This window comes from Phocoena phocoena, chromosome 1 (assembly GCF_963924675.1).
Source record: "Phocoena phocoena chromosome 1, mPhoPho1.1, whole genome shotgun sequence".
Lineage (NCBI taxonomy): Eukaryota > Metazoa > Chordata > Mammalia > Artiodactyla > Phocoenidae > Phocoena > Phocoena phocoena.
In genome coordinates this window covers 81290984-81579341 of record NC_089219.1, presented here as the reverse complement: position 1 = coordinate 81579341, position 288358 = coordinate 81290984, and the positions used below count along the sequence as shown (strand labels likewise).

General features: G+C 37.1%; 6 protein-coding genes and 2 non-coding genes across 10 annotated transcripts in view; 3 read left to right on the top strand and 5 right to left on the bottom strand.

Moving 5' to 3' along the window:
- Positions 1-54016, bottom strand: part of RPAP2 (RNA polymerase II associated protein 2) — a 79041-nt gene extending 25025 nt beyond the window's left edge. Inside the window, exons 1-11 of the mRNA XM_065889965.1 lie at positions 53939-54016; positions 53150-53195; positions 46131-46245; positions 44454-44552; positions 44181-44246; positions 42095-42183; positions 27369-27404; positions 24545-25481; positions 19338-19420; positions 16631-16711; positions 5883-5951 (exon numbers count right to left, since the gene is read on the bottom strand). Of these exons, the coding sequence (XP_065746037.1) occupies positions 5883-5951; positions 16631-16711; positions 19338-19420; positions 24545-25481; positions 27369-27404; positions 42095-42183; positions 44181-44246; positions 44454-44552; positions 46131-46245; positions 53150-53195; positions 53939-54011 (1694 nt within the window). The 5' untranslated portion in view covers positions 54012-54016. The remainder of the gene's footprint in view (positions 1-5882; positions 5952-16630; positions 16712-19337; positions 19421-24544; positions 25482-27368; positions 27405-42094; positions 42184-44180; positions 44247-44453; positions 44553-46130; positions 46246-53149; positions 53196-53938) is intronic.
- Positions 54017-55073: 1057 nt separating this feature from the next.
- Positions 55074-96130, top strand: GLMN (glomulin, FKBP associated protein). 2 transcript variants are annotated; one of them, XM_065890027.1, is made up of 18 exons: positions 55074-55112; positions 55530-55655; positions 59693-59812; positions 61083-61191; positions 62660-62900; positions 64408-64510; positions 71603-71790; positions 73842-73895; positions 75336-75366; positions 75472-75561; positions 76687-76728; positions 76821-76894; positions 78351-78435; positions 81285-81391; positions 82177-82240; positions 94929-95040; positions 95831-95913; positions 96020-96130. In XM_065890027.1, exons 1-18 carry the CDS (start codon positions 55074-55076, stop codon positions 96128-96130), a joined length of 1779 nt encoding a protein of 592 aa, XP_065746099.1. The 2 variants fall into 2 exon arrangements, with proteins under 2 accessions (XP_065746099.1, XP_065746108.1); XM_065890036.1 differs by lacking the exon at positions 76687-76728.
- Positions 96131-97413: 1283 nt separating this feature from the next.
- Positions 97414-112840, bottom strand: C1H1orf146 (chromosome 1 C1orf146 homolog). The gene is made up of 5 exons (XM_065896200.1): positions 112731-112840; positions 100415-100508; positions 98770-98938; positions 98287-98365; positions 97414-97611 (listed from the first exon to the last, which is right to left on the bottom strand). The coding sequence occupies exons 1-5, from the start codon at positions 112797-112799 to the stop codon at positions 97477-97479; spliced, it is 546 nt and encodes a 181-aa protein (XP_065752272.1). The 5' UTR covers positions 112800-112840; the 3' UTR covers positions 97414-97476.
- A 134-nt stretch (positions 112841-112974) lies between these two features.
- Positions 112975-113047, top strand: TRNAA-CGC (transfer RNA alanine (anticodon CGC)). The gene has a single exon. It is a non-coding gene; the product is annotated as a tRNA-Ala (tRNA).
- A 25459-nt stretch (positions 113048-138506) lies between these two features.
- LOC136140474 (U6 spliceosomal RNA) lies at positions 138507-138611 on the top strand. Its single transcript, XR_010657620.1, has one exon. It is a non-coding gene; the product is annotated as a U6 spliceosomal RNA (small nuclear RNA).
- Positions 138612-150384: 11773 nt separating this feature from the next.
- On the bottom strand, positions 150385-241605 carry BTBD8 (BTB domain containing 8). Of its 2 annotated transcripts, XM_065887377.1 has the most exons (19): positions 241457-241605; positions 237661-237855; positions 228174-228286; positions 228036-228143; positions 220426-220543; positions 194001-194090; positions 185978-186058; positions 184523-184619; positions 179171-179259; positions 178631-178733; positions 166872-167054; positions 166080-166217; positions 165004-165133; positions 162274-162335; positions 156752-157463; positions 156396-156483; positions 155806-155945; positions 152159-154480; positions 150385-150854 (listed from the first exon to the last, which is right to left on the bottom strand). In XM_065887377.1, exons 1-19 carry the CDS (start codon positions 241603-241605, stop codon positions 150385-150387), a joined length of 5388 nt encoding a protein of 1795 aa, XP_065743449.1. The 2 variants fall into 2 exon arrangements, with proteins under 2 accessions (XP_065743449.1, XP_065743439.1); XM_065887367.1 differs by having other exon boundaries at positions 228036-228286.
- Positions 241606-251539: 9934 nt separating this feature from the next.
- On the bottom strand, positions 251540-253077 carry LOC136131943 (lysophosphatidylcholine acyltransferase 2B-like). The gene is given in 2 exon segments (XM_065888730.1): positions 251540-252417; positions 252420-253077. Coding segments are annotated over 2 exon segments (1536 nt in total).
- A 2130-nt stretch (positions 253078-255207) lies between these two features.
- Positions 255208-279918, bottom strand: EPHX4 (epoxide hydrolase 4). The gene is made up of 7 exons (XM_065886351.1): positions 279581-279918; positions 276631-276716; positions 269406-269563; positions 267258-267386; positions 263585-263688; positions 258599-258747; positions 255208-255874 (listed from the first exon to the last, which is right to left on the bottom strand). Exons 1-7 carry the CDS (start codon positions 279809-279811, stop codon positions 255631-255633), a joined length of 1101 nt encoding a protein of 366 aa, XP_065742423.1. The 5' UTR covers positions 279812-279918; the 3' UTR covers positions 255208-255630.
- Positions 279919-288358: the final 8440 nt, after the last annotated feature.

Genomic DNA, 288358 nt, shown 5'->3' with positions numbered 1-288358 from the left:
GTTCATGGTGTGCTCACATATTTCTCTAAGGAAATTAGTGATGGGCGTGCTATAACAATCTGCTGAGGCAAAAAGCCTTGGTCACATCTTTCCATTCATGTCTAGTGCCCTAGGGAAGTGACTCTCCTGAGTGTCTATCTTTATGATGGTTACCTAAAGTGGCTGCCCACGTCCAGTGAAGGCTTTTGTTTAGTGATCATGGTCAAGTTGAGCTTATTTAAATACCATTTCCCAGAACTTACATGCTACTCCTGGAACGACGGGAATACTCAAAGCTTTTAGGGGGAATAAACTATTGCATGGTCTCTGTCTAGGAAGTGGGCCAGAGTTCACTGAAAACAGACAGTTCAGATAAATAAAATGAAAGCAGACATTTTTGGAGATGATCTTGAAAGCTTTCCATTAGAGAACATCAAGGGCATAAAACTAGGAATAGCATGTATCCATGTTAGACTACAAGTCACCTTCTACCCTCCATTCTTTCTAAGTAGCACAAAGTAAGTAAGTATTTACCTACTTACTCCTTCATTAGATAACCAAATCATTCCCATGGAACACAGTACACACCTCTCCCTGGCTATCCACAAAGAGACTCTGGACTCCCATGCTAAAATTAACCATAGATCATCACAATACATAAGCAGTGGGCTTTTTACAAAGGTTCCACATTAAACTTGGGTGAAAAAGTTACATTTTAAATACAAGAAGTTATTGTATTTCTGGCCTGTGTGCTGCACACAGAACTCAGGCCAGTCAGTTTGCTTCTCTATAGCCTTCTATATGGCTTCTCTTTGGCTGCCAGCCTTGGTCTGGACCCTTCGCTAGATTTCTCAGCTTTAGGTCAACATCTGCATAGTCCCCACTCGTGTTACAGGCTCAAGTATAATGACAGAGGTCAAAGAACACTGAGAAGACTAAGGGCAAAGGGAAGAGGGAAAGGAGGATAAGGACCGAGCTGAGGCGGGTGTCCTACAGCTGTAAAATCTCAAAAATACCAGTCAAAATATTCTCAGAGAAACTTCCCTGAAAACCATGACCATGATAAAAAGTGATCCTTCAGTTTCTGTTTTCCTATACAGAAGGGTACATAAGGGTAGATGAAAATTATGAGGAATATAAAAACAAATATATGATATACTATGAGGAGGCATCAGAAAACACACTTTAATGTAATTTATTGTGCTTTCTAATTTGATTTATAAACACATCAAAATATATAAATACAGTAAAAGCTTTACACAGTAGAGCATACAGGTACTAAAATATTTACAGCAGACTATATATATTCATATACATTTTTATGAAAAATCATGCATCAAGACTGTGGAAAGAGCCTAATATCTTTATTAGAGCATATTTATGTGAGAAAATCAGATTTGATTTTGTATTATTTCAACATATAGTATGTAATCATAAAGTATGATGAGGTTCAACACAAACAAAAAATTACTATAGCCAGGAGTTTAAGCAATAACGCCAACTACCAGGTTACTTTATTGCATTTCTAATCCGTTACTAAAAGCAAAAACAAACAAAAACAGTGTTATCACTATTATAGACGTCCTTCTATGTGTAAGTTCTTGAGAACTTACCTTTGTTAATTATAACATTTATTAAATAAAAATGAGAGGAGTAAAGGAACATTAATTCCTTCACTGTTAAATAAATGTATACTGGGACTTCCCTGGTGGCGCAGTGGTTAAGAATCTGCCTGCCAATGCAGGGGACATGGGTTCCAGCCCTGGTCCAGGAAGACCCCACATGCTGCAGAGCAACTAAGCCCGTGCGCCACAACTACTGAGCTTGAGCTCTAGAGCCCGCGCGCCACAACTACTGAAGCCTGTGAGCCACAACTACTGAAGGCTGTGCACCTAGAGCCTGTGCTCCACAACAAGAGAAGCCACTGCAATGAGAAGCCCGCGCACCGCAATGAAGAGGAGCCCCTGCTTGCTGCAACTAGAGAAAGCCCGTGTGCAGCAAGGAACACCCAACGCAGCTTAAAAAAAAAAAAAATGTATACTGCTTAAGCTTTGAAAGGTCTTTCAGTGTGCTCCTGGTAACTATTTAGGGTCTGAATGCATAGTATAAATATCAATAAATGTTGCAGTGGCCATCCAAGTCCTATGGAATTAGTGAGAAATCTAAATGAAGTGTGAATGGGTCATATTGTATTTTTATATATAGATGCATTGAGTGTGGAAAGATCAAGTGAACCAATTTGATTTGATGAATTTCTTTCTGAGATTATATGGGTATAAAATTCCCATCAGTATACACTGATAAATTACACATTGTGGTTCAAATTTTTAAAATGTTAATACATCTGTGAAAGTGCAAGGGAAGTTACTAGGAAAAGATGATTTGCTACAGAGACACCTTATCTACTTTTAAGAATACAGATGTGAAAATTCAAGACCCAGATTTCTTTCATCTGGACTATCATGTTTTGCTCAAAATGTTGATTTTTCCCTCTAACAAGAGCTAGACTTGAGCCACTTATTTTACTAATAAAATTATATATGTGTATATGTATCCTTTTCTAAATGGTTCTCATGAGGAATTTTGAAAACACCTTTCATGCATTAAACAAATGCTAATAATAACAAAACTTTGCAATATTCATATACAAAGAACAGTACCATTGTTATAATAATACTGAACATATTATCTTACTATATTATTCATCTTCAGTGTCTACAACGGCCATTCAGAACCGTTTTCCTAGCTATAAAGATTTATAAGAAGTCCACTTTTTTTTTTTTTTTTTTTTTTTTCTGCGGTATGCGGGCCTCTCACCGCTGTGGTCTCTCCCGTTGCGGAGCACAGGCTCCGGACGCGCAGGCTCAGCGGCCACGGCTCACGGGCCCAGCCGCTCCGCGGCACGCGGGATCTTCCCGGACCGGGGCACGAACCCACGTCCCCTGCATCGGCAGGCGGACTCCCAACCACTGCGCCACCGGGGAAGCCCAGAAGTCCACTTTTTAATATGAATTCCAGAAATGTCTACAATGACTAAAAAAATTCCATTGGCAATCTGAGAGTAGATACAACAAAGATTTTCTGAATCATAGGATAATTATTAAAAAAAAGGTAATCCCATGTATGCCTACATTCAATCTTAGTGGCGATAAATCAAAAAGCTGAATGAGGGGTTACTGTTCTACAAATACATGTGAGTGTTTACCTCCTTTCTCTTCATATGCACATACCTCTTAGAGTGTCTAAAGTTTCCATATTTTTCACTGGGTTTAAGGTTCTTTATCTAATGCTGGCCCTCATGCCTACTTTTTCTTTCCCCAGTAACAAAATATCTTCCCTAAAAAGTAACTGTGAACTCTAAGTGGGAGGAAAGAGGGGTGCAAATATAAAGTATAATTATACTTTACAGAAGCCAATGGGATTAGCTTTAACATAATGGATATGTATTTTAATTTTATCCCCATCTCATATAGTAACATTTATTCTAAAAGGTTGAAAAAAAGGACAGGCTGAGAAGGAAAGGGTCTATCAGTTGAGTCACAGATTCCCTGGGGGGAAGAAATATGAAAAGCTAAAGGGGATTTCTGAGAAATGAGGAAATAAGAAATAAAATAATATGGGGACAGGAGACAGAAGTCTTAGGATCAGATGACCAGACAGTAAGGAGATTCAGCTAGGTAAGATAAAGAATGTTCAAAGAGGGCTTATTGCAAAAGTTACAGAAAATTATGAGAAAACAAGATTTGAAAGGCAAAACCCAAGAGGTACCAGCTAACTTGGTGTCTATAGTGACCAAAGATTTTAAAAGAAGCCAAAAGGGCCCTAACTGGAAAGGTTTTTAGTTGTCAAGGGATCAAAAGGACCAAAGACTAGGAGAAGGATGGGTAGATCTAACTGTAGGGCTTAGGGAAATAATGAAAGAGAAGGATTCAAGGTGAATGACAAAAGGAAACAGTGTTGACTGCTACAACCTTAAGACTGACTGCACAATGTGAAATATGCAATACGTCTAAGATGTGTGCAGTTTCGTTTCTTGAATTCAATTAAGTTACTAGTTTTATGGGTCACTGACCCTTGAAATACCTACACTACATCCAAAGTTAGGCAAGTCAAATAAAAGGACTAGCAAAGTTTTCAGTATTTTGGGCCACGTGGGTGCCTCTATTAAAATCAAATACTAGAGGTATACTTTTATATGGACTAAACTTAGGAAATTTTGATGGTAGACTTTTAAATTTCATTTTCCATACTTTTTTCTGTTGTTGTTCCTTGCTATACATTTTGGAGAAGGTGAGGCAATAATAGTCTGATACAAAAAGAAGTAGGACCTAACGTGTCCTCAGTAAGCAGCTGCTCATTAAGATAATACTTCCAGTTACTGGCTTAGAAAGCAAGATTCTGAGATTACTGCTGAGCCTGGGTCTCTGACTTGTCAACCAAAAAAGCTACTTCCCCTTTAGTATAATGAACTACAGAAGTACAGTTAAACAGTTATCTACGAGGGTTTATTAGCAGGCATAGGATATGGTGGGTGAGCAGAGATACTGATATTTTTTTTGCCAGTGACCAAAATATTTACAAATTTCATAAACTGGAAAGAACTTTCTAAAAAATTAAGACCTGTTTCACAAATTACCAATTCAACTGGAACACTGAATAGCAGAAATGACAAAAGATTTGTTCTTATGGTTCATAAAAAATTTATGTCAGGGCATTCAAGTAAAGTTATTTTCTGTGTTCTGATTTAACGAATCATGTGAGCTGTATCTCGTTGGGTGACACGGATGCTGGCTCACTGAAGCCTACTCTAATGCCTCCCAGCACAGCCTTCTGTGGGACAGTGAGGCCAGAATAACATGTCAGACTGAAGTAACATCAAAGAAAGAAAAGTAGGGCTGGAGATGCTATGAGGTTGGCTCATAACACTTCTTGACCTGTGAGTGTCCAGTAAGTATTCAATGTCCTGTGGGCTTCAATGACCTAACAAGTACCAAGTAGCAACAGTAATGCAGTAATGAATGGTCTTCAAAAGAAGACTTTTGCAATTCAAGCTGAAAAACACTACACTTACTAGATGGTTTTAACTCTATTGAAAGCCTTAGACACCACTAGTGATTTCTTAAAAGGTGGATGAGTATTAAATGTTTTATGTATGCTTGTGTAGTATCTACTTTAGTTCCTTTAAATCTGTTTGATTTTAAAGATGTACATTAATTTGGAAAACAAAACTTTTCTGATGATATCACTGATAAAAATGCTGATGAAAAATGAAATAGCATTAGCTATATTGGTAAAAATACAGATGTAAAATAATGAGGCCATTCAACATTAATAAAATGTACTGTTAAAAAAGAAATTAAGGGGGCTTCCCTGGTGGCGCAATGGTTGAGAGTCCGCCTGCCGATGCAGGGGACATGGGTTCGTGCCCCGGTCCGGGAAGATCCCACAGGTCGCGGAGCAGCTGGGCCCGTAAGCCATGGCCGCTGAGCCTGCGCGTCCAGAGCCTGTGCTCCGCAACGGGAGAGGCCACAACAGTGAGAGGCCCACGTACAGCAAAAAAACAAAAAAAAACAACAACAAGAAATTAAGGGACTAGCCTGTATATATCATACCCCACATGGAGATGTTCTTCCCTTTCAAATGATTACAAATAATATTTGAGAAGAAAAATGCCCTTAGAAGAAAAGACAGTAAAAAATATAAAGAGAATGATTACAACTTATCAAAATATACCATATCACTTTACATGAAAGTTATTTTATCATATAGAAAAGGAAAATAGGCACAAAATAGAGGTACAATATTTTCCAAGAAAGTTTAGAAAATCAATGAATAACTTTGTTTTCCCCTAATCAAAATTCTTCATATTTAGTATTTAGAGTTAAAAATATGAGAGTACTTACAATGACAGCAACACCAAAGCAATTAAGGTCCACTCTGCAGGTTTATGTATAATATTTCTGTTTGTTAATCTGAAAGACAGTAAGATAAAATTTACCCAAAGATTGTTAAATACATAACCCTTCTATTTTTAGATATAATCAGATTTATGATATCATGAAAGAGCACTATTTTTAAATTCTTGTTATATTTGATAGAACAGAGTTAATAGTATAATAATGTGGCTTGATATTCAGTATCTAATAATGGCCATCTCAAAAGGAAGTGTTCTAGCCCCACTTTTATATATTTATAACAATACTACTATTAGACAAGATGGTGATATAAGAACAATATGGGAAACTGAATTGTATGGTTTATTAAAATACATACACAAACACATATACCTCCCTGTAACCATATCCTCTATGTTTTTCCCTAATCAAATGTTTTATTAAAGCTGACAAGGTAAGCAATTTCTGATTTTAATTTTAATTCACCTTTTGTACCTTTCTACCTTGTGCTAGGTTGGCAGCAGGCAATTAAGGGATGTAATAATCCATAATTTACAGAAATGAGAGTTGACTTAATAAATTATAATACTAGGTCTTTATTCAAGAAAACTTAAGTTTTAAAAAATCAGAAGTAAATTCTATCACTTAGCAGTTGATGACAATAAAATACATTGTAGTCATCTTATTTCTCAGAAAGCATTTTAAAAATATCATTTATAAATCAATAAAAAAAACAGCCAGCAACATCTGATAAAGGACTGTTATCCAAAATATCAAAGAAATCTTAAAACTTAATAGGAAAACAAACTGCCCAATTAAAAATTGGGTCTAAGACTTCAACAGACACCTCACTAGAGAAGATATACAGATGGCAAATAAGCATATGAAAAGATGCTCCACATCATATGTCATCAGGGAGATGGAAATTAAAACAATGAGATATACCACACTATTAGAATGGCCAATATCCTGACCATCAACAAAACCAAATGCTGGCAAGGATGCGAAGTAAGAGGAACACTCATTCATTGCTGGTGGGAAAAAAAAAATGGCACAGCAATTTCGGATGACACTCTGGTATTTCTCACAAAACTAAACATAGTCCTATCATATAATCCAGCAATCACACTCCTTGGTATTTATTTACCCAAAGGAGTCGAAAACTTATGCCCACACAAAAACCTGCACATGAATGTTTATAGCAGCTCTACTAATATAACTGTCAAAAACTGGGAAGCAACCAAGATACTCTTCAGTAGGTAAATGGATAAACTGTGGTACATCCGGACACTAGAATATTATTCAGCCCTAAAAAGAAATGAGCTAGTGGGACTTCCTTGGTGGTCTAGCAGTTAAGAATCTGCCTTCCGATGCAGGGGACGCGGGTTTGATCCCTGGTTGGGGAACTAAGATCCCAAATGTTGCGGGGCAACTAAGCCCACGTGCCGCAACTACTGAGCCTGCGCGCCACAACTAGAGAGAAGCCCATGTGCTGCAACGAAAGGTCCCGCATGCCGTGACAAAGATCCTGAGTGCTGAAACTAAGACTCGATGCAGCCAAATAAATAACACCATAAAAAAAAAAGGGCTATCAAGCCATGAAAAGACATAGAGGTATTTTAAATGCATATTATTTAAGTGAAATTTAAATGCATATTTTTTAAGCGAAAGAAGCCAGTCTGAAAAGGCTACAAACTGTATGATTCCAAGTATATGACATTATGGAAAAGGTAAAATTATGGAGCTAGTAAAAAGATCAGGGACTTCCCTAGTGGTCCAGTGGTTAAGATTCTCAGCTCCCAGAGCAGGGGGCCTGGGTTCGATCCCTGGTCAAGGAACTAGAACTGGCATGCCGCAACTAAGAGCCCTCATGCCTCAACTAAAAGATCCCGCATGCTGCAACTAAAGATCCCGCATGCGGCAATGAAGATCCTGCACGTGGCAACTAAGACCCGGCGCAGCCAAATAGCTAGCTAGCTAGCTAGCTAAATAAATAAATAAATATTTAAAGAGATCAGTGGTTGCCAGGAGTTGTGGGGTGAGGGAGGATAGATGAATAGGTGGAGTGCAGAGGATTTTTAGGTCAGTGAAAATACTCTGTTACTATAATAATGGATAGATGTCATTATACATTTGTCCAAACCCACAGAATGCACAACACCAAGAGTTAATGATGTCATTAACATAGGTGCATCAATTATAGCAAATGTATGACTCTGGTGCGGGATGGTTTTACCAGGGAAGGCTACGTGTGTGGGGGAAGGGGGCATAAGGAAAATCTCTGTACCTTTCTCCCAATTTTGCTATGAACCTAAAACTGATTTTAAATAAAGTCTATGGAAAAAAAAACAGCCAATAAATAAATTAGCAAAGGACATGAGCAGGCAATTTACAGAGGAGGAAAGCTGAATGGCCAGTAAACATTTGAAAAGGAGCTCAATCTCACTATTAATCTGGGAAATATAAAATTTCACTCCATTACATTGGCAAAAATAGAAGATTAACAATACCAAGGGTTGGTGAGGACACGAAGAAATATTGCTTTTTTTCCTTTTTTTTTGTGGTACTCGGGCCTCTCACTGCCGCGGCCTCTCCCGTTGCAGAGCACAGGCTCCAGATGCGCAGGCTCAGCGGCCATGGCTCACGGGCCCAGCCGCTCAGTGGCATGTGGGATCCTCCCGGACTGGGGCACGAACCTGTGTCCCCTGCATCGGCAGGCGGACTCTCAACCACTGAGCCACCAGGGAAGCCCAGAAATACTACTTTTAACACACTGTTGATGTGAGTAATCAAACCATTCAGCAATATCTAATAATACTGAAAATGCATATGAATAACTTCTAAATATAAACCTTAAACTCTCTCACTATGCATAAGGAAATGTATATGAAGATGTTTGATGTGACACTGCTTATAACAGAAAATATAATAAATCGTGGCATTTTTATAGAAGACTAAACAGCTGTTAAAAAGAATGAACTTACACATTTTGCTCATCATAATTTGAATGAAAGCAAGTATGGTATGACATTATTTATAAAAATCAAGAACAGACAATATTCATATTTATGGACACAAATATGTGTACTAAAAGTATAAAAACAAAGACTGGAAAGATATACACGAAATTCACAGTACTGGTTGCTTCTGGGAGGAAAGGAGAATGGATTGGGGAAGAGGACAAAGAGGACTTCATGTTTTAGGTCTTTTGCATTGGTGATTCCATCTGCCTGAATGATAAGTTTTCTTACGTCACCTTTGCAGTAGGGTCTACCTGGGCCACACTATTAGTAAGTGCAACTCCCTCCACCTCCCAGCCCCAAACTCTTGACTTTCCTTATCCTGCTATATATTTTTCTTTATCCTCGTACCACTTACCACCTTCTAACATACGGTTATTGTTTATTTTCTGTTTTGCCTGGGCTGAGGGCAGGAATCTTTGTGTTCTTCACATATTTATTCCAAGTGCCCAGAATAAGAGTCAGAAGAAATTCAATTAATTTTTTCTGAATGAATGAATTAACTTATAACATTTTATTTATTTTATTGAAAAAGGTATGTCTTAATAGATTTGATTAATTCTGAGTGGAGATGTGTATCTTTGTTACATTACTCTGAATATTTTCCATAGTTAAAATGTCTACAAATGTTTCCATAGTTAAAAGTCTATATGATATAAAAAGCAAGTACAGTATAGTGGTTAAAGAGTCTGACAGATATGGGTTCAATATTCAGATCTGTCATTAGTCGTGTTTTACGTTGGACACATTCAATGGCTGTAAAACTTTTTTTTTTTTTAATTTAGTAAAATGGGGACAATAGTACTACCTACCTCACAGGGTTCTTGTGAGGATTAAACGTACAAACGACGTCCATGTTGCCAAAACCAATGGACATTTCTCAGTTCCCACCTTAATATACCAGGAGCATTTGACACAGTTGATCAATCCCTTCTCCTTGGTACACTTTCTACACTTGGTTTCCCCTCGCCTGATTCCCCTCCCCTCTCACTGGCACTCCTTCTGAGATTTTGGATCACCCCTTCTGAGATTTTGGATCACCCCAGGGCCTCTGCCCTTGTGTCTCTGCTCTCCTCTATATGTGCTCATTCCCTTGGTGATGTCATCCAATCTCATAGTATTAAATATTAGATAACTATGTGCTCACAACTCTTAAATTTATTATCTCTAGCCTGTACCTCTTCCTTGAATTACAGACTTCTATATCTAGTGATCTACCTTCATTTCCACTTGAATGTCTAATAGGCATCTCAAAACTTCAGTATAGCCAAAATTGATTTCCTTATCTTCCCCCGCAAACTGGGTCCTCTTGCAGGTATCTCCATCTCAGTAAATGGCTACCCAATCCTTCTAGAATCCAGTTGCTCAAGCCAAAAATTTTGTGGGTAACCTCGACTCTCTTCATATCCCATGTCAAATCAGTCATCAAATCCTGATGGTTCTATTTTCAAAATAAAATCTTATCGCTTTTTATTACCTCCACTACTTTCACCTTGGTCAACATAATTTCTTGCCTAGATTATGGAAACAATATCCTAAACAACATCTAAACGGTCTTCCTGCCTCTGACCATCTACTATACTTCTCAAATCAGCAGACAGAGTGATACTGCTAAAAATATATGTCAGATCACATCCTTCCCCTATTCAGAATCCACAAACTGCTTTCCATCTCACTCAGAGTAAAAGTCAAAGAATGACCATGGCTCCAAGGACTATATAACTATACTATAGCCATTCCCTGCCCTTTACTTCTCTGACCATATCTCTTTGTACCTTTGCCTCTGCTCATTTCTCCAGCCTCACCAGCATCCTTAATATTCTGTGAACATACCAGGCCTGCTTCTGCTTCAGGGCATTTGCACCTGTTGTTCCCTGTCTGATATATTTTCATAGATAGCAACATGGCTTGTTCCCTCACCAACTGTTAGGTCTTTATACAGATGGCACCTTCTCAATGAGGTCTTCCCTGACCAGCCTATTTAAAAATCACAACTTCCTCCTTAGTACCATTCCTTTTTCCCTGCTTCTGGAGAGAAAAGGAGGAGAATGAACTGGGAAAGGGAAAAAGGTATATCACCACATAATAACACACATATTGTCTTTAAAATTTTACATATCCTCTCCATTAGAATAGTTAATGAGAGAAGGAATTTAATTTTGTTCACTGTTTTATCTGTAGCAACTAAAACAGAATCTATCACATAACCAAAAAAGGCCAAAGAAGGGTAAGCATGTAAGAAAAAAAAATGTCAAAAACAGTTAAATAGAATTTCCTTTTCTATTGTATTCAAATCTCCCAAAGCCAAGACAAATTTAAGATTTCATGAATTTATTTACTTGTTCAGAAAAAAATCTAGTGAGTGCCTGCTCTATGCTACCATTTCAGGCATTGGGGAAAACACAAGGTCCCTGCTTTCACTTCAAAGTACTCTGCTTTCACTTCAAAGTACTTTAAGTGGCAGAACAGCAACATTTTTACCTGCTATCATATTTCCCCTTTTGCTGAGCCAAAATAATTTCAAGCACAGATGCTAAATTATCATACTTAACTATTTTCTGAGTGATAATTCAAAAATTAGAACAGTAATATTTGATAGAAAACATTTTAAAAGCAGTTCCAAAATATAATTGGAAATTCAATACAGATTTAGGAAACATACACTGAGTCATCACTGATGAAATTTAAAAAGGACTTGTGTGTCAAAATACAACTTTAATTCAAATCATATTTAGAAAAATATCTTGCTTCAACAATGACAACAGTGAATCATTACCAAGCAGCTTCTGATGGAACCACTATGACAGGTAAATCAATGTAACATTCCAGATAAATGACTAAGATGCAATTCAGTGGAAAGCACAGCTCTATTCACTGGGGAAAGATTCTTCAAAGAGCTGAAAAAGCTGCTTCATGTTTACTTCTAACAGGCTCTCAACTCTGGCGGAATATTAGGATCACCTGGGGGGCTTCTGAAAAACACTAATGTCTGAGCCCAACCCCAGCCAAATGAAACTCAATCTCTAGGGGTGGAGCCAGGCATCTGCAGTTGTTAAAAGCTCCCCCAGGTAATTCTGATGCACAACTGGCTTAAGAATCACTGTTCTACAAGTTCCTATTATTGGTTATCATTTCAAAGAGAAAGATATGGTTATTTATGTCAACTCTCCCACCATCAGTATTGATTGAAAAGATCTCCCAACACTAGTCACTGTCATCAATACGGCGTTTTCCCAGAGACTTCACCTAGAAGACCTAGCCTATGGTCACATACCTGTTAAAATTGTCCTGCCAGAATGTGAAGACCCCAAAACGCATTATCTTACCAGAGGTATTTCTGTATTATAAGTAACAGACATTTTGCTAAAAGGCAGCAAAGTCAATGTAAGTAATTTTTATTAAAGCTATAGACTTTGACTTGCAGGTACTAAAGAGTAAATATTTTCAAAAATAACTTAACAACAACATTTTTATATATAGCATCCCCTACACCAAAACAAAGAAGAATTTTTTGGCTTATTTCTGCAGAAATTGTTGAATTTCAAACATATATAAAGATAGAACATAAAATCAACTCCCATACAGTCATCACAACTTTAACAATTATCAACTCCTGGTCAATCATGTTTCATCTATACAACCTCATATTCAACATCACCCTAACCTGGATAATTATGAAGCAAATCCCACACATCATATTGTTTCATCTAGGCTTTATTTTAATTTAGTGTAAATAATGCAGAAAGTAACTTGAAAAAACTTAAATAAGAATGACAGAAAAAGGTGATAAAATAACAGTTTATAAATATAAAAGGAAAGTGATATTTGAGTCTTCTCATTTCTGCAGTCTGTTGGCTACCTCTTACTAAACTAAAGAACACTGTGCCTCTTGTCTTGGCTAGCTTATGTGTCACAGAAAGCACAGGTAATAGAATCCTCTCAAGTAGAGTTCTTACTTGGGGTCTAGAGTGGTGATAAATGAAGTTACTTTAAAAAAAACCTTTAATACTAATAATTACTGAGACAACCAATAGATTCCTTTAAAAAATTTTTTCAGGGGCTTCCCTGGTGGCGCAGTGGTTAAGAATCCACCTGCCAATGCAGGGGACACGGGTTCGAGCCCTGGTCTGGGAAGATCCTGCATGCCACGGAGCTACTAAGCCCGTGTGCCATAACTACTGAGCCTGTGCTCTAGAGCCTGTGAGCCACAACTACTGAGCCCATGCGCCTACAGCCCGTGCTCCGCAACAAGAGAAGCCACCACAATGAGAAGCCTGCACGCCGCAATAAAGTGTAGCCCCCGCTTGCCATAACTAGAGAAAGCCTGCACCCAGCAATGAAGACCCAATGCAGCCAAAGATAAATAAATTTATAAAAAAATTTTTTTCAGCTTTACTGAGGTATAACTGACACATAGTAATTATATATTTAAGGTACACAAGTTGATGTTTTGATATATGTATACGATGTGAAATGACCACCACAATCAAGTTAAATAACATTTCCATCACATAGAATTACCATTTTCTTCCTTTCTTCCTTCCTTCCTCCCTCCCTCCCTCTCTGTCTCTCTTTCTATCTTTCTTTCTTTCTTTTTGGTGAGGCCACTTAAGATCTATCCTCTCAACTTAGATTTGGGGTCTAAACCTAACTACTAGTTGTGTGATTTGAGATTACTTAATCTCTCATCTCTCATCTGTAAAATGAGGACAATACCACTATTTTTTGGAAATTAAACGTGTAAAGTGCCAAGCACAGTCCGGCAGATAGTAAGTACTATATTGAATACACGTATTGACATGGACTAAACATTATTACCAGGGCTGCTTCAAAAGACCAAAATAACAAATAGCCTGGACAGTGAGTGGTTTCCAACCTGAAATACCTAAATTTCTAGGGCACATAAAGTAATAATGTGGCAATCTTGCAGTTGTAGCCAAACATTTTTTTCCAATGGGTTTCCAGTAAGTTCTGAGAACCTCAGAATAGTTAAAAAAAAAGAAAGAAAGAAAACATACAATTAGGTAGAAAAACAGCTTTAGAAAATATAGGCAGAGTAAGTTGAATCACTTGTTCATTTACCCCACTATTCTAAATGAGTGGGGTAAAAAATGAAGTACAAAATTCATATTTGTAGTTCAAGATCAAAGGCTTTATTCTAATATTTCATCTAATGTGTCTTTTGTGACTTTACCAGTTTGCTCAGAATGGTGATTAAATAAACACTGTCTGCAAGAAATTGAGTAACAAGTCTTTTAAAAATCAATGAAACAGAGTAGCACCTGGTCTTCATCTTCCCTCAGCTAACCTTTCTTTATATGATATTTACTTCCTAATAAATCCACACTGTACATATCTATTCAAACTTTATCATGAATGTAGACAGTTGAAAAACACTTTTGTTTTCTTTTGGATGCATGGTTTTGTGACAGGTATACGACCTAGGCCTAAAAAAACAAGTGTCTCTCTCTTCCTAACTAAATAGAAATGCAAAGAAGTTCAGCTTTCATCTTGGTGTTTGGCCCAAACCCTCCTTTTAGCAAAGCATTTAGTCAGTCTTCCAAAGGCCTAGGCCAATTTGAGCATCATTTCTGGCATTCAATGATCTTGTAATTGCATAGTTACCATGACATCCAATGAGTGTAACAATGTCAGTAATTAGCACAATCATGTCATTCAGATTTATTGTTATTCCCTGAATATTCACTTTCAAATATAAACATTCTAGATGAAATGGAGTGAAAATGTTCTTATGTGCTTGTTTTATCAGTCAATATAAGAGTAAAATGCTGTAGTAATTAATGTTGCTTAGGAAAACTTAATTTTATGCATAAAAGAATTAGTAAAAATTTTCAGTTATTTAGCAAAATAGATTGACAGTTAATACAAATATGTCATACATTAAATAGATAACTTCCTCAAGAACATTATATCTTGGAAAAAATGTTTATAAGAATTCAAATAATGTAAGACAAAATAATAGAGATTAGATGTATCATAATTCAGTCTTTGCAGAACTGTATAATGTACTACCATTCATAACATTAAAGAAAATAACATTTAAGACCTGTATTTAAATTTCAGTTATTTACTTCCATTTAAGTCATAAATTTTTCAAGAAAACATCCTATCAGGGAATTCTTCACACCTTGTGATGATGAATTAAAAACAATGTTACCTCATAATACCATGGGATGGAAAAATACCTAAACTATGTAAATAAAGGATGGGCAATAATTCAAATATAATCTCTAATCAAAATAATTTTTAAGATGTTAAGACAAGCCTTTTAGAGAAAATTAGGGTACCCCAAACACATTTTGTTTAGTAAAACTTCACAGTAAACAACTCTACAAGAATGTCTTAATATAGTCTTAGGTCTATGAAGGCTGAAGATTCAAACATAAAGTGTTACAAACAATCCTTTTCAGTAGCTGAAGATGAAGAATTTTTGAGACATGCCTAAACTTTGAATCCTAGCTCCTTGAATCCTAGCTCCTCAAATAAATTAAAATAATAATTTATTTGAAAACATTTTCCTGAATTACTTTGCGGCACACAAAAAGGTTGGTGATGTTTTCAAATGTGCTGGTTGAAAGTGTATATCTATTTGGTACTACCTATGTACAATACAGGGACTGCAAGAGAAATCTAATTGCTGACAGTGCCAAGAAACTGTTCCTGTATTATAATTGTAAACTTTAAAAATCTTACTACTACTGTTGGCAATAAACTATAATAATAATTGATTTTTTGGATGAAATGATTCTTTTACCCTAGAAGTTCATCCTATGTTGGTGCTATCTGGCTTTAGCCACAGACAAATATTAATTTAACTTTGGGTCACTGGCATTGGGCCAAAATGCGTATTTGGTACACCTCTACTGATAACGTATTTAGAGGCCTATCTCTATGCTTCTTAGTAGAGAACCTCGTCTTAGCCTGTTGAATATTTTTACCTTGATAGTTGCAGAAAAATCCCAACTGCTCCACTTGGTAATTGATATTCTCTATTCTTCCTGTCCTTGTCTGATCACTTTAAGTCTGCTCCACACTACTCAAAGCTAAATTATCCACTGTTTTGCACTGCTCTCTGTGCTCACCTTGTCTTCTCACAGGAGTTCTTCCTCAAGGGTGGGCATTAGTCTTCTTCTGTATTGTCCATAGTGCTGGTCATCTGATATTTATTTACTAATTCACTAAAATCCAAGATGTCACTGACTAACCACCTTTGTGTCTCAGATATTCTCCTTCTTAATTTTAGCATAAATAAACTATCCCAAACTAAACATATCAAGGTTTGAGCAAATAAGGGGTTGCATTTAACAAAAGATATAAGCTGGAGGGGGAGGGACAAATTGGGAGATTGGGATTGACATATACACACTACTACATATAAAACAGATAACTAATAAGGACCTTCCTACTGTACAGCACAGGGATGGGAAAAGAACCTAAAAAAGAGTGGATATATGTATACGTATAACTGATTCACTTTGCTGTACACTTGAAACTAACACTGTAAATCAACTACAATAAAAATTAAACAAACAAAAACAAAAGAAAACAAAAGATATAAGTAATGTTTAGTGGAAGAGAAAATAAAACAGTATTTAGATTTAAGACAATGAAGGTAACTCATTTACTTCCTTCATGCCTTAGTCTACTATGGATTCTGCAAGGCAATTACATAAAGTCAAAATAACTGAGAAGGAAAATCCTAATATTAACACTAACCTGAAAGTTCGGACAAGATTTTTAAGTTGTGTGTAAACATCTCCTAATGTAATCTGAAGAGGCCCCATAAGTCCAGGCAATCTGAAAATAAAAAATTATATTTCCTTTAAAATATAATTATATAGATACATTTCTGGGGGTCTTGCCTAAGTCTGGATTTTCCATAGGGAAACATTGAAGTGGAGACAATTAAGCAAGGTTGTAACTGGTAAGAAGTCATAAAGAAATATTTCAAAATAACTCCACACTCTTATTTTGTAGCCTATGCTACAGAATGAGGCACTGAAATGCAAAAATATCATTTTGGCTGCCATCTATATTCTTGTCTCTAGTATTTCTTAACTTTTTATTTTCAAATATTAAATAAATGGAAAGAACACAGGCCAGAAGAACTGCCCTCCAAATGGTCCAATATGGGAGTGTGGCATATTTCTTATTACATCCTTATGGTAAGAGTAAACATTAGTACATTTCTAGAGAGCAATTTGACAATATATACTAATATTTTAAATGTGGACACTCTTTGACCCAATAGTTTTACTATGAAAAAATTTATCCTAAAGAAATAATCAAACATAAAAAAGATGGTTATTGGAGAAATATTTTTAGTAGTGAAAAAATGGTAACAAATGTCCATCAATAGGTGGTTAAATAAATTATGATATAACCAAATAATAAAATCTTTAAAATAATAATATAAATCTATATTTTTTAATGTGGAAAGATATTCATGATAAATGTTAAGTGAAAAATGCATATGTAGTATTATTCCATTTTCATAAAAACATACATGTTATAATGCAATTGCATATCACACATAGTATATATCAAACATATGTCATTCTCTCTAGGTTTAGACTATACCAGAGGGAACCAAAGGGAATGAATATACACACACCAGCTATACCACATATATGTCAGGGATAAACATCAAAATATTAATAGTTACTGTTGAGTGGTGGGATTACAGGTGATTTTTGCTTCCTTATTTATATCACTTTCTACAGCCTAAATCTTCTGGAATAAGCATGTATTACTTTTTAAAAAAACTTATTTTAAAACACGTTTCAAAATAGAGACAGTAACAATAACCCCATATTTTTATTCCCAGATTCAATCTCCCTATATTTTGTTACATTTGCTTCATTTTTCCTTTTTTTTTTGCAGTATCTTAAAGTAAATCCCTGACATCATGTCATTTGACCCCTAAATTATTCCTCATTTATCTCTAAATACAAGTGCATTTTCATATATAATAATAAAACCATCACACCTAACCAAATTAACAATTCCTTAATATCATCTAATACTCAGTGCATATTTCATGTTCTTTGATTCTCTAAAAGTTTTTTGTACAGTTGGTGCTACTTTTACAATGAGAAAAAACTCAACTGCTTTCGTAAACAACCAACCGAAAAAATCCCTATGTCACTATAATTATTTTGTTTTCAGTGTTCTTTGTGCTTCTTCTTAAATTATCCCACCACTTCTCAAATTTAGTTCCTGCCCTAATATCGATAACTTGGTCTTCTAGCAGGGTTCCTTTTGGTATCTTCTGTTGTAGCCCAAACCCATAAGGAACAGAATTCGTTCAATGACATGCCTATGTGGTCTTAAATTTAAAACTGGGTACTTTCATTAGATAAAAAGTCTAGAAAACTATTTTCACATAAATCCCTACCTACTAAATTACATGCTAGTATAGTTAATCTATCCCAACTTTCAAAACCTTTGTAACTAAAATCAAGGACTGATATCTTCTTATCCTATGAATCAGACAGATGGTGACTTACACTGTTGTCTAAACTAATATTTAACAGAAACAAATGTACAAGTATGAAGAGCAGGTAAAAGACAAAACAGATTTATTATATATGAAGAGTCTAACGTCTAACACATAACAGGCATTCAATAAATATTAATTTAAACACTTATTTAACATGTAAAATTTAGAGAACTAAGCTGTTCAAAGTACTATGGCTTCTAGAAAATAGGCTTTTCTTATTTTTGAACTACTACAAAATTAAGACTTCTGCACGTGCACAGCACCTTAAATACTGACTGAAAACACCTTTCTGTCTTTTCTGCTGAAGAAAAAAAATGCTGACTGAAAAGTTCAAGATAGCCGTCACACCTCTGAAAAAAAGATTTTCAAGCTCCTTTTGAAAGAGAAACCAAGACTGCAATTTTCAAATGTCATTTATGACTGGGCTAATTACAAGAACAACAACTTCCACTACGGGAAGCTTAAAACTAAATTGCAAAATTCAAGTTGTTGAGTGTGAAACGGTTCTATGAATATGTATATAGAATAAGTCAATAAACCGTTAAACCTTTATAAAATCTTATTTACACGTGAAACTGATGTGACACATTTACCACAAATCAGTATTTAAATGGGTCTAGCTCTGATATTTTTTTCCTGACTTCACTAGATTATTAAGTGGGAGTGAGGCAGTTTGATTTTCTACTCCCATAATATCAACCTTCCTCTTTATTATGTGTCTCTATGTCTTCTACACAAAACAATTTCAATATTCTTTGGTAGGACATCTTAAAAATCTAAATTTCTCAGGTGACAAAATCCACGTAAACTTTACACATTATTCTTCTGTTCAAAATTCAAGGATTACACCAATAAGTTATGAACCCACACATACCAAATAATTTAAATATTATAAACATGGAATGATAATTACATACTTACATTTTACTCAATTTTTCAAGTACGATGCGTTTTCTAATCTGGTTCTGAGAACTTGAATCTATCAGTGGAAAGGTGGGATCATGCTGAATCACATTTTCAAACAAAGCAAAATAAAATCATAAATTTACATTCTTTCCTTGATAAGAACAACAAGCATTAAAACACAAAAAGTTTATACCTGTGGTATGGTAGAATAAAAATTAGACTTCAGAATTAGAATATTTAAATTTGAGTGTCAGCTCAGTCAGTAGGCTAGTATGAACTTGCTTGAGCCATCTGCCCTCTTTTGAGAGCATTTTCTCATCTGTATAATAGGGATACTAATACCTTCTTTATTAAATGAGAAAATGTATATAAAAAGACTTCGTAAAATGCTAAATACTATATAAATATAGGAGATTAAAGGACTAAAATTATCAAATGCTATAAATGTATTATGGGAAATTCCACTTCTAGAAACGGCAGACAAGATAATTCAAACCACTTCTTCTGCTGAAAAACTGAAAAAACTGGGAAAAAACCCACGATTGTTTGAAAGCATCAGAGAGCTAATAAGGTAGTAAAGAATTATGGTCTGAGATTCTGGAGAAAGTAATTCCAGAGAAGGCACTGACTAATTCCAGAAGAGGCAATTTAGATAATGAGAACCTGAGCACCAGAGTTCAGGGCATGCCAAGAAGGAAGAGGTACTGTCAACCTACCCCAAACTTGAGACCAGGACTTAGAAGTACCATACTCCAGGAGTAAGAATGAAGAGGAAATGGACTGGCTCTTGCAGGGACTGAAGCCCAACTTCAAATCATCTTAATCACTGATTGGATTAAAGTGATTTGGTGGGACTTCCCTGGTGATTTGGTGGGACTTCCCTGGTGATTCAGTGGGTAAGACTCTGCACTCCCAATGAAGGGGGCCTGGGTTCAAAACCTAGTCAGGGAACTAGACCAGCAAATCATCTGCCAGAAGCAAACACAAATCTGTTCTAGAGGAAGATAACATCAGCCTGGGTTTCAAGCTATCTCTAATTTTTATTATGCAATGTTTGCCACATAATAAAACAATAAGAAAACAAGACAATATGATCAAAATCTGAAACATTAGCTCATAGAAATCAACCCCTAGGAAATCCATGTAATGAAGTTATCAACCTTATTTAGAATAACTATGCTGAATATATTCAAAGAAAAATAACAAGATGGAAAATTTTAGCAGAGAACTGGAAGCTATATAAAAAAACCAAACAAAACTCCTAGTAACTGAAAAAACAGAGTATTTAAAAGAACTCAATGGATAGATTTAATAACATAGTAGAAAAGACTGAAGAGAGAATACTGATTTGGAAGATATCCAGAATGAAGCACAGACACACACCCCTCTCCTCCCACCCCCCGGCTTGGGGTAATGCAAAGCACAAGAGAATATAAAAAACAGAAGATACAGTGAAAAAGACTAACATATCTGCAATTGGAGTACCAGGTAGAGAGGAAAGGGAGAATGGGACAGAAGCAATACCTGAAGAGATAATAACTGAGAATATTCCAAAACTGATAAAAGAAATCAAGTCACAGATTTAAGTATACAATAGCCAAAAGAATAAATACAAATATAATCACACACAAAGCATTCTAAAATTGACGGTAACCAAAGACAAAAAAAAAAAAAATCTTAAAAGTAGCTAAAGGAAGAAACAGTATTTTCAAATAAGAGAAATAAATGGAAGCCAAAAAACAATGAATATGTATTTTCAATGGGCTGCAAGAAAATAACTACTAATTTAGAATTAATTTAGAATTCAGTGTCCAGGAAAACATCTTTCAAAAGTGAAAGTAAAATAAAGAATGTCCTGACAAAACTGAGAAGATTCATCATTAGCAAACTGACACTAATGGAAAAAAAGGATATTCTTCAGGCCCAAGGCAAACGATCCCAGATGAAGGAATGGAGATGCAGGAAGGAATGAAGAACAGTAAAAGAGTAATTAATTGGATAAATCCAACTTAATACCGACTATAAACAATCTTGTAGGATTTAAAAATACAGAGACAATAAAAGTACACAACAACAGAGCACGTTAAGTCAAGATGGGGTAAATGGAATTAAAGTTTCTAAGGTACTAATTGTCCAGGAAGCAATAAAAGTATTAACTTATATTAGATTTTAATAAGACACAGATTCAGTTTTTAATCTTTAGGGAAACCAATTAATGATCAGTAAAAGAATGTATAAAAACTAGCTAACAGAGGGCAAAAAATGGAATAATGATATCTGATCCAAAGAAAGCAAGAAAGGAGAGAAGAACACAGAACAGGTGGGACATGCAGAAAGCAACAAGTGAGATGCTAGATTTAAACCCAAATATATCAATTGTGACACTAAATGTAAATGGACTAAATTCTCTACGTAACGGACAAAGATTATCAACCTAGATTTTTTTAAAAAAAAGATAGTCCTTGAAAATACTAATAAAAGAATGAGAGTGTCAGGAAAGTAGATCTTGTAAAGCCAAAAATAAATAAATAAAATCAATGGAAAGCAAAGTCACTCCATATGCTAAGAGGTTAGATTTACCAGGAAGACATAATAATCTCACATTTGCACCCAAGATCATTGTCTCAAAATATTAAAAGTAAAATTCACAAAACTGAAAGGAAAAATAATCAATTTATAATTATGCTGAGAGATTTTGACCCACCTTGCCCATCTCTCTCAGTAACTTAAGGAATGAGCAAACAAACAAACAAAACAAAAAAGAAAGAAGGAAAAAAAGAAAAGAAGAAAAGAAAAAGAAAAATCAACAGTACTTTAATGTGCACACATTTCCCCAGAGAGAAACAATGAAATCTGACTGAAACTCCCCACCGTAAACAAAAATCAATTCCAGATGAATTACAGATCTAAATGTTAAAGGAAAAACAAAGCTTCTAGAAGATGAAATAACCTGGGCTAAGTAAAGATTTCTTAAAGAAGTCACTAAAGGGAACCATTAGTAAACTGGACTCAAGACACCATTAATAAGAGTGAAAAGGCAAGTCTCAGAGTGGAAGATATTTGCAATACACAAAAATGGACTTGAATCCTGAATAAATAAAGAGTTCCTGATATTCCAATAGATAAATGGAAAAAAAGACTTGAACAGGCACTTCACAAAAGAGACTATCCAAATGGTTCATAAGCAGATGAAACAGTACTCAACTCATTAATCATCAGAGAAATGTATTATAACCTAAAATCAGTACCATCGGAATAGTGAAAAGTAACAATATCAAGTATTGGTGAGAATGTGGAGTCATGTAAACTCTCATACAGTGATAGTAGAATATAAAATGTTTGAACCATTTTGGAAAACTGTTTGGCATTATCTAGTAGAGTTGCATATATGCATACACTCTGACCCAGAAATTCTAGTCCTAGGTACATACCCATCAGAAATGTATACACATTAAAAGAAACATGCACAAGAAAAGTTCATAACAGCATAGCTCATAATAGCCCCAAACTGGAAACAGCCTAAACGCTTATTAACATTAATTGTGGTATATTTATATAATGGAATACTATGCAGCAATGAAAGAATGAACTACAACTATGTGCAACGCAAATGACTCATGAACATAATGCTGCACAAAATAAACTGGATACCAAAGAACATATACTGAGTGAATCCATTTACATTCAGTTCAAAATTAATCTATGCTATTATAGTCATTAATTTGGGAAAGAGGTAATGATTTGGAGGAGACATAGTGGGGCTTCTGGTTTACTCAAATTTCTTGGCCTGCGTAGTGATTACATTGGTGTGTTCACTTGTGATAATGCAATGAGCTGTACACTTACTATTTGTGTTACACTTCAATGAAAAAGTTTTTTTTTCTAATATATATTAAAAAAATGTTTTTAACATCTTTATTGGAATATAATTGCTTTACAATGTTGTGTTAGTTTCTGCAATGAAAAAGTTTCAGCAACAGAGAAGCAGTCAAATTTCAGGGATTACTTTTTCCTTCTTAAGGCTTATTAGCATAAAAACAATAAAACAAGTGCTATAGTAAAGTTATGCAGCTTAATGACAGAGAACAATGTTTCTCCAGGCTTCATATAAAGTTATGGATGCTGTCTAATAATCCAGTTGAAGTGATTTCAAATATAGTGTTGGGCTAGGTAACATTCTGTAGAAATATAAGAAATTTCTAAAGTTTTACTGTATTTCCACTTTCACACTCTTTTTAAATCTCCAAATGTGTTCTTAAATTTAGAGCCATATTTACTCAGGAAACAAACTCCTATGGTAAAAACAAGGTTATCACCTATTCCTCTTCATGCCAAATGACTTCCTTTCCCAAACTACACATCAACCAAAAATGGGTAATGGAAATACTGACAGAACCTCATGAAATCTCAGCAGCATAACATCAGTTTCTACATATAACTATTTACATATAACTGAATACCAATTATATGTCAGGCACTGGGATAAATGCTTTATATGTATTATCTTTAAAACTCATAAAAATTGAGTAAGGGAATCCATTTATAATCCCATTTACAGATAAGCAATCAGACTCAAGAGACTAAGTTTTCATAGCTAGTAAATGACAGAGCAGATAATCAAATCTACGTTACCTGAATGTGCTCTTTCCATTTTCTCCTATGTCCACTATTTCCCCAATAAGTCTCCTTTACTAAATAATTTTCATTCATAATATTTTAAGTGAGCATGTTTGCCAAATATCATCCAAATATTTTACTATTCAATTAGTAAGTCTACTCCACTGCATATAGTCCCATTGGAAATAAAACACAAAGATACACACTCTCTGTAGAAATCTGAAAGCATACATACCAACGAAGAAAAAACAAGTCTTTTCAGAGAGTCTAGATATTATATGAAGAATTAGGTTTTTTGTTTTTTTTTTTTTTTTTAAGAATTAGGTTTTAAAGAAAACTTTGTCCCACAATTGTAGGCTATTTCTACATTAGAGAAAAATGTTAAATATTGATGAAAATTTCCTGGGGCAAACTTTAACTTATTTGGAAAATAATAATGTCAATACTGGAGATGGCATTTTAAACCAAAGGACTGAAAGACTAAAGAAAATTCTGAAAATTAAAAAAAATTATTCCTTCAGTACTTTTCTTCCTGCTCCAAGATTTACTATGGTGAGTGTTCCACATGTTAGCAGTATGGAAAAATCATTATCATGAAGACATACCTCTTCCGAGTCTTGTGATTTGGTGGTTTCTTCATTCAAAACATATCGTCCTCTATAAAACTCCCTGATCCTTAGATTTAATGTTTCAGTTTCTTTTTTCAAGTTCTCATAACTTGGCAGTGGTTTAATGGCTGTATCTGAGGCTCTAAATGGTAAAGACTCATCCAAGCTGTTCTGAGATTCCTGCAAGGCAGGGGAATGACTGTCTGGGTCACAGTTCACATCATCTTCATCAAGTTCTTCTTCCTTAACCAGAGGGGCTGAAGAGGGTTTCAGACATACGGAAGCATAATTCTGGCCATACAAAAACCTCAAAGTTTCTTCTGTCTTCCACTCAATCAAAGTCTCCTTCAGGGCTTTAAGTAAGTTTGCCTTTGCAACTTCAGGGCACACCTGCACTGAACTAGAAGCTGACCTAGAAACTTGGTTCAATTTGGCAAATTTCCTCTTAAAATGCTCAGCACTTTTCTTACTTATGCCTACAAGAGTTATTTTTGAACTACTGTATTTATTTTCAGAAATTTTTGAAGCTTCTAATTTTTCTTGCAGAGACCTATTTGAAGAAATCTGAGTATATACATTCTGTAAAGGAAGTTCACAAGCAGCAGCTTTCTCCTCACTGTCTAATCTGCAATTGCCTAACTGCTCAGTGACATCTATTACTGTCTGTTCTTTGCTTTCATGTTTGGAGTTAACCTTTTGACCAGCTTTCTTTTTCATTATGCTTTTTTTGTGCAGCTGTGGCCTTATACCCATTGCACTTGGTCTGTTTCCTTGTAGAATGGAGGAAACAAAGTCTTGCTCGTTATCACTGCTACTATCACTGTGAGTGCCAGAAGAACTAGATTCATCATGCTTCTCAAAATGGCCAGGACTGTCAACATCTGATGTTTTAATGGCCTTACTGCATAACTGTATTTCTTCTCCAGAATGACCACTGTTGAGGGAAAGAAACAAAACAACTGTAACAGAAAAGCAACATGTTCCACAGTATTTATACTTTGTAACTTTCAAGGTAGAAACTTTTATTCCCTGGGCAAGGCCTTATTTATAGGCTTATATTTACCTAGGCCTATATACACACACACATACACATTTCAGAAGAAAGTTATAATTCTATAATTTCTCTACATCTTATTTATTTGATATAAGTCTCTTTCCATCTTCTTCCCTTGTATTTTCTCTCCAATTATTTTAAAAGTGTTGTAAGAGTATAGCAAAAAACAAAACAAAACAAAAACCAAACCACATACACACAAAAACAAAAACCTCACAAACCAACATTTGATAATTCCATCCTACTGAATTATTCTGATTTTTGCTTTCTCCATTTCTGTAACTGCTTTATATATCTTTTTTTAAAAAATGATTCTTTTGAAAACTTCATTATTGGTTTCTCAAAAAAAAATGAGAGGAACTGTTTAGATTTTGAAACAAAAATAAAAAGAGACATTTAAGCATTTTCCAATTCTGGCTGATAGTTATGCAGAAAATTCCACTGAATGAAAAATTCAAGAAAGTCATAGCAGAAAATAAAGTTGGCAAATCAACATTTATCAATGAAAGATACTTATACTTGAAAATCCCAGAGTTAAATCACAATGATAATAATAAGACAACAGTTTTCCCTTTGCCTATGTTCCTTTAATTTTCAGATTAGGTTTATAAAGGATTAAAAAATATGAAAGAGCAGAGACAAAGAGAGCTTTGTCTATACAAACTTGAGATAAATAAGGATAGGAGAGCAATTACCCTTAAGCAAATGCACATATAACAACTTTAAAAGATCAGGATGGCAAGGATTCTAGGTCAAGAAGCACCTGGAGGGTGGTGAAAGGGTGTATGGGAACTCTCTACTTCTCACACAATTTTTCTGTAAACCTATTTTTTGTATTTTCTGTAAACCTATCCCCCCCAAAGCCTATTACAATTTTTAAAAATAAAATGAAATAAAATAATTCAGCAATAAACAAAAAAGCATGCTTGGGGGAAGTGTAAAAGAAGAAGAAAAACAGTTGAAAATAAGGTTGTAGATGGGAATGGAGAAAAAAGATAAGTTCATTCAGTATTTTATACCATTTTTTAGTTAGAGTCTAGCCTACATAGCCACAGACTGTCTCTTGTATCTAAAGTAAGTACAATTTCAGAAAACTTAGAACAACTCAATTTTCATGTATACTTTCTCTTGGAATTGTATGGTAATTATATTTTTCTATACTATTTTGAAGCTGTAAGTTAAAGATTTATAGCGAATAATAAATATCTCTCACTTGTGCTCAATTCCATCTAACTAAGGTAGTGACTAATAACTAGGAAAATTTATTCTGGAAGATAAAAGGATATGTTTTGAGAGATGATCATGGTTGGGCAAGCAATACCATGAGGAAAGTTTAGAAAAAAAATCACAACTTGGAATTTCTATTAATGCTTTAGACACTCTTTCAAATAATTAACTGATACATTAATGTTTTGATGTTCTATAAAACTATAAAAACCTTTCAACAAATGTAATTGGCACAATCTAGTTGACAAAGAAGCACAATATCTCAGATGGAAGTTGTGTTTGTGTCATATTTCAACAGGTTCAATTAGACTTCCTTGGTAGGAACAGCTGTACAGTAAATCATACAGATCAAACACATCATCTTACCATCACAAAAGAAAAAAAAGCTGTACAAGGCAAATATTTCTTTTTGTGGGCTAGAATGGGCACTTACATAATGCATCAGCACAGGAAGTCCAAGAGTTCATATCACCTGGTTTACTCTTAATGCTTCTATTAACAAGAATACATAGAAGGTAAGTGATACTGATTCAACCATACCTTTGTCCTTCCTGTAGCAGCTGAAAATCAGGACATCTGTGACAAAAACACAGAAGTAAAAAACTGAAAGCAATTGATATGTCAAACACTTTCAAGTGTTTATTATAACCACTTTGGATAGAAAATATAATTAAAAGGAAATAGTTCATATAAAGATTTTTTAAGAAAAACATTAAACCACAACATATTATAAAACTCATCCACAAGAAATATGAATTAATCTTTCTAATCCAAAATTTACTTATATTTCAGGATTAAGTTCAACTTCCACTAGCCCAATTAGGTTTTCCTTGACTAACCTGCTAAAGTAAATCTCTCCCTTCTTTAAATTCCAGAGTCATCATTGTCTGTAGAGTTAATACACATTAATCATGTGCTCTTCTATGACCTAACACAGAAATTTTATCTAAATATCTTACTTTTCGTATATTTAAGTCTAGTTTCATAACTAGACTACAAGCTTGTTGAGGTCAGAGATTATTTATTCAATATTATAATTCTCCTGTTATTTCCTTTATATGGTCAATAAGACTTTTTGCCCTAATTTTGAGAAAGCAGTTGTATTGTAGCATGGATGTGAGGTATGTAGGTCAGGTGATTTAACTCTAGGGACAATTTTGCTATGCAATACCAGAAATCACATATGGCTGGGCATTAAAAAGGGGGAGGAAAAGGCTCTTAAAAAGCCAAATACAAAGAGGAACAAATATAATAGCAAATGAATCCAAGAGGACAGGAAAACTCTGTAAAGTGCTTCTGAAGTACTCAGAAAAAGTGGCTTCTAAAGACTACAAAACATGTTAAATAAAAGTAAGTATTCAAAGAACTAAATAAATGGATCAATATTCTATGTGCACTGATAGATTCAATATTGTCAAGAGGTTAGTTCTTCTCAAATTGATCTGTGATTCAATGAAATCCCAATCAAAATCCCAGCAAATTATTTTATGGATATTGACAAATTCATTCTAAAGTTTTTATGGAAAGGCAAAGACCCAAAATAGTTAACGTAATATTGAAGGAGAAGGACAAAGTTGGAGAATTGACACCACCTGACTTTAAGACTTACTATAAAGCTACAGTAATCAAGACAGTGCAGTGTGGCACTGGTGAAAGAAGAGACAAAAAAGATCATTGGAACAAAATAGAGAGACCAGAATAGACCCACAGGAACAGTCATGATCTCTGACAAAAGAACAAAGGCAACACAATGGAGAAAATATAGTCTTTTCAACAAGTGATGTTCCACATGCAAAAAAATTAATCTAGATACAGACCTTACACTCTTCACAAAAACTCAAAATGGATCACAGACTTAAAAAGTAAAATGCAAAACTATAAAAATCCTGGAAGAGGGACTTCCATGGTGGTCCAGTGGTTAGGACTCCATGCTTCCACTGCAGCACTGCAGGGGGCCCAGGTTCCATCCCTGGTTGGGGAACTAATACCCTGCGTGCTGCTTGGTGTGGCCAATAAATAAATAAATAAATATTTTAAAACATCAACAACAAAACTCCAAGAAGATAATACAGGAGAAAACCTTGATGACTTTTTAGATACACACCAAAGGCATGATCCATGAAAAAAGAATTGATAAGTCAGACTTCATTAAAATTAAAAGTTTCTGTTCTGTGAAAAATACTGTCAACAGAATAAAAAGATAAGACACAGACTAGGAGAAAACATTTGCAAAACACATATCTGATAAAGGACTGTTATCCAAAATATCAAAGCACACTTAAAACTCAACAGTAAGAAAACAAGCAACTCAATTAAAAAGTGGGCCCAAGACCTTAACAGATACCTCACCAAAGAAGATAAACAGATGGTAAATAAGCATATGAAAAGATGCTCTACAACAGCAGTCCCCAACCTTTTTGGCACCAGGGACCGGTTTCATGGAAGTTAATTTTTCCACGGACCAGGATGGGGGGATGGTTTTGGGATGATTCAAATGCATTACATTTATTGTGCATTTTATTTCTATTATTATTACACTGTAATGTATAGTGAAATAATTATACAACTCACCATAATGCAGAATCACTGGGAGCCCTGAGCTTGTCTTCACCTGCCACTCACTGATAGGGTTTTTTTTTTTTTTTTTTAAACTGATAGGGTTTTGATGAGAGTCTGCAAGCAACTGATTTATTACGGTCTCTGTGCAGTCAAACCTCTCTGCTAATGATAATCCGTATTTGCAGCTTCTCCCCAGCACTAGCTTCACCACCTCAGCTCCACCTCAGATCATGAGGCATTAGATTCTCATAAGGAGCGTGCAACCTAGATCCCTTGCATGTGTAGTTCACAGGAGGGTTCAAGCTCCTATGGGAATCTAATGCCGCTGCTGATCTGACGGGAGGCAGAGCTCAAGAGGTAATGTGAGCGATGAGGAGTGGCTGTAAATACAGACGAAGCTTCGCTTGCTGGCTCGCCCAGCCACTGCTCACCTCCTGCTGTGTGGCCCAGTTCCTCACAGGCCACGGACCAGTATTGGTCTGTGGTCCGGGGGTTGGGGACCCCTGCTCTACAAAAGTCATCAGGGAAATGCAAATTAATACAAGAAGATACCACTATACATCTATTAGAATAACCAAAATCCAGAACACTGACAAGATCAAAGGTTCTGAATGTCTGTGTCCCTTCACCCCCAAATTCATATGTTAAGTCCTAATCCAGGGCTTCCCTGGTGGTGCAGTGGTTAAGGATCCGCCTGACAATGCAGGGGACACAGGCTCCAGTCCTGGTCCAGGAAGATCCCACATGCCGCGGAGCAACTAAGCCCGTGTGCCATAACTACTGAGCCTGCAACCTAGAGCCGGTGAGCCACAACTACTGAGCTTGTGTGCCACAACTACTGAAGCCTGGAGGCCTAGAGCCCGTGCTCTGCAACAAAAGAAGCCACTGCAACGAGAAGCCTGCACACCGCAATGAAGAGCAGCTCCCACTCGCCACAACTAGAGAAAGCCACGCGCAAAAACGAAGACCCAACGCAGCCATAAAAAAAAAAAAAAGAAAATCCTAACCCAATGTGATACTATTAGGAGATGGGGCCTTTGGGAGGTGATTAGGTCATGAGGGCAAATCCTTCCTGAATACGATTAGCGTCTTTATAAGAGAGGCCAGAGAGATCCCTTCCCATTCTACCATGTAAGGACATAACCAGAAGTCTTCAACCCAGAAAAGGTGTTCACCCAACCATACTGGCACCCTGACAGATTTAAAACTTCAGATTTAAAACCTCTATAGCTATGAGAAGAAATTCCTCTTGTTTTTAAGCTACCCAATCCATGCTATTTTGTTATAGCAGCCTGAACAGACTAAGACATGTACAAAAGACCTCACCAAAGAAGATATACAGCTGGCAAACAAGCATATGAAAAGATGCTCCACCTCATATATCATCAGAGAAATGCATATTAAAATAATAATGAGATATTACTACACACCTATTAGAACAGCCGAAATCCAGAGCCCTGACACCATCAAATGTTGGTGAGGATGTAAAGCAATAGAAACTCTCATTCACTGCTGGTGGGAATGCAAAATGGTACAATCACTTTGGAAGACAGCTTAGAGACGTCTTACAAAACTAAACATATTCTAACCATACAATCCAGAAATCATATGCCTTGGTACTTACCCAAAGGAATTGAAAACATGTCTATACAAAAACCTGTATGCTATGTTTACAGCAGCTCTATTCATATTTGCCAAAACTTGGAAGTAACCAAGATGTTCTTCACTAGGCAAAGGGATAAATACTAGGCACATTCAGACAATGAAATATTATTCATTGCTAAAAAGCAATGAGATATCAAGCTATGAAAAGACAGGGAGAAACTTAAATGCTTTTTACTAAGTGACAGAATCCAGTTTGAAAAGCCTACATACTATAGGACTCCAACTATATGACATTCTGTAAAAGGTAAAACTATGGAGACAGAAAAAGATAAGGGGTTACAGAGGTTTGAGGGTAGGAGACGAATAGGTGGAGCATAGAGGATTTTTAGGGCTATAAAACTACTCTGTATGACACTGTAATGGTAGATTCAAGTCATTATACATTTGTCCAAACCCAAAACTGTACACTAAGAGTGAACCCTAATGTAAACCATGGATGTGGTAATGATGTGTCAATGCAGGCTCATCAATTGTAAGAAATGTACAATTTTGATGGGGGATGCTGATAATGGGGGAGGTTATGCATGTGTGTGGGCAGGGAGTTTATGGGAAATCTCTGAACCTTCCTCTCCATTTTGCTGTGAACCTAAAATTGCTCAAAAAACAAAGTCAACTGGGACTTCCCTGGTGGTGCAGTGGTTAAGACTCTGAGCTCCCAATGCAGAGGGCCCGGGTTTGATCCCTGGTCAGGGAACTAGATCCCACATGCGTGCCACAACTGAGAGTTCCCATGCCGCAACTAAGGCACTGGCGAGCCACAACTAAGGAGCCTGTGAGCTGCAACTAAAGAGCCTGTGAGCCGCAACTAAGGAGCCCGTCTGCCGCAACTAAGACCCAGCACAACCAAATAAATTAATTTAAAAAAATAATAAGGGCTTCCCTGGTGGCACAGTGGTTGAGAGTCCACCTGCCAACACACGGGACACGGGTTCGTGCCCTGGTCTGGGAGGATCCCACATGCCGCGGAGCGGCTGGGCCCGTGAGCCATGGCCGCTGAGCCTGCGCGTCTGGAGCCTGTGCTCCGCAACAGGAGAGGCCACAACAGTGAGAGGCCCATGTACAGCAAAAAAAAAAAAAATAAAAAAAAATAATAATAAAAGTAAAAAAACAAAGTCAATTAATAGAAAAAAATACAAGAACATAGGTGTGCACTAAAGAGAAGCTAAAGCACTGAACATAAATCCCATTTAAAGGGCAAAATAGGGCTGTAATGAAGGTCATATTGCAAAAATCTTTGATTAAAAAAAGTCAAGTTACAAACATTAAATGCTGGAGAGGGTGTGGAGAAAAGGGAACCCTCCTGTACTGTTAGTGGGAATGTAAACTGATACAGCCACTATGGAGAACAGTATGGAGGTTCCTTAAAAAACTAAAAATAGAACTACCATATGACCCAGCAATCCCACTACTGGGCATATACCAGAGAAAACCATAATTCAAAAAGATACATGCAAAAAAAAAAAAAAAAAAAGATACATGCATCCCAATGTTCAATGCAGCACTACTTACAACAGCCAGGACATGGAAGCAACCTAAATGTCCAACAACAGAGGAATGGATAAAGAAGATGTGGTATATATATATCATGGAATACTACTCAGCCATAAAAAGGAACGAAATTGTGTCATTTGCAGAGATGCGGATGGACCGAGAGACTGTCATACAGAGTAAGTCAGAAAGAGAATAAATATCGTATATTAATGCATATATGTGGAATCTAGAAAAATGGTACAGATGATCTTATTTGCAAAGCAGAAATAGAGACACAGATGTAGAGAACAAACATATGGACACCAAGTGGGGGAGAAGGGGTGGGATGATTTGTGAGACTGGGATTGATATACGTACACTACTATGTATAAAACAGATAACTAATGAGAACCTATGCACAGGGAACTCTACTCAGTGCTCTGTGGTGACCTAAATGGGAAGGAAATCCAAGAGAGGGGATATATGTATATATATAGCTGATTCACTTTGCTGTGCAGCAGAAAGAACACAATATTGTAAAGCAACTATACTCCAATAAAAATTAATTTTAAAAAGTCAAGCTAAATGGATAGATGGAACCAGAAGCCATTTGAGTTATGACATTTAAAGGCTACCAATCAAAAATATCAGTTGCAAGTATTTTTCTATATAATTAAACATCACAGCATCAATCATATAACTACTGCCTAGATAATCCATTCATCTTTTGTTCAGTCGCAAGCATACTAGGCACTGCAGGGAATGGATTTGTTGCCAATCCTCTCCTTAGCTATGGGAGGCACTGCTAACTGATCAAGGCATTCTTTCCCATTAAACATCAAGTACCACACATCAGGAGGCGTACATCCCCGCTCTAGAGATTTCCCTGCAGTTCAGGAATTCCCCCAAGACCAATAATAAAAAAATTAGAAGAAAAAGACAAAATAAGGCAATAGGCAGTAAGTTCCCTGACAGTAAAAATTTGATCTATTTTTTTTTCTTCCTTAGTCCTTCAGTCAATCGAGGTGTGTCCTTTCCCAATCATCCAAATTATCCTGTTTACCCTCCTTCTTCCCACTCACGAAAACTCTAGTCACAGAAGCTACCTTGGTTTGGTGTTACTCAAAGAAAACAAATGACACTGCTTGGATGGTGACTAGCCTTGACTACTCCGGGGGGTATTTATAACTCCCATTAAGAGCTTTTTTAGCATACTAAATAATATGCTAACATTTACAACAGAGTGTTTTATTGCCTGTTGACTACTTCCTCCCACTTCCATTTGTAGTTCTCTCACTCTTCCTATCCCACTTCCCCGCCCAAGTCTTCCTGGCTAAAATTATCAAGGTTCAGTACCATGCAGCTGTCTGGTATTTGGTCTTACACCAGGATCTGAGTATCACTGTAAGGAAAAAAAAATATGTGTAGACACAGTGATTCTCAACTGGATTCTTACACTAACTAAATGGCTAACCTGCAAATGCATGGTATATTCCATCATCCAACAAATTCCTTCAAAAATAAAACTCTGAAGTATTATATGTATGGACTATGTTGGGTATGTTAAGTAATACAAAGAATAGGTTCCTATTTTTAAGGACATTACAGTTTAGTAGGAGGAAAGTGCGTGTTCCAAGATATTTATAAATAATAATCCTCATAAGAATGATATAGCTACTACCACCAACCCACGTTACAGATAAAAAGACCGAGTACTGAAAGACTGACTAATGTGCCGAAAGTCACACAGCTAGTAAGTGGTAAAGCCAGGAATCACTGCCATCCAGCATCGCTCATAAGAACTACACTCCTGCATCATATAATTCATGAGAGAGAGATGAGCTGCTCCAGAAAATTAAAGAAAGAAAAACTTCTGGCTGAGCCAATGAAGAAAAGCTTCAGATTCAGCTGGGCCTATAAAGATCAATATAATTTGTATATAAAGACATTTGAGGCTAATCCTATGGATTTTACTGAGGTTTTACTCCACAAACCTCTCTCCCTTTTTTCTCTTTCCTTTCAGTAAACTACCATGCTTAAACTTAGCCCATCTCTTCAACAAACAAACACACAAAACAACCCTGTCCTTGAGCCATACAATCCCTCCCCCTTTCATCGTCAGACTTCTTTAAAGAAGTCTGCACTCAATGATTTCCAATTCCGTATCTCCTATTCAGTCCTCAACCCTCTGCCTCCTGGAATCTGTATGCATTACTCTACTGAAATGGCTCTTGCTAAGATCACCAATTACCAAAGGACTCCTAAATCTAAAGGATATTTTTCAGGATTTTTTTTTTCTTTTTAAAGTACAGGAAAAAGAATTAGAATGAAAGGAGAGTTTGAAAGAGTAAGAAAATAGGAATAAACCATACAGCAAGGCCTTGGTGAGAGGAGAACAGAAACGGTAACACAGAGGTACTACATTAGCAACGAGGAGGCAGAGAAATGAGAAAGCATATGAAGAAAATAATGTTGAAGGAGCTTCTGGTGGATGCCCTCAATCATTTCAGTTAAGTAGTAGGTTATATCTACTAGGAGTTGGGGGTGGGGTTCAAAGTTTAAGGAGAGGAGAAAAGGTCTGAATGTATCATAGTCATTAAGAAACAAAGAATAAACACGTGAGGACACTGTTGAGACTAGACAGAATGAACTGGAACAGGGCCACAGGAATGCAAAGAGTGCAGGCTTTGGTGCCAGACAAATCTGCATTTAAATCCCAAATCTATATATATAAACTAAGTGTTCTTGAGAGAGTCACTAAACCTCTCTAAGCCTCAGTTTCACCACCCATAAAATGGGTCACGGTACTTCCTCAGGGATGTTGTGAGCACTGAATTAAATGAGACAGCATATCAAAAGTGCTAATGATCTTATTTGAGAACTTTACCCAATAATCTTCAGCAACAGAAAAGAAGGATGACTGAAGCCTGGAAGGTGGACATAATAGAAGTTAAGGGAGAAAGAATCTGGGATCGTTTGAGAGGATGATATTACAACTGCTGACAGTGGAACTCAGGAAAACAAATTTAATGAGGGTCTGCCAACATAGAAGAATAGAGCTGAGGTAGAGACAGGAGGTCAAAACGAGGTCACAAAGCACATTCAGGAGTGACAGATGCAGATGAGATAGAGGTTGTGGTCAGAGACGGGAAGCTCTTATTTCAAGATCTTGTTGGCAGAATGGTTCCAAATAAGAATGAGGTCCAAGCATGGCTGAATCAAGGGGTAATAAAAATGTAAACATTATTCTAAATCATGAATACAATTTAAGTAGTTTTATGAGAAATCTCCAGCAATACAACTTGATATTTTTTGAGAAAAACACTAAGAATTAAAAGAAAATTAAACCTCTAATGAAGGGGAAAATTAGCATATATTGATTGCTTATTATATGGTAAGTGAATTTTTTTTTAAATTGTGGTAAAATATACATTACATAAAATTGACCATTTAAACCATTTTTAGCTACAGTTCAGTGGTATCAAGTACATTCACACTGTTGTGCAACTATCACCATCTCCAGGACTTTTTCATCTTCCCATACTTTCTGCTACATGGTTATAATTTCATTTAATCTTCACGTAACTAACAACTTTATTTTTATAGATGAGGAAACTGAAGCTCTGAGGGGTTAACTGAGTTCCTAAGATCACTACACATATCGAGTAGTAAATCTAGGATTTGAATTTAGGTCTTTCAAAGTCTAAGTTCTCTCTTTCTAACGTGATACCTCTAATTAAAGCCAGAAAAAGGAACCCCAAAAGTTGCGAGGATACCATCTTTACTTATCCTCTCCCAAAAGAATTCAATATACTTTACTATTTTCCTCTCCTTTGTTTCAGTTCTCTGACTTCACATAAAGAAAACTACGCTGAACATTGTTTCTAGATGCTTTATGAGTGACTTTAATACTCTCTGATTCCCAATCTGTAAAAGGGAAAATGGTACCTGACACTAAGATAAACCAAAAGTGAATTTAATGAGGTACTGGACAAAAGGTTCAATATAAAATTCAGTTTGTTTTTGCTATGAGCTGTTTTAGAAACAAGGCACCAAGTTACATTGCTCTTTCTTTTCTATCCTTTTTTAGATGAAATTCAAAAGCTTTTTCTTTGTTAAAACTACCATTTCTCATCAATGTTAAGTATCTTCCATTCCTTTCAAAGTTTACGTTGTCCTGAGACATTTAATTCAGATAAGCTCAATTTAAAAAATAAGTAACTATCTTAGTTAAAGAATATCTTCAAGCTCTTCTTTATAAACATTTTCACATTATTTTCACTAAAGTACAAATTAGATGATTAACTGTAACTTTAGCAAAGTACATCTAAAACTAGAAATAGCACGCCAGAAGACCTTGGTGTGTGTGTATCACTTAGAATATGTGTATTATATATAAACCAACAGAAGCAGCAGGCTACAATTCCCCCCTGTGGTGGGAATTTTTCAAATACAATATGAAACATGTTAAAACCTGTTTCAGAAAGTTTTTATTCTGTCTACCAAGCAACACTATTCAGGAAGAGGTTACAGAAGTTGTTCTGCAGAGGTTTTTGGCTTCCGCACCTCTGAGATTATACTGTTTATTGCTAAGAAGCATGTGTGAAAATCCCCTACTCTGGGCCACATGATGGCGCTTTTAGCTCTGTCAGCATTAACCATTCACCCCAATCTCATCTTTTAAATCAAAATTTGAATCTAAACATTTGCCCTTCCTTCTCAGCTTTAACTCCTGATTTTTTAATGTTACAATTCAAGAAATTTCCCTCCTTCAACAACGTCAGAGCCTACAGTCAACCAAACAGGATTTATAAATGTAACTATATGACTACCTAAGCAAGCATACTGTCTCAGAGGAACAAAACTGTATGTGGTCTGTTTCTGGCCACCAAGTGGGTGAAAAACTTCTAACTCACAACATGAGAAGCATCATACTGCGTCATGGTCAATGTTTTGTCTCTGACAGAGCATCAGGAGACATTTTGTGTAAAGCACTGCTGTTATTCATGACATTAAAGATATACTCCAGATATTTTTACCTTAATAACGAAAATGAAGACCCTTTTTGACTCCAAAGCCTCAACAGAAGTATGGAGCTAGAATTCATGAATTTGTCTAACTTTTTCTTAAATTGATTTATAGGTTTTTACCAATGAGGTAGTGAGATTATGGTACAAAATAGTATCTTATAAATTTATCTTATAGTAAGTTTTACTATAGTTTTTAGTATTTTAGAATCTGGTGAATAAATTTATATTAGCTTTCACAATAATGTAAGAAAAAACAAATTGAGTCAAATTGTCAAATTGAATATTCTATTTCCAAATGGTATGTAAGACCATGGTGTCCCTAAAGATGTAAACTTCAAGTTGTTCTGGACATACTATAAAATATAAAATATTCTTGGTTGGGCTTCCCTGGTGGCGTAGCGGTTGAGAGTCCGCCTGCCGATGCAGGGGACACGGGTTCGTGCCCCGGTCTGGGAAGATCCCACATGCCGCGGAGCGGCTGGGCCCATGAGCCATGGCCGCTGAGCCTGCGCGTCCAAAGCCTGTGCTCCGCAACGGGAGAGGCCACAACAGTGAGAGGCCCGAGTGCCGCAAAAAAAAAAAAAAAAAAAAAAAAATTATTGGTTTTTCTTCATAATTTAAAAACTTTAATTCAATCCTTTATCAGTCTTTATCTTTTACAGACTGAAGAGTTCAAATTTATTTAGTCAGTAATTTGTATTCTAATACTGTATTCTGTACTCTTAAATGAGACAGACTTCTCTACAAGGTAGTATAAATTTCCCTAGGCTTATACTGATCATTTTAATTTTCATCATTTTTATCAATGAGACATTTCCTTAACTAGAAAACTTTCACTATAGCAGCACTGACTGACTTAGAATTGTAAAACATTAGAACTAAAGGGAACTAAGGTTAAATGCAACTTTCTACTTACAAATGAGGAAAGTAAGATTCAGCGCTGGTAACAAACTTTCCTACACTAAAACAACTAAAAATCTAAGCTAGATCCAACAAAACAGTGCTCTTAAAACTACAGATCGGGGGCTTCCCTGGTGGCACAGTGGTTAAGAATCCGCCTGCCAATGCAGGGGACATGGGTTCTATCCCTGGTCTGGGAAGATCCCACATGCCGTGGAGCAGCTAAGCCCAAGCGCCACAACTACTGAGCCTGCGCTCTAGAGCCCGCGAGCCACAACTACTGAGCCTGCATGCCACAACCACTGAAGCTGGTGCGCCTAGAGCTCGTGCTCCACAATAAGAAGGCTGCACACTGCAATGAAGAGCATCCCCCACTCGCCACAACTAGAGAAAGCCCACGTGCAGCAAAGAAGACCAAATGCAGGCAAACATAAAATAAATAAAATAAATTTATACAAATAAACAAACAAACAAAAACTACAGATCAGGACCAACCAATTAAGGGGGTTGCTACCAGCATTTCAAAAAAGCAACAGAGTAGAAAATATCAGAGGCTTTTCATGTAGTGAGGATAAAAACTGTTTCCTAAAACTTTTGCTTCAGTTCTATGTATGTGGTGGATAATGTAAAATGCATTTATTACAGTGGTCAAAAATTTTGGAAATCATTCATGGATACAGAGAACAAACAAATGTCGATGAAATAGGTGAAGGGTAGATTAAGAGGTACAAACCTCCAGTTATAAAATAAAGAAGCCATAGAGATGTAAAGTACAGCATGAGGAATATGTTCAATAATATTGTAATAACTTTGTATGGAGACAGATGGTTAACAGACTTATTGTGGTGATCATTCCATAACGTATGGAAATGTCAAATCACCATGTAGTATACCTGAAACTAATATAATACTATATGTCAACTATATTTCAATTAAAGAAAGATTCTGGAAGACATTACAATAAAATAACTAATTCTATGAGTGAATTTTAAAATTTATTCTTATTTTTAAATTATAATAAAAATAGTAATATTAATAAAATTATAACTTAATATTATGATGGTGATATAGCTTATTATTTATTACAACTCACTCTAAGCTAATAAAAATATCTCTGCATTAAATAATTAATGCTGCCATCTAAAAAAGCCATTTTTCCCCTTTAAAAGAAGATAGGTTATGAATGTTATACCCCATACTATATGTGAACAGACTTTCTTTAAAATACCACATTTCTGTAGAGCTTATATATACAATAGCTAGACAAGCTTTTTAAACGAATACTGAATTCCAGAAATCTGATCATTAGCACACATAAAAATATCAAACATTCTCTGTGAAAACACAGTGACCTCTAGTGGATTAGATAAACTGACATAATCCTTGCCCCTAAGAATTTAGAAATTAAGGTAACACTGACGCATCCAGATATGAAAAATACTGACATGGTTATTATATACAGACAAGTATTATACATAAATAAGGGCTATAGTTACACTATGTACAATGTGACAATTGTATATTTATAGATTACTCACTGGTTACTTCCAATCAAGAGGAATATGATGAAAGAATCCTAGCCTTGTTCAGAATCTATCACTAGCTTAAGAAATACACTTAGTCTTTCTGAGCTTGTTTGATAATAAGGTTGGATTAAATTTTCTCTAAGGACCCTTTCAGTTCTTTCATTATGATCCTCTCTTTAATTCATCTTATACACCAATGCCAAACTAAATTCTATTCAAAAACACTTGGTATCTCCCCAGGACTTGAGGATATACCAAACTTAGCTTGGCTCCTTGATACGTATCATTATTTTCTATTTTTTTCCCAAACATATCCCTTATTTCAAGTGAGCTAATGTTCTCACTATCTACTTCCAATACCAACCTATTCCTATGAGTTTATTTTCTCACTTCTGCTTACAGTTTTTCATTATGCAATGCTTTATCCTCACTAACTTACATTACAGGTTCCCATTAGAGTAAGTACAAAATTGTTTCACTCATGTGTATTTGTTTTGTCATCCCAATGAGATTTAAATTTAAACTCACAGGTTGGTTTTTACACATGTGTAGCCTGCTGGGTAGTAAGAGCATGCTATACACTTTAAATGTAAATTAAATTGATTAGTTTAGGGAAACCAAGGTCATTTTCGTCTTCCTTTTTTAAGTGAGGTAAGAAAGGGCATATAGATACGGTAGAATTTCAAGAAATACAAATATAAAATGACAGAGCTTCATGCTTTGGGAAAAAGTGGGCATTCTTAAGAGAGCATGGTAAGATTTTGGGAAAAGGTTAGAGGGAAGAACTGTTTTAAATTAGCTGAAGGAAGTACCAATAACTGTATCTGAAGAAAACAGAGATGACAGCAAAGGTGCTTTGATAAATGGTTTTGAAGCAGATATGAGTATGGGCTAAATGAGAGAGCTAACTTCAAGAAGTAGAGATCTCTGGAAGCAAAGTTAAGAACAACTCAAGGAAACACCGGTCTTAACACTGGGAAATGGAATATGTCACTGTCATTAGGACTGAGGAGATAATGGGCAGCGCTGGTGAAAGAAATGTTAAGGAAAGAGAAAAAGTGATAGTTAGAAAGGTGCTATTAGCTTCCCAGTCACTTTGGACAATGCTACAATCTTTTATCCTCCAAACAAGAAAGTTGGATAGGCTGCTAGAGAAATGATGAGCAATTTAGTCTCCATTATGTTGAATTCAATTAACAAAGGCTATACTGTAGTATATTTTACATATTCTGAACCACACAAAATTGGAGCAGCAGGCAAAGGTGTCTGCAAAGGTACTGCCATCAGTAAAATTAACGCTAGTTGAATATACAGTGGTGTCATGTTACTTGTGTATCAAATAAGACTTTAAGTTTATTTAGCATAGATCCTATTTTACCCCAAATAACCCTGCCTTGTGTTGTTATAATATTCTCTATCAAACATGAATTACTTGAGACTTTATCTCATTAATTTAAGCCTTTGTTTGGAATTTCTAGACAATACAGTTCAGTTACATAACAATAATTTTTGTTACTTTTTTAATATTATGTAATTTTCCCCTCAGTAATAAATTCTCTTTCAAATTCAGCAACTAATAAAATGTTATAAATGTTTAAACATTTCTCACAAGGCAAAATCCCAGGAATGTCTATATACTTTTTTGCTAAAAATGACTCTTTAAACTGGCTTTCTTTAAATTTATATTGTACTGATTTTTAATACAGATTAAATGAATTAGTAACCTGAACTTTTTAACATTAGTATATAGTTTCTTAACAACAAAGTGAGTTCAGTTGGATCCCAAAATCCAGTACCTTCTGAAAAAATTTATAATTCTTATCCCAGGATTATATTAACAGAATTAATAGAAATAACCATCACAATAGGAAGCAAAGTTCAGATTTTGTGCTTAAAGCTAAAACAGCAAACACATAACATCTGTATGTATTAATTTTCTGATTTTAAGTGTAAAATCCTCAAAAGCTCTGCTTGAAATATAACCATTTCCCCACAATTAAAATGTGTACAGTAAATGCATTCCAAAGAAAACTATACCTACTTTTTGCATATCTCAAAAAATAGAAAGAAATTATTAGAATTTATGAACAAATGTATACATAATGATTTAAATTACCTTTCTTCTTCTCGAACCCACACTGGAGTTTTAGGAATTTGTGCTTCGAAAAATTTCGATGCTTTATAACAAAAATTGCTGCAAAAACACTGAAAAGAACATTTTAAAACTAGCAAATTATTTTTTTCTTATTGTGAAATACAACTTATGTACAGAAGAGAATATAAAACATAAATATGTAGTTCACAGAAAAAAACGAAAACCCATGAATCTACCACCCAAGGTAAGAAATAAGATTTAGTACCTCTGAAGGCTTCTATGTAACCCTCCCCAATGGTATCACTCTCCACATTCCCCAGAGGTAACCACTATTATAAATTTTGTGTTATTCATTCTTTTGCTTTCTTTTAGTGTTGCTACTTACATACATATCCTATAAAATATATCATTCGGTTTTGCCTATTTTTAAACTCTGTCTAAATGGAATCATATTGTTATGTATTCTTGTATTCTTCTGTTCCACATTATGTTTTTAAGACTCATTTGTGTAGCTATAGCTTATTCATTTACACTGTGTGTTATATTCCATTGCCTAAGTATACTGCCTTTTAGTTACTATTTAAGGACAGTTGAGTTGTTTGTAATTTTTTGTTATCATTACAATGTTACTATGAACCTTTTTTTAATAACAATTTTTTAAATTAAAAAAATTGTGGTATAATACACAAAATTTACCATCTTAAGCATTTTTAAGTATATAGTTCAGTGGCATTAAGTACCTTCTTACTGTTTTGCAACCATCACCAACATCTAGCTCCAGAACTCTTTTCATCTTGCAAAACTGAAACTCCACACCCATTAAACCATAAGTCCCCATTTCCACCTCCTCTGACAAAAACCATTCTACTTTCTGTCTCTATAAATCTGACTACTCTAATTACCTCATATAAGTAGAACCATATAATACTTTTCTTTCTGTGCTGGCTTATCTCACTTAGGATAACGTCTTCAAAGTACATTCAGTTGTAGCTTGTGTCAGAATTTCCTTCCTTTTTAAGGTCAAATAATTATTCCATTCTATGTATGTACCATATTTTGTTTATCCTACTAGGAACATTTCTACACATATATACTTGTGCACATGGGCAAGGATTTATACCAAAGAATAGAAGGAATGGTCACAAAGAATGCGTAAATTTGACTTTGCCAAACAGTTGCTCAAAAAGGTTGTACCAATTTTTATTTGACTTGCAGTATACAGAGTTACTAATGCTGTCAGGTTTTTATAATTTTGCTAATTTGGGGACTGTAAAAATGTAACTCAATGTGTTTTCATTTGCTATTTTCCTGATTACTGATAAGGCTGAGCATCTTTTCATATATTTATTAGCCATTCAAGTTCCTTCCATAAAATTTTTTTAATTAAGTCTTTGTCTTTTTCTTATAGATGACGTACTCTGGTTAGAAATCTATGGTCAGTTACATGTGAGAAATATAACTCCTTCTGATTTGTAGCTTATCTTTTCACTCTCTTTTTAAAGAAACTTCTAATGAGCAAATGTTTTCTATTTTAATGTAAAAAAAGTATCAATTTTTCCTCTATGGTCTATAGTTTTCTATCTTATTTAAGAAATTCTCTCTGGTCCAAGTTTATAAAGATATTCTCTCATACTGTCTTTGAAAAGGTCTCTCTTTTACATTTAGGTCCTTAATCTACCTAAAATTGATCTTTGTATGTACACTGAAATAGGTGTCAGTTTTCATTATTTCCATATGGATAACTAATCATGCCAGTACAATTTATTTTTAAAAAATCCATCCTTTCTCCACTGATCTAAAATACTCCTGATGTCATATGTCCAGTGTCCACATAAGCAGTGAGTCTGTTTCCGGCTCTCTACTCTGTCCTATGATTCACTCGCCTGAATTTGTGCCAATATGCACTTTTAATTTTTAAAAGTTCACATATTAAGTAAAGTGTAAGCAAAGAGGTTTTTTTAAACACCTTGAATGAAATATTTATAAATGAAAAACTTTTAACATGGCTATTTTCTAAAAGGCAAGATTTTAAACAGATATTTTTAGAATTCCATTTAGTATAATATTAAAAATTAACTGCCACATTGAAAACAGCCTTTAAACTTACCTTTCTTTCAGTAATATCATAGACTTTATTGGTTTTGGTAGAAATTTTATATTTCTGTTTTGGTACCTAAAGAAAAGAACATATAGCTTACAAAAGAATTCAAATAATAAACATGAACTTTACAGTTAACAAGAGTAAGTCATCTACATATCATATCTTTGGCTAACCCACATCATTAGTTCATGACCTGTTTCATTTATTGTTCTTTCTATACAGTATTTTGCTAAATATAAAAATTAAAAGTCTACATGTTAAAAAAGTGTAGTTACTTACAATTCCTAGCTTCTTCCGACATAAGGGATAGCCACAGAGTTTGATAATAGAACGCTCATCCACGACATCACTATAATGAGCAGGTGTGATGAACTTCCCCTATAAAGAAATGAGAGGGGCATTTCCCCCACCAGATTATTGGAAAAGTTTATTTATCAGCTCTTTAAGCCTTACCGATCTCATCTGAAAACACAGGGATCATAACAGTACCTATCTCATAGGTTTGATGTTAGAATCAGAAGAGAAAATAAAGGAAAAGTACTCAAAAAGTGCTTCTTGACACATACTAAGTACTCAGAAAATGTTAGCTATTATTTAAAAAAAAAAAAAAAAACCCACAAAGCCCAAAAAATTTCTGCCATGGTAGACTGTGCATCCCTGTAGATTATGCAATTCATGTAAGGAGGAAGAAGTGATGCTACAGTGACTGCTATACCAAAGGAAAATATTGATAGTATATTTTATTTCAAAAACGTATTACTTGGGACTTCCCTGGTGGCACAGTGGTTAAGAATCTGCCTGCCAATGCAGGGGACACCAGTTCGAGCCCTGGCCCAGGAAGATCCCACATGCCACGGAGCAACTAAGCCCACGAGCCACAACTACTGAAGCCCGTGCGCCTAGAGCCCGTGCTCCACAACAAGAGAAGCCAACGCACCATAACGAAGAGCAGTCCCCCGTTCGCTGCAACTAGTGAAAGCCCGTGTGCAGCAACAAAGACCCAACTCAGCCAAAAACAATTAAATAATAATAAAAAAAACTATTACTCAAAAATAAACCAAATAAAATAATAGGATATAATTTTACCTATTTCTTAAAGCACAATCTCAAAAACAAAGTATACTAAAGATGTCATTGTGACTCCTGAACAAATTTTTGTGCAAAATCTTCTATCTTCTGAAAAGAACAGTGAGGTGATAGTTATAAGCTAATGCCAGATATTTTCCTTTGACGTTTTCATGTTCAAATAATCTCAGTTCTTGAGACAAACCATTTCTGGTCTGTCTTTGTCTTTAAAGTCATCAAGTATGGAGATTCTGATACAGTTACCTATATGAATTTAAATATTGTCATATTTATATTCCTCTTGTTTAGGAAAATCTCTAAGCCACACTAAGAATTATTTCTGCAATAAAATTTCTGAGCTTTAATTTTCCATTTCTTTTTTCTCTTAAGGATTATGAGGATATAACAGACATTTCCATTCAAGTTTTTAATGCAATAAGCCATTAAAGAAAAAAAAAGTTTTTTAATGCAGATGATAATTCTCTTATGTGTTAAACTATAAATGGTCTATATTTCAGGTTTTTAAAATATCAAAATTAATGAAATTACATTAACAGAAATAAGGATCTTCCATTACTAAAATAGGACAACATACAGAATATGAAAAGTGACATGGGGATCAGCAGTGCAAAGCAATGAAAATCGGTTGAGATTAGCAGACTGGTTAAAAGAACGAGCACGAAGGGATAAAATATGCATGTTATCTCTCTTTAGTGCATTTTAAAGTCACTATAAAACAAGGAATGCATAATAGTTGATTATTTTTAAATTCATAAATTCTATAGCATGTAGCTGACAATAGATTCAAAGATTTCAATAATGCAAAGAAGTTTCACATTACACATATTTAAAGATCTTATACAACAAAAGTAATAATTTATCAACACATACACACTCCCTTAGGAATTCTTCTGTAATATTCTCTTCTAAAAGCTGTTCAACAATACGTAGAGCTTTTCTCTCAAACTCAATCTTCTTTCTGACAACTGCTTCTAGTTCGGCTTTCCTAAAATTAAAAAAATATGTATTTTTTTTACATATTATAAAGGTTATAAAGGTTATTCTACTTTTAAGTTTTAGCATAGCTAATTTTCTATATTTTAAAATACAATACTAACAACTTACTATTTTGTTATTTAAGTTAAATGCATATTTTTAAATGCTGTTTCTTTCAACCCAATACTTTTCAAAAAGGAAACAAGCTACTTGTTACACTGCACACATTGATGTCTGCCATAACAACAGGATTATTTGACTTCCAGAGCTCAGAGGACAAGGAAGAACTTAGAGTCTCCTACAGAAAAGAAAATGAGGGGAAATCTTTTTGCCAGTTAGATTTTATACTCTATCACTCCTGTGTGTACCTAAAAATGGAGGTTTTCCCCTGAAATCGTTAGAAATCAGAAGTGACTGGAGAGGTAAAAGAGGATTTCGGCTGTTCTTGTGAGTAAAAATTTCTTTGTGCTAATTCTCAAAAGTTAAGTAGTGGCTGGCCCAGTCTGACAGGACAGAGTCATATTTGCAAAGAAGTATTTACTTACTTTTGTTGTAAAGTCTTATTAAATAACTATATTGATATGACTATATAGTTTAGAAAAACAACAATCTTCCTAGGAGGGCTGGACCTTATCCTGGCACCAGTGGGACTCTGTCAGCCTTTGCTGGCCCCATGAATACACATCATGAATATAAAAGCAGAGGCTATCTGATCAAACAATGGCCCTAGGACAGTGGTTCTCAAGTCTAGCTGCACTTTAGGATCATCTGATGAGATGTTTTAAAAAGATACCATGCTTAGTTCCCACTGCAGGCTAATTAAATCACAATATTTGAGGACGGGGCCTGGTTACTGGTGTTTTCTTAAGTGTTCCAGATAATCTTAGCGTGTAACAGGGGTGAGAACCACTGCCATGGGACCAAAGATACCAACTATCTTGGTGACTTATTTGCTCCTTTCCTACACTACTTTCTTCTTGCCTACCAGAACAACCTTTGCTGCCCTTTTGGACATTGACTAGGCTCTCATACCTGGACCTAGAATGTACTCACCTTTTCTCCCTTCCTTCACTGACTTCCAAGACTTTAGACTCTAGTTCCTGGTCTGGAGCAATATGTCTTACAAAAACAATTTGGAGAAATGACACAAGATTGCCAGCTGGGGACAAATAGGGACATTAAAACAAGAAGAAACTTGCAATTAACACCTGTTCTCCCACCATTTCATAAAGACCAATCTTATGTCAAATACGTAAAAAAGACATGGACAGAGATTAAAAGACAGTTCTTTGTATTGAATATATATATTCAGCTTTATGACAAACATTATTTTATTTTTCTCATTTTGCTGCCTACCACTAAAAGCTATGTCATATACTAAGATCAGAACAGAATATACATTAGGAGTTGCTAACTTAAGCAGTTAATCACCTCAACGTGCAGGAAGAGCCGCATTCCTCTTAACTGATGGATACCTACAGCTGTATCCCATGGATAGCCCTGTCTCACTGCTGCTCTCTAACCCAAATGACAGGTAGTGTGGTGTACGGCAGTGGTTCTCAAACTTTTTGGTTTCAGTGCTCCTTTATACTCTTAGCTTTCACTTATATAGATTATATCTGTTGATATTTACCATACTAGGATTAAAGGTGAGAAAAATTTCAAGCATTCATTTATTATTTCATTTAATAGGAATGTACCGATTACATGTTAACATATTTTTTAAAATCAATTTATTTATTATGTATTTTTGGCTGCACTGGGCCTCTGTTGCTGTGCACGGGCTTTCTCTAGTTGTCGCGAGTGGGGGCTACTGTTCGTTGTGGTGCATGGGCTTCTCACTGCGGTGGCTTCTCTTGTTGCGGAGCATGGGCTCTAGGTGCACGGGCTTCCGTAGTTGTGGCACATGGGCTTAGTAGTTGTGGCTTGCAGGCTTTAGAGCGCAGGCTCAGTAGTTGTGGTGCACGGGCTTAGTTGCTCCGCGGCATGTGAGATCTTCCCGGACCAGGGCTCGAACCCGTGTCCCCTGCATTGGCAGGTGGGTTCTTAACCACTGAGCCACCAGGGAAGCACTTAACATATTTTTAAATGAAAAATTTATTGTGAAGAGAGGAATTGTTTTATATTTTTGTAAAGCTCTTTAATTTCTGGCTTAATACTATTCACCTGGATGGAATGTAGAAGTATTTTTCAGTTGGAATAAATTTATGAAGGATCACTCCTTTCAACAACTAGTTGGCTACCCCAAGGATTTTTAATTGTTTCATCATTCTGGGTGATCTGCTCAAAATACATTTCAGCTTATCTATATTCTTCAAATCATAGTGCTTAGAATAAAATATAATCTCAAGCTTGTGGTCAGATCCATGTTGAAGAGAGTTGCAAATTACATTGTTATAATTATTAACTAAACTTTACTTTTGTATTTGGTTGGCCAAAAGGTTTGTTAGGTTTTTTCCATAAGATGGCTCTAGTAGCACTTAGTTGTCTTTAACTTCATTCGAAACGATTTTGTTAGATTGTATGTGACAGCTGTCATATCAGCGTACATTAAAAAAAAAAACTTATCAAAATTGGTGAATTTTTGTGTAGCCATTTTAACATTGAAGATGGAAGAAAAAAGCAACGTTTTTGGCATATCATGCTTTATTATTTCAAGAAAGGTAAAAACACAACTGAAACGCAAAAAAAAGATTTGTGCAGTGTACGGAGAAGCTGCTGGGACTGATCAAACGTGTCAAAAGTGGTTTGAGAAGTTTCGTGCTAGAAATTTCTCACTGGATGATGCTCCACAGTTGGGTGGACCAGTTGAAGTTGACAGCAATCAAATTGAAACAATAATTGAGAACAATCAACATTATACCACTTGGGAGATAGAAGATACACTCAAAGTATCCAAATCAAGCCTTGAAAATCATTTGCACCAGCTTGGTTATGTGAATTGCTTTGATGTTTGGGTTCCACATAAGTGAAAAAAACCTTCTTGACCAGAACTTCCCTGGTGGCGCAGTGGTTAAGAATCCGCCTGCCAATGCAGGGGACACAGGTTCAAGCCCTTGGTCCGGGAAGATCCCACATGCTGCGCAGCAACTAAGCTTGTGCACCACAACTACTGAGCCTGTGCTCTACAGCCCGCAAGCCACAACTATTGAAGCCTGTGTGCCGAGAGGCCGTGCTCCACAACAAGAGAAGCCACTGCAATGAGCAGCCCGTGCACCACAGCAAAGAGTAGCCTCTGCTCACCGCAATTAGAGAAAGGCTGCGTGCAGCAATGAAGACCCAACGCAGCCAAAAATAAATAATTAAAAAAAATACCCTTCAGAAAAACAAAAAAAACCCTTCTTGACTGTATTTCCGCATGAGATTCTCAACTGAAACGTAATGAAAACATTGGGTTTTTTTTGTTTTTTTGCAGTACGTGGGCCTCTCACTGTTGTGGCCTCTCCCGCTGCGGAGCACAGGCTCCGGATGCGCAGGCTCAGCGGCCATGGCTCACGGGCCCAGCCGCTCCGCAGCATGTGGGATCTTCCCGGACCGGGGCACGAACCCGTGTCCCCTGCATCGGCAGGTGGACTCTCAACCACTGCGCCACCAGGGAAGCCCAAACGTTCTGTTTTTAAAACAAACTGTGATGGGCAATGAAAAGTGGATACGGTACAACAGTGTGGAATGGAAGGGATCACGGGACAAGTGAAATGAAACCACCAACAACCATACCAAAGGCCGGTCTTCATCCAAAGAAGGTGATGTGTGTATGGTGGGATTGGAAGGGAGTCATCTATTATGAGCTCCTTCCAGAAAACCAATTAATTCCAACAAGTACTGCTCCCAATTAGACCAACTGAAAGCAGCATTTGCAATTAGCCAACAGAAAACTCATCATCTTTCATCAGGATAACACAAGACCGCACGTTTCTTTGATGACCAGGCAAAAACTGTTACAGCTTGGCTGGGAAGTTCTGATTCATCCACCCAATTCACCAGACATTGCACCCTTGGATTTCCATTTATTTTGGGCTTTACAAAATTCTCTTAATGGAAAAAATTTCAATTCCTTGGAAGACTGTAAAAGGTACCTGGAACAGTTCTTTGCTCAAAAAGATTAAAAGTTTTGGTAAGATGGAATTATGAAGTTGCCTAAAAAAAGGCAGAAGGTAGTGGAACAAAAGGGTGAATAAGATGTTCAATAAAGTTCTCGGTGAAAATGAAAAATGTGTCTTTTATTTTTACTTAAAAAACTGAAGGCACTTTTTGGCCCACCCAATAATATTTCCTAAAGCCAAGTCACTATAATCATGCTGCTCCACAGGAGAATACTCTTCAAAACAGATCTCAAATTTATCTGATTTCTCCACTCCAAATGATCACTATCCCTAACGTCTTACAACTTTTAAAACTTAAATTCTACTACTTTATTAAAGTTTTCCCATTTGCACTTAGAAAATCTGAATTTCTCACCATGGCCTACCAGGTACTGTTTGAATGGAACCCACCTCTAACCTTTTCCTATGCTGCTTTCTTCCTTTGCTCAGAATGCTGCATACCACCCTCAGCATCTCTTTTTTTTAAATGACTAAGCTTTTTCTTGTCACACATATTGGCACTTCTGGCTGGCGGTCTCGCCTCACTACTCTTGGTCTGGTAAATGCCTACTTAGCCTTCAGGTCTTAGTTTAATTATTACTTTCTTGGAGAAGCCTTTCCCTGAAAACCTACCACCCTTCCTGCCAACCTCCAGCTTTACTGGACCCCGGTTTCTAGTTCCTCCATCAGTCTTTTCCTTTATAGCACTTATCATAATTTGTAATTATGTATTTAGTTGTGATAATTTAATTGGTATTTCTCTGTTCCACTAGACAGGAACTGTGTGTATTCTGTTCAAAATCATATCCTCAGGGCCTCTGAAACCATACAACTCCCAGAAGAGAACACAGAATACTCTGACATAAAAAGCCCAGAGATGAACCCAAACACATGGTCACCTTATCTTTCATAAAGGAGGGAAGAATATACAAGGGAGAAAAGACAGCCTCTTCAATAAGTGGTTCTGGGAAAACTGGACAGCTACATGTAAAAGAATGAAATTAGAACACTCCCTAACACCATACACAAAAACTCAAAATGGATTAAAGACCTAAATGTAAGGCCAGACACTATAAAACTCTTAGAGGAAAACATAGGCAGAACACTCTATGGCATAAATCACAGAAAGATCCTTTTTGACCCACCTCCTAGAGAAATGGAAATAAAAACAAAAATAAACCAATGGGACCTAATGAAACTTAAAAGCTTTTGTACAGCAAAGGAAACCATCAATAAAACGAAAAGACAAGCTACTGAATGGGAGAAAATATTTGCAAATGATATGACCAGTAAGGGGTTAATACCCAAAATATATAAACAGCTGATACAACTCAATATAAAAAACAAACAAACAACCCAATTAAAAAATGTTCAGAAGACCTAAATAGACATTTTCCCAAGGGTATATACATGGCCAACAGGAACATGAAAAACTGCTCAACACTGCTAATCATCAGAGAAATGCAAATCAAAACCACAATGAGATATCACCTCACACCTATCAGAATGGCTATCACCAAAAAGTCTACAAATAACAAATGCTGGCGAGGATGTGGAGAAAAGGGACCCCTCCCATACTCTTGGTGGGAATGTAAATTGGTATAGCCACTATGGAAAACAGTACAGAGGTTCCCCAAAAAACTGAAACTAAAACTACCATATGATCCAGCAACTCCACTCCTGGGTATATATCTGAAGAAAATCACAACACTAGTTTGAAAAGATACATGCCCCCCAATGTTCATAGCAGCATTATTTAGAATAGCCAAGATATAGAAGCAATCTAAGTGTCTATTAACAGATGAATGGATAAAGATGTGGTTTATACATGCCATGGAATACTACTCAGCCATAAAAATGAATGAAATTCTGCAATTTGCAACAATGTGGATGTACCCAGAGGGTATCATGCTTAGTGAAGTAAGTCAAAGAAAGACAAATATTATATGAAATCACTTATATAAAGGACAAACTAGTGGTTACCAGTAGGGAGACAGCAGGGGGAGGGGCAAGACTGGGGTATGGGACTGAGAGATACAAACTATGTATAAAATAAATAGGCAACAAGAAGGTACTGTACAGTACAGGGAAATTTAGCTATTATTTTTTAATATTATTAATATTATTTTATATAGAGTGTAATCTACAAAAATATTTACTCTCTATGTTGTACATCTAAACTAATATAATATTGTAAATCAACTATAGTTCAATTAAAAAAATAAAAAAAATCATATCCTCAGGGCCTAACACAAATCTGGCATGTCTTACATTTAGTAAATAATTTTTGAAAGAATGAGTAAATTAAGGCCAAAGCCAATACTTTATGATACCTTATAGATATGTATACTTTAATCATCTTCATAGACTACATCTATTCTAAAAACCTTTTTGACAGGAGATAAAGCCTTTTTAGGAGATGCCTATAAACAGTACAGGACAACTTTTTGCTGAAAATATGGACATGATGTAAACAAACAACAACAACAAAAAAGGTTTCTTGGAGTCTCTGGCATATAATGCAAAAAAAGGAGACTATGTGAAGAGATGTAAAAAAAAGTACCTGGTTAATTCAGGAATGTTTATTCCCATTGACATCTTTCTACAGATACTCATACCTTCACCAGCAATCTAAAAGTGTCCATTGGACTTTCTTAAGGTGTGGAGTAGGGAAAATAACAATCTATGTTAGAATTTATCATACTTCCCAGATCTTCCCCTTCTCTCAAAATAATTTTCTCTGAGGTAGCACCCATTATTGTTTTTAAAAATGGTTCAATTAATATGTGATTAACAGATAAGTGAAAGCAGCTGTCTGAGTAGTTCTCATACCTTTTAGAAGCATCTTCTTGTTTCAAGGCACTTGTCTGCTTAGTACCTACAAATTAAAGAAACAAAAAACAGTAGGTCAAGTCTACACAAACACACCAGGTTACAGGACAGATTCTTGCCCAAATAAACTGTAGACCATCTTTTCTTCTTTTCCACACATTTCACTTCCAATTCTGTGTGAAAATCAAATGAAATGGGAAGGGAATCCAATTTGGTTTTGCAAACTAATTATTTTTCTTGGTTAAAATGTATCTCTCTCAGGATTGATTTTTCTTGTATCACAGTCGCATAGCTAAGCACTCCTGAAAGCCCGAGATCTGGGTACTTCTAGGGGCAACCGCTCTCCGTCCCCCTAAATGTTCGCTCCCGGGCAAGAGGGGTCTGACACCTCAGAGAACCAGGGCACCCCAAAGCAGCAGCACATCTGGAAGAAGGACCAGTGCCTGAGTCGAGGTCAGCTGCACTCGGCCTACCGACGCTGCCCTGGTCACTTAACCACTCTGGCGACCCCAGCTGCAGGCTCCCAGGACCTCTACTTCTCATTCCCTCAGAGCCTGGAGCACAGCCCATTCTGGGGGAAATCTCGGAACACTAGTGTAAAGAGGTGGGGGTCTGGCCGAAGGTCTTTCCCAGAAGGCCAGAGTTCGGCGGTGGGAATCTCCCGGCCTTCTCTGCCCCGAAGACCTCCTCCCCTGGGGCAACCTTTCGGGAGCGCCCCGCACGCCTCAGTCTGGAATTCTGTCGGGGACCAGTTCTCAGTTCCAAACGTAGGAAGGCCCTTCTTCCTACCTGCGACGTTTCGGGAGGCGCGAGAACCCCGGGCCTTACGGCCGGCAGAGCACTTCCCGACCCAGTCGGCCATTGGCAGCGTCGTCGGCGTCGGAACCGGCCCAGGAGCCTTTCCCCCAAGACTCCGCCTCCCGTCGCGTAACGCGGGGCGGGGCCGGCTGGGGTGGGGCGGGGCCGGGAAAGCGGCCTGCTCTGCCGGAGGAGGAGGAGGAGGAGCAGAAGGAGAAGGAGGGCGGCGAGAGGGGCGCGAGGCTTGGCGGGTAAGTGGGTGTACCGGGGGTCCCGGGCGGCCGGGGCTCGCGGTGGACGGTGAGTCTCAGAAAACCCGGCTCCGCGAGCCGAGCGCCCCCGCGAGGTCTGGGGCCCGAAGGCCGACGCAGGCGGGAACAGGGAGAAATGGCTTCCCTTGGATGCAGCCTGCACGCGCGCTGGGGTTTTATCCGCCCTGGAGCGCGCTGCTGTGAGGATACTACCGACCCCCCTCCCCTCCTGCGGGGCGTGGAACGGGCCTTCCCTCCGGGGGAAACGATGGCCTGTGGGAACGCAACGGTGTTGTCCTGAGGGCGGCCTGTTGCCTTGCCTCCGTGCGATACAGTGATTTCACTAGCTCGATTGATTATATTGGGGGGACTACATCTCGTACAAATGCCCTGGTCACACTTGGCGGTGGAGGACATCTCAACTTTCACCCCCTCCGGGTGAGCTGTGTTGCACTCCATTTTCTGTCAAGTGGAACGTTAAAAAATAAAAAATTCCCTGATGATTAGAACTGATTTCAGGCCCACCTTTTGGAGAAAAAAAGACTGCCTTTTTAAGACCTTGTAGTCCAAATTTGCGCTGCCTCTTGGGAGTGCACTAGAGGATTTTTTTTTCCTTGAGTTTATCTTTCAAAATTATGCCCCAGGGAAACTTAAAAGATGAAACAGGAGGCTTTTCTTTTTTTTAATTTTCTTAGGCTAACATACTAACTTTCAGTAAAACCATTTCAGCTTTAAAACTTTCCATTTTCTTTATTGTATTTATTAATAATCAGAATGAAACAACTTATTAATATTTCAATATAGTATTACTGATAGTTAACAGTTTGTCTTATGTTAGTACATTTCAGCATCAAAACTAGGAAAAACAAGAAGGAATGGCTGTGGAGGAACTTCATTCCATAATAACGAGATGTGTAAGTAATTTTTTCTTTTTATGAAGTTAAATAATCTTTCAAAATATGGGCAGAGCACAGATTACTTTTAATTACATCTGCGGTCACTCAAATTGTTAATCTTCTTTAATCCTTGCTTTTTTTTGACCTATGAATAAATAGCATGAAGGCAGGAAGACAGATTGGAGTATGTCACTTGGAGAAATAATCTCTATAATTTTAGTACTGATCCTTCTCATAGATTTCTTTGGTACAGTGGATTTCAAGATGATTTATTAAAGTATTTTTAGGCTAATCCTAATTTTCATATATACGCTTATGTGCACCTTATCTAGAATTTAAACATTTCTTTTTTTAGAGATAAAATAAGTCAAGTAGTTATTGAATTTTCATTTGCCTAAAATTACTGTTTTTTTTTGTTTATTTTGTTTTTGCCAGCAAATCCTAGAAGAGCAAGACTTCAAAGAGGAAGATTTTGGCCTGTTTCAGTTAGCAGGCCAAAGATGCATAGATGAAGGGCACATAGATGAGCTATTAGAAATTATTCAAAATGAAGAGAATAAGGTAAGTATAATCTTTGTACTTTTCAGTCTTTACTAGGAAGAGAATAGCCACATGATGCTATTATTCATCCATTTATTTTTTTCAGCAAACATTTAAGAATCAACTTAAATTTCCACAGTAGAAAACTGTGGAAAATAAAAAGGAATTAGGACTAATTATATACTTTAAGGTGCTTACAGTCTGGTGGAAGAGATAAACATGTAAAGAACTAGCAATAAGGAGGCAGAATAAACAGATACTTTATATCTGTTAACTCATTTAGCTTCTCCAGAATAAGTGTTATAGTTGAAATGTAAGTAAAATGCTTTAGAAGAGTGGGGATTACTTCTGGTTTAGAGATCAAAGTGGTATTTGAATTAGCAATTTACATTGAGAAATATAAGTATCAGCCAGGCTCCATATTCATTTTTGGTCATCAGCACATTCTTTTCCTTCAGCCAGGTGTATATGGGAAACCAAATATTAAGTAAGATCATATTTTGGGAGAGCTGGATGACCTTACTGGCCAATATCATCCAGCTACAATTGTCTGAGAAATCATTCTGCACAATAAGAAAGGATGTTTTTGGGATCAGGAACAGCTGGGACACTGTTGGCAACACTGCCTAATTTTGTGTCTTTGAACCCCTCCCCCATCCCCACCCCTCTTCTTATATAAGGGAAGATTATCTTTCCAGGCACATAATCGTTCTTCATTTATAGTCCTATTTATTTATACAGAAGTTTTCTTTTTGGGGACTTCCCTGGCGGTCCCGTGGTTAAGACTCTGCGCTTCCACTGCAGGGGGCGCAGGTTTGATCCCTGCTCAGGGAACTCTGATCCCCCATGGTATGCGGCATGACCAAAAAAAAAAAAAAAGTTTTCTTTGTTGATATCACAATCTAGTCATGCTGGCCTAGGATTATATCCAGGGCACCTTGATTGTATTTAGGAGATTACTAAAACTTTTTAATCGTACATTGTTATAGAATCTTTTACTAGTTCAAAGGTCTTATCCCTTTTTATTTATAATTTTTTAAAATAAAAATTAGCACATTTTATTTAGTACATTTGTTTTTGATATGTGTTTATAATACCTTTGTAGCCCCAAATAAAATAAATTTAATGCTTTCTTTAACTCCTTGATTTTTCCCAATTGCATTCTCAGAGGATTATCTTTGAGAGTACCTTACTTTTAGCTAATAATAAAATTAATAAAAGCTAATATTTATTGAGATCTACTATGTGCCAGGTGCTGTCTTAGGTGCTTTACATCTTTTAACTCAGTCTCTCCTGAATCCCGTGAGATAGGATTTTCTAGATAAGGAAAGAGTCACTGAATGATAAGTGATTTGCACAAAAGTATCAGCTTTTATGTGGCATCAGGCATTCAGACCTGTGCAGCCAGTTTCCAGAGCTCTTAATGATTCTGCTCTGCCTCTGGTTAGCACAGTGTAGCACTTGAAAGGAAGTTTTAGAGTAGAAGAGAGAGGACTGATTGTGAGGGTGAGAGAGTGAGGTGGCAAAGGTGATGGGGTTTCTAGCCTCTGAGAAGACAATACATCCTGAACAGAAACAGGCAACTTAAGGAGGAGAGAAAGTTCCCTGGCAGAGGACAAATAAGTTGGCATTGTTTGGCAACGTTGAGTTTAAGATGCAGCAGGCAATCGAAAAGTAATGTTTAGAGCTCAGTAGAGAAATACAAGATTAAGATGTAGATTTGTGTGTCACTCTTAGAGATTAGGTGATTGTGATGGGCTTAAGCATAGTGAGGCCTAGCCTTGATAGCTTGAGGATCACCTTTGTAATGTGGTCTTCTAAATTCAAAGGTTCAGATATTGATAAGACAGAGTTTAAAACTGCACCTTAGTTTACTTGCAGGTGACACAATCAAGATTGATCAAGATTTACTATTAATCTGCTTTGTGTAAAAAAAATTTTTTTAAAGTCACAGGAATGGTGGTTTGTCCTAAGACACTACAATGCAGGGGTTTTCAACATCAGCACTGTTGATATTTAGTAATTTGGAAAAATTATATGTGTTATAATAATATATAACATAAATTCCCAATTAGTAAAGACCTAAATATTAAAAGTCAGGCCACAGAAAAGATAGAAGAAAACAAGACATAATATCAGATCTTTGGAGAGAGGATAATTTGTCATGCTTAGAAGTAGTAGACATCATTCAACCTGTATTTGTGGAACATCTGTTTTTTTTTTTTTGTGGTACGCGGGCCTCTCACTGTTGTGGCCTCTACCGTTGCGGAGCACAGGCTTAGCGGCCATGGCTCACGGGCCTAGCCGCTCTGCGGCATGTGGGATCTTCCCGGACCGGGACACGAACCCGTGTCCCCTGCATCGGCAGGCGGACTCTCAACCACTGCGTCACCAAGGAAGCCCTGGAACATCTGTTTTGTAACAGGCCCTACTCTAGATGCTGGGAATAGATACAGTAATGAACAAAAATCAGTGCCCCATATGGATCTTAAATTCTAGCAAAGACAGATAAATCATTTAGTAAGTTGGAAAGTGATAAATTCTATAGAGAATAATGCAGCATGATTAGGGGATGGGTTGTGTTGGGTGAAATTGCACAGAAATTTGAAGGAAGCAGAGACAGTCCCACAGTAAGCTATGGGACTGTCTGGGTAAGAGTGTGCCAGGCAGAAGAAAAAACTAGTGCAAAAAGAATATTCAGAGAGATCAATGGAACTGTCTATCCCATTAGATAAAATACATGATTGTTTTGCTATTTGTTTAAAAAAAATCAATTTAAGGCTTCATTTTATGCCATGTTTCCAATGTAAATCTTACTGAATAAAAAGAAAGGCGATATATATGTGAGTGTGTGTGTGTGTGTGTATATGAGTGTATATATGTGTATATATATATAAGTATATATATGTGTATATATATATATGTGTGTATATATATATTTTTTAATTTAAATGAGTGTTTATGTATCTCAAGGGGAAAACCGTTATAGACCTAAAAGCACTAGAAAAGGGACCAAAGAAAAAAAAAATCACTGTATTTTGCTATATAAAAAATTAGGACAACCAAAAAACCAAATGACAATTTGTCGTAAATACAGTGAAGTGAATATTAACATATAGGGACCTCATGCAGGTTGGTAAGACAAACACTAAAACTTCCAGTTGATAAATAAAGATGTAAACAGATAGCATCTCCTCTTTTCTGAACTATGTATCCACATACCCTGACATTTTTCTGTTGCTAGTTCTCTAGGACATGTTAAGTCCTAGCACAATGCTGTTTCTGAACCTTGAATGTATTTCCCACCTATCTATGCCTGATAAACTTCTGTTTCTTTAACAAGCCTTAGCATAGCTATCACCTATTCTGGGAAGCCTTTCTTGCCTTCCCCAGGTAGAACTGACTATTCTCCTGCTATACTTTAGCATTTAAAATAATTAATTAATTAATTAATTTTTGGCTGCATTGGGTCTTCGTTGCTGCGCGCAGGCTTTCTCTAGTTGCAGCAAGCGGGGGCTGCTCTTCATTGCAGTGCGCTGGCTTCTCATTGCGGTGACTTCTGTTGATGCAGAGCATGGGCACTAGGCGCACGGGCTTCAGTAGTTGTGGCATGCAGGCTCAGTATATGTGGTTCACGGGCTCTAGAGTGCAGGCTTAGTAGTTGTGGCACACGGGCTTAGTTGCTCCTCGGCATGTGGGATATTCCTGGACCAGGGCTCAAACCCGTGTCCCCTGCATTGGCAGGCGGATTCTCAACCACTGCGCCACGAGGGAAGCCCTAGAGGAACTATTTAAAAACTGGGAAAGACCAAATTACCTGGTTAAAAGTAAAGACCCATTTGCCTTTCCTCAGTGAAAGTATTAAAAACTATTTTAGAATGCTGTTACCTGTTAACAGCCAACCCTAGGAAGTCAATGGTGAGATGTTCATGGATTCACTTGCCTCATCTTTCCTGTTTTAGAGGAAATTGTCAGCTCCTCCAGGTTAAGAAAGCTCACTGTGAGAGTCCTGTAGATGGCAGTATTTGCTTTATTGTACTCTGAAAATGTTTTTACAGGTCATCATTAAGAATATGGGCTGGAATCTTGTTGGTCCTGTTGTTCGATACCTTTTATGGAATGATAAGGAACATGATAAAAGAAAGTATTATTTTCTGATGCTTGATTTATTGGTAAAGGTAAGTTAACACAACTAGATTCTCTTTGTCACAATACACAGCAATATTTTATAATTCCCTTTAATGTTTTTGGTGAGAAAGCTTTTAGTTCATGAAAGTATAGGTGGGAACTCTTTGGAGAAAAGGCCCATCCTTATTTATTGGATGGGCCAGTCCATTTCATTTTTCCCAAATTTTCTGGATGTAAGAATTATCTGACTTCATCTTAGACCCACTGATTCAGAATCTTCAGAGAGAGACCTAAAAAGCTCTATTTTTAAAAAAGTAGCTTATTGTTCAGATGTGAAATTCATGCTTTAAAGAGGTAGTTTCAGGCCACACTGATGTTTTGGCAACGCTGGAACTAAAATCAAATATGAGTGTTCTTTCTTCTATGGTATGTTCCCTAAAAGAATATGAAAAACCTAGAATGCCAGTGATAACAGAGGAAATAAGAGTAGGAAATAGGTTAGTGGTGACTGACAGCCTTAGGTAGACTCTGAGTAAAAGGTTAATAGAGTTATAAGCCAAAAATGATGGTTACAAGAGAGAAATTCTAAGAGAAAGGACATTATAAGAAGCCACTTAGAGATCACTGTAAATAGACACAAATATGTACTTGAAAAGAGGGAACTCCCTAGATATTAGTTATTAACTATGAGAGCTTTTAGAAAAACAAGGCAAGTGAGGCGATAAAATATAACCAGTCAGAAAGCAATGCAAAGTTTTGTCTGTTCAGGAAAAACAAAAGAGACTTTACACTCATCTAACTACCCTAACAGTATGAGACAGAAAGATCCCACCTGCTGGAAGCCCTGGGAGACAAAGGCAGCCTTCAGAGTAGACAGGCAAAGCTCAGCGGAAACCTCAGCTCTGGTGTTCAGGCTCTCCTTTCCCCTATTTCTCTAACTTTTCCATTAGTCAGGAATTTAAGTCTCTTAAATGTAGTTGTCCATTGGGAGACCCTTGACTTCTTGCTTTCACAGAATCTCAGACTCTGTGTTTTGCTAGTGTATTTTTTAAAATTTAATTTTAACTTTTTATTTTATATTGGAGTATAGCCGATTAACAATGTTGTGATAGTTTCGAGTGCACAGCAAAGGGACTTAGCCATATATGTACATGTATCCATTCTCCCTGCTAGTGTATTTTTTAAAAACTTTTTTATGAGGTGTTTTACTGTTAAACAAAAATAATTATACTGTCTCAGTATATGCCTTTTAAAAATAATAATCATGTGGCTTTAAATACAACTTGTATTAAACAGGTTCAATTGTGAATATTTTTATAGTTATGTAATCCAAAGGAATTATTGTTGGGTTTGCTTGAGCTGATTGAAGAACCCTCTGGAAAACAGATATCCCAAATTATTCTTCTTTTACTTCGGCCATTACAAACAGGTAATGAGTATATTGACATCTAAGTGTTTCTTGTTTTATTTGTGTAAGTGCCTTGATATTACTCCAAGATGTCAACACTATAGCAAAGTTTATGCCTAATTATTTTTTTTTTATATAAATTTATTTTTTTATTTTTGGCTGCGTTGGGTCTTCGTTGCTGTGCGTGGGCTTTCTCTACTTGCAGCGAGCGGGGACTACTCTTCGATGCGGTGCAGGGGCTTCTTATTGCAGTGGCTTCTCTTGTTGAGGAGCACGGGCTCTAGGTGCACAGGCTTCAGTAGTTGTGGCTTGCAGGCTCAGTAGTTGTGGCTCATGGATTCTAGAGTACAGGCTCAGTAGTTGTGGTGCACGGGCTTATTTCCTCCGTGGCATGTGGGATTTTCCTGGACCAGGGCTTGAATCTGTGTCCCCTGCATTGGCAGGTGGATTCTTAACCACTGTGCCACCAGGGAAGTCCCATAGTTTATGCCTAATTATTTAGTACTCTGCTTAAACTAGTAATATCAATGCGAGTTTGAATCCTGCTGCTCATAGAAAGATGGCAATACCTGGCACAGAGATGGTACCCAGTATATATTTTGTTGAATGTCATGCTCTTTTTCATGTGCTTTGTTGTGGCCTATAGTTTTTGCTATATTCCTATCTGCAGATAACATTCCTATCTGCAGCTTATATTTAGAATTTTTCCTGTAAACATATTTAAAGGATTGCCTCTGCAGTGCTCAGTTTGATAGCATTGTGGTAGTCATGTATCTTAATTAAGAACAGTATCGGGCAGGGCATTGCTCAGCCTTTGCTTTAGGAGGTTGGGATTGGGAATAACAAAGATACTACTGAACAATGAAACAAGTGTGGAAAGAAAAGTTTCCATAACTGAGTGCAAAAACAGTATTGATAAGTAATGGACTTTGGCAACCAAGGCAGACAGTATTTATGCATGGGAAGAGACCACTTTTTCATTTTATAATGTACATATAACTCAGAGTCTGGTAGAAGGACCCAAAATCAGAAGCTAGAGTAAATTTATTTTAAATATGAATTCCCAACAGCTTTGTATAACTTGAAATATTTAAAGTCTTCTAGAAAAAAATCTAATACTACTACCTTTCATTTTTACAGTGCTTTATAGTTTACAAGACACTTGTTCCTATTTTATACTTATAACAACCAAAAAAATATGGAAAGAAGTGTTTTCGTTTTAAGTATGTAACCTGTGGTATAAACATACCTAAACAAAATTTCATGGCATCTGTTGTAAAGTGCCATGATTGTAAGATGCTCCATTATTTTATGAACCCCTAAGAAGGAAAAAAATACTGCCAGTTAAGCTATGATATGTCATCCTGATATCAGAGTTGTCAAAATATGGGGGGGAAATATGTGTTGTACTTCTGCATTTATTGGACTTCTCCCATGTTTAGCATACTTGATGAGGCTGCCTCAAGTAACAACTTGGTCTCTGTTTTAGTGATTCAGAAACTTCGTAACAACAAGGCATATTCAGTTGGATTAGCATTGTCTACGCTTTGGAGTCAGCTGTCTCTCCTTCCTGTTCCATACTCAAAAGAACAAATACAAGCAGATGACTATGGCCTTTGTCAGTGCTGCAAGGCCTTAATAGAGTTCACTAAGCCTTTTGTGGAAGATGTCATTGATAACAAGGAAAGCTCAGTGGAAAATGAAAAATTAAAGGATGAAATACTGAAATTGTAAGTATATTTTAAGAATAATTCATAATGGACTTAAGTGATAGTTCAGTTATTTTATGTTTCTTTGTTTTATTTGTTTGCAATGGAAATTTAAATCTAGTTTCTAATTTTGAATTTTAGAAGAATATGGGGTTCAGTTGATATAACATGGGCATTTAATGAAGCATTGATATTTTTAAAAAATGAAACCAAAATCCATTTGTTTAGTTTACTTATATTCTTCTATGGTTTGCCTTTACTCACCATGGTAAGTGAATAATAGCAGTGAAGGAAATAGATGAGTGTAGCTCAAAGAATCTGGTTTTCTGCAGGGGAATTATGTTTTTACTCTCCCTTTGAAAGCAGCAGAAGATGCACCAGACAGTTGAACTTCCAATTTGACAACAAAAACAGTAGCAGAGAACCCAGTAGCATTCACTCCAGGGGTACTGTAGACCAGCAGTCCCCAACCTTTTTGGCACCAGGGACCAGTTTCGTGGAAGACAATTTTTCCACGGATGGGGAGGGGCAGGAGGTGGGGGATGGTTCAGGCGGTAATGCAAGTGATGGGGAGTCATGGGGGGTGATGGGGAGCGGCAGATGAAGCTTCGCTGGCTCGCCTGCCGCTCACCTCCTGCTGTGTGGCCCGGTTCCTACCAGGCTGAGGACCAGTACCGGTCCGTGGCCCAGGGGTTGGGGACCCCTGCTGTAGACTATGTATGCACTGTTCAGTATGGCTGTCAAGCATAATTTGGTTAGTCCAAATTTAGTGCTCTAAGTGTAAAATCCTCCCTGTATTTCGAAGACTTGTTATTAAAAGAAATACTAAAATACCTCAATAATTTTTATACTGGTAACATTGAAATAATGTTTCTGACATATGGGTTAATAAGAGAAATTATTTAAATTAATTTTTCTTGTCTCTTACTACTTTTTTAATGTGACTACTAAAAAATTTTTAATTATATATGGGGCTTTAATTATATATGGGACTCTTAGATAGTGCTGGACTGGATTATATTGAACAACATGGACCAGTAATTTTATTTTTAAAATTTTGAGACTAAAACCACTGTTAGCTTTCTATTTTGTCAGGTTAGGACATTAAAGCATTTTTTACCATTTATAAAACCCATTATTTCATGAAAGAAAACATATTTTAACTAAAATAGGTAAGGCTTAATCACAGAATACATTTGATTTTCTAAATAAAGCAAATATAGTTTTATGAAAAAATTACTGCATTGTCCTGATTTTCCTTAAACTAATGAAAACTACATATACGCTAGCACTGGTCCTAAGATAAATATTCAGTATCCATTGGTATAGTCCAGACATGGAAGTGACTCTCTGCATTGAATCTAGCAAGGTATTCTCATGCTCTCCCCATTACTAGTAAGAAGGATCTTATATCACCAGTTTTACAGGCCACTGGGTTATTGGTGCTTATGTTATTTTTCATGTGAAAACTAGTTATTTTATACTCAGGAAGTGCTATATTCATCGTTACCCATTTCTTAAATTTTAGTTGTTTCAGAAGCTTGAAATGCCCTTTGCTGACAGCACAATTCCTTGAGCAGTCTGATGACACTGGAGATGATCCTTTAAGGTGTTTTGCATCTGAAATAATAGTAAGTACAGCTAATTTAATGTTATAAAATCTGCTATAATCTAAAATATTACCTGCTGTATTCTCATATACTGCACGTGAGCATGTAAATTGATACATCTATTAATAAAGCAATATGTATTTTTTATAGAATATAGATAAAAAGATGAAAAACGAACAGCAATAATTTCAATAACTAGATATAAATAATATTAACACCTGTATTGGAAAAATTTACAGTTCTCCTGTGTCTTTTTCCTTTACTTTCACTCAGAACACTTCACTTCTGGCATTTCTGGTCAGAAAATGTGTGGGGGTTTTATCTTTTCTTTCTTTTTTTAAAAAATAAATTTATTTATTTATTTATTTTTGGCTGTGTTGGGTCTTCATTGCTGCACATGGGCTTTCTCTAGTTGCGGCAAGCGGGGGCTACCCTTCATTGTGGTGCGTGTGCTACTCATTGCGGTGGCTTCTCTTGTTGCAGAGCACTGGCTCTAGGCGCGCAGGCTCAGTAGTTGTGGCACACGGGCTTAGTTGCTTCGCCGTATGTGGGATCTTCCTGGACCAGGGCTTGAACCCGTGTCCCCTGCATTGGTACGCAGATTCCTAACCTCTGAGGGAATCAGCCTACCAGTGCAGCCACCAGGGAAGTCCCATTGGGTTTCTTTCCCACACGAAACAATTCTGCAGCACCAGCTGGGTGTCCTACAGTTAAACTCAATTTTGACACTAACTACCTGGAGATAGTATCAGATTCTGCAGGTTAAGGGCTCAGTCTCATGAGGCTGCTCCCTATTTCAGATGCCAATTGCTCATGTTAGGTCCCCAGGTTACCCACAACTTCTGTTTGACTTGGCTACAAATCAGAGGTTCCATGACCTCCTCCCCTTTGGGTTCGATTATTTGCTAGAATGGCTCACAGAATTAAAGGAAACCCTTACTTATGTTTACTAGTTTATTAAAAGATATGATAAAGGTTGCAGATGAACAGCCGAATGAAAAATAGAACAGCCAAATGAAGAGATAATTATACATAGGTCAAGGTCTGGGAGGGTCTCAAGTGCATGAGCTTCTGTTCTCATGATGTTGGAGTGTGTCACGCTTCCAGTATGTGGATGTGTTCGCTAACCTGGAAGCTCTCTGAAACCCATACTTTGGGGATTTTATGGAGGCTTCCTCATTTAGGCATGATAAGATATTAACTCCGTTTCCAGTCCCTCTCCCCTCTCTACAGAACTGAGGGATGGGGCTCAAAATTCCAAGCTTCTAATCATGGCTTGGTCTTTCTCATTACCACCCTCCATCCAGGAACCATCTTAGTGCCCACTCAGAGTCACTTTAATAGAACAAAAGATGCTCCTAATGTCTTATCATTTAAGAATTTACAGAGGTTTTAGAGCTCCTTGTCAGGGACAGGGTTAAAGACAAACGTTAGAACAAGAGATGTTCCTAGTGCTATCACTTAGGAAGTTATAAGGGTTTCAGGAAAAAAAGAAGAAAAAAGGGTTTCAGGAGCCCCGTGCCAGCAACCATTAGCAGAGACCAATATATATATATTTTCTGTTATTTCACAACACCTTCCATACATTTTTCTGCTCTAATACTTATAAATAAATAAATATATACATATATAATTTTTAAAAAGATCCTATCATATTGTATAGTTGACCCTTGAACAATGCCCAGGGGGTAGGGGCACCACAACTCTGCTCAGTCAAAAATCTGTGTTTAACTTACAGTCAGCCCTCTGTATCCTGAATTAGAAATTTGAGGAGGGATAGGAGGAGTTACGAGAGGAGATTCCAAAACTTTAGGGGAAATAGCTCTGAGGATGAGAGATGATTTGGTAACTGATATAAACAGATACATAGTTTAATGGGGTTAATGCTGATGGTCAAGGTAGCGGTAAAGAGGTTATGAGTGATGAAGAGGGATGGGGGAAGGGATTTTCCCAGGAGCACATAAGAGCCTGGGGCCTCTTCATTGTTGCCAATACTAGAGTACAGTGTAAACTTCTGGATCCAATATAAACAGCACCATATGTGATATATGTACTCCAAGATGTCTATGAAAGTTGGAAACTGTTAAGGATTTTAAGCCTGGGAGTGATGTAATCAAACTGTTTTGAGTTCATCACTTTATTGGAGGATGAACTTAACTAAGAGTGGAAGTAGGGAGATGGGTTAGGTGTCTTTTGGGAGTTAAGCGATAATGATGAGAGCCTGAGTATGGAAAGAAGAGAAGGCAGATTTGAGAACTTTATAGGTAGATAAAATTAGCAAAGTTTGGTAATGGATTGGATTTAGAAGAATAGTGAAAAGGTTGAGTTATGGACAAGGTTTTTTGCTTAGTTAATAGGACAGGTGAAGTTACCAATAATTAAGATAGAGAATACACAGCAAGCAGTAGGGGGTTTTGTACTTAAAAAAAATTTTTTTTATTATGGAAATTTAAGACATTCATAAAAATAGAGAGAACAATATAACATACTCTCATGTACCTCCTGCCCCGCTTTGACAATTATCAACCTTTTTGCCAGTCTTGTTCTATCTAGCCTCCCTCTTTTTATTTTGAGTTGATGAGCAATGTAAAGTTAGTTTATTTTTTTAATTTTTTAAAATTAATTTTTATTGGAGTATAGTTGATATACAATGTTGTGTTAGTTTTAGGTGTACAGCAAAGTGATTCAGTTATACATATACATATATCCACTCTTATCCTTACTCTGTAATAGGCCATTACAGAGTACTGAGTAGAGTCCCTGTGCTATACAGTAGGTCCTTGTTAGTGATCTATTTTATATACGGTAGTGCATGTATGTCAGTCCCAATCTCCCAGTTCATCCCTCCCCCCCACCCCCAGCCTCCCTCTTTTTTTGCTGTAGTATTTTATAGAAAGTCTAGATATATCATTTCATCTGTGAGTCTTTATGTATGCTTCTTTAATTGGTAAAGACTTTTTAAAAAACATAACCACAATGCCATTATGACACCTAACAAGATTAACAATAATTTCTAATATATGTATCTCTAATACCCAGAGACAACAGGTTTTTAAGGAGCAAATTTTGGAAAAGAGTAGATGATATTACCCAAAGCGGTAGATCAATGTGAGAAAGGAAAAGCGTTCAGGACTGAATCCTGTAGGGTACCAGCACTTAAGATGAGCCCACCAAAGAGACCAAGAAAGGAGAGTCAAAGAGGTGATGAAAATATCACAGAAACTGGGGTAGTAGAGTTCAGGAAGAAGGAAATGATTGCTACTGTTAAAAGCAGCAGAGGTAGTCTGTAGAGTAGGAGTTGAAAAGCATCCATTGGATTTAGGAAGTAAGATGGCATTGATAATCTTAGCAAGAGCAGTTTGAGTGGAGTGTGGGAGACAAAAATCAGTGGACTAGATAAAGGAGTGCATGAAAAATGAGAAAAAGGAGATGACTAGTATAAGCTATTCTTTAAGAGTTTGGATGAATAAGGAAGAAGAGAGGCAATAGAGAAGACACGGCCTTAGATAGGAAGGTAACTGGGGGAGACAGGAGGTGTGAGCATGTTTATAGACTGAAGGGGTGGGAACCATCACAGGGGGAAAGAGAAGTATTATGGGATAACTGAAATAATGTGGCTCAAGGAGAGCAGACAGCTGGGCATGGGATTGAGGACACCTGGAGAGGAAGAGGCAAGAACTGGTATGTAGGTAGAAAAATTTGTAGCAGAAATGGAGGATTATAATTGAGGGAATTATATTATTATTATAATATAATTATTAATATTATTATAATTGAGGGAATCAGACCCACTGTCCTCAGATCCCTTAAGAATGAGAGGTGGAGGGCTTCCCTGGTGGTGCAGTGGTTGAGAGTCTGCCTGCCGATGCAGGGGACATGGGTTCGTGCTCCAGTCCGGGAAGATCCCACATGCCGCGGAGTGGCTAGGCCTGTGAGCCATGGCCGCTGAGCCTGCACGTCCGGAGCCTGTGCTCCGCAACAGGAGAGGCCACAACAGTGAGAGGCCCGCGTACCGCAAAAAAAAAGAATGAGAGGCGGAAATGAGGACTGAACAAGGGGCTTCAGGAAACTGGTAAAGGTTTGGAATATTGAGTGGAAAGAAAAGAGAGGTAGAAGATGAAGAAAACATTAGTCAGTAGTGCTAGGCACTTGGCGACTGTGGTTGGAGACCACAACTATAGTGATAATACTATTTTTGTGTGATTTTTCTCAAGCAGTACTCAGCTACCTGGGTGTAGAAGTAGAGAAGGTGGTTTGTAGCTGTTTTTCCAAGGCTGGCATTTTATTGGGTAGACGTAGCTAATGGAAATATAGGGTGCAGATAGTTCAAATAACTAATAGTGCATTGGTTGGTTAGGGAAAGAAGGGGATTAAGAGGGGACAGATGGGTAGGTTAAAATGAAGGCATAACAAGACTAGAGAAGTTAGAGGTAGATGAGTAGGTTGGCATGGGAGATAAAATAAATTGTGGTCAAAAAATGAGATGCTGGAGTTTAGGTATCTAATATGGAATAGCTCCAAATTTTGATAGAGATCCAGGATGGAATTAGGTGCCAAAACGGATTAGAAATTAAGGTCATTAGAATTTAGTGGTCAGAAAAACCATGAGGCTGGCCTGTTACAGGAGTTATCTACATGAACATTCAATTTTTCTAGGATCATAGCAGGAGTTGGATAGAGAGAAAGGATGTGAGCAGGTACCAGTCTTCCGTGAACATGGGGAAATGACCAGAAAGTCAGCATATGACAGAGATGAGGACAGATAAAGGGCAGTATGGCACCTGCCTCAAAGGAAAATGTGCTTTTGCCTGAGAGTGCAGGAAGAACCAAGATAATACTAAGCCTCTACCCATACCACCCTTTCCTACTGCTGCCTTCCTCGCTGTGCAATGTAAGAGGTGTGAGAGTATGAGCAGCTCCCACCAGAAACCAGTCAGGTTTAATGAGAGCAGTGAGATAGAGTCAGCATCCTATGAAGAGGTTGAGGGTATAGGGCAGAGGTTCTAAGGTCTCAGTCAGTGGAAGGCACATTACGAGTAAAGCCAACAGTGAGGAAGCACAAAGCAGTTAAGAAATAGAAATGAAATCAGGGTAGGAAGTGAAGTGAGGAGGTGCCTTCTGTTCTATGCTGAAGAAGTATAGGTAAATGTGGCATGCCTCAGCCATCCCTCTGGCACAAGTTGTTTTGGTATAGAACTGCTTGAATGTCCCAGGGGCAGCAGCATAGGAACGTTTCATGAAAGGGCGAAGACTGCCTTGAGAAATTGTAGAGGCGCAGGTATGTTGGGTCTGAGCAAGGCTGCTGGTTGGTGTGTGGATAGATAGTGAAGACCCTATTTGGACACAGATGGACCCCAAATATCTACAGCAGCACTGTAGGATCTGGGTACATATAATGATTTTTTAAAAGGCTAATAACCTAAAAAAAAAAAAAAAAGGCTAATAACCTTCCTCTGGAAAAAAAAAACCCAAAACACATCTAGCATTGGCTGAATGAAGAAATGGAGCTTCATGATTAAGAGGACATTTGGAATCTGAATACAGTAAATTTTTCTTTTATGGATATAAAAAGAATGTAAGGCTTCGAAAATCAGTGTTTATTTAGCATCTGGTGGCTGAATAGCAGTCTCTTGTGACAGGATTATTTTCCATGGTTGATTTTTGTGTTCTGAAATGACTAATGGAGCCATCTGGAGTAGGCAGGTTTTAACTCCCTGAAGACCAGAAAAGTGTTATTTGGCTTTCTAATTCTCTACAGTGGCAGGCCCAGTGCCTGGCACTCAAGTATTTATTGAATAAATGAGTGAATATGTGGAAGGTCAGCTTTAGCTTAGCTGTTTCTGTCATTCCCTTGACTTCTATATAGTAGTTTGTTGTGACCTTAGCTTTCTTAAACTTTTTTTGTGGAGCTTCTCAATAAATATTGACATACGTATTATGTCGTTTTCTAGATAAGGAAACTGAAGCTTTAAAGAGGTTAGGTAACTAACCCAGTATCTAACAGCTAATAGGTGGTAGAGCCAAAACTCAGATTAATTTCATTGGATACTGAAGGTCAGGTGCTTTCCAGCACACTAGAATTGGAAATGGTATAAGAGGCATAGGAGTGACCTTGTATTTCTTAAGCCTCTCTTTTTCTCTTTCCTTCCCCCCTTAAAACAAATGAACAAACATAAAACTGTAGTCAGTTAACTCAGGCAGGGATGCTTCTCTTTCTCCTACAAGAGCCCATATGACCTGAGGTATCAGTACTGTTTCCTCTTTCTCTTCAGCCACTGGCCAGTGTTCCTCCTGCCCACTCCGTATCCAGGCAGACAGTGGTCAGTAGAGCATTCCTAGAGTATTCTTCATTTGAGTAGTTTACTGTCATTTCATGATACTTGCATGTCTCACATTTTTAGATTGTTCTCAAATATCTCTGAAGCATTTTAAAAATTGTGATAAAATACATATAAAATTTACCATTTTAACCATTAACTGTATAGTTCAGTGGCATTAAGTACATTCACATTGTTGTGTGACGATCACCACCATCCATCTCCAGAACTTTTTCATCTTCCCACCCACTTAGTTCCTTCAGGTTGTTGGCAAAAACTTATCTTCTTGAACCTGTAGGATTGAGGTCCCCATTTTCTTGCTGGCCAGGGAACACTTTCAGTTTCTAGAAGCTGCCTGTGGTTCCTTGACAGACAGCCCTCTTCATAGGCCCCCTCATAACTTGGCAGATTAGTTCTTTAAAGCCAGCAAGGGTGAGTTTCTGACTCTTAAGGAGGGCCTGGATCCTGTTTAAAAACGTTCTTCCTGTTTTAAGGAAGTAATGTTTGGAGAATAGTGTCTCCAAATGGAGAATAGTGTCTCTTCTCAACTCACATCAGCTGACTTGGGACTTTAATTACATTTGCAAAAATCCCTTCACTTTTGTCATATAACATAATCTAATCATAGGGGTGGCATCTTGCCATATTCTGTTGGTTAGAAGCAAGTCTCACAGGTCCCACCCACACTCAAGAGGAGGGGGTTTTATAGGATGGGGATTTTATAGGATGCAAATATGAGGTAGGAGAGTGCACAGTAGAGTGTCTGCTATAGCTTCCTTTTTTATCCATTTCACAGGGATTTTTATCAGCAATTGGACACCCTTTCCTCAAAATGATTTTTAATCATGGAAGGAAAAAGAAGACTTGGGATTATCTTGAATTTGAGGAAGAAGAAGACAAACAGTTATCAGACTCTATGGCTTCTCTGGCATATCTAGTATTTGTACAGGGCATCAGTATTGATCAGCTTCCAATGGTATTAAGGTAGGAGTTATTGTTTATTTATATATTCTGAAAGGAATAGCATCAAATTCATTTATCTAATGTCCAATATGTGTTTATTAATGTACTAGTACATTTTCAATGAAGTATAAACAAAACCTATTTTTATGCTAAATATTACTGCGTATAATCCCTTAAAGCCAGTAGTCATCGAGTAGTGAAAGTGGTTGGGTGGGTAGGTGTTGAAGTAGACTTAAGGAATGATTGGGACAAGAGTCACAAAGTGTTAAACTGAGCTTGGTTTTGAAGCTGTTAGGCCACTTACCAATAGGGTGGTCTAAATTGCCATCATCTTTTCACTGGATTATTAATGTAATCCTGAGTGGATATTTATATATCTACCCTCAATCCCTTTTAATCCAATTTATTCTCAACACATAGAAAGTGAAGCTTTTAAGAGTCGTCCCTTAATGAAAACCCTTCAGTGGCTTCCTAAATGGCTCTAAGAATAAAGTCTTAAATGCTTTCCCATGAGACAAGCTTATGCATGATCTGGTCCTTGCTTTATTGTCCTGATTCATCTCCTACCACCTTTCCTCTTGTTTACTGTGCTCCAGTAACACAGATCTTCTGGTTTCTTGTTCACATGTGTCATGAACCTTCCTGCTATAAGATCTTTGTACACGCTTAGCACCATCTTTATCCTAAATACAGCTTTCTGAGGAAAGCCGCCTTTACCACCCAATTTAGGCTGAATCTTCCTGTTACAGTGACCTTGACCTTGTGTTTCATTTCCCATAAAGTTTTTAAACTAAATTTTTAATCAAAACTTTAAAAAATAAATACATATTTCTATAATGTAACACCTTTTAGACTTTAAGGTCCATGATAATAAAGATTGTGTATTTGTGTTGCAGGCCTTGGGTGTATTTGTGTAATTTGTATATTTAGGTATGAATATACCTGGAGACATATTTGTATGTAAATATAGCAATAATAGCTACCACTTGCATGTTTACCATGTATTAAACACTATAACAGCTTTGTATACATTATCTAATCTTTATAATAACCCTTTTAAATAGAGCACTATCTCATTTTACAGATGAAAATAACTAGCTTAGACAAGTTACGATACGTACCACCCAAGATCATACAACTAGTTAGTAGGATAGGTGGAATTCAAACATAGTTCTGTCTGACCCCAGAGCATATACCCGTAATCACACTCGACCACCAAAATGACTTAGGTATGTATATTAGTGTGCTAGAGCTGCCATAACAAAGTACCACACACTGTGGATAGCTTAAAATAACAGAAATTTATTATCTTATTATTCTAGAGGTTAGAAGTCTGAGGTCAAGGTGTGGTCAGGATTGGTTCCTTCTGAGGGCTGTGAAGGAGAATCTGTTCCATGCTTCTTTCCTAGCTTCTGGTGGTTTACTGGCTGTCCTTGATGTTCTTTGGCTTGTAGATGCATCACTCCAGTCTTTGCCTTCATGTTCATATAGAATTCTCCCTGTGTGCTTGTCTCTGTCCACATTTCCCTTTTTTATAAGGATACCAGTCATACTGGATTAAGACTCATATTAATGACCTCAGTTTATCTTGATTACCTCTGTAAAGATCCTGTCCCTAGGGTGGGGGGGGGGGGTTCCTGCTCTGTCCCTGCCCATCACTACCCCGACTTTTTAAGAAAGAGAGACTTTTTCTCCATATAAGGTCATATGCTGAGATACTGGCAGTTAGGACTCCAGCATATCTTTTTGTTTGTTTGTTTGTTTTTGTGGTACGCGGGCCTCTCACTGCTGTGGCCTCTCCTATTGCGGAGCACAGGCTCCAGACGCAAAGGCTCAGCAGCCATGGCTCACGGGCCCAGCCGCTCCACATCATGCAGGATCTTCCTGAACCTGGGCACGAACCCGTGTCCCCTGCATCGGCAGGCAGACTCTCAACCACTGCGCCACCAGGGAAGCCCCAGCATATCTTTTGAGGGGACACAATTCAACCCATAACAGTATTTATGTATGTAAAACTAAAAGTGCGTGTGTATGTGTGTGTGTTTATATATACATTTTTTTTTCTATTTTAGCCCATCATACCTTTTGCAGTTTAATATGGGGCATATTGAAGTCCTTTTACAAAGGTAAGATTATTTAGATGGCATCTCAGAATTAAATAGTAATGTTAAAATAGTCCTTGTCAAGATCAGGGGAGACTACTTTCTCTTTGCCAGACCCTAGTTAATTAATTGATTATTTTATAAAATAGTGAAGCAGATATTCACAGCAGAGATAGAAATGAACCAAGGAGGTTTTTACAACAAAACCTCTTATTTTAAACTAAAGATAATTTTAAAATATTGTCTTCTAAGGAGGTTTCCAGTCATCTGCTTCTAAGGTTTCTTTGCTTATTTCAGAAGTTGATAAATTAACCATCTCTATCCCAATGCAGCCTCGTCCGATCTAAGGAGGGGTGGTCAATAAAAGAAATTCATCCTTGGTTTTGCTTCATGGACACAATCTGTGAACTGCATCAAAAGGAAGGAAGTGTCTTAACTCCATCTTTTATAACTTAGATTATTGATAGTGATATCATTCAATAGCTTTTCTCATTTGAGGCACTAATAAGAAAGAAGACTTCCTCTTTTTAAAAAAAATTACCAAGTAACAGGTGTGCATAGTTTTCCCAGACAGATATTTAAGAATTTTTCAAAACTCTATATGCTTTGTTTTCTTTTTCTGTAACATGTTTAAATTATCCCTTGAGATCAGTCAGGGCCTTATCCTCTAGGAATACTGGTGACAGTTTATTAATCCCATCTCTTCCCAGGTGAAGGAAGATTTGTAACATGGCAAATGTCCAAAGCCTCAGCCTACAAGGCAGGAATTTCCAAGGGTCTCCTGGCACAAGTAGTTATTAACTCTGTAAATTTACTGTATTATGTATGTCTTAATGATTTTACATTTTTATTTAGCTTCTGTTATATTCATAAAATGAGAATATGTATTGATTTCAATTTTAAGTTCTATAGTCTTAAGATTTCCAAACTGTTTAGTCATTGAGCCAAAAAACATAACATTTTTAATTCCTTGTATGGTTAGAATAAGAACCTGGAGCCTGAGATAATATTTTTCGCCACAGATCTTAAATATTTAGTTAACAGTGATTGTAAAACTTAATAATCACAAATGGAAAGCATTAATTTATATATATATATATATATATATATATATATATATATAAAGAATTGAGAAGATTTTACCGATTAATCAATTAGAATACCTAGTATTATATCAGGTATAATTGATTTCTTAGCACTTACTGTTGAAGATCTGCTGATCTGCTGATCTGAAATAAGCCCTGAATGGGCTGCTTTTGGTTAGATTTGGATATCAGTAGCCAAATCAAAAGACAGATCAAAGGTGGGTTAAGAATTTTGACTAGGTTCTTCAATAGAATTTCTCCTTAATATGTATTTTTTAAGTATTTAAATTTCAATTTTTGCTTTATTTTTCCTAAAATGAAGAATAATTCTAAAGCAATGTAGAAAACCATGTTGATAAATTTTAATATTCTCTTCCAGAACAGAGGAGTCTGTTTTCTCCAAAGGATTGGTAAGATTTGTTTGCACCCATTATAATTTAAATACATAGTCATGTTAACAAATACAGCTGTTGACTTTACCGTATATGTATCTCTGCGTATATTTTCATCTGTAGTATCTGTTGGAGAATGGTTTATTGAGAATAGAGGACAACAGTCTACTTCACCAGTACTTAGAAATCAAGAGTTTTCTTACTGTACCTCAGGTAAGTAAAATATGTATTCTAATCTTGAAAAAAGCCCCTTTCCTATTCTGAACTTAAGTAAAGGGCTTTTCAGACTCCTCTCCCACTTTCTTCTCCATATCCTTTGAAAACTCTAGTGCCTTGCTGTCCAATAGAACTTTTTGTGATAGTAAAATTGTCCTATTATCTGTGCCATACAGTTTGAAAGCCACTAGCCACATTGAACACTTGAGATGTTCACTTGAAATGTGGAACTGAATTCTAAATTTTATTTAATTTAAGTTAATTTAAACTTAAATAGCTGTATGTGGCTAGTGGCTACTATAGTTGACAGCATAGCATCTAGTGGAAAAATATAACTTGTGTCCTCAACACTTTGGTTCTGTAGAAACCCTGGAAAATGAAGCTCCTTTACTTTTTTTTTTTTTGTGGTACGCGGGCCTCTCACTGTTGTGGGCTCTCCCGCCACGGAGTACAGGCTCCGGACGCGCAGGCTCAGCGGCCATGGCTCACGGGCCCAGCCGCTCCACGGCACGTGGGATCCTTCCAGACCGGGGCACGAACCCATGCAGGCGGACTCTCAACCACTAGCGCCACCAGGGAAGCCCTCCTTTACTTTTATCATAACTCACGTCCTCAGAACTCCATCAAGGCGTGTATAACTCATTACTACAAAGACATTTTTTTTTTCCCTCCTGTGATTCATTTTGCCTGTTTATTAGTTATACTGTTTGTTAGTTATCATAGCCAAGTAGGTCTTACCTTAGATGTCAATGTAGAAAATTGTTTTTCCACTATTTAAATAGAAAAATATGGCTTTTGTTAGTATAATAAGCCTGATTATTTTAAATTAATGGATTATATTTCTGTATGTTCGGTTTCATTTTTTTTGCCACTCTATAGACATAATTGAAAATTACTTCTAACGATATACTTTGTAACACCCACTCAATAGCACTTACAAAATGGATTGTACTAAGCTCCCTGTAGACAAAACAGTAGAATGAAAGGCTCGGGGGAAAATTTACTTCATCTTTAAATCTCTCGCCCTCATTTCTCTGAATTTTTAGTGTCCATTGATAATATAGTTGTTTCTTTGTAGTCAATATAAACTAACGTTTGAATTAAAATTTTTTTAATTTCCAGGGCTTAGTCAAAGTAATGACACTCTGCCCCACTGAGACACTGGTATGTAAATGTCTGGAACTAAATGAGTTACAGTGAGAAATTTTAATAAATAATCTTTAGTTTATATAACAATATTATTTGTTCCATTTTAGAGGAAAAAGGGTTTAGCTGTGCTTCAGCTGTATATTAACAAGTTGGATCCACAAGGCAAATATACTTTATTTAGGTATGTATCAATGATTAATTGCGAAATGTGTGGTTGATTAAAAACCAAATTAATGCCATTAATTATTCTAGGTTACTGTATTTCGGTATGTTTTACATGTAATTCTTCTCTACTTGGAAGCCATATCATAATAAATTCTCTTCTCTGTGATAGGTAGTGAAGGGTTAATCAAAAATTATGGATACATATATAAGTATATATTACATGAATAATAGTATATATTTCAGCTTAATTGAAATACTCTAAAATTAAAATAGACTTAGAAGATTAAACTGAGATTGGTGGGACTCCTGCTAGAGATTTACATATGTCAATAATGTCCATTATTCACAGTTGAAATTAATGGCTCTGGAGTTATAACTTTTTTTTTTTTTTTTTTTTTTTTTTGGCGGTACGAGGGCCTCTCACTGCTGTGGCCTCTCCTGCTGCGGAGCACAGGCTCCAGACGTGCAGGCTCAGTGGCCATGGCTCACGGGCCCAGCCGCTCCACGGCATGTGGGATCCTCCTGGACCGGGGCAGGAACCCGTGTGCCCTGCATCGGCAGGCGGACTCTCAACCACAGCGCCACCAGGGAAGCCCTGGAGTTATAACTTTTGACAGGCCATATACACTTTAACAGTGGAGCTTATTAATAGTACTGTTTGAGGAGGAAAAGATTCTAGCAACTCTCTGAGTTGAAGATAGCAAACTTTTTTAAAGGGCCATAAATAAGTATAGTCTTTGTGGGCCACACGGTCTCTGTTGCAGCTGCTCAACTTTGTAGTGGGGGTAAGTGTGTTCCAATAAAACAAAACAGGCAGTAGGCTGGATTTGGCCTGCAGACCTTAGTTTGTTGATACCTAGGTAATAAAAATGAGTTAAAACCAAATTGGGGCAATGTCAGAGTGCTAAGGAGTGTTCTTTGCGATTGGCCAATACTAGCACTCTTGATTTTATCTTTTTTTCATTTCTATTGATAGAGTCATAGCAGGTTTATGAAACCTCAGTTTGATGCTTATGTCTTCTACCAGCTTCCTATTCTGATCTACCTGTATTCCTACCCCAAAATCTCCCCCTTCTTCTTAAGCTCATTACTGAGTTTCCTTTCTTTGCAATTAAGTTAGTCTAACCAGACTAGTCTAACAGGGAATAATTTGGGGAGTTTTTAGGCTATTACACTAGTGACCATCCTTGCCATGTTAAATCATTGCAACTACATGCATAAAAAGATTCAAATTTGGTTTAATAGAAATTTCGTGTTGGAAAGACCCAGTTAAAATAGAATTTGCCAGTTAGTGTGGGCAGAAATCGTAATAGGTGACTTTGTAATTGGTTGATCACCTTGCTAATTGTATGCACTGGTTTTTGTATTCCTAGAAATAGCACATGCCCCATTTGAATTTGTAAAACTTTCATTATCATTTAATTATAATGCAGCCTAGATAATTTCAAATGTATTGTAATTTTGCTTTAAAGGTGCTTATTGAATACAAGTAATCACTCAGGTGTGGAGGCCTTTATTATTCAAAATATCAAAAATCAAATTGACATGTCATTAAAGGTAAGAGCATAACTAAGGTGTCATTTATCAATTTATTTTGTAGGATATATTTATTCATTTGTGGAATTTATTAATGTGGAATTTTGCTCTGTGGACGTTTTGTATCTCTAGTATTAGGGTACAGGCATACCTCAGAGATAGTGCGGGTTTAGTTCCAGACCACCATGATAAAGCAAAAATCTCAGTAAAGCAAGTCACACAAATTTTTTGGTTTCCCCAGTGCATATCAAACTTAATTACACTATATTTTAGTCTGTTAAGTGCAATATTATATCTATAAAAAACAATGTACATAGCTTAATTTTAAAGTACTTTATTTCTAAAAAATGCTAACCATCATCTGAGCTTTCAGTGACTTGTAATCTTTTTGCTGGTGGAGGGTCTTGCCTCAATGTTGATGGCAGCTGACTGATCAAGGTGGTGGTTGCTGAAGGTTGGGGTGTCTGAGGCAATTTCTTAACATAAGACAACAATGAAGATTGCCACACAGATTGACTCTTCCTTTCACGAATGATTTCTGTGTAACATGCAATGTTGTTTGACAGCATTTTACCTACAGTAGAACCTTTTTGAAAATTGGAGTCAATCCTCTCAAACTCTGCCACCGCTGTATCAACTAAGTTTATGTAATATTCTAAATCCTTTGTTGTTATTTCAACAGTCTTCATAGCATCTTCACCAGGAGTCCATTCCGTGTCAAGAAACAATTTTATTTGCCCACCCATGAGAAGCAACTCTTCATCCGTTCAGATTTTATCATTGAGATTGCAGCAATTCAGTCACATCTTCAGGCTCCACTTCTAATTCTAGTTCTCTTGCTATTTCTACCACATTTGTAGTTACTTCCTCCACTGAAGTCTTGAACTCTTCCTAGTCATCTTTGAGGGTCGGAATCAACTTCTTCCAAACTCCTATGGAGGTTGATATTTTGACCTTTTCCCCATGAATCAGGAATGATTCCGGAAGGTTTTCAATTTGCTCTGTGCAGATCCATCAGAAGAATCACTGTCTATGGCAGCTATAGCTTTAGGAAATGTATTTCTTAAAGAATAAGACTTTAAAGTTGAAATTGAAATTACTCCTTTTTCCATGGGCTGCAGAATGGATACTGTGTTAGCAGGTGTGAAGACAACATTAATCTCATTTTACATCTCCATTAGAGCTTTTGGGGGATGAGGTACATTGTCAGTGAGCAGTAATATTTTGAAAGTAGTCTTTTTTTCTGAGCAGTAGGTCTCAACAGTAGGGTTAAGCTATTCAGTAAACCATGTTATAAACATATGTGCTGTCATCAAGGTTTTGTTCTTCCATTTATACAGCACAGGCAGAGTAGATTTGGCATGATTCTTACAGGCCCTAGAATTTTTGGAATGGCAAAATTTAAGCATTGGCTTCAACTTCAAGCCACCAGCTGTATTACTCTGAGAGTCAGCCTGTCCTTTGAAGCTTTGAAGTCAGGAATTTTCTCCTCTAGCTGTAAAAGCCTAGATGGCATCTTGTTTCAGTGTAAGACTGTTTTCATCTACATTGAAAATCTTTTGGTTAGTATAGCTACCTTCATTAATTACCTTAGCTAGATTTTCTGGATAACTTACTGCAGCTTCTATGTCAGCACTTGCTGCTTCACCTTGCACTTTTATGTTCTGGAGATAGCTGCTTTCCTTAAATCTCAAGAACCAACCTCTGCTAGCTTCAAGCATTTCTTCTGCAGCTTTCTCACCTCTCTTAGCCTGCATAAAATTGAAGAGTTAAGACCTTGCTTTGGATTGTTTTGGCTTAAGAGAATGTTGTGGCTGGTTTGATCTTCTATCCAGACCACTAAAACTGTCTCCATATCAGCAATAAGGCTGTTTCACTTTCTTATCATTCATGTGTTCACTGGAGCAGCACTTTTAATTTCCTTCAAGAACTTTTCCTTTGCCTTCACAACTTGGCTTAACTGTTTGGCACAAGAGGCCTATCTCGGCCTTCGACATGCTTCCTCACTAAGCTTAATCATTTCTAGCTTTTGATAAATGAGACATACATGACTCTTCTTTTCACTTGAATACTTTGTAGGGTTATTAATTGGCCTAATTGCAATAATGTTGTGTCTCAGGGAATAGGGAGGCCCGAGGAGAAGGAGAGAGATGGGGGAATGGCCAGTCATTGGAGCAGTTGGAACACACACACAGCACGTTTTGATTAAGTTCATCGTCTTATATGAGCCTGGTTCATGGTGCCCCAAAGGAGTTAACGATTGTAACATCAGAGATCACTGATCACAGATCACCATGACAAATATATATTAATGAAAGTTTGAAAATTTTGAGAATTATTAAAATGTGACACAGATGTGAAGTGAGTAAATGCTATTGGAAAAATGATGCTGATAGAGTTGCTTGACACAGAGTTGCCATAAACCTTCAATATGTAAAAAATGCAGTAAAGGGAAGTGCAGTAAAATGAGGTATGCCGGTATATTTTTTTCTCCATTTCTACTCTTTTTTAAATACCTGGATTTTGAAATTTGTTAACTATAGATTTAAATTGTATTAATTTTTAAAACTGATAATATGACTTTTTGTTTTTGCTGTATACTTGTGAAATGTTAATGGAAACTGAAGTCTATTTGTGAATACTCAGTAATTCCATATAGAGAACAGAGAAAGAGCATACCAGTGCTTTCAAACTAGCAGAGTTTGTACTAGGTGTCCAGAAATAGTGAATGAAAGAATGAAAATTAAAGTTAAAAATATATATTTTAAATGTGTAATAGCTTATTTTTGTAGTATCAAGGTATTAGAAAAACACATATATCTAACAACCTATTATTTAAAGCCTTTCTCAATTTTTCTTTTGCTTCTCAGAGAACATATAACAAATGGTTTACAGGACCGCAGCTGATTTCCCTTCTAGATTTGGTACTTTTTCTCCCAGAGGGTGCTGAAACAGATCTACTGCAAAACTCAGATAGGTGAGGTGACCATTACTAAGGTTCACGTAGTAAATTCAGAATAAAATGTGAAACCCCTGCTTTGGGAACCTAAACGAAAATAAAACGTATTTTTCTGTGATTTTATAATCAATGGTTAGTTCATCAAATTACATAAAGATTTTCATATTTAAGTAATTAGATATTATATAAAAACAATCAAAAATTCTCCTTTCCAGAACTATGACTAACAGTATGATTTTGTACCTTTGATGTACCTAGCTCATAGAGATTTGGGACTATAGCACTGGTGACTAAACACTAAGAATTTCGTGTATATAACTTATAAAAGGCTTATACATTTGGATTTTATTTCGAAGACATACATCAATTTTTTTCATATACAACATGTAATTTTACTTTCAGTATACTCGAATGAACGTTGAGAAATGATTGTAAGCATTTTTCAAAGGAATCTTAAAATTCAGGAAACAAAAGACAGTACTCTCAAACATTAAAGATAACAAGTCTCCCTTGGGGGAAAAATGAATAGTAATTTTCACAATTATATTTTGTGAACTTGGAGAACAAAAGTAATACGTTATGTTAAGGGGGTGAGATGTGTGATAAGATATTTTAGCAGTCCATCGCCTCAACCACTTGGCCACCTCGTCATTTGCTGATAAGGTATTTTAAAGGGAGAAGCTTCTAATGGCAAACATAATTGTGGAATTATACCCAAGGTTTTAACTTACCTTTATTCATTGAAATTGTTGATTATATGAAACTGTACTGTATGTAACAAATTATATATTTTTAATTAACAGGATAATGGCTTCATTAAACTTACTGAGGTATTTGGTTATCAAAGATAATGAAAATGACAATCAAGTAAGTGAATTTTTTGAAAAAAACTATTATTCAAATGCATAAGGAGCGTTTTGTATTTTCTTATCAATACCTACTTAAGCCATAATTAATATTTTACCCAGCTGTAAAGCTCCAACAAGTGCCAACAATTATTCTTTCAACTTGAAGTTAATTCCCAGGAGCGCTTACCACCCCACATCCAGCTTTCCCTTTTCTTTTCCTGTTGTACCTCTGCTCTCTTGCTATAAACATTGCTTAACCTTGTTAGGTAGATAAGTTGCAGCTCCTAACTTAACTAACCTTTTGAAACTCAACATATATTTGCGTATCTTGTTCATTAACCGCCATCTATTGCTCATGATTTAAGTCTGAGCTATATAAAATAAAATCATCTGATCATTTGATATCCCCTCATCAGAAATGACAAATTGAAGCATTTTCAGCACTAAATCCATTAACAGCACCTTTTGAATAATGTGTAGGCAGTTGAAATTTTTTAAAATAGTGCATCATTAGAGGTATTCAATAAATAGAAAACTATTTGAGGGAGATTTATCATACAGTAAAATTACATTTGCTTTTTATCTTCTCTTTCTACCTACTCTATTCTTTTTTTTTTTTTGGCTGCATTTGGTCTTCGTTGCTGCGCTTGGGCTTTCTCTAATTGCGGAGAGTGGGCAGGCAGGCTTCTCTTGTTGTGGAGCACAGGCTGTAGGTGCTCGGGCTTCAGTAGTTGTGGCTCTCGGGCTCTAGAGTGCAGGCTCAGTAGTTGTGGCGCATGGGCTTAGTTGCTCCGCGGCATGTGGGATCTTCCTGGACCAGGGTTCGAACCCGTGTCCCCTGCATTGGCAGGCCGATTCTTAACCACTGTGCCACCAGGGAAGTCTCTACCTACTTTATTCTAATAGTTGCTTTTTGTGTATGTGTCATCTTATTAACTGTAACTACCTGGATTACATGCATGGTTAAACTTTTTAGAAAGCAATAAATGAAATGCAAGTAATTGATTTTTATATAAGAATGCCAGAGGGTTTTTTTTTCTTTTTTAATTTAAGTAAATCATAATTTGGGATCAAAAGTTTATGGAAAAAGTAGTAGTTTCCTTCCCTCAGACATAAAGCCAAGTTGAAAGAATTTTACAGCGATCACTGATTTACCCACCACCAAGATTCTACCGTTAACATTTTACTCTGCTTTTATCACTTATCCATCTCTCCATCCTCTATCCATCCATTAGTCTCTTATTTTTTGATGCATTTCAAGGTAAACTGCAAACATCAGCATGCTTCAGCATGTATTTCATTAAGAAGAGTTAAATATTTGTCTATAGTTTTTCTTTGAGTTAAGTTTACATAAAGTGAAATGCCCAAATTTTAATTGTACATTCACTGAGGTTTAACAAATGCTTAGATCTGTTATCCAAATCCTTACCAAATATAGAACATTACTATCATCACAAAAAGTTCCCTTTTTTCCTCTCAGTTAATTCTGACATCATCATTCCACACCCAACCCTAGCCCCTGCCAGTGGCAGCTCTATTCTGGCCAGGTGCTATCATTTATTCTTCCCACCCCGCGGTACTCAGGCCTCTCACTGTTGTGGCCTCTCCCATTGCGGAGCATAGGCTCCAAACACGCAGGCTCAGCGGCCATGGCTTACGGGCCCAGCCTCTCCGCGGCATATGGGATCTTCCCGGACTGGGGCACGAACCCATGTCCCCTGCATCGGCAGGCGGACTCTTAACGACTGCGCCACCAGGGAAGCCCTATCATTTATTCTTCACTATGCTATAAGTGCTCTTTAGTTTTTATTTTTCATAGACAGTGTTAGCACAGGAAGGATCTTTAACTTGCACGAGGGCATATACCTAGTAAGTGACAGAAATAGCTATGACCCCAGGCAGTGACCAGAATCTTTGAATCACAAACTAAATCCTGACTCCCTTTTTGTGATAAAAAGAGAAAGATAACAAGTAAATTCAGTGGCAGTGGAAGCCCTGAGGCTTCAGGAAGATGTCCTTAGAGTATGGTATGAGTTTTTACTTTCATCAGGATGAGGCCGTACCTAGAAATGATCTGATTTGCCTGACAGGACGAAAAAGAATCTTTTTGAACCTTTTTGATTAAGAGTGAGCACAGTGTACTACAGGGGCAGCAAACAGGCCTCTGCCTAGAGAGGGAAGGCAAAGCAGTTTTAGCATTGTGCAATGTCTACTATGATATCCACAGATAATGCCTCACATTTATTTGGCTTGAACATTGTACAGTGAAGAAAAGGATACAACCAGCTTATAAGATTGCTTTCTTATTTAATGGTTTTTAAAATTTTTTCTTAGGGATCAAATATTCCATAGTATTGCCATGCAAGTTACTGTAAGAATTATCATACCAAGGAAATTGGCCAAAAAATCAGTCCAAGATGGCAACCTAACATCTTTGAGGCAGCTTGTTCATCATGGAAGCATTTCTTCCAAGTGCAGTCACAGTAGGTCTTGTATATAAATGAGAGGCAAATCTGTCTGCTGTGGTTGATCAAAAAATAAGAGCCTTCTGAGTTTTAGAAATTGTGATTAAAGGAGAAACAAAATGATACTCTAGTGATGCTGAATTGTGGGTAGTTTTATTCAAAAGGATTCCTACCAGTACCTATTTTTGAGCAGTTAAGTGTGCTGAGGTGGTAACTAGTCAGATGAAAAGCTGAAAAGCAATCAGAAAGGTGTATAGAAAAATTAAATAAGAACAGAATCATTAAAATACAAAAAATGATTCATAATTGAATAATAATCCACTTCTTTCCCTGCTATATTGGGTTACTGTCAGCTGACTTATTCTTTTCATAAATCATTCCCCTCCTTACCTTACTATTTCATGTCTCTTTATCTCTTTGCATAAGTTGAAAGCACTTTCTCCCACACTTCAGTTTGATAGAACTTCTTGGACCTTGAACCTCCATCTATCTGTACTGATAAAACCAACTTAATTTTTAGACCTAGTGTTCCCTACTATTTGGTAGGTATCTTTAAGTAAGTGTTAATTGTTTAATTATAGTAATTTATTCTAATACATAGGCCACAATAATTTATCCCTCACCTTCTGTCCCATCTGCTCATATCCTTTCCTGTCCACCTGCTTACCTATTCTTTTCCTAAATAATTTGTGATTGTAATATGTAGAATGGGAGCAGGGTCAAGGGAAGCAATGTAAGATTGTAAAGGCCAGAAGTATGTATCAGGAATTTTTAAAAATTGAATTATGTAATGTATGCATATATGCTTTTCATTTAGGAAAACACAACAAATATCTGGCATACAAACACATAGTTCTATATAATCCACATTTTACATTCTCATTTAAATTGTTTCTTTCTCCAAGATTAAAACATATCCCTTGTGTGTTATTTGCAGATCCAAATGACTTAAGGTTATGCACATTCCTTAATATTACAAGTGATAGAAGTTCTACAATATTACTTCATAAATAAGAAGTGATACACAAATTAGAAAAGGGAAAACTGGGTCTTATTCATTTCCTTCTTTTCATTTCTTCATTATCATGGTTGACTGTGTCCTTTGCAAGGTCCCTGTCTGTTCTGGCAATAAATTTCACTGTGGTATAAAACTGCGTTCTCTCTTTCGTGAGACAGGCTGCAGTGAAATTTGAAATGTATAGTTAAGCTCTAGAACTGAAAAGATCTCAGAACTACTCCACCAATGAGTTACTTGGGTATAAAATTTTAAGCATTTGTGAACATTTCAAATTTTTATGCTTAGTACTATTTTTTAACATCTTGTTACTTTCTAGACACTGAAGATAAAACAAATGTTAAGATGATTTTCTGGGCTTCCCTGGTGGCGCAGTGGTTGAGTCCGCCTGCCAATGCAGGGGACGCGGGTTTGTGCCCGGGTCCAGGAGGATCCCACATGCCGCGGAGCTGCTGGGCCCGTGAGCCATGGCCGCTGAGCCTGTGTGTCCGGAGCCTGTTCTCTGCAATGAGAGGCCCACGTACCGCAAAAAAAAAAAAAAAAAAAAAGATGATTTTCTTCGTAGTGTTGTTTTTTTTTTTAAAGATCTAGTAATCTTAATGTAGGAGAGAGAAAATATTCTTATTTCCATAGCTTCTTCACTCCTACATGCTTCTAAAAATATTACTGTTGTTCATCACATGAAAAATTTGTGGAATTATGCTGAACAGAATGTGCACAAATTTTCTTTAGCCTAATTTTGGCACATTTTATAACCTTATTATAAGTTTTAGATTATGGGCTGTGTATTAAATTATTGCCATTAAGAACAACTAAAGTCTTTAAATAAAGACCTCCTAGTGTTACACTGTCCAATAGACAGTAGCCACATGTGACTATTTAAATTTTATTTTTTTTAATGTTTAATTAAAAATTCAGTGCCTCCTTGGCATTGGACAGGGCCATTCTAGATTATTGTTTCTCAGCATATGGTCCTAATCAAAATCAGCTGGGTATCTTATATAATTTGATGTGTAAAAATTCCTGATACATACTTGTTTAGATTGATTTTTAAAATGCATGAAGACATAATATGTTAATTAAAAAGGAAGTATAAATACAGCACAGATTGAAAAACAGGAAGAAAATTACATGAAAACATACCAGTAAATTTGGAAACTGCAATAAAATAGAATTTGTTAGAAAATATAATCTAACAAAACTGCCACAATCTACTAAGAGAAATCACAAGGTCAGATAATTTTTACCATAATTTCAAGAAACAGATACTCAAGTCTTATATAAAATGTTCAAAAGACTAGAAAAAGAATAGTTGTGCTTAATGTTATGCATCTGTTTAGTAAGATATAACCTTAATACCAAAACAGACTAGGATAGTATGCTGAAGTAAAGTTACAGGCTCATCTCACTTATGAATGTAGATACTAATATTACCAAACCAGATCTAGCAAAAAAAAATTTTTTTAAGTCATTGGACTAAGTTGGTTTTATTCCAGTAATGCAAGGTAATGTAATTCATAGGTTAAAGTTGAGGAAATACATAGTTACAGGAAAAAAAAAAAGCATTTGATACATTCAATACATAATCGTGATAAAAATTCTTAGTCAACCAGAAAATAGTTTTATTTTAATTGCAACAAAAATATGAGATACTTAGGAAAACATGTAAAAATATGTATAAAACTTTTTGAGGAAAATTATAATACTTTATAGAGAGATATAAAAAAATATATAAGTAGAGATTTGAATACATACGTGGATGGAAAGATTTGGTATCTTAAAGTTGTCAGTTCTCAAATTAATCTAAAAATTCAGTATAATTCAAAACACCCATTAGTTTTTTAAAATGGAATTTGATGATTGATTATAATTTTCATATGGAACAGTTAAGGGCCAAGCACCTTTGAGGAGCAAGGTGTGTGGACAGGAACTTGCCTTGCCAGATATCATAATTTATTATAAAGCCACAGTAGTTTAGAGTAGTATTGCCATGGGACTGGATAGATTGACTAGTAGAAAACAGTAGAGAATCTAAAAATAGATATCTGTGGAAAATATATATAATAGATATATATGATGCTGCTGCTAATGGTAGCTTATATTTATTAAGAACCACTTGCCAAGTTGTGCTTTAAGCACGTATTAACTCATTTAATCCTCCTGTAAGGTATTACTTTTTAGTATGAGAAAGGTATGAGGAAATTGAGGCATAGTGAGGGTAAGTAGAACTTGCTCAAAGTCACGTAGCTAGTGAAGGAGCCAGTTTTTGGACTTGGGCAATCTCCAAGAGCTAACATTCTTAATTACACCATTGCACTGACCTTCCTGTCTGAAATGGAGATGCCATTACAAATTGGAAGGAAAGAATAGGACTCTTCAATAGATGATGCTGGGTAATTTGTCATATGTATGGGGAAGGGGGTGTTAGATGCCTATTTCACATATACAAAACAAAATTCCAAACAGATTAAAGACTTAACATTGAAAATGGACTTAGAAATTTTTAGAACACATTATGAGAAGATCTGTGTGACCTAAGGGTTTCTTAAGTAAAAAAGCACTAACCACAAAAAAGTAGATTGATAATAACATTGAAACTAAAACCTATTCAAGAAAAGAAAATGTGTACAAATTGAAAAAGCCACAAAAAGAGAAAAAAATGTCTTCCTTTCTCCATCCAATAGTTAGTATCAAAAAAATAACTACAAAGCAAGAAGAAAAAGACCACAAATCAGCAAAATAGGTAAAGCATACACACATTGTAAGGCAACTCAAAGAAGAGGAAACCCAAATGGCCAATAACCACAAGACAAGATTCCCAGTATCACTAGTGTTTATGGAAGTGTAACTTAAAACTGCAGTAAGATACCACTGCACACCCATCAAAATGGCGAATGTTAAAAAAGGTGGGTAGCATAGGTTAGGATCCAGCACAGTGATGAAACAAAGCGGATAATCCTTTTTGGGCAATTTGGCATTATCCAGTGGAGTTGAAGAATAAATACTCTTAACTCAGCAACTTCTCTCCTAAGCTATATAATTAGAGCAGTGTTCTTCAAATTGCTGGTCATAACCAAGCATATTAGAGTCATTAAATCAATTTAGTGGTTCAGACTGGCAATTTTTACAAAATGAAATAGAATATAATTGAAACATCAGGTTGCTTGCACAGATTCTTAGTAAGAGTTATGGTTATTGCAGCAAATTTTGTGGTCAATTGCAAAGAATGGTGTTTGAAAGTGGAGGAGATATGACAGATTGGCTAGGAATAAGATGCATGTTGCTTACCAATATCTCTTATGCTGTATTTAGTGGTCAGTTAGCAGAAAGGCTATGATACTGTACAGTTTAACTTTATAGTAACAGTATGTACTGAATTGGGAAATAAATTGTACCTGTTGTCAGTAAAATTGTGAAGTTTTACAAGCAAATTATTTTAATCTGTATTTTCAGAATGAACTTTTATTGAGGGAGATATATTTTTTTCAAATTCATGACAATAACAAAAATAAGTGAAAAATACAGAAACATGTTCACATTCAACTGTATCTGAAACTAAAGAGTGACAATATTCAAAAAAGTATTGACTCTATAATTAGTAAACTTAGCCTTCATTTGAGCCACATTCTAAAAAGAAAGAAAATGAGTGTAAGACTTTAAAGCTAAGACTATTTAAGATAGTTTCATCAAAAGTAAATACCCAATGAAAATGGTAGTCTAAAGTATAATTTTTCTTGCAAATGAAAGCTTAAAACCTTCAAAATTAGAGACAGCTAGAAACAACATGCTGAACTTGTGAAAGAGGCCCCCTAATGTTTTGAAAGATGAAAAGTTACCAACATTCTTTTAGTCTCTGTAGAGGTAGAAAAGAAACCTTATTATCAGCGTATATAAGTGTGTGTTGTTTGGCAAATGAGAAAATGGCTCATTTGGACCTGGAAAGATTATATTCCCAGCATATACAGTGTTTGTGTCTATTTATTTATTTAGAAGTATGTTTTAATGGTAATGTGATGTTTTATCAAATCTATATTGCAAAACATGTATGCAAAGGTTATGATGCTTCTTGATGAGACTTATTATAAATTGTGCAACACTTAAATTGATATCTGGTATTTGCAAAACAATATGATGTTGTATTGTTTCAGCTCAACCTTACATACACCTAAAGATTACCTACATTTACTGAATTGGAAACACACTGTGGGTCATTAAAACTTAAAGTAGAAAATTTTTTACAGGAATGACAAGTAACAGAACTATGGGCAATTATCTTTTTAAATTGTCAGAAGCACTACCAAAGTTGTTTGAAGTCAGTGTATTTTTTTTTGGAAAGCTTTGGTATCCAAGGAAATCCCTCTGGATATTATAAATATCTTGTAAAAGTGGTGAAAATTGTTAATTTTAAAGGTTCACTGATTAACCAAATTCTTGAAACTTTTTTCAGTGATTAGAGCTAAGCATGACCATTGTATCATATCAAAATTCATTTATTGTTCCTATGGAAAGTTCTAAGTAGGACATAAGAACTCAGGAATAATATTCATGTTTTTCTAGTTGGAAAGCAATCTTATGTGGCAGATATTTTCAAAGATAATACTGAGTGGCAAAATTGACATGTGTCTGATTTTCTGGCATGCCTAAGAAATGAAATCTGAAACCGCAGGAAGACATGATTTTATATTTCAGTATGTTAAACTTATCTGTCGGTTGTAGAAGACATTACTGTTATAGAAGGAAGGCTTAAATGTAATTGCTTAAACTAATATATGTTTCTGACATTACTGAATAGAATTTATTAATGAATTCAGTCTGAATATAAAATTAGGTATATTGTTACATCTCATTTCTCTGTTTTAAACTTTTAATCATTACTTTCTAAAGGAGAAATTTGAAACATTCAAGAAAAATGTTTGATAAAAGATACATTTCCTTTTAAAAATCCTGAATCAGTAGTTAGGTTAAACCTGTTGGCTGAAGAAAATTAATTAGTGAAGCTTAGTTATTCATTTACACCAAAGAATGAATATAAGACATTAAATTTATCATTTTGGGAATGAGATTTCAAATAATTTCTATTACTAAGTAGGAGTGAAAGAAAATTTTTTCAACTTAGACCAACTTTTTTTAAAGGAAACTTTTTCCTATATTCTGGATATAAGTCCTTTATTAGGTTTGGTTTTTGTAAATATTTTCTTCCAGTCTGTGGCTTGTATTTTCATTATCTTAATAGAATTTTTCAAAGAGCAGAAATTTTAAATTCTGATGAAGTCCAGTGTATCAGTTTTGTTCTTTTAAATGATTTATGCTTTTTTGGGTTCTAAGAAATCTTTGCTTAACCTAAGGTCACAAATTTTCTAATAGAAGTTTTATAGTTTTAGATTTTATATTTATGTTTATGATCCACTTCAAGTAAATTTTTTATATGGTGAAGAAGTATGGGTTAAGGTTTTGTTTCAACTCCAGCTCTATTTGTTGAAAAGGCTATACTTAACTTGAATTGTCTTGGCACCTTTGTCAAAAATCAGTTGATCATGTAAGTGTGGGTATATACTTTTGTATTCTGTTCTGTTCCATTGACCTATGTTTCTTCTTTCACTAGTACCACACTATCTTAATTACTGTAGCTTTATAGTAAGTCTTACACTCAAGTAGTGTGAGTCTAACAACTTTTTTCTTTAAAAAAATTTTTGGCTGTTCTAGATCCTTTGCTTCTCCATATGAATTTTAGAATAATTTTGTCAGTTTCTACCTGTAGAGGAAAGACATTCCGGTGTTTCTGCTCTACTCTCAGTACTTCACTTCATTTTTTACACTTCTGGTCACCAAATGTGTAGTGATTTTCCCATAGCGAGCAATTTTTTTTGACACCAAGTAGATGTCCTACAATTCAGTCCCCTTCTGACACTCTACCTGGAGATAGCATCAGATTACACAGGCTAAGGGCTCAGTCCCACAACATTATCCCCCTTCCATTACCAATCATAAGTCCAGGTATTGATCTGTGCTGCTGACAGACTGGCTGTCAGTCAGAGGTTCCCACGACCCCTTCCTCAGGTTCGATTAATTTGCTAAAGCTGTTCACAGAACTTCAAGAAAACATTTTACTTACTAGATTACCGGTTTATTATAGAAGGATGTAATTCAGGAATAGCCAGATGGAAGAGATGCATAAGGCAAGGTATGAGGGAAGGAGCGCTGAGTTTTCTTGCCCTCTCCTAAACTACTGTCCCAGCACCTCTACGTGTTCACCAACCCAGAAGCTCTCTGAACCCCATCCTTCTGAGTTTTTATGGAGGCTTCATTACATAGGCATGATTCATTAATTCACTGGCCATTGGTGATTGAGCTCAGTCTCCAGCCCCTGTCTCCTACCAGGAGTTTGTGGTGAGAGGAGCTGAAAGTTGGAACCCTTTAATCACATGGTTGATTCCTCTGGCAACCAGCCCCCATTCTTATTAGGGGCTTTCCAAAAGTCATATTCATGGCTGAAAGGGCTTGTTATAAATAACAAAAGACAGTTTTACTGTTCTTAGGAAATTCAAGAGTTTTAGGAGCTCTTTGCCAGGAACAGGATGGAGACCAAATACAGTATATATTTATTATAAGTAACAATATCACTCTACTATAAAGAGTTACACAGTAGTGATTCCATTTATATGACATTCTGGAAAAGGCAAAAATTATATAAACAAAAATCAGACCAGTGATTCTCTGGGGGTGGGGGAAGAAAACTGACTACAAAGGGGAACAAGGGAACTTAACTATAGTGGTGGTGGTTATACAACTATATATCTTTGTCAAAACTCAGAACTGTACAGCTAAAAAATGTTTATTTTACTGTATGTAAATGATACCTTAATACACCAGACATTAAAAAATAATATATAAAAAGGAAAGGACCAGGCTATATTTGATGTTATAAATAGAAAGGACATTCTGTGAAACTTTTGTTTCAACTATATAAATAAATGTGAGTTGTGATGTAAATTATATTTCTTACTGTGGGCCATGGTAAAAATATTTTGAAAAACGCTACCCTAGAAAAACTTTTATTCCATGTGAATAGGAAAACATATGCAGCAATTTCAGTGAGCATTGTTTGAAGTACTAAAAAAACTAGTAACAGGATAAAAGGTATAGTATAATGGGATGCCTATATACCAATTAAAATGAAAGGATTAGAGCTATAACGTAAATAACCCTCAAAAAACAGGATTGAACAAAAGGGAGCTAACGCAGGATATGTACACTGTGATATCATTTGTATAAGTTTTAAACATGAAAAACTGTGATATATTGTATAAATTAAGAATACTAAAACCTCAAGTTTTAGAAAATGTTACATAGCTTAGTTAATGGCTTTCTCTTGGATAAAGAGGGCTTCAACCATATCTAATGTATTTTGTAAAGTAAATATGGTAGGATGTTTACATTTGACAAAGCTAGGTGTGAGTAAAAAGGTGTTTTCTCTATATTCTTTATGTCTGAATGTGTTTTAATCTGTAGAGGGTCATCAGTAACCTCTGTAGCCTTGAAAGCCATCCATGATATTGGCCAGTAGTAGTGGGTTCTACTTTTAAGCTTAGAGGTAAAGGAAAACAACGTTTAAAAAAGTGGGGGCGGGATAGAGAAAGGTAAAGAAGATGCTGGAGAGAGAGGGAGGAACATAAGAGAAATGAGAGCAGTGGGTGCGTGTGGTAGAGTAACATACTTGACATCCTGTGTGACTACTGGTTGAAGTTTCTGCTGTACTAATGCGTAACCCACGTTTCCATGTGAGGACAAGAAAACTTACAATTTCAATGGAAGTTGAAAAACATTAAAAAATGTTTTTTAAAGTATACAATTAAAACAGGTTCATTGTTTAAAAATCAGGATAAATAAGCAAAAATAATCAAAATCTCACCATTTATTTTTGACATTATAGTGTATGCCCTTTTAGGCTTTATACCAGCAAATCTGTACATACTTCTTTTTTAAAAAAGATCATATTATATGAGTCATGCTGTAATCTTTTTTCCACTCACCAATATGTATTGAAGAACACTATTTTAACAGCTGTGTAGTTTTCCATTGTGTGGATATACAATTTACCCTGCTCCTGTTGTGAAAAATTGTCATTACTTACAACTTTTCACTACTTAAACATATTTTTATAAACATCTCTTCAGTGGAATCATTATAACATACATATTTAATTCTTCCCCAGATTAAGTTCATAGATTCTGAGTGAAAAAGTATGCATATTTTTGAGGTTTTGGATTCTTGATAGTTCCTCTCAAGAACTCCACTTTTCCTAGCAATATAGGAATAATGAGAAAGGACAGATTTAAATTAAAAGGATATATGTGACAGTGAAATTATAAATTATTCAACACAGACATGTGTAGATTTTATTTTGGACGGCTATATATGTTAAATGTTATATACTACCTGGATCAAAATAAGTTCATTACAAAATAGATTTTCATGTGATCCAGTTCTAGTTAAGGATAACTGGATTCCTAAGTTTCCCTTTTTTGCCTAAGATACTTTCCTTTGTAATAAGTACCTGAAAACTTAGCAATACCAATGAATTTTCTTTGTCTTCCTTCTTTTCTTTTTTTTTTTTAATTAAGACTTTATGATTCCCTTCCTGTAGTACTATAGGAGGAAATGCTCTTGGAATAAAAACCTCTAATACAAATGACAAAATAACCCTAAGCTGTCCTAGGTAGTTAAAATCTCCATGTATATTGGTCCCCAAGAAAGTCTGTATCAGCTTTGTGTTAGAAAAGTTTCCATCAATAGAGAAGAAGAATCCCCTGGAACTAGATATGTGACAGGAATATCATTTGAAAGATAAAGAGTTGAAGGGACTTATAAGGTAGAGTCATTGTGGGGATGGTTTATAAAAAAAAAAGATGTCTCAGACCGTGTGGATTATTTTCAAATAATTTTCTCATGGATAAAACTTCTAAGTTGCAGATCTCAAAACCAGGAGCTATCCAAGTGGCACAGTAATGAGTGTATGAACAAGTTCATTTTTGTTTTGATTGGTATTTAGATAAAATAACTAGATGTAGTAATGAATGTATTATTAAACAGTCAACTCTACCTTGAAAGGCAAGGATCATGTCTTACTCATTTCTGTTTCTCCAACTGTCAGCACATGTTTAATACTAGTAGGCAATCAATACATCTTGAACCAAATAACTAATTGTTTCATTAATTCTTCCAAACAGACTGGATTATGGACAGAACTCGAAAAGATTGAGAATAATTTCTTAAAGCCACTCCATACGGGTCTTAATATGTCAAAAGCACATTATGAAGCAGAAATTAAAAATAGCCAAGGTTGGTAATGTGAAGTTTCATTTTCAGTTAGGTCTAAAAATTAGTCATATTTTTTTGAACTGTCATTTATATTCAAAATAAAGAACTTTATCTTGTACTTGTCTAACTTAGAGCAAACAGGGAACTGTGATAGCTAAGTCATTTTATTTATAATTAAAATGTTTCTTGGCAAATCTGTATGCCAGTTAACACTGAAATTGGGTTAACAAAGATTTAAACCAAACTGAAGCATATTCTGGTTTCAAACCTCAAGGTCTGATTAAGAATCTAATTGTATCACAAGTATTTCTGTTTGGATGTCATTGTACTTCCTTTAGTATTGTGGGGTCCATCCCCCACTTCACCCTCTACTCAGTACAAATTATGAAAAAGAATCTTAGATCCGGAATTACTTTTTAAAGTCAGCAATTCTATTATAATAATCCTGTGGTCTTTTCCATTTAACTATGGTGGTATTTCTATAGGCATTACTAAAATTTTGTCATTTTTAGTGTGACAGGTATATTTCTGATTTTATATTGAAGAAAAAAGTTTTAAAATTTTCATTCATCCTGTACATGCCAAAATACTATTCACCTAAACATTTATTCACATGTTGCAGAATTTTAATATTTTTGTTTGTTCATAGCTTGATTTTAGCATATCCTGAGCTATTAAACACTAAGGCTTAATTTACGCAAATAACTGGCATTTTTTAAGTTAGTAAATGATTAAAGTAGCTTATAAATTTATTATTGAAATCTGAGAGTTGTTTTAATGATTGTGACACGATTTTTTTTTTCTCTTACAGAAGTCCAGAAGTCTAAAGATCTTTGTTCTATAACTGTAGGCAGAGAAGAGATCCCGAATATGCCTCCTGAAATGCAGCTTAAGGTAGATATGAAATTTTCCTAAGCTACATACAGCTGAAGTCTTTTCTTTTTGCTTTGTTTTGCTTTAAAGGCAGCCTTAATAACACTAATTTTTCTTGGCATTGCAGGTCCTACATTCAGCTCTTTTCACATTTGATTTGATTGAAAGTGTTCTGGCTCGAGTAGAAGAACTCATTGAAATAAAAACAAAGTCTACCTCTGAGGAAAATATGGGATAAAGTGAAAGCTCCATCCCCTAAATAAAAACTAGAAATATACTATATTTTCCATTATGTTTATTTAATACCTTTATAAAAGCGTTTCTGTAAAACACACTGATAGAAAATAAATGTAGCTTTTCTCATTTATCCGTTTCAGCAATGACACATTATGGATCAGTAGTATTGTTTGGTTTTGAAAAGATATCTACATGGTAAATAATGCCCATGTGTAATTTAAATACTACTATTGAAAATCCAATACAAATCAATAATTTTATATTATGACTTCATAAAATGTACTGGATTGCCTTTATTCATTCATACAGTTGTAGTGAGTTTATAAAAATACTGATACACTTTATGTTCCAGTTAGATGCTGTGTTACATTTAAAACTCCTAGTATCAAACTGGCTATCACACCACTAAGAGCTAAGAGAGCTTAGAGAGAAATTTTGAGTTTGGACCAGCTGACTACTTCTCTTAATTTCCTTCTTTTTCCCTGCCTCAGGAACCTTAGGGGGCAGAGTCCTATCAATCACCAGCTCTCCAGCAGTAGTTACAATGTGAAAGCATCTGTGAAGATTAATTTTAGAAATACTGGCTGGCTTGTATTATAAAGAAGTATATATGACTTTTCCTTTAACCTAAGGGGCTAATTAGAAAATGCTGTATATTTATTTGCAATTAAATATTTGTTCATCCAACTTAATTTGTATCATTAAGAAACTGCATCTGAGTTTTATAATATATGTACCAATTTTTTCTGAACTTTTTTTTATATACCTCATTTTTTATTGCATTTTGCAGATACTGCATTTTTTTGGCTGCATTGGGTTTTCATTGCTGCGCATGGGCTTTCTCTAGTTGCAGGGAATGGGGGCTGCTCTTCGTTGCGATGTGTGGGCTTCTCATTGTGGTGGCTTCTCTTGTTGCAGAGCACGGGGTCTGGGTGTACACAGGCTTCAGTAGTTGCAGCACGCGAGCTCAGCAGTTGCGGCACGTGAGCTCAGCAGTTGCAACACGTGGGCCCTAGAGCGCACAGGCTTCAGTATTTGTGGTGCGTGGGCTCAGTAGTTGTGGCGTATGGGCTCTAGGGCGTGTGGGCTTCAGTAGTTGTGGTGTGCAGGCTCAGTAGTTGTGGCGCACGGGCTTAGTTGCTCAGTGGCATGTGGGATCCTCCTGGACCAGGGATTGAACCCGCGTACCCTGCATTGGCAGACGGTTGCCCAACCACTGTGCCACCCCGGAAGTCCCTTTTCTGAACATTATTAAAGGAAGTAACAGAACTCCTGAAAATAAAATCATTTTTAATTGTATGTATTTTATTTTAATATTCTTCCAAAAGAACATTTGTAATTGATAATCTAATTTGGGTTAAATGTATCACTACTCAGTTTTATCTTTTGAAGTGTTTTCCAAACTGGACTTTGCTCAATGATGTAAGCTTTAGTTGTTATCATTCTGTAGCAGATGCTATCTACATATGGTTTGGAGGTGATCTGGAAGAAGATATAAACATGCAATATTATTTGAGAAATAAGGTATTTTTACAGGGTCACATCATAAAATACCTAACATTATTTATTCAACAAGCATCAATCATTATTGTGTATGGGTTATTAGAGTAACAGAAAAATACCTGATCTCTTTAAGAGATTTCAGATGTGCAAGCCAAAAAATAGAATACTATTAAGAATTGCTTCAACAGAGATCTGTTCCAAGTATAAGAGTAAGGAACACCTAACTCTGCCTATGGGAGTTGGGAGCACACTTTACAGAGGAGAATAAGTATGAAAAGAAAGTGGATAACCAGTGAAGTTATAAAATAGTATGTATGCACTCTGACAGTTCATGACTACCAATATTTATACTTTAGAATTTGAAAGAAGATTTAAGTAACCAATAGGGCCAACACTGTATATATATGGCCAAATGCTCTTTTGGCCCTAAATGAGTGATCCTGGTAGTTGGTACTGGAAATAAATTGAGAAGACTTGAGAGGCTAAGTTCAGGCTTGGGAAAGAGTTACATGTGTTTAGAAATAGCAACTTCTCTGAGGGGAACAGAAGTAGAATATTTGTCAGTTCTACCGAAGAGGGTGTGCATTTTGAAGTCAAGAACCTTAAAGTGTATCAGCGTGTATGTATGTATGGCATTTTCCTCAGGCGACTTACCTTAGCTATGGTGCACATAAGATTAATAGCATTTATTGTGTTGTGTACTGGAAGTATCCGTAGGTTACTACCCAGGAATCTGGAAAAAAAATTCAAAAGTTAAATAGTTGATATGACTTACATCTGTTATCTTAAGTGGAAAGAAGAGACAAACCTCTTATTGTTTTGTCAGTTGTTTATTCATTCATGCCTGCCTTATTCCACAGAGGATTTGATATGGCTTTACAGCCGGAACTTAATTGACTAAGAAGTGTTCACTTCTGATTTAGTCTTGCTGGAGAATCCCATAAATCAGCATGCACTCTGAAACTTGTCACCCTGATTCATAGACTAGCTATTTGGCCTGCATTTTGTTAAATAGGACAGGTTAACATTATAAAGTTTACCTTTTGGAAAAACATAATTCGCTTGCCTAATATAATTCAGAATCGAAGTAAATAAAATAATTTCAGGAAAATAGGTCTGTAGTGCTGTTGTCCATACCTCTGCTGAATCCTGAACATCAGTTTCCATTCCTCAGGCCCATGCAGGGCAGCAGACAGAACCAAAAAACTATTTCGGTGAATGTTAATAAACTTCTCAATTTTGGCTAGAAATGTTTCTTCAGCAGACATAAAGCATTTTTTAGCATCCATCAATAAAAATGCAACTCCTAGGAAAGGTGAGTGTAATATAAAATGTCACTTCGTCATACTGATAAAATTTTTTTTGTAAACTCAGTAAAATCAACAAAAATAACTATAAGTAAAACATAGCTGTAAGTGTCCAGGCCCTAAACCCATAACAAATGGAAATTACCATAATGAAAGTCTTACATGACAAAATAGTTAGATAGTTCTTTGAAGTGCTCTGTATATAAAAGGATGACTTAATCTAAATATTTAAGGGAAAAACCCTTTCTTGGTCAGTAACCTTTTTTTTTTTTTTTTACTCTGAGGCACTGTCCACAATGAAAGTAATGCCTAATTTTAGTTACATGTTAATTTTTCATGTTATGATTTTTAAAAGCTGGAAATCAACTAAAGAAAAGTTGTTTTAAGCAAGCCTTTAGTTGGAGAATCTTTTATATCAGAACATAAACTATTATATAAATTAAAACAGTAAGCACATATCTAGGAACTCTGAAACAGTATCAGGCCTATAAGAATGGTCCAGAAGGGAAACAATCTACTTAGCTCTTTAAAAGATGAGGGGAGGACACAATCTGAGGAAAGCTACTACGTGATTATACTAATTGAATCAACCTGAGCTAAAAATTTATATAATATCTCTGAACCTAAATTTCTTCATCTGTAAGGTTGGAATAATAGTTCTTTGATAGGTTTGTTGAAAGGATTAAATAAGAGAATGCATATAGGGCTCTCTATTCAACCGGGAAAGATGAATTTGAGGTTGGACCATTTTCAGCCTGGAGGTCTATTTCTAGGAGCTTTTGAAAGTGCCTGTCTTCCAAAATCTCTGCTAGAGTACAGGTCTGTTTGTAACCATCCTAATAAAATCCTTCACCTCCATGTTTTTTTTTTTTATCACTTCTGTCATTTTCCAAGCACAAGTGGAGCTGCCTCCTTCCCATGTCCCTAGCTTTCTCATATCCTAATCTAATTCCTTCCTGTACTTTGCCCATGACTCACAGTTGTACAGTTTTATGATTTCAGGAACATTTGTCCCTTTGTTTCCTTTAGTTAGTATTTGTTTATATCAATATTATGTTCAGCAAACTTGTACAAAATTATGAAAAACATTCTTCTATATTGTTTCTGTATATGGATTTTGACCAATATCGTGATGTTGGCCTCTGTTAATATGGGTAATATTTTAAGTATTGACTGTTGCGGAGGGTGGCTTTGTTCTATTTTCAACTTTGTTCCAAAACAAGTAGTTTGTACCATCCTCTACCAGACTCCACTGGTTCAGCTTTAGTTCAACAATTGTAATCTAAAAAGGAATATATTTTGTAATTGGCCATATGTACTGCTTTTGCAGCAGTAACAAAGTTTTAACATTTACCTCTCCCAAAAGGTAACACCTTAAGCTTATTACTTAGTTACTGAACTACCAAATTATTAGAATTTACACTTACTTATTTATTAAGAAACTTAAATCAAGGAAGTTAGCAAATATACTGTACCAGAAAGAGAAAATATAATTGATCCATTTTCCACTGAATCTGAATACCGAACTTTATGGCTTCGATTTTCTAGGGCGGTTGCAACTTCATAACTCTTAAAAAAATTTTCAGAAATACAAACTTAAGACATGTTTTAAAGAGTTTAATTAAAGCTAATCAAAAAATTAAGACAAGTTTAATAGCTTCTTTTATAACTATACCACTTAAAGATTTGATCATCAACAGAGATACCAAATGTGCTCTCTATGGAGAAAAAACTTTTAAAAAAGGTAAAAATATTTAGTTTTGAAACACACCGTGGTTTGGAAATGAGTTGTGTACTGGTTACGTTACTTAGGGAAGAAAATAAGGACAGTATTAAAGAATTAAACTATAAGAGCAAACACAAACTTCTCTTTGAAAAACAACTTGAAGATGGATTCTGACATGCATTAATGTATAAATAGAAGGTGTATGGTGGTGTGTTTCTTAGATGGTTGACAGAACCATGAAGTGCCATACACAGTACCACAAGGAGACAACCAATTCTCCAATTCATGTTTACATTACAGTTACTTTTAGTATACTTTTCAAATGTTTTAAGCCTTAGGTGAGTTAGAAAACATGAAGACAGCGATAGGACTTTTGGTTTAAATACTAAGCGTTTCAAAATTCATCTCATTTCCTATTCTACCCACGTAATTAGATATTACCCAAAGCACTAAAATAGACGTGGTTTATACTATTTATGAATTGGTTAAAACTCAAGCTTGTTAGTCTCCAAGTAGATAAAAATCCCTTATATAAACTTTATATTTAGCCTCAGAACATGTATATTTTAAGCATACTTAAATATATCTAGAATATCAAGTATTCTAGATATAGAATACTTGATTCCCTTCCTTCCTAAAAAGAGTATTTTATGGTACTCAAACAGATCCTGACCTAGAGTTCAATTAAGACTCTTCGCATGAGTTTTCCGCTGCTGTTTTAAAATTACACATTGCGTCCAGTGATGGCAGATTAAGTAATTTAGGCCAACCCTCCTGCTGAAGGCAACTAGAAAAGCTGGAAAGTTTAAAAACTCTTGAATGCATCAGAGAGTTAGCAGGATAATGAAAAATTACAAGACCAAGACCTATACAGAAATTCAAAGATAAGAGATCAGCACTTAGGTGATTTTTTTTCCTGAGGGCATCTGTCAGTTCAGGAAGAGAGATGAGAGGCTGAACAGAGCTTTTGACAAAAGTAGAACAGCTCTCACAGGGGCTGTAGCCTAGCTTCAAACCATTTCAATCCTTAAAATTGTATTAAAGTGATACTGTATTACTAGTGCTCCCAAGTACCTTGCAGAAGCACTCCCTAGAGGGACCCTTCTCAATTAGGTCTCCTCATTTCAACTACAGAACAAAGAAAATTATCTGAATGATTATTTTCTCAATTCTCACATAACTAGTATCATCTAAATGATGATACTAGAACAGGAGATAAGCTCCTTTATTACATACAATAGAAGCCTTAGGGCTTGGGTTGCCAGATTAGCAAATAAAAAAATAGAACATCCAGTTAAATTTGAATTTCATATAAACAACATAATTTTTTGATATAAGTATGTCCTGTGCAATATTTGGGATGAACTTACACTAAATTCATTGTTTATCTGAAACTCAGATTTAACTGAGTGTCCTGTATTTTATCTGGCAACCCTGCTTAGGACATTAGAGGTTTAATTCTCTCGCAGAATTAAGTTTTCTCTAGAGGAATATAAAACTATTCTAGGCCTCAAATTATTTCCACAAACAATTTTTCAAATACAAATTCCAACACACAGTTAAAAATAATCAGACATACAAAAACAAAATTACATGAAAGAGAACTATGAAAAACAACAGGTAATAGAAGCAGTCATAGGGGATACATATAGTAAAGATACCATGTATATACTTTAAAATAGCTGTTTACTATGTTCAAGGAGATGAAAGGCAAGGTTAAGAATTTTGGCAAAGAACCAGAAACTATATAAAAGGATGTAACAGATGTGAGTCAGGAAAGTTTCATAAAATTGGAGGCAAATCTTTTTTTTTTTTTTCAGTACGCGGGCCTCTCACTATTGTGGCTTCTCCCGTTGCGGAGCACAGGCTCCGGACGCACATGCTCAGCAGCCATGGCTCACGGGACCAGCTGCTCCGTGGCATGTGGGATCTTCCTGGACCGGGGCATCGGCAGGCGGACTCCCAACCATTGCGCCACCAGGGAAGCCCGAGGCAAATCTTTTAAATGGAAAACAGTTTATTAAGCAGACAAGTGAAGGAAGAAGACAAATGTGGGAAGAACATAGACAGAAAACATAGACAAAGGTATTCAGACCTGAAAGTATTCTTTTAAGTGTGTTAGTTGTGTATGAGTCAGTTAATTTGGAGACAGTGTTAGGAATAACTGATGGCAGATAATTAGGACCATGTATGCCACGCTGATGAATTTCAATTCTATCCTATCCAGCAGCCAACTAAGAGAAGTATAAAGAAAATAGTAGAAGAAAGTAATAAAGTTAAAATTAGAAAGTACTGAATTACGAAAAAATAGGTAAGTTCAAGAGTTAAGTTTTCAACATAACAAGGAGCTAAGACTAGATTTTCCAAATTATGTTTCATTAAATATTAGTCCCATGAGATACTAAAAGATGTCCCTTATTCAAATAAGACTGGGAAACACTGAGGGAGACCTTCAAGATGGTGGAGGAGTGAGACGTGGAGATCACCTTCCTCCCCACAAATACATCAGAAATATATCTACATGTGGAACAACTCCTACAGAACACCTACTGAACGCTGGCAGAAGACCTCAGACTTCCCAAAAGGCAAGAAACTCCCCACGTACCTGGGTGGGGCAAAAGAAAAAAGAAAAAGCAGAGACAAACGAATAAGGATGGGACCTGCACCACTGGCAGGGAGCTGTGAAGGAGGAAAAGTTTCCACACACTAGGAAGCCCCTTCGTGGGCAGAGACTGCGAGTGGCGGAGGGGGAAGCTTCAGAGCCATGGAGAAGAGCGCAGCAACAGGGGTGCAGAGGGCAAAGCGGAGAGATTCCCGCACAGAGGATCAGTGCCGACCAGAACTCACCAGCCCAAGAGGCTTGTCTGCTCACCCACCAGGGCAGGTGGGGGCTGGGAGCCGAGGCTCAGACTTCAGAGGTCAGATCCCAGGGAGAGGACTGGGGTTGGCTGCGTGAACACAGCCTGAAGGGTGCTAGTGCGCCATAGCTGGCCGGGAGGGAGTCTGGGAAAAAGTCTAGAGCTGCCTAAGAGGCAAGAGACCATTGTTTCGGGGTGCACGAGGAGAGGGGATTCAGAGCACCGCCTAAACAAGCTCCAAAAATGGGCGTGAGCCGCGGCTATCAGCGCGAATACCAGAGACAGGCATGAGATGCTAAGGCTGCTGCTGCAGCCAACCAAGAAGCCTGTGTGCAAGTACAGGTCACTAGCCACACCTCCCCTCTAGGGAGCCTGTGCAGCCCGCCACTGCCAGGGTCCTGTGATCCAGGGACAACTTCCCCTTGAGAACACACGGTGCGCCTCAGGCTGGTGCGATGTTATGACGGCCTCTGCCGCTGCAGGCTCGCCTTGCATTCCGTACCCCTCCCTTCCCCCAGCCTGAGTGAGCCAGAGCCCCCGAATCAGCTGCTCCTTTAACTCCATCCTGTCTGAGCAAAGAACAGACGCCCTCAGGCGACCTACACACAGAGGAGGGCCAAATCCAAAGCTGAAAGCCAGGAGCCATGCGAACAAAGAAGAGAAAGGGAAATCTCTCAGCAGCCTCAGGAGCACCGGATTAAATCTCCACAATCAACTTTATGTACCCTGCATCTGTGGAATACCTGACTAGACAACGAATCATCCCAAAATTGAGATGGTGGACTTCAGGGGCAATGATATATATATTTTTTCCTTTTTCTCTTTTTGTGAGTGTGTATGTATATGCTTCTTTGTGTGATTTTGTCTGTATAGCTTTGCTTTTACCATTTGTCCTAGGGTTCTCTCTGTCCATTTTTGGGTTTTTTTTTGTTTCTGTTTTTGTTTTTTTTTTTTAGCATAGCTTTTAGCACTTGTTATCATTGGTGGATTTGGTTTCTTGGTTTGGTTGCTCTCGTCTTTCTTTCTATTTTCTTTTCTCTATTATTTTTTAATTATTTAATTAATAATTTTTATTTTAATAACTTTATTATATTTTTCTTTCTTTCTTTCCTTCTTTTTTTCTCCCTTTTCTTCTGAGCCATGTGGCTGACAGAGTCTTGGTGCTCCGGCTGGGTGTCAGGCCTGTGCCTGTGAGGTGGGAGAGCCAAGTTCAGGACACTGGTCCACCAGAGACCTCTTGGCTCCACGTAACATCAAACAGAGAGAGCTCTCCCAGAAATCTCCATCTAAACACTAAGACCCAGCTCCACTCAACGAGCAGGAAGCTACAGTGATGGACACCCTATGCCAGTCAACTAGCAAGACAGGAACACAACCCCACCCATTAGCAGAGAGGCTGCCTAAAATCATAATAAGGTCACAGACACCCCAAAACACACCACCAGACGCGGTCCTGCCCACCAGAAAGACAAGATCCAGCCTCATCCTCCAGAACACAGGCACTAGTTGCCTGCACCAGGAATGCTACACAACCCACTGAACCAACCTTACCCACTGGGGTCAGACACCAAAGACAATGGGAACTACGAACCTGCAGCCTGCGAAAAGGAGACCCCAAACACAGTCAGTTAAGCAAAATGAGAAGACAGAGAAACACAGAGCAGATGAAAGATCAAGGTAAAAACCCACCAGACCAAAAAAATGAAGAGGAAATAGGCAGTCTACCTGACAAAGAATTCAGAGTAATGATAGTAAAGGTGATCCAAAATCTTGGAAATAGAATGGAGAAAATACATAAAATGTTCAACAAGGACAAAGAAGAACTGAAGAGCAAACAAACTATGATAAACAGCACAATAAATGAAATTCAAAATCCTCTAGAAGGAAGCAATAGCAGAATAACTGAGGAAGAAGAAAGGATAAGTTTCCTGGAAGATAAAATAGTGGAAATAACTACTGCAGAGAAGAATAAAGAAAAAAGAATGAAAAGAATTGAGGACAGTCTCAGAGACTTCTTGGACAACATTAAACACACTAACATTGGAATTATAGGGGTCCCAGAAGAAGAAGAGATAAAGAAAGGGACTGAGAAAATATTTCAAGAGATTATAGTTGAAAACTCCACTAATATGGGAAAGGAAATAGTCAATCAAGTCCAGGAAGTGCAGAGAGGATAAATCCAAGGAGAAACATGCCAAGACACATATTAATCAAATTATCAAAAATTAAATACAAAGAAAAATATTAAAATCAGCAAGGGAAAAACAACAAATAATATACAAGGGAAGCCCCACAAGGTTAACAGCTGAGCTTTCAGCAGAAACTCTGCAAGCCAGAAGGGAGTGGCAGGACATATTGAAAGTGATGAAAGGGAAAAACTTACAACCAAGATTACTCTACCCAGCAAGGATCTCATTCAGATTTGATGGAGAAATTAAAAACTTTACAGACAAGCAAAAGCTAAGAGAATTCAGCACCACCAAACCAGCTTTATAACAAATGCTAAAGGAACTTCTCTAGGCAGGAAACACAAGAGAAGGAAAAGACCTATAATAACAAACCCAAAACAATTAAGAAAATGGTAATAGGAACATACATATCGATAATTGCCTTAAATGTAAATGGATTAAATGCTCCAACCAAAAGACGTAGACTGGCTGAATGGATACAAAAACAAAACCTGTATACATACTGTCTACAAGAGACACACTTCAGACCTAGGGACACATACAGACTGAAAGTGAGGGGATGGAAAAAGACATTCCATGCAAATGGAAATCAAAAGAAAGCTGGAGTAGCAATTCTCATATCAGACAAAATAGACTTTAAAATAAAGACTATTACATGAGACAAAGAAGAACACTACATAATGATCAAGGGATCGATCCAAGAAGATATAACAATGGTAAATATTTATGCACCCAGCATAGGAGCACCTCATTACATAAGGCAAATGCTAACAGCCATAAAGGGGGAAATCGACAGTAACACAATCATTGCAGGGGACTTTAACACCCCACTTTCACCAATGGACAGATCATCCAAAATGAAAATAATTAAGGAAACACAAGCTTTAAAGGATACATTAAACAAGATGGACCTAATTGATATTTATAGGACATTCCATCCAAAAACAACAGAATACACTTTCTTCTCAAGTACTCATGGAACATTCTCCAGGATAGATCATATCTTGGGTCACAAATTAAGCCTTGGTAAATTTAAGAAAATTGAAAACATATCAAGTATCTTTTCTGACCACAACGCTATGAGACTAGATATCAATTACAGGAAAAAATCTCTCAAAAGTACAAATACATGGAGGTTAAACAATACACTGCTTAATAACCAAGAGATCACTGAATAAATCAAAGATGAAATCAAAAAGTACCTAGAAACAAATGACAATGAAAACACGATGACCCAAAACCTATGGGATGCAGCAAAAGCAGTTCTAAGAGGGACGTTTATAGCAACACAATCCTACCTTATGAAACAAGAAACATCTCAAATAAACAACATAACCTTACACCTAAAGCAATTAGAGAATGAAGAACAAAAAAGCTCCCAAAGTTGGCAGAAGGAAAGCAATCATAAAGATCAGATCAGAAATAAATGAAAAAGAAATGAAGGAAACAATAGCAAAGATTAATAAAACTAAAAACTGGTTCTTTGAGAAGATAAACAAAATTGATAAACCATTAGCCAGACTCATCAAGAAAAAAAAGGAGAAGACTCAAACAGACTCAAATAGAATTAGGAATAAAAAAAGAGAAGTAACAACTGACAGTGCAGAAATACAAAGATCATGAGAGATTACTACAAGCAACTATATGCCAATAAAATGGACAACTTGGAAGAAACAGACAAATTCGTAGAAAAGCAGAACTTCTGAGACTGAACCAGGAAGAAAGAGAAATTATAAACAGACCAATCACAAGCACTGAAATTGAGACTTGATTAAAAATCTTCCAGCAAAGAAAAGCCCGGGAGCTGATGGATTCTCAGGCGAATTCTATCAAACATTTAGAGAAGAGCTAACACCTATCCTTCTCAAACTCTTCCAAACTATAGCAGAGGGAGGAACACTTCCAAACTCATTCTACGAGGCCACCCTCACTCTGATACCAAAACCAGACAACGACGTCACAAAGAAAGAAAACTACAGGCCAATATCACTGATGAACATAGATGCAAAATCCTCAATAAAATACTAGGAAACAGAATCCAACAGCACATTAAAAGGACCATACACCATGATCAAGTGGGGTTTATCCCAGGAATGCAAGGATTCTTCAATATACACAAATCAATCAATGTGATACACCATATTAACAAATTGAAGGACTAAAAACCATAGGATCATCTCAATAGATGCAGAAAAAGCCTTTGACAAAATTCAACACCCATTTATGATAAAAACCCTCCAGAAAATAGGCATAGAGGGAACTTACTGCAACAGAATAAAGGCCATATATGACAAACCCACAGCCAATATCATTTTCAATGGTGAAAACCTGAAACCATTTCCACTAAGATCAGGAACAAGGATGTCCACTCTCACCACTATTATTCAACATAGTTTTGGAAGTTTTAGCCAGAGCAATCTTGAGAAAGAAAAATGGAGCTGGAGGAATCAGGCTCCCTGACTTCAGACTATACTACAAAGCTACAGTATTCAAGACAGTATGGTACTGGCACAAAAACAGAAATATAGATCAATGGAACAGGATAGCCCAGAGATAAACCCACACACCTATGGTCACCTTATCTTTGATAAAGGAGGCAAGAATATACAATGGAGAAAAGACAGCCTCTTCAATAAGTCGTGCTGGGAAAACTGGACAACTACATGTAAAAGAATGAAATTAGAACACTCCCTAGCACCATACACAAAAATAAATTCAAAATGGATTAAAAACCTAAATGTAAGGCCAGACACTATAAAACTCTTAGAGGAAAACATAGGCAGAACACTCTATGACATAAATCACAGCAAGATCCTTTTTGAGCCACCTCCTAGAGAAACAAATAAAAACAAAAATAAATAAATGGGACCTAATGAAACTTAAAAGCTTTTGCACAGGAAAGGAAACCATAAACAAGACGAAAAGACAACCCCCAGAATGGGAGAAAATATTTGCAAACAAAGCAACTGACAAAGGATTAATCTCCAAAATATACAAGCAGCTTATGCAGCTCAATATCAAAAAAACAAAAAAAAAATCCAAAAATGGGCAGAAAACCTAAATAGACATTTCTCCAGAGAAGATATACAGATTGCCAACAAACACATGAAAGCATGCTCAACGTCACTAATCATTAGACAAATGCACATCAAAACTACAATGAGGTATCACCTCACACCAGTCAGAACGGCCATCATCAAAAGATCTACAAACAATAAATGCTGGAGAGGGTGTGGAGAAAAGGGAACCCTCTTGCACTGTCGGTGGGAATGTAAATTGATGCAGCCACTATGGAGAACAGTATGGAGGTTCCTTAAAAAACTAAAAATAGAACTACCATATAACCCAGCAATCCCACTACTGGGCATATACCCTGAAAAAACCACAATTCAAAAAGAGTCATGTACCACAATGTTCACTGCAGCTCTATTTACAATAGCCAGGACATGGAAGCAACCTAAATGTCCATCAACAGACGAATGGATAAAGAAGATGTGGCACATGTATGCAATGGAATATTATTCAGCCATAAAAAGAAACGAAAGTGAGTTATTTGTAGTGAGGTGGATGGACCTAGAGTCTGTCATTACAGAGTGAGGTAAGTCAGAAAGAGAAAAACAAATACTGTATGCTAACATATATGTATGGAATCTAAAAAAAAAAATATTCTGAAGAACCTAGGGGCAGGACAGGAATAAAGACATAGATGTAGAGAATGGATTTGAGGACATGGGGAAGGGGAAGCTGAGATGAAGTGAGAGAGTGGCACTGACATATATACACTACCAAATGTCAAATAGATAGCTAGTGGGAAGCAGCCGCATAGCACAGGGAGATCAGCTCGGTGATTTGTGACCACCTAGAGGGGTGGGATAGGGACAGTGGGAGGGAGAGGCAGGAGGGAAGGGATATGGGGATATATGTATATGTATAGCTGATTCACTTTGTTATATAGCAGCAACTAACACAACAATGTAAAGCAATTATACTCCAATAAAGATATTTTTAAAAAGTTAAAACAAAACAAAACAAACAAAAGAAAAAACAACAGAAGCCAGAATCCAGTGAAGGTATTTTCAGTATACTGAGAGAAAATATCTGTAAATATAGTGGAAAATATCTTTCAACTTGGAGCAACTTGAACTCTTATACATTGCTGATGGGAATATAAAACCATAATCCCTGCATTTAGTTTTATTATAGCTATATAGTTAAATGGATTCAGTGTTCATTTGTAGTGAACTTTGAAAAACAGTTTGTAATCTCTTATAAACACACACTCATCATATGACCCAGCAGTTCCATTATTAGGTATTTATAAGAGAAATTCAAATACGTCTTAACAGAGACATACATAAATGTTCAGAGCAGCTTAATTCATAATAGCCAAAAACTGGAAACAACCCAAATATCTATCTATTAGATACACTGGCATACACTCATACAACACACTACTACCCAGCAAAGAAAAGATAACAAATTATTGTTATATGTAACAACATGGATGAATCTCAAAAGCATTATGCTTAATGCAAGAAGCCAGACACAAGAGTACAAACTGTATCATTCCATTTATATGAAGTTCTACAACAGGCAAAACTAGTTATAGTGATAAATCAGACCAATGGTTGCTTGAGGTGGGGAACTGGAAAAGGACTGACTACAAAAGGGCATGAAGGAACTTTCTGGAGTGACGAAAATGTTCTATATATTTTGATTGGGGTGATGGTTACACAGGTATACACATTTGTCAAAATTCATTAAGCTATACATTTAAAATGTATTTTATTGTATGTAAGTTATACCTGAATTAAAGTGATTTTTAAAACATCTTGCAAGATCAAGGGGAAGACAAAAATATAGTTGATCCTTGTACAACACAGGTTTGAAATGTATGGATCCACTTCTATGTGGATTTTTTTCTATAAATACATGTACTATACAAGCTGAGGTTGGTTGAATCATTGCATGCAGAACTGCTGATACAGTGGGCCAAATGTAAAGTTAAACGTGAAGTTTTGAGGGAGGGAGTGAGGGAGTCACTGCCTACAACCCCACGTCGTTCAAGGGTCAACTGTATTTGGATACTAACAAAAACTGAGAGGATCCTCATTTAGATAATTTCTAAATTATATTCTTCAGATAAAAAAGAAAATGATCCAAAATGGAAGGTCTGAGCCAAAAGAAGAAAAGAAGAGCAAAGAAAGTAACAAAGACATGAGTAAATCTAAACAAATGCTAACTTTAGAAAATAATAGCACTTTGTTGAGTTAAAAAATTGATAGAATTAAACTGTATATGATAACAAAATATAATACAGAAAAGGGTGATTGGAATTAGTGTTCTAAGATTTGTTTGTCATTTAAGAGGAAGATAAAAATAATTATTTACTTTGGATTTTGTGGGGCTAAGTATACATGTTAAATTTTCTAGGGTAACTATTAAAAAACATAAATAGGGCTTCCCTGGTGGTGCAGTGGTTGAGAGTCCGCCTGCCGATGCAGGGGACACGGGTTCGTGCCCCGGTCCGGGAAGATCCCACATGCCGCGGAGCGGCTGGGCCCGTGGGCCATGGCCGCTGAGCCTGCGCGTCCGGAGCCTGTGCTCCGCAACGGGAGAGGCCACAGCAGTGAGGGGTCCGCGTAACGCAAAAAAAAAAAAAAAAAAAAAAAACATAAATAGAGCTGTTTAAAGCCAGCTAAGAAAAAACTATTCAAAGCTAGTTGAGAAAAAATTACCTCAAAGCTAGTTAAGAAACTAGCTAGTTTCAAAGCTAGTTAAGAAAAAAATGAGAAAAAATTACCAATCAATACAAAAGGAGGCAAAAAAGAAGAAAAAAAGAAACAGAGAAAAGGTGAGACTTCCCTGGTGGTCCAGTGGTTAAGAATCCACCTTCCAATGCAGGGGACACAGGTTCGATCCCTGATTGTGGAACTAAGATCCCGCATGCCACAGGGTGACTAAACCTGTGTGCTCTAGAGCCTTGCACACCACAACTACTGAGCCTGCACACTCTGGAGCTCACACGCCACAACTAGAAAGAAGCCCGCTTGCCACAATGAAGAGCCTGCACACCACAATGAAAGATCCTGCATGCTGCAACGAAGATCCCGCATGCTGCAACTAAGACTCGACACAACCAAATAAATAAAAAAAACAAATAAATAATAAGAAAAGAAAAGGTGGGACAAAAAGGAAAGAAAAAAGAAAAGAAAGCGCAAAACAAGCACATTAGCATGGGTTGCTGTCTCCCTCTCTCAAAATCAGTCTGGAAAAGCTAAAGAAACAAGAGAGAAATATGGATTCCAGAAACCTAACAAAAACAAGCATGAAAAATTCCAATGAACCTTGAGGCTGTCTTAACCGGGTATTTGGTATGGTGCTAGATGGCTAAAGCCAACAGAGCAAAGTGCAGCTTGAGGCAGCAGTGAATGGATAGGGTGAATAAAACAGATCGTATTCAGAGTCTTATTCTAGCCTCTCTCTTTAACATAGAATAATCATTTCTTGCCCCTTCATTCTAGACATTAGGTGGTGTCCATAAGATAAACATCAGGGCAATGGAGAAATCCTGTTCGCTGAGGAGTTAAAAACAGTTGTAGAATGACCAACTGCCCTCAGGCATTCAACTCCCATTCCCTCCCCATCCAAACTGTAGGGAGACAGCCTCCTCCCAAGGCCACTAAGTCTAGACAGATCAGTTTCTGTTGTTTACCTTTCAAAAAACCTTAAGTAATATATATGTGCATATGCATTGTTTCTGTAATCACTTAACATCTCTATTAGAGTAGGCTTAGTGAGAAAAAAAAAGGAACTTAGAAATTTTCCAACCTTCAAATATTTAGAGAAGTAGGAAAATGGATGCAGGGACATTCATAATTTGTCTTTAAAACACATTTTAGATTATGTACTTGCCAATTCACACAACTTTGGATAATCAAGCTAAAGATATTTTAAAATATTGTTCTATTGCTTTTAATTTTAAATTCAAGATCAATGGCCCAAATGCCTCTTTTACCTTAAGCGATGAGCTAATAATAATGGTGGTTGTCCATTTAATTTTTTCTTTTCCATCACTTTCAGCCATCTCTCTGTATCAAATCAGCTTCTAGTGGTGCCAATAATCTGAGAAAAATAAGAACAAAAAGAACACATAGAAATGTTTGCTTGATGAATGAGTAAATTACAGAAAGAAATAAAATTAGGGTAATGGAGACATTCTAAAGAATATTTGAAAGTCAAAATTTGACACTGATGGGACTTCCCTGGTGGTCCAGTGGTTAAGACTCTGCACTCGCAATGCAGGGGGCCTGGGTTCCATCCCTGGTCTGGGAACTAGATCCTGCATGCCGCAACTAAGAGTCTGCATGCCACAACTAAGGAGCCTGCATGCGGCAATGAAGATTCCGCACGTGGCAACGAAGATCCCATGTGCCACAACTAAGATCTGGTGCAGCCAAATAAATAAATAAATAAATATATTTTTTAATTGGGACTTCCCTTGTGTCACAGTGGGTCAGAATCCGCCTGTCAATGCTGGGGACATGGGTTCGATCCCTGGTCTGGGAAGATCCCACATACCACGGAGCAACTAAGCCTGTGCACCACAACTACTGAGCCTGCGCTCTAGAGCCCATGCACCACAACTACTGAAGCCTGCATGCCCTAGAGCCCGCATGCTGCAACTACTGAGCCCATGCACCACAACTACTGAAGCCCGTGCGCCTAAGCCCATGCTCCACAGCAAGAGAAGCCACTGCAATAAGAAGCCTGCGCACTGCAACAGAGTAGCCCCCACTTGCCGCAACTAGAGGAAGCCTGCGCACAGTAACGAAGACCCAACACAGCCAAAAAAAAATTGACACTGAAAAAATATCTGTCTTGTTATACATTAAGCTCATTCAATATTATGCTTCCTAATAAGAATTATTAAAAGCAATGGTTCCCATTTCAGAGCATTAACTTAAAGAAGGAAGACCCAGCATTTCCATGAAGCCTTCTCTAATGATATTTCAATTTTTGATTTTCTTCCAAACTAGTCCACAGTAGACAGTTTATAAACATTTTGTTATTTGATTTAATTGGCATCCACAAACCAGGCTTTTCCTTCCAGCAGAGGCAGTTTGTGGCAACAAGAGGAGAGAGAGGAAACTGAAGTGATTCAAACTTGATAATAAAATTAAAGGCTGCTCAGAGTAGAGACATAACTATCACAAAACAAAAGATCAGTTAGAAATGGAATGAGAATGTGTATACACACATATTTAAATATATATATATATCTTATGAGGAATGCTCAAAGGAAAACACAAGAAATTTCACACTGAACTTCAGTTTGGGCTGGGTTTTGAGCAACAAATGTGAAAAGGAAAAGAAAGTATTTATATAATTTTACACTTTAGGAAATTCAGGCTGAGAGAGGATGGTAGCAAAGGTCATATACACCTACAGAGTGAAAATGAATGGGCAGAATGGACATGTTAACTTTGGGCAGAATGGACATGTTAACAGTATTAAGTTTTCCAATCCATGGACACAAGATGTCTTTCCATTTATTTGTGTCTTCTTTCATCCAAGTTTTGTAGTTTTCAGTGCACAAGTCTTTCACCTCCTTAGGTAACTGTATTCCTAAGTATTTTATTCTTTTTGGTGCTCTTGTAAATGGGATTATTTTCCTAATTTCCTTTTCATATAGTTTGCTGTTCCTATATAGAAATGCAACTGATTTTTATATGTTGATTTTGTATCCTGCAATTTTGTTGAATTGATATATTTGTTCTAACAGTTTTTTTATAGGATCATGTCATCTGCAAACAGGGACAGTTTTACCTCTTTCTTTCCAGTTTGGATGCCTTTTATTTCTTTTTCTTGCCTAACTGATCTGGCCAGGACTTCTGGTACTATGCTGAATAGAAACGGTGAAAGTGGGCACATCTGCCTTGTTCCTGATCTTAGAGGAAAATTTTTCACATTTGAGTATGATATTAGCTGTGGGCTTGTCATATATGGCCTTTATTATATCAGGTAATTTTCTTTTATGAGTGAATAAGCTCTAGAGATCTGCTGTACAACATTGTACCTATAGTCAACAATAATATTTACTTAAAATTTTATTAAAAGGGTAGATCTATATTAACTGTTCTTTCCACAATAAAAGAAAAAGAAAAAAAGTGAATGAGTCCAATGTTAGATCTATTCCTTTGTCCTCTTCCTTTTTCATTAATACCATGTTTATTACCTCTTGCCTGAGCTACTATATTTACCTCCTAACTGGTCTTGCCTCCTTTCAAATCTATTCTACAAACTCTTCCCAAATAATTTCCCTAAAACTTAATTTATAACTAGATTACTCTTCTTTTTAAAAAAAATTTATTTATTTTTGGCTGCATTGGGTCTTCGTTGCTGCGCGCGGGCTTTCTCTAGTTGCAGTGAGCAGGAGCTACTCTTCGCTGTGGTGTGCGGGCTTCTCATTGCGGTGGCTTCTCTTGTTGCAGAGCATGGGCTCTAGGCATGTGGGCTTCAGTAGCTGTGGCACACAGGCTTAGTTGCTCCACTGCATGTGGGATCTTCCTGGACCAGGGCTCGAACCCATGTTGCCTGCATTGGCAGGCAGATTCTTAACCACTGTGCCACCAGGGAAGCCCATAGATTACTGTTCTGTTCAGAAAACTTTAGTGGCTCCCTAAGGCTTAAGAAATCAAATCCAAATTCTTTAGCCTAGTATTCAAGCTCCTCTCCCCAAAGACTGATGCCACGTTTCCTTTCCAGAATTACTTCCCATTAACATGGGCAGCTTCACTGACATGCAATCTGTGGAGTCACACAAGGCTCCACACTTAAAAGGATCCTGTACTTGTCTTATTGCTATTATCCCCTATTGCTGTCTTGAAAATGTTAATTTTTAAACAAGAGATCTTATGTTTTCATTTCACACTGGGCCTGCAAATTATATAGTCAGTCCTGCCCATTATACCAAAGAAACCCTATACTTTCTCACCTCACTACCATGCCATACTATTTACTTCCATCTGAAACAACCACCCTGATCTCTGCCTGCCAAAATTCTACTTTTTTAAATACTCACTTTATTTACATCACACTCAAAATGATAAATTACATGCAAATTAAGACCACAAGGAGATATCATTTTGTACACATGACAGCCTTCTTAATTAGGGTTCTGGGATATGAAGCTCTAATGCCCTAAGACAGGGGTCAGCAAGCTTTTTTGTAAAAGGCTGGAGAGTAAATATTTTAGACTTTGTGGGCCATACAGTCTCTGTTGCAGTGACTCAACTCTGCAATTGTAGTGTGAAAGCAGCTACAGATAATAAGTAAACAAATGAACATGGCTGTATTTCTTAAAACTTTATTTATGGACACTAATATATAAATTTAATATAATGTTCATGTGTCACAAGTATTATTTTTCTTTGATTTTTTTCCAGTCACTTGAACCAGAACTATTCTTGGCTCCAAGTGTGGAGGGCCAGATTTGGCTCATGGGCCGTAGTTTGCCAAGCCCTCCCTAAGACATCCATGATATGACTTTACTTTTCTTCTGTACATCTAGAATGGTACTAGTCATCTACCAACTTTGGTAGAATTGAGAAAATAATCACTCAAACCATGTTCTACAGGTTTAATTCTCTCATAGAACTCCTGTTGAGAATGGCTGCATTAGAATGACAAAACTTAGAATTAAAAAAAAAAACTGGTAAGGATATGAAGCAACAAGGACTCTTATACATGGGTAGAGTGCAAATTGATATGACCATTTTGGAAGATGATTAGGCATTATTGGGGTAGATAATCTGTGAGGGGCCTTTAGCGTCTGCATGTTTTTGCTGGGTATGTAAATATAAGCCCCTGATTACTCTTTATCTGGGCCATTTTTCACTTGCAATAAACATTGAGGAATGAGGCAAGCAGGCTTGTTACTACTAATTAACAAGTGTTCTTCCCTTCAGTGTTTCTCTCTGTTAACACAACCAATTGAATGTACATTCACCTAGGTTTACTTATGTTATTCCCACACCCCTGCGGAATTTGGGGGCCAGAGGAACGAACAAGAACCTGAAACTTTGGTTACTGCTTTTGCCACAAAATTTTAAAAATCTTTTGTTTCTAATCCAGGCATCTTTTATCTTCTGCCAGCATTAATAAAACGGTAATAGGTTAGCTTGTTACGTTGCAAGTAGAGTAAAAAGACCTTTCACAGTTCTTGACAGGCATTATCTATTAAAGTTGAAAGTACACATAAATTATAACCCAGCAATTCCAATCCTAAATATATACTCAAAAGAAATGCATGCAATGTGTACTAGGAGACTTGTATAAGAATGTTCATAGAAGCATTTTTTTTTTACTTTATTCCTCATACTTTTGTTTACATTTTCTTTTTTTTAAATAAATTTATTTATCTTATTTATTTATTTTTGGCTTCGCTGGGTCTTTGTTGCTGTGCATGGGCTTTCTCTAGTTGCAGCGAGCAGGGCCTACTCCTTGTTGTGGTGCACGGGCTTCACATTGCAGTGTAATGCAATGTGCAGTGGAATGTGAAGTAGAATCTCAAGTTTTCTGTAAATCTAAAACTGTTCTAAAAAATAAAGTTTATTTTTAAAAAAATCCTACCTCTCCTTCAAGGCCCATTAGAAATTCTGCCTCCTGCAAGAAACTATCTCTGTCTCCCTCAAACTAAATGAGACCTCTCCTTCCTCAGAATCCACCTTACAACACCTGTTAAGTACTTCTCATATTTTGCCCCATAAAATTATTTATAAACGTAGTTCATTTCCCCTAGATCATAATCTCCTTAATGTCAACCAAATTTATAATCTCCATGTTACTTAATACAAAATTAGTTTAAAGCAAAATTTAGAAACCAACTAATCCAAGTGAAAGTAACTTTCAGTGATGGTGAGCTAATATTTCCTAAGGCAATTTTATTCTCCTTTTGAACAATTCTAATAATTAGAAAGTTCTCCCTGCTGGGTTGAAACCAGCTGCTCTATAATTTCCTCATTCATTGCATGAATGAATGAATGACAAGTTAATAGCTCTATGAGAGCAGAGACACCTGTTTTATCCAATACTGTACCTCCAACACCTGGCACAAAGTAGATACTCAAACTTTGTTTATGAATGAGTAAATGGCTGTCTGGGGGAACGACTGAAATTTTTATTTCCTCCCATACAACTTAATTTACTGTCTAGCTAATAACAATCCACCTGATAATACATCCACAAAACATACAAGCAAACGTCATTTTATTTTGCTTCCCTTTATTGTGATTTGCAGATATTGTGGTTTTTGTTTGTTTTGATTTTTTTTGACAAATTGAAGGTTTGTGGCAACCCTACCTTGTCAGACTATGATTAGCTTTTTTCTTTTTTATAAATATATTTTATTTATTTATTTTTGGCTGCCTTGGGTCTTCGTTACTGCACACGGGCTTTCGCTAGCTGCGGTGAGTGGGGACTACTCTTCGTTGTGGTGCATGGTCTTCTCATTGCGGTGGTTTATCTTGTTGTGGATCATGGGCTCTAGGCTCACGGGCTTCAGTAGTTGTGGCATGCGGGCTCGGTAGTTGTGGCACACAGGCTTAGTTGCTCCGCAGCATGTGGGAATTTTCCTGGACCAGGGCTCAAACCCGTGTCCCCTGCACTGGCAGGAGGATTCTTAACCACTGTGCCACCAGGGAAGCCCAGACTATGATTACCTTTTGAAAAACTACTTTAAAATGAAAGTACATACATTATTTTTTTAGATACAAAATGCTACTGCACACTTAACAGACTACAGTATAGTATGAAATAACTTTAATATGCACCAGGAAACAAAAAAACTTCATGTAACTCGCTTTATTGCTAAGGCCTGGAACCAAACCCTGCAATATCTCCAAGGCATACCTGTACAGTCATTTAAATCCTCACACCCCTCTATACAGGTTTAATAAACAATTTTAACTAATTTAGAGGTTAACTAATTTTATGCACTAATAAGTGAGAAAGGAATTGGGGTCGCAGACCCCCAGAAGCATACTATTAACGACTGAGAACGCGTCAGATAAACAGGGCTGAGGCAGCAAGGTTCCCTCAATCTCTCTGGGGAAACGCTCTTAGACTAGCAACCAAGCCCGACTCATCGCTGATTGTGAGCCACTCACCACACCTCCAGGTGGCACGTTCCCTCATCTGCAAATCAGGTTGGACCCAATGGCCTCTTAACCCCTTTGCCAGGTCCAAGGCCCTAATATTCTGGGCTTCCGTCATTACGGTTTTGTCTTTCCCAAGTTTTCAAATTTAAATAAATTTAACATTGCACAACAACCTCCTGTACATCGCTAACCCGCTCAGTCTCCTCCGTCATCAAGTGGAAGTCTGGCCTACAGTGGTTTTCACGGCCTCTTCGATTCTTTTTTTTTTTTTTTTTTTTGCGGTATGCGGGCCTCTCGTGGCGTCTCCCGTTGCGGAGCACAGGCTCCGGACGCGCAGGCTCAGCGGCCATGGCTCACGGGCCCAGCTGCTCCGCGGCACGTGGGTTCCTCCCGGACCGGGTCACGAATCCTTGTACCCTGCATCAGCAGGCGGACTCTCAACCACTGCGCCACCAGGGAAGCCCCTCTTCGATTCTTTTTAGGACTTTCTCCCGCTCTCGGGAGTGGGAGGAGGGAAGAGGTTACGAACACCGCCCGAAGTCAAATATAAATTCGAGGGGTGGAAGACAGAGCTTCGGAAAAGGAGGCAGTTCTACAATCCTACATGAAAAACCCAAGAAAACCCCTTTCCTCACGATTCCCAAAGGAAGAAAAGGCTGGGGAGGATCCTTTCTCACCCGCCAAAGCCCTGAGGTAAAGATCTGATCTCGGCACGTGTGAGGAAAAACCACACTGGAAAAGAACCAAGAAAGAAAAACGCGAAGAACCACGTTCTCAGCAGCCTCATCCCCAAGCCTGCAAACACACCTGATCAGCACGGCGTCCAGGACAGCTCCGCTGCTCCCACACTTCCAGAGCCTTCTGCGAGAAGCTCCACGGGCGGAGCAGGAAGCCCAGGCGTGTTCTCTGCGCTCGGCTGCCTCAGCCCTCTCTGCTCGCAGGGCTTCTGCGCAGCCGCAGACCCCGTGAACCATGGCCCGACGTGCCCCGCTCTTTAGGGCGTAAAATTTGCTCCAACCGGTAAGAGATTAAGAAAAACCGAGGGATTTTTCATGTTAGATTGAGTTGCCTGCAGTTGATTTTTCACAATTTTCTTAAATTTAGGCTCAATTCTTGTAGTACCACTGGGAACGTAAAATCAAGGTGACCTCTGGTTTATCCAAATTATGGTAAAAATACATTTTCATTAATGGCCGTAAATGTAACTTATAGAGGCCTTTGTATTTCCTCTTGGGACTCCATTTTTTTCAGACCTAACTGAAGCTCAGCAAGTTATTAGGCACTGGTGCTCACAATTGTAAAAATTCAAAAGTAAAGAAAAAGAAAAGCCACCATTTGCCTAGAGCCTAATGGCTAGAATGCAAAACTATTTGTGTCTTACTTTATAAAATATGGGGGGGAGTGCTCCAGGAAAAAGTCCTTTGGTGCACACTTATAATGTGGATTAATTATTACGAGGTAGCCCTTTTGTAAGTGTGGAGTTTCCTATAACTGATATTATAATTCGGTGCCCTCTTTTGCTGCCTCTGGACCGTTTGTTAAGGCATGGCAAAACTTATTACAAGACTCAGGACCTGGCTGGAGCCACACCTTCTGGGTTTGAGAGCTCAAGGAATTGAGTCAGCAGCTGGTGTGGGCTGGAGGACTCTCCTTGGAAGGTCCTCACATTTCAGAGCAGGCTAATAGCAAAGAGGTAGGGGAGACATCCAAGATTAAGCATCGGAGGGTCTCCGTGGGCTGAGTGCAGGACAGCAGTTCCCTCTCCAACTGTGATACTACAAGGAGACTTGGCTGGGTTGAGAGCAGAGACTCCAGTTGTGGTAGGGAACCTGGCAAGTGCAAAGAAGGGTCCATTCTGGGGAGGGTACTGAAGTTCTGGGCAACTCACCAGAATAGGGAGGGAAAGGAAAACTAATCTTATTGAGAACCTACTCTGTACCAGGTACTATACCAGCTGCTTTACATACATGATTCTGTTAATATTCTCCATAGATGCTGTAAAATTTATGTTATTCTCATTTTAAAAATGAGAAAACTGGAGCTCATAGAGATTAAGTTATTGGGCCTGATGATATAGCTAGTGAGAAAAGGGCTGGGCTTCAAACCTAAGTTGTCTAGGCCACATCCCTACCTCTGCAGCTTTTTCTTAAAAGCCAGTTAGGCTTTTTAAAATTTCCACCATGCCGCAGAAATTGCTTTTGTCAAGGTCCTTGCTAAATTCAGCAGTTTCAATACTAATTTTACTTGGTCAATCAGTATCATTTGTTGCAGTTGATCACTTCCTCCTCTTGGAAAGACGTTCTCCTTTGGCTTTCCCACACCATGCTCTCATGGTTTTCCTCTAACCTCACAGGCTACTTTGCAACATCCGTTACTGTTTTTCCCTCAATTCCCAACCTCTTGGAAGCACCCCAAGTGCAATCCTTGGACCTCTTTTCTTATCTGGCTATATGGTTGACCCTTGAACTGCATGGGTCCATTTATACATGAACTTTTTTCAATAAATATACTGGAAATCTTTTTGGAGATTTGTGACAATTTGAAGAAACTCACAAACCGTTAGCCTAGAAATATTGAAAAAATTAAGAAAAAATTAGGCATGTCATGAATGCATAAAATATATGTAAATATTAGTCTATCTTTACATAGACATGAGTGATATTTAATTTTTTTTTTTTTTTTTTTTTTTTTTTTGGTACGCGGGCCTCTCACTGCTGTGGCCTCTCCCGTTGCGGAGCACAGGCTCCGGACGTGCAGGCTCAGCGGCCGTGGCTCACGGGCCCAGCCGCTCCGCGGCATGTGGGATCCTCCCGGACCGGGGCACGAACCCCTGTCCCTTGCATCGGCAGGCGGACTCCCAACCACCGCGCCACCAGTGAAGCCCCCATGAGTGATATTTAATGTAAAATTAATAGTGTTAGTTTTCTTACTGTTCTATAACTTTGCTTTCAGAGTTATATTACTGTACAGTATGCCTCTTTCTCATAGCTGGAGAAACTGCATATCAGCCTATTATCACAGGTAAGTGTGTCTTTTTAAGTAACAATGTTTCCAGTATTGTATTATGAATATGACTGCAATAATGTATGCCATAAAAATTTTTTAATGATTCATTCATTAGTGTATAGGCTAGGTTACTGTGAAGCAATTGTATCAAAAACATTAGGCTACCATAGAACAATCATATTGCTGCTTCTTTACCAATGCATGAATTGTTATACTTGTAAATAAAAATTAATTTATTTTTCACATTATCTTTTCAGTTTTGATGTCTAGTGTTAGTAATACTACAACATCCACAGTGTTTTGTATCATGTAAGACAATATTGATGTAGGTACTGACAGGTGACTCATCTTGTAAACAGATGATGGAAACTTACTGTATCAATAAATACTGTACAGTACTGTAAATGTGTTTTCTCATGATTTTCTAAATAATATTTTCTCTAGCTTACTTTATTGTAAGAATACAATATATTATATAAAATATATGTTAATCGACTGTTCATGTTACTGGTAAGGCTTCCTGTCAACAGTAGGCTATTAGTAGTTAAGTTTTGGGGGAGTCAAAAGTTATGCACAGATTTTTTTTTCTTTACTATATTTTATATATATATATTTAATATCTTTATTGGAGATAAAGATATTTCTTTACAATGGTGTGTTAGTTTCTGCTTTATAACAAAGTGAATCAGCTACACATATACATATATCCCATTATCTCCTCCCTCTTGAGTCTCCCTATACACAGATTTTTGACTGTGCCTCTAACCCCTGCGTTGTTCAAGGGTCAACTGTATTCACTCTTGTGGTGATCTCATGAACTCATGGCTTTAGATGTAATCTGTATGCTGACAAATCCCAAATTTCTATCTCCAGACTTAACTTTTCTCCTGAACTCCAGATTGGTATATACAACTGCCTATTTAATATTTCCACTAACAGACATCTCAAATTTCACATGGCAAGACAACTTTTAATTTCCACCCTGCAAAGCTGTACCACCCAGAGTCTTCCCCATCTCTGTTAATAACTCACATTTTTCCTATTGTTAGATTTAAATACCTTGCCTCTCATTTACCCCATCTCACATATCAGGAAATCTTGTTGCCTGTACCTTCAAAATATATCCAGAGCCTGACCACTTCCCTTGTCTTAACCACTATCAACTCTCACCTGGATTATTGCATTAGCCTCTTAACAGGTCTCCTTGTTTATGTATGCCTTGCTCCCTGAAGTATTTTTCAACATAGCAACCAGGGTAATCCTCTTAAAACAGAAGATGGATTTTGTCTCCTCTCTGCTTAAAACCCTCTAATGGCTCTCAGCTTTCTCAGAATTAAAGCTAAAGTCCTTATGATGACCTACAAGGCCCTATGTGATCCAGTTTCCCTATTACCTAGCCAACCTTTTCTACTACTCTCTGTCACCTGCTTCTACTGTTCCAGCTACATTGGCCCCCTTCCTGCTTCTCATACCTGCCAGGCATGCTCCTGCCTCAAGGCTTTTGCATCAGCTTTTCTGTCTGAAGTGCTCTCCCCTGAGATATATTCATAACTCACTCTCTCTCCTCCTCAAATATTAGCTGTCATCTTTCCAGTAAAGCCCACCCACCCTGACTTCCTCATTTAAAATTGGAACCATTCTTGATCTCTCTTAGCCTGCTCTATGTCTTTTTAATAGCATTTGTCACCTTCTAACATACTATATAATGTGTGTACTTATTATGTTTATTGTTTATAGCTGTTCTCCTCTCACTGGGATGTAAACTCCACAAGAGCAGGAATTTTTGTCTCTTTTGTTCGCTGATGAATCTCTTTCACCTAGAACAATGTCTGGTACCTATTAAGCACTAACAAATATAGTCAAATACTGAAGTATCATTCACTCTCACTTATAAAGTTCCTTCAGGCTTATGTCTCAATGATAACATATCAGACTTCATTGAATGTTAGTAGCCATGAGATGAATAGTACCAATGGAGGCCTCTATTTTTATTAAAATTCTTACCCTTATTACTTTTAGGCTTGAACTAATTTATTTCAAGCTTTGGTCTTCTGGGTTAGGGCTAACTAATTTGTCTGAGAGATATTTGCTGGAAATAAAAGTTCAACAGTTAATCCTGATAATGAGTTTTTATTCAGGAGGCTTATGTATTACCACAATTCATCCATTTATGGAACAGATAAAGCTGTTTAAGTTGTGCTTTTAAGGGTTTCTACAAGATTCAGACCCAAATATATTGAAACTGAATACACAAATATATTTGGCAACTCTATAACAGCCCAGCTCCCTGATTCCCTACTCCCTACAATGCCTACAAAGAAATATGTTCAATTTACATTTCTGTTTAGTGTCAGAACATTCCTAATTCACCAGCTGTGAGAAAGTTACAATGAAAAATTAATTTCATAAATTATTGATTCCTGGATTGAAAATGTAAAATTCAACTTGAAAGCATAGAATCAATAAGAAATAGATATTTCATAAACCTTGCAATGCCATACTTCCACATTAGTTGCAGAGTGACAACCTGTTATGAGACTGCAAAAATATGTTTTTTGTGAGATGCCTCCGTTTCAGAAGCAACAACGAAGCCTTGAATCTACTTAGTGGCTTGAACACTTGGATAGATCTAAAATAATTAATGTATTTCAGTATTTTTTCCCTTTTAGTCAATTGCAAATGTTGAACAATCATTTTCCTTTGAGGCTCCACTGCACGTTCTTTATGTTATCTGCTTCATTCTTGATGTTCCAATCTTGATGTTGTAGCCCATCAAAAGGACACACACACACACACACACACACACACACACACACACACACAGAATTATAGAGGAAGTTGGATGAAAGAAAAGTGGCTGTTTTCAAATAGCCCTTCACCAGTTTTTTTGATATGAAAAACTGACACAGTACTATATTCTCAGACCCTGACCAGGTATAATTCTTATTTTTAAATCATTGGATTTAGACAATTTATTGTTTTGGAAACAACAGGATCAATTTAATTAAACCATCGGATGTTTTAAAAACATCCAAAGCTTTTCTGTTTCTAAATAGGTTTGAGTATGAATTTATATGACTTAGATAATAAAAGCAAACATTCAGTTCTCTACTTACGCACTGAGAAAAAATTTTGCACTCTCTCACCTCACTGGTCCTATTTGTCCTCTTTGACCTAAATCTCTCCTGGTTCTCAGCTGTCTCTCATGGTAATCACTTGTGCTGCTGTTGGTCTAATGTGCTTATTGAGCACAGCTGTAATTCAGTGATGACTTCCTCAAGGTTTAGATATTTCGACAGATTATTTTTAGCCTCAGTCCAGTCATAACGTAAAAACAACTAAGATGAAAACTGAACACACCAGCAAACAAGTAAGTCTGACAACTTAAAAATCCATAAATTTATTTTATTTATTTATTTTTTATTGGGAATTTACCGGGAATTTAAAGTCTTGTTTTATAGTAGTGTGGATTAGTGAATTTTTTCTATTTTTTTAAAATTTTCTCCAAATTTTTTGTCAGTGAGCCCATAGCTGATAATGAATATTAAAACAAACAAACAAAAACCAATGTAGAACAAAAATAAATACCCACCCAAGGGCAACAACAACAAAAAATCAAGACTTAATTTGACTATAATCTGTAAGGTTAAAAGAATGGAAAGAGAATATAACTAAATTTGGTCAAATAAATAAATCATCCTTCTAGTAAATATGTATGTTTCATCTGAAAGAATGAAAGAAAATGCATATAATACCATCTTATTTTTTGTTTTTTTTGTACAGCAGGTTCTTATTAGTCACCCATTTTATACACATCAGTGTATACATGTCAATCCAAATCTCCCAATTCATCACACCCCCACCCCCACCCCCCGCTCTTTCCCCCCTTGGTGTCCATACGTTTGTTCTCTACATCTGTATCTCTATTTCTGCCCTGCAAACCGGTTCATCTGTACCATTTTTCTAGGTTCCACATACATGCATTAATATGCGATATTTGTTTTTCTCTTTCTGACTTACTTCACTCTGTATGACAGTCTCAAGGTCAATCCACGTCTCTAGAAATGACCCAATTTCGTTCCTTTTTATGGCTGAGTAATATTCCATTGTATATATGTACCACATCTTCTTTATCCATTCGTCTGTCACTGGGCATGTAGGTTGCATCCATGACCTGTAGTAAATAGTGCTACAATGAACATTGGGGTGCATGTGTCTTTTTGAATTATGGGTATAATTTGAATTTCTCTGAGTATATGCCCAGTAGTGGGATTGCTGGGTCATATGGTAATTCTATTTTTAGTTTTTTAAGAAACATCCATACTGTTCTACATAGTGGCTGTATCAATTTACACTCCCACCAACAGTGCAAGAGGGTTCCCTTTTCTCCACACCCTCTCAAGCATTTGTTGTTTGTAGATTTTCTGATGATGCCCATTCTAACTGGTGTGAGGTGATACCTCATTGTAGTTTTGATTTGCATTTCTCTAATAATTAGTGATGTTGATCAGCTTTTCATGTGCTTCTTGGCCATCTGTATGTCTTCTTTGGAGAAATGCCTATTTAGGTCTTCTGCCCATTTTTGGATTGGGTTGTTTGTTTTTTTAATATTGAGCTGCATGAGTTGTTTATATATTTTGAAGATTAATCCATTGTCCACTGATTCGTTTGCAAATATTTTCTCCCATTCTCAGGGTTGTCTTTTCATCTTCTTTATGGTTTCCTTTGCTGTGGAAAAGCTTTTAAGTTTCATTAGGTCCCGTTTGTTTATTTTTGGTTTTATTTCCATTACTCTAGGAGGTGGATCAAAAAAGATCTTGCTGTGATTTATGTCAAAGAGTGTTCTTCCTATGTTTTCCTCCAAGAGTTTTATAGTGTCCGGTCTTACATTTAGGTCTCTAATCCATTTTGAGTTTATTTTTATGTATGGTGTTAGGGAGTGTTCTAATTTCATTCTTTTACATGTAGCTGTCCAGTTTTCCCAGCACCACTTATTGAAGAGACTGTCTTTTCTCCATTGTATATCCTTGCCTCCTTTGTCATAGATTAGTTGACCATAGGTGCGTGGGTTTATCTCTGGGCTTTCTATCTTGTTCCATTGATCTATGTTTCTGTTTTTGTGCTAGTACCATATTTTCTTGATTACCGTAGCTTTGTAGTATAGTCTGAAGTCAGGGAGTCTGATTCCTGCAGCTCCGTTTTTTTCCCTCAGGACTGCTTTGGCTATTCGGGGTCTTTTGTGTCTCCATACAAATTTTAAGATTTTTTGTTCTAGTTCCGTAAAAAATGTCATTGGTCCACTGGAGACACGATTTGTAAGAGATGATGGATTGCAGGAACATGTACATAACACCACAGACAAACACCAAAAGGGCACCGCCATTGTGTACCATGGGGACAGCTAACTCCTGGAAATTGGCTACAATGCCCATTCCAATGCATCCCACCAATCCTAGAACTAATGACACCAAGTTAAAAACAAGAGTGCTGAAATAGCTGGTTTGGTTTTGCTTCTCTACTATTTTATATCTTGTGTACATCGTGGCTGCACCAAGAAATGCAGAGAAGTTTATCATAAATCCCAAAATACCACTCTCTGGAGGTGTTGTTCCTGTATCACTGATGTAGGGGAGGAAGGAGTTGACGTGCCCAGAGAGCATGGCGACCACGTAGGAGATGATGAAGGCGGCGGATGACCAGGTCACCAGGAGGAACGGGATGAAGGCCATTCCCCTCAGGAAGCACAGCATCGCACCGCCACCAGGAGGGCACTGTGATCTGTGGGGCCGGAACGGGGGGCTGCTCTGCGCTGCTGGGAGGTGGGGGCTGTGCACGTGCCGACCTGCAGTGGGGCGGCCATGGCGCGCACAGCCACGGGCGGCCAGGCGGGAGGCTCTGCGACAGTGGGGCAGGCCCGGCCCTTGAGCTCTGTTCATTAATTTTGTATCCTGCAACTTTACCAAATTCATTGATTCGCTCTAGTAGTTTTCTGTTGGCATCTTTAGGACTCTCTATGTATAGTATCATGTCATCTGCAAACAGTGACAGTTTTACTTCTTTTCCAACTTGTATTCCTTTTAGTTCTTTTTCTTCTCTGATTGCCGTGGCTAGGACTTCCAAAACTATGTTGAATAATAGTGGTGAGAGTGGACATCCTTGTCTTGTTCCTGATCTTAGAGGAAATGCTTTCAGTTTTTCTCCAATGAGAATGATGTTTGCTGTGGGCTTGTCATATATGGCCTTTATTATGTTGAGGAAGGTTCCCTCTATGCCCACTTTCTGGAGAGTTTTTATCATAAATGGGTGTTGAATTTTGTCAAAAGCTTTTTCTGCATCTATTGAGATGATCATATGGTTTTTCTTCTTCACTTTGTTAATATGGTGTATCACATTGATTGATTTGCGTATATTGAAGAATCCTTGCATCCCTGGGATAAATCCCACTTGATCATGGTGTATGATCCTTTTAATGTTTTGTTGTTGGATTCTGTTTGCTAGTATTTTGTTGAGGATTTTTGCTTCTATATTCATCAGTGATATTGGTCTGTCATTTTCTCTTTTCGTAGTGCCTTTGTCTGGTTTTGGTATCAGGGTGATGGTGGCCTTATAGAATGGGTTTGGGAGTGTTCCTCTGCAATTTTTTGGAAGAGTTTGAGAAGGACGGGTGTTAGCTCTTGTCTGAATGTTTGGTAGAATTCACCTGTGAAGCCATCTGGTCCTGGACTTTTGTTTGTTGGAAGATTTTTAATCACAGTTTCAATTTCATTACTTGTGATTGGTCTGTTCATCTTTTCTGTTTCTTCCTGGTTCAGTCTTCGAAGGTTATACCTTTCTAAGAATTTGTCCATTTCTTCCAGGTTGTCCATTTTATTGGCATAGAGTTGCTTGTAGTAGTCTCTTAGGATGCTTTGTATTTCTGTGGTGTCTGTTGTATCTTCTCCTTTTTCATTTCTAATTTTATTGATTTGAGTCCTCTCCCTCTTTGTCTTGATGAGTCTGGCTAATGGTTTATCAATTTTGTTTATCTTCTCAAAGAAGCAGCTTTTAGTTTTATTGATCTTTGCTATTGTTTTCTTTGTTTCTATTTCATTTATTTCTGCTCTGGTCTTCATGATTTCTTTCCTTCTGCTAACTTTGGGCGTTTTTTGTTATTCTTTCTCTAGTTCCTTTAGGTGTGAGGTTAGATTGTTTATTTGAGATTTTTATTGTTTCTTGAGGTAGGCTTGTATAGCTATAAACTTCCCTCTTAGAACTGCTTTTGCTGCATCCCATAGGTTTTGGATCATCGTGTTTTCATTGTCATTTGTCTCTAGGGATTTTTTCATTTCCTCTGATTTCTTCATTGATCTCTTGGTTATTTAGTAACGTATTGTTTAGCCTCCATATGTTTGTGTTTTTTACGTTTTTTTCCCCTGTAATTCATTTCTAATCTCATAGCATTGTGGTCAGAAAAGATGCTTGATATGATTTCATTTTTCTTAAATTTACTGAGGCTTGATTTGTGACCCAAGATGTGATCTATCCTGGAGAATGTTCCGTGCGCACTTGAGAAGAATGTGTAATCTGCTGTTTTTGGATAGAATGTCCTATAAATATCAATTAAATCTATCTGGTCTATTGTGTCATTTAAAGCTTCTGTTTCCTTATTTTCATTTTGGATGATCTGTCCATTGGTGTAAGTGAGGTGTTAAATTCCTCCACTATTAATTGTGTTACTGTCAATTTCATCTTTTATAGCTGTTAGCACGTTGCCTTATGTATTGAGGTGCTCCTATGTTGGGTGCATATATATTTATAATTGTTATATCTCCTTCTTGGATTGATCCCTTGATCATTATGTAGTGTCTTTCCTTGTCTCTTGTAACATTCTTTATTTTAAAGTCTATTTTATCTGATATGAGTATTGCTATTCCAACTTTCTTTTGATTTCCATTTGCATGGAATATCTTTTTCCATCCCTTCACTTTCAGTCTGTATGTGTCCCTAGGTGTGAAGTGGGTCTCTTGTAGACAGCATATAGATGGGTCTTGTTTTTGTATCCATTCAACAAGCCTGTGTCTTTTGGTTGGAGCATTTAATCCATTCATGTTTAAGGTAATTATCAATATGTATGTTCCTATGACCATTTTCTTAATTGTTTTGGGTTTTGTTTTTGTAGGTTCTTTTCTTCTCTTGTGTTTCCCACTTAGAGAAGTTCCTTTAGCATTTGTTGTAGAGCTGGTTTGGTGGTGCTGAATTCTCTTAGCTTTTGCTTGTCTGTAAAGCTTTTGATTTCTCCATCGAATCTGAATGAGATCCTTGCCGGGTAGAGTAATCTTGGTTGTAGGTTCTTCCGTTTCATCACTTTAAGTATATCATGCCACTCCCTCTGGCTTGTAGAGTTTCTGCTGCGAAATCAGCTGTTAACCTTATGGGAGTTCCCTTGTTTGTTATTTGTCATTTTTCCCTTGCTGCTTTCAATAATTTTTCTTTGTCTTTAATTTTTGCCAATTTGGTTACTATGTGTCGCAGCGTGTTTCTCCTTGGGTTTATCCTGTATGGGACTTTCTGCACTTCCTGGACTTGGGTGGCTATTTCCTTTCCCATGTTAGGGAATTTTTCAGCTATAATCTCTTCAAATATTTTCTCTGGCCCTTCTCTCTCCCTTCTCCTTCTGGGACCCCTATAATGCGAATGTTGTTGCGTATAATGTTGTCCCAGAGGTCTCTTAGGCTGTCTTCATTTCTTTTCATTCTTTTTTCTTTATTCTATTCTGCAGCAGTGAATTCCACCATTCTGTCTTCCAGGTCACTTATCCGTTCTTCTGCCTCAGTTATTCTGCTATTGATTCCTTCTTGTGTGGTTTTCATTTCAGTTATTGTATTATTCATCTCTGTTTGTTTGTTCTTTAATTTTTATAGGTCTTTGTGAAACATTTCTTGCATCTTCTCAATCTTTGCCTCCATTCTTTTTCCGAGGTCCTGGATCATCTTCACTATCATTATTTTGAATTCTTTTTCTGGAAGGTTGCCTATCTCCATTTCATTTAGTTGTTCTTCTGGGGTTTTATCTTGCTCCTTCATCTGGTACATAGCCCTCTGCCTTTTCATCTTGTCCATCTTTCTGTGACTGTGGTTTTTGTTCCACATGCTGCAGGATTGTAGTTCTCCTTGCTTCTGCTGTCTGCCCTCTGGTGGATGAGGCTATGTAAGAGGCTTGTGCAAGTTTCCTGATGGGAGGGACTGGTAGTGGGTAGAGCTGACTGTTGCTCTGGTGGGCAAAGCTCAGTAAAACTTTAATCCACTTGACTGCTGATGGCTGGGGCTGGGTTCCCTCACCCTTGGTTGTTTGGCCTGAGGCAACCCAACACTGGTGCCTACCTGGGCTCTTTGGTGGGGCTAATGGCAGACTCTGGGATGGCTCATGCCAAGGAGTACTTCCCAGAACTTCTGCTGCCAGTGTCCTAGTCCCCGTGTTGAGCCACAGCTACCCCCTACCTCTGCAGGAGACCCTCCAACACTAGCAGGTAGGTCTGGTTCAGTCTCCCCTAGGGTCACTGCTCCTTCCCCTGGGTCCCGATGTGCACACTACTTTGTGTGTGCCATCCAAGAGTGGAGTCTCTGTTTCTCCCAGTCCTGTCGAAGTCCTGCAGTCATATCCCACTAGCCTTCAAAATCTGATTCTCTAGGAATTCCTCCTCCCGTTGCCGGACCCCCAGGTTGGGAAGCCTGACGTGGGGCTCAAACCTTCACTCCAATGGGTGGACTTCTGTGGTATAAGTGTTCTCCAGTCTGTGAGTCACCCACCCACCAGTTATGGGATTTGATTTTATTGTGATTGCACCCCTCCTACCATCTCATTGTGGCTTCTCCTTTGTCTTTGGATGTGGGGTATCTTTTTTGGTGAGTTCCAGTGTCTTCCTGTAGATGATTGTCCAGCAGCTTGTTGTGATTCTGGTGTTTTCACAAGTAAGGGAGTGAGAGCACGTCCTTCTACTCTGCCATCTTGGTTCAGGGCCTCCAAAAATCCCTAAATTTAGTATTGAGCTGGATAAAGAAATTCCTACCTAGGCTTCCTTTCAAGGTCTAGCCAAGTTTTATCATATAATTCAGACACTGTCTGAAAAAGGATATAAGGTACATAGTATCTATCTCTTTGCACTCTGCCTCAGATCAAGGGCCTACACCAACTAGAAATTTTGTGGTTATCACTTTACCTGGTAGGCACTACTTTTTGAGGCAGCCAGAATTGTATTAATCACCTTTCTCTCTTCCTCCCTTTACCTCCATTGCCTTGTCCTGTTGTTCTACATCCACAGAGATGAGCTCCAAAAAACAGCTGGGCAGGAAAAAGATAGTGGACTGCATGTTGAGAAATGTCCCAACCTAGTATAGCATTGTAGGTAGGGGCAGAGAGAGGATGAACCTAAGAGCAGTGCACACTGAGAATATTGTAGTTTTTCATGTGCTCCATCATTTCAGAGTAACGGATGATCAAACAGTGGGGTAGGAAAAGCCAGTAGAGCAAACAGTGGTAGGTGCATGCCTAGTAGACATGGAAATTGAAATAAGAAATGGCATACATACAAGTGGGTAGGGAATAGAACCAAGGGAAATGTACACATTTTGTCTGCTGATAAACACTAAGTCTAAGGACTCTTACTTATGAGTAGAGGAAAAAGTCGACATGGAGCCTATGACAGAATATTTCAGAGCAAGGGAAAGGAAATGGCATCATAAAGACTCAAAGGAAAAGCATGATCCAAAAGAAAACTTTAAGAGACTACTTGCATCCTTAGAGTCCAAAATCCATGCATGTTCTATAAACATGCATCCAGAGTATGAGAAGAAAGATCTAAGACAACAGGCTGAAGTGGAAAGTCAATAGAATGTTACGAATGAAGTAAATGAGGAATGGAATGATACAAAAATTATACAACCACAGAATTAAAATATCCACATTGGCAATGAAGAAAAACTTGATTCTGGAGGAATATTGAATACATAATGAGGTTTATTTGAGACACTCCAGGATAAAGAAAGGTCAGAGGTAGGTGATACAGCTAAAGGTGAGAAAAGGTAATAGGTATTCATGAAGAAGAAACCAAAACAAATGGGAGAAAAATCAAATGTTTGATGGGAAGAACACTTTCTTGATGAGAAAAAAGCCCATAGATGCAGACAGAAAGGAATAGCCATGTTTTTGGCAAAAATAAATGACAAAGACCTACGTTTATACATGGCCTGTCACTGTTTTTATTTTTTCAATAAATTTATTTATTTTATTTATTAATTTTTGGCTGTGTTGGGTCTTCCTTGCTGCATGCAGGCTTTCTCTAGTTGCATCGAGCAGGGGACACTCTTCCTTCGGTACATGGGCTTCTCACTGCTGTGGCTTCTCTTGTTGTGAAGCACGGGCTCTAGGCCTGCGGGCTTCAGTCGTTGTGCCTCAGGGGCTCCAGAGCACAGGTTCAGCAGTTGTGGCACACGGGCTTAGTTGCTCCGCAGCATGTGGGATCTTCCTGGCCCAGGGCTCAAACCCGTGTCCCCTGCATTGGCAGGCAGATTCTTAACCACTGCACCACCAGGGAAGCCCCCCTGACACTGTTTTTAAATTACAGTGCTATAGAAGAAGTAATTCAGACATCCATGAAGGAAATAAAAGATGTTGCCTAGAAAGAAGAAAAAATCATGTTAGCCTTGCACTTCTCTGTTGCCACACCAAATTACAGGAGGTAATTACTACAAGCTATTTTTCTGTCAACTGAGAGATAAGAAGGACTGGCAATAAGCACTAAACGAGTTAAATGAAGACATAAATCTAAAGAACTATAAATATGGCCACAGAAGATAAACACAAATGTAATGCACTCATTTATGCAAGTCTTCAGATCCTTTCCATTTCTTGTCCCCTATGGCTCAGCCTTCCCAGCCCAAGCAACCTTGTCAAAGGCTCTTGCCTTTCCTTCAATAATAAGTCTTGATTGCTCCAACTGCATTTTGTCTCCTGACACCACCAGCTGGCTCAACCTTCCCAGGCAGGTATTAAAGGCCAGCTTGGCATGGCCTCTGTCATACATGTTACAGTGGGAGCTGTATGGCTCAATGGAATCCACATAGGCTCTGGATTCTCCAGTAGCTGCCAGTGGGGCCCATGTCACAAACTAGAAGTGTGGGGGTAGTTAACTCCTATTGAGCATACTTTGAGCAATGGGAGGAAAGAGATAGGACTGAGCACATAAGTTGCTCACTCTTCTTCCTCCCAATTGTTCCAAAATCCAGAACTTCCCTTGGCTTCTCCAAAGATGTCCTGTGTGACCAAGAAACCAGCTGTTTCTCATGAAGCCGAGCACAACTTGCCACCTTCTGTTTACTTCCTTCATTGTTTTACTTTTTCCCTCACTGTTGCTCCCCTGGGACTGAACCCTCCAACAAAGCATTAGTTCCACAAGCTTTGCCTTAGGCTCTGTTTTGTGGGGAGCCAGGTTAAAACAGTCAAAATTACTCTAGAGAAGTTATGTAAAAATTATGAATGATAATCTGGATCCAAACATTCAAAATATCTCAATAACAGAAAGAAGTAAGAAAGGACATAACAGAGGAGAGTGATGGAGAGGTATGCTAATTCCTTATCTTAAATAGGAGAAACTCAAAAGATAGAATTACACATTTGATTCTTGTGGATTTGAGAAATATAAGTTAAAGAATGTTTTAGGGAAAATAGGGTTAACTGTTTGGAGAATTAAAAATGGAATACTGACTTTTCAAAAACTAGAGAAAAGTAAATAAAATCTGATTTATAGAGAAAAAAGATAAAAAACAAGAAAGAAGCACAAACCATAAAAATATAAAACAAAATTAATAAATGTAAATCTTATAAATGATGTTGAAGATATTTAAATAAAAATTAAAATGTACATTAGCAAAGACAAAACAGAATGGTAAAGGAGATGGTAACCACATTTGGGACGCTCTAAGCAAAAGGAGTGATGACTAACCTAATAAATCCAAGAAAGCTAAAGCCTAAGCCAGCAATGGGGAAAGTCAAAAAGTAACTCAGAACTCCCAAAGGCTTAGGAATTTGTTCCAGAGGTTCTGGTGTACCAGAGGTGTGACTAAAATTTAGAAGAATTGTCGAAAGTCTGTTTAAGAAGCACTCAGAACCCAACATGCCCTCCTCACGGCCAGGTGATTCCATGTCTCTCACCTCAGCAGAACTGGAGGTTCTTTCTCTGAAGAGGGAAACATGAGGGTCTCTGACTGGGGGACTGCAAGTGCAGTTGGAAGTGGAGTTTGCTGAAAATAGGAGGATAAGAGAACAGTTACACATGGAAAGTGAGACCCTCAACCATCTTTCCACAGTCACAGCCTAGAATATTTGTATCAAGGTCATTTCCTCCAGGCAAGCAATAGGAAGATTGCTCTATGAAGCACTGAACCAGGTCAGGTGAAAAGACCTCAAGATACTGACACTGGTGTTTTACAAAAATTAAGCCCCATCAGCTGACCCTGCAGAGAGGCCCACTGTCAGCAGCAAGTCCCACTCACTCACACAGAGTTTTCAAAAAAGCTTTTGAGTCCCTAAAGTATAAGCAAACAGCCCACAAATTCCTCTAATGTAAAAAATAGAGACTAAAACAAACACATAGAAAAAAAGCAAATTTGGAGAAATTCGCTGTTCAGACAGTAAAACTTAAAAAAAATTATATCCTCAGATCAATAGGGGAGACATTGCATCAAAGGAACAAGAACAAAATACTATTAAGAAGAGAAATTTCAAAGAACAAAATAGAAAATAGAATAGCAATAATGAAAAATGGAAAGCTGAATGGAAAGATTGGGAGATAAAAATTGAGGAAATACCTCAAGAAGTAAAGAACAAAGACAAAGAGATTAGTATGAAGGAAAAGGTATTAATGGTCTCATGTCTAAATAATAGGAGTTCCAAAAATACAAACAGAGAAACTAGAGGGAGGAAGAAATTGTTAGCTAATTTAGGGAATTTTTCTAGAACTGAGGGATGTGAGTTTCCAAACTGAAAAGGCCTGCCAAATGCTTAGGACAATGGATGAAAATACACCCACATCGAGCACAGGTTCATACTATTTTACAACTCTGAGGACAAAGAGAGAAACCTAAAATTCTCCAGACTACTTATAAAGAATCAAGAACCAGAATAGCATCAGACTTCTTCTTCTTTTTTATTTTTTTGCTGTATGTGGGCCTCTCACTGTTGTGGCCTCTCCCGTTGAGGAGCATAGGCTCCGGATGCGCAGGCTCAGCGGCCATGGCTCATGGGCCCAGCCACTCCACGGCATGTGGGATCTTCCCGGACTGGGGCACGAACCCGTGTCCCCTGCATCGGCAGGTGGACTCTCAACCACTGCGCCACCAGGGAAGCCCAGCATCAGACTTCTTAACAACAGCAACACTGGGAACAATATATTCAAAATTTGGAAGTAAAACTATGGTCAGAGTATCTGAATAGACATCTTCCCAAAGAAGACATACAGATGGGCAACAGGCACATGAAAAGATGCTCAACATCACTAACCATTAGAGAAATGAAAATTCAAACTTCAATGAGATCATCTCACATCTGTCAGAATGGCTGTTATCAAAGAGACAACAAATGACAACTGTTGGTGAGGATGTAGAGAAAAGTGAATCCTTGTGCACTGTTGGTGGGAATGTAAATTGGTGTAGCCACTGTGGAAAACAGTATGGAGATTCCTCAAAAAACTGAAAAAAGAACTACCATATGATACAACAATTCTACTCCTGGGTATTTATCTGAAGAAAATAAAAACACTAATTAGAAAAGATATATGCACCCCTATATTCATAGCAGCATTATTTACAATAGCCAAGACATAGAAGCAACCTAAGTGTCCATCATCAGATGAATGGGTAAAGAAGATGTGGTATATACATACAATGGAATATTACTCAGCCATAAAAAAGAATGAAATGTTGCCTTTTGCAACAACATGGATGGACCCTTAATACCCCAGAGGGTATTATGCTTACTGAAATAAATCAGACAGGGAAAGACAAATAGCGTATGTTATCACTTATATGTGGAAACTAAAAAGTGAAACGAATGAATATAACAGAACTGAAACAGACTCATGTAGAGAACAAACTAGCAGTTACCAGTGGGGAGAGGTAAGGGGGGAGGGACAAGATAGGGGTAGGGGATTAAGAGGTATGAAATACTATGTATAAAATACATAAGCTACAAGGATATATTGTACAACATAGGGAATATAGCCAATATTTTATAATAACTTTAAATGGAGTGTAATCTATAAAAATATTGGATCACTGTTGTACATCTGAAATTAATACAATATTGTAAATCAATGATACTTCAATTAAAAAAACTACAGTTATAACTTCAGAGGGAAGAAAAACTGAATGGAAGGAAAAGTAATCATGTTACTAACTTACTTAGCAGTCAGTAGTTTTTTCATGATTATAATAATGTAAACTCTAAATTCTGATACAACTAAAATTATTATACATCTATGTTGGGTAATGGGTGTGGGTAAATGAGAATCAAATTCTCATTTTTCAGAGTGAGATGACAATAGATAATATCTAAAACTGAAAAGTTAATTTGTGACAGATTATGTCACAGGGAGTTCATGTTATTTAGGGAAATAGAAGCAAACAAGAAATAGCTTAGAGACTTGAAAGTGGTTGCTGTAGGAAGTGGGATTTGGGTAGGTGGAGCCAGGTAGGGGACTGATGTTTGTTTTTTACTAAAGCTTGCAGAACTATTTCACTGTTTAAACTGTATGCATAACTCTGATGAAAATAATGGAAATGAATGGGTCCTTTTCCTAATTCTATGCTTTTAAACTTATTTGACTTGCTTCGTGTTCAAAAACATTTTTTTTTTTTTTTGCTGTACACGGGCCTCTCACCGTTGTGGCCTCTCCCGTTGCGGAGCACAGGCTCCGGACGCGCAGGCTCAGCGGCCATGGCTCACGGGCCCAGCCGCTCCGTGGCATGTGGGATCTTCCCGGACCGGGGCACGAACCCGTGTCCCCTGCATCAGCAGGCGGACTCTCAACCACTGCGCCGCCAGGGAAGCCCCCAAAACATTTTAATGATCATATTAAAGGCTATCATCTATCTTTTAAAGACACAATGAGACCCATCTTTTATGTTTCACTTACAATGTCTACAATCATTACAAAAATTGTTAGGAAAAATAATTCCTATTATTTTCAGTATTTTTATTAAAAATTTATTATATGAGTAATTAATATATATATATTTAATATAAAAAACAGAAAGAATAGTAAATATAACATCAACAACAAATTCCAAAATCCAGAGCTAACTACTACCAATGTGTTAGGTATTTCTTTTTAGTAATGTATTCATATGTCGTGCACCAATTAGGTTTGTGTTTGGCTGCAAGTAAGAGAAAATCCAAATCAACAATAGTCTGAAATACTAAGTTTAACATACAAAGTTCTCTTCCCTTATGTAATAGCAATCCTAAGATAGGTAGTCCAGGGTTGGTATAGTGGTTTCATGAGGTATTCAGGTACATAGGTTACCACTCTGCCATCTCTAGGGTGTGGCCCTCATCCTCATGGTACAAAAGAGGGCTGATAGAACACATTTGCGCATGCTGACTTCGGCAGCCCATATACTAAAATTGCAGTGATACAGAGAAGATTAGCATGGCCCCTGTGCAAGGATGACATGCAAATTCGTGAAGCGTTCCATATTAAAAAAAAAAAAAAAAGAACACATTTGCGCTTCAGGCAGCTTGATATAGGAAAGAAGAGAAGAAATCACCATCCTCTATAGAGAAACTTTCAGGAAGTGTCACTCAACACTTTTATTTATACCTAGTCACATTGTTACAGCTAACTGCAAGAAGGGCAGGGAAATGTAGTTTTCATTCTGAGTAGCCAAGTGCCCTGCTATAAAATTTAGGATGCTGTTGAGAAGGAAAAGGAGAAAACCAGAATTTAGGGTGGGATATTAGCAGTTATAGCAGTCAGAATGTCCAGAGAAACAGAACCAATAGGACATATATATTAAGAGATTTATTTTAAGGAATTGGTCCACAGGATTATGGGGGCTGGCAAGTCTGAAATTTGTAGGGCAGGCTGGAATTCAGGCAGAAATTGATGTTTCAATCTTGAGGCAGAATTTATTCTTCAGGGAGCCTCAGTTTGTGCTCTTAAGGCCTTAAACTGATTGGATGAGGTCCACTCACATTATCAAGGATAATCTCTACTTAATGTCAAGTGGTTGTAGAGGTTATATACACCTACAAAATACCTTCACAGCAACATCTAGATTAATGTTTGATTACATAACTGGGTACCAGAGCCCACCCAGACTGACACATAAGACTAAAGTGTTTATCATTAATATATTACATATACATACATATTAACATCTAACTCCTTCATTTTATTGTGAGCATACCCCAAATCATCAATTTTTTTTTTTAGTTAATTAAAAAAAATATTTATTTATTTTTGGCTGCATTGGGTCTTCATTGCTGCACATGGGCTTTCTCCAGTTGTGGTGAGTGGGGCTACTCTTCGTTCCGGTGTGCAGGCTTCTCATTACGGTGGCTTCTCCTCTTGCAGAGCACAGGCTCTAGGCGCGTGGGCTCAGTAGTTGTGGCTTGTGGGCTCCAGAGTGCAGGCTCAGTAGTTGGGGCGCATGGGCTTAGTTGCTCCGTGGCATGTGGGATCTTCCTAGACCAGGGCTCGAATACATGTTCCCTGGATTGGCAGGCAGATTCTTTTTCTTTTAATACGCTTATTTATTTTATTTATTTATTTTTGGCTGTGTTGGGTCTTTGTTGCTGCACGTGGGCTTTCTCTAGTTGTGAGCGGGGTCTACTCTTCATTGTGGTGCATGGGCTTCTCATTGTGGTGGTTTCTCTTGTTGCAGAGCACGGGCTCTAGGCACTCCAGCTTCAGTAGTTGTGGCTTGCAGGCTCAGCAGTTGTGGCTCGTGGGCTCTAGAGCGCAGGCTCAGTAGTTGTGGCGCACGGGCTTAGTTGCTCCGCGGCATGTGGGATCTTCCTGGACCAGGGCTCAAACCCGTGTCTCCTGCATTGGCAGGCAGATTCTTAATCACTGCACCACCAGGGACGTCCCCAAATATTCTTATCAAACATGATATTTAATAAAATAGCTTAATATCCCAATATATCAAAATAACATTCATTACTATGTTTTAGGACATTAAAATATTATATACATGTGCTTATTTTTAACCATTTCTGATTATTCATTACTTTTCTAAAAGTGAGATTACTGATTCAACAATTATGAAGATTTTTAAGACCCTTATTCCTATTGCCAAAATGCTTTCCAGTAAGTTTGCACTGATTTATACTTACACTAACATATATGAATGCAGTGCCAGTGTCACTGTACTCTAGACATTAGGTTTCATGATTTTATCTTTACAATTAAATAATGACCATATTTTGTTTCTTACCTCTTTACTAACTAGTATATAAAACATTATATCATTCACTGTATTTTTATTGACCATTTCTATTTTGTTAATTTTGTTTTTACTTTTTGCCTAGGTTTCTACTGGGCTGTTAGCATTCTTCTGATTGATATATGAGGTATTTATATATTAAGAATATAAATCATTGTTGTCTCTCTTGTAAACGATTCCTAATTTGCTCTTACTTTTTTCTTATTATAAAGTTTCTAGAATACAAATTACTTAAAGAAAGAAACTATATATACTTCAACTTTTCACTTAGGGTAAACAGTCAATCAAAATTAATAAATATACTATCATATTATTGGTGACTAAAATAAAGGGAACTGAAACATGAAGATTAGATTATTTTCATACACAAATGAAGCATCATTCCCACGGATGAGTCAGGTAACCAGTCATATCTTTCCAAAAAAAGTGCTTGAGAAAACTCAGTATTTTTCCCCTAAGAATTCTTACCTATGTAATATTTTTCTTCATTTAGTAGTAGTATTACTAACTTTATTTTTTTTTAACTTGCTTTTAAAAATCAATTAATTAATTAATTTATTTTTGGCTGTGTTGGGTCTTCGTTTCAGTGCGAGGGCTTTCTCTAGTTGCGGCAAGCAGGGGCCACTCTTCATTGCGGTGCACGGGCCTCTCACTATCGCGGCCTCTCTTGCTGCGGAGCACAGGCTCCAGACGCGCAGGCTCAGTAGTTGTGGCTCACAGGCCTAGTTGCTCCGCGGCATGTGGGATCCTCCCAGACCAGGGCTCGAACCCGTGTCCCCTGCATTGGCAGGCAGATTCTCAACCACTGCGCCACCAGGAAGCCCAGTATTACTAACTTTAGAGTCTCCTGACTGAATTGTGGTTTCTAAGATGTCAAGTCAACATTATGTTCAAATAAATTTTAAAATTATCAGTAAGATCATTTTAATGAATGAATTAAACAATGATCTTATAAGATGACTTATTTCCTGCTTCTAAAAAAATTTAAAAATGAAAAAGCAGCAAATAAGGCTTTGTGATGGCAGTAATAGCTGTTTGACACTGACATGCTATAAATAAATCTGTGTGATAATATAAACTGACTCAGGCATTTGTGATGCACATGACAGCTCAAAATGATTTCATTTCCTCAGTAGTTTTTAGATTTTCTTATTTCATTGACTATGAAAAGTACAGTCAACCCACACACTGTTCTTGGATTGATTTTAATGTAACCTGCCCAGAATTTTAGGTTGATTTTCAAAATTAGAAGTGAAATTGAATTCTAAGCAAGGTAACTGACTTGACCAATAATTTAAACTTGTATAGTATAATAATACTTGGAATTGTTTCTCTACCTTAATATATTTCAATTGCTCAGTTGAATCTAATTGACTCCAATAATTTTTTATGTTGGCAAAGCATCTAATTAGTTTTCATTCATAGTTCCTAAGTAATTAAAATGTTTAGTGGATAGTCATTTATTTACTTATAATAGTCTCACTTATCAAATTTATTACTTATTAAATGTATTCATATTTTCAAAAACTCTTTTATGGTTCTTTTTCTATGCTGCTTTGAGTCTGGTTAGACATCTTTTGATTGTTTACCAGCCATCTGCATTTTAGTTTTTGTTAAAAAGAAAAAAATTTCCCCCCAGTTTATCTTTTGCCTCTTCATTCTGTTTATGATATCTGGGGCATATATTCATTCTAAAATTTAAATAACCAAATTAACAATCTTATATTTTATGTTTTGGAGTTCCATGTGTTTTTTCTGGGTTTCATGTGCTTTCTTCTTTTGTTGTTTTTTTTGGGGTACGCGGGCCTCTCACTATTGTGGCCTCTCCCGTTGCGGAGCACAGGCTCCGGACTCACAGGCTCAGTGGCCATGGCTCAAGGGCCCAGCCACTCCGCGGCATGTGGGATCTTCCCGGACCGGGGCACGAACCCGCGTCCCTTGCATCAGCAGGCGGACTCTCAACCACTGCGCCACCAGGGAAGCCCTCATGTGCTTTCTTACTGCAGGATTATATTAAAGTATCACACGTTTTCCTTTTTTATCTTTTTTCTTTTCATTGAAGTATAGTTGATGTACAATATTATATAAGTTACAGGTGTACAAAATACTGATTCACAATTTTTAAATGTTATACTCCATTTATAGTTATTATAGAATATTGGCTATATTCCCTGTGTTGTACAATATATCTTTGTAGCTTATTTTATACATAATAGTTTGTACCTCTTAATCCTTTCCCCCATCTGGCTCCTCCCCCACTAGTTTGTTTTCTATATCTGTGAGTCTGCTTCTTTTTTATGTTCACTAGTTTGTTGTATTTTTTAGATTCCACAAATAAGTGATAATATACAGTATTTGTCTTTCTCTGTTTGACTTATTTCACTTAGTATAATGCCCTCTAAGTCCATCCATGTTGTTGCAAATGGCAAAGTTTCGTTCTTTTTTATGGCTGAATAATATTCCACTGTGTGTGTGTGTGTGTGTGTGTGTGTGTGCATGTATTTATATATATATACACACCGCATTTTATCCATTCATCTGTTGATGGACAATTAGGTTACTTCCATATCTTGGCAATTGTAAATAATCTCACCTTTTCTTATAGTACTTTTTGGCATCATTGTTTCAAGTTAAATTTTGGTATCTATGGAGATGATTTTTCTATATTTGACCTATTAATGTGGATATAGTATATGAATAGGTTTCCCAACCTTAAATTGTCTTACACTCCTTAAATAAATTGCCACATATTATTTTAATATATTTCTGGATCTTTTAGGAATTTTGCATTATTATAAGTGATATTATTCCATAATTTTCTCTTTTATGCTATCTTTAGTTAAATTTTGGTGATCATATTATGATGGCTTCTTAAATTGCATCTGGAAGCTTTCTTCTTTCTCCAATATGCCAAAATGATAGATCTTGAATGCTTTCTCAGTTTCTTCCAAGGCTAAAAATCTGTGTAGATTTTCTGTCTTTTTTTGAGCCTGTTTTGGTAATTTATATATCTCTAGAAGTTATTCATTTCATCCAGGTTTTCTACTATATTTATATGTAGTTGCATAAAATACTACCTTATTAATTTCTGTTGTTTCTTCTGTCTAATATTGTGTACTTATGCTTTTCTCTCCATTAAGCTAATGTGTGGGTGGTTTTGTTTTTAAGAATTAGCCCTTAGATTTATCAGTTTTATTCTTTTTCTGACTTCTAATTAAGTTCCACTATTGCCTGTATTAATTCCTTTCTTCTACTTTCTTTGGATTCAATTTAATGTTATTTTTCTAACTTCTTGAGATTGTGTTGTTCTCTATAATTTATCCAGATCAGAAGACTGTAGGAAAGTATTCTATTTACTTTCTTGACTTTAAAATTAGATTATGCATGTTTTGAGAGTTTGGATCATCTAAGTAAAAGGACAATTTTGTAAGAGTGTTAGACATCTTCTTCCTTAAGCATGTAATTGTTTAAGTGCAGGTATATTTCTATTTTAATTTTTTATCTAGCTCTCTTGCCTGACTGAAGTTGACCATAAATTGAATAAAAAGAGGTAAGCTTCAGAACATTTTATTTGAAAACCTTTTAGGGAAAAATACTGTATTTTTTGGTGTGGAAGTATTTTTTCCTAATATCTTCCTGATTTGGAAATGTATTATTTAATTGATTAGGATAATGTTATCATAAAATATAGAATCAGAATAGAATTGAAATTCTCAGATCAGAATTAAAATTCTTGTGATAATACTGGCTAAATTTGGAAGTAATTAAGAAACCATTGTGTGTAAGATGAATCACAAACACTGAAAGTAACTCATGCAATATTAACATGATAGAAACATATACTTCTCATATCTAACTAGCTGGATTCAAAGTAGTCTTAATATAGGAATTTATAGTATAAATAATATACATATCACTGGAGAAGAGTATGTAGATAATTCCAATCCCAAAATAGCTCCTGCAATAAATAAATCACTAAATTGAGACAAACCAAGTTCCCACCCCCCTACTCCCCCCCACAAAAAAAAACACGAAGAAACAAAACTAGCAGTACATGGAGTGGTGAGTGGAAAGATCATAGTTTGTTGGGTTTCTGAATTTTGAAAGACATATTATATACCTTGGTTGTCTCAACTGCATGTCAAATGTGACATGTCCAAATTGAAAATTATCTATTTTTCAACTACAAAGCATCAGCCTTCCATTTTTTACCTATTAGAATTCTGGGGTATGAAGAGGAATCACCTTTATCCCTTCTTCCAAGTCTTCATACTCAGTTGGTAACCACATCTTGTTCATTCTACCTCCTAATTTTCTCTCAAATCCATCTTCTTATTTCTATCTTCGCCATTTTTTCCTCAGTTTGGGTCTCTTTTTCTCCTTAATTATTCCAATGACCCCTTTACAGGTCTTCTTTCTGCCAGTCTCTTCTCTAAGATACTTTTCCACACTATGCAGCTAGAATAATCTTAATAAAACAGTCCTGGACTTCCCTAGTGGTCCAGTGGTTAAGACTACATGCTTCCAATGCAGTGGGTGCAGGTTTGATCCCTGCTCAGGTAATAAGATTCCACATGCCGCACAGCAAGGCCAAAAACAACCCAAAAACAACAAACAAAAAACAGTCCTATAATATGTTTACCTTTGATTTAATATATTTAAAATATTTAATATGTTTGCCTAAATGGCTTTCCCCGTCCTTGGCATGGCTTACAGGTTCTTCATGTCCTGGCCTTCCTATACTTTCCAGCTTTATCTTCCTCTACTGTTCCACATGCATTTAGTGCTTTAAACACCTGAAGTTCCTTGCAGTGCCCTGTATCAGTTAGTATTCTTTGTGCTTGATCCCACCTTCTCCTGCCTCTTCCTTGATGGCCCCTGATTCATTGATTATTCCCAACCTCTTATTTTCAAAGTGCTAAAGTTACTTTTATCTTAAAAACAACAGTAACTTCAAGCTACCACTGTCTCTTTTTCAGTCAGGCTCCTTAAAAGAACAAGTTCTACTTCTTTACTTCCTGTTCACCTTTCAACCCACTGTAGTCTAGTTTCTGTCCTTACTACTACTCTAAAGAAAACACCAATTGACAAAAACTACCAATAAAGTCCTAATGTCCAAATCCAATGTACTAGTCTAAGTGTGAACCTTGACATTTCAAACAGCATTTGGCACTGTTAACCGCTACTACTTACCTAAAAACAAACATACTTATTTTTCTGTGCCTTGTAGAAAACATGAAAAATATGAGTTAAAAGATAAAAATAATAATCACCACTTAACCATAACCACTATTAATACTTATTTCCTTCAAGTCTCTTTTTCTATGTACTTGTAAGTATAGAAAATTGGATGTTATATTTATAAATTAATATTCTGGGTTTTTTTTCTTATAAGTTTCTTCTCTTGACATGAAATAGATGTTTTGAAAACAATTTTAATCATTTCATAATGTGTTATATAGATGTACCATAATTTAGCCTTTCTGCTGTTGACATTTAGCTAGTTTTCAGTTTTCACTTATATGTCTAGCTCTCTGACAAACATTTTTGTAGACAAATCTTTGTCTCAGATTCTTCTTATTTCTCAATGGCAGGTCCCAAGAGGGGAAAGGACTAGTTTAAGGATATAAAGTTATAAACATTCTTGACATAGATTGCCTAATTACTTCCTGGAAAGGTAATTTACACTCCTACAGCAACATACAAGGATCCCAAACTTACCATTCTCTTGCTAACCTTGAATTTTTTTTTAAAAACTTTTAAAAATCCTTGCCACTTTGATAGGTTAAAGTAGAATCTCAGCCTTGATTTGCCCTTCTCTGATTAGTGGTGATTATACATTCACCACTGTCTCCTCTTATCTTTGGCCTCCTAGTTCTCTTACTTCTGAATATTCCTTTTCAGTCTCCTTCTTCGGCTTTTCTTTTTCTGACTATTTCACAGTATTTTGTCCTCAGCCTCTTGAATGTCCCACAGGCCTCACAAACTCAGTGTGTCCTAAACTGAACTCATCCCCACTCCTGAGCTTGCTTCAATTTTTGGCTAATGACGTCATCCACAACCCAGGCACTTCAGTCAGAATCCTGAGTCTTCTAAGATGACTCCCTCCTCTCACCCAAAATCAGTTTATCCAGTCCACATCTTAAATCTAATATGGCCACTCCTTCTATCTCCACAGCCATTGCCCTAGTTCAAGCCTTTATTATTTTAACACTCATCACTAGTCTACCTGCCTTGAACCCTGTTGTACATACTGCTTCAATTGTACATACTGCTTCCAGAGTGATGCAGATCTGATCATGCTCCTCTCTGTACTGTATGTCCCTGTCCAACTTCATCTCTTGCCCTCCCCATCCATTCCCTTCTACTCTTCAGCCACATGGAACAAGAATTCCCCACTGCCTCTAAACTCTTCTTGTGCCGAATATGCCTCTTCCTTTGTCTTGTGAACACTTGCTAGTCCTAAAATAGTAAAGGAGCCTATCCAAGTATCATTCCATCATTTCTCTCTCCTGTGTACACTGATTACACTTCATACAGAGCTTTATTTTGACACAACTTAAAAAGTTTTAACAATCTCTCACTAAACTGAGATATTCAAGGACAGATACGATGCCATTCATCTTTTAATACCCAGAAATATCATGGGCCCTCAAATATGTGTGGAATAAATGTTATTTTTGATAGCAATTAAAAAATTCCTTTCTATCTTCTGCCACCATATCTCAATCTACCTAATGTCTCTGTTACCAAATCCTCTTCCATTCCCCATTTCTAAGGTTGACAAAACGATTGTAATTGCATCTTGAGATCTGAGTGCTTCTCCAAAACAGGCCATCTTCATTACTGCTGACAGTTATCTTTCTGAAACACCTGGTTGTGTTACCTAGTAACTTAAGAAACAAGTTTGATGACTACCCATTGTGAGCAGTAGGTGGTTATTTCCCCAAGAATGTGCAAACAGATTGTCCAGGGAGAGTTAATAATAAATAAATGAATGCATAATGGAAAGAGACATGATGCCTACCAAATCCAGAGCTTTGACTATTTAAACATTTAAGCATAGTATTTTAATAACTTCCAGAATCCAACTCCAACTCAGCTTTTTAGCCTTATCTTCTACCACTCTTTGTCTGCATCCTCAACACACATCCTGGTCACCATTCCTTAAGGTGCTCCTATGTCTAGATTGCCCTATCAGCAAGCAAATTCCTACTCATCCTTGAAAGCCAGCATCAGCTATTACTTGATTGCTCCAAGAGATGGTACAAAGGGGCTTTAGACTCTCTCCATAATCTTCATCAGTCCTCCACCAAGAACTCAAATTTTTAAAAAAATATGATTTTTTTTTGTATGGATGGAGTTTTTGAGTCTTAGGTAAACTATGTATAAAAGCATGTTTTAAAAACGTTTGTATTTTTATTGATCTGTAACATACAATCTAAGGAAAAGCAAAGTACTTCCTATAAAAGTTCATCTTCAAGGCAAGTTGCCTGGCCTACACTTCCAACTAGATTGCAGCCACCAAGCCCCTTTATAGAAATTCTGAAGCTTTACTGAATATTACTTGCCCTTAAGAAGCTTTCTCTAATCTTTTCTTCCTGACAATCTGTTCATAGCTTTTCCCTCTGAGCTATTACAACTCTGACCATATACAATTGTTATCTTACCAAACAATAGCATAATGTGTTATTTCTCTCTTAGTTTCTTCCACTAGGGTAGCTCATCCAGGGTAAGGATGCTACATCAGTCTCCTTATGTATAAAATAAAGATAAGACATATCTCATAGAACTGTTGTGAGAATTAGATGTTAATGCATATTTAAAGCACTCAGCACAGTATCTAACATTTAATACGTGTTAAATAAATTTTAGTAGTTATTTTTCAGTATATGTTTGTTGAATGATAAAGAACTAGCCCAGAGTCCTGCAGGAAACAGACTGGTAGATGTGTTGTTCACAAAAGGGCATGATAAGAAAACACACATCCTGAAATTACCTAAGAGGTCATACTTAAGGACTTAAGTCCTTCCCTACTATCTATTTGCAAATGTGACATGAAAGAAATGAAGCTTCGATTATAAATTTGTGAACTTCTGAGGTAGTTTATTAAAAATAACAAAACAATTTCACATTTGGAGAAAAAGAAAACACACTGTCTTGGAAATCTGTGCTGTTTCTGACTCTATCATATATTATTTCTTTATGCTACAAACTATCTATGAATGAATTTGTTTTCAGATTTTATGATAAAAGTCAAATGAAGTGTGTTGTGTGGTAGAAATAACATCTAACTGAAATTAAGGAATACTGGATTCTAACTCACAAATCAGTGTGGGACCCTGGGCAATTTTAAAATTCCTCTGGGCTTCAGAGTCCTCCTTGGGAATTTGAAGGGATTAAACTAACCTCTAAATTCCCATCCAGCTTTAAGACACAAAGTTCTTATAATACTGTTTTTGACCTTTTTCTTATATGGTTTTCCCTCCTCATTAGAAACTGAACTCTTTTGGGTGGCAGGAATCAAACTTTATTTATCTTCACACTTCAGTGCCTAGAACAAATGTGTTTCTTGACTGTTTGAATGAATGAGTGTCCCTTGCAGAGCTTCTAGTTAAAAAAGGTATGGTATAACAGGTTAGTAGCTAATGTTAACATTATTATGTTATTATATAAGAATACCAAATGATTGTACATTAATATAATTGTTGATATTCAATATAGTTACAGGTTCTCTCTAATGTTGATCATTTGTTGAAAACTTTGTGAATTTATTATTTTTTTATTTTTATCTTTGGCCGCGCTGCACGGTTTACAGGATCTTAGTTCCCTGCCCAGGGATTGAATCTGGGCCACAGCAGTGAAAGTGCTGAGTCTTAACCACTGGACCACCAGGGAATTGCCCGAAACTTTGTTAATTTAGAAAAGGAATTCTAAGCCAAAATATTTCCTTCTGATCTATTTTAGAGAAATTATGAGTTAGTTACAAAGCTTTGAGAGGTGCCAATTCTACTAAATCCCATCACCCTAAGGGTAACATCCAATATCAAGTAGGTAACCAAGTGTTCACTCCCCAGTAGAATTTTGTAAAAAAGATGTTTATCTTTGCCTTTCTACCAAAATTACAGACTGGAAGACAATCTGATCAAGGAAATAAGGAACTAGAGCATATAGACAAATGGAAAAAGCAAACATACATGTATGTGCACACACATGCACACAATTTAACTCTATAACTCAATTGACTCATGTACCCATTTTCAAGGTAATATTTAGTGCAGGATTACTGCAGATGCAGTTCAAAAATATCTCTACCATGGAATGAAAAATGGAGAGTGATTAACTATAAAGGAAGTCTATCTAGATAAAACAGATGGACAGTTTTCCCACTTTTTTTCAACAAGGGCAGATGCCTTTCTGCGGATATATCCCAAAAAGAGTTACAGGAAATTCCACTTCTCCTGTTTTAGCAAAAATGTCAGTGAAATTTGAGATGCATTTACTTGACAATTTCCTGGACCTGAATTGTTGGGAAAGCGAAGGTTTTTTCTAATTATTAAGCTATCAGCCTCAACCATACCAACCTGCGTTTGAATGTTAAAAATTAACTCTACATAAATTGACACAAGCACAATAAGTTTTTTTATTGTTAAATTATGGTTACCATATGCAGAGCAAAAAGTAAAGGGACTGTTCTACTTGTGCATTCACATTTTAAATTATTGAATGATAAACAAGTAAATGAATGATCAGTTAGGAAAGGAAAACTAAAGCAAGGGTTTCCTTACAAGTCTTCTAATTTCTCTAATAATTATAGAAAACATGCTCAAGATTTTTAGAAAAACACTTTTTTCTACATGTGATATATTAATAAACAAACTATGTTTACTTCAATAAATTGGAAAGACTTCCTCAATATTAAGGATAGTCTAATAGGCTAATGCAGTTATCATTTGGATATAATATAAGCATCAAAAAAATAAAGTGGTGGCATAGTTTAACATTTTCCAAGGTGTTAATACTCTTAATGCTGAGTTTCTAGTTCCAGAATTGTCCATTCCCCTTGGGGTGAACAATCCTCAGAGGAAAAACTAGCCATGGTGATGCTTGCTGAGGAATCATCAAATGGAGACGTTAGTTCACTCCATCTGTTTAAAGTGTCAACATGTGCTTTACCCTGAGGTTTTGAGCTGTCTCGTGCTAAAAGTAGTGTCTGATTGATTAGATACTGTGCTAAATTTAAGTCTTCAGGAATAGAATTTGTAATATTTAAGTTTGAATCCTCTTCAGAGAGCAGTTGCTTTAATAGCGTCCAATCTTGTTTTGCAAAGTGTTGCTCATCTTCAAAATCCATGTCCGTAACATGTGTTTCTGATTCCATTTTCTGCTCAAATGCTTCTGTTACATCCATCTCATATATTGGAGAGAGGGTTTTTGAAGGCCGATGGTCATACATGTAGTTTTGTGCCACTGTGTCACAATCATCTATGTCTCCTGAAATAATTCATAATACTAAACAATGTAAAAACTGCACATGTTGGTACCCCTCAGAGTTCTGTAGAACAATATTAACACAATATAACAGTTATTGTCCAAAAAAAAAACAGAGAATGGGAAAAATAACATTTATACAAAATTGACAAGATTTCTGAGGCATTTCTTTTTCTACATTTGAAAAAAAAAACTCAAAGGTAATGTTTAGCAGCAAAATCAACATAGGCAACTAACAATAATTCTCCAGTTTAATTTGAAAACTTGTGATACAGAAAACAGAAATTATTTAAACATAAACAGAACGCGCACATGTATCTAATTCACTATAATAGAAACTTAAAGAGAAAATAAGAGGCGGTTATTTGATGGTGACTTTTAAGGTAAGTCAGTTTCAAAGGGAGAATAAATACATTTTATCTAAAGACTTACTTTATCTAAAGACATATATTACACATGCAAAGGAGGATGCAAGCAAGGACAAAAAAAAGTACAACTTTAAAGAGTTCTCTATTCTTGTGATTTTGCTGAACAGGGACTACTGATAAGTATTTTTCTTAGTTCTGGTATACATTAGCTACTCAGTCAGCCACTATTGCATATTTTAAATGTGGGTCATGGTTCAAATTACTATAATAAGGAAGACAAACACACAAAACAATTAGACAGGAAACCATCTATACATATGAAATAAGCTTGGGATTGGGATTTTTTCATATATTATCATTGCTTCTAAATATAATCTCTTTTAGGAAATTTATCTTTTTACTTGAAAATTTTAGAATAGAATTATAGTGATCCTGAAAGTCTTAATCTCTGTAAAATGTATATAAATTTTAATAATTAATCTAGTTAAAATAGTTCAGTGCTTTTAGTTACATATTACTATACTTATTGCACAGCCCTCTTAGATATATATTAGCATAGTTCATAAATCATATCCAATGTATAATAAAATTTCTAATAGTCAATAATTCCTATGTTAAATTAGACATAAATAACTAAATAATAGCAAACTAAGTTTTTCCCTTTATTCTTTCATGTAAAATCTCTTAGTAGGTTAGCTCTAATAAACCACCCAAATTTTTACTAGATATGAATTTTTCACTAAGATTTTAAGTGAACAATAAAGAGTAACTAGCTATTTTCATTCTATTAAGAAATTTCAGTTTTCATTTAAAATTTGAATCTGTTGCTTAAGTAATTATTCTATCTAACTAAAATATAACATTCAGGGCTACCTACAACTTTAAAATTCTATAAACTCATTTTCTTATGGATTTAGCATTTCTATATCTGTACATTACCTGCAGATAAAGCAATATTAGCTTTCTTGGTAGCTGCAGAATGGCTCTCTTTCACTTGACCTTCTGGAGGCAGAACTTGACTCCAATAAGAGTCCAGAGATTTTGTAGAGCTGTTCTTTGGTATGTCAGAATTGGGGTCTCTTTGATGAAGTTCCAGATGACATGGTCTTTCTTGAGATTTTATATCACTATCTGAAAGTTTGCTGCGTGGCTGAAAGTCATTAACCACATTGCTTCCACTGTTTACTTGTTTATCTTCTGGAGGAAGCTGTCTGCCTCCTCTGGACAGGACATCTGTTGTGCTCTTTTTTTCTGTGGCTGAAGCACTCTGTTTATCTTTTCTTGAAGAGTCAATGCTACTAAGACCCAAGGGAGAGCTTTTGTTTTTATATACACTATTGGCTTTCTCTTGTCTACATTCTAAAATACTACCTTTACTTCCTTGTGAGTATCTGGAGTAGCAGACCCTTCCGTGAGGTTCATGAGAAACACCATCAAAAACATCAGAAGGTGAAGGCGAATCTACAGAAGGCTGAAAGGGAGCATGGACTTCCCCTTCATCAGATCCTAGTTCTTCACATTCATCTACCGAAAGTAAAACTGACCTTTTAAAATCTTTAGTTGCACGAAACTCGTGACTTTCATTTTCAGTTGCATCTTCAAAAGCTAAATTAATTATTCCCTGAAACTGCTGAAGAGCTGGGTTAGATGTAGAGAAATTTTCTGCAACATTTTCAGCTTCAGACCTTTCATCTTCTGTTTCATCTGCTGAGGAAGAAACCTGATCTACTTCCTGAGCAAACTGGATACTGCCTCGTGGAATATTTTCTTTTTCCCTAGGGTGGACTCTTGTAGATCGAGACCAAATTTCTGGCCTTTTCCTAGGAATCTCATCATCACTTGTCGAATTAACTTGGAAAAGATCATTACTACTTTGCTTTTTCATTTTCACTTCAATTCTTAAGTTACTATCATATATTTTTAATTCTTCAGGAGTACTGGTGTCACTGCTACTTCTTCCAAGAAAATCATGGCACAGCATAGTGCCACATTTAGAAATACCCCTGTCATTTGACCCATCATCATCCTGAGACCCTCCAGCATCATAGTCTTCAGATCTAGGCTTTATGTCATCAGAGGATGTTGTAGCACTGCCACTGTCAGACTCAGGACTCTCTCTCTGATGCAGAACACTGGTACTCAAATTCCAGTGACTCATGAATGGAGCTTCTGGAGTTTCATGGCTCTCTGGAGTTTCTGTTGTTTCCATGTCTTTAGGAGAATTTTTCCCTGGTATTTGTTCCAAAAAACACTTGGAGGAAGTATTTGAGTCTACTGTAGCATGTTTGTCTCCATTCATGGCAGAGTCATCAGAAAACTGATGGGGAATTGTCTGTTCTTCCACATGAATTCTAGATATTCTGTCAGCTTGACCAGAATTTAAGGTACCATTTGTCTGTTCAGGAACACAAGGTAAAACATCTTTCACACATTTAATGTTTAATTTTTTGTTTGTATCTTTTCTCCCTGCTTGCTTCTCCCTAGCTGACACTGAATGGATTTGCTCTACATTTGTTGAGTCTAGGTCACAAACTGAATTAGAGCTCAAAGAGTTTTCATTTGGATTTGAAATCATGGATTTTAGAGCAGTGGTGCTATAAAATTCTGGATCTACATTATCACTCTCATCAGAATGACAATGTATTTTAACTGTGTTGCATTGATCTGTTTTTTTGTGACCAGAAAAATTTGTTTCACTTTTATCTGAACAAATCTGTTTTGATTCCAGTTCATGTTTTATTAATTTATCTAGATTTGAAATATTTTGGCATTCTAACACCAACTTCTCTTTTTCTTGATTGTTTAATGGCTTTTGTGGGTCAAGTATGCGTGGTGACTGACATGCTTCTGTATCACTGATTTCGGCTGTGAGATTAATTAGAGGTTCATGAGGCTTCTGTTCAGAAACATTGCCTTTGTTATTATTATCACGAAGCACACTTTTCTGGACAACAGATGGTTCACTTTTTAAAGGTCTCAGAGAAGAAGGCTGAGTCTTCAATATAACCTGTCCAGGAAGTGTTTTCTGTTTTGAATCCTTATTATTCAAAGTTTCACCTTTCTTAGATTGATTTAGGTTTTTAGGCATTGCTACTATTTTTGCACTAATCTTAGGTGATGTTGTTTGTCCTTGCTTGACAATTTTTCTCTTAGGTGTTTGTTTATCTGTAGTTACACTGTGGTCCAATTTTGTCACATTTTCATCAGACTGCCTTGAAGACCCTGAAGATTTTACTGAATGTGGTGACTCTCCTTGGGATCCTAAGTAAAGAAAATTCAAAAATATACCTTCCAGTTTGTGAGTGAAATTCAATATTTGTTTTTAAATCCCTTTAGAAGAAATAAAATAGATAACAATGAAATGGTAACATAATGATCAAACGGACAATTACAAATTAGGCGTTAGTGATGTGATAAAATAAAAAAAATTTATTACAAATATAGAGGAAGTATTCCAGTATCTTAAGTAAAATTATTAAAATACGATCTCTCCTCCTCAAGTAAAGAGCATTGATCCTTATGCCAGAATTGGATTTGCATAAATATATGGGGGTAGAAAAATCTGATTTTCTTATGCCAAAAGAGCAGTAGGGGTCTTTCTTCCCTTTGAAGTTCTAGGGGGAAAAACAGACTGTTCCACATAGCTGAAAAGCAGAATCAAGCTAAAGCACAAAATAGAAATGTTGAAATTGTTGCCATTTTTTTCCTCAAACAGTAACAAAGGTAATTTATTTCTCATAGCCAGATCATTATTATTGTAGGTCATTAGGGTTAACAACTTAGATCTGCAGTTGAAACTAAAGCTGGTAACTGGAAAGAAAGAGGATTAATTTTGGGAATTCATTTGTTTATAATTGTTGAAATCCTAGAGATGATATTTTGAGCATTTAAATCTGTCAAACAGAATTATCAAATCTTTTTAAATGTTTAATTTTTAGCTGTCACTAGAACATGAATTACTTTTCTCTGGCTTACTTTTAAATTTACTGTCAGTATTAATTCATTACCTACCTCAAAATTGGTTTTAGCATTTTACAAACTGCTCTTACATATGTGAATGCTTAATGCATAAAGCAAATTAATTTTTAAAATCAGTTATTATATTAGCAAATTATGCAATCTGATCAGTATTCTTCTCTTTATTAGAATATGGAAAAACAACAGGCATAGCACAGAGCCCAGAGGGAAAATTCTTCCTCCCTACGTATTACAGCTCTCTAGATTGTACCATTACTTTTTAAAGAGCTCTTTAGTGTTGGTTTTGCAGATGGAATTCTTATATTTATCAATGAAACTTTGAAGAAGCACAGGTATAATACACAGAAGGACCAGAAATGCAGATAACCTAGTGACTCCCTTAATTATTTTTTTCACAAAAGAAAATAAAAACTAAACTCACACCCCAAAATACCAAAATACTTGTCTGAAAAGTGGAAGAATAAAATCTCATCTCTAAAATATGAAATGAATGTAAAATGAGTGAAACCACGTTATACTTTGCTTATTTGTTGCTAAAGTTCCAGAATCAGAGTTCTGCTTATTCAATTTAAACAAGGAAGTAATACCTGGGAGTATTTCAACTTTACCTTGAGTTTTAGCAAGATTAACTGTGGCATTCTTTGTCCTCTGCTGAGCTGTAGCACATCCATTGCCATTTCCTCTTTTCTTTAAAATTGCCTGTGGTACTGGATCACTGTATCCTTTGCTGGTGACCTTCTTTAGCACACTAAGAAAAATTATTTGCGTTCAGTATTACACTGAGATTCCAAAACATAATTTTTTAAAAGACCCATACATGAAATATATTTTTCACAATACTGTAAATCAACTATACTTCAATTAAAAAAAAATTTTTTTTCTCAAAGAAATAAAAAATATATCTCTTTTCTGAAAATAGAAAAAAACCATAGGTTCTTAAGTGTTTAAGTTTATAAAACTGTAGATCAACTATGGTAAAGCAATGCATAATAAGGTGCCACAAGTATAAATTATTCTTCTATCATTTTGTATCAGTCGTCATTTTATATAATAAATAAGAAAAGTTTTTAAATATCATTATGTAAATATACTAAATTTTCTAACAAAGGAAAGATATTTTAACAATATTTAGCTAGAAGTTAGTATATAATTAACTTCCAGAGAAAGCTGATGTCTAGGTAAAACAATGAATGCTTACCTGTTATTTATATTAGTTTCTTGTTCATGAATGCTTTTTTTATTGGAAGTTCCATTGGTAACTTTTGAAACAGGTCGAGATTTTATTGCTATAAATTAAGAAGAGTGAGCCATGAGATTGAGGAATAAATATGTAATAAGTATGTATAAATTCACTGGTCATACACTATATACAAAATTAAATGTTACGGTGAGAAAAACTGTTTTTTCTCAGTTTGCATGAATATATGTTACTAAAATCTTTTTGCATTTGAAACTAAATAAAAGTCGAAACATAGGTTCATTTTTTTCTAGGAACTTTAACTGTTCCTAAAAAGCTCCTCAATAGCTATTAAAAATTAGAGTGTTAAAACCCACCTACAGTGGAAGTTTTGATACTTTCTACACTGTTTTTCACAGTCTGTCCTGGAGAGTCACAAAGGGAAAATTTATGACCAGAAGCCTTCTCTTTTATTGACCCATTTTCTTTTGGTTCATCCAGACAGTCAGTGGAAGTCCGTAATTCCATACTTGAATTTGTAGATCTGCTGGAGGGCCCTGAAATCCTGAGGCATGGAGAGTCTTTGCCTGTCACTTTCTTCGAAGGCTTTGCTTTGGCATGCACGTTTAAGTTCCCAGTGAGTACCTTGGGTCTGGCACCTGTAATTTGACCTTCCTGATTTCTCACTCCTTTTCCATTTACTGAATTTTTCTGTCCATTTGCTGCTGCTGCTGCTGATCTTTCCACAACTTGTCTAGGTGACATGTTTGCTGACTTTGCATTATCACCGTTTTCTGTTTTGGGCTTTATTATAGGTTTGGGCTTTCCAGAAACATTTTTTCCCACAGTTTTTAATTCTTTTGTACTCTTGGATGCGGTTTTTGTACCATCCTTTTCCTTTAAATCATCATGCTTCAAAGTTTTATTTATAGAATTTCTATTAGTACTTGATGAATGTCCAGATGCTCCTAATCCATCAGATTTCATCTTTTGATTATTAGTAGAGGGATAACTCCAATACTCTTTCTTGTTACTTTCTCTCCAAGATTTGTTTTTTATAGCACCAGGGTCAGAAACTTGTCTCCTTTGCTACAAAGAAGAAAAAAATACTCTGTAACTTGACTGAAGTCTTGGACATAATACTTTATGTTTCAATAGCCAGTTTTTCAAAGAGGAAAAAGCAGCAAAATTCAGATTATGATTTAGGGCCACTTAAAACTTGAATGATCTGGGGTCATTTGAATGTGTCTTTGATCACATTACCCTAATCAAATCTGAAATAAAACATACAAAATTAACAGGAAATTCTACTTTAAAAGGCATACTATTTAACTTTATGAAGTTATGGTAGAGATGAATACTTAATGGTGTCAGGATGCCTTGGGTGAATGATAGCAATATCCAACATTTTTCGAGGGCCCACTCCCAGGTTCTGTGCTCAAATGCTTTTCATGTATCATCTCACTTAATCCTCACAACAATTCTATGAGACAGCTCCTGTTGTTATCTCCATTTCTTCAACAAGAAACTGGGGATTAAAGCAGGTATGTAATTTACCCAAGGCCACATGCTGATAAGGGATTGAACTAGGACTTGAGCTCAGGATTTACTGCTTTAAGCAGGTAATCATCTGTATGTTAATGATTTTCACCAAAAATTCTCTCTTCAATCCTATCCCAAATTCCAGAAATTTTATCACTAAATATTTAATCCTCTGGAAGCAAGGGGGGTGGGGTGGGGTAGGGGTGGGGGAAGCCCCTGGGAAAGAACACATTACACCTGAAAAGTTTTCTTTTTTTCTTTTTTTGGCTGTGCAGCGTGGCATGTGAGATCTTATTCCCTGTCCAGGGATCGACCCCATGCCCCCTACATTGGAAGCACGGAGTGTTAACCACTGGACCACCAGGGAAGTCCCTGAAAAGTTTGGTTTCTGAGAAAAAAAAAAAACAAACCACAACATAGTAATACAGTATTGGTTGTCTGGAGAAAGGAAAAGGGGTTCTAAAAACAGGTGAAATAGATAAAAAAGGGAAAGTAGAAGGGCACTAAAGACAATGCACTTACTTTATAAGTTTGCTTAGAACAACGTTGTATGGAAGGGAATAACAACATTTTAAAAACTGGTAGGAATTACAGAATAAAATTTTTAAAATATATTGCCATTTTTTATATAAATACTCCCTTTTGGAAGCTGTATGAGACAGCGTCTGTGTTGTCTTCATCTTTGTATCCCTTAGCACCATGCCCATCACATACTGGGTACTCAAGAACATGTGATGATGGCTATCAAATCTGAGCACATATTGATATACAGTTCAAGGTCTAGTTATTTCTAAATATGAAAGCTTCTAATTACAATTAAAATTTGTCTAAGATAAAAATAACATAAATATGTGTGTGTCTATATTCACACATACATATGTATATACATAAATAATAAATAACCTAGTTAAGTTTAGCAAAAGCAAGGTATAATAATAAAGGAATCATTAGATTCTTGTTCTAGCTTTGCTTTTAACTGAAGAATAGAAGATAGGATATTTAAGAAATCATTACTAATATCTCTGGGCCTCAGATTACTCATGTCTAGGGGTGGAGACTGGTCCCATTCAGTGCTGTGTACTAGGATTCTCTGTAATACTTATAAAGTTCAAATAGGCTAGGTCCAAATAGGCTAGATCAAATCGTAGCTCAAAAAAAATATTTCTCGGGCTTCCCTGGTGGCGCAGTGGTTGAGAGTCCGCCTGCCGATGCAGGGGACACGGGTTCGTGCCCTGGTCTGGGAAGATCCCACATGCCGCGGAGTGGCTAGGCCTGTGAGCCATGGCCGCTGAGCCTGTGCATCCGGAACCTGTGCTCCGCAACAGGAGAGGCCACAACAGTGAGAGGCCCACATACCGTAAAAACAAACAAAAAAAAATTTCTCTATTTTTAATACCTAAAACCAGGAAGACTCTGATGTTAGACCTCTTCCCACCCTTAAAACTAATCCTTCTTAATTCACTCTATCCTTGAATCTATCTACTTTAAAGCATCATGCTATGGGTGAGATCTGTGTAGTATATGGGGTGCTCTACCCCTTTAGAAATTTCACATTAACATAGTATATCATGGTGAGGATTCAACGTATATGCATTTTTAGGCAATCTATGACTTACATCTACAAAGTTTATGTATGTCTCTTATATACAACTGACCAGTTGGGAATGGTCACCACATGCTATTGACAAAGATAAAGAAAAAAGAGTAACACTCTAAAGCCCTCCTCTTGGGACTTCCCTGGTGGCACAGTGGTTAAGAATCTGCCTGCTAATGTAGAGGACATGGGTTTGATCCCTGATCCGGTAAGATCCCACATGGCGTGGAGCAACTAAGCCTGTGTACCACAGCTACTGAGCCTGTGCTCTAGAGCCCATAAGCCACAACTACTGAAGCCCGTGAGCCCTAGAGCCCACTAGCCATAACTACTGAGCCCATGTGCTGCAACTACTGAAGCGCGCGCACCTAGAGCCCATGCTCTGCAACAAGAGAAGCCAATGCAATGAGAAGCCCGCATACCACAACAAACAGTAGCCCCTGCTCACCGCAACTAGAGAAAGCCTGTGCGCAGCAACAAAGACCCAACGCAGCCAAAAATAAAAAATAAAATAAAAAAATAAAGCATTCCTCTTGGACACACTTTCAGGTCTAGTACTATTCCTTTTTGTTGGTATTATTTTGTTTTACTTTTTATTATGGAAAAATTTAAACATAATCAAAGAAGACAGAACAGTATCATGAATCCCCACATACCTACTACCCAGCTTTAACAACTATCACCTCTTGGCCAATTCTGTTTCATATATAACTACCACCATTTTATTTTGAAGCAAATCCCAGACATCGTATAATTTTAGTCTTAAGTATTTTGGTACCAGCACTCTTCTTAAGCGTTTCTATTTTATCAACTTTCTCCCACCTCTAAAAGATCTCATCTATTTTGGAAGACACACTTATTCATACCACACTTATTGAGGACTTACTACATACTAGACAATTGCACATAAATTATCTCACTTAATTTTCACAATCATCCCGGCTAGGTTTTATTACTCCATTCTACAGATAAGCAAACTAAGACTCACAGATGACAAAGATAATAAAGTCAAGATCTGAACTCTTACGATTTTAAGTCCAGCACTCATTTCAGTACAATGCTGCCTTTCTGAGGAAAACATATTAGCCTGTTTCCTTCCCATTGTGGTTAACAGTATAAACCCTTGGACAACCTGAAAGTCAGGAACTGAGGAAGGGAAATGAGATTTTGTTTTGCTGTAAGGCAAGGAAGGAGGAAAAGCCTGGTTGATAGCAGTTAGTAGATAGAACAGGGGAAAGAAAGGCAGGTAGGCTAAATCATGGTGGCCTTAAAACACACACACACATACACACAAAAAAACACATAGGGTGAGAGGGAACATAGTACATAGAAAAAGTGTTCTAAGGTGCCATTTACTAACATATGTTCTGTGGAACTGTACAACATGCTTAAAAGGGGTCAAGAGGGAGTCTAGTGGTGTTCCATGGTTATAAAATTTGAGGAAATCTTGGGGAAAACAAAATTCAAAAGTGTTCTTTACTGTAGTGTTTCTCAGAGCTTTTAGGTGCTGATGTGCATCGTTAGTGTCTAAGAGGAGCTATGGTGTGTAGCAATTCTCAACCTTAGTTGACGCTAGATGTTCTTAGGTAGAACATATGATGGAGCTAGTATATTATGGAACACACTTAGGGAAATAGTCCTAGGAGGTTTACTAGCAAAAAGCTCCAGCGTCTCACAGTTTCTCACCCAAGACATTTAGAGCTTGACCTCTGCCTCAAGCCATCAGAGCTCTTGGTTGTGGCTTGGAGTTGTGTGAGTTCCTATCTACTGGCTGATAAGGAAGATTCCCAATTCCACTCTTGCAAGGGCGATGTATTCTTTGCATTCCAAACTGGAACTCTCAGTGTATGTCTCCATATCATTGTAATGTGTGTCTAGGTTAGTATAATTTTATGCTTCAAATGTATTATTAAGTGACCATTTTTAAGTTAGCTAGATTGGAACTCTAACCATCATTAATAACATTTTAGGGGAAGAAAAATGTATTTCATGTTATAATGAATATACCAAGTAACGTGTGTGTTGTGTGTGTGTGTGTGTGTGCGCTAAAAAACAAATAACATAAAATTTACCATCTTAACCATTTTTAAGTGGGCAGTACAGTCAGGTTGACTATATGCGCCTTGTTGTGCAACAGATATCTAGAACGTTCTCATCTTGCAAAACTGAAACTCTATCCCCATTGAACAATTATTCCCCTTTTCCTTATCTCCCCAGCCCCTGGCAGCCACCACTCTACTTAGTTTTTAAGAGTTTGACCATTTTTAGTTAACTCATATAAGTACAACAAGTAACTTTTAAAGTGAACACAACTGTACTCTTGGTATTAACTGCCTTTTTCACACCAAAAATCTATTATGTGGATTAAAATCTTAGTATAGAGAAAACCGGGACAACTAAAATCTTCTTTTGTAAAAAGTAGGTTAATTAGAAAAACAGACATGGAACTAGATCTAGAATTCTAGACAATTTCTGATCTGGAATAGTTCCAACATGCTAGTTGCCAAAAAGGTTTTCAAGGAAATAAAAATGGTAGACAATATTTCACTTCCCATACCAGCTAGATATAAAAAATGCATATCATTTAAAAATTTATAAAATGTTCACTTGATTAAAAACGAGACTCAAAATTATTTCCATCCAGAAACAGCTTTAGTTAATGAAAGAATAGATTTTTAAAAATTATTCTGAAATATAAAATGATAAAATTTAAATTACTTGGTATCTTGTTTCATCTGGGCCTGTAAAATTGTAAAAGTTTACCTGAGAGCTGCTGAATATAGGCTTTTTGCCAAGTCTTCGGTCATCACCTTTGTCAAATGCAGCTGTAGGAAAAAAAAAGCAATTTAATTTTACAGGAAGCACTATTATTACCATAGAAGTAGAGGGAAAATAGTATATTAGCAGAAAAAGATTACATTTTGATGGAAATAACTTTTAAAAAGTTGAAACCAATCTAGTACACATAAATAATTCCCTATTTTAGAATTTTTCTTAAAGAACTTCATTTTGAATCTTATTTTCTTGTCCCTATGGATTTTATGTTATTAAAATTAATAAATTAGAAATGTACAGTCTCACAGAGAAGATTTATACATTTACAAAAAGTTAGAATTTTCTCAAGCTTGAAATTTTAGAGATAACCTTTTTAGCTAGTTTTCCAAATTTCAAAAAATTACAGATTTTTTGAAATGTAATATTGAGATATTTTGAGATGTAATATTTTATGAACTATTCAATGGGAGGAAATTTCTATCCTAAAAAATACTAAAATACTCTTAAAAATTTTCTGATTTTGCAGGTATGTCCTGAGGAAGGAGTAAAGAGAAAAAAGATAAGGTTTTGTTGAAAATAAAACGAGACAATCCTTAAACCTATATCATTCTTTTTAGAATTACACAAAATATTCATTTTATAGATTAGGTTTATATGGGAATTATTGGGGAACTCAGTTTATGTTCTTCAAATAAGAATTTAAATGACGTCAGGGAAATATATAGGAATAATGGTATGAGAGCCATAAATATAGTTTAGCTAATGTATTTGTTCCCTTTGAAGGTTATGTAGCTTTAAAATATATTTTGAAGAAATATATACATATATTTTCCAAAATTTATTTTATTTTTATTAAAACAGCTGATGAAAAATACATCAAATTATCTGTAACCCTACCATGCACCTTCTACTATTTCTATTCTATAGGAACTATGTTATAAGACAAAGCAGGATCCTAGAAATAGCATTATAAGGATTGCTTTGTGGTTAGCAAATGACTGCACAAAAATATACAGGTGGAAATTAATACAAGATTTCTCCCAAAGATCAGTAACTCAAACTAGAACGTAAGAAACGTTATAACAAAGACAACCTAGAATTACTCCTTTATCTGGGATTTCCCAATGCAATAATTATGCATAAGTCAGGACTCATTATAATTCAACATACTTAAGATTTTAAAAATTATTTTTACACTGATAGAATGTAATAGATTGAAAAGTTCTTTTTGACAATTAGTTGGATTACCAATAATATTTTGTTTTAGTTATGTGTATATATATGTATGTATTTACATGTATTTTATTTTATTTATTTATTTTTTTTGCGGTACGCGGGCCTCTCACTGTTGTGGCCTCTCCCGCTGCGGAGCACAGGCTCTGGACGCGCAGGCCCAGTGGCCATGGCTCACGGGCCCAGCTGCTCCGCGGCATGTGGGATCGATCCTCCCGGACCGGGGCACGAACCTGTGTCCCCTGCATCAGCAGGCGGACTCTCAACCACTGTGCCACCAGGGAAGCCCCTACATGTATTTTAAATTAGCACTTTGAAGAATTAAGATAAAGAACATTGTTCGGGACCCAACTTAACTATGATATCCTCTAAAAATGGAGAAGAGCAAAGTTTACTCCCAATCAGAAGAGAGTTGAATGACACCTACTCATGGAATGCTGATCTTAGTTTTTTACACTGTATAGTACAGATGAACTGTCATCTAAAAATCAGTACAGAAATAGTCACAAGGAAAATAATTCCAATTTCTAAAGACCTTCTCATGACTTTTGTTTCATGGATTTTGTTGTTTTATTATTTTGTTGGAATTTCTTTGAAAAGTGCTCTTGAGATCACATCTGGCTACACCATCGTGTTATGCTCTTAATGCAAGACAGAGCAAATCATATTTTGATTAAATCATTAAAGAATTTAACATATCCATGTACTATCAAGAATATATTATATCACATATGGTCTCCATGTTTTATAGGACAGAAATGTTGCTTCATAAAATACAGTCTCTTAATTTAAAATGTTTTTAAAAGTATACTTACTGAATCTGTCAATATTTTTCCTAAGGTACCTGCTTTAACCCAAAAATAGTCATGAAGCCATTTTTAGTTCCACACCCTCAATTTTTTATTTTAACATTTTTGAAACAAACACACATTCTGAGCAGTATAAATCTTTTGTTTAATGCTAATATTTCAAATGGTACCTATTAAATGTCAAAGAGCACTGTGCGGCTCCTGAGGGACACTCCGCAATAGCACACATCGTATCACTGAACCAATCGATCATGGAATAAAGCCATCTAATCTAGGCAAAACCACAAGAAAGAGTATCTTATGCAAAAGATGGGAAAGCTTTGTGGAAAAATATATTTTAAAAGGGAGAGAAAGTATGTTTGGTAATCTGTTCTATATGGGTTACATTTTCCTATACTTCTAAATCTATCTAAAAGAATGCTTTTAAGCAAATTTGGCTAGACTATAAAGTTGCTAAGATAAAGTAGAATTATATATGTATATATAAGGAAATGAGTTTCATTTTCTAAGGACAGAAAAAAAGCATGATTTATTAAAACTGCCTAAACATACCAGCACCAGTTTCAATTAGCAAGCAAACAGAAGCAAAGAAACGTTAATCCTATCACTTATTAGAATCCCTTTAAAATATCTCTTGTCACAATTATAAGAATAAAAAATCTCAAGGCTAATATACCTGCTTGGATTTTCTGTTGATCATCTGTGCTCATCAGCTTCCAGCTTTCTGTGTGACGAACAGCATAGAAAGACTGAACCAGGAAGATCCACAGCTTATCACGCAGAGCCTGGATCTTGCACGTAAAACCCTGTGTTCAAGCAACAAATCAGCAGCTGGTCAGAGCCACATTGTCATAGCAACCAGTCATTATTCCCTTCCAAATCTACTTACTCCTAAGCTAGATCAATGATGTCATCACTTAGATTTTTAAGATCGTCGGGTACAAGTTATTTATGAAGCCTTGCTCTTTAACAACAGAATTTTATAGTGAACATGAACCTTATCCTTTCAGCATTATCCTTTTAACCAAACACTGTTTTAAACCACCAATGGCCTTTACGTAAATACCTTCCACAGCCTTTTCAAATCAGCTATGACATTACAAGGTCAAATACTCTATGCAGTAATAATAAATATGATGAAATTTTTTATCATTCTTGTTGAACAAATAAAAAATGTCAATAATTTGCCATTAGCTTATTAATTACCATTGATTAACTGCATTTAAAAGTAAGATATATTTTAATTTTGCTTTTTCTCAGTCAATCCAATTTTAAATGATTTTTTTCTTAAGACAAAAATTAAGAACATATTATAAAATTAAAAGACACTGATAATTAAAACTGTAAAACATTCTTTAAAATTCTTTAAGTTTTATATTTAGGAAATTTAATGTAGTGACTGGGGAGAAATACTAAACTTATGCTGTACCAATTAATATTGCTAAGTACCAAACTATGTTTAGAATTAGCCAGCCAAACTTCCAAATTCTAAACTTTTATAATAAGTGTATTTGGAGGTAAATGAAATTTTTAAAATTTTGTATTATGAAAATTCCAAATATACACAGAAGTAGAGACTGTAACCAACCTCCAGGTATCAAACACTTAGTTTCAATGAACCATGCAACATTTAAAACGTGTATATATTTAAAAATCTTAAAACAGTTTAAATATTCTATCATTCGTGTATATATTTAAAAATCTTAAAACAGTTTATTCTATCATTTTAATGAACTTTATTACATCAAATACCATTTCCTTTGTACTGTCAGAGTTCAGTAACGTGTCCAGAGCTGTAAGAAGAGAGCAACTATTCTCCGTGGTAATGTTTTCTTCAATTGCTTTTAAAATTTTGTCCAGCAGATCAGATGTGCTACTCATTGCTTGTGACTATAGAACACAGAGATTGATATTTAATAGGAATATATGTAAATGTGTAAGAAATGTGAAAGTCTGGCATAACAGCAGACCATTCATCATAACTGGCTATATGAAGTCAATCAGAAATCTTATTTCCTGTTAATAATAATAATTATTATCATTATAATAATAAATATTATACTAATCCCTTTCCTCTGTTAAAAATATCGGCACACACACACAATTCTTAAAAGCCAAAACAGTCCTAAAACAGAGCCTAGAAATAAGTTATAAAAGTTCTTTATTAAGTAACTAAATTTAGAGAAAGTGGGTCCGAGTAAGACAGAGAATTTTGCATGAACCATATTTGTATTACTGACCAAAACAATATCTTTATGACTTCAATTTCTAAAATATGGCTTATGCCGATTGAGGGCTGGAGTTGCCAGAGTTACACTGTGCCTTGCCAGGGCACTCAACCTGTCCCCTCCTCCCTTCATTATCTTATGAGCCAAAAATCCTGTCCATCACTGCCCTAAATGCTATGCAAACATGCCATCTGCTATGGAATTTATTTAAGTCATACTAATTTAATCAAAGGCAACCTGAATTTGAAAACTTACATAATTATAATCAGAACACAAAGATGGGACTAAATATAGGATATAATTTTAGATGCAGTACCTGTAAGAGGAGAGCAAAATTTTCACTTTGAATGATCTTGGAGAAGTTTTCTATAATAAATGCAATACATTCTTCTTGAAGCTGAGATGCCATGGTCAGTGCTGCTTCTGTCCACTTCACTCTGGGTAAACTGATGATTAGCCTGTCACTTTCCATCAGAAGAAAAGCAGCATTCTTATCATTCTTATAATTTTGAAAATATTGGGGAAAAAAGTTAGATTACTGCTCGTAAAAATAACTTTCCAAGCAAATTAAATACTTTTGTTTTCTTTTGACACTGCCTGCAAAAACCAAAATTCCAGGTAGCTAATATCTTTGTCATTAGCTTTACATATTTATTAATTCATTCAAAATTATCCCAAAGGGCAAACTTTGAGCTGGAAACAAATCACCTTTAAAAGACAGCTAAAACAAACATGAGAGCAAAGTTATAACTACAAAGAAAAGCTTGACTTCCCTGAGATTTTTCACTACTGAATTAATTGTTGTGCTTATAGATATCATTCATAACTGCATGGCTACACTGACATAGCCTTAATTCTTTTCTGACTATAAAATACATGTTATTACAAATTTAGAAAGGCTAAAAATGACTTATAATCCCCAGTGACTTTTTCTTCCTTTCTAATTAGGTAAGACTCTTCTTTTTATATTATATTATTTATTTAATAATGATTCATTTTTATATCATAGGAAAAAATGTTCACGAATACTGATCTCTATAAAAAATGAAATGACAATTCACAAATACCATGTGCTCTAAGGAAAAGGAAAAAATGGCAACTTAAAATTACTATATTTTATTCATGTTTGATTTCTAATTCTTAAAATGATCCTTAGGAAATAATGATTTATTGAATAAATAGTTATCTGATCGATTGTAGTAGATTGAAAAAAATGGCCACAAATTCTGTGTAGCTCAATTCATCAAGAGGTGGACTCTATTTCCTCATCCCTTGAATCTAAACTGGCCTGTTCACTTGCTTGCACAAGCAGTGGTATTGTGCAAGTTTCAGAGCATAGGCCTCAAGTAGCCTTGCAGCCTCTATCTTTACCCTCTTGGTTCTGGGACCATGAAGCCATGAAGAAGCCTGGTAAGAAAGTATACAGGGAGTGGGAGGCCCAGCCTCCAACTTAGCCACCAGCTGAAAGCAGCTGCAGGACTGAGCTCAGGCAAGATAAGCAGAAGAATCACCCAGTAAATCCACAGAGAATAAATTTTAGTTTAAAGCAACTTAGTTTTGGGGTGGTTTGTTGCACAGCAATAAATAACTAGTAAATCTGGAAATGACAGTGCTTGATCCTCAAGCAGTCTTCCCTGATCTCTATACCTACTTCAGATTCCTTTTACACATGCCATCAGAGAGCCTGTCCCGTCTCTTTAGAGCACTTACTTCATTTGTAATTATTCAATCATGAAATAACTACTTGATTAATACCCATCTCTCTCACTAGGCTGTATGTTTACTGCATGTGAAACCATGTCTGTTTTGGCTCAGCGTTGTAACCACAGGTCCTAGTACAGAACTGAGTCACAGTAGACACAAACATCTGTTGATCTCTGAGCATCAACAGAGACTGAGAGTTTGTAAGCGAATTCATAAGCTAAATTAAGTTTAATCCTTGAACATCAAAACTTTAAAAATTTTACCCATTTACCAAGAATTCTTCTGAAAAGTATTCTATACTTCCCCTGCTTTATTTATTTGAGTAAAAAAATCATACTTTGCTATAATTTGAGTCTTTAAAAAGTTTTTTTTACATTTTTACTATAATTTACCATTATCCTTCCCTCCTTTGGTAACTTCCTGAGTAACTGTGCAGTTACTAAGAGTTTTAGGCAATAAGCCCAATTTGCTCTATTATAGGCATTGTTCTGGTATTAGAGACAAATGTAGAGTATTCAAATAAACTTGGCAGGTATCTACAAAGTGCTTACTATATACATAATGTTATGTGCTCTGACAGCAATATCTTTTTTTTTGGTATTATTAACTTTATTTAAGCTCAGGAAGAAAATCATAAAAGCAATAACTCAGTAGAATTGCCAATCAACCTGTCTCTCCTCAAACAGCAAATGGCCAGCTTACAAGCAATATCTTTTAAAAAATACAGATGTATAGCTGTCATAATTTAGCTTGAAATCTATTGGAAAACTAAAACATGGACATAATGATAACAGATGGTATGTGATCTTATTCCATACTGATCTGAATATATGATAACATTAAATGTTAAGAGTAGCTTAAGGTTCAAAGAAGGAAGAAAATGTAATATACTTCTAGATCAAACACATAAAATTTTATTTTTTTTTTAACATCTTTATTGGAGTATAATTGCTTTACAATGGTGTGTTAGTTTCTGTTGTATAACAAAGTGAATCAGCTATACGTATACATATATTCCCATATCTTCTCCTTCTTGCATCTCCCTCCCACCCTCCCTATCCCAACCCTCTAGGTGGACACAAAGCACCGAGCTGATCTCCCTGTGCTATGCGGCTGCTTCCCACTAGCTATTTTACATTTGGTAGTGTATATATGTCCATGCCACTCTCTCACTTTGTCCCAGCTTACCCTTCCCCCTCCTCGTGTCCTCAAGTCCATTCTCTATGTCTGCGTCTTTATTCCTGTTCTGCCTCTAGGTTCTTCAGAACCATTAAAATATTTTTCTTTTAGATTCCATATATAAAAACACATAAAATTCAATAGTTAACACATGGTTCAAATTTCAAAACTATATAAAAGGCATCACTAAGAAAAGTCACCCACTCCTTCCTGTCCCTGGCCACCTATTTTCCCTTGTCCCAATCAATATTATTTATTTTCTGTATTTTTCCAGAGTTATTTTATGTATATACAAACAAAAAAAGTAATTTTTCCCTTATTTTACTCAAATGGAGGCATTAATATGCACAGTACTCTCTACTTTACCTTTTATACTTAGCATATACCTTGAATATTTTTCTTATCACAATATAAAGAGCCTTATTATTGTTTTAATAGCTATGGAATAGCCCATAATATGGATATATCAGAAGTCAAACAACCAGTCCTCTACTTGTAGATGTTTCTTTCCAGTTTTTGTTATTACAGTGTTGTAATGAATGACCTTGTAGATAACATTTCACACAGATGTGAATATATCTATAGGATAAAATCCTAGAAATGAAATTGCTGGGTCAATACTACTTGTCTTATCCTGGGTTCTGCCTAATAACTGAGCCTGAGAAATAGGCTTGTACACAAGTGATCCCAAGATGACCCAAGAGTGAAACAAGGAAGGAGGGAAAGCCAGTGGAAGGGTATGTTTTCCAGCTCCTTGCTACTCAAAGTGTGATCCACAGCAACCATTACCTAGAGCTTGTTAGAAGTGTAGAATCTCAGGCTCCACCTCTGATTTACTGAATTAGAACCTACATTCAACCAAGATCCTGAAGTGTTTTTTGTTTTTGCCATACCACACGGCCTGCGGGATCTTAGTTCGCCAACCGGGGATTGAACCGTGTGCCCCCTGCAGTGGAAGCACTGAGTCCTAACCACTGGACCACCACCAGGGACTACCCAGTCCTGAAGTGTTGTGTATATACATTTAAGTTTGAGAAACAATGATATAGCATTTGCTATTGTAAACAACTGGGGATCAATCTTGTTGGGGGCCCTCTGAAGAGCCACAGAGAATACAATTTGAATTATTCACCCAAGGGATAGATCAGGGAAACATTTAATCACTGGTTAATCACTGACCAATCTCCCATTGGTCAAGGTTTGGCCCCTGGGATATTAATTCCCTTTCACTTCCAGGTTTGAAGAGCTGTAGGTACCCTGGGTAGAACAGCAGTGAAGCCTCAGGACAGAAAGTGAGAAATACGTGTGATGTGGCTGAGGGAAAGTGCTGTCAGATTACACCTGTGTGCAGCTGGATGCTGCAGCAATGGTTGGAGTACATACATGGGTCAAGAGGATATGAGGTGGGGCAGCAGGAGGATACAAAAGATTGCCAACGTATATTCAACGGAGCACTGTATTCCAAACTCTAGTTTTCTCCCCTAGCAACCTAGAGAAATATATTCAGTGGCTTACAATCAGCATTAGAAGACAAAACAAGAAAGAAAAAAGAAAGAGATAGAAAAGAGAAAAACAGAAAATATCAGAACATCATATGGAATATGGTAAGTATTCTTTTTTGAAACTTGTTTCAGTTCCACATGTGTGAGTTAACTGGGTTATAACATAAAAAGAACTTGTGGGCTTCCCTGGTGGTGCAGTGGTTGGGAGTCCGCCTGCCGGTGCAGGGGACGCGGGTTCGTGCCCTGGGGCGGCTGGGCCTGTGGGCCGCGGCCACTGGGCCTGCGCCTCCGGAGCCTGTGCTCCGCGGCGGGAGAGGCCACAGCGGTGAGAGTCCCGCGTACCGCAAAAAAAAAAAAAAAAAAAAAAAAGAACTTGCTCTGGGTCAATCAAAAAAGTTTGAAAAACACAGCAAAAGCTGTGCTAATTTATACCCTTCCCAGGAATGAATAGGAGTACTTATTCCCTACATCCTTGTTAAAATAGTACAAATTTCCTTTTTTTCCCCCATACTAAAAGGTAGAAAACAGTCTGACATGGTAATTTTAATGTCCATTTCTCTTAAATAAATGAAGTTGAAGATTTGTTCATCAAATTAAGAGGCATCTGTATTTTCTAAGTGAACTATCTAGTCTTATCCTACATTTAGCTATTTTTTAAAAATCAACTTGTAGGAACTCTCTATATTAGAAAAATTAGAATAAGAGTATGATATGAACTGTCATTTGTTTTTTGACTTTGCTTATGGTAATTTTTACTATATACAAATTTTGCATTTTTATGTAACTAAATTCTTTTATGGCTTCTAAATTTTGTATCCCCACTCCACTGATCAGGTTATGAACTAATTCTCCCAGGACTTAACTGTAGTGTTTTAGGTTTCATTTTCTTTACTTGTAAATCTTTTTTTTTTTTTTTTCGGTACGCGGGCCTCTCACTGTTGTGGCCTCTCCTGCTGTGGAGCACAGGGTCCGGACGCGCAGGCTCAGCGGCCATGGCTCACGGGCCCAGCCGCTCCACGGCACGTGGGATCCTCCCGGACCGGGCCACGAACCCGCGTCCCCTGCATTGGCAGGCGGACTCTCAACCACTGCCCCACCAGGGAAGCCCTACTTGTAAATCTTTGATCCATTTGGAATGTATACTGGCATACCAGGAAGTGATGTATAGATCCAACTTAATTTTTTTCCAGCAAGCTTCCTGTTGTTGTCCTAACACTATATACTGAATAAACACTATGACTCATACTATTTAATTCTTTTGATATTGTGTTAATTAAATAGGCCTTCAATTATCTTTTGGCCTTAGGACTAAAAGCCTGATATATATACAACTTTAGTTTTACCCTAGTGACTATCCCCCACGCCTATTTTTGTTTTAATTTTCCTATATTTAAAAACTACTCATAATTTGTTTTTAAAAAAAGGCTTAAATAAAACTTTTTTTTTAAACATCTTTATTGGAGTATAATTGCTTTACATTATTGTGTTAGTTTCTGCTGTATAACAAAGTGAATCAGCTATACGTATACCTATATCCCCATATCCCCTCCCTCTTGCATCTCCTTCCTACCTTCCTTATCCCATCCCTCTATGTGGTCACAAAGCACCTAGCTGATCTCCCTGTGCTATGCGGCTGCTTCCCACTAGCTATCAATTTTACACTTGGTAGTGTATATATGTCCATGCCACTCTCTCACTTCGTCCCAGCTTACCCTTCCCCCTCCCCGTGTCCTTAAGTCCATTCTCTACGTCTGAGTCTTTATTCCTGTCCTGCTCTTAGGTTCTTCAGAACCATTTCTTATTTTTAGATTCCATATATATGTGTTAGCATACGGTATTTGTTTTTCTCTTTCTGACTTATTTCATTCTGTATGACAGATTCTAGGTCCATCCATCTCACTACAAATAACTCAATTTCATTTCTTTTTATGGCTGAGTAATATTCCATTGTATATATGTGCCACATCTTCTTTACCCATTCATCTATTGATGGACACTTAGGTTGTTGCCATGTCCTGGCTATCGTAAATAGTGCTGCAGTGAACATTGTGGTACATGACTCTTTCTGAATTATGGTTTTCTCAGGGTATATGCCCAGTAGTGGGATTGCTGGGTCATATGGTAGTTCTATTTTTAGTTTTTAAAGGAACCTCCATACTATTCTCCATAGTGGCTGTATCAATTTACATTCCCACCAACAGTGTAGGAGGGTTCCCTTTTCTCCACACCCTCTTCAGCATTTGTTGTTTGTAGATTTTTTGATGGTGGCCATTCTGACCCGTGTGAGGCGATACCTCATTGTAGTTTTGATTTGCATTTCTCTAATGATTAGTGATGTTGAGCATCCTTTCATGTGTTTGTTGGCAATCTGTATATCTTATTTAGAGAAATGTCTATTTAGGTCTTCTGCCCATTTCTAGATTGGGTTGTTTGTTTTTTTGATATTGAGCTGCATGAACTGCTTGTATATTTTTGGAGATTAATCCTTTGTCAGTTGCTTCATTTGCAAATATTTTCTCCCATTCTGAGGGTTGTATTTTGGAAGTTTTAGCCACAGCAATCAGAGAAGAAAAAGAAATAAAATGAATCCAAATTGGAAAAGAAGTAAAACTGTCACTGTTTGCAGATGACATGATACTATACATAGAGAATCCTAAAGATGCTACCAGAAAACTACTAGAGCTAATCAATGAATTTGGTAAAGTAGTAGGATACAAAATTAATGCACAGAAATCTCTTGCATTCCTATACACTAATGATGAAAAATCTGAAAGAGAAATTAAGGAAACACTCCCATTTACCACTGCAACAAAAAGAATAAAATACCTAGGAATAAACCTACCTAAGGAGAAAAAACACCTGTATGCAGAAAACTATAAGACACTGATGAAACAAATTAAAGATGACACAAACAGATGGAGAGATATACCATGTTCTTGGATTGGAAGAATCAACATTGTGAAAATGACTATACTACCCAAGGCAATCTACAGATTCAATGCCATCCCTATCAAGCTACCAATGGCATTTTTCACAGAACTAGAATAAAAAAGTTCACAATTTGTATGGAAACACAAAAGACCCCGAATAGCCAAAGCAATCTTGAAAAAGAAAAATGGAGCTGGAGGAGCAGGCTCCCTGACTTCAGACTATACTACAAAGCTACAGTAATCAAGACAGTATGGTACTGGCACAAAAACAGAAATATAAATCAATGGAACAGGATAGAAAGCCCGGCAATAAACCCACACACATATGGTTACCTTATCTTTGATAAAGGAGGCAAGGATATACAATGGAGAAAAGACAGCCTCTTCAATAAATGGTTCTGGGAAAACTGGACAGCTACATATAAAAGGATGAAATTAGAACACTCCCTAATACCATACACAAAAATAAACTCAAAATGGATTAAAGACCTAAATGTAAGGCCAGACACTATAAAACTCTTAGAGGAAAACATAGGAAGAACAATCTATGACATAAATCACAGTAAGGTTCTTTTTGACCCACCTCCTAGAGAAATAGAAATAAAAACAAAAATAAACAAATGGGACCTAATGAAACTTAAATACTTTTGCACAGCAAAGGAAACCATAAACAAAACAAAACATTTTGAAACAGAAAAATTTAATCTTGTTTTGAAATAGTTCAATAATTAGAAGTCCTAACTTTTCTAACAACTTTCTCTCTTCTACTAACTCCTCTACCCTGCTCTCTCTTCCTCCCAAAAGCAACGGTTTGTACTTGGTAGGAGGGAGTAGCCTCTTCTTACTGAACTGCTGCATAGTGAGCAAGAAGGAGAAAAAGCTCAAAGTCCCTCATATTAAAATTTTAAAAAAAATTCTCCATATATAATCCAATGCAGCACTTTCTTATCTCCCTTTTTATATGACAGTGTTAGGCATATTATTGATAGAGTAAAGTGCCTGCCATGAAACATGTAGTTTAACTGAATTAGAGCCAAAGAAGACTTAAGAAGATTGCTCAATCTTTCTTTCATTTGTTTTGGATAACATATTTCATAATTTAATTTAAAATTTTTTTAATATTCTATTTTTATTAATAAAGCAAAATATATTTTATTTCTATAGTAAAATATGAAAAATATATTAAATTAAGGTTTCCTAAAATTTGAATATCCACAAAGAAAGACAAAATTTCGAATTTTCATTATAATCACCACAATGCCAAAAGCCTTGTAAGTTTGGTTGTTCTGATGTTCATCTTTATATCTGTCTTGAAAGGAAAAACCAAGCATTCACAAAGCTTACAAGGAACTGATTAGAGCTATAAAATCAAAATAAAATATTGTAGGAGAGGGAGAGGCATAGTATGAAGAGCTTATTCCTCAGTTATACTCACTTACCACTTGTTAAAAAAAAATCAAACTTCTTGAGACAATCAGTTAAGATCCCTCCCAATCTGGCCTTAGCCTCTCCCCAAACTTATCTTCTCTCATTATTCCAGTTACAAGAGAATATTGGCACTGCCCAGACTCCAGGTCCCTGGTCACATTTAAAAGTCACTTTTTTATTTTGAAATTGTCCTCTATTTTCAGGTTCATCTCACATCACTTCTCTTATCCTTCCAATCAGAATCAATTGTTTTAACTTCTGTGATTCCACGTATAAACCTGAATTATAAATTATACTTATTCACTCCTTTATTTACCTGTCAATATATACTGAGTGCCTAATGTCTGCTAGGCCCTGCCCTAAGGCTGGTGCTGCAAAGGTAAATTAGACTGACATGGAACTTAATGCTAGTATTCATCATAGTCTAACTTGTATTTTGCATAGTTGTTTAAGTGCCGATCCTTCCATCAGTTTGCGAGTTCCTTGAAGTCAAGGCCCATACTTCCTAAAAATAATCTTTGCCCATGCTGAGCATCTATTATATGACCTTTAGAATGGCAGCAATTGCTTTTAAGACCTGGTTTTATAATTTACTGACAAAGTGAACTTGAATAAAGCATTTACCTCTCTGATTCTTTTTTCTTATATATAAAGTGGAAATAAGAGTACCTATGTTATACGTAATTTCAAAATATAAAAAGTATATTTTGAACCATAAAGGTCTTTTAAAAATCCACTAGATAATAATTCACTTCTATTGAACTGAATTATAGCTGGGCCATTTGCTTGCCTCATGAACAGAGTAACCATTCAATGACCAAAGAAACGAATGCAAAATAGTAAGCAACAAACCAACGAAGTCCTTCATTAGCATAAACACAGATTTAGATTTATTTTTTGCAGTGGTATATCACCAGCTGATGGCCTAAACTTATTTTCCCAGTTAGATTTAGATATTATTTTCTATGAAACCCAGTCTAAAATACTATTCATGGTTCAATCAGAGAAACGGGACCGCTAGGAGGTATTTATATACGTAAAGGAGTCTGTTAAAGGGATTTCACCTTATGCAATTATGGGAGCTGGTTAAGCACTCTTTGTATGTGATGATGTATTGTAGTATGAAGTCCACAGGGAAAGCAGTTGAGAGAGGATGATAGATGTAAAGTGTGAGGGGTAAGGACAAGCTGACACCCAAGAGCACAAGCTATAACCCACAAGGATGGGCTCATTTTAGGTCTCACTGCCTCCAACATGGATGAAATGAGTGCCCTTCAGGAGATGCTAGCACTCACCATCATGGAGCTAAACACATCCCTGGCCCAGGGGTAAGAGAAACCAAAGAGGATACAGGCAAGGTGAAGCAGTGCAAAGAAGGAAATTCTGGGAAGCATAGTTCATCCTAATCAAGCTAACACATTGCAGAGACACTACAGTCCAACCCTTGTCAACTTGGCATGCATACACATTTCTTTAAATCATAGTTAATTCCTATGGAGACAAAGTAAAGTCATGCTAATGCCTAACATATACAGCCATCCCCTATAAAACAAACATGCTAACCCTCTCCCTAAAATAGGATACAAAGTCTCTCTTCAAACTGATTCAAACTACCCCTTGGCATCCTGTAACTTAAATACAGAGGGTATAGTTAACGTGTCTTATACTAAATGGTAGGGGAATGAGACAGTGGGGAAAAAAAATAATTGGTTAATATACACATAAACATTCATATAAAAAGGGGAAATGAATATGTTTACCTCATAACTACTACAGTGCTAATTTCTATAACTGGTCACGTGGTCATACCTAGTATTTATAACTACCTTTTCCTGCAACCATTCCATGTTCCCTTTGTCCTCAGCAAGTACCTCTGCTGTTTATAGTTCTTTATCTGGTAAGGTGGCCCAAACTTTCATTCCTGAAGAATCTGGGCCAGTATCAGTGCTGCTTAAATTGAGTTTTTCCACTGATTTTAACCATAGGACATGGGAGTACTGCATTTCAGATATACTACTCCTTCCCCACATTATATAGCACCAACCCAATTTCTCCTTATAGTTAGTGGGAAGCAGCTGCATAGCACAGGGAGATCAGCTTGGTGCTTTGTGACCACGTAGAGGGGTGGGATAGGGAGGGTGGGAGGGAGACGTAAAAGGGAGGAGATATGGGGATTATATATATACATATAGCTGATTCACTTTGTTGTACAGCAGAAACTAACATAGCATTGTAAAGCAATTATACTCCAATAAAGATGTTAAAAAAAATAGGCTCAATCTAATAATAATTCCCCTTCTCTGCCTGTTGATTTACAAAGTGGCCAGAAGGAGGTGGTCCCAACTTCCAGTTCAATGGAATCATTGTGTCCATAGGTGAAAACATTCTTCCCTTTGGAACTAAGACCTCTAGATCAGCAGATCCTAAAGTTATAGGGACAAGAAGCAAAAATTTTGCTAGTGGATCGGAGTAATTATACATGGAGCCACTCTCATTTCCACACCTTGATTTCTGTACCCATGAATCCTAGTTATGTTAAGAAATAGCACCACAAATCAAAAGCTGATTTAGAGCATATACAGCCTCCCGGAGGACACTGCCCCAATCCCACAAGTCACTGCCACGTGGCTGCACTGCAACCAAGTCTTCAAAAGGCCCTTCCTCCAGTCTATCAAGCCAGCTGCTTCAGGATGATAGGGAGCACAGTAGGACAGGTGAAATCAGTAAGCATGGGCCCAACTGCCATACTTCATTTACTATAAAGTGAGTTCTTTAGTCAGAAGTGATGCTGGGTGGAATACTATGGTGGTGAAAAAGGCAGTAAGTCCACGGATAGTGGTTTTACTAGAAACACTGGAAGTAAGGAAGGCAAATCCATATCCAGAGCAAATGTTTATTACACTGCGAACAAAGCACTGCCTTTTCCATGATGAAGTGGTGCAATGTAATTAACCTGCCAGCAGGTAGATGGCTGGTCCTCTTGGAGAATGGTGCCACTGTTTCAGTGTTGCACCCAAATCCGCCTTAATGAGTGGAGGTCCCTGCTACTGAGCCAATGCATAACCGACCCTGGCACCATGCCCCTTTTGTTCATAAGCCAACGTATACTTTCTAGTGATTGTGGTTCTCTGACTGAATTCTAATGCATTTGGTACAGAGGAACAGAGTCCTAAAGACAGATTCTCTGAATTGGTTCTGGGTTATCTGGAATTGGTCCTTTCATCTTGCTTTTATAATATAATTCTACATTTGTATTTAAAACACCAAAAGTACCTATGTAAAATTTAATAAACTTTTTGATGAGAAACACAAAGTATTCAGGTTATACTTACTAAAGACTGAATCAACATATTAAGACAACTTTTCTGAATTTCAGGAGGTACATTCGCAAAGCTTCTCTCAGACCAAAACCTTGCAAAATGCTTTACAATCCACCTGTTAAAAATCAAAGATACTCAAGTTAAAGAAATGAAAATATTTTTCATTATAATATTCAGTAACATTTTGGTTTTCAATAATATAAGTTTTATATATATTATGTTTTGACTAACCCTAACAGTTAATTTTGTGAGTGCTATAATGGACTTAACTAAGTTCCCTTTTCTGTAAACATTTATTTCAAATCCACTCTGGGTTATGTGCATGGATTTTAACATAAATAACCATGGTTCAGCTAAAATAACGTTGATTCCAAGCATCTTGAGTAATATCGACATCAATACTTCTCCTCAATTGTTGTAACTAGTTAAGCATTAAGCTATTTACATTGTGCCCAAGAAAATAGGCCAAGTCTAAAATTTCCCAGAAAATTAGGAGAATGGAAGAACAGAATCCCTAAATTAATAATATCAGCACTACTTCAGATCACTTACTTCATGCAGTCAGCAAAAAGACTTTCCACTCCAACTGAATGAGCAATAATCAGGCATTCTAATATAGATGCCAACCTTCTGGGAACAGGCTAAAATTGATAGAAAACACTACATTTATTCTTTTTCAACTTACAGAGGCTAAAAGTAATTGGTTCATAAAAATGATCTGATTTACGTACCTAAACTGCAGAATAAATATATGTAACTCAAAAGTCTTTTATTCTTTTAAAATCAGGTATCACTGATAAACTTTAGTTTTTATAGGATAGCATTTGAGTTCTTTTAGCTGCCAGAATGCACGGTTTATATTCTAATTTCTTTTAGCGTAAATATTTTCTAGAGTACAAGTGGTATAATAATTTCTAGCACATCACATTGCAACACAACCATATGGTCTAATCTGCTTCCTAAAGTATAAATATAACTTTAAGTACATGTGCAATGGGAGGTCCTACATTGACCTCAAACAAAATGACAGAATTTAATTAGATCGTTGATTATATAAACATATTTTTTAAAAGCACATATACAGAAGTAATGAACTAAAACAATAAATAAATAAAACGTAGATAGAAGTAGTGAAGAACTCACTGCTCTTGGTGTTAAGCCTCAATATGTGCTACGTATTACCCGTGCCATGTATTTTCAGTTTTTTAGACTATGTTCCTAAGCACATCTATTGCCCTATTAGGGCGAATAGAGTTCAGCTTCTCTTTGTACACATTCATTAGTTGTGATTTGCGTTTATGCACTTAATAAAGACCAGCAATCAACCAATATGTATATATAGTCTCTAAATATGTATCTGAAGATACCTTGCACTCAGAGAACAGCAAAAGTTTCTTCAGAAATGCCTCCAGCATAGTCCTTCAAATAAGGTCAGTGATTTCCAATTTTTTTTTTTTTTTTTTTTTTTTTGCGGTACGCGGGCCTCTCACTGTTGTGGCCTCTCCCATTGCGGAGCACAAGTTCCAGACGTGCAGGCTCAGCGGCCATGGCTCACGGGCCCAGCCACTCCGCGGCATGTGGGATCTTCCCGGACCGGGGCACGAACCCGTGTCCCCTGCATCGGCAGGTGGACTCTCAACCACTGCACCACCAGGGAAGCCCTCCAATTTTTTTTTATAGATTTTTTTTTCCATTTCATTATTTATTTATTTATTTTTGGCTGCATTGGGTCTTCGTTGCTGTGCGCGGGCTTTCTCTAGTTGTGGCAAGTGGGGCTACTCTTCATTGCGGTGCGTGGGCTTCTCATTACGGTGGCTTCTCTTGTTGTGGAGCACGGGCTCTAGGTGTGCAGGCTCAGTAGTTGTGGCTCACAGGCTCTAGAGCACAGGCTCAGTAGTTGTGGTGCACAGGCTTAGTTGCTCCACGGCACGTGGGATCTTCCTGGACCAGGGATCGAACCCATGTCCCCTGCATTGGCAGGCGAATTCTTAACCACTGCACCACCATGGAAGTCCCCCAACTTTTAAAATTACAAACTGCTATTAATTTGATTTCCTAATACCCTTCTCCTAAAGGTGTTACATACTACTTAGGAAATTAACTGTAAATACCTGTTTTTGCACATCAACAATTTAGTTATTCCCTTTGAGATAACTGAAGGTACTCTAAATTGTCCTAAAATCAGAAATGGCTATCACTATATAAATTATACAATAATTCTACTAAGTTAAATAATTTGGTTTTCTGACACACTTCAGGTAAGATAAAAATAGTATGAGGGAAGAGACTACTGGTATAGACATAATTGACAACCTAAAAGCATCCAGAAGCATAAAAAATTATAAAAGTAAGCACAAGAGTTAAGAAGTCTAGCAATCTAATTTTATTTAGGAATAACCAGCCCTCCACAACACAAAATCCACTACTTGATGTATAACTTAAGAATAATTTCCATACAAAATATTAAAATGCAAAATAATTTGCTGCTTAAAGTCAAAGGCTAGCAAACCAGCTTGTGGGCCAAACCTAGTCCACCACTGTTTTTGTGAATAAAGTTTTATTGGAACACTGCCATGCTGTTCCATTTACATATTGTCCATAGCTGTTTTTGGTCTATAACAGCAAAGCTGAGTAGTTGTGATGGAGACTGTATGGCCCACAAAGCCTAGAACATTAACTATCTAGCCTTTTATAGAAAAAGTTTACTGACCCCTGGCTTAAAGGGATAACTAGCTTTCTAAGAATTTTATTTATATGGAAATGCTGATTTCCTAAGTGTTTTTGTAATAGGATGACTTGATCTTTAGTCATCTTCAAAACCTGCTTGTAAAATCTGGGATGACATATATTTAAATTATAACCTAAGATATATTTTTAAATCAGTGGCAAAAAACATAATGTAAAACCCACTATAATCCTATAAATGAAGTTCTAAAATTTACTTTTAAAAGAGACAAGATTGTAAAGTTAATGAAATGACTGAAGCTAGCTTGCCAAGAGTTCTGGGGCCCGTTAACCACCATATTATATCACATCATATATTACTGTGGCATGTGCTATTATAGATTTACTATATTTAAGTCACTGCCAAGAAACTGCATAATTGAGATCTAGAAGTTAAAAATTATACATTCAAATATATATTTATCAAAATATATATTGTTAAAATATGTAAAGCAAACAATTTAAAGATCAGGTCAATAAAAACAAAAACTGCTCTCAAATATCTGTTAGCACAGTAGTACAGACTTCATTAAAATAAAGTAAAATAATTTTCAACAAAATGCCCTATTGATAATTTAAAAGCATTTCATCTTCTGTTGTTTAAATGACAACAAATATGCCTTTTGTATTTTTAACATTAAGTGAAGTATTGAAAGTAAAATATAAGAAGCTGCATGTAACCTGTGTATACTCATGAACATACTAAAAAGTAGAGGCAATGGTCCAAAGACAATACATAAAAGAGATTATTTTTTAAATGTTTCATGCAATTGGTTTATTGACGAGTCTCAGTTTAAAGGAGATACTAACAAAACTTTCTTTCCCCAATTCGTGCTATCAACCATGCTGTGTCAAATTCCCTCTTTTCCCATACTTTAATGATCATAGGCAAATTCCAGTACCTTCTGGTTACTTTTGGTATTGAAATTTGGTATAGTACTATTTAAACACCTATCTCATACTTGATTTAAATCTTTCACTCCCCATCACTGACTACACTTTTAGTTGGGGAGATCTGGAATGGAGAGTAGAACATGGTCTCTTGCTCCTCCATTTTGTGGGTCTAACTCCTGTGGAAGAGGGTTATGGATGGCTATGGTCACCTTATGTAACTAACCAGTGACCAACATGGTAATAGGAAGATGTCCTTGACTACTCTAATCCAAATGTTGGTGGCCTTTGCTAATGTGGTGGCTTGTTAAGAGACAGACTGAATTTCACCCTAACCTCTCAGTGGTAAAGGTTCTTCTAGGGTTCATGATGTTTGATGCCTCCTTACATGGGACACTGTCATTTGACCCTGTATCAGTCTCTTCTAATCTTCATTGAACCACTAAGGTCCCTTTCCTTCCCTGCATACCATGCATAATTGGGGTGTGGAATGGACTCTCCATTATTTTTTTCTATCTATGACAATAACTATTGCCTCTAGTCACCAGGCTAGTACTGGCTTCTCTAGCAAGCCTCCTCCTTCCTTAAGAAATCTCCATATTCAAGTATATTCTCACTGGTTCCTGAGACATATTCCAGGCTCTTCCAAGAAATCTCTTAGTACTTTCTTTTCTTCTTTGATGGAAGTTCCAGAGTGGATTGGTTATACAGATATGATAGATGTCCATCTCGGGTCTGAGAAGACATTATCTCCTCACTGCAGATACCCCTATCTTTAATCTTTATTTGGAATAGGCTCTTAACTTTCTCTTGGCTGGGAAGATGGGGGAAGATGAAAGAGAAGGAAAAGTCTTTCACCAGGATTCTTCACTTTCTGCAATGCTGAGGACACCACAGACTGTGCTCCTTCTTCTAGCTCCCTTACTTATAGAGGCTGGAATGAATGGTTGATTAAAGGTAGCTAAGGAGTTTAACTGTTTCTCAGTGAACCTTGAAGGGTTGGTAGGGGTGGTAGACCCAGTTCATGACTCTGTTTTAGCACATGGGGTGATTCCTCAGCTACAACTTATAGACAGATAGGAAAAGTCCATTCCAACACAAAAATCTAAATTTAAATGTGATTAAAATTATTAAAATTACATAATTACAATGCATATTGTTGGCTCAAGTAGCCAATAAGAGGGAACTATTGATGTAAAAAATTCTTTTAAGGGCTTCCCTGGTGGCGCAGTGGTTTAGAGTCTGCCTGCCGATGCAGGGGCCGGTGTGGGAAGATCCCACATGCCGCGGAGCAGCTAGGCCCGTGAGCCATGGCCGCTGAGCCTGCACGTCTGGAGTCTGTGCTCCGCAACGGGAGAAGCCACAACAGTGAGAGGCCCGCGTACAGCAAAAAAAAAAAAAAAAAAAAAAAAAAATTCTTTTAAGATTTGTTTTTTGTTGATTATAAAAGTAATACATGACCATGGTAGAAAATTTAGAAAATGTAGAAAAGCATAAATAAGAAAATAAAAGATAGCAGAGAAAATTAGAACAATGGTGAATCTAAGAATAATGTACAAAATGGCTTTGAAATGCATAGTATAGCATCTCTCTTTAGACAATAAATTTACATTTGCATAAACTAAAATTAAAAAGTCAGTATTCATATAGCACCTGGGGGAGAGAAGTAGAAGAGAACTATATCATACCCCAAGTACATGCTATAAAGAGAAGTGGTAGGAAGGAGGAATGTCCTTTCAGGGAAAAGAACCAATGAAGCACTGTGTAGACCTTTGATAAACGGAGAAAGTAGTTCCCAAATTCCTTTCTCTTAGTTCCAAACCCTAACTGTGAGTCCCAACCATACACTCCACCTTTGAATTATATAGAATATTTCCATATCATTTCAGTAAACCCCCACCTCAACTTTATCTTACTTAAAATGATCTGAATTAATTTCTGTTTTCTGCAAGCACATCCTAGGAGTTATTTCTCAGTTAGGGTTCTCATTAGTTAAAATGACAATGCTAACAGAGTTAAGAAGCTAGTAGGGGGCTTCCCTGGTGGCGCAGTGGTTGAGAGTCCACCTGCCGATGCAAGGGACACGGTTCGTGCCCCGGTCCGGGAAGATCCCACGTGCCGCGGAGCGGCTGGGCCCGTGAGCCATGGCCGCTGAGCCTGCGCATCCAGAGCCTGTGCTCCGCAACGGGAGAGGCCGTAACAGTGAGAGGCCCGCGTACAGCAAAGCTAGTAGGTAATAATGGTTGACTTTAAGCACTAGATAAAAGATTTCTAAGACTCAGTAATTACCTTCTGAAAGAAATTACAGTAATCTCTTCTTAAAATATAGATGGCTACTTCTTTTAATCCTTCTAGTCCATACATATCAGCCATATTGAGTATGTGCCTAAAGTAAAAATAGATGCACTGTCAATTCTTCAATTTAAAAACCAAGGCATAATACACAATAATTTTTTGATAATATATAGTTTAGAAAAAAGAATAATCTTAATTATTTTAATTCTAACTTTATACCCTACATAATAGATAGTTTATAGATTATAAAAAGGACATAGGTCAAAAGTTGAAAGCCCTGTAACTTGATTTGATTTGTGGGGAATAACACGAAGTAAATTTGGAGATGTTTCAATCAAACTCCCCTCATATTCTCAGTCGTATGCAACAAAGCCCAGGAAACTGCTTCAAAGGCTGTAAAAGTTACAACTCTTCACAACAAATACGAATAATAAAAATTTAGGGGGAGGGCAACTAATTGATGCTTATCATATTGAAAATGCCTACAAATGACCATAAGATTGGAGATGGCATCCAATGATTCAGAGGGTTTCTGTTGCTTCTTTCAACTGGCAAGTATTTCTGAGTACCCACACATACTTTAGGTACTTAGGAAACCTACAAGCCTTGATACCATGATAAAATTTCTTATAGGTTTCCAGGGGCAAAACTTCAGTACTTAATCCCTTTGACTCATGATACCTTCTCCCCCAAATCATATTTATTCAGTTTATAACTAAAGGAACTAATGAATATTTAAAAGTAAACGAGCAGCCTTCATTTGTCTGATGTTAGAATAGCAATAAAAGGAGAGAACATTCAGAAAATTAGAAGAGCAAGATAGATTTCACTCTCCAGTAGGATTTCAGCAGCTTAGACGGCATTTCACCACAGAGTACTAAAGAATCATACGACTTTTTTTTTTTTTTCTTTTCTTTTTTTGGCCACATCACCCGGCATGCAGGATCTTAGCTCCCTGACCAGGGATCGGACCCGCTCCCCCTGCAGTGGAAGCGTGGAACCTTAACCACTGGACTGCCAGGGAATTCCCGTTAATCTTTAGGATGCCTAAATTCTCAGATTAATTTTAGGGTTTTTTTCCTTTTCTTTTGACATCCTAAAATTAAAAAATAAAGTAGTAAAAACAATTATTCCAAATTTGATAAAAGTTCAGTTAATTTTATAAAAACCTGTCATCTATTTTCCAAAACAAATATTAAGTTTTTCTAACATAATTTAAGTGTAATAGACTTTTCTTAATCTTATTACTGTGAGTTGCTAGATCATCTTTTCTTCTAAATAAGGTGACTTACTATTTTTAGATATTCCCAAAATACACACAAGATAGGCAAAATAGACAATAAAATTGAAGCTTCTACTTCATTGACACTTTTAAACAAAGCTCAACAAAGCAGAAGCCACAAAATATTAATACTTTTATATTTAAAATCATTAAAAAATCATACATACCCAACATTAGCTTTGTCTGGAAAGTCCAAAGTTCCTCCATATATAAAATGTATCAAAACATTCATTTCTACATGGCTTATCCTGAAAAATAAAAGAAAACTATACTCAAATCCAGAATTAAGATTTAACTGATAGCAATGATACATTCTATTTTCCCATAAACTTTTAACCAAGATAAAGTTCTAATCTCATTTTTATCTGAAGAATATATCCTTCGAATAACATCCATGAGGTATGCCATTAATTTAAAAATGAAGCATAACTGGAGCTATGGGTTTTTATATGCTATAAAATGTTATTAGTATATTATAAAATACCTGATTATTTTGGGGGCATCTTCCATGATAGACAAAGTTAGAAAGGGCTTTAGAGGTCATAGTTCAACCTCTGGCTCATTAAGAAATCCTTCTCAGCATCTTTGACAAATGGCCTCTGGTCTTGCTTAAAGCCTGGGATGGACAACTCTACTCACTAGAAAGAGTCTTGTTATGCTGTATAGATTTCTTAATTTGTAATACCTATCCAGTGGCTCTAGCTCTGCCAACATCCTCATTTTACAGATTTAAAAGTAAAGACGTGACTTAAGAAGTAGTCTGAAGTGATAATCTTTATGTCCCACTGACTACTAGATCTCAAACTCTAAATTCATGACTTCCTCTCCCAACACCCCAAATTCGGTCTTCTTTCTGTTTTTCTTATTTCGTTCATAGCACTGTTACAGGACTTCTTGCATCTTGTCCCACCCTCTATTCCTCTGTATCAAGGGAGGTTAATTATCTGGTTGGTAGACAACAACCACTGGCTGTTGATCAAGTGGAACTTGAGATGAGAGGTAATTTGATTCCTTTTCTCCTTTCTTCTCTGCTGAACCAGTGGTAAGAGGTGATGGGGAAGAAGTGCATCTGCTGTCCAGATTCAGACTTTCTCTCAGGTGGGCTGTCTTAGAGTAGACATAGCTAGCAAATCAACTTTGGCTCTTGCGTTAAAGCACATTTTACTGCTTTAACAGTTTTTATCAAAAATCAACGAAATGTTTTCTAACTTCGTCTGCTGAGTCTTTTGTCTCATTTTGAGCAGGAAGAAAGTATACTATTTATTGGGGCCCCCTCAAAATTCCAACAGATAGCAAAGATGGATAGCAGATGCCCCTCTTCCCCATCACCTCTTTTCACGGGTTCAGCAGAGAAGAAAGGAGAAAAGAAATCCAATTACCTCTCATCTAGAGTTAATCCTGACCAATGCCCAATGGTTGTTGGATAATTCACTTGCCTTGGTACCGAGGAATAGAAGGTGGGACAAGATGCAAGAAGTCCTGCAACAGTGCTATGAACAAAATAGGAATAACAAAAAGAAGACGGAACAATAACCTAAATGCCTAAGTCAGAGCTGGAGGTTCATCTTAATTCTCTCCCTCATTATATTCTGTCATTTTATACCTTCAAAATTTTCTTGAATTCAGCCTCTGCTGTCTAATTTCCCCTTTCATTGCCCTGGTTTAGCCTCTCAGTTTCTCTCCTCTCTACTATGATAATGTATCCTCTCGTGTGGGCTTCTTGCCTGAAATTATCTCCTTGCATCCCATTTCCCACATTGTTATTAGAGTGACTTTGCTAAAATGTAAATCTGATATAGCCCCTGACTTTAAAAACCCTTCAACAATTCTCCATAGCGCCTAGGAAAAAAGCCTACATTCTTTAGCTTGGTGTACAATGTTCTTTATCATCTGATCTCTAGTTCTCCCTCTCTAGCAGCTGTTCCAAGATAAGTAAACTGCCGTTTCTTATACCTGAACTACTTATAATTCTTTATATATCCATGCCTTAGCAGATACTGCTCACTCTGCTTAAAATTCTCTCCCTCTCTACTTATTTCATCTTTTAGACAGAAGACATGTGGCTCTTTACCTCTGATTGTTTCCTTAATGCTCCCAAGGGGGGGAAAAAAAGAAATCACTGAATGTTAAACATAAATAATAACTAACTTCAGTTGAGCATTTATTATGATTCAGTCATGAGCTAATAAGCATTTTGAATGCCATTAGCTCATTTAATCATCATAACAACTCAATGGTAGATATTGTTATTAGTCTCATCTTACAGATGAAACAACTGAAATTAAGTAACTTGTCCATGGGGGCAGGTGCTGGAAAAAAAAAGTAAATTGCCCAAGGTCAAATGACTAGTGATGCACTGGATCTTAAATCCAGGCAGATAGCACTGGAATTTTGGAATTTTCGAATTTAAATCCAGACTCCAAAGCCTGGGCTCTTAAGCAGTATAACACACACACACACACACACACACACACACACACACACACACACACACACCACTTCCCTTATCACATTTATCAAACTGACTTGTAATATCTTTGTTTACGTATTTGTTTCTCCTTCTAAACTGAGTTCTGTGAGGGCAGGATTTGTGTCTTATTTACCCTTGCATCTCTAGTAGCAGCAGAATGTCAGCATTGATTCAATATCCCCAGGTTGAGAAGAATTTCCTTTCCCCACATAATACTGGAGCTCCGCAGTGGAAGCAGGGTGGGCACAGTGCTGATAAGACCTTCACAGTTTGTTAAGCATGGTATCTAATGTCTGCTAAAGGAACAAAAGGAGGAAGGCAAGAAGAAAAGAAATGGAGTCCTCAGGGTAGGACTCAGAAAGGTGTCTGCTTTGATTTTATGGCCTTAAATAATATATGCTCAATAAATGTTTAATGAATATTTAATGAATGGCTTATTAGGGTAGTTATAAGCATCTCCCAAACCTTCAGAAGGAATACTGAGTTGAAAACATATAAATATTTTTCAATTTACTTAATAAATATTTACTGCCCCCTACTGGTTTCTGCTGATTCAAAATTCCACATCTTTAATACTTAGAAAGAAGTCAAATCTCTAAATATTCTCATTTATATACGTTGATACAACAAGATTTGATCTCAGAATGATTATGCCATATCATCTATAGTTTGTAGCCTAAAACAGTAGCATAATTATTAGATTCCATGCACTTTTCCTCAAAATTTCGAGAGCCATTCTTATCAGTATTAATGAGGACTGACCATTTCTGTTGAAAGAATAGTTTCTTCTAAGACTTGACATATTTAAGCAAAGGATAATAATGACTAAGTAAAAATAAAAGGAGTTTTATTAAAATAAATAGCAAAAGCTAGACATTTGAGCTTATGTATCAATATATATGATAGCTATAAAAACAGCAAGAAACTGTTTTCCTGCTGTCTTGACAGATGTTTTACTAAACTGCATTCTCATTATTGTAAGTCATCTGTATTTTTACTAAAAGTGTTTATAAAGACATGATCAACTGACCTGGAAAAAAAAAAACCCCAACAAATTACTGCAATAGCCCACAGTTTAAATGGAAAGATTTAAAGCACTATTCCCATTTAAATGTAATCAGAATAAAATCCTGTAGGAGATGAAAATATAACATAAACCCAGAGTTAGAAAAAAGAAAAGCCTATGAGAGGACAGAGCTCTAGGATCATATACAACATGTGCCCAGTCTAAAACCTCTGTGCTTTATATGTGCTTCCTAGAGTTTCAGGCTCCTATATATGTGGGCTAAGGTAATGTAGGGTCTCATTCACTCATTCATTTGTTCATATACAGTCAATATTTATTGAATGACAGGCCCTATTCTAGACCTTGAGGATACAAGAAGCTTATGTTCTAGAGAGAGAACATGGACAATAAATATGTCAACAAATATACAAAGAAGATAATTTTAATAGTGAAAAGTGAAGACAATACAACAGAATAACATAGAAGAGAATAACTAGAGAGTTAGGCTGTAGCTACTTTAGGTGGGGTAGTTTGGGAAAAGCCTATGGGCCAGATCATACAGGTTCTTATAGATTATGGTAAAGATTTGGGTTTAATTCTGATTGTGATGAGAAGGCACTGAAGAATTTTAGTCAGAAAAGAAATATTATCTGACTTATATTTGAAAAGATCATCCTGAAGGTTCACAGCAAGCCCAGGAATCTCCCAAGGGAGACAAGAAAATCCAAATTTATGCTCTAAAGTCTCAAGCCACCACTGAAAGACCTCTTTTTATATAAAATGGAAACATGTGGGGTTTCTTTACAGAACTATTGGCTGTGGTTCAATTTCCAGTATAGGATGTGGAAAATTTCCCCCTTCCTCCACAAGGAGAACTTCCTTCCAACTATATCCTTCCCCCTCCAACTCTGGGACATGGATAATAGGATAATTATTATCAAGGATAATAGGACCCTACTATTCCTACTATAATTTATTGAAGGCTGTCCATCTTAAAAATATCATGTGCATTACATCGTTGAGCTACCAACTCATTAAAAACATTCGGTTCTTTTCTGTAAGGATTTCAGACAGGATTTCAATTCTAATCTACTGCAGAAGACATCCTACAGATATGCAACAGTGGCACAGTTCCAAAAGCGGTTGCTGACCAAGCACAGCAGGCATTGCTGTCCTGGTACTGTAAATGGCCCTCACTTGAAGGCTTTTCTCTCTAGAAAATGAGAACAATATAATTTAGGGAAAGAAGAAAAAGACAAATATTAATGAGCACTACATACTATGTACCAAGCACTATGCCAGGTTTTTTTCTTTCAACAACCTCAGGAAACTTAAGGAAGGTAAGCAATGTCCCTAAAGTCATGTAACAGTTTAGGACTGGATGTAGGACTTCCTATAAGGACACCAAAGTCCATGATCTTTCTACTATACCACACAATCCATGGAAACATCTACCCAGGATTACCATATAAGTTAATGTGAAAAGAGATTTTATTTTGTAGGTTACTTTGTTATAATATAAAAATTCCTAAAAGATGTGATTTAAAAAAAAAAAATAAAATCCCTAAATCCCCTTTAGCCTTCCTACAGCTTTATACACCATGATGCTAATAACATTTTAGGTGGTAATTTGAGACAGTCAATTTGATATATGATACAGGAGGGGAAAGCAAAACAGATTGTGTGATGATAATAATAATAAAGGATGTAGATAAAACCCAGAATCTGTCAGGAAATTCTCTTTTCATTTTAGCATTAGAAAACCTTGTTACATCAAGCAAAATAAAAGAGTCAAAAAGAAATGTATCCTCATTTCCAATGTGCTAGCATTAGAAGTGAATAAGCTGATTAGGAGTAAGTCTCCACTGCTGAAATAGCAGCTCTGGGTAAGATGATCCAGTAAGGAGTAGAGTCTTGCTAACAACAGAAGTGAAGGGAAAATACTGTAAGAGGAGTGAGCCTGATCATTGCTGGCACTGCTACAACGTACAGCCTACCTATTTGTAATGACAGTTTAATACAAATTTGGCTACTTCTACTTGGCTTTCCCTTGAACCACTAAAGTTGGTCAGTAGCAGTCAAGCCATATTATAAGAGGAGATTTTTATCCATTACCTCCACTATAATGAAAGAAGGAAAATTATAGGTGGTGAGTACAGACCAATAGTTATGCCACTACTTCTTTCTTATCTATTGACCTCTTAATAAATAGACTTCTCCTTTAAAAGCCTGTGTGTTTTGAATGTTTAATCGGATCACTCGTGAGTGCTGATTAAAGATTGCCTTTGTTCCTATAGCTAAACTCAGAGGTCGTTTTGAGCAATATAGAATAAATAAAAGTAGAGCAGCTCCGATTGAAGATGTGCCTCTTCCCAAATGGCCTTCCCCTCATATCCCAATCCCATGCCATGTATTCCCTAACATACCTACCAGGAACTTTAGGGTCCTATGGGAAAATCACTGATTTAAACAGTGGAGAAGATCAGTCTGAGATAGCTCAAGAACACACGCCAATGCGAAACTTTTAATTTCTTCAGTGACTGTTGTGGAATGGACTTTGAATTAAGAATCAACAAACATGTAACTTATATTCAGCATAAGCACTTATTTACCAAGTAACCCCTGGAAGACATTTAATTTATCTGATCTTGTTTTTACTCATCTGTAATATGTGAATATACCCTCTCTCTCAAAGACTGATTCTAAAAATTAAAGGGCACCATAAGTGTGGAAGAATCCTAGAAAATATATGATGTTATTGTAAGGTATTATCACTGCTGAGGACAGAATCTATTTGGAGAGAGGAGCAAAGGTATATGTTAATAGGTATCAGATAGTAAAAATTGTCACTAAACATATAAGCAACTAAGATTTCTTCTACGAAATCAGACAAGTGTTCTCTGTAAATTACTTTCCCCTGCTGTCAAGTAAGGTCCAATAATCATACACTTCTTTTGACCTTTATCTCACTACATAGAATCACATGATTTTTAATAAATGCCAAAAAAGTTGCATTCTGAGTCAAACTAGGTTATCTCTTCATTTAAATTTTTATTTAATTCAGTTCTAATGAGAGAAGATTGACAGTTTTAAAAAATGATATCTAAAACATCTGATACACAGTCCCTGGACACGTTTCCAAAATTACACTAGAGTGATTATCCCTAGGATTGATACACTTAGAGAAATTCTGGCCTCTGCTAGCATTATCCCTCTTCCTATATTCAGCAGATATTTTAAATTCACCATAAAGGAAGAGGCCTTCTTGGCAGGATATATATATCTTTCAGGTTGTTTTTCAACAGTGAATGATAAGGTTTCACCAACTGATTCAACTACACATTCCTTTTACCCATAGGCTAATAAACCCTTTGCTTGGAGTACAAAATCTTCCATAATCAGAAACTACCTGGTGATTGCCAGATTGTGATATGTGTATCGAAACTGTGATATGTAATATAATTAAAACACAACTCTCTAAAACCCTGGTAAGAAAGAAAGGAGGTTTAGGTTCTTCTGCATATGTGTTTCATTTCTATTAAATGAATGAAATATGAAAAAGTAAATAAAAACACATAACATATTCTTAAAAATGTTTCAATTTTCTATATTTTATAGACTGAGAAATTAAAAATGAGAGGCATTTGGGGATCAATTTTAGTTAGTAAGGAAACCAGACAGCTGTAACCTAGAAGGCTCAAGATTATAGGCCAGTGTAAAAAATAGTGAGAATTTATCAATACTTTCCATGCATCCACTGTTATGGAATCACCACGACCACCATTCCACACCCAACCCTCTAGCCAAGGTTGACCCAGTCGAGGAAACATCAGCAGTGTGAATGATGCAGGGCTGACAGGCTCCCTCAGAACGCCCAGGCAGTCTTCCTACTGACAAAGCCCTCTCCCATATTGTACCCTCCAGATTCTCACAGTGATCATCTGTGACCAAAAAATATTCCATTTCACCATTTAAGGAAGTAGTTCATCTCTTAATAACTGTCTCAGCAGTTTAAACTGCCACCAACTGTGTAGATTCACCATTGCACTAGGTTAGTGAAATCCACACCTATCCAAATTATTCTTTAAGAAACTACCTATTACAGACTGAATATCTGTGTTCCCCCACCCACTCAAATTCATATATTGAAGCCCTAACTCCTGTGTACCTACATGGAGATGGGGCTTCTAAGGAAATAATTAAGGTTAAATGAGGTAATAAGGGTGGGGCCCTGCCCTGATGTGATAGGATTAGTGTCCTTATAAGAAGAACACCAAGACAGTGAGCTCTCTCCTTCCACCTTCCTTTTACCTCCCTGCCCCCCAGCCCCATGCACTTAAAAAGAACGTCACTGGAGCACACAGTGGAAAAGTGCCTATCTACAACCCAAGGACCCAAGGTAAGAGCTCTCACCAGACACCAACCTTGCTGGCATTTTGATCTTGCAGAACTGTGAGAAAACAAATCTTTGCTGTTTAAAGCACCCAGTTTGTGGTATCTTGTTATGGTAGTCTGAGAAGACTAACGCACTATCTCTATTACTAAATGTTCCCAACTACCTCTCATTTTCAGAAAGTGTACTTTGCTGAATTGTACCACATGAGAAACATTTCATTGAACATACAGGGAAATCAGATTCATGAAAAGTGCTTTGTATTAAAAGCATTATTTATAATCATTTGCAGTCAAGCTGCCTTGTAAAAATTCTGCTTACCCTTGAAGAGTAATGTACTCTTGGGAGCTTTCAGCCCAACAGCCACTCAGCATCGCAGCAAAATAACTAGATCTTGCACTTAAAATGGCTCTGAAGGGAAGAGGGGGAAAAAACACAGGCAAACATTTATGCACAATGCAAAATGTTATTTTTTATGAAACTCTTCATCTTTACCTCTTAAAACATGATAACAATCTATTTATCTTAACTGTATTCACTGGTAGATTTTAATAATACAAATTATAAGCCTATACTTATACCAAATAATTTTGATTCCTTGATTAAAACATTAATTCCAATGTCCTTTTCATCTTTTTATTTTTTTCTCTCTCTCTCTCTTTTTTTTTTTTTGGCTGCGCCATGCACTTGAGGGATCTCAGTTCCCTGACCTGGGACTCAATCTGGGTCACAGCAGTGAAAGCCCAGAATCCTAACCACTAGGCTACCAGGGAACTCCCACTTAATTTTTTCTCTTGAAAGCTCTTAAATTTTAGTAACAATTTCCATGAGTAAGAGAGTAATAAATCATTTACAAATGGAGAAATAAAGACCAAACGATGTCACGTAACATGTTGAGGAAACATCAATAAGAGACTAGAACTCTAAAGGTCCTGAGCTCCAGTTCAAAACTCACCATAATTATGCTCAAGAATAGCTACTTAGCTATCTCTTAAGTTTGAGAAAATGACAGTAAAGATATTTTCTTTTGAATGTCCATTCTATCTTCCCAGATAGAATGCTAATTCATCCATTCTTTCACTCAACAAATACCTACTGATTTCTGTTCTGTGCTAGGCACTATTCTAGCCTAGGGAATATAACAGTAAATGAGATACAGAGAAAATGTGAATATTCTAGTGGAGGTTGGGAGGGAAAAGTAGAGGGGGAGAGGAATAAGAGAAAGACACTTCTGGCAATGGCTTACTAGGTTGTCACAGACAAACCCTCCTGCTGAATAGCTTGGAAATATATATATATATATATATATATATATATATATATATATATATAAAACATATATATATTACATATATATGTATTATTTTTTTTTAAAGAAAGAAAGAAAGAAATCATGATTTGAAGTGATCCAAGTATATTTTAGGTTACTTTTTCCATTGAGGCAACTGCCAAATATGAAAGCAAAAGCAATGGTTGAGAGGCTGAGAAGCTAAACATAGCTTCTGACAATCTTCACAGGCTTGGAGGCACACAAATTGGAATTTGGGATCCAGCAATGAGGAGAGACTGTGGTGGATGCCCCAGGATTCCAGCTGGACTCTGAAAGGTCTACACCTTAGGAAGAATGAACAGGAAATAGACAAGCCTTTATTAGAACTGAAGTCCAGCTTTTAATGAGCTCAATCCCTGACTGGATTAAAGTGATCTCCACCTAGCCTAAATGCTTTCCAGAAGCAAAAGGAAATCTTGTCTTCATTAAAATTACATCACCCAGACTATTAAATTATTTCTATAAATTTTCAATAAAATGTCCAAAGATAATCAGGCATAATAATGAATAACTAGAAAATGAAGGAAAAGAATTTCATTTACACTATTAGCAAACAAGGTCAAATACACAGGAACAAATATAACAAAAAAGTACAAGACCTCTACATTAAAAGCTATAAAACATTGCTGAGATAATTTACAAAGACCTAAGAGAGAGCTAAACTGTGCTCATGGATTTGAAGACCCAAAACTGTTAACATGTCCATTCTGCCTAAATTAATTTCTAGATTCAATGCAGTCTTGATCAAGCTTTTTTAGTGGTACTGGAACTGGAGGTTTGGAGGGGAAAAAAATGAATGTTGACGGTTAACCTCACACCATAACACAAAAATTAACTCAAAATGGATCAAAACCTAAACAATAAAAGCTAATACTATAATATCGCTAGAAAAAACACAGGTGAAAATCTTTGCAACTCTGAGTAGGCAAAGATTTCTTGGGAACCAAAAAGCATGAACCAATTTTTCAAAAAAAACATAAAAAATTAAATTTTAACAAAATTTAAAACTTCAGTCCTTTTAAAGCCACTTTTAAGAAAATGGAACGATGAGCAAAATGTTGGGAAAAAATATTTGCAGAACATATATCTGCCAAACAACTGAATCCATAATATATAAAGAACTATACAACTCAATAGAAGAACATAAGCAATCCTACTAAAAAATGGACACACTCACACAAAAAATTATCAGATAAGAGCCAAATTGATTTCAATAGTTTTACTACAAAACTAATGTTTATGGCTCGTTATAAAGAATAACATCACATCAAGTTTTGAGCATTAGATTAAAATTAGAAAAAGCTATGGTCAGAACAGTACATGATTCATTTTAAGGGGGAAAAAAGGTACATGTCTGTTTCTCAATAGTTAATGTATATTAAAATTTGTAACAAATCACTCTCTTTAAGAGTGCTTTAAAAAAAATGGGTAAAAGATTTGAACAGAAACATCATAAGATATGCAAATGGCCAATAAGCACATAATATGATGCTCAAAATTGCTAGTGATCAGGGTAATGCAAATTAAAACCACAATGTGATACCACTACACACCTACTAGAGTGGCAAATATTTAAAAGACCGACAACATTAAGTGGTGAGGAAAATATGGAAAAACTGGAACTCTTCACAGCATGCAGGTGGGAGTGTAAAATGGTATAACTTCTTTGGAGAAATGTTTCTCAATTTCATAAAAAGTTAACATACACTTACCATATGACCGAGCAATTCTACTCGTAGGAATTTACCCAACAGAAATGAAAATATATAATCACACAAATACTTGCACAAAAATGTTAATACCAGCTTTATTAATAATAGCTAAACACTGAAAACAACAAATATGTCCAACAGGAGGATGGTTAAATAAACTGTGGTGTATGCATACAATGCAATATTACTCAGCAATAAAAACTGAATGAAACACTGATATACATAATACCCAAGGATGAAGCTCAAAAACATTATGCTGAGCAAACCAAGCTCAATAACATGTCTGAGTTCATTTATATGAAATTCTAGGATAGGTAAAATAAACTATAATTTAGAAAATACAGCAATAAGAAAACAAACAGCCCAATTAAAAAATGGGCAAAAAATATGAACAGAAAACTCACCAAAGAAATACAGATGACAAATAAGCATGTGAAACTCAGCTTTTGCCTGGGGCTAGAGAGAGGGAAGGTACTAATGGTAAATGGGCACAAGGGATTTAGGTGATGAAACTTCTCTGTATCTTGATTGTGGTGGGAGTTACCCAGGTTTATACATCAGTCAAAACTCATTAAATTGGACTTTCAAATGTGTGTATTTGATTGTATATTAATTCTAATTCAATAAATTTAACTTTAAAAAAGGATGAAAATAAAACTTAATAAAGAAAAGTGGCCTTTTATTACAGGCCAAGATGACTTCCTCAGTGAATTCAAATAAATATTTTAAAAACATATAAAATCAATCTTACTCATACACATTAAAAAATGAATAAAATAGAAAGAAAATAAAAGAAATGCCTCCCAACTCATTTTATGAAGTCAACGTAAATTTAAGACCTCAACCTGACAAGGACATTATAAAAAATGGAAAGTTATAGGCCAACCTATCTCATAAATATACATTAAAAAAATCTTAAACAAAATATCAGCAAACTGAATCCAGCAATAAACAGAATATATAAAACATCACAACCAAGTTGAAATTATTCCAGGAATGCAGGATTGCTTTAACATTTCAAAATCAAGCAACATAATTTAGCACAGTAACAAAATAAAGGAACAACACAAAAAAGGATCATACACCATGATCAAGTTGTATTCATTCCAGGGTCATAAGGATAGTTCCACATACACAAATCAATCAATGTGATACACCACATCAACAAAAGAAAAGACATAAACCACATGATTATCTCAATAGATGCAGAAAAAGCATCTGATAAAATTCAACATCCATTCATGATAAAAAAAAACTCTTGCCAAAATGGGTATAGAGGGAACATACCTCAACATAATAAAAGTCATTTATGACAAACCCACAGGCAAAATAATACTAAAGGGTGAAAAGCTGAAAGCCTTCCTGCTAAATTCTGGAACAAGACAACAATGCCCAATTCTATTCAACATAGCATTGGGAGCCCTAGTCACAGCAATCAGACAAGAAAAAGAAAGAAAAGGTATCCAAATCAGAAAGGGAAGAGGTAAAATTCTCATTATATGCAAATGAATGATACTCTATATAAGAAACTGTAAAGACTCCATACAAAAACTTTTAGAACTGATAAATGAATTCAGCAAGGTAGCAGGACACAAGATTAATATACAGAAGTCTGCTGCATTTCTTTACACTAACAATGAAATATCAGAATGGGAAAGTAAAAAAAATAAATAAATAAAATCCTGTTTAAAATCACACTAAAAAACAAAAACCCTAGGATTAAACCTAACCAAGAAGGTGAAAGTTTACACACTGAGAACTATAGAACATTGAAAAAGGAAATTGAAGAGGATTGAAGGAAATGGAAAGATATCCATGCTCTTGGATTGGAAAAATTAATATTGTTAAAATGGCCATATTACCCAAAGCAATCTACAGATTTAATGTGATCCCTATCAAATTACCCATGACATTTTTCACAAAGCTAGAACAAATAATCCTAAAATTTATATGGAACCACAAAAGACTCAGAATTGCCAAAGCAATCCTGAGGAAAAAGAACAAAGCTGGAGGCATAACCCTTCCAGACTTCAGACAATACTACAAAACTACAGTAATCAAAACAGCATGGAATTGGCACAAAAAGAAACATAGATCAATGGAACAGAATAGAGAGCCCAGGAATAAACCCACACCTATGGTCAATTAATCTATTACAAAGGAGGCAAGAATAAACAATGGAGAAAAGACAGTCTCTTCAGCAAGTGGTGTTGGGGAAGATGGACACCTGTATGTAAACCAATGAAGTTAGAACACTCCCTCACACCATACATAAAAATAAACTCAAAATGGCATAAAGACTTAAATATAAGACATGACACCATAAAACTCCTAGAAGAGAATATAGGAAAAACATTCTCTGACATAAATCATAGCAATGTTTTATTTGGTCAGTCTTCCCAGGCAAAAGAAATAAAAATAAACAAATGGGACCTAATCACACATCAGTTTTGCACAGCAAAGAAAACCATAAACAAAATGAAAAGACAAACTATGGACTGGGAAAAAATATTTGCAAATGATACAACTGACAGGGGTTTAATTTCCAACATATATAAACAGCTGATACAACTCAGTAACAAAAAAACAAACAACCCAATCAAAAAAAAGGGCGGAATACCTAAATAGACATTTCTCCAAAGAAGACATACAGAAGGCCAACAGGCACATGAAAAGATGCTCAACATTGCTAATTATCAGAGAAATGCAAATCAAAACTACAATGAGGTATCACCTCACACCTGTCAGAAATGGTTATCATCAAAAAGTCTACAAATAATAAATGCTAGAGAGGTTGTGGAGAAAAGAAAACCCTTCTACACTGTTGGTGGGAATATAAATTGGTGCAGCTACTACAGAAAACAGTAGGGAGGTTCTTTAAAAAAGTAAAAATATGATCCAGCAATCTCACTCCTAGGCAAGTATCTGGAAAACAAAAGTGCTAATTCAAAAAGATACATGCACCCCAATGTTCATAGTGGCTCTATTTACAATAGCCAAGACATGGAAGCAACCTAAGTGTCCATCAACAGATAAACGGATAAAGAAGATGTGTTATCTATACACACACACACACACACACACACACACACACACACACTGGAATATTACTCAGCCATAAAAAAAGAATGAAATAATGCCATTTGCAGCAACATGGATGGACCTAGAGATTATCATACTCAGTGAAGTAAGCCAGACAAAGACAAATATTATATGAGACCACTTATATGTGGAATCTAAAAAGAGTACAAATGAACTCATTTACAAAACAGAAACAGACTCACAGACATAGAAAACAAACTTATGGTTACCAAAGGGGAAAGGAGGGGGAGGTAAGCTGGGAGTATGGGATTAAAAAAATAATAAAGGAGAAAAGCCATGTGATCATCAAAATAGATACAGAAAAGCATTTGCAATTCTTATGACTTAAAAAATTTAGGAAATTTCAATCCAAGTCCCAGAAAGCTATTTTGTAAATATTGACAAAGTGATTCTCAAACTTATATGGAAAGGCAAAGAACCTAAAATAGCCAACACAATATTGAAAAAGAAGAACAGAGTTGGATGATTCACACTACCTGATTCCCAGAATTACTATACAGTTAAAGTACTCAAAACAGTATGCACTAGTGAAAGTAGAGACTCATTGATCAATGGAATAGAGAGGTCAGAAATAGACCTACACAAATACAATCAACTCAGTTTTGACAAAAGCACAATGGCAATTCAGTGGAGAAAGGATAATCTTCTTAACAGTGGTCCTGGAGCAACTGGACATCCACATGCAAAAAAAATAAATGTAGATACAAACCTTATACCTCACATAAAAATTAACTAATTACCTCAAAATGGATCATAGATATAAATATAAAACCATAAACTTCTAGAAGAAAACATAGGATCTTGGGTTTGATGATGAATTTAGATATAACATCGAACGTATGATCCAAAAAAGAAAAAACTGATAAGCTGGATTCTATTAAAATTTTAAAATTTTGCTCTATAAAAGGCACTGTTAAGAGAATGAAAATCAAGGCACCAACTGGGAGAAAGTATTTGCAAAGCACATATATAAAGGACTTTTATGCAAAATATCCAAAGAATTCTTAAAATTCAATAGTAAGACAACAAACAACCTAACTTGACAATAAAAAAAAGGTCTGAACCAAAAACTCTCAATAATATACAGATGGCAAATAAGCATATGAAAAGATCTTCAACATCATTTGCCATTAGGTAAATAAAAAGTGAAACAACAATAAGATACCAGTACATACCTATCTGAAAGACTAAAATCCAAAAAACAAAAAATAATCAACTGCTGATGAGGATGAGGACCAGAAAGAACTCTCATTCATTGCTAGTGGAAATGCAAGTGATAGAGCCACTTTGAAAGACAGTTTCAGTAAGACCTGAAAACTTATGTCCACACAAAAATTTGTACACAAATGTTTACAGCAGCTTTATTCATAATCACCAAACTAAGGCAACCATAATGTCCTTCAATAGGTGAACAGATAAACAATGGTATATTCATTACAACTGAATACTACTCAGTGATGAAAAAAAAAAAAGAATTAGCTATAAAGTCACACAAAAACATGAATGAACTGTAAATGCATATTGCTAAATGAAAGAAATCAGTCCCAAAAGGCTACATGTTATATGGCTCTATTCAAATGACATTCTAGAAAAGGCAAAACTATGGAAATAGTAAAAAAAAAAAAAAAAAGCCAGAGGGCTGGGGGGGGGAAAACCTGAAGAGACTGATCAAAGGGGATTTTTAGTTGAAACTGTCTGTATGATACTGTAATGGTAGATGAAGGACAATATCCATTTATAAAAACCCACAGAGGTTTCTCGTGCTTCAGCGCGGCCCGTGCTTTTCATATGTTGCCTCGGGGAGTGCTAGCCTCGTGAAGAAGCTCAGGGTAAAGGTGCAGCCACCAAAGCAGAAGTGAGAGTGACTTGACGCCGGGAGGAAGACCCCAAAGAGGCCGTGGCCACAGGAGGCCGAAGGCCAGAGGCTGTCACCCTTCCCGAAGGGCTTCGACTGGGCCCCTCAGTCCGCGCAACAGCTGAGCACTGCCCGCTTAATGGACCCCATCCTGCCTCATGTGGCTGACCCAGTCGTCCTGCTGCCAGAATGAGGTGAAGTCTGAAAACTGCTCAGCAAGACCAGGCATAGAACAGGCCTCTTCTCCTGTGGTTTCACTCACTAATGACCACCACCTTGATAATTCCATGTGGCTGACAGGGTCTTGGTGCTCCAGCCTGGTGTCAGGACTGAGCCTCTAAGGTGAGAGAGCCGAGTTCAGGACAATGGACCACCAGAGACCTCCCGGCCCCATGTAATATCAATCTGCGAGAGCTCTCCTAGAAATCTCCGTCTCAACCCTAAGACCCAGCTCCACCCAATGGCCAGCAAGCTACAGTGCTGGACACCCTATGCCAAACAACTAGCAAGGCAGGAACACACCCTACCCATTAGCAGAGAGGCTGCCTAAAATCATACTAAATTCACAGACATCCCAAAACACACCACCGGACATGGCCAATGAACCAACCTCACCCACTGGGGGCAGACACTAAAAACAACGGGAACTATGAATGTGCAGCCTGCGAAAAGGAGACCCCAAACACAATAAGTTAAGCAAAATGAGAAAACAGAGAAATATGCAGCAGATGAAGGAGCAAGGTAAAAACCCACCAGACCAAACAAATGAAGAGGAAATAGGCAGTCTACCTGAAAAAGAATTCAGACTAATGACAGTAAAATGATCCAAAATCTTGGAAATAGAATGGAGAAAATACAAGAAATGCTAAAAAAGGACCTAGAAGAACTAAACAGCAAACAAACAATGATGAACAACACAATAAATGAAATTAAAAATTCTCTAGAAGGAACCCATAGCAGAATAACTGCAGCAGAAGAATGGATAAGTGACCTGAAAGATAAAATAGTGGAAATAACTACCGCAGAGCAGAATAAAGAAAAAAGAATGAAAAGAATTGAGGACAGTCTCAGAGACCTCTGGAACAACATTACATGCACCAACATTGAATTATAGGTGTCCCAGATTAAGAAGAGAAAAAGAAAGGGACTGAGAAGATATTTTAAGAGATTATAGTTGAAAACTTCCCTAACATGGGAAAGGATAGAGTCAATCATGTCCAGGAAACGCAGACAGTCTTATACAGGATAAACCCAAGGAGAAACACGCCAAGACACATAATATTCAAACTATCAAAAATTAAATACAAAGAAAAAAATATTAAAAGCAGCAAGGGAAAAGCAACAAATAACATACAAGGGAATTCCTATAAGGTTAACAGCTGAGCTTTAAGCAGAAACACTGCAAGCCAGAAGGGAGTGGCAGGATATATTTAAAGTGATGAAAGGGAAAAACCTCCAACCAAGATTACTCTACCGAGCAAGGATCTCATTCAGATTCGATGGAGAACTTGAAAGCTTTACAGACAAGCAAAAGCTAAGAGAATTCAGCACGACCAAACCACCTTTACAACAAATGCTAAAGGAACTTCTCTAGGCAGGAAACACAATAGAAGGAAAAGACCTACAAAAACAAACCCAAAACAATTAAGAAAATGGTCATAGGAACATACATATTGATAATAACTCTGAATGTAAATGGATTAAATGCCACAACCAAAAGACACAGACTGGCTGAATAGATACAAAAACAAGAGCCATATATATGCTGTCTACAAGAGACCCACTTCAGACCTAGGGACACATACAGACTGAAAGTGGAGGAATGGAAAAAGATATTCCATGCAAATGGAAATCAAAAGAAAGCTGGAGTAACAATTCTCATATCAGACAAAATAGACATTAAAATAAAGACTATTACAAGAGACAAAGAAGGACACTACATAATGATCAAGGGATTGATCCAAGAAGAAGATATAACAATTGTAAATATTTATGCACCCAACATAGGAGCACCTCAATACATAAGGCAAATGATAACAGCCATAAAGGGGGAAATCGACAGTAACACAATCATAGTAGGGGACTTTAACACCCCACTTTCACCAATGGACAGATCATCCAAAATGAAAATAAATAAGGAAACACAAGCTTTAAATGATACATTAAACAAGGTGGACTTGATATTTATAGGACGTTCCATCCAAAAACAACAGAATACACTTTCTTCTCAAGTGCTCATGGTACATTCTCCAGGATAGATCATATCTTGGGTCACAAATCAAGCCTTGGTAAATTTAAGAAAACTGAAATTGTATCAAGTATCTTTTCCGATCACAATGCTGTGATACTAGATATCAATTACAGGAAAAAAACTGTAAAAAATACAAACACATGGAGGCTAAACAATATGCTACTAAATAACCAAGAGATCAATGAAGAAATCAAAGAGGAAATCAAAAAATACCTAGAGACAAATGACAATGAAAACATGACGACCCAGAACCTATGGGATGCAGCAAAAGCAGTTCTAAAGAGGGAAGTTTATAGCCATACAATCCTACCTCAAGAAAGAAGAAAAATCTCAAAAAAAAACCTAACTTTACACCTAAAGCAATTAGAGAAAGAAGAACAAAAAAACCCCAAAGTTAGCAGAAGGAAAGAAATCATAAAGATCAGAAGAAAAATAAATGGAAAAGAAATGAAGGAAACAATAGCAAATATCAATAAGACTAAAAGCTGGTTCTTTACGAAGATAAACAAAATTGGTAAACCATCAGCCAGACTCATCAAGAAAAAAAGGGAGAAGACTCATATCAATAGAATTAGAAATGAAAAAGGAGAAGTAACAACTGACACTGCAGAAATACAAAAGATCATGAGAGATTACTACAAGCAACTATATGCCAATTAAATGGACAACCTGGAAGAAATGGACAAATTCTTAGAAAAGCACAACCTTCCAAGACTGACCCAGGAAGAAATAGAAAATATAAACAGACCAATCACAAGCACTGAAATTGAAACGGTGATTAAAAATCTTCCAACAAGCAAAAGCCCAGGACCAGATGGTTTCACAGGCGAATTCTATCAAACATTTAGAGAAGAGCTAACACCTATCCTTCTCAAACTCTTACAAAATATAGCAGAGGGAGGAACACTCCCAAACTCATTCTATGAGGTCACCATCATCCTGATACCAAAACTAGACATGTCACAAAGGAAGAAAACTACAGGCCAATATCAGTGATGAACATAGATGCAAAAATCCTCAACAAAATACTAGCAAACAGAATCCAACAGCACATTAAAAGGATCATACACCATGATCAGGCAGGGTTTATTCCAGGAATGCAAGGATTCTTCAGTATATGCAAATCAATCAATGTGATACACCATATTAACAAAATGAAGGATAAAAACCATATGATAATCTCAATAGATGCACAAAAAGCTTTCGACAAAATTCAACACCCATTTATGATAAAAACCCTCCAGAAAAGCATAGAGGGAACTTACCCCAACATAATTAAGGCCATATATGACAAACCCACAGCCAACATCGTTCTCAATGGTGAAAAACTGAGACCATTTCCTCTAAGATCAGGAACAAGACAAGGTTGCCCACTCTCACCACTATTATTCAACACAGCTTGGAAGTTTTAGCCACAGCAATCAGAAAAGAAAAAGGGAATAAAGGAAAAATAAATAAGGAATCCAAATCGGAGAAGAAGCAGTAAAAAGCTGTTACTGTTTGCGGATGACATGATACTACACATAGAGAATCCTAAAAATGCTACCAGAAACTACTAGAGCTAATCAATGAATTTGGTAAAGCAGCAGGATAGAAAATTAATGCACAGCATTTCTTGCATTTTTGTTGTTGCACTAACAATGTAAAATCTGAAGGAGAAATTAAGGAAGACTCCCATTTACCACTGCAACAAAAAGAATAAAATACCTAGGAATAAATCTATCCAAGGAGACAGAAGACCTGTATGCAGAAAACTATAAGACAATGATGAAAGAAATTAAAGATGATACAAACAGATGGAGAGATATACCAGGTTCTTGGATTGGAAAAATCAACATTGTGAAAATGACTATACTACCCAAAGCAATCTACAGGTTCAGCGCAATCCTTGTCAAACTACCAATGGCATTTTTCACAGAACTAGAATAAAAAAGTTCACAATTTGTATGGAAACACAAAAGACCCCGAATAGCCAAAGCAATCTTGAGAACAAAAAAACAGAGCTGGAGGAATGAGGCTCCCTGACATCAGACTGTACTACAAAGCTAAAGTAATCAAGACAGTATGGTACTGGCACAAAAACAGAAATAGATCAGTGGAACAGGAGAGAAAGCCCAGAGATAAACCCACATACATATGGTCACCTTATCTTTGATAATGGAGGCAAGAATATACAATGGAGAAAAGACAGCCTCTTCAACAAGTAGTGCTGGGAAAACTGGACAGCTACATGTAAAAGAATGAAGTTATAACACTTCCTAACACCACACACAAAAATAAACTCAAAATGGATTAAAGACCTACATGTAAGGCCAGACACTATAAAACTCTCAGAGGAAAACATAGGCAGAACACTCTATGACATAAATCACAGCAAGATCCTTTTTGACCCACCTCCTAGAGAAATGGAAATAAAAACAAATAAACAAATGGGACCTAATGAAACTTAAAAGCTTTTGCATAGCAAAGGAAACCATAAACAAGACGAAAAGACAACCCTCAGAATGGGAGAAAATATTTGCAAATGAAGCAACTGACAAAGAATTAATCTCCAAAATATACAAGCTGCTCATGCAGCTCAATATCAAAAAAACAAACAACCCAATCCAGAAATGGGCAGAAGACCTAAATAGACATTTCTCCCAAGAAGATATACAGATTGCCAACAAACACATGAAAGGATGCTCCACGTCAGTAATCATTAGAGAAATGCAAATCAAAATGACAATGAGGTATCACCTCACACCAGTCAGAATGGCCATCATCAAAAAATCTACAAACAGGGCTTCCCTGGTGGCGCAGTGGTTGACAGTCCGCCTGCCGATGCAGGGGACACGGGTTCGTGCCCCGGTCCGGGAAGATCCCACATGCCGCGGAGCAGCTGGGCCCATGAGCCATGGCCGCTGAGCGCGTCCGAAGCCTGTGCTCTGCAATGGGAGAGGCCACAACAGTGAGAGGTCCATGTACCACAAAAAAAAAAAAAAAATCTATAAACAGTAAATGCTGGAGAGGGTGTGGAGAAAAGGGAACCCTCTTACACTGTTGATGAGAATGCAAATTGATACAGCCACTAGGGAGAACAGTACGGAGGTTCCTTAAAAAAGTAAAAATAGAACTACCATGTGACCCAGAAATCCCACTACTGGACATATACCCTGAGAAAACCATAATTCAAAAAGAGTCATGTACCACAATGTTCACTGCAGCTCTATTTACAATAACCAGGATATGGAAGCAGCCTCAGTGTCCACTGACAGATGAATGGAGAAAGAATATGAGGCACGTATATATAATGGAATATTACTCAGCCATAAAAGGAAACAAAATTGAGTTATTTGTAGTGAGGTGGATGGACCTAGAGTCTGTCATACAGAGTGAATAAGTCAGAAAGGAAAAACAAATACTGTATGCTAACACACATATATGGAATCTAAAAAAAAAATGGTTCTGATGAACCTAGGGGCAGGACAGGAATAAAGATGCAGAGGCAGAGAATGGACCTGAGGACACAGGGAAGGGGAAGGGCAAGCTGGGACGAAGTGAGAGAGTAGCACTGACATATATACACTACCAAACGTAAAATAGATAGCTAGTAGGAAGCAGCTGCATAGTACAGGGAGATCAGCTCGGTGCTTTGTGATCGCCTAGAGGGCTGGGATAGGGAGGGTGGGAGGGAAATGAAAGAGGGAGGAGATATGGGGATATATGTATACATATAGGTGATTCACTTTGTTATATAGCAGAAACTAACACAACATTGTAAAGCGATTATACTCCAATAAAGATGTTTTTAAAAAACCCCACAGAACTTTATAGTACAAGTGAAACTTAATGTATGCTAATTAAAACAAGAACACTTAGGAGGAGGTCAGGAGATCCCAGGATGCAGACTGTGACAGAATTACCTAACTGTATTACAAATGTATGAAATAACCTCATTGAAGCGAGTGGGAGATGAAGGTACTGGCCTAAATAACTTTGGAAATGAGTATAGACTGTACGAATAAAGGCAAAGGAACTGTGTAGTACAAGCAGTGTACTCTAGTTCGGGAGTCCACAACCTTTCTGGCACCAGGGACTAGTTTCGTGGAAGGCAATTTTTCCACAGACTGGGGGTGGGGAGGGGATGGTTTGGGGATGCTTCAAGCACGTTACATTTATTGTGCACTTTACTTCTACTATTACATTGTAATATAAAATGAAATAATTATACAACTCACCATAATGCAGAATCACTGGGAGCCCTGAGCTTGTTTTCGTGCAACTGGATGGTCCCATCTGGGGGTGATGGGAGACAGTGACACCCAAAGTGTGTTGCTTATGTCCAGTCTACTCTGTAAGATGCAGCTTAATTGTCACTTACCACTCACTGATAGGGTTTTGATATGAGTCTGCAAGCAATTGATTATGGTCTCTGTGCAGTCAAACCTCTCTGCTAATGATAACCTGTATTTGCAGCTGCTCCCCAGTGCTGGCATCACTGCCTCAGCTCCCCCTCAGATCATCAGGCGTTAGATTCTCATAAGGTGTGTACAGCCTAGATCCCTCGCATGCGCAGTTCACAGTAGGGTTCGTGCTCCTATGAGAATCTAATGCCGCTGCTGATCTGACAGGGGGCGGAACTCAGGCAGTAATGTGAGTGATGGGGAGTGGCTGTAAATACAGATGAAGCTTCACTCGCTCACTCGCCCGCCGCTCACCTCCTGCTGTGTGGCCCAGTTCCTAATGGGCCATGGACCAATAACAGTCTGTGGCCCAGGGGTTGGGGACCCCTGCTCTAGTTGGTAAAGTTGTTTCCCATGCAGGTATGGATTAACAATTTTGAAACCACTATACATGAATACTGGAATTGAATGATTAAGTATTAGATGTTGGATGATGAAAGCCAGTTTCTCACTGCTACACTGGAAGATTACAGACAAGCAAGGAGGTAAGAGTAGGATGATCAATGTGTTAGTGTGATCAGTGTTGGAGATCTCATGATGAATTCATTTTTAGCTTAATACAAATAAAGATGGATTCATACAGAAATATTTATAGATATGTGCATATCTGAAGATTAATATATACACATATATTTCTTTGCTCTGTCAGCTGAGAGGATCTAAAAGAACTAGCAACAAGCACACCCAGTGTCCAAACAGTAGTTTCTAATACCATTAGAATAAAAGGAATCAGGGTTCATTAGAGAAATATTTGATTCTAGGACAGATGAGTCTAGAGTATCTTTTAGTGTCAGTAAGGAAATGCTACACACATATACACACACACACACACACACACACACACACACACACTGATGGAGGGGGTTGTATGTCAAGAACCAATTGAAGGAGCTCCCATAACTAAAACTGGAACAATTTCAGTAAAAAATAAATAGGCCAAAATGCAAGATAAACCAAATTACAAACCAAAGTACCAAAATGAGCTGAAGTACAAAATAAATATCCATGAGTACATGCTGACATACAGAAATGTTTGAATAAATAAAGAGGGGAGAAAAGACAAATTTCTTGTATAGAAGAATGTCAAATAATTTAGGTAGATACTATCCCCTCAAGAAGGTGGACCATAACTCCCCATCCTTTAAGTGTAGGCTATACACGGTGACTTACTTCTAGAGAGTACAGTATACAAATGGGAGATGGGGGAGAGGGGAGTAACTTTACAGTGAAGAAACCAGACAAAAACTAGTGTAGCCAAGTGATCAAGGTTAACATAAACAGTGATAAGTCATGCTGATTACAGGTACCCTTGAAATGATGTAATAAGAATGGCAGTTTATCTTTGTGAACTTCCTCCCCAAAATTCATAACTCATTTAATCATGTGAAAAACATTAAGTAAACTACAACTGAGGGACATTCTACAAAATACTTGCCCAGGACTCCTCAAACTGTCAAGGTCATCAAAGACAAGGAAAGTCTGAGAAACTATCACAGCCAAGAGAAGCCTAAGGAACCATGACCACTACATGTAATGTGGTATCCTGGATGGGATCCTAGAATAGAAAAAAGACATTAGTCAAAAACTAATGAATTCTGAATAAACTATGGACTTCAGTGAATAACAATGTCTCAATATTGGTTCTCTCATTGTAACAAACGCACTATACTAAGATGCACACATAAGATGTTGATAATAAGGGAACTGGGTGTGGGGGCACATGGGAATTCTCTGTACTCAGTTTTTCTGTAAATTTAAAAGTGTTCTAAAATTAAAGTATATTAAGAAAAAATTAGGGTTTCTGCTTCCACCTATGAAAGATAACAAGTATGGGACTTGCCTCACCTCCATTAACAAGTAGGAAAGTGAATAAAATATGACACTGAAAAAAAAGGCGGTACAGAACTCTGATCCTTAAGAGAAAGAAAACAAATGAGGCAAGTCCTACAATCATAATACTTTTTCTTCCCAGAAACAATTAGATCATGGCACAGGGAAGGTAAACAGAAGCAGAGCCTAGTTGTCTTGCTGAGTTGAGAAGACAAATATGGGAGCTCGGGAAAATGAGTCAGCTGGAATTTACGGGGCACAGTACAATAAAAGAGGAACGTAAGAAAAAGAGCTCCAAAAATTAGAGGAGGGATCCCGTTGAGCCTTCATCTGAACACAATCTGAGCACACATAGGGTAAAACTTCATGAAGCCCAGCAAAGAATAAAGGTCAGGGAGCTATAAGCCTGTTCATACAGGGCAGGCAGATCAAGTTCCTTCTGGCAAGGACTGAATACTGCTCCTAGGTCCCAGAAGGGTCACACCTCAGTAGAAGAGCTATCCACCCTTCAGAGTAAAGGCTACTCTAGAGCCACTCTAAGTTTAAAAGCAAATCTCAAAAAGATGAAGGTGATCGACAATAACTTAATTGCCTGCTGAAACAAACTTCAACACTTTTAAAAGAGAGACGACAAAATTCAAACACTCAACAGCATACTATTCATAATGTTCCAAATCTAATAAAAAATGATCAGGTATGTGAAGAAGTAGCAAACTATGAACTATAATCAGGAGAAAAATCAGTCAATAGAAATAGACCCAGAAATGAAAGAAATGATGGAGTTAGCAGAAAAAGCAATTAAAAATGCTATTATAAAGGGAGATCAGCTCGGTGCTTTGTGACCGTCTGGAGGGGTGGGATAGGGAGGGTGGGAGGGAGGGAGACGCAAGCGGGAAGAGATATGGGAACATATGTATATGTATAACTGATTCATTTTATTGTGAAGCAGAAACTAACACACCATTGTAAAGCAATTATACTCCAATAAAAAATAAATAAATAAATAAATAAAACAGGAAAAAAAATGCTATTATAGGGGGCTTCCCTGGTGGCACAGTGGTTGGGAGTCCACCTGCTGATGCACGGGACACGGGTTCATGCCCTGGTCCGGGAAGATCCCACATGCCGTGGAGCGGCTGGGCCCATGAGCCATGGCCGCTGAGTCTGTGCTCCGTAACAGGAGAGGCCACAACAGTGAGAGGCCCACGTACCACAAAAAAAAAAAAAAAAATGCTATTATAGGGACTTCACTGGTGGCACTGTGGTTAAGAATCTGCCTGCCAATGCAGGGGACACAGGTTTGAGCCCTGGTCTGGAAGATACCACATGCCGTGGAGCAAATAAGCCTGTGCACCACAACTACTGAGCCTGCGCTCTATAGCCTGCAAGCCACAACTACTGAGCTCATGTGCCACAACTACAGAAGCCTATGTGCCTAGAGCCAGTGCTCTGCCACAAGAGAAGCCACTGCAATGAGGAGCCTGTGCTCTGCAAGGAAGAGTAGTCCCTGCTCCTGCAACTAGAGAAAGCCCATGTGCAGCAATGAAGACCCAACACAGCCCAAGATAAATAAATAAAAAGTAAATAAATAAAATAAGATCTTATTATAGATACACTCAAGGATTTTTAAATAAGTAACATAATCAAGAGATCTTTTTAAAAACCTGACAAAACTTTTAGAGATGAAATGTGCAATATCTGAAATGAAAAAAAATTCATGAATGGACTAAAAAGATTAGATACTGAAGAAGAAAAGATCGGTGTACCTGTGTATATAGCAATACAAATTAACCAAATAAGACACAGGGAGAAAAAATAAACTGGTTATAAAAAAAGGAGCTTAAGTGAGCTTGGGACTAACATAACATAATTTGAGTCCCATGTGGAAAGGAGAAAAAGAAGAGGATGGTAAGAAAACTTGAAAAAAATAACCGTTGTAGAATTTCCAAATTTCATAAAAACTACAAACTCACAGGTCCAGGAAGCTCAATAAATCATAAGCAGAATAAACAAAAGCACAAGATATAACCAAATTGCTAAAAACTAATTATAGAGAAAAAAACTGTAAAGCAGACAAAGAAAAAGGTACATCAAATACTGACATGCAAAGCTAGACATGATCACAGGCTTCTTGTTAGAGACAACACAGCCAAAAAAACAATGAAATTACATGATTAAAGCACTGAAAGAAATACAAATCACAAATTTATAATTTTGTATTCAGCAAAAATATCTTTCAAAAATGGAGGCTAAATGAAGACTTTTCTAGACAAACAAAAGCTGAGAAAAGTCACTGCCAGTTGAACTCTATTACAAGAAATTTAAAGAAAGTTCTTTAGGCTGAAGGAAAATTATAACAGAAATCTGGACCTACACAAAAGATTGAAAGTGTCAGAACTGGTAATATAACTAAAGTATAACTTTTTCCCTCATTTTTAAAATTACTTAAAAGATAATTGTTTACAAAATTAATTACAATTTATAGTGGGGTTTTGAGTATATATAGAAGTGAAATGTATGGGAGCAATAACACAAGGGACAGAAAGGGGAAAATGTCCTAACATCATACATAAAGGTGTATAATATTAATTGAAGGTAAATGGTAGTAACAATGCATATTGCAAATCCTAAAGTAACTACTAAAAAAACAAAAACAACACACACACACAATATAGCCAATATGCCAATAGTGGAAATAAACTGCATTAAAATTTTTTTTTTCTCGGGCTTCCCTGGTGGCACAGTGGTTGAGAGTCCGCCTGCCGATGCAGGGGACACGGGTTCGTGCCCTGGTCTGGGAGGATCCCACATGCCGCGGAGCGGCTGGGCCCGTGAGCCATGGCTGCTGAGCCTGCGTGTCTGGAGCCTGTGCTCCGCAACGGGAGAGGCCACAACAGTGAGAGGTCCGCGTACCGCAAAAAAAAAAAAAAATTTTTTTTCTCAATTAATACAAAGAAAAGAAGAAAAGAGGAAAAAGAAAACAAAGAAAAAATGAAAACAAATAGTAAATAGTAGCCTTAAATTCCAACACATTAATACCTATATTACCATAAATAATCTAGATCCTCCAATTAAAAGGCAAGATTATGAGACCAGATAATAAAAGAGCAAGACATAACTATAGCTGTCTACAAAAAATTAATTTTAAACCCATTTAAAATACAAAGACACAGAGAGGCTAAAGGTAAAAGGATTAAAAAACATATACCATCTAAATGCTAATCATAAGAAAGCTGGAGTGGGATGCTAACTAGACTTATTGTGATGATCAGTTCATTATGTTAAACACCTGAAACTAATACAATGCTATATATCAATTATACCTCAATTTTTAAAAAAGAAAGCAAGCTGGCGTGGCCCTATTAACATCAGACAAAAGACTTCACAACAGGAATATTACTTGGGGTAAAGACTAATATTTCATAATGAAAAAGGGGTCAATTCATCAAGAGGAAATAACAATCCTAAATGTGTGTGTACCAAATAACAAACCTTCAAAATATATGAAGCAAAACTGATAGAACTGAAGGGGGAAGTTGATAAATTTACAATTATATTAGAGACATCAACATTCTTCTCAGTAATTAACAGAACAAGTAGACAAAAAGTCAGTTAAGGATATGGAAGACTTGAACTAAACATGCTAAACAGCATGTTTAAGCAGCATGCTAGCCGTTCCCATCTAAATAAGACAAAAAGCATCTGAGGCTTAAACAATTACCCTGCCCTTAAGACAGAAACTTAGGAAACATTCCCATTTAATTCAGATACAAGCCTCAGTTTAAAAAATTATGCTGTAGATAGCATGGTGTATTAAAAATCTTCACCAGATTTTTCATTTTCCAACACATCAAAATTTTTTTATCTTTTTGACTAAATTTAATCTCAACTGACAAGGCTGCTTCTGACTCTGTAGAGATGCCCTAATTTCCCCCTTGCTCTTGCTTCAGAGTACATTGCTATTCAATACTTCCTGATTTTAGCTGAACTGGATTCACAACTCCAGGCAGAATAATGGCCTGGATTACTCAGAGAAACTCTAAATAAAGAATTTCTCACTAGGACTATTTTTTTAAGTACTCTTTCTCCAAGAATATATTTTTTTCCTTTTAGTTCAACATAACTGAATAAAGGTTAAACCCAGAGCAGTGAATGCAAACTTTCTGGTGCTGTCACCATTACCCATTACACTTTGCAAATGTTTTAGAGAACATAAACTTTAAAAATGGTAAGTTAGCTTTCACTTGAGACATCCATTTTGATATACATTGACTACAGCTTTCATAGGATTAGCCTTTCCTAAGTTAAAAAATGATTTGTGAAGTGTAATGGATGCCCTGTTATCCACTTTGTTGTTTGGTTAATCTAAAAATTAGGAGAGAATTTTTCAAATGATTTGTCTATATCATAATCATCTTATTCTAACTTAAAAAATAAATATGTATTCATTCACAAATCTTTGACCATACAAGGCCAATCTTTATTTTTTTATTGTGGGTTTGCTGATTGGAGCCTCCTATTTCTTGCAAAAACTATATATACCCACATACCCTGTCTATGATTTTTAGTTCAAACTTATCTGAAGTGAAGAAATCTTAAAATTTTATGAAGCAATCTGAAGTATAGAATAATTTAAGACTTTTATAATTTTCCCTCAAACTTTTATATTGTTTCATCTAAACTGAACTCAATAGCAGTTTTGCTTTATTTTTTAATTTATCTTTTGGTCATGCCATGTGGCATGCGGCATCCCGGCTGCCCGACCAGGGATCGAGCCTGTGCCCCTGCATTGGACGTGTGGAGTCTTAACCACTGGACTGCCAGGGAAGTCCCTGAATTCAACAGCAATTTTAAAAGTGCCTCTCCCGAGATGAGTCTGGGGAGAATGGATACATGTATATGTATGGCTGAGTTGCTTTGCTGTGCACCTGAAACTATCGCAACATTGTTTATCGGCTAGACTCCAATATAAACTAAAAAGTTAAATAAAATGCTCAAAAAAAGTGCCCCTCCCTTATTAATCTTTCTAAAACATTCACTTTAGTTTTCATTGTAACAACAAATTCTTTTCATACATCATGTATCATTGGTTTATATGATATGTCATTAAGTCATGCTATCAAAACAAGAAATTCAAATGGCATCAAACAGGTTTGGGAATAACCCCAAGTGACTCAGGAGACACAAACTCAATAAAAGGAATGGAAATGTTATAGGTATACTAGGGAATGACATCCTAGCCTTGAGAGTTCTGCCTAACATATCAGCATGCTCTACAGAGAACAGCTGAAGAGTACATTTAGTCACGTTCAGTAAAGGAGTTTCTACTCTAGGTGACTTGTTTCCTTTTAGGCGCTCAGTACCTTTGGCTTTGGTTCCCCATTGCAACCTCCCTCAAAGGCCCATGGTACCAAAGAATCTCACCTCTTTTCTCTCTATTGTTCCCACATCTAATTTATTATTTTAAACCTTTTAAGTGGACAGGGTTGACCATTTATCATTAATAAAGTAATTAGTATTAAGACGTTCATAACCCACTTTATTGTATGGGAATCTGGAATTTTATTACAATTACTTCATAAAGCTTCTTGGCAATCCTAGTAAGATAGGGAACAGCAAAGTTTTTCTGCAAAGGGCCAGATAGTAAACATCAATATAAATATATTAGGCTTTTCAGGTCCCTGTTGCATATTCTTGTTTTTTTGTTGTAGTTGTTGTTTTATACAAAAAGAAGCCACTGACCGGCTTTGGGTTGGGTCATAGTTTGCCAACCTCCACTCTAAGATAAGGTAGAAAAAGCAACAATATGCCTCCCTCCCAGATATCTAATATATACTTATAGAAACTAATATTTACTGAATGCTTCCGATGTGCCACAGAACCATGCTAAGTGCTTTATGTACATTATCGGATTCAATCCTCACAGCCATCCTATGCTACAATTACTATCATTATTTCTTTTACAGATAAAGAATTTGAGACTTGGAGAGATTAAGTAACTTCTCAATAATTATTAAATGGTACAATCAGAATCTAAACCCAGAAAGACTGACTTCTGAATTACTAAACTGTATACTTCTGAAAAAGTTTTCAGCTGATGGACTCAAGAATATATAGCTAATTAGTCATGTGGCACAGACTAGGACATTGATCTCCTGACTCAGTGCTGATTTACTAAATATTCAGAGAAATCTACATTTTAAAGGGAGATTTGACAGCATTTTAACCCCATGAATGAATGTCTGATGTTACAATATCAGGCGCTGAAAAAAAAAAGGTATTCTGGAAGGGATATAGGATCTTAAGTGCTACAAAGCTAAAATTAGGAATCACTGCCCTGCTTTTTCAATAAAGCAGCAAAAAAGAATCTTTTTTTTTTTTTTGCGGTACGCGGGCCTCTCCCGTTGCGGAGCACAGGCTCCGGACGTGCAGGCTCAGTGGCCATGGCTCACGGGCCCAGCTGCTCCGCGGCATGTGAGATCCTCCCAGACCGGGCACAAACCCGTGTCCCCTGCATCGGCAGGCGGGCTCTCAACCACTGCGCCACCAGAGAAGCCCAAGAGAATCTTAATTATGGAATACTGAAGTGCAACAAATAAATTAGTTTAAAAATATAGCAGATTCAATTTCACTCAGAAAACATTAGAATAATAATTAACACTATGAAATGGGAGATCAGCAGTGGAGTGGATAAGGTAGGTACTTAGAGGTAGGCTAAAGATGACAGGAGGAAATAAAAATAGAGAGAAATGCCTAATATACAGATGGTATTCATCTGGTGATTGACAGCAATTCAGGAAAGAACGTAATGTTACAGAGATCCACAACAGGATTGTAGTACTCCAGGACGCAATACTCAGAAAAGTAGTAACATAATTAACAAATGGGATCCATGAACTCTAATGGGTCCTTTTATTATAACCTCTCTTCTGCCAAATAAAAAGAGCTCTCTTTGTTTCTCCTTTGAGAAGAAGTATTGGAGATAAGCAAGGACAAAGATGTGGGAAGGGTGGAGAAGTTATGCTTTGGAGAGGGAAAGGCCTGTGTAGAGACAGAACAGTGTAGTAAATGTGACTTTCCTGGAGGTCCACTGCTATCCCTTTCCTCCTTGGATTGGGGGGAAATGCAAGTGATTCAAATCACCTTTCTCTCCTTGTCGCACGTAAGTAAAGGACATACAGACTGTTGCTACCATCTACACAAAATCTCGTATCAAAGGCCTATTACCTGGATGATGATAGCAAACACTTATATGGTACTTACAATGCTAGGCACTGTTCAAAGTACTTAAATGCTTTTAGTAATTTAATACTCATAATAACCCTATAAGATGAGTATTATTATAATCTCCATCATTGATGAGGATGCTGAAACACAGAATGGTTAAATGACTTCTCCAAATTCATACAGCTAAAGATGGTAGAGCTGGAATTCAAACCCAGGCAGACAGGCTCCATATGTAGTTCACATACTCTTAACTACTCAGTTATAAATGATTTCTTTGGCTTAGTTGTAGCACCACAAGCAAGTGATTGTCATCAGATTGTCCTGCAGCACATAAAGGGCTCCAGGTATTGGGCTGCAGATCAAGGGAAAGGCTGGACAGAGCAACTAGCAACTGGAGACATAATCTTGGAAGAACTGGGATACCAGGGATGTTTTTGAAGAAGGAGCTTGAGCATAAGAGAAAGACAGTGACTCAATAAAAGAAACTATCTCTTTACCATACCAGTTTGGACATTAAACTAGCAAACTAAACTGTTCTAAAATTTGAGACCTAAATTGAATGTAATTCTGCCCATAAATCCAGGTCTTTGTGAGTACTTGCATTGATCATTAAATATATGAGTACATATAATTAAAGCAGTCATTTTACAAACGGATTTTTAGCCACACCACTAGGATAAATGCTGACATTGATTATCTAGAACAAGAAATAATTCAGAAAGTTCTGTTGCTGGGCTTTAGATTATATTACATGATACAAGCATACATTGGAGATATTGAGGGTTCAGTTCCAGACCACCACAATAAAGCAAGTCACACTAATCTTTTGGTTTCCTAGTGCATATAAAAGTCACATTTACATTATACTGTAGTCTAACAAGTGTGCAACAGCATTATGTATATACCTTAATTTAAAAATATTTTATTGCTAAAAAATGTTACCCATCATCTGAACCTTCAGTGAGTTGTAGTAGTAACATCAAAGATCACTGACCACAGAACACCATAACAATTATTATAATAATGAAAAAGTCTGCAATATTGTGAGAACTACTAAACTCACAGACACAGAGACATGAAGTGAGCCAATGCTTTTGGGAAAAAAATGGTGCTGACAGACTTGCTCAATGCAGAATTGCCACAAACTTACAATTTGTAAAAAACGCAATTATCTGTGAAGTGCCATAAAGGAAAACGAGGTATGCCTGTGTTTTCTGAACTACTGACATAATATTCTTTGAACTGAATAATAAAGTAAATATGTACAAACAAAGAGATGTTTAAGTTTGGAATAGGAAGGTAATCTTGGGATTTAGAATTTGCCATTTTAACTCACATAAGGGCACTAACAACAAAGCAAGAAAACTTAAGCCAGATCTTCCTGAAACACATTCTCAGGAAATTGCCCTTCTAGTTAACATAAATTTATTTTTTATTGCTAGGTGAACAAAATAAGCCAGAAATATGGGCAAGAGCTGTCCTAAAATACAAACCTAATATTCTAGATCCAGCTCTTAAACAGTCCACTGTCAGGCAGTACACAGGGAAAAGCCAAATACAGACACTGTTTGAGGACATACTGCAAATCATCACTGCGTCCTGCTTTCCCTGTATGACAACAATAGCCTTAGGGCTCCATAGGTAGAATTTTGCTAGGATGCCCATATGGTTTCGAGAAAAATCTGGCACAAAATAAAATCAAAGTAAATTAATTCTAAAAATAAAATTGTGCTGTCCCCCTACCCCAACCAAAAAGAAAGGCGTGCGTGTGCACACACACACCACTTGGGAATTTGTATATCCCCAAATATGAGAAATACATATCCATGATATGGAAAATATATGAATAAATCTGTATCACACTCTGTATTTTACTATACATAATGCAGATTTCATAAAAAATAGGAAAATGTGTATATATATTTACAAAACATATGTTCCCAGAAAGAAAAGTTCAAATTCTGAATGGTAGTCTAATGGAAACTGGCAATCCTAGAGTTTAGCAATGTACTACAGTCAGTTAACTGGCAAAACCAGTATGATTTCTGAGAGTACAAACATCACTACTATTTGGCTTGGTGGACTTCTGTAATCTAAACTCACTGCTAATTTCATTAAGGGCTGTGTACCCTTGAACCTACAAGACTGCTTCTTGCATCTGCAAAAATAGTCTGGTTCTTCCTCTTCTGCAGCACCAGAATAACTTAACATTCTATTTTGAAACACAAAGAGATAGGGAGGAGAACTCTGGGTTCCTCAGCTTTCTGGTTCCAATTCTAGTCTGTTATGAGGCCAGCTGTACCTCTTTCCCTTGAGTTCCAAGAAAAAACCCTGTATTTTTATTAACATCTTTTCTTTCTTTAAGCAGATTTTAGTTACTTACCAAAAAAAGAGTCTAACCAAAACAGGCAGCAGGCTTTAATTTAAACTCTAAAAGCCTGGAATGTCTAAGCAACCCAACTCTACAGCAGAAAAATGATTTTTAAAAAGTACACTGAAATATTAAACCTCCTAATCCATGCTATTCAGGAGAATCGGCTATTTTGAATCAAAGACTTTGAGCCAGAATGAATTCAGAGAAAATACATGTCATTCATGTAGAAATAATCATTTTCAATAGCATAATGCCTGTGAAATTAAAAATTGCATTTAATTACATTTTCTGTGACAGTGGCTTTCAAACCTATTTTAGGCAACAGTATATTTTCTTCTAATAAAATCTTCGGTTCATGCCCAATGCACAGCACAGATCTTCTCTAGCTGAGCATGTGCACGTGTCTGGGTAGGGTCACCTGTGCATGTGTGAATGTGCAGATAGAAAATCCTGCCTAATGTCCAAACTCCTCCCCTGTCAGAGACCTCCTGAGGCATCACCATGGAACCCCTGTACCCTGTGTGAATCAGCTTGAAAACCACCGTGCTAGAAAAAGACAGCTACCCTTTTACACTTTACTGTCACAACCAAGACACCAAATTAATCACATGCCTATTTACCTGTGAGCTTTAAAACTTTTTCCATCAACATAAATATCAATATCTGGGCAACACTGTTTCACATAAAGCTTCAATAAATCTTCTCCTAATTCAGATGCAGGTTCCAAGTCATAAATATCTTTAAAAGAGAAAAACAAGACGAAAAAAATAGTTTCTTTAATAGTATATATATTCCAACATTCTGTATTCTAATACTAGCAAAATGTTTTTCCACAGTTATCTCAATTAGCTACTGAAAGAGAGTAACAGTGACTGAAACATTTAAGTGGTAAATTCAAAGTAAAATGAAACTTTAAAATCATCTATCCTTTCTGCTCTGAAATATATATTTCTATTTAAATATAGATACAGATTTAAACATAGGTAATACTGTTACAAAATTATATACCAAAACTGAAGCCACTTCATGAACATCTGACTTAGAAAGTTAGAAAATTTTCCAATTTGATATTCTTTTTCACCACTTAATTTTTTCCTGTTCCTGTTCATGGATTTATGGCTAGGATAATCTGTGAACCAACAGAATTTCAACTAAAATCAATGGGATTTATAGGACACTTACTATGAGTTTAGTACTATACATAGTATGGAGAGGTATAGAAAATAAATACTTTAAGAACTATCTCTACTTTAAAAGATTCACACTTTAGGCAGTGGGAAGTGAAATACAAAACATGTACATATATAAAAAAAGAAAAACACTAAATTGTATACTATAGCTTTGTCAGTTCAGAAATTTTTGTTAGTACACTTGGTGAGGATGGATCACCAGGAACATATTCCCACTAACCAATTTACAAATGTATACATTTATAAACCAGAATGCCAATACTGACTCTACTATCAAAAGAAATCCAGAATCCAACCACTACTCAGGATCTCCACTGCTACCACTGTAAACAGATAAGTTAGGGGGTCCCTGGAGAAAGAGAACCATGAATGGCTTTCTTGACATAAGAGAACCCATTTTGGCCTAAGCCATTTTGTGATCTAGGCCTAGCTGCAATGCTTGCCCTTGAACAGGTCTCAGTAATTAATGATCTTAAGGGAGGGGATGCAGAGACAAGGGCCGAGCAGCCAAGAAACAATGGTGCAGCCTTGGAGCAGGAACAATATCTTTTGAGCCCCTTATAGAACTAAAACTCCCAATAAATGGAAGATGAAACAATCCTCATTCCAGAGAGAAGGTCATGGTTTGATAGCCTCGAGAACCAGAGAAGCTTATATGGAGACCACCTGAAGTCAGATTAAAGGAGTGCAGGCCCTGCACACACCCTAATCTTATGAGCAACCTCACCCTTGAACCGTTGCTATAAAACTCTCATCAAATCTTCCCAGGTTGGGACACACAGTTTTTGAGGGGCAGGAGCCCGCTGTGTCCCCCTTTGCCTGGCAAAGCAATAAAGCTATTCTTTTCTACTTCACCTAAAACTCTGTCTCCAAGATTTGATTCGGCACTGGTGCACAGAGGCCAAGTTTTTGGCATCACCATCCCAGTTCAAAACAATATGGTTCTCGCCATTTTTTTTAGAGTAAAAGCCAAAGTCTTACAATGGCTTATCAAGCCCCACGTCTGGCTCCTCACTACCTCTTTAATCTCATTGTCTACTGTTTTGCTTATTTCCATACTGAACTCTCTCTCATTCCTCCAAATGGCAAGTTATGTTCCCATGTTAGGATATTTCTACTGCCATTTCTTTTGCCTTGAACACTCATCTCCCAGATATCCACTTGGCTAACTTCCTTACTGGATTCAAATCTTTCTTTAAACATCACCTCTTAATCAAGGCTGACTCTGACCACCCATTTAAAATTGCAACTCCCATCACTAGCACTCCCAATCCTCCTTCCTCTGTCCTATTTTTTCTATGGCATGTCACCTTCTAACTTCTTTACTACATTATTGTCTATCTCCACCCCCACCGTACCTTTTCTAACTGGAATCTAAGCTCCAAAAGAGCTGGAAGTCCACTTTAGTCACTGAAGTATCCCTTAGACCTAGAATAGTCCTAACACATAGATCCTCAATAAATATTTGTTGAATAAATTAATGTATCAAATACTACATAAAAAGATTTTTGAAGAAAAAACATAAAACTCCAACCAGAATAAAGCAGGGGAAGGAGGCAGATCCTACCACTTGCAGATATTCCTATAGAAGACTTAAAGCACATAAATTAGTGGGAGATGTTGAAGGAATAGTCTTCATTTCAATGATTCAAAGATCAGAGTATAATTTTTGACCCAAAGGGAAAATCTAGAAACTTTTCAAAAGAAAACCAAGCTAATTTGATAGATGATGACCTATCTCAACTCCCAATTATGTACTCAAATAGCCTCCTGAACTTGATACATCACAGTGGGGTATAATAAAAATATATATTTGGTCTTTCTCCCCCATTCCTGGCACAGAGCTTAAAACTCTTGAAATTTCCTAAATTATAGGAATGTCTTACTTGAGTTTATACTATTAAGGTGATTCAGGGTAGTGTTCCTAAATAGCTTCAGGATGGGGGCTGGTCACCAGAAAGGACAAATATGTGATTAAAGAGTGGGAACTATCAGTATTCCCCCCCATATCCAGGGAGGGAAAGGGGGCTATAGATTGAATTATAAAAATTCTTGAATAAGATTCAGGGAGCTACTGGGTTGGTGAACACACTGACTTGTTGGAAATATAACAGGGAAGAACCAAATCTGACTACATATTGGATGTTTCTTTGACTTTAACCCTTGCTTCCCACTGCCTTTGTTCACTAAAAGGATACTGTCTATACATAATGGCCTGCCTCAGGGAACCCTGCCCCTCTGCCTGAATGTTAAACCAAAGTGCCTTTGTTCAGGGAAACATCCGGACCCTGTCCACCGGGTGGATGGCTGCAAGAAAGAAGAAATTAACACATCCCCTCCTTGAGGCTGGCCATCCCAGGGGATATTTGCAAAACTTATGGCCTTCTTACTTTACTTCCTCATCTCCTCCCCGTCTCTGTGCTATAAAAGAAACTGGCATCCAAACCCCGATAAGATGGTTATTTTGAGACTTTAGTATGCCATCTTCCCGGTCTGCCAGCTTTCCAAATAAAGTCATATTCCTTGCCTCAACACCTCGTCTCTGATTTATTGGCCTGTCATGCGGCGAGCCGAGTGAGCTTGGACTTGGTAACAGAAAGATGGCACACCCTGAGAGGGCATGGAATTTATTCTGTACACTGTCCTTGCCCACCCCACCCCATACCTCACCCTATGCATCTTTTCCATTTCGCTGTTCCTAAATTATATCTTTTATGATAAACACATAAACATAAGAGAAATGTCTTCCTGAGTTCTGTGAGTCATTCTGGCAAATTATTGAACCTTGGAGGAGGATGGTCATGGGAACTCCTGAATTTGTAGTCACTGGGCACAAGCCTGGGTAGTAAAAAGTGCCAGAATATGTCACCCCAAAACATGCTACTTTGGCATGAGGATTATTTTGAGCTAAAGGTACTTGAGAAGGAGCAGATGCAGGAAAAGCTATTTACATCCCCCTAACTACCTAAAAATAAAAGTACAAATTTTCCCTTTTGTAAAGGAAATTTCCATTTGTAAAGATATCTCCTTACTATTCTCATCACTTGACTCTTATTTGCATAACAAGACAATCCTTATTCACCATACATTTTCTCCCCTCATCTTCCCATAACTTGCCTCCACCACCTAGTAGCCCAAAAGTCCTTTCTTTCATTTAGCCTAAAATGATATATAAGCCTCAATCATCCGGCCACCTTCTTGAATCTCCTTTCTTTGTGAAACTCCCGGTACAAAAGAAAGTAATGAAAAACATTTTTCCCCCTTGTGTTAATCTGTCTTACTTCAGTTAAATTCGTAGGCCAGTCACAGAACCTAAGAGGGTAGAAGGAACTCTTTTCTCCCCTACAGTAGCCTAAGCACTCCACTTGTGTTGAAGTGGGGGTAATATTGTAGGACTAAGTCCTTAACCTGTGGGGTCTGTGCTAACTCTGGATAGTTAACTGTCAGAATTGAACTGTTGCCTGCCCATTTGGTGCTAGGAGAATTGGTTGGTATGTGGAAAAAACCACACACATTTGGTGTCAGAAGTGGTACCCAGAAAAACAAAAACAAAAACACAATCACAGAAACCCAAAACTGTTCCACAACCTGAAGTCATCATTCCACTCTACCTTAAATTTGCTCTGTTCATACTCCTTAAGCCTGCAAAATAGTACCACCTAAACTCCTTAAAATAGCTTATGAGTAAGGTGACCACATCTTTTGGTTTGCCTGGGGCAGTCCAATTAATGCCTCTTGCCCCAGAATAATTATCAACAGCAATAATAATTTTTCATCTTTCACTCTCAAAAGAATCCTAGTTTGGCATAGACTATAAAGTCATCCTTCATAGAAGGCTTTCATTAACTGGCTTTTGCTTATATATCCAGGTTCATCCCTTACTTTGACCATTCCTGTCCCCTACTCTAGCCTACACCCACAACAAACCATTTCTGGTTTTCCAAATTTGCTATGTGCCTGGTTCTCTTTGCCTCCAGCCATGTTGTTTCCTTTGCCTGGAACACTTCTCCCCTAAACTCTTTATGCCTGGTTAACTTCTGCTTTTTCCTTCAGGATTCAATTCAGATATCACTCCCTCCATGTAGCTTTCCCTGAAGGCCTAAGCCTAGGTTACATGTGCCCTATCTGTGTCCTTATCACACTTGGTACGTAACTTACCTGACTGTACCTCCTACTAAACTGCAAAATAGGAACACTATCTGTTTTGTTCACTATCAAATCTTCAAAACTAGCACAAAGTTAATACTCAATGTAATGATTAGAATAGCATTTCAGGAATAAACAGCAAGTGCAAAAGAACAGAAGTGGCAAAATATACTTCCTTAGGAGGAAATGCCAAGTAAGTCAGTAAGAATAGAGCTCAGGGGGTATGAGGGGTTGTGAAGACAGGAGGCAGCAGTGTTCTAGGCAGGAGTCAGTTCCCAACATCTCCTTGCACCATGGGAAAGAAGCTGGGATTTATATTAAGGCTGTGTGAGACTACTGCAGGATTTTAATAAGGGAAGTGCCATGACCACACTTGCAATTGATGGCCGTTGTTCTGTACAGTAGAGATGGAGGGTGGCACAACGAGAGGCCTGGTGACCAGCTGGGGTTCAAATTCTCAAGGAAAATAGCAAATTCCTGAAATAAAGAAATGGCAGGAGGATAAAGAAGAGAAGTATTTAAGAATATTTAGGAGACAAATCAACAGACATGATCATGAATCGAATGAAGGGTAAAAAGTAACTGAGGAGAAAGATGGTAATATAATTCACACTGATACAGTATTTAAGAAAAGAGCAGGTTGAGAAAGCAGATGATTAGGTCAGTTTGACACAAGTTAAATTTTGAGATATTTAAGGTATATTTAGACAGATATGTCTAGTCAGTGGTTAGATACAAAGTTAAAAAAAAAAAAACTGGAGAATACCAATTATTTAAGGGGCAGAAAGAGGAAGTTCCAGTGAAGGAGACTGAGGAGTGACCAAGAGGGAAGGAAAGGAAAAAGTCTCATTATGCCCAAATTGTTCCCTAATATGTCAATTGTGTTGGATCAAACACATGTTTTGAAAACAAGTGTTATAGTAGAATTGGATGTATTTGAAAGTATCTGTTAACTAAAGAGTTTTATTACTGGTGTTTAGTGCAACAACAGTAAAAACAAACTGATTTAAGCTTAGTTAGATTTCTTTTATGTATGTTCACCGTATCTCATTATGGTGAATGAATGAATACATGCATGTATGCCTGTTCTAGGCTTGAGGTAGATCTATTCATATTTTTTAATTATCTCATTTAGTCTCAGTCCTAAGAAGTAAGTGGTTACAGACTGATTTTACAGATGAGGACTCTAAGACTCAGAGAGTGTAAGGGACTTTCCCAAGGCCACATAGTTAGAGCAGTTGGCAGAGCTGGTATTTGATACCCATTTTTCCTGCCTATAGTCTAGAGCTCTGCATGGTCCCACAGCAGCCTATTAAAGTGGCCAAACAAGTTTTGAGTATAAGTGAATAGAGCTCATTTACCCCTCAACCCCTTGCCTTCATCTACTTTCTCCATCACTCCATGGAAACCTCCGTGTTGACTGGTTTACAAGACACTTGCTTGTCCACATCTTACACTTGCTTGTCCACATCTTATTAACTCCTTTGCAGTATTGCATACTGTCAATGCCACCCTCCTTGAAACTTCCTTTGTCTTCTCTGACACTGTGCTCTTGATTTTTCCCTCTTAGGTGCAAGCTAATCCATGAGAAACACTAGGTCAATGCAAAGAACTGCACCAAGCTGAACTCAGCCCTGTAAGAATACACAAAACATACACAAACACCTAAAACATATACCAGATACCTCAGTTCACCCACACCTACCCATTTCTGGTGTTACAAACTTCTTTCTGATTTCAGATAGCAACTTCTGGGAGACCATTTTCTACGAATATTTTTGTGCTTCTGTATGGTCTGGCCTTTCTGAGCAGAGCACTGACAAATTTGGATAAAGGATGGTTAAACAACAAACATGTCTTAGAAGTCAGAGATAATGTGATGCTCCAGAAAGATTCAGACTACCCTCCCCTCAAAACCATTTCCTTATACTCTAGGGTACGGAAGCTACCTTATCCTAACCAGAGAAGATTTATTTACCTTCCAAAGTAAAGGTGTCTCTCTCTCTGCAGAGGAGGATGGGCAGATCTGCCAGCAGCTTATAAAAGTCTCATAATGTTGGTGTTCCCCTCCTATGGTGCAATCCCACTGCACGTGCAGGACAGGTAACATCAGGTCCTCACCACGTAGCCTCGTGGGGACTGAGGGTTGGGAAGTGGTGCTGAGATGCTCTGTAAGTAACAGTCTGTTCTCTGATCCAGGGGTCTCGAGTTTCCTGTTAGAATATCTACTATATATATATCTATATCCTTGACAACCTCATTCCACCAATTCACAATAATTCACAAGCTGCAACGCTTCTGGCACCCACTTATACAAACAAACTAGAGGTGTTTTTCAAGGTCAAATGCCACATTTATTGTAGTACTTACGCATTTCTGAACCATTTAACATGGGTAAAACTATGCTAACCATTTTTATTAGGTTCCTATCTTTTAAAAATGTGCCACGACAAAAGTTTCAGTGATTTTGTGTCATGAGAAAATGTATTGGTGATTTTTGTGTTGCATGGTGTTTTTTAAGGAATGCATATATTGTGTTATAACAGAATTGATTCTATAGTCTGCTAAAGCTTTTATTGGTGTAGATTAGAATAAGGATGACAATATATGGAGGCTTAAAAGGAGAATTATGAATTATGAGTGTATTTTTTAATAATAACCCCATCTCTAATTACTTAGGAAAACTGGGAGTTGACCATATTATTATTTCCATTTACCCATAATTTACTTTCATTTATTTTTATTATATTGACTTTCATTTACTTTTATTTCATTTACTTATAAAAAGTGATCAGTAGAGCTGACTTGTGAAGTACATTTTTCTCTAATTGTATCAGAATATAATTACTTTCATGGCTATAAAATTTTATAAAAATCCATAAAAAATACCTCACCAGTGGAAATTAAATTGTCCTCTTTGTTGTTATCTTCTGGAATGTCCTCTTTATTGTTATCTTCTGGAATTTCATGCTTCATAAAAGAATGATCAGCTGACCTTTTACCTACAGATGACCTTCCATCATTGTCAGTACACTTTCCAACACTAAAGTCACATTTCTTTTGTGGTGCTCCACTCTCCACTATCTTTTTCCTGAGAATTTCCTCTTCATAGTTTTTTATGTTTCTGTTTGATGAGTATACAATCCTAAAAGACAAAATGTAAAATAAATGTCAGTGATTCTTAAAAGCTAGTTTTCCAGCATGCTGCTTTCATAGATAACGGCTATATAGTTTTAAAACCTTTCTAATCTGGACTAACTAGAGGAAAGATCAATCTAAAATAACAGAAAGTTTGAAAAGTAATCTATAAAAATTTTAAATGTTAAAAAGGGATATATAATGCCAACAAATTATATAACCTAAATGAAAGGGACAATTCCTAGGAAGGATACACACTAACCAAACTTGATTTAAGAAGAAACAGGGTATCTGAATAGACAAATAACAAGTAAAGAGATTGAATTAGTAATCAAAAACTTCTCACAAAGAAAAATGCAGGACCAGGTGGCTTCACTGTTGAACTCTACCAAATTTAAAGAAGAATTAATGCCAATCCTTCACAAACTTTTCCAAAAGATATAAGACGGAACACTTCCCAATTCATTATGTGAAGCCAGTATTATCCTGACACAAAAGCAGACAAAGACATCACAAGAAGAGAAAACTACAGACCAACATTCCTTACTAATATAGAGAAAAAAATCTTCAACAAAATCATAGCAAAGTGAATCCAGCAACCTGTAAAAAGAATTATACATCATGACCAACTGGGCTTTATTTCAGGAATTCAAGGGCAGTTAAACAGATGAAAATCAATATTATATACCATATGCTATAGCCTGAATGTTTGTGTCCCCTAAAATCATATGTTGAAAGCCAATTCCCAATGTGATGATATTAGTAGGTGGGGTCTTTGGCAGATGATTAGGTGGAGTCCTCATGAATGGGATTAGTGCCCTTATTAAAAGCAGCTCCAAAGAGATCCCTCACCTTCTTCCACCATGTGAGGGAACAATGAGAAGTCAGCAGTCTGCAACCTAAAATAGGGCCTTCTCCAGAACCCTACCATGCTGGCACTCTGATCTTGGATTTCCAGCATCCAGAACTATGAGAAATAGATTACTGTGGTTTATAAGTCACCCAGTCTGCAGTGTCTTGTTATAGCAGCCCAAATGGACTAAGACACCATATCAATAGGACAAAAACTACATGATCATCTTAGTTGATGCAAAAAAAAAAAAAAAAAAGCATTTGACAAAATCCAACACCCTATCATAATAAAACACTCAGCAAACCAACAATACAGTAGAGGGAAACATCCTCAACCTGATAAAGAAGATCTATGAAAAACTCACAGCTAACATCAGACTTAACGGTAAAAGACTGAAAGCTTTCTTCCTAAGATCAGTAAGGATGTCTGTCTGCTCTTACCACTTCTATTCAACATTTAACTGGAGATTCTAGCCAGGGCAATTAAGCAAGAAAAAGAAATAAGCTGGATTGGAAAGGAATAAGTAAAGCTATCTTCATTTACAAATGGCAAACGTGTATAGAAAATCCTTGGAAATTCACCCAAAAACTATTTGTTAAACAAGTTCTGCAAGGTTGCAAAGTACAAGATCCATATGCAAAAATCACTAGCAATGAACAATCCAAAATGAAATTAGAAAATAATTCAATTTACAACAGCATCAAGAAAATAAAATACTTAGGAATGTATTTCACAAAAAGTGTAAGACATATCCTGAAAGCTACAAAACAATGCTGAAAGCAATTAAATAAATGGAAACACATTCCAGATGATTTAATATTGTAAAAATGGCAATACTCTCTGAATTAATCTGCAGATTCAGTGCAACAGCTATCAAAATTGAGCTAGTTTTCTGCAGAAATTGACAAGCCAACCCTCAAAGTCAAATAGAAATGCCAGAATAGCCAAAACAATCTTTACACAGAACCAAGTTGTAAGATTCACACTTTCTGAATTCTAAGCTTCCTACAAAGTTATAGCCATCAATACTGTGTGGTACTGGTATAACGATAGACATATAGATCAGTGGAATAGAACTGAGTGTCTAGAACATAGATTTATAGGCAACTGATTTTCAACAGGGGTGTTGTGATTATTGTGATTTATAATATGAACTATATATTTGGTCTTTGTCCACTATTCCCAGCACGTAGCTTCTAAAACCCTTCTAATTTCCTATGTAAAAACCACAGAACATCTTTTATTATAGTACTTAAGTTTTGTTCCCAGGTCCTGAAATAGCTCCAGAAGGATAAAGGTGAAATGAATGTCTTTTGTTATTCATAGCAAGCCCCTTTCAACCACACCAGAGTTTACATTAGTGAAGTTGGTGACTTTTTGAAAGCTCCTAAAAATAGGGGCTGGTTGCCTGGAGAACCAACCAAGTGCTTTGAAGGTTGGAACTTTCAGCTCTCCCCTCCACCTCTGGAGAGGGGAGAGGTTGAATTAATCACCAACAGTCAATGATTTAAACAATCATGCCTATGTAATGAAGCCTGCATGAAAACCCTAAAGGATGGGTTTCAGTGAGCCTCTGGGTTGGTGGACACATGGAGGTGCTGGGAGAGTAGTGAACCCAGAGAGGGCTTGGAAGCTCCTTCCCACATCCCTTGCCCTATGCATCACTTCTATCTGGCTGTTCCTGAATTTTTTCCTTTTATAATAAACCAGTAATATGGTAAGTAAAAAGTTTTCCTAAGTCCTGTGAGCTGCTCTAGCAGATTAATTGAACCTGAGGAAGGGGTCATAGGAATCTACATTTATAGCCAGTTGATCAGAAGCACAGGAAACAACCTGAGGCACAGGTAACAATCTCCAGGTAAATAGTGTCAGAACTGAGTTAAATCTGTAGGACACCCAGCTGGCATCTGGAGAACCTCAGAATTGCTTGGTGTGGGGAAAAACTCCTGCGAATTTGGTGACCACAAATGTTAGAAGTAAAGTACTCAATGAACAGAGTATTAAGAGTAAAGGAGAAACACAGGAGGGTGTTTTTCCTTTACAGGTATTCAGACAATCCAATGGGAAAAGAAAAGTCTCTTCAAAAACCAGTGCTAGGGGGGCTTCTCTGGTGGCGCAGTGGTTGAGAGTCCGCCTGCCGATGCGGGGGACACGGGTTCGTGCCTCGGTCTGGGAGGATCCCACGTGCTGCGGAGCGGCTAAGTCCGTGAGCCATGGCCGCTGGGCCTGCACGTCCGGAGCCTATGCTCCGCAACGGGAGAGGCCACAGCAGTGAGAGGCCCGCGTACTGCAAAAAAACAAACAAAAAAAAGAGTGCTGGGGGGCTTCCCTGGTGGCACAGTGCTTGAGAGTCCACCTGCCGATGCAGGGGACATGGGTTTGTGCCCCGGTCTGGGAAGATGCCACATGCCGCGGAGCGGCTGGGCCCGTGAGCCATGGCTGCTGAGCCTGCGCGTCCGGAGCCTGTGCTCCGCAACGGGAGAGGCCGTAACAGTGAGAGGCCCGCGTACCGCAAAAAACAAAACAACAAAAACAAAACAAAACACTGCTGGGCCTCTCACCTTCTGAGACGGCCCACACTCTTGTCTGTGGAGTGTGTTCCTCCCAGGGCCACTCTCGCCTTTTGAGACAGACCACATTCTGTATATGGAATGTATCTGTGTATCTCTCTAAATAAATCCACTTCTTACCCATCTAAAAAAAAAAAAAATGGTATTGGGACAACTAGATATCCAAATGTGAAAGAACAATGTTGGACCCTAGCCTCACACTATATACAGAAATTAACTCAAAATAGGTCAAAGCTCTAAATGTAAGAACTAAAAAGGTAGACACAGGATAAGTAATTGTGACCTTGGATTAGGCAATGGTTTCTTAGATATGACACTAAAAGCACAAGTTATAGAAGAAAAAATAAAATGGAAGTCATAGAGATTAAAAACTTTTGTGTTTTCAAGGATACCATCAAGAAAGTTAAAAGACGACCCACAAAATGGGAGAAATGTTTGCAAATCATATATCTGATAAGAGACTCATATCTAGAATACATAAAGAATTTCCAGAGGCTTCCCTGGTGGCGCAGTGGTTGAGAATCTGCCTGCCAATGCAGGGGACACGGGTTCGAGCCCTGGTTTGGAAAGATCCCACATGCCGCAGAGCAACTAAGTCGGTGCGCCACAACTACTGAGCCTGCGCGTCTGTAGCCTGTGCTCCGCAACGAGAGGCCGCAACAGTGAGAGGGCCACGCACCGCGTTGAAGAGTGGCCCCCGCTTGCTGCAACTAGAGAAAGCCCTCGCACAGAAACGAAGACCCAACACACCCAAAAATAAATAAATAAATTTATTTAAAAAAAAAAAAATTTACAAAACTCAATAGTGTAAAGACAAATAACCCTATTTCAAACTGGGTAAAGAATGCGAACAGATAGTTCTCCGAAGAAGATATACAAACAACCAATATGCACATGAAAAGATATTCGACATCACTGTCCATCAGAAGAATGCAAATCAAAACCACAATGAGTTACTGCTTCACACCCACTAGGGTACCTATAATCAAAAAGACATAATAACAAGTGTTGTCAAGAACACAGAGAAACTGGAATCCTCATACATGCTGGTAGGAATGTAAAATGGTGTAGCCAGTTTGGAAGAGTCTGGCAGTTCCTCAAAACGTTTAACATATGACCCAGCAATTCGACTCCTAGGTACATAACACCAGAGAATTGAAAGCATATGTTCACACAAAAACTTGTACATGAATGTTTGTAGTAGAATTATTTATAACTGCCAGAAGGTCAGAACAACTGAAATGTATATCAACTGATGAATGCATAAACACAATTTATATCCATATGTACAGAAAAGAGTTAACACAGGTGGGACTGCTATCTTTTGAAAGACTTGATTGTAAGAGCTGTCCGTGGCTGGTATCTGGGAACATTATTTCAACAGTGTTCCTAGCATTCTCTAAATGACAAGGGTGGCTCAGCTGTTGTTAGCTTGTGCATTGTTTATACAAATAATATGCTTTAAGGTGAACACATGCTTTCCTTCTAGGAGTCTGGAATACGGGTACACATCAGGCAGGAGACCAACTCCCGGTAAAAACTCTGGGCATTGAACCTGTAATGAGCCCCCCTGGTTGGCAACATTACAGAGTTGCTGTCATAACTCATTGTAGGAAAATTAAACAAGGCCTGTGTGGCTCCACTGGGAGAGGACCCTTGGAAGCTTGTGTCCTGTTTCCCGTGGATTTCACCCCCATGTACCTTTTCCCTTTGTTTCCTTTGTAGTAAATCAGAGGCTAGAGTATAACTATATGCTGAGTCTTATGAGTCCTCCTAGTGAATCATCAAACCTGGGAATGGTCTTGGCAACCCTTGATCCATCACACAATGAAATATTCAGCCATAAAAAGGAACGAAGTATTGATAAACAACACAACATGGATGAACCTTGAAAACATCACACCCAGTTTAAAAACCCACACATAAAAGGCCATATACTATAAAAATCCATTTACATGAAATGCCCAGAATAGGCAAAACCATAATGATAGAAAGCAGATTATTGGTTGCCAGGAAGTGGGGGGAGGAGAGAGTGGAAAGTGACTGCTAATGGGTATGGCAATTGCAATTACCAAGAATTAAGTTATTAGAGAAACTGACAATAGTCGATTTCTTTGAGGAATGAAGAGGACTGACCTGGAGGGGTCTATGGATGACTGACCAGTGGTACAGATTGGTAAGATGAGATTCAAAGATAGGGGGTTTAGGAAGAAGGGAGGGAGAAAGGTCTAGAGGCAGTAATGAAGTTCACAAGTGTTTTAAAATGTACCTGGGGGGAGTTCCCTGGTGGCCTACTGGTTAGGATTCTGGGCTTTCACTGCTGTGGCCTAGGTTCAATCCCTGGTTGGGGTACTAAGATCCTGCAAGCCATGTGGCAACAACAAAAAAGCTACCTGGGAATTTAGGTTTATTCAGATATGGTGAGGCCAACTGATCAGGAGATGATTACCAGTGAATAGATAGTTTACAACTTACAGTTCACAAGAGGAACGGGGAATACCATGCCAGGTAGGGCCACATGGGGATGCAACAGGGTCTATTTAGAGACAAAACAGGGAGGGCAAAGCATAGGCAAAAGTGGTTTTTGTGGGAAGGAATGGGTGGCAAGGAAGCAGCTGAGCAAGTTTAGGATTAAATAGTTTGGGGGAGAGGGGGCTCTGGGCTATAAAGGTGGTCTTTAGTTGTCTGGTACCTGGCTCTGGGATGATTAGGGAAGAAGAGTGTTGCCTTCTAGAGTATAAGAAACAGACAGAAGAGGTGGGTGTAGGAATGGATTCAGGATTACTTGGTTTGCATATCAAAGGCATGCTCAGGGAATTAGCTAACTCTGGAAGGGGCAGTCTCTCCCCAGTTAGTGAGGCCCCAGATGACAAGTTACATATATATATAGTTAATATTACAAGACACCCATTCCACCCACTTCAGCCCTACTAGTGTAAGGGATGTGGGAGAGAAAATAGCTACCACCTGAGAAAGCTGTAGGGGAAGCGGAATCTTTTATACTGTGCTGCTGTTCTACGTGTTTACTTGATTGACATTTTATACTAGCATTTCCCAGTTATTGATGTTAAATTGAAAATTTAAAGGTCTTCCCTTTTTTCCTTCCTTTACACACACATGTGCACACACACACACACAAACATGCACACACAACTATAATGTGGTAAGTCTTAGGAAATCAAAGATTTTTATTGAATTTTAATCATGATGTCATAAAGCAGGAACTACTTTCCAGTGCCAATCATTTGAGCCATATCTGAAGACACGGTACATAAAAAATTTCTTCGAAGACTGTACTTACTACGCTAACTTAAGTGCATAGCAAAGGACCCTACAATAAGTAGCAATATGGCAGAATACTTCAGAATCTTTATTGGTTATTTAAAGAGAAGGATGGGTGTTGAAGATACTTATAAGGACTGCATTTCATACAATAAAAATTTTAAAATCTATGTTATCAGAATTTTTACTAAAAAATGTTATCTCAATACTCCACATTATAATCCTCTCCTTATGCTTTATATTAACACAGAGAAATTTCAATACAATCTGCCTTTTAAAAAAGGGGGAGGTATATCACAAGCACTTTCTATATGCAAGACACTGATGAGATACCACTGGGAATGCTCACATCGATGAGATGATCTAATCTCAAGGAGCTTACATAACCACAGACATATTTCACTAACCTAACACAAAACAGAATGTGATTAAGTGCTTAAAACAGAGGATTGTGAAGTGCTAGGAAGCACAAAGCCGTTTACTCCAACGTCCTTGTTCTAAATATGAGAAAATTAAGGCTCAAAGAAATCATAAAACAAGGTAATGCACAGCCAGAAGGCATATCTCTGTCTTGTTGCCAAGTCCAGTGCTTCCTCCACTCTACCATACTGTCTCTCATTCAATCTTTTTTTCTAATACTTTTAAAGACAACAAATAAAGGATAACATTAATGTAATTCCTCTTTCTCTAATATATAAAAATTTGACTTTTCCCAAGCATCTTTTTCTAAACATACACTCAATAGCTGGAGAAATGTATAATATCAACGCGCTACTACTATGAATAATACTTATAATGTATTCAGTATTTACTATATCTCAGGTCACTGTGCTAAGTGCTTCATAAGCATCTAATTTAACCCTCACAACAATGCTATGAGGTATGTCCATTTTTCAGGTGAGGAAACTAATGTAAGTGATCAGTCCAAGTTCACTCAGTTAGAAATGGTAGACCTGGCTTGACCACAGAGCCTACTCGACAACAAAGCCACTATACCACCTACTAGAAAAACAAAAGTGTGTATTTTAAAATTGATGGTTGGAACTCAGTGATGAACCTATTATGATCTATACTGGAAAATGATAATGATTTTCTTAATTGCACTTAAAGTATTTGTTTAAATTATAGTATGTCATACTGTTCTTACAAACAGAGGAAGCCAAGGTTACCCACTTTTCTGTTTATGCTTATTGGAGCTTCATATAAGAAACTCTGAAATAATAAAAACAGATCATTCAAGCAACTGTCAGAGCATAAAATGAAGAAAAATACACCAAATCACACACATATACTTAAAGTTTAATTATCCAAAAAGAATTTTCAACATTAAAGTCAACATGATTTTGATTATAGGCAAAAAGTATGTCAGCAAATAACTAAAAGACTAGCATCTAAAAAATACCTAGGATTCAGGACATAAAAACACAAAAATCCAACTCTGATTTCTCATAAAAGTTAAAATGATAATTGGCACTGGCATTAAGGACAGACATACAGACCGATGGAAAAGAATTTAGAGACTGGAAATAAACCCTAATGTTTATGTGTGTATTAGTCAGCTTGGGCTGCCACAACAAAAATCATAGACTGGTGGCTTAAACAACAGAATTTTATTTCTTACAGTTCTGGAGGCTGGACGTCAAGATCAGATGCCATCATGGTGGGGTTCTGGTGAGAACTCTCTTCGTGGCTTGCAGTCAGTCACCTTCTCACTGTACCCTCACATGGCAGAGAAAGAGAGAGAACGAGCTCTCTGGTGTCTCTTCTTATAAGGGCACTATTCCTATCATGAGGTCCCATCTAAAGCTAATTTACTTCCCAAAGGCACAATCTCCAAAGAGCATCACATTAGGAAGTAACGCTTCAACATACGAATTTTCAAGGGAAACAATTCAGTCCATAGCAATGGGCAACTGATTTTCAACAAGGCTGTACAGACAATCCAATGGAGAAGGAATAGTCTCTCCAAAAATAGTACTGGGACAACTAGATATTCACACACAAAAGAATAAAGTTGGTCCCCTTCCTTACATTATACAACAAAACTAACTCAAAACGGATCACAGACCTAAACGTAAGAGTTAAAAGCATAAACCCAAAAAATTCACAGAAGAAAGTATAAGAATAACTCTGTGACCCTAGAATAGGCAATGGTTTCTTATCTACAATAGCAGGAGTACAAGTGACAAAAGAAAATTAGATAAACTAGGCTACATTAAAAAATCTAAAACTTTTGTGTTATAAATGACACCATCAAGAAAGTGAAGACAACCCACTGATTGGGAGAAAACGTTTGCAGATCATATGTGTGATAAGAGCCTAATATCCAGAATACATAAAGATCTCCTATAACTCAATGATATAAAGACAAATAATCCAATTGAAAAATGGACAAAGGATGTGAATAGACAGTTCTCTAAAGCAGATATATTTCTCCTCTCTCAGGATCAATCTCAAGCAGAAATTAGCCTCTCCTAATACTAAGCCTCAAAGACTCTAATACTAATACTTAGCCTCTACTAACACTAATTACTAAGATAATATGGAATTTAAGTTAGAAGGTTATAAAATAGATATGAAAATACATAAAATAAAAACACACACATATGTTTAAAAAATAAGCAATTACATACTAGATTTAAATATAAGAGAAAAAAAGATGAAGAAAGCACTTACTGTAAAAATATTCTAAATTCTGAAGCTTCAAAGTTCTCCACAGCAACAGGTTCATGATTTGTTAAGTTATTTGTATGTCCAACAGTATGAAAACAGAAATCAGGAACCCTTGCTAAAAGGACTGCTTTGTGTGCTTTGAACAAAGTACAACCTATTGAGAAAGTAACATCTGTATGGACTTCTTCTCTTAGAAGCCTATAAGGAATAAAAAGGAACCATAGTTTAATTAGTTAATTAATTAAACTAATTAATTATACACAGTTAATATATAATATGCCCGTTTTTATAAAATAAGCTTTAAAAATAACACATAGGGCTTCCCTGGTGGCGCAGTGGTTGAGAGTCCGCCTGCCGATGCAGGGGACACGGGTTCGTGCCCCGGTCCGGGAAGATCCCACATGCCGCGGAGCGGCTGGGCCTGTGAGCCACGGCCGCTGAGCCTGCACGTCCGGAGCCTGTGCTCCGCAACGGGAGAGGCCACAACAGTGAGAGGCTTGCGTACCGAAAAAAATTTTTTAAAAAACACATAAACTAAAAATACAGAGATAACAAAATAAAGTTAGTATGAAAATGAGTTTATTCTCAGTTCATCCAAAGAACATTGTCTAACATTGGTTTAGAAGGCAATTTTCTAAAATTTATAATGAAAACAAAGGTAATTACACTAAAAGAGTAAGACTAATTTTTCAAAAAATATCTTTTCCTTTTAATTCCTTCTACCAATAAAATTTATCTTCTGCTACTTATGTTGATTTTCCTTTATAATGTATGTACTTTAGATTTATTTTGGAAAGAGAACACAAAGTAATGTGATTGTTGACTATTGAATCAATTTTTTAAAATCTTACTAAAACTAAAGCCAAAAAAGTAAACAGTCAACACCACCAGCAAACCACACGCAATAATAGACAATCCAGTCTAGAAACTGGTACGCTGTACTTTGACTACTGTTAAATACCAAGTCTGAAATGCAGGCTTGGCTATCAAGAATGTGACATTTAAGCCCTTTTCCATTGCCCACCCCACAAAATATAGAACTATGCTCTAATCTATTATTAAAACGATGGACTCGAGGAAAGCCCATTCAAATCCCTTTACTAATGTTAGGACATAGTTATGGTAAAGCTCACATGTAAGGTGATATAAGAACAGAAATCAGCATCATAATAGAAACTGTCACAATGTTTTTTCTGTGTGGTAACTATATATTTCTGCTCTGTAAATGTTAAATAGTATTTCATATAGTATAACATTATCATCAGCAAGTTACGTATTCTCAGAGGACTTCTGTATTGCAGGATATAACTGGCAATCACACTAGTACACTACAGGAGGCCCAAGTATGGATAAAGATATCCATTACAGGGAAAGCTTAGAATGTTGCCACTGACACTCACTCCCCCAAGACCCAGTTAATAGCTCCTTCCTCTGATCCCTCCGTACATACCTCTATCACAGCACTTCTGTCACTGTATCATTATTTTTATAATAATAAAATTATATTATTTTAATATAACTAAAATATATTATATTCAGACAATGAACTCTCCAAAGGCAAAAACTGTACCTTCATTAGACAGCAAGAGCTCAATATCTGCTTTTTTAGATTTGGCTGTATTTTACCCTAAACAAAACAAATGCTTCAGAGCACAAAGCTTTCAGAACCTTGGAAACAATGAGCGAATAGATGCATTTTAGTCAATATTTTAATCAATAAATGATTTCATAAGCAATTGTTAAAGTTATGCAAGAATGTATTGGTCTCCCAAACATTAATAAAAACTCAAATTGTACAAATAAATACACCATTTATTCCTCCTTCTACCCACCCACCTTCTACCCATACCCCACTTCTCCCCAAGTGAATAAACAAGCATTGCAGCTGGTAGCCATACAACTGTCACTAGGGAATCTGCCTTGTTCATAATAGATGCTCATGAGTATTCGTCAAATAAAAAAAAAGTTAATGTTTTTAAAAATGTTAATGTGAAAATATAGTGCTTTTTATTTTATAAAACTACATGTATCAGTTATAAGCATATCTCGTTATCTGTTACAAGTATCAATATCTGACTCGGACCTGCTTAAACATTAAGGAGGGTTTTATTGGCTTATCTCATAATAAACGCTAGAGGAAGGATAGGCTGGAGCAAAGGCTCAGTGGTGTCAAGGCCCAGCTTCTTTCCATCTTATTTCTCTGTCACCTACTGTATTCACCTATCTAAAGCATTTTAGACTGCTGATTAAACCCAATTCTCACTAAAAATTTACTGAGCATGTACCATGTATGAAGCACTGGGGACATAAAGGGGACTAAAGCATTGTATCTGCACTCAAGGAGTTTGTAGAAGAGTATGGCTGGGTGAGTATATGAGATTTTTTAGTTGTTAAAAAAAAAAAAACACTTTTTCTTGTAACAGGAACTTGGGACTTCAGGATCCTATCCTTTCATTGCTGCTAGGATGAGGATAAATTGTTCACCTACTATACTTATGACCTCATTTTCTTTATATAAATTAGATGTATTATCTTCTTTAAATTCATGACACTTCAAGGCTCACAATACAGCCAGAATAGAGCCACTGAAGAGGAGTTCCTCATCCTTAGAGATTCATCCTAGAAACAGAACAACTTCACTCTCATTTTTTTTTAATGTTGTACATCAATTCCCCCAGTGGTGGAGACAAGGCAGAATCTCTCATAGACAGGCCCAAATTAAAAGGAAATTTTTTTGCTTTATAAAGTTCAGTTTATAACTGGTGGAGCCTTAAGTGTGGGCAACAGTAAGCACTTTTTAAATGTAAAATGCTGCACAACTGTTATTAATAGTAATTATGTTTACAACTAGTTCAATAGTTCTCAAAGTGTGACCCAGGCCAGCAGCATCACCTGGGACCTTGCTAGAAATGCAAAAATCTCACGCCCCATCCCGGGCCAACTGTATCAGAATTAAGGTCTGGGTCTCAGTAAATCTAAGCTCTCCAGGTGATTCTGATGCACACTAAAGTTCAAGAATCAATGTTTTGGTGGAAATGGAAACTAGCTAGGGAATATTTCTAAGCTTCATTTTCTTTTATAAACTGAGATGACGTTCCTGGATTCACTATAGCCTGAGTTAAGCTTCACAACAACTCTCCATTTGCTAGAGTCCTCATGGGAACTGGGAATTGCTGGGAGTTGCTGCGGGCTGTAGAGTATTCTAGGAGAGGGGAAGCCAGGTTGCGATCAGGAAGTATTTCTACGAAAGCATTTCTGCTAAATCGTTTAAAGAGCGCTCAGAAGAAAGAGACCTCCAACGCTCCAGGATTCTGATCCATTTTTACTCATTCTAAATACTCAAAAAAATTTTTTTAAATAAATATAAAAATATATATATATAAAATAAATATAAAAATATATATCTAATTGTATCATTTTTCTTAGAATTGTTTGAGCTTATAAAAAGTTGTGTAAGTTTCAGGACCACGAAACCTGTATCCACCCCGACATTAGCGAGTCTTTCAAGACTTAAGCCTACCCGTGTTACAGTATTTTGGCATAAACTGGTGCTGCACAGAACTATGATGGTAATTTTGGTTTTCTTCTTGAATCTGGTACGTGGTCTCCGAGGTGCTCTGGATTGGTTATAAGGGCGAAAGAACCCTCTTTGTAGTGAGGAGACAAGTGAGCGTCCTGCAGTGGCCTGAGGTGAGGAGGACAAAGCAGGGAGGGATGGAGAAACCGAGGAGCCACAGTTTCTGGTACGGAGGTGGGAGCCTTAAGAACTGAAGCAGCCTGAGTTCCCGCCTCCTCCTACCTGAGCAGATCCTGGCTGAGCTGCTCCGACACCATCGCCTTCAGCCGGCGCCGCTCACTGGGCCCCTTCCTTTGCAAGCCCTTACTGCAAACTCCTGGGGACTCCAGAAGTACCATGGGGGCCACGCTATCCTCCCCACGGCGGGCCATGTTCCACAAAGGTACGGCGGCGCCCCGCGGGCTCGGTACAGGGTCTCACTTCCCCGCCTCTGGAAGAAACGGGCGTTTCATACCGAAAGCTCTGCTCCTACCCGAATCCGCCCCCTAAAGGAAAATGCTGATACCTCTTGTCTGTTTGTTGACGGTCCCTTATAACTGCCGAACCTCAGTCCCGGAGAATCTCGGAGACCCGGCCAGCGCCGGCACGTGACCCGGGAGGGTGTGCGCAAGCGTAGTAGCTCTGTTTAACTCCGCCAGCAGGCGCTCCGCGCAGCACCGCCGAGGGAGCCAACTGTTATGCGGAGCTAACCAGGTCTGCGCTTTATCCCTGTCCCTCTGCTTTCCAGTTGGTGCGAACCAGTCATTTAAATAAATGTTTTATCGAGAACTGAGTTCAAATCAACCAGTGCAGCCTTTCAGCACTTTGTCTTCCTGGGGTGTCGGCGCTTTTTTTAGCAGGAAAGACAAGTTCACTAGACCTTTACTGCGGCGAGTCACACTCCTTCACTTACTGCTTTGGGCAAGAAAAATTGGGGGTATGAGGGGCGCGGGAAGAACTTCGTAAAATCAGCAGGAGTTAACAACACTCCAGAGCCCCCTGCAAAGGGTATGGTATAATGTCTAGAAGACCCCTTCCCCTTCTAATCCAGGGAGTGGCTCACATAACTGCTCTTGGACTTAAGCAGAGAAATGTCAGTTATATTCCCCCACTTTGCATATAAAGCTATAAAAGTTATGAGGTGGAAGAAAGGAAGTAATGTTGTAGGGCTAGAGTCTTTAATTGAGCAAGGAATTGGGTGGATTGATGAACTATAGAATTTTGAAAATTTGGTGTGGAGAAAAGAGCTGGAGCGAAATTACTTAAAAAGTCTTTTGTTTTTTTATTTGATTACTTCTTCCAAAGGAAGAAGATTCAATCCTTCTGCATCATTCAGAAGCTCTGCACAAGGTAAAAAGTACATACTAATTGCTTGGAAAATATATGAATATTGTACCAGAAGATTGGCCAAGTAGTAGCCATTTCTCCAAATAATGACTTTCTCAATTGTTCAGACACCTTAGTTATGAATATACTGGATAATTGATTTTTAATCATTCCTATAGAAAAGAGGAGTGTCAAAGATAATATGATAGTTAATATTTATTGAGTGCTTTTTAGGCGAGAAAGCTGCTCTACCTGCTTTCTATGTATTAACTCAATTAATCCTCACAACCACCATTTAGGTTGGTAATGCTATGAGCCCAATTACAGATGAGGAAGTTGAGGCATGAGAGGCTAGATAACTTGGTCAAGGTCACACAGCCAGTAAGTGGTGATCTAGGTATTAAAACCCAGACAGTTCAGTACAAGATTCTTTCCCTCCAAAGTCCTGTAATACTTCTACCATGCCCCTTTATCAGCTGATGAAGCAAAAATTAGGCTACTCTCTGATTGGGAATGGATGACAGATGGTTTCTGGTCCATGTAAATTTTTTTTTTTTTTTTTTGTGGGCCCTCTGGTGTGAGGTCACTCCCGCCTGGTTCCCACCCCCTTTGTGATGTGGTCCCTCTGGTGTGAGGTGGCTCCTGCTGGGTGCCTCATCCCCTTGGTGATGTGGGCCCTCTGGTGTGAGGTCACATCTGCTGGGTTCCTCACCTTTTTATGATGTGGGCCCTTTGGTGTGAGGTGGTTGGTCCATGTAAATTTAATTCTCTTAAATTACCTTAGGCAGCTTTGTGAAGTAATTAAAGTACCCTCTTAAAAAACAAAACAAAAAAAATAGTTTTAGGGCTTCCCTGGTGGTGCAGTGGTTGGGAGTCCTCCTGCCGATGCAGGGGATGCGGGTTCGCGCCCCGGTCCGGGAGGATCCCACATGCCGCGGAGCGGCTGGGCCCGTGAGCCATGGCCGCTGGGCCTGCGCGTCCGGAGCCTGTGCTCCACAGTGGGAGAGGCCACAGTGGTGAGAGGCCCGCGTACTGCAAAAAAAAAAAAAGTTTTAATGATGCTTCACATTCCACCATTAGAGATTTTTTACTTAAAACATTATTTCTATTTTAATTAATTTATATCTGTAATCATTTACACCTTAATGTGAGTGAAATTATCAAAAAATTTTTCCTCAAAGGCTTTATGATCAGGAACACTAGAAAGTCCTGGGAAGCTAGCAACAGGAGCTCTGAAGGTAAACACTGCTAAATCCACAATTTTATTTAGGGTTGGCCTTAACTGTGATCCTTATGTGTGAAATATAAGTTTAGGTAAAATTGCCTTGGAAGGCAAAAAACTCATCTAAGTACTACAATTTCATGAAAAAAAGTGATTCTCTTAGATGTATTTTTTCTTTCTTTAAAAATGTTTTCAAATGAAGCATTTCAAACATACAAAGAAACAGAGAGGTACAGTGAACCCCGATATACCCATTACCAAAATTCAACAATTATCAAGATTTGGGCATATATGTTGTAGCAGTTTTTCTTTCTTTCCTCATCTTTTCTTCCTTTCTTTTTTCCTTCCTTCTTTCCTTCCTCCCTTCCTCCCTCCCTCCCTCCTTTCTATCCTTTCTATCTTTCTTTCTTCCTTTCTCTTCCTTCCTTCCTTCCTTCCTTCCTTTCTTTCTTTCTTTCCTTCTAAAAATTTTAAAAGTAGAGCACCAGACACCATTTCATTTTCTCCTATATACTTCAGTTTGCATCACTAAAAACTGTACATTTTCTTACATAACATTACAAAACCATTAATGGTATTCCTTATAAATCGACAATAATTCCATTTACTATGTAGCCTATTGTAAAATTTTCCCAACTGTCCTAAAAATTATGTTTTACAGTTGGTTTGTTTGAATCGGTTTTCAAACAAGATACAAGGTTACCTTTGGTTCTTACATCTCCTGAGTTTCTTCTAATCTCCTGGATTTTCCCTCATGACACTGACATTGTGGCAGAAGCCTGAGCAATTTGAGCTGTAGAGTATGCCACATTTTAAATTTGACTGCTTCTTTGTAGCATCACGCACTGTGCTCATCTATCCCATATATTTTCTGTAAATGGAAGCTGTTTTTAGAGGCTTGATTATATTCAGTTTCAATTTTTTAGCAAAAAAAACTTTTTTTTTTTTTTTTTTTTGCGGTACGCGGGCCTCTCTCTGTTGTGGCCTCTCCCATTGCGGAGCACAGGCTCCGGACGAGCAAGGCTCAGCAGCCATGGCTCACGGGCCCAGCTGCTCTGCGGCATACGGGATCTTCCCGGACTGGGGCACGAACCCGTGTCCCCTGCATCAGCAGGCGGACTCCCAACCACTCCCCACCAGGGAACCCCGTGAAAAAAAACTTTTATAAGTGGTATATTAGTTTTCTATTGCTGCTTTAACAAATTACCACAAACTTAGTGGCTTAAAAACAACACACTTTTTTTACTTTCAATTCTATAAGTTGGAAGTCCCACATAGATCTCACTGGGCTAAAATTCCACTTTGGGCCGGGCTGCATCCCCTTCCGAAGGCTTGAGGGGAGAGCTTCCTTGCCTTTTCCAGCTTCTCAAGGCTGCCCATATTCCTCAGTTCTCGTCTCCGCTTCTCCAACTTCAAAGTTAACAGGTTGAATCCTCCTCACATTGCATCATTCTGAACTCTTCTTCTCCTTCCTTCTTCCCTCTTTTAAGAACTGTTGTGATTACTGGGGACCAAATGGATAATCCAGGATAATCTCCTTTTTTTTTAAGGTCAGCTAATTAACAACCTTAATTCCATCTGCAACCTTAATTCCCCTGCCATGTAACCTAACATATTCACAGATTCTGGAATTAGGACATAGACATCTTTGGGGGCAGGGGGAGTAGGCATTATTCTGCCTCCCACAAGCAGTAATTCATTTTGAATCCTGTCAGAAGGCACATAATCTTTGGTTATCCCCATTTTAATGTTGTTAAAATGTATCATTAATTTTCATCTGATAGTTTTGTCTGTTGATAACTCTTACTTTAATCAATTAACTAGGGATTACAAAATGATTTTATAATTCTATCATTCTTTCTACATTTATTTGCTAGAAATTTGCTGGAAATCTTCTGTAAAGAAGAATTTTCCCTTATCAATGAGAAATACTGGATATCCAGAAATACATTTCACACTGCAAAGGCAGGATAAATGCTTAATTCTCTTATTTAAATTATCCTTTTATCAAAGGCCCACTCATATTATGGAAGGTAATCTGCTTTACTCAAAGTCTACTCATTTAAATGTTAATCTCATCTAAAAAATACCTTCACATCTAGAATAATGACTGACCAAATATCTGGGTACCATGCCCTAGCCAAGTTGGCATAAGTTTAGAAAATACTCTTCTCCTCTTGTGTATCTCCTTTACTCTCACATCACTGTCACACTCACAGTATTTCTGACACCAAATGTGGGGGGGGGGGTTTACACACACCTAGCAATTCTGTGACACCAGATGGATGTCAGGCCATTTAACTCAATTCTGACACTATCTATGTGGAGACAGCATCCGATCCAACAGGTTTAAGGCTCAGTCCCACAAGACTGCTCCTCCTTCAGTTGCCAATTGCAACGCCAGGTTGTTACTATGGTTCTAACCAATCATCTAGAAATATAAGGTTCCCACAGTCCTATACTTGGGTTCAATTAATTTGCTAGAGCAGCTCACAGAACTCAGGGGAACTGACTTACTTACTGTTTGCCTGTTTATTATAAAAGGATACGATAAATGATGCAAGTAAACATCCAGTTGAGAGAGGAAAAGTATTGGGTGGGCCAAAAAGGTTTGTTCATTTTTTCCTGTTAGATGGCTCTAGTAGCACTTAGTTGTCTTTATCATTTGAAACAATTTTGTTAGATTGTATGTGACAGCTGTCATATCAGCGTGCATTTAAAAAAAAACCTATCAAAATTGGTGAATTTTTGTGTAGCCATTTTAATATTGAAGATAGAAGAAAAAAAGCAACATTTTCAGCATATTATGCTTTATTATTTCAAGAAAGGTAAAAATGCAACTGAAACACACAAAAAAATTGTGCAGTGTATGGAGAAGGTGCTGTGACTGACTGAACACATCAAAAGTGGTTTGTGGGGACTTCCCTGGTGGCACAGTGGTTAACAATCCACCTGCCAATGCAGGGGACACGGGTATGAGCCCTGGTCTGGGAGGATCCCACATGCCACGGAGCAGCTAACCCGGTGCACCACAACTACTGAGCCTGCGCTCTAGAACCCACGAGCCACAACTCCTGAGCCCACATGCCACAAGTACTGAAGCTCACGTGCCTAGAGCCCATGCTCCGAAACAAGAGAAGCTACTGCAATGAGAAGCCCACTCACCGCGATGAAGAGTAGCTCCCGCTCAACACAACTAGAGAAAGCCTACGCACAGCAATGAAGAACCAACGCAGCCAAAAATAAATAAATTAATTAATTAATTAAAAAAAAATAGTGGTTTGCAAAGTTTCGTGCTGGAGATTTCTCGCTGGATGATGCTCCATGGTCAGATAGACCAGTTGAAGTTGACAGTGATCAAATCGAGACATTAATTGAAAACAATCGTTATACCACGCGGGAGGTAGCCAACATACTCAAAATATCCAGATCAAGCACTGAGAATCATTTGCACCACCTTGGTTATGTTCATCGCTTTGATGTTTGGTTTCCACATAAGTTAAGCAAATAAACCCTTCTTGACCGTATTTCCACGTGTGATTCTCTACTGAAACATAACAAAAACGTTCCGTTTTTAAAACAAATTGTGACGGGTGATGAAAAGTGGATACTGTACAATAATGTGGAAAGGAAGAGATCATGGGGCAAGTGAAATGAACCACCACCAACCACACTAAAGACTGGTCTTCATCCAAAGAAGGTGATGTATATATGGTGGGATTGAAAGGGAGTCCTCTATTATGAGCTTCTTCTGGAAAACCAAACGATTAATTCCAACAAGTACTGCTCCCAGTTAGACCAACTGAAAGCAGCACTCGACAAAAACATCCAGAATTAGTCAACAGAAAATGCATAATCCATCAGGATAACCAAGACCGCATGTTTCTCTGATGATCAGGCAAAAACTGTTACAGCTTGGCTGGGAAGTTCCGATCCATCTGCCGTATTCACCAGACATAGCACCTTCAGATTTCCATTTATTTCGGGCTTTACAAAATTCTCTTAATGGAAAAAATTTCAATTCCCTGGAAGACTGTAAAAGGCACCTGGAACAGTTCTTTACTCAAAAAGATAAAAAGTTTTGGGAAGATGGAATTATGAAGTTGCCAGAAAACTGGCAGAAGGTTGAATATGTTGTTCAATAAAGTTCTTGGTAAAAATGAAAATTGTGTCTTTTATTTTTACTTAAAAACCGAAGGTACTTTTTGGCCAACCCAATATGTAGGAAGGGGCATGGAGTTTCCATGCCCTCTCCAGGTGTGCCACTCTCCCAGAACCTCCATGTGTTCACCAACCCAGAAGCTCTCCAAAATCCATAGTTTGAAGATTTTTATGGAGGCTTCATCCTATAAGCCTGACTGATCATTAACTCTATTTCCAGCCCCTCTAACCCTCTAGAGAATGGAAGGGTGAAGATTCCAAACTTCTAATCATGAGTTGATTTCTCGTGACCAGCCCCAATCCAGGAGCCCACCAAAAGTCATCTCATTAGAACAAAAGATGCTCCTATCACCCAGGAAATCCCTAGGGATTTAGAAACTTAGGAACGGGGATCAAAGACCAATTATTAGAACTAAGGATGATCCTAATACTCTTATCACTTAGAAAATTACAAGGGTTTTAGGAACTCTGTGCCAGGAACTGGGGCAAAGGCCAATATACATTTTCTATTATTTCACAACATATACAAGGAACCATCACAGTGTCAAAGTATGCATATTTAAATAACAAAAACGTAAAGAAACACAAGAAGTGAAACTATAAAAGTCAGGAAAGCAGTTTAAATTTGGGAGGAAGAAAGAGGTTGTAATTATGATTGGGGGCATAGAGGAACTTAGAGGGTGGCTGGAGAAGTTTTAATGTCTTGAGCTGAGTTAGTTGCAACAGTGTTTATCTTAAAACAGATTATATTCATAATATATAATATGTAATAATTATTATTAGCTACAGATTTGTTTGGTATAGTTTTTAACTGTAAGCATTTTACAATAAAAAGGTTATTTTAAGTGTTACCTGTTACAGATAGAGAACTAATGGTTACCATAGGGGAGAGGGAAGGGGGTTGCAGTTAGGGGTAGGGGATTAAGAGGTACACTATTATGTATAAAATAAGCTACAAGGATATACTGTACAACACAGGGAACATAGCCAATATTTTATAATAACTATAAATGGAATATAACCTTTAAAAATTGTGAATCACTATATTGTACACTTGTAACTTATATAATATTGTACATCAACTATACTTCAATAAAAAAGTGTTATATATCAAAGAGGGTTTAAATAAAGCAGTGTTTAACATTTTGAGGTTAAAAGGTAGAATATAATGAAGTAATGACCCTGACATTTTGTATAGCTCACTATCTAATTAGAGATAATTTCAAACTTCAGTGAATATTTGAGTAATAGTACCCTTGTTTGAGTAAAGATACATTTTGGTAACTATTTTGAAGTGAAAATCTCTTAGTTAAATGAATAATTTCCATTACCTTTAAAAAATCATTGTATTTGAATTACATATGCATGCATTATTATCATGGGGCTATCAAGCCGGGGGGTTGTTACAGAATGAATTATTTGTGTCCTCCCAAAATTCATATGTGGAAACCTAATCCCCAGTGTGATGGTATTTGGAGGTGGGGCCTTTAGGAGATGACCAGGTCTCAAGGGTGGAGTCCTCATAAAAGGGATTAGTACCCTTATAAATTAGACCCCAGGGAATTCCCTGGTGGTCCAGTGGTTAGGACTCTGCACTTTCACTGCTAAGGGTGCAGGTTCGATCCCCGGTTGGGGAACTAAGATTCCACAAGCAGCACTGAGCGGCCAAAAAAATAAATAAATAAATAAATAGAGACCCCAGAGAACTCCCTCTGCCCCTTCTGCAAGGTAAGCCCACAGTGAGAAAACATCTATGAATTAGGAAGCAGGGTCTCACCAGACACCGAATCTGCCAGTGCATTGATCTTAGACCTTGCAGCCTCCAGAACTGTGAGAAATAAGTTTTGGTTGTTTAAGCCACCCAATCTATGGTATTTTTGTTATAGCAGCCTGAATGGACTAAAACAATGGGGATTATGAAATATCACTTATCCATCTCCTTTTTTCAGATCAGAACTGCATGGAAATTATTTCAAAATAATATTTGATTTTTTTCTCTCCCTTTCCTTAAGCTTTTTCCATCTGCTCACCTTTCTCCCACTCTTATCTCTTCTTCCTTTCTACTCTTTCAATATACCAGGAAGCTAACTAATGACCCTTAAGCTTTAGAGGCCCCACTTGTACAAGCCCTTGCAAAGGTCTAGTAGGGTCCCTAGGAATGTGTCTACTTGGGTATGTTTTTGTAAGGTCTACATAAGTAAGAGATTTTGACTACAAGTGATCAAGACTCTTCCCCCTTAGTCATATATCCCCTCATATCTGGTGGCGTTGAGTGGCTGTAGGCATTTTGAGGATTCAGTCACAATGAAGCTGAGTTGGGGATACAGTAGTTTGGGTTAGCAAGGCATATTTATTGGTTCAAAATCACTTCCACATCTAGATAAGTTGTTGCTCCCTGTCCTGGTGTAGGAATAGCTTCTAGGAATACTTCACTGATTCATCCTACAAGGTGACATGAAGGGGTAGGGCTCAAGGTCACATCACTATGTGAAGATTTCTGACAGCAAATGATGCTGGAAGTACATGGATAGTGAAGGAGGTACACAACAGTAAGCAGAAGTTTCATGGGTGCCTAGTCAGAACAAAAGAAATGTTCTCAGTAATGCAAAACATTCGACTATAAACACAAACTTTTCCTTTTTGTGAGAGTCATATATAACAGAATTTATCAGAATTCCTGTATTTATAACCTATATTTATTATATTAGCTTTCTTTTCTCATTTCTTTTCTCATGATTTCCCATTCTAAATAATCACTTTTATACCTTAAAAATAAATAAATAAAGGGCAGCTATGCCATATATAAGTGTTTCAGTGGTATTCCCAATACTATATCTTCCTGATGTTTATTTTTATTTTGTCTTGTACAATAAGAACATTTGGGCTACTTTGAGAAAGAGCAAGGAAGCATTTATGCAGCAGATCCTTTTTGGAGAGAAGAATAAGGGTAACAAAGTATTTATTTATTGCTAGTAGAGCTCTTTTTTTGTTTTTGCGGTACGCAGGCCTCTCACTGTTGTGGCTTCTCCTGTTGCGGAGCACAGGCTCCGGACGTGCAGGCTCAGCGGCCATGGCTCACGGGCCCAGCTGCTCCGCGGTATGTGGGATCTTCCCGGACCAGGGCACAAACCCGTGTCCCCTGCATCGGCAGGCAGACTCTCAACCACTGCACCACCAGGGAAACCCTAGTAGAGCTCTTAATGAGGTATTTTCTCTGTAAAAATGAGGGAGAGGTGGTGGGCTGTAATATTTCTCTGACCTTAATTTAGCAAAAAGAAGGCCCTTTATTTTACTTCTTTATTTTTCTTACTTTAAGCAGAATAAAGGCACTAACTAGAACCATGCTGGGTGAACAAAGTTATAAGCAGATATTTTTCTACTTTTAGGCCACATTGAAACAAACATACTATCTGAAGAAGAAAATTAGGTACTATAAAATCAAATTGAAATATAGATTCCTTAAGCACATTTTAAATATCATAATTAAGTGCCCAGGCCACTTAGAGTAAAAACTATGTGTCTTTCCTCAAAGGATAATTTTTATTTCAAACATAGTTTCAACTTGGATGTTAACTTTCACCATTTTCAGGGCTGACTTTAACATCTGAATACAACCATCAAACCTGTACTTGCTGTGGTAATGAATATATATAGGCTGCCTGGAGGTCTAAGTATGAACTAAATAACTTGGCATATCCTGGATGCTTCAGGGCAAAGTTCTTAAAGGTCCTGTATGAAATGTACTCTGAGTTCTGTCCAGCTATCTCCCGAAAGAGTCTGGAAACATCAAGATTTGGCACTCCAAAAGCTGCCCGAAGTATAGCAGCTAACTCCTGTTCGGTTATGAAACCATCACTATCAAGATCAAAAAGCTTAAATGACATGTGCAGAATCTTTTCAGTGTTGGCAGGATTGCATAGGACAGTCAGACCTATCACATACTCTCTGAAGTCTATGCTGCCATCATTATTCCTGTCAAAGAGGGCAAAAAGTTGTCTCAAGGGCTCTGAAATTGGGAGTTTCACATAATTCGCCAACTCTGTAATTCCTATCTTCCCTCCTTTTGAGGCAGCTGCAATTGTAGCACATTCATCCAAACACTGATGAATATTATCCCAATCTAACTTTAATTTCTGGCTAATTTTTGTAAATTCAACCAAACCGCCTTCCATGGGTAGTCGAAGGTTACCTGCAGAAATCATCAGTCTGCCATCTTCATAAGTGTGATCTGTCACAGGCACCCCAAGAGCATTGGCCATGACGATCCTCACTGTATTGGCAAAAAGGACGGGGTCTTTTTTTTCTCGGTCATTTGGGATATAAACGGGCATAAACTCAACTTCTACCCTGGTGAAGAGTTGACTCAGGGTCAATATACAGGTCTGGAAGCCTGTAAACCCCTGCCAGGTCCAGGTCACGGTGTCCAGGGTGTTTGGCTACCTGAGCAGCACTGGCTGCACAGGAACACCTGGAGAGAAGGCCCCTAGTTTAAAGTGACCAGACAGCTGCGGTTGGTACACACTCCTTCCAGGAAAATCAGGATCTGTGGCCACTTCCTATCAGATGTCACTGACCTCAGGATTTCCTCCCGGGTATTCTTCCTCGAATTGGGGTCATCTCAGGTCACAGGCACCGGCTGCGTTGACAGTAAGAATTTCCCAGCCACGGGGATACGCACATTTTGACTCGCAGAGACCACCGAGGGGAACCCTGCTACGACACAGGCGACTGCGTCAAAGAAACTGGAGTGCGGTGCTGCAACGAAGATGCGGGCCTCGTCTCGGGTTGCCTTTATCCCTTTCACTTTAACCAGGAACCCTGCTGGAAAAAAAGTCACCTGAAACAAGAACTTGAGAGTTGGCTGCACCAGTCTTCTTCTCCAACTCCTGTAGGGCTTGGTTGGTCGAGCACGACGACTTACGGTGGAAAGCGCAGCCACCGGCCAGAGGAAGATGAAGAGGACGGCGATGTAGGACACGCGCACCGGCACCAGCACAGCCCCCATGAGGACGATGTAGGCCCAGCGCCACGCGCTGATGTGCGTCTGCTGCGTGAAGGGGTTGTCCACGGCCGGTGGGTACAGGGACTTGCTTGTGTCTTGGCTGAGGGTGGATTCCAACACCGCAGCCTCGGAGTCCGAGGTGGGCTGTGCCATGAAACCCACTGTTCCTTAGTCTCAGGACGCCTGTAGCTTGGATCTGGGGGCGGCCCCCGGAGTATACCCCTGCCGCATATTTAAGTGCTCTTTCTGTTCGCACATAATTAGAACTCTTTGAGGCAACTGTGGGTTAATAGACAATGATATATTACCTTTAAAGTAAGAAAAATCAAAAATGATAAGTGATGTAACAAGACAATTAGAATCATATCAACAGCACAACCTTTTTTGCTTTTTGTAAATGGCCTCCTTTTGACATATATGCTTAATAAATTATTTTCACATAATTTCTGAAATTTACATTAAGCATATTTATATACCTACTAAGGATGAATTAAATAGATGAATATTTATTAATCACAATTTTTTAATTTAAATGCCATTACCAGTCAAGTTTACTTACAGTGAGATGCTTTGACAGTTGCTAAGTCAAATTCATTTACTCTTCCTACAAATGGATCTCTTTATGCTAAGAGGTCTAACTGATGGCAACCTTGAGCCTTTATATCTGTTACAAGTACTCTTCTACATCCACAGAAAATTAGAATACATCCATTATCATAGGCCAGGATTAGCCGTGGCACGTTTTGATGTGTATTGTTAATATTAGTCCAGATGAACTGGTCAGCATTCCAAACAGACATAAGTAACAACAACAAGAAACCTTAAAATCACCTTTGTCAGAAACACGTTTTCATTAAAATAAGTCAGGATTACTTCATTGTGTCACCACACACGGTCAATAAAGTCTTGTTCCTTCCTTTGTTGCTGCCCTTTGAAAACGATCAAGAGGGAAGCATAATTAAAGTTGGTGTGAACCAGGCTCTCTGCTAAACCTTGTAGCATTTGCTGTATCAGATATTCCTGTTTGCTAATTTAAATTCCTCCAGAATTAAAAGTCAAATTTTAAGTTTCTGAAAGATGTTTCTAATTATTGGAACACAACAGGTTACCCATAAAACAGAAAGAGCAGTGTGGATACCAAAGCCGGTTAAACAGAATGTGATCTAAGTGGAAAGATTATGGGCTTTACAACCAGCTGGATCTAGGTCAGATCCTGGTTCCAACCCTTGTACTGTGGGCACTGGCCCATCTCATTTTCACATCTGTAAAGTGGTGATACTCCCTACCTTGAGATGTTATGAGGCACAAGTACAATGTACATAGAAAACTGGGCTTTTATTGGTAAATACACGTTGCTAGGATACAATGATGAGAATTCTTAGGGACATTCCACTTTCTTCTGTCACTGTCAGAACTATGCTTAGTGAGGGAAACATTCCTTTCACTGCTTAGTTTTATTTGGGAACACAGTTGTAGTCTTTAAGGAGCCATGATTTGGCAGTGTTACTGGTTGTCTCCCATGCCAGATGAGAGCAACCCAAGTTGCTCAATCCCTTGAGTTGGTCTCATCCTCTGTTCTGTAATTCTTCCTGCCTTTTTTTTTTTTTTTTTTTTGGCCACGCCGTGCGGCTTGTGGGATCTTAGTTCCCTGACCAGGGATTGAACCTGGGCCCAGCAGTGAAAGGGCTGTGTCCTAACCACTGGACTGCCGGGGAGTTCCCTTCCCACTCTAATCTGTAAGGCTCATTAATACTTTTGAACCCTTGTTTGATTTAACTGCATTCTGTATATGGTTCTTAAGGGAAAGATCAACATTACCATGTCATCTTTCTTTCATATTTCCCGCACAGTGCCTAGCAGTGTATCAAATCTATTATTTATTCATTTAGCAAATATTTGAGTTCCCACAATGAGTCAGGCTCTTATTCTAGATGCTGGATATATGTCAGTTAATAAAGCAAAAATCTCTGCCCTGTGGAGCTTAGATTCTAGTGCACATAGGAAGTACAGTATTCAATCCTTGTTGCATTAAATGGGGCAAAAGCACATTTTGATCTTTTTTCTAAATCTCTCACCAATTTAGCTGAAGAATTAAGGCAAGTAATTTAATGGATGTGCTTCCCTACAATGTTTAATATATATATATATATATATATATATAATCTTCATATCCTCTTTTGTTACTCTTCCCAGTGTAAGTAGTATTTATGGCCTATTTTAAGATGCACATTCATCTTGTCATATCTGCCTTCAAACTAATAAATATACTATAAATCCAAGAGATTTGATAATAGAATTTTTTAACAGTTAAAAAATAGTAAAAAGAACTTTGGAACAATAAAATAAAAATTTATACCATTGCAGTTTTGCCTTTTAATATGGCACAGCTAATCTTTAATATACATTTGTAAAAGGCACCATATATTAACAGGGTAAATAACACGAAAAACCAAAACTGAGCCACTTTCTCCAACTTCCTTTTTGTACAAGTGTGTACATTTTAAGGCAGATGCTTTTCTGTGCAAAATACAACAAGAAAAAAACCAACATTATGTTACAAGCTCACACGTTCTCAGATTTTTCTTGATGTCATTTGTCAGGATATTTATTTATGATAAAGCATATTAAAACAATTTTTCCTAATGAAGCTTAAAGAAGTTGATGAACAATTTAAAAAAATTATTTAGAGATTTCATTACAGACTCGTCACAGAAAAAGCCAGTCTTTTCTCCTTGTTTCTTCTTTTAGAAATGTCCATATCAATTTGTTCACTATGTCAGGTTGCTCTTGCTGGAGCCCGTGACTGGCCTCTGACAAAATAGTTAGCCTGAAATAGTTCTTAACGTAAATCTTCGTGCCTTCAGCCATCTCAGCCTCCATAAATGCGTCTTTCTCTCCCCACAGTAGTAGTGTTGGAGTGATCACCATGTGATGCTTGAGAGGCAGGCAGCTATAAAAACAAAACACGTGGGCTTGAGACTCACTGTAAACATTAAAATAACATTCCCCCAAAATGTTTCTTTAGGCCACAGATTTTTAAGGAGGGCAATATCACCACCAAAGGGATGAAAATTTGTTTTTGGGAGAGTGAAAAAAAATTATGCTTTTTATATGTAAACCATGAGTATACACACAGTACATAAACAGATATTAAAATTTCATGGGGTGGGGGGCAATTAGGAAAAAAAAAATGCCTAAAAAGGCTCTGAAGGGAGGTGATGACAAACAAAATGGTTGAGAAACACTGCATTAGGCAATCAATCTGTACAATAAAAAAATTAATGGTCTATTTAAGAAAGGGCCAGATAAAAGTTGTAATTGGATCAGCCGTGCAAAACTTACAATGCAGGCTATAAATTAAATATGAAATTCATCACTATGAAGAATAATTTGCTTCCAAAAGATAACAGATTTCTGAATAGTGTGATGAAAGGGAGCTTTAAACAGTGTTACTATTTAAACGTATTTCAATTATTTGTTGGATAATCTAATGCATTTTATGTGAAAATTGGAACTGAAAAGTCAGAAAATATATACGGAATGAGCCTTAATACTACATGATACTATATTTATTTCGCAAGAAGTTTCTTTTCAAAATATAAAGTTTTTATTGTGTATTTTTTAAATACAGAAAAGTATAAAGAAGAAAATCATGCATAATTCAATCATTAAAAAATGGTCATTTTCTATGCATATCGTTGAAACCATAAGTACAATGCAGTAAATATACACAGTTTATACACAGTATACACATGCAAATTTCATATTAAATTATAATAACTTTCTTGTTTCATATAGTTTTTCAAAAATAATTGTAAAACATACTATTTTATGGCATAATAACCCATAAATGACTGTTCCTGTATAACTGAATATTTAGATTATAGCATCACTTAAAAGAAGGGGATGTTTGTTTGGTTTTTTTTGGGTTTTTTTGCGGTACACGGGCCTCTCACTGTTGTGGCCTCTCCCGTTGCGGAGCACAGGCTCTGGACGCGCAGGCTCAGTGGCCGTGGCTCACGGGCCCAGCCGCTCCGCGGCATGTGGGATCTTCCCGGACCGGGGCACGAACCCGTGTGCCCTGCATCGGCAGGTGGACTCTCAACCACTGCGCCACCAGGGAAGCCTGGGGATGTTTTAAGTGATGCTGCAATTAGCATTTTGTGCCCAAATCTTCGTTGGCATTTCAGATAACTTCTTTGGGCTAGAGCCCTGGAAGTGGAATTCCTGAGCTGAAGAGGATACATATTTTTAAAGCTTTTGACAACTTCTGCTAAGCTGTTTTTCAGAAAGGCGGGATGGTATTAATTACACCCCTGTTAACTAAGAATAAGAAGGAACATATAACTAGACACTCTCCAGCACTGAATTACATTTTTGCTAGTTACAAAAAAGCTTGACTTGTGGCTACTTGGGGTTGATAAGATGCTGCTGGAATATGAAGGATATCACATATGTCCACCAAGGTCTTAACTTTTGATTCCCATGCAAGTGGCCATCATTTGGTTCTAATGCTCCTAAAAATTAAGTTCTTGGTGAATGGGTAAACTGATATAAAAATATATCTATACTTAATTATTGATACATGGATTGCTATACAAACTTGCAAGTCACTTAAATTCTGGTGCTCATAAAGTGTTCCAAAACAAAACATTTTCTAATAGTTACCTGCATATTTAACAACATGTGAGCATGTAATAGTTGAATCAGTAAGGAAAGGGGACTATTAGTCCCTATTAAAAGTACTATTAGTGAAAAAGTAAAGAGGAATATAAATTCTTCACCAGATCGAATTGAGGGTAAAAGGGAGGAGTTTTCAGAAAATTAAAAGAAGAGCATATTCTCTGGTCCTGAGGTTTCAAATTGTTAAATATCACATGAAACGTAAGTTACAGATAAAACAAAGTATGTACAGATAGGTGACTGTAGTTAATACTGTATTATATATTTGAAAGTTGCTAAGAGAGTAGATCTTAAAAGTTCTCATCCCAAGAAAAAAAATTATAACTATGTATGGTGACAGATGATTAACTAGACTTACTGTGGTGATTATTTTGCAATACATACAATATCAAATCATTATGTTGTACACCTGAAACCAATATAATGCTATATGTCAATTATACTACAGTATAAATAAATAAAACAAAGAAAAACATTAAATATTTTAAGAGAGTAGGTTTTAGTATACTCAGCTAAATAACTTAATGGAAAATACTTGATAAAATAATTCTCATTAAAAATAATCAGTAAATATAGTTCTGAAGAACCTAAGGGCAGGACAAGAATAAAGACACAGATATAGAGAATGGACTTGAGGACATGGGGAGGGGGAAGGGTAAGCTGGGACGAAGTGAGAGAGTGGCATGGACATATGTACACTACCAAATGTAAAATAGATAGCTAGTGGGAAGCAGCCACATAGCACAGGGAGATCAGCTCCGTGCTTTGTGACCACCTAGAGGGGTGGGATATGGAGGGTGGGAGGGAGACACAAGAGGGAGGAGATATGGGGATATATGTATATGTATAGCTGATTCACTTTGTTATATAGCAGAAACTAACACACCATTGTAATGCCATTATACTCCAATAAAGATGTTAACAAAAATCAAATATTGGCTCTGTATGGAATGAATATTTTGTTTAGTTAAAAAGAACAAATTATACTGACCTGAAGATATTTCGGTAATGGTTAATTGGACCATTTAATGCTCCAGGTTGAGAAAAAACATAAATATAAGCTTCAAGATCTTCTGCTGTTAATCGACATCCTTTTCTTCCAATGCCAGTGCTGTGACTAGTAAACAGATGTTTCAAAGCCTGATAAGTGAGAAGTGAATAATTAAAACTTTTCAGTTACCTAATAGTAACTAAATATTTGGCTTTTGAAAGAGAATGATGGTCAGTGTGTAGTGATAGCTCCCAGTTTCTGCTCTAGCCAGGTTGGAGACCTCATTGTTTACAAGCACATTTTATATATTTCTGCTTTCCTGGCTTTATTTTTGATATTATTCCCTTTTAATCCCTCATGGACACTTCACCCTTATGAAAAGTATCCTGTCTTCTTGGTGTCTCTTCACATTCTAGAAGGTTGAGCTCAAGTACTATCCCTGCTCTAAAGCCTGATATTCCAGTTAACAGTTTATCTATTTACTGACAACCAATCCACACACCTCCCCCTAAATTGTTTGAACTTCTTTTGATCACAACCTAGAGTAACAAACACATTTTACATCATGATCCAGTTCATATCTCTACATATATATTTCTGAAACAAAAGTTTAAAGAAATAGGCCTTACACTTATTACAGCATGTAATGATATTTTCAATTCTGTTTTACTTTATTTTTAAAAACTCAAATTGCAAGCCACTTTACTGAATTGCAAAACTTATTTCACGACTCACTAATGGGTCTCCACCTACAATTTGAAAAATACTGCTCTATACCAGCATTTCTTGAAGTGTGTCTCTAAACCACCTGAATCAGAATTATTGGGATTCTTGTTTAAAATTAGATCCCTCAACCCCAAAACACCCTTGCAAAAATATGAAAAGACATGTGCAGGAGGTGATTCATTGAAACATTATTTGTAATAGGAAAAGAATGGAGGACTTCCCTGGCAGTCCAGTGGTTGAGACTCTGTGCTTCCACTGCAGGGGGCACAGGTTCGATACCTGGTTGGGGAACTAGGATCCCTCATGCCCCGTGGTGCAGCACAGCCAAAAAAATTTTTTTAATTAAGAAAAAAAAAAAGAATGGAAACAAATGTCTATGGGGGGTTGGATGAATAAACTATGGTATAGATACATGATGGTGAATTATGTGTTCTTATACTCTAAGAGAAGATGGAGATAATCTCTATGCTGATGATGGAGTCATCTGCAGGGTATATGGTTAAGTGGAAAAAAAGCAAGGGTAGAAATAGTGTTTATAGTATGTTATCTTTTGTGTGAGAAGGAAAAGATAAATATATATATATTTGCTTATATTTTTAAAAAGAAACAATAAAAAGAGGAAACAAAACTAACCAAAATGGTTTTCGATGGGAGACAGAAGAAATAGATGGAGACAGAGAAACAGAGGAAACAGAGACAAGTGAACTTCTCTGAATGTACCTTGTTTTAGAGTTTTGACTTAGAACCATATAATGTTTTATATAAAGTCATAGAAGTTAAGTGAAAACGCTGTCGTCTTAAATTTGCTTTGGAAATGTGAATAAGAACTCATAATTTTTGTTTTTGTTAAGAACTCATAATTTTTTTCTAAAAAATATGTATGTCTACATTCTGTCCAATGGAAAGATCTAGAAGCAATGAAAACTCAGTAACAATGATCACCTTGACACCCAAACTGTGGTCTCTAAATACCATTTCCTACTAATAGGAGCCAGAGTTCCTTCAATAAATGACTGATTCCAGATCTGGAACAGGAAAAAAATGATGAACTTAGGACATTAAGGAAGCAAGCTATCCCTGACTAAAGGGCTCCTGTGTCAAGGGGACATAGGAGCCAACCTGAAGGAGTTCACACTTGCAACAATTTGGGCATCAAAGAGAATAATGACTGTAATCAATTGATAAATATCAAATATATTTTTAAAAATCATGAGCTCATAATGATATGAAAAAAAAACCCTCATTGGTTATCAATGGAGGTTTCTAGGGCACCAATTCATTATTCTGGAAGTTGTTTACAAAGGGAAATAATGAAGCATTTGTCCTGCCATTCTTGTGGGAACTGTATTTCAGAATAACCAAATATAGATGTGGAAATTCTTCTTTATACATGAATTCCAGTTAATAAAAGCAGAAAGAATAATATTGGGTTGGCCAAAAAGTTCGTTCAGTTTTTTCCATAAGATGGCTCTAGTAGCACTTAGTTGTCTTTAACTTTATTCGAAACAATTTTGTTGTATTGTGACTGCTGTCATACTAGCATGCATTAAAAAAAAAAACTTATCAAAACTGGTGAATTCTTGTGTAGCTATTTTAATATTGAAGATGAAGAAAAAAAGCAACATTTCCGGCATATTATGTTTTATTATTCCAAGAAAGGTAAAAACGCAACTGAAACTCAAAAAAGGATTTGTGTAGTGTATGGAGAAGGTGCTGTGACTGAGCGAATGTGGCAAAAGTGGTTTGAGAAGTTTCTTGCTGGAGATTTCTCGCTGGACGATGCTCCATGGTCGGGTAGACCAGTTGAAGTTGATAGTGATCAAATCGAGAAATTAATTGAGAGCAATAAACGTTATACCACGCAGGAGATAGCCGACATACTCTAAATATCTAAATCAAGCGTTGAAAATCATCTGCACCACCTTGGTTATGTGAATCGCTGTGATGTTTGGGTTCCAAATAAGTTAGGCGAAAAAAAACCTTCTTGATCGTATTGCTGCATGCGATTCTCTACAGAAACGTAACAAAAATGTTCCGTTTTTAAAACAAATTGTGACGGGCGATGAAAAGTGGATACTGTACAGTAATGTGGAATGGAAGAGACCAAAGGCTGGTCTTCATCCAAAGAAGGTGATGTTGTGTATATGGTGGGATTGAACGGGAATCCTCTATTATGAGCTCCTTCTGGAAGACCAAATGATCAATTCCAACAAGTACTGCTCCCAATTAGACCAACTGAAAGTGGCACTCAATAAAAAGCATCCGGAATTACTCAACAGAAAACACATAATCTTCCATCAGGATAACCAAGGCCGTATGTTTCTTTGATGACCAGGCAAAAACTGTTACAGCTTGGCTGGGAAGTTCTGATTCATTCGCCACATTCACCAGACACTGCACCTTCAGATTTCCATTTATTTCGGTCTTTACAAAGTTCTCTTAATGGAAAAAATTTCAATACCCCGGAAGACTGTAAAAGGCACCCGGAACAGTTCTTTGCTCAAAAGGATAAAAAGTTTTGGGAAGATGGAATTTAGAAGTTGCCTGAAAAATGGCAGAAGGTAGGGGAACCAAAGGGTTCAATAAAGCTCTTGGTGAAAATGAAAAACGTGTCTTTTATTTTTACTTTAAAACTGAAGGAGCTTTTTAGCCATCCCAATAGAACTAAAAAATCACTGTTTTCTAAAGAAATAATGAACCTAGGCAGTGACGATCAAGATATGCCAAAATTATTTGGTGAAAGGTTGGTTGTTAGGCAATTTGGATAGGCTGACAATTTGTGAGCCCACTGGTTAGTGTTAGCATTACTAAAACTGGGACAACTAGGCATTATGTGCTTCCCTGATGTGATGCATTAGGAAATACACAGAACCACCTATAAAATATTCGTGTCAAATTAAACTTCAGTCTAATCAAGCCTCTAGATCAGTAGCACCTATGAAGTAGGAAAGACAAGGCTTAGCAGAACTAGTTAAATAACACCATGATGAAGCAATCAGTTGAATCCAAAATGTGGACCATTCCTCGGGGCAAATGAACAAATTTCTTCTTAAAAAAGTGATGGTAAAAAACAAAAGGAAAGAACCGTTAAAGATTTTAAAAGGCATAACAAATAAATACAATATGTAGACCTTGTTTGGTTCCTGATTCAAACAAATAAAGTGCATAAAGACAGTTGAGACAATTAAGAGAATTTGAATGGGCATTAAATGATTTTAACAGGTTGTTCATTTTGTTAGCTTTGATAATGGCATTGGCGTTATGTTCTTTTTTTAAAAATAGTCCTTATTGTCAGAGGTACATGCAGAAGTATTTCCAGGTAAAATAATATTATGTCTTTTTTTAACCTCCCTAAATATTTAACATCATGCTGGACAAACAAGAAACAACTAATTAACTTCGAAGAAATAGATACTACATATGATTCCTGGTGCCAGTGTATATGGTACACCAATACCTGCAGGCTTAATTTTGTTTGGGGGTTTTGTTTACTCCCAAGGGCTTCCACTTCTGCTGTTGTCAAATTCTCTTACCTGGCATTCATATTCTTTCATCTCCCCATGGAATGTTCTCTAGAAAGAAGTATGCCTGTAGGGGAACAGGCTCTCAGAAAAAATTGAGTTAACAGCCAGGCACTCAAACATACGAATAGAGACTGTAAAAATAAGTAAGCCTATCGATGAAACCTTAGAAACATTTATTAAGTTTTAGCATTTGTCTGTTTTTCTTTTCCCTTTTTTTTTTTTTTTGGCAGCACTGAAAGGCTTTTGGGATCTTAGTTCCCCAACCAGGGATTGAACCCGTACCCCCTGCAGTGGAAGGGTGGAGTCCTAACCACCTGAACCACCAGGGAATTCCCTGTTTTTCTTTCTTAAAGATGGATTTTAATTGAAAATGTTTCTCATTAGCATTATTTGTTTGACTTATTTTTTTGCATAGGAGGAAATGCCTAACAGTGCATAACACATAACAGATGTACAATAAATGATTATTTAAAATAAATCAGAACAACATAAGCAGAACCGGTTTTCTTGGGGGTTTTTTTTTGTTTGTTTTTAGTGTTTCAGTCTATGTTTTATTTTTGACCTCCTAATTTTGTCATCCTCTTGGGCACCAGTCTTTCTTTTTTTAATTGAGGTATAATTGACATATAACATTATATTGGTTTCAAGTGTACAACATACTGATTCAATATTTGTATACACTGCAAAATGATCACAGACAATAAGTCTGTAACATCCATCACCATGTTTGACTTACCTTGAAATCATTTATGGAAAACATAAATTCTGGGAACCATGGTATTTGGAAGAAATAATAATAGCTGGATTTGAACAGCTGGGCAGGGTGTCGTAAAATATATTCTGAAATTAAAATATCGTGTTAGATCTTATCCAAGAGGTATGAATTGCTTACTATTGAAATAACTTCTTTTTAAAGCAATTTCACCTTTGAGATGATCCCATAAAAGAATCTACAAATAAGGCTTCTGTATATTTCTCTTTGGAACAATTTCTATGTTCTTATATTTCATTTTGGATATTTTTGGTATTTTAAATACTTAAAGCACTTTAAATAAAAGGAAAGTTCTACTTTATGAAATGTTGACTCAGAAAGGAACAGGAAACCCAAAACAACACTCCCTTTTCTCCAAGGTCATTATCAGTGACCAAACACTTTCCTAAGGATACATGGGGAAGTAATTTTCCCTTGTTGAAAAGATTTTCCTTACAGGCTGATTTGAATATCTTATTCATTTGGCCTCAACAGAAACTAAAGCCTTTCCTTTAAATTCATTCATGTATTGAGAAAATTCATCCATTCAATGAATCTTTGAATATCTACTGTGTGTGAGGGGATTTAGCATTGAAAAAGAGAAAAGAGGTTCCCATTCATAAGGAACATACATAATAAATAAGTAATGAATACTTAAAAGATCATTTTAGTTAGCAAAAATACCATAAAGAAAATAAAACAAGGTAATCTGATTGAAAGTAATGGTTGGGTGGTGTGGAGGGACTATCCTTTAGTAAAGGTGGTGGAACAGGTTTCTCCGGGGATGTGGGATGAGCCTTGAACACAAAGATCTAGGAAGAGCATCAAGAACAGAAAGTAGGTACTGGGCTTGGCACATTCAAGAATCAGAAAGAAGGCCAGTGTGGCTGATGTGTAGTGAATGAGGAGGGGGAGATGGTATGAGATGAGTTTTAGAAAAAAACGCAGAAACCCAGTCAGGTAAGGCCAGAATGATAAAGATTTTAAGTGTTTTGGGAAGACACAAGTTTTAAACTAGGGAGTAATGTGATCATACATATTAAATGTACATATTTGTTGTGTATTGTGTACTATACTTTTATTTTCCTTGCTATAGAGGTGATTTTTTTTTTCTTATTTCTAACTGTGTAACTGTAATAAACATGGTTGGAGTTTTTAGAATTATGATTCTCAGGTAAGTGGAGCACTGTTGTGCTATACTTTTTGTAAAGTCATCATCGAATAAGATTTATTCAGCTCTGCATTAAGAGATATCAATACAGTTAAGGGAAAATACAGTCATATTACTTGAAGACTTCATATTGACCTGACTAGGGTTGAACCTCTTACTGATAAGATAGTTCCAGAAATATCCAAGTATTTTCTTACTGAAATGACCAATTACAGTTTGTCCATATAGCAGCACCAACAAAATAACATTTCCTCTAGGGTCCTGATCAATTGAACAAGCATGTAGCACAACTGCTATTGACTAATGCAACTGAGAGAAATATGATGGACCTCAGTTTGATATTTGATTCCTAAGCAGCCATGCTATTACCTCAGCTGAGATAGGACAATTGAATATGTATCTGAAATTTAACTTTTATACTTATACAGTATTTATTGTAGTCATGTTCCCTTTCTCCCTCACCTACTTTAATTTTGAGGAAGAAATAAAAATATGTTTTTCTGAATTTTTTGTTCCCTGGAGGGCTACTGTGGGTCATGACAGTACTGAACCTCAGAAAATTTGACAAGGGTAGTCAAAGAGGACAAAATTATAATTTTTGTCAAAACCAAATAAAAGTGTGCCTAGCCATTGTTCACAGGTTTTTTTGTTTGTTTATTTGTTTTTAATCACTCTTAAGATTAAGGGTTCTCTTTATAGCAGAGGTTCTCAAAACATAGTCCGTGTGGACCCCTGGGGATCCTTAAGACCCTTTTAAAGGATACAGATGGTCAAATCATTTCAAAACAATACAATTAGCTTTTCTCATTTTGCCGACATTTGCACAGATGGTACGAAGGCAATAGTAGATAAAGCCATTGCTGCCTGAGCACCAATCAAGGCGGTGACACTAAACAATACCAGCAGTCATTGTATTCTTCACCACCACACACTTGCTGTAAACAAACAAGTACATAGATACATAAAATTAAGTGGCGGTTTCATTTAAGAATGTCTTTGATGAAATAGCAAAAATTATTAATTTTATTAAATTTATACCTTTTTGTATACGTCTTTTTAACATTGTGATGAAATAGAAAATAAGGCAGTTCTGTTGAACACCCAAATACAATGATGGTCTCGAGGAAAAGCACTTCTGCAATTGTCTGATAAGTTGAATTAGCTGCATTTTTAATGGAACACCATTTTTACTTGAGAGAACGACTATCATCAGTCAGATTGGGTATTTAACAGATAGTCTTTTGAAAATGAACAAAGTGAGCCTGTCACTTGAGGGAAAACAATCAACAGTGTTTGTTGTCAATGATGAAGTTCAAGATGTCAAATGAAAATTAGAATTTTGGAAACTTGTGTCTGCTACTGTGAGCTTGACAGCTTTGCAAAGGCTTTTTTGATGAAACTGGGGTGATATTAATGAACATGATTTGATAGCATATAATGAAATGTGTCAACTTATGGAAGATCTGCATAACTCAATGAACCAATATCTTCCAATGCGTGATGATTGCAAAATCATGCATAGGTAGAAAAAATCCATTCAAAGTGCTAGAGAGACCAATGGATTTTAATGTGACAGAGTGCAAAAAGTTCATTAATATGACATTAGATTCCACATTGTTACTAACCTTTAAGAAATAACTAATTTTTGAGTTTGGTGTAGTATTAAAGGAGAACGTATGCAGTTATTTGAAAAGACTATTAAAATTCTCCTCCTTTTTCTAATTACAAATCTGTGTGAGGCCAGATTTCTTCATATACTTCAATTCAAGCATTTGCAACAGATTGAATATAGAAGCAGATATGAGAATCCAGCTGTCTTCTATTAAGCCAAAAGTTAAAGAGCTTTGCAAAAATGTAAAACAATGACACTCCTCTCACTAAAATTTTGTTTTGGAAGATGTAGTTGGTTTTCAGTAAAATGTTTCTGCTAATATGTACTGGATTAATTATTTTTAAAAAATGAATTAATACATAAACATTTTTTAAATTCTCATTTTTAATTTCCAATACAGTGAATGTTTATGGATATAACCCATATAAACAAATGCTCAATGGGGTCTTTAATAATTTTTAAGAGTATAAAGGAGACCAAAAATTTGAGAACTGCTGCTTTAAAGAATGCTGCCATTCCTGACAGCCAAAGGAGTCAGGCAAGAGGAAAATTTATTTCTAGACTGTCAAGATTCATTACTGTCAAAGTAATGTTACTTCATTTTCCCTTTAACTATTTAACTCTCCCTAAGTTAGCGGTAAAATGTTTTCCAAAAAGAAATAAAATTATGCAAGCAAATATAAAGCAACACTTCCTGTGACTCTTCAGGAATATTTAAAGCTGAGATGGCTGACATTGTCATGTGATAATATCATATTTTAGTCATTTAATTAAAAAATATTATGTTAATCAACTTTTGCTGTTTTTAATCCGTGTCAGTGACAATAGTGAGTTGTCACGCTATCAAAGATGTCTTAAAGGAAATTTAAACTCACCTGTAAATACATTTGGATGAGGGAAGTTAATAACAATAAGCTTCATCACCATTTCAGGATAACAGATGGCAATTAGCCAAGCAATCATGCCTCCCCAGTCATGGCCAATAAGAACACATTTGCTATACCCTGTAATTGAGAAATGAATGTTGGCATCATTGAAAAGAAACAGGTGGGTACATCATTACCGCACATAAAATAGGTATGTTTCTAAAACTAATCTTTCTACTCTCCTACCCTAATTATGCACTTTGTGCAGACATTGAGTTTGGTGTTTCCAAAACCCTGTATGTCTGAATCACCTAGGGTAGCTTTTTAGAAAATTTAGATGCCCAGGATCCATTATAGGCCTCAGAATCTCTCTTGGGAATTTATACTTTAAAAAAAAATTGGAAATAGTTCAGCTCTGGTCACATAAACCTGAGTTTGGAAAACCATGGTAAAGACTACACATAATTAGGTCATAAGCAAGATTACATTATTGATTTAACTGGAAAATTTCATGATGACAAATTTAGGCCAAGTTTGACTGAATTACCACAAAATGTGAAAGAAATATGGCTGTCGGAAATCAGTGTCTCTGAGTCTATTTTACTGTAATCACAGTAAATTACAACACTGCATTGACACCCCCAGACCTCATCCATTTTTTCCCTCTAAGAATATTGACCTGATCTACGTTCTCATTAGATTGTTGTAGAAAAGGGTCTTTAATTTGATTTCATGGGTTTCTCACTATACTGGCTCTGTTAACATATCGATGGTAGCAGCTGGATTTTAGTCAAAAGGGATATAGTGTATTAGATTATTGTTAAAAAATATTTACTCCTCCCCTCTCCCCACTGCCATAGAGGTAGTATACTTCACTGCTCCCCCCCCTTTTATTAATAAATTTATTTATTTATTATTCATTTTTGGCTGTGTTGGGTCTTCGTTGCTGTGCGCGGGCTTTCTCTAGTTGCAGTGAGCAGAGATTACTCTTTGTTGCGGTGCGTGGGCTTCTCATTGCGGTGGCTTCTCTTGTTGCGGAGCACGGGCTCTAGGCACTCAGGTTTCAGTAGTTGTGGCACGTGGGCTCAGTAGTTGTGGCACTCAGGCTCAGTAGTTGTGGCTCATGGGCTCTAGAGCACAGGTTCAGTAGTTGTGGTGCATGGGCTTAGTTGCTCTGCAGCATGTGGGATCTTCCTGGGTCAGGGCTTGAACCCATGTCCCCTGCATTGGCAGGTGGATTCTTAACCACTGTGCCACCAGGGAAGTCCCCCTTTCTGGCCATGCCGAAAGACAAGCGGGATCTTAGTTCCCCAACCAGGGATCAAACTGTGCCCCCTGCAGTGGAAGTGCAGAGCCTTAACCACTGGACCACCAGGGAAGTTCCTTCACCACCCCTTTGATGTTAGACTTGGCACTGTGATTTGCTTTGGTTTCGTGGTGGGTGTATGACTTGATTTGGGGCTCAGCCATATGACTTGCTTTGACCAATGAGCTGCGACCAGAAACTTGAAATATGCTTTTGCAGCTGGGCTCATCCTCTTGCCACTTCAACCATAGCCAGAAGAGCTTCCCACAGATAGCTACTCCGCTTTAGCTGGGGCTCCAGCCCCATTCACAGTGAGAAGCCAATCCCAGCTGGACCTGTAGCCTGAGGCAAAGACCCAGAGGGGTCCAGCCTACAGTTGACCTGAAGGTCCAAGAGCACAGGAATGAATGCCTATGGCTGTATGCCACTGAGTTTGGGTGGTCTCTTACACAATATTATTGTGGCACTAGCTGATCAATACAAGAAAGATAATGCAAGTGTTTCTGCATCTTACAACATGTTTAAATAAATATTTAGGTGTTGGTTCTGAAGAAATAAATTTTCTGAGAACAAGAATCAAATTTCTAATAGTTAGCTCTGAAAATAATAGATAGTATGCATTAAGTCAATTTTTTAAAAACAAATTTTGAGAGTCACTTTTGGCTGGTAGACAGAATAGTTATTCTGGTTGTGTTATTTTAAGTTACCTCTATAAATATTTTGAGCTGTATGAACCAAGGTGACAGGATCTAGGGAACAGCTCAGGTAGATGGAAGAAATGAGGTAATCAGTTTACAATTTGTTGAATGTTAGTCCCTTAAAAAGAATTAACACTGTTTTTTAAAACCTACCTAAAGAGTCTAAAATATCCTTTATATCTGTAATTAGACAGTCCAATTTATAATTTTCTCGATGAATGGGAGCATCTGTTTCTCCATAGCCTCTCAAGTCCAACGCTACAACTCTATATTCACTTTTAAATTCCCTTAGTTGGTGACGCCAAGAATACCTGCAGGAAATAAGAAACGTTAAAAATACCGCAGCAACTAATACAAAGAATAACATTACAGATTTTCTAAGTGGAAAGCTGTAAGAAACCCCTCGTTTTTGAGAAAGGTTATGTAGCTGTGTGTGGGCAGGAAAGAAAAGAACTGTTTGAAAAATAAGCACTGACGTTCTTTATTAAAATTATATTATTTTTTTAAACCAGGTCCAGTGAAGTGTAACAAAGGGCCAGGGTTTATAGAAACTACAAAATATCAGATACTAAAACCTTAAGAAATGTATTTAAGAAGTCAATTTTCTAAGCTTTTCTTAAATAATGCTCACTACTATCACTGAGTCTGTACCTATAAATGCTTCCGCATACTGCACCATTTGATTCTCTCAAAAAATTTGTGAGATGAAAATATATTTTCCTAGAAGGGAGGTTTTACTCACCTTAGTCCACTGTCAAATAGGACTCAATGTTTTTAGTAATAACAATGGGTTACTCATGGATGAAAATGTCTGACGATTTGAAAAAATATTTTCATGGAAAGAATCCAATAAAACAACTACTTAAGATAAACCTCTGGGCTTCCCTGGTGGCGCAGTGGTTAAGAATCCACCTGCCAATGCAGGGGGCACAGGTTTGATCCCTGGCCTGGGAAGATCCCACATGCCACGGAGCAACTAAACCCAGGCGCCACAACTACTGAGCCTGCGCTCTAGAGCCCATGCTCCACAACAAGAGAAGCCACAACAATGAGAAGCCCATGCACCGCAATGAAGAGTGCCCCCCCCCCCGCTCGCCACAACTAGAGAAAGACTGCACATAGCAATGAAGACCCAACACAGCCAAAAATAAAAACAAACAAAAAAGATAAACCTCCACTTGCTGAAACAAAATCTTGGGGGGAAGATCCTGAACCATCAGCATAAGCTAGTGTGATATTTAAAATATTTAACAACCAAAATGGCACAGGAACTGACTAATTAGAATGGCCATAGTGACAGCCAAGTCCTATAAGTTTCTGCTGGGCCAGGTGTTCCCCCTGAGCTTGATAATAAAACTGCAGAATTAATTGAAATACAGAGATCCATGAGATTATCTTCTAATAAGCAAAATCATTATGGATAACAAACAGAAAAAGAGACATGGATTTTTCAAAGTGACTCACTATGTTATGGAGCTCAAAATATGCATTTATCAAAAAGCATCTGCATGCACATCTGTCCATGAAAACACAGTGCAAAATTATCTGACACAAACCAAATGGGAGATTGTTGTCTGGAAAGATTTTTGGAGCACAATAGGAAAGTGAACAGAGTGATCTGAGATTATAAACCAATAGTGCAAGGGGACTGCAGTGTGAAGCGACACAAAGCCATGAGAACAACGAAGCAAATCAACCACCTTACATCAGCAGGTAGATTATCAAGAAGGATGTCAGATACATATTTGGAATTATGAATGGATAGAGTCTTCGATCTATTACTAGGATACCTATAATTTGTAAAAATCTGCAAAAGCATTGCCAATTAATATGGATTTGAAAGTGTCAACAAAAAGTGTCTCTCTTAGCAAGGCCATAGCAATATTGATAATCTTGTCTCTGGTTTGTAATAAACAAATGAAGCAGTTCCATTCCTTAAAGATACTCATCTGCCAGTACATATGATTTTATTATTTTCTCATAGCCTTACTTAACATTGTGAATTGATATTTTTATGTCTTCATAACTGAAGCCCAACTCTTCACTCTTTATAATCCCTCATACTCAATCAATAAAGTTCAGTAGATTTAACCTCTTAACTATTTATTTAATCACTTTTCCTGTCCATCCCTGCTATCATTACCTTCATTCAGGCCTCCATTAACACAGCAGCCTATCGATTGGTCTGTGTCCATTTCATTCCCCTTGGCTCTGTCTTCTACAAACCAGAGTGGTTTAGCAAAACCACAAACTCTCTCAGGCCATTTCCCAGCTTAACAGCTTTTCTTAACTCTCTGTTACTCATAATGTGAAGCCCAAGCATGTTATTCTGGCAGACAAAACCTCCAAGATTTGACTTGCCCGATCTTCCAGCCTGACTACTTTATACTCTGTCATTTGCTATATAATAAAAAGAACTAACATCTATATCAGTTTTACTACATGCCAGGCACAATTCTAAGTGCTTCACACATAGGGATGTTGATCTTCAAGGCAGTACTATGAAGTAGGTACTATTATTATCCCCATTTTACAGATGAAGACACAGAGGCACAGACTGGTTCCTGGATGTGCTGAAGGTCACAGATTTAGCAAACAGCAGAGCCAGGATTCAAACCCAGGTGGTCTGGCCTGAGAGCCCATGCTATGCTGCCTCTGCGGCACTTATCTACTTGCAGTGAATAAACATGGGTTTTGTCTTTATGACTTTGTTTATATAATCTCCTTGTCTGAAACATCATCCCTCCCCATCATTCCCTTACTCCCCACAATCCCTGTCCTTCACCCCTCATTGAACTCCTCATGCTGGGCACCTCCTCTTCCAGGAGACTTCCCAGTCTCCCTCCTTCACAGGTGGGTTGGTTGGCCCCTTCCATACTCTCCCACTTGTCTGTACACTCTTCAGTGCACTGGGAAGAGTGTACAGACAAGTGTACTAGACACTAGTCTGTTGGTGCCTGGCACTTCCATTTGATGGTGAGCTCCCTGAATTATCTGGTAGACATGTAGGTGCTCAATAGAGATTTGTTGACTGAGTAAAACAATGAACAAATGAAAGCACTGAATTATGATAGTGCTAGAAATACCAGTTGTTCCATAAAACTCTGTCTCAGTTCAAACCTTGAGACGACCTTGAACTAAAGTTCCCAGATTCCTGTTGGGGAATTTATACTCAATTTCTATTAAAATGTGCATTGTTTTTAATATCTTAAATACTTGTGTCTTCACTTAGAATTCATTTAATTAGAGATTTCAAGGTAGAAATTTGACTCAAAAAAATGTGTACAATCCTGTAACATTTTACATTTAATGTATTAGAGATTATGCAAACATAATACCTGCACGTCATTACCTTATTAATAATTTAAATTGCCTTCCAAATAAATTCAGCTATTGCTATTGTCAATGAGTGGAGCCAAACAATATCTTAAACATTTCTAAGAATGTTTAAGGATTGCAACTGCTATCTTAATAAAGTACAAAATAAATTTTAAATGCAATCTTCCTAGAGTTCATAAATAAATCATATTTGATTTACACATTAACTGTAAACTGAAGAAGAAATCACCCCAGCGATAGACTGATGGGTATGTCATTCACATGAATAAAACAAAACAACCCCCTTGATAGAGGAATGAAACATACTGCAAAATCAGTAACTCCTGACAATATTATAAATAAACAAATCTAGCTATTTTCATCCACATTGGGTTTTCCCCCCTCTGGTAGCTTTAGGTAATAGCAGAGGACACTTCAAAAAAAGCAACCTCTTTCTTAGTTATTATTCTAACATAAGGAGGACCCCTGGTTTACCAGGCTAGCCTCTTTGAAATGTAGAATACCCTCTTCCCCTTCACAAGAGAAAAAGTTGCAGTCATCAGATTCTGCTCAGCTGTATGGATGACGAGCCCTCACTTGAGTAATGACGAATGCGTCCCATACAGCTGGTGTATTGCCAGAGATTGCCTGCATCAGCTCAGAATATTTTTAAAAGCAATGCAAATTGAGGTGGAGATAGAGGGGGAGAAAAACCATCTTTGACAAACAGCCTTATTTTGGGCTAATTTAGCTAAAGTTCTCATAGATGTGTATATTGTTTGATGTTTCCTTTATATTTTAAGAAAGAAGACAGAATTTTATTGTTTCTGTGTAACATCTAATAGTATACATTAAATGTCACCAATTCTCAACAATTATTCTTAGTTAACGATGATAAATGCAAATAATACATTACATTTGTATAGTACTTCTCTGTTTAAAAAGCACTTTTACACACATTGCCAATTTATGATTATTTTGTTTTCACTGTACCAAATAATCTGGCCTACCTGATCTACAACGAAGCTTATAAATTCATATGTATTTAGGCAAAACTTGATTGATAGAGGAATAATATTTATATTTATAATGTAAATTGAAATCGGTTTGAAGTGCCAGATAAAGTTTTTTGGCTCTTAAAAAGGGGAGAAGTGCAAGAGAAGGGGTTTTTGGAAAAAGAAAAGGGGAAGTTCAAGAGAGAGAGACTTGAAGTGGCTTAATCAAAACAGCTTTCTCCTAAATTCTGATTCAAATTGACTTTTTCCTGAATGGAGCACATGAATGGAATTGACTAGATTGTATAATGGGGAATAGTGGTAATTTGGAAGGAAAGACAGAGTAAGTGTCAACATAGAGGTCTTGGTTTAGGGTAGGACACACTCAAATAGAAGTTTTTGATTAACAGCAATCTCCATGTGGTTGCTCTAGGAATCTCCCTGAACAGCCAGGTAGCTTTCAGATTAATGGCTAGCAAAGTTCAGTGAATTCAATATGGTCTATTTGAGTAACTCAGTTTTCAGGGTTTGCTGTTATTGTTGTTTTAAATTATAGCAAGCCTCTTGCTGGAGTAACAAATAGTACATTTGGTGAACAGAAGGGGACTCATTCCCATGATCTGCGTATATTTCCTAATATATGCTCTTCAAAGTAAAAATATCTCTAGGAGTTTTTTCAAAACTAAACCATTCCTCTCAATAACCCTTTTGGACAAAGCCAAGACTTGATTTTGCTTGAGAAAATGGGTCTGATGTCCAGTGACTGGTGTTGGGCCCCCTCCTAGGCTGTCCTATCCACTGAAGATTCTAGGACATGGACAAGAATCACCAGACATTTCTGTTTTGCAAAAGGGGTCTCATGAAGAGTAAATAAAGGGACAATGCTGTGAAAAATGTGCAAAAGTATCATTTCTTAAAATATGACACAGAGCATCTACTGTCCTATATTAAATGGGTATCACTGCTATTTTCTGGGGCTCCTCAGAACAATTACCAAGTAGCTGAAGTGGTTGCAGGTTCATCTGTATCTTCCACATATAAAGAAGTGACGTTCCAGGAGGAAAAAGAGGACGGACAAGTATCGGGGTTGGTATGAGGTACAGAAAGTGAAGAGCCTTTAAATCTTTTCTTTCTAAAAAGTTAAGTCTCCCCACTCAGATCATGAATTTTATATAGAATGATGATTTAAAATGTTTAAAGTAAGGTATACTTACATTGTTGGTTAACTTTTGAATTTTTCTATAAGGTGTGAAATTTGAAAGGTAAAAATCCATGTATGTTATCAGATCATTATCATTCCTATATACCAAGGATATATTAGAGCAGAGGTCAGCTCTGAAGTTTAAGAATGTATACCTTACTTTCTGGCACTACCAATTGCAGAAGGGTAGCTGTGACACTCAGAAGAGTGCCAGGCACATAGTAAATGCTCAGGAAGTATTAACTATCATCAGCAGAATCAGGAACTTATTTTTTAAAGGTCTGGGACGATGCTCTGTCCCCAAATTTCTCCCTTACTTTCTTTCACTCTTAACCTGCAGTTCCACCATTACATATTCCTCACCTACTTCAGAGTTTTAAAGATTTTGTGTCATCCATAGCCGTGATTTAAAAAGGCTCTAGCTCTGAAAGAGGTATTACCTTAATACACTTTAGTAATACTTTATGAGTGAAAGGGACTTTATTAATAAATGCATTGAGGATGCTAGTGGTGGCACATGGATCTCCACACTGAGTGAATGGGAATGAAGGAAGAAAATGAACATTTATTGAGTATTCACTGGGGCCATGGGAACGGCCTTTCACATATTTTGACTCCCTTTATCCCCACAACTCTGCAAGATTCTTGTAGATTGTGCAGGGTCCTGCAGCAATTAAGTGGCTGAGCCAGAATTCACTGCCCATGTTACTTTACGCAGATCTGACTAACGCTGCAGACTAACATTTTACTTGTGAGCCAGTCAGGTCATAGACTTTTTGCTCTGGGAAAATGATTAGCTAGATGGGTTTTTGCCATTCTCCATTCTTTTCTTCGATGCCTAATACTTCCTAGTGCGCTAGCAATCTCAATGCATTTATTAATAAAGCCCCTTTCATTTGAAAAGTATTAACTAAAGTGTATTAAGGTAATGTCTCTTTTACAGCTAGATGTATTTTAAATTAGGACTTTGGATGACCCAAAAATCTTTAAAACTCTAAAGGAAGTGAGGAATATGTAATGGTGGAATTCTAGGTGTTAAGAGCGAAAGTAAGGGAGACATTTAGGGACAGGGCATTGTCCCAGAACTTTAAAAACATACCATATATTCTACATTTGAGTCAGTTCAGAGAATATGATTTTTTTTGGTCCATTTAGCCATCTCAAGATCATAGCCTTGAGCTATCAAAAATATGATTTTCTTTTTACCACCTTGATATGTACCATCTTTTAAAAAGATATTCATTTTTTTTAAAGTTTAATCATGTGATGTTTCATCTGTACTTACTTGGCTCTATGGGGTTCAAAGGAGAACAGAACATTTTCTTCTAGGTAACTAGCAACTGTGTATTTTTGGCTATAGGTTTTCTTCTCAACGTGAAATATTCCAATCCTTAATTTGTCCTGCATTCATCTGAGCCTGTTACTATGTGCATAGGTAAGAGTTCCTTTTCAGATTCCATGAGCCCCTTTCTCCCTCTGCCTTTCCCTCACCCCAAGTCTCACCAAAAGCTGCCAGGTAACAGGCACTCTAATTCTTTGGTTTCTTGCAAATCTCCTTTTCTATCCAATGTTGTATTTTGTCCGCAGTAGGTACTATAAAAACTGTTTTGTAACTGACTATTCAGAAATTTGAAACACTAAATGATACTTCTTTTAATTATCAAAAAAAAATTTAGGATGATAATATGCACGTTTCTTTAAAACAGGAGGAACACCATTCCTGTGATTGAGGAACATTTAGGAATAATAACTCTAGACCAGTACTTGATCATAGCATGGGGTCTATTAAAAGTCATTATAAGAAAATGACTCTATGATAAGCCGAGTCTTTAGTGCAAAAGAAGAAGTTAGTTGGTAAGTTTACCAGAATTCTGGAAATCCATGAAGCAGCAGCATAAGTGGTTTGCCTCTTTCTCCAGCGGCAACATAATGAAATCTTAACCCCGAATCCTGCAGTACGAAATAGAGGGCATGAAATTTCAGCGATGTTTTGTGTTGACTGTAAAAAGTAGTACATTTAGTATTTCCATGCCGTTAAAAAAAATTCACTTGCATTATTTTTAATATAAAGAAATAAAATAAGTATATTAATTTTCAAAAAGAAAAAAATAACCATGATTTATTAACAGGGTAAATTGAATGATTCACTTTTGTCAACATTCCCTTCTCCTTCTATTTACAAGGTCAATTTATATATTATGAGCTTCTGAAACAGTCACAATTTTCTTACTGATGTGTCACATTTCATCGCACTCAAATTCTGCAGAACATGTAAATAATTCTGATCTGCATTTATATTCCTGCCATATTTACCTCCTACTCATGTACTTTTCTCAGCTTGCCCATCAAGAGCTGTGCCATCAGTTACATAATTCACACCACCTTTCCTTATTTTTAGTTCTCTCCTTCCCACGTTAGTATTTTCTGTTGAGGTTGCACGTACAGTTCCCCTGGCTGCCTGCTCCTCATGTCACATCAGTGTATTTCTTTTTTTTTTTAATTAATTTATTTAATTTTGGGTGTGTTGGGTCTTCGTTGCTGTGCACTGGCTTCTCATTGTGGTGGCTTCTCTTGTTTCGGAGCATGGGCTCTAGGCGCACAGGCTTCAGTAGTTGCGGCATGCAGGCTCAGTAGTTGTGGCGCACGGGCTTAGCTGCTCCGTGGTTGTGGGATCTTCCTGGACCAGGGATGGAACCCGTGTGCCCTGCAATGGCAGGCGGATTCTCAACCACTGCGCCACCACGGAAGCCCCCATATCAGTGTATTTCTAACAGCCGAATGATCTGAGTGCTCAAGCCTTCACTCTGCATATGGGAGACAAAACTGCCCAAGGAAAACAAAAATCATGGTAATGAGACAGGAATACAGCAAATACAAAGCAAACAGAAAAAAGGAAAGAGGAGGAAAAAGCAAGAAAGAAAAACAAACACTCAGAAGGAAGTGAGGAAAGAAACCAAGACCCAAAACCCAGAGACTGGGTTTTTTATCAGATAACCCAAGCAATTGGGTTTCCAGATGTCAAAAAAATCTTAAAGGTCATATAGTTCAACCCTATCATTTTTGCAGAGTTAGAAACTGAGGTCCAAAGATGTTAGCACAGGTCGTAAAGGTGGTTGGGGGCAGGGCTATGACTAGAACCTCCATCTTGTCCTGCCACCCAGGACAATGCTCTTTCCCCTCCTTGGTTCTATGTCTCTGGGGAAACTCTTTAGGTGGCCAGAGTCAGAAAAAGTGCATTATGAGGAATTCCAGATGATTCTTAAACTGCTTTTCCCCTTCAGGTAGGATGAAGATAACAACTCTGACTTTGCCTGCAACTGCTTTTCCTTTTTTAAGATATTTATTTATTTATTTTTGGCTGCGTTGGGTCTTTATTGCTGCGCACGGGCTTTCTCTGGTTTCGGTGAGCAGGGGCTACTCTTCTGTGCAGTGTGTGGGCTTTCTCTGGTTGCGGTGTGCGGGCTTCCCATTGTGGTGGCTTCTCTTGTTGCGGAGCACGGGCTCTAGGTGCAGGGGCTTCAGTAGTTGTGGCTCAGGGGTTCTAGAGCGCAAGCTCAGTAGTTGTGGCACACGGGCTTAGTTGCTCTGTGGCATGTGGGACCTTTCTGGACCAGGGCTTGAACCCATGTCCCCTGCATTGGCAGGCAGATTCTTAACCACTGCACTACCAGGGAAGCCCTGCCCTCCACTGCTGAATGCCTTCCCAGAAATTCAATAACTTCTTTTATTGGTGGTGAGTCTTGGAAGCTGAAAGGTTGTGGGCACTTGATTGGATTTAGTGAATAAATACTTCATTTCACTTACTATGTGCAAGGCACTGTTCTAAGTTTTTTGGTTTCGTTCATTTGTTTTTACACATATTAACTCATTTAAATTCTCATATTAACTCCAGGCTGAATAAGTGTAAGAAAGACATGCCCCTTGGTTTTCTGAACTTCAGCTGCTGGGCAATCTAGTTCCTAATAGGAATCCCAGACCTGGTGACAAAAATATCCTTTCACGTAGGCTATTTTTGAAAGGCCTGCGAGTCAGACTGCAGGGTGCATTTCAAGAAGCCATCTCCCTTCACCACCTGGAGCCTCAGGAAATAGAATATCCGAGGGCTGTAAGAAAGCTTGGGACAAGCACGGACAATTAGAGTCTGCATGCATAGTTGACATTTACTTTTTGTGCCATTCCTTTCGTCTCCGGCACCATAAGTCTGCTTCCTTCCCCACAAACGTACACAATTTATTTATTGTTTCATGTTGCTTAGGTCATCTGTGAATGCTCCATTCTGCTGATCTGAATAAACTCCTGATTTCCAATGACTTATTCTATTTACTCTTTCAATCTCTAAAATTTGGACGAGGACAGCCTCCTGAGACAGTAGGGCGCCACCAGTAACAATTCCCTACAGTTTATCTGAGCTCTAAAGGGCAAAGAGGTGACAGACGACAGCTTCCCCTTACAGGAGGAGAGGGAGAATTATTCTGGGTTGTTGTGGTGGAGGAGGAGGGGACAGTAATATAATAGGACCCAGATTATTAGAGAAATTCCACATAACCTTCTCTCTCTGTCTTACACACACACACACACACGCACGCACGCAACAAACAGGGACCGTAAAGACACACAATCCCGACCTTCTCCCGCGACACCTTGCCCCTCTTGCATCCCCTTGGCACCTTCCCCGTCCCCGCCGCATGCCCTGCGAGCCCCGAGAACACTAGGGGACGCTGGGCCTGGAGTCATGCAAGGATCAGCCCGGCGCCCTCTGCTCTCACAGTCGTCACGTTCCCTCGCGATAGCGCCGGGCCCGCGCCGGCCTTCACCTTGATCCGCACGTAGCAGTGGGTACCCAAAGAGGGGTCGTTCAAGCACGCTGGAGGGTGTTCCCGGGCGACCCTCCGGAAGGTCTGCGTGGGTCCCTTGCCGATGCTCCACAAAAGTTTGAGCAGGTAGACGGAAGCGCAGAGCCCGCAGTAGCAGTAGACCAGGGACCAGAAGAGCAGGGACCGGATCGTGACCATCAGGCGGGGGAGGCAATCCCGCAGCCTCGCCATCGGGCGGCGGCAACGGCGGGGTCCGCTGCACTTCCGAGGCGCGGAGAGCAGCGGCGCGCACTCCGGCTAGGAGCGAGACTGCAAGCGCGGCGGCGCGTCAGCCCCTCCAGCCGGTCCGCGGTAGCCGGCTCCGCGCGCGCCTCCCCGCGGGCCTCCGGGCGTCCGTGCCTGGCGCGGGTCCGGTGTCACAGCCCCGGGCTCCCGCACTCACGGTGAGCTCTTGCGGCCACTGCGCCCAGCGCCGTAGCGCCGCGTCGCAGACCCACCACGCTGCGACGTCCGCCCTGGACTAGGTAGGCAAGGGTGGAGACCCGGCCTTCCTCCGCAGAGTAAAGTCCCATTTCAGAATTGGTAAAATGTGGGGAAAATGAGGGTGAGACTTTCCCAAATCATCCTAGGTACTGTGGACGGAAGAGCCACTCATTTTGACCAGTGTTCAAGTCCTCCCATTGTCCTCAATTAGGCCTTTTTCTGGATCATGGAATTATGGGGCGCGTGGAGGAGGAGCAGTAAACGATTTTCATACTACCTGACAGACATTATTTCTTTATTCATTCCAAACAATCATCTGAAGGTGTTGATATTCTCCAACTAGATTCAGAATCGTTATCTGTCCAGCCAGGTGTTTGGTTCTAAAGTCAAGCCTCTGGAAATCCGTGGTCTTTTTTCTGTTCCTCTGAGTTTTTCCTTTGCAAGAATACTGTAGAAATAGAATCATGTAGTATGCAACCTCTTGTTGCTGGCTTCTGTCGCTTAGCATAATGCATCTGAGATTCAACTACACTGTTACATATATTGTTTCTTTTTTATTGCTCATAAGTGTTTTGTTGGATGGATGTACCATAATTGTATATGGAACAGTCCCCAGTTGAGGGACATTTCAGTTTTTTCCCCAGTTTTTGGTGGTTATGAATAAAGTGACTCGTGAAGTTTTTGGTTCGAACTTAAGTTTCCATTTCACTTGGGTCAACACTTAGAAGTGGGATTGCTGGGTCAGGTCGTTAAGTGTGCATTTAGCTTTATAAGAAACTGCCAAACTGGTTTCCAAAGTGGCTGCCATTTTAATTCACACTAGCAATGTGTGAGAATTATGGTTAGGTCATATTCTTGAAAGCACTTAGCATTGTCACAAAAAAAAAATCCCGATTTTAGCCATTCTAAGAGTTGTGTAGTGTGGTATCTCATTGAAATTTAAATTTGCATTTCTCTAATGATAATAGTGTTGGGCATCTTTATGTACTTGTGTGACACTTGAATATATTCCTCTTTGACAAAGCAGCTGTCCAAATCTTGTATAGATTTAAAAAAAATTGGGTTGCTTATTTTCTTACTATTGAGTTTGAAAGTTCTTTATATATTTTGGGTATGAATCCTTTATCACACATCATGTGGTTTGCAAATATTTTCCCTGTCTGTCTTTTCATTTTTAGGGACTCCTGAAGAGCAGAATTCCTTAATTTTGATGTTATCCAATTTATCACTTTTCTTTTATACATGGTACTTTTGGTCTTGCATGTAAGAAATCTTTACCTAACTTCAGGTCAACAAGGGTCATTTTCCCTGTATGTTTTCTTCTAGAAGTTCTATAATTTCATGTTTTATATTTAGGTCTTCAAGTTAATTTTGCATAAGATGCAAAGTATGGGTTGACATTTATGTTTTCCATGTGGATATTCAATTATTTTGGTATCATTTGTTGAAAAGAATATTCTTCCTCTATTGAACTGCCTTTGCACCTTCATTGAAAGTCGCTTGACATGTGAGACTATTTTTGGACCCTCTAGTCTGTTTCATTGATCTATACGTCTATATTTTCTCCAATACACACTTTTTTTTTTCCTCCGGCTGCACTGTGCAGCATGCGGATCTTAGTTCCCCAACATGCGCCCCCTGCATTGGGAGTGTGGAGTCTTTTTTTTTTTAAGGTTTTTTTTTGGCTGCATTGGGTCTTCCTTGCTGCACGGGGGCTTTCTCTAGTTGCTGCGAGCAGGGGCTACTGTTTGTAGCGGTGCATGTGCTTCACATTGCGGTGGCTTCTCTTGTTGGGGAGCACAGGCTCCAGGTGCGCCAGCTTCAGTAGTTGCGGTGCACAGGCTTAGCTGCTCAGCGGCATGTGGGATCTTCCTGGACCAGTGATCGAACCCGTGTCCCCTACATTGGCAGGCGGATTCTCAACCACTGAGCCGCGCCACAGGGAAGTCTGAGTGTGGAGTCTTAACCACTGTACCAGCAGGGAAGTTCTAATACACACTTGTCATGACTGTTGAAAGTATAGTCAGTCTAGAACTCAGGTGGTATGAATCCTTCAAATTTTTTCTTTATCAAAATTGTTTTGGCTATTCTAGTTAATTTTCCGTACAGATTTTAGTATTAGCTTGTCAATTTTGGCAAAAAATGTTGATTGGAATGAATTGAATCTATTAATCAATTTTGAGAGAACTGATATTTTAACAATATTGAGTTGTTCAATCCATGAACATATCTATCCATTTATTTAGATCTTCTCTGATTTATGTTTTTCATAGTATTAAACATATGGATGTTGCATGGATTTTGTAAGATTTATACCTAAGTATTTCTTTAAAGAATATTATTGTAAATGCTATTTTTCAGTTTCCAGTTGCTTGCTGATTCTAGTGCTTACATGATTTTTTTTGTTTTATGTCTCAAATCCTGAGACCTTGCTAAACTCACTTTTTAGTGCTGGTAGCTTTTTGAAAAATTCTTTGGGATTTTCTGTGTAGACCATCGTGTTATCTGTGAATAGAGGCAGTTTTATTTCTTCCTTTCCAATATGTTTGCCCTTTATTTCTTTTTCTTCCCTTATTGCACTGACTAGGACCTCCAGTACAACACTGAGTAGGAGTTAGAATGGGCATCTTTACCTTGTTCCCAATCATAGGGGGAAATCATTTAGTCTTTTACTGTTAAGCATAATATTAGCTGAAGATTCTTTTCTTCTGAGCCACGCAGCTTGCAGGATCTTAGTTCCCTGACCAGGGATTGAGCCTGCGTGCTTGGCAGTGAAAGTAGGGAGTCCTAACCACTGGACCACCAGGGAATTCCCTGAAGATTTTTTTAGATGTCATTTATCATATTGAGGAAGTTCCTTTTTATTTCTAGTTTCTGAGAGTTTTTTTTTTTTTCACAAATGGGGGTTGAATTTTCTAAAAGGGCTTTCTGCTTCTCTTGAGATAATCACAGTTTTTTCCTTTTTAACCTACTGATATGGTTAATTACATATAAATTTTCTGAATGTTGAACCAGCCTTTCATTCCCAGAATAAACCCCAATTGATCATGAAGTAGTATATTTTTAATATATTGCTGAAATCAATTTGCTAATGTTTGGTTGATGATCTTTGCATTTATATTTGTTCTTCTTATATATTATGGAAGAATTTATATAGAATTGGTATAATTTGTTTCTTAAATGTTAGGTAGAATTCTCCAAAAAAGCCATGTATGCCTGGGTTTATTTTTGGTTTTGCTTTTGTTTGTTTTTTTTTTTAATGGTTCTAAAATACAATTCAATTTACTTAATATTTGTGGGATTATTCAGGTGATCTGTTTCCTCTTTGGCAGTTTGTATTTTTTAAGAATTTTATCCATTTCATATAAGTTGTTGAATCTATGGCCCTAGCATTTTTCATAACATGCCCTTATTATCTCTTGAATGTCTGTGGATCTGTAATATTCTCCCTTTCACACTTGACATTTGTAATTTGTGTCTTCTCTTTTTTCTTGGTAGGTCTGTCTAGAGGGCTTATCAATTTTATTGTCTTTTTAAAGAAAGAAACAGCTTTTTTGGTTTTATTGGTTTTTTTCTCTATTTTTTATTTTGTTTTAATGAAACTTAATTTCATTTAAGTTTAAATGATATCTGTTCTTTATTATGTCCTGTCTTCTGCTTGATTTAGACTTAATTTTCTTTTTCTAGTTTCTTAAGGTAGAAGCTTAAATGACTGATTTGAGATCTTCCTTCTGTTTTAATATAAACACTGAGTGCTAAAAATTTTCCTCTAAATATTACCACTTCATGGCATCCCACAAATTTTAATGTGTTGCATTTTCATTTTCATACAATTCAAAATATTTTCTAATTTTTATTGTGATTTCCTCTTTTATCATGGGTTATTTAGAAATGCTTAATTTCCAAATATTTTGCAGATATATTTTTATTATTAATTTCTACTTTAAATCTGGTATGGAATCTTATAAACTACCTATTCTTTTAAATTTGTCTAGGTTTGCTTTATGTCCCTAAATATGGTCTATTTGGTGAACATTCCAGCTGCATTTGAAAAATGTATTCTGCTGTTGTTAGCTAGAGTGTGGCATTAATGTCAATTAGGTAAAGATAGTTAGCAATGTTGTTCAGGACTATTAGATCTTTACTTTCTGCCGACTCATTCTATCAAGTGCTGAAAGAAGAATGGTGAAATCTGTCTGTAATGGTGGATTTGCCTATTTATCTTTTTAGATCTATCAATGCTACTGTTTTTGCTTTAGCCAGTTATCTTTTTTTTTTCTTTTTCCCTTTGGCTGCACCGCGTGGCTTGTGGGATCTTAGTTACCCGACCAGGGATTGAACCCAGGCCCTTGGCATTGAGAGCGCAGAGTCCTAATCACTGGACTGCCAGGGAATTCCCCTTTAGCCAGTTACCTTTTGGAGCATTTATAAATAATAAAAAATGAGTCTTATAATTACCTCCATTTATGCCATATTTAGTGTTCTTTATTCATTGTATAGATACAAGTTTCTCACTGGAATCACATCCCTTCTACCAGAAGAACTTCCTTTAACATTTCTTGTAATACAGGTCTGCTGGAAATAAATACTTTGTTTTGTGTTTGTTTGAAGAAGTATTTATTTCTCTTTCAATTTTGAAAATGTTTCCAGTGGGTATAGAATTCTAGGTTGACAAGATTTTCATTTTAGAACTTTAAAGATGCCATTCCACTGTCTTATGACTTTTACAGTTTCCGATGAGAAGTTTGCCATATTCTTTTCTTTGTTCCTCTGTATTTATTGTGTCATGTTTGACTTTGGTTTCAGCAGTGTAAATGTGATATATCTAAGTGTGTGGGATTTTAAAATTTTTTTGTATTTATCTTGCTTACCATTTTCTGAGCTTCTTGAATTTGTGGTTTTGGATCTGTCACTATGTTAGATAATAGAAAATATATATTGGTCTCTGCCCTGCTTCCTGACAGATAGATCCTGAAACCCTTGTAATTTTCTAAGTGATAAGAGAACTAGGAGCATCTGTTATTCTAATATTTGGTGTCTGACCTATATCTGATACAGGGCTCTTAAAACCCTTGTAAATTCCTGGTGATAAGAGCCCCAGGAGGATCTTTTGTTCTAATGAGTTCACTCTGGGTGAGCTCCTGAATGGCTCCAGATGGGAGCTGGTCACCAGAAAGACCAAGACATGTTTAGAAGCTTGGAATCTTCAGCTCCACCTCCCTCCTCCAGAGGGGAGAGGGGCTGGAAATGGAGCTAATAATTGATCATGCCTCTGTGATGAAACCTCTAAAAAATCCCAATAGTATGGGGTTTGGGGAGCTTCCAGGTTGGTGAACATATCCACATACAGGAGGGTGACACACTCCCAACTCCACACGGACAGAAGCTCCTGTGCTTGGGACCTTGCCAGACCTCATGCGCTCTGTTATCTCTTCATCTGGCTCTTCATCTGTATTCTTTACTACATCCTTTAATACACCGATAAACATAAGTGTGTCCTTCAGTTCTGTAAGCTGCTCTAGCAAATAATTGAATCTAAGGGGGAAAATGTCATGGGAACCTCTGATTTGTCTAAGTCAGACAGAAGTTGTGGATAATCTGGGGATCTACTACTTGTGATTGGTGTCTGAAAGGTGCATCAGTCTTGTGGGACTGAGCCCTTAACCTGTGGGATCTGATACTATCTCCAGGTAGATACTTTTAGAATTGAGTTAAATTGTAGGACACCTAGATGATGTCACAGAGAATTGTTTGGTTGGGGGAAATCCCCCACACATTTGGTGACCAGAAGTGAAGCGTTCTGTGTGAATAATAAAGGAAACACACAGGAGGAAGAACTGAGGGTTTTTCCCTACTCAGGAGAAGGAAAAACTGGAGTTTTTTTTTTTTTCCAATACAAATTAATTTTGGAGAATTCTTAGCTGGTGTCCCTTCAAATATTTCTCCAGTCCCATTCTCTCTCTCTTCTCTTTCTGAGATTCCAATTAGACATATGTTAGATTATAATGCTGCCTTACAGCTTTTGGATGTTCTGTTCTGTTGGTCCCACCACACCCCACTTTTTGTGTGGGTAATTTCTTTTGATCTATACTTAGTTTCACTGATTCTTTCCTTGGCTGTGTTGATTCTATTGACGAGGCCATCAAAGTCATTCTTGATTTGTTACCATGTTTTTCATTTTCTAGCACTTCCATTTTATTTTTTCCTATAGTTACTATCTCTCTGTTGAAATTATCCATCTGATCACACATTGTCCATTTTTCCTTTCCAGCTTTTAATATATTAATCATAGTAATTAAAAATTCTCTGATAGTTGCAACTGTGTGTCATCTTTAAGTCCATTTTTGTTGATTGCTTTGTCTCTTGACAGTGTGATTTTTTTTTTCCTTGCTCCTTTGTATGCCTCATAGTTTTTTCTTGAAAGACATTTTGTGTAAGACAATAGAGACAAAAATATATACTTTTTTTTTTTTTCAGAATACTGAGCAGAGTTCCCTGTGCTATACTGTAGGTCTTTGTTGGTTATCTATTTTATTTATTTATTTATTTATTTTGAAGATGTTGGGGGTAGGAGTTTAGTAATTTATTTATTTATTTTTGCTGTGTTGGGTCTTTGTTTCTGTGCGAAGGCTTTCTCTAGTTGTGTCAAGCAGGGGCCGCTCTTCATCATGGTGCACGGGCCTCTGACTATCGCGGCCTCTCTTGTTGCGGAGCACAGGCTCCAGACGCACAGGCTCAGTAGTTGTGGCTCACGGGCCTAGTTGCTCCGCGGCATGTGGGATCCTCCCAGACCAGGGCTCAAACCCATGTTCCCTGCATTGGCAGGCAGATTCTCAACCACTGCACCACCAGGAAAGCCCAAAAGTATATACGTTTTATGCCTGGAAATTGACACATTTTTTCTTTTGCTAGGCCTTTAGTCTGGAGGTTGAGTCAACCTAGTCAGAAGTTGAGCTGGATTTGGATTTTATTGTTGCTATGGTTATCCTCTGTACACCACCGATTCTCAAATTTCTCTGGTGTGGATCTGGTGTGAATCATGAGGGTGGATCCTGGTTTGCCAGTGAATTTTTCTCAATAGTTGCTACATGCTCATCTTTAAGTCCTTCTTTATGCTTAGTGTTAGTTACAGTCTCTTTCCATGCTCTTGCACCTCTGACTGCAGTAGACTGCTTTTACTTGTCATTGACTGCATTTTACCCTGGTGGTAAGAAGGGCAGGGCAGAAAGGAGCATTCTCTGCTGTCCTAATTCAGCCTCATCAGCAGGCAGTGTGTCTTTGGATATCAGAGTGGGACCTTCTCAATGATCCTTCCCTGCCCCCAGTGACATGGTATCTCTAATGGTCTGGACCCACAATGTATTTCCTACCCCTCTCCCAGGATTAGAAGTTCTATTTCTATTTCCTTCACCCAGTTGCAGTGGGTCTTCATTTATGCCCTAAAGTTGATAGAGTTTGCTGTTCTTCCTCCGGAAGCTTAAGGCTTATATTTTTTAGGGAAGATGGGGGAGAAGGATCTGGAGGGCCTTTGTGCTTTTCCTGTATCTGCTGCTCTTCTCTTCTAGGCCTGCATCAAGAGGACGGCTTTCTCAGAACGCTCATCCTGCCCCACCCTCACCCCCAAATCTTTCTTTTAAGTACTGATGAGGTCTGTGGAGAAGAGCCAGAAAGTGATGGCAGATTTCTCTTGTGTTCCCGATGGTTCTATATTCTCAAGCTAGCCCACACCAGCCTTTAGCAATTTGTTAGAACTTTTAGGTAATTTTTTATTGTTGTTGTTGCCAGATTATATAGCATTTGGTGGTACTGACCTCAGGTAAGCCAGTGCTTATGTCATGTCTCTCCTTTGATGCATTTGTGTTTCCTTAGATTTTGGGTTACCCTGCAATGTCAGCCCTCAGATTAATTTGTGAATTTAAAGATTTTCTGGCTTTTTAATTCATTGTAATGATGGGGGAAATGCTTTTTCCAGTTTTCTAGATCCTAAGTGGAAGCCCGATTCCCTAATTTTTAAAAATTGGATATAATTGACTTATAACACTATTAGTTTTAAGTGTACAACATAATGATTTGATATCTGTATATATTGTAAAATGATTACCACTATAAGTTTAGTACTTAGACACACAGGCCCTGCGGCCATGGCTCACGGGCCCAGCCACTCCGCAGCATGTGGGATCCTCCCGGACCGGGGCACGAACCCGCGTCCCCTGCATCGGCAGGCGGACTCCCAACCACTGCGCCACCAGGGAAGCCCTGAGTATTACCTTTTTAAAATTGACATTTCAAGTGACA

Bases quoted from the DNA above. Each gene is read 5' to 3' on its own strand.
- GLMN (XM_065890027.1), top strand. From the start codon at position 55,074: ATGGCTGTGGAGGAACTTCATTCCATAATAACGAGATGT. The intron at 64,511-71,602 runs GTAAGTACAGCT...TCCATTTCACAG, and splicing joins GTTTTGCATCTGAAATAATA to GGATTTTTATCAGCAATTGG. The intron at 73,896-75,335 runs GTAAGATTATTT...ATTCTCTTCCAG, and splicing joins ATTGAAGTCCTTTTACAAAG to AACAGAGGAGTCTGTTTTCT.
- C1H1orf146 (XM_065896200.1), bottom strand. From the start codon at position 112,799: ATGGCTGAAAGTGATGGAAAAGAAAAAATTAAATGGACAACCACCATT. The intron at 100,509-112,730 runs GTAAAAGAGGCA...AATTTTTTTAAG, and splicing joins TTATTAGCTCATCGCTTAAG to AGTTATGAAGTTGCAACCGC. The intron at 98,939-100,414 runs GTACAGTATATT...CACCTTTCCTAG, and splicing joins AATTATATTTTCTCTTTCTG to GAGTTGCATTTTTATTGATG.
- BTBD8 (XM_065887367.1), bottom strand. From the start codon at position 241,605: ATGGCCCGCCGTGGGGAGGATAGCGTGGCCCCCATGGTACTTCTGGAG. The intron at 166,218-166,871 runs GTACTGCATCTA...TGTGTTCTATAG, and splicing joins ATTTTGCTCTCCTCTTACAG to TCACAAGCAATGAGTAGCAC. The intron at 154,481-155,805 runs GTAAAGTTGAAA...TTCTTTACTTAG, and splicing joins TAATCTTGCTAAAACTCAAG to GATCCCAAGGAGAGTCACCA.
- EPHX4 (XM_065886351.1), bottom strand. From the start codon at position 279,811: ATGGCGAGGCTGCGGGATTGCCTCCCCCGCCTGATGGTCACGATCCGG. The intron at 267,387-269,405 runs GTAGGTTTTAAA...TCTCAATTACAG, and splicing joins GGATATTTTAGACTCTTTAG to GGTATAGCAAATGTGTTCTT. The intron at 255,875-258,598 runs GTCAGTATAATT...TTGTTTTTATAG, and splicing joins CATTACCGAAATATCTTCAG to CTGCCTGCCTCTCAAGCATC.